A 278,727-nucleotide genomic window follows, 5' to 3' on the forward strand; every position below is an offset into this window, starting at 1 on the left:
AATCCCACAGCTGGAGCTTTGCTCTGAAACACCACGCTTTATCTGCCAGCAATTCCTTGTGAAGAAAGGCTCCAGCACGGGAACTTCTCCAAGCAAGCCTGTAGCAAACACGGATGCAAATAACTCATTTTGTTTCTGTGCTACTGCCTTATCTGTCTGTTCAAGCGCTTTGCAGCACAGCACGGGGCCCGCTGCGTCTCTGGCAGGCTTCCCGCGGGCGTCACAGCCCTGCTCCTCCTTGTGCCATCAGCGTCCCGCTCGTGAACGTCCTGTTGACTTGTCTTATTGAGGTTTTATATTTAAATTGCCAGAGTTTGCTCTGCTTTCCTTCTTTGGCCGCAACTGTCACTTTTTGAATGATCTCTTTTAAATCGCTAATGGCACAGGCTATTCTGCTGTTTAGCCATGCTGGCTTTGAGAGATGTTGTTCTTAGATTAGCCTAATTCCTCTGCTAAGAGTCTCTAATGCCATATTGGAGAGCCTCGGTGCCCCTTGTCGCACACATTATCCCTGTAGCAACTGCATTCTCATTTCTGCACCTCTTAACTTCTTCCTTTTTTTTGTATATATTTAAAAAGTTAAATGTTACTGTGGTAGCTGGGTTTGGTCTTACAAGGATGTTGGCCTTGAGCATATAACATTGCAGATTCCCTCTTCCAGTGTGACTTTCTGAAACAGCCACAGTGCTTGAGAGTAAATCAAGAATTGCCTGTTTTGTGAATCCTCTCATTCTTCAAGACACTGGTTGACTGTGGCACCTAAAATTCTGGATGAAATTTGTGTAGAACATCTATTCAGCCTATGTAGGCATCACTGACGTCTCCCTTTACTGCTGGGGTTTCTTTGCAGCCTTCCTAAGCTCCATTAGCATTTCATGCCCATGTCTTCCTCTTGGACGCCCATCTGTTGACGCCACTTGTTGATGTGGCAACAGAACAGTCTCAGCACCATCTTCTTTTTTAGGAAGGAAAACTTTTGAGCTCTGCCACCTGCACACCCAAAAGTGCAAATCTTCAAGCAACCCTCACACCTCCCCCTTCTGTGCTCCTGAGCACCCCCTCCCCTCCCTCTGGGCAGGGCTCCTGCGGACAGAGCATCTCTCCAGCGCGGAGGGACACGGGGAAGAGGGATTGCAGCAGAGGATCGCTTTCCCCATATAAAGTCTGATGATACCTTCCTGCCTTAAGACATTACCTACCTTAAGACAGTTTTTTTGGCTGCAAGCTTTTACCAGCAGCATCTCTGTCATACACCCATGCAGATACGCCCTGGGAATCAGGCCGTGTCATCTGCTCCTCTTGCCCAAAGCTCACCCGCTTTCCCATTCCCTTAGTTTTAACGCATGCAAAACCAGAAATGGTAACTAGAATTTCAAAAAGGAGGATGGTGATAGAGGAATGGATGCTGTCATTGCTAGGCTACGCTCCTAGACCCGTCTGCAAGAGGAACGCTTGGAAACCCAGGGCTCAGGCGCTGGCCGATGTGGGAGAAACAAGGCAACCTTTTGCAAAATAAAAGCTTTAGAGGCAAAGACCAGCAACAAGAGAGTTGTGATTCAGCTTTCTTTGTTAAAAAAACAAAACAAAACAACCCAAAACATAGAACAACCCAAACATTTAACAGATTTGTTAACCACAGACATAAAAGAATCAAGAAATATTCAAAAAAATACATTGCAGGAGACATCTTGTTTTACAAGGCAATTTGATTAAGTTACTACTGGCTGACCAGCACTCGGTCAGTCGTGGAATAGCTGTGTTGACAGGAACACAAACATTGTAAATAGACAGCGCTTACTGTGGAAGTATTAAGACTAAAAGATATTTACCCCTTAAAATAAATAGAATGTCATCTACAGCAACATTTAAATTAGTAAAATATTTTTAAAGCAACCAAATATAACAAAATTCTAAACCAGATCTAGATTTTCTTCTGTGTGTTAAGATCCTTTTTTTCTGTGTTTTTAACAAAACCCAAGAAAAACATGAACTTTATCTCTGAAAAGTCAGATTATTCACTAGAAGTGAAATTCACCCTCCTTTTGTTCTGTGGGCCAGCACAAGGTCCGGGTACCACTTAAAATTCTTCCTTTGCAGGGGTTTAGGTGGGACACGGACCTCACCCTGTCCTCTGAACAAATCAGGATTTTTTTTTTCCCCTGTGTGTGAAACTCATCCCAGCGCAGGAGCCGCAGCCGGACCCCGCCACGTCCCGCTGGCCGGGAGCGGGGAGAGCATCCGAGCGCTTGCGGAGCCCCTGCGCCGAGATCAACCTCACCCAACGGGAATAATTTAGGTGTAGGTATAAAGTCTCTTTTAGGCCATTTAAAAATGAATTCAATATTTAAAAAAATATCTCTTTTTTCTCGTTAACACTTCAACAGCTGGAGGAAGCAACACCCCTTCTCACGCAAGGAACAGCGGGCTAAAAGAAAAGAAATAATCCTCTGGAAATGAGTTCCTTAGGGGCGACCTAATCCAAGCCACATTTCCTACGTGCAGCTGAACAGCACTTAGCTTTGACTCCCAGCAGCGTCCCGCACACACGCACCCCCCCACCCCAGCTGCAAGTTCCAGTTTGAACTGTGTAAACTGGGAAGAAACTTCTCAAGTACGGGCAAAACCAGCGCAGGGCTGGCGGGCTCTAACTCCTCAAGAAGCCACCAGAAACGAAGAGCCCCTTGAGCATCCCTCAAAGCCGAGGTCTCGCGGGATGCCCTGGCACGGGCAGGGTCCCCAGCGGAGGCGCGGGAGCCGATGCCCATCGCCGCAGGGAGCCGGCTGCCGCGCTCCCTGCTCGGCAGCCAAGCGCCGCCAGCTCCAGCCGCGCCGGCCCGTCGCGCAGCCGGAGACGCTCGCCGGGCTCCCAGGGCCGGCACAAGGCTGCGATTCAGTCCGTGGGGCTCCGCCGAGGTTACGGCGCCGGCCAGCAGACCTCAGCACGAGCCCCGGGGGGGAACCGGAGCCGTCTCGCCTCTGGGCTGCCCTTTCCCAAGCTCCAGCAGGAAGCTTTGTTCCAGCCCTTTCTCCACGGCCACCGGCACCTTCCCCTTTGATGTCACTAAAAACGGAGTTGCGCAAGCAGTTGATGGAAAAGCTGGCGTCCCACAAGAACAGCCCCAAACAGCCAGTGTTGCATAATGACAACATTTGGCTGTTTCCTCCTTTTTTTTTTTTAGTTTTACTTATTTTTTATTAAAGCCCGAGAACACTGTAGCCTCAGCTGACGGCACGGGTACCTTCCCAGACTGAGAGAAAACCTTCCCCGCGATTCCCCGCAGCTGGACCAAGACTCTGCCACTGCAACCATCTCTCCGTGGCTGGGAAGTCGCGGCTGCGGGGAAGAGCTCGGCTGCAACGCTGCTACCCCTCGAGGGCTCCGCTCTCGGGGCAGACCCACAGCGGAGGAGCCCACGGTGGAGCCCAATTTATTCCCCCGCCTGAGCCGCCCGCAGGGAGCGGGCTCGGAGAACAACAAAGCCGCTTCTTAGGAGTTTCAGTCCAGTTGAAGGGTCTTTAAAGTTGGTTCAACAGTGACAGAGTCCCTTTGAACTTAGTATCCACAGAGGGTGCTATTAAAAACAAAAGCTTGTTTACCAGAACACGGTATCTGAGATGGAAAACACTGCAAATACTGCAGGAAGTTTTAAAAAAAAAAAAAAGAAAAAAAAAGAAAAAAATAAAAATCCACCTAGGATGACTTAAATCCCCCCCGTTTTTGGCCGGGAGCATGTTGCAGGGTTGAGCAGGGCTGGTTCCCCTCTCGGTTGGGAAGGTTTCTCATTTAGAAAGAGGAACCCAAGGGGTAAGGAAGCGCCTGGCCGCCGGCTCCTGCCCACCCCTGCCCTACTCTTTAGCAATCCCCGCGGGACGCTGCTCCGTGAACACCCCTACCGACTGACTGCCTGGGAGCCCAAAGGCTTCAAAACAAGCTAAGAAGAGCGATAGTTGAACGGGGGTTTAGTACAAGGACCAAGAGACTACTGCGGCACAGCCATCACTTGCAGAAACAGGCAGCCACGGCTCCACAGCTGGACTCGACAACCTTAAAGGTCTTTTCCAACCTCAACGATTCTATGATTCCACCGACGCGACCACTCCGTCTGTATCTGCAGAATACTGGCACGTGAAATAGATTCACGCGGTACCTCGTTTGACTGTAGCTACTCTTTAGGAAAGCAAACTCCTGGTCACCGTGGCTGTGTGTGTCCTTTGTGGGAAGGGTTTATCTCCCGTGGCGGACTGCAACAGGCGTGACTGATCACGGGCTCAAAAGAGCACAAGCAACCAGAGACACAGAAAAATCCCATATCCAGTGCTGGGAACGATGAGAAACTTTCTGTGAAGTCTCTGCTGCTCCCCTCGCCCCCCATGACACATGACATTCCACATTTGAGGAAAAACAAGGAGCAAGGAGGTCTTTCACAGGGATGTAGTCTCTCTTTTTCCATACCGAAACCCAGCTGAAGAGGGCAAGCCCCCGAGGGCAGCAGACACCCCTGGCTGCTGATCTGAGTTACGAGCTGTGGCGCTGGACAGCAGATGCTGCTAACAGCAGTTCCCTCCACTGGAGTGAAAATTACTTTAGTTGCGTTTTCTTTATAAAATGCAATTTGGTTTTACCCCCTTACTCATTATCTCCCTAACCTCCAGGAAAAAATAACCCGACGTCTTACAGCCATGTCACCAAGCTCTGGTGGAGGGGAACTATGGGGGTCAAGAAGTCACGGATAAAAGAAATCAGGTTTTTGAAAGGTAAACTTTGAGATGTGAGCTGTGGCTGACCAAATTCGACATTTTGGTCATTCTGTGCTGGTACCTGGTTCAGTTTCTCCCTATACCTCTATTGCCGTGGAGAGGCTGGCGAGATCACCACGAAACACACGCTATCAATGCCAGAGCCAGCAGGTTAGTACACGAGAAAGATCTTTAGCAGCCAGTGAAGAATCATGTAAATTCATCAAGAGCAAGCAAGCGAGTTAAGGATTTAATTAAGATCAGTTAATTAATAAAAAAAAATATTTCTCCGTGTGACATCTCCTCTTTAAAACCAGTGTGAAAGGTTCACCAAGAGGATGTTGTGTAGTGATGGGTCTTCATCACTGATGAAAGTCATTTAAAGATGCATCCAAACCAAGCAACCCCCCCCGCCTTTGGGAGATCTGGACCTATCTCCGAGCTCTCTGTGGCTTAGACCCGAGTGCTAATTTACGTTGGATTGAGGTGGCCGAGAGCTAGAATCCCTTTCCTTTGCATCACAAGTAATTCTGCTGCTACATATTAGCACTGAGAGCCCCGACGTTGAACCCAGGCCCTGCGGGAAACCAGCCCTGAGACCATTACAGCCAAAAAACTGCAGACCAAGTGGTAGGTGACAGACTGAGGTTCTCTCTCGATGAAACAGGTCCAGCATAAGCTGCAATTTCCCATCACTACCCTGCCAAAACATCTCAGCCTTCAGCTGGAAGAGGATTCCAAAAATTGAGTTCAGGTTTTATGGTTCACGACCTTATTTATGCAAATGCATCTCCACAGGCCCTGGATCTGAGATGCTCCGATTCATTGCACATAGGTCCCTGAACAGCCAGGCACTGGCCGTGACTTTGGGTTCTGCACTGTAGATGTACCCAAACCAGCTGCAACTCTCCCCAGGCTAACTTAGGTTCAGGAGAGCTCGACACGAACACGTGTAAAGCGGTACCTGAGCTGGCGTGGGCATCTCTGCCATGGAATAGGCAACCTGACGGCAAAGGTTTTCAGCGCGATGATTGTCTCACCTATTCCTCCTGCACTGCCTCAAAGCAAAGACGCATGGTTGGCGAAGCAAGAACAAAGAGCTGCACGGAGACGCTCGCTGACATAGCCACGGTCACTGTCACACGCACTTGAACAGAAGCTGCCACCTGCTATCACACACACTCTTTTTTTGCTAAAGAACTTCTTAGGACAAAGCATGAGCTAGTACCATTGGTGTCCTTAATGCCTCTTCATCCAACATAACTCTAGGCTAAGAGGAGAATCCAGTAGAAAGCATTAGCTCTTGGAGGATCCCGGCTTCCAAACAGCTTAGTTTACAAAAATATCGAGGAGGAAAAGTAGTTCAACAACCCATTTGCACAAAGCACAAGCACAACGAAGATCCGTAACAGAGACTGAAGCAGCTCCCTTGTGGGAAAAAGATGCTTTTGATTTCCAACTATCACCTTGAGCGCAGAGGCACGATGAGCACATTGTTCAAGAATGCAGTTTTGCTGAAAAGGTGATGCTTCTGACTAAATAAAGCAACATGCTCCTAAGAGGACAGTTTTGATTACTTGGGAACTAGAGGAATTTTGGGTGTGCTCAGGGGATGGGACTGCACCACTCACAACAGCAAAACAAGATTTCACACGTGGATCGTGGTTAATGCTCAAAGACGGCTCCCGGAACGGGAGGATGTTGGTGGGGGCATCTCACCAAGCCAGACCTGATGCTGCAGTTTTGCACGAAGGAGGAACAGGCCCGCAGTCCCTGCTTCCTAGAGCAAAACAGACCATCTACAGCAGACCGAGCTTAAAGCCAGGCTCCAGCCATCCGGGGACATCTGCCCCTTTCTACACCCCCAGACCCATTGGTCCCATCTCCGCTGCACGTTCTAGAAAGAGACGCAGCCTAACGAAGGGCGCGGTGACGGGCAACGCACAGACCGGCCCCAGGGAACGAGCCAAGGGAGTCCCACCCTTATTTTCTCTTTGCAAATGCGTTAGGGGCAAACATGAATCACACCGAGGGCAACAAACGGGGCCACGTGGAGAGCATGCTGTTGCTCATCCCATGCTGGATGACAGCCTGTCTACAGAAAAACATGGGGTGAACCAGACAAGGACTTGGCCGCCTGCTAATTGCAATTCCCTGGGTTTATCCGGAGGAACTCCATCCTCAGGCCTGCACCTGCCCCAGTGCTAATTCACAGGGCCAGGGATGGGCATTCTGGTGAAGAGCATCCCGAAGGACTGGCTCAATAGCAGGGAGATGGCTTGGATCTGAGAGTTAAAAGCCAGGCGGTGGCAGGGGACCCCGAGTGCTCATCAGAAACGCAGTGAAAGTCAGACGAGGCCTCCCCACATCATTTCTCTGACACTAATTCTGCTCTGCCTTGTCTCACCTAAGTCACTGCCAGCGGACGGAGTCCAAAGCGTCCAGCAGCATGTATTTTGGTGTGAGTTTGTGTGTGTGAGTGTGTGAGCCGACATCAGCCAACCTTTGCTTCCCAGCCACCCGCCCTTGCCCAGGTAAGGCAGGTGGGCCAGGCTCAGGACCACCCTGCGGCTCTGCGACAGTCCCAGCCCCAGCCCCAGGCACGTTCACACAGCTGGCAACACTCAAACCGGGCTCGTGAGCGGATCCGCCGTCGTCCGGGGGATCCCAGACCCAAACCAAGTAAGCCTAGACAGAACGGACGTACAGCCCTCGGTATCACACACACACACACACACACACACACAGAGGCTGATGGGACGCGCTGCTGCCGGACAGGCAGGGCGCCTTTGAAGCTGTCGGCAGGAATTCCTCCTCCTGGCCCACGTTCGTACCAAGAACTTCTCATCGCAGGGTTGCTCATCTGCCAGGCTAACGGGTGGCGACGGAGGGGCTGGAGGAGGCAAGGCAGAGCCGGGGGCATGGTGTCAGACACGAAGCAGCTCCGACGGGGTGCTCCAGTGCCTAGGTTTCGTTTACGAGGGATCAGAAGCGTTTTCTCCTTGTGTCGTCTTAAAATAATATTGTGCGTTTCCTCGAGCTGAATGTCTCTGCTTTTCCCGCTTATGATTCTTGCGGAACCACTTCCATCAGTTTCTGGCAGAGGACTGTTGCGGAGACTACGGGGAAGAAAGCAAAGCACGGCTCAGAGATCACACGCAGGGGCCCAACACGTATCTTGGTCTCGGTTCATGATACTCTGCCTCAAAAGGGCTGACCCATTTGCCTCCCCACCGTGGCTCTGAGCAAGATTACTCCAAATACAATTTAAGACTTGAAAGCAAACGAGCCACGGGCTACTCTCTACGCACGCCCAGAACTTAAACATGCGACACTGGGAGCTTGGCTCCCGCAGCAGGGATGCTGTACGGCCCCGAGAGAGGCCCCGGTACCTCTTGGCACCGGTTTCTAATCGCGTGGTGATACGGTAACTACATTTGGATGCCAGAACTGCCAGCAGCCAAAACTGAGTCAGACACAATAGCAGGAACGGGCATAGAAAATATGAGCCGATGCTTTTACTTCCAATTTTGAAAACCTCGGCTGTATGTGCACTCAGCTTCTTTAAAGGCTCGAGTACCCAGGACCAAACCACTCAGCCTACCGAACACAAGGCAGCGTCCCCTGCCTTGCAGAGAGCGGGTGAAGAGCAAAGGAAGCATTTCGGGTGCAAGCTGGCTCAGGAAAGGTGCTAAACTGGAAGAACTTTATTTTTCCACCCATCGGTTTTGGTGGCCGGTATCCAAGCACACCTGTGCTTTCTGCTGCTTCACTCTGTGTTTGGAGATCACAAGCTAGTCTTGCCAGGTAAAGCTAAGGCTGATTCTAACTACGCACAAAGTCAAACTCGGATCAGTTGGAGGTGATCAAATTATCTGCAATATATGAATATACATGTCTTTAAAGTTCATATGTTTCTAACTGGACATTTGCAGGATTATCATTCTGTGTTCCCAGAGTATTTTCTATATTCTCCTTACAAGCCTTTGGTGGTGGAAAACAATTAATATGGTAATTTGCCACCCAGGCACTGCAAAAATGGCTTTTCCAGGAACTGAGCCTAATACTCAGGATAAAAAAAGTGAGTGTGGGAGAGAGAGAGAGATGGGGGGGAAAAAAGAATAACAAGTGCTGAGCACTGTTAAAAGCCTTTTTCTTCTTCATAAAAAGCATCCAGCTAAGGCTGGGCATTGCTACTTGTCTGCTTTTCTAGGTCAGCCTGTTGTATGCGAGCTGGGAGGCAGATGGTAAAGTTTAGTTCCTTGGACAACACGGATTGACTTTCTTGATTCAGTTGGTCAGACAGAGGCTACGTGTGCCAAGCACAGCCTCCCCATCCCCTCAAAACACTCCGTGGTGTAGTGTCAGCTGTTGGAAAACCTTATACAGACACACCTGAAAAATAAACCTCGTAAGAGAAAACATCCAGGGGCTTCTCCCCTCCCTCTGCTCTGCTGCCGCATTTTGATGCCAAGGAGAGCTTTGACTGGATCAGAAACGTTAGCGCTGGCTAAGCGATGGATTGGGACTAATTCCGAATTTTCAGCAGTCAAATTGAGGCCGACTGTGCTCAGCCTGTTACGCTGTTACTTCTCTTCCCTTCCTACACCACTAGAGAGGGATTCTCGGCTGACAGAAGGCTTGACCCTGGGCTTTTACAGGAGGCAGAAGAAAGGCAGCAATGCGCTCAGCGAATTACGCTCCACTGCATAACAACAACCGGTTTGCCAAGATTAAACAAAAAAAAAAAAACAAACCACAAACCATGGTATTTGGCCCAAACTTTGCAATTATCGCAAGTCAGGGTGCGTATTGGGCGCTTGGTAAATCAGGTAATCATCAAGTTAAAACTTGTGACCATTAAAGAAGAATTGATCAGAGCCGAGACACTGGAAGCCTCTGCTACAGGAAGGAGAGGCAGTGCTACTAGCTGTAGCATGCTCACTGGGAAGCTGCTATTTTTGGAGCAAAAGCCAAGGCCGCACCCTCGCTCTTCACTGGGAATACTTACAGATGCCTTGGAGAACCCACTTGGGCTTGTTTTGCCACCAGACCCCGAAGAAGTAAACAGGGATCCCACTGGAGATGATTGCAAAGCCAATCGCACATTCCTTCGGCGTCATCCAGAAGGAAACGGCAATGAGAAACAAGCAGGCCAGGGTGAAGAAAATGGGCAGGCAGATGTTCACCTGCACAAGGACCCAAAGAACAGGTTAGAAGTTGTATCAGGGGAAGAGGGTACACTCCCCAGTGAGTTTATCTAGCTGTACAGCCCGGGGAGGGAAGGAGTTCATGTTCCACCATGGACCCCAGCGTGGACGGTGCTCCTGTCTGTCCCAGGGCTCTGAACAAGGGGACCATGACCTTGAACTGCCATGGGGAAGGTCTCGACGTAGGCAGTGCTCTTCATCAATCCTGAAGAAAACAGACGTAGGCTAACACCTAACACGTACATTTAAACCAGCACAACAAAGGGCAGAGACGCGGCTTGCCAAGAGCCTTTCTCAGCACCCTTTTTTGACCCCAGTTCCAGACTTGAACGATCCCTTATAAACAGCACCTGTACCAACAGCATCAAATTCAGCAGCAGCCACGGCACAAGCCGTAGCATCTTCACGGCAGCTGCGCAGGGGGCTCGGCTACACTGCTCCGAGCCGGGCACCCGCTGAGAGCAGCCCAGCTTTTAGAAGAAAAACCAAAAAACGAAGGAAACGCCCCGCAAAGGGTTACTTTGGGGAGGCACTGGTACAGGTCTGTGAGTTTGTTTCTCTCTGGCTGCCTGTTGCCTGGCAGAGACCCGAGTGTGCTGGGGGATGACTGAGAAACATGCCTTTAAGGAAGGCAGACATGCTTGTGGCTGACATGATCTTGGCCTCCGCCCAGATGGGACACGGTACTTGCTGCCAAGCTGGCCAAGGACAAAGAGAACAAAGTTCTCATCTCTGCAGGCGTGGGTTTGTCTGCTTTATTAAAAAACTATTTTAAGTGAATTCCATGATGGTACAGAGTGTTTCACGGAGAGCCACAGCCTGTAATTTTTCCTGGGGAATACGTTAGTCCCACTGGGCTACCCCACCAGAACACCCCGCATCCCTGACGCCCGGAGCCTCCTTCACTCCCATGTCCCCACGGCCACGGCAGCTCTTCGTCCTCCTGCACCCATTCGCATTCGTCGGATTTCCCTGCAGCAGGGACACCTGCGTTAGCTACAACACAACGTTTCCGCTGCACGCTTGCAATCCCTGTCCCTCTTCTGTACAGGACAAGCAGCCGTCCTTGCTGAACCTTCCCTGATGCTGGGACGGGACTCAGGGGGTCCCACCACGCAATTACCACGCTGTTCTCACCTTGATGGGCCTTTCCAGCTCTGGCTTCTTGTAACGCAGCCACATCATGCCGATGATGGCCAGAGCCACGCACAGCCAGTTGAAGAAGCTGAAGAAGTTGATGACTGAGAAAATGTTGTTGGAGAAGGCATAGAGCAGGGTCATGATGCACTGCATCCAGAAAAAAAAAAAGCCATTAGCAAAGGGAGTAGGCAAAACCACGTATGTAACAACACTAAATACAGGTATTTTAGAAGAACTATCTGCCAGGAAAGAATCAGGTTGATTATTTTTTACTTATTTAAGCTATTTTCAATAGGTGCCTGGAGCAATTTCAAACCAGAAGTGGAATATGAGGACATGATGAGAAGGGTCTATCCTCTCCTGTAGGTGCATGCAGAAATGGCTGTGTCTGGAGATGGTGCCCAAGTGGCCCCGCTCCAACCACTCCGATGGGATCCTACTCCCGACCCGTTTCTCAGTACCAGTCGATGCTCTTCACCACAGACCCAGGTGCTTACCGTAAAGACGAGGGATGGCACGGGAGTGAGAAGCCTGGGGTGAATCATAGACAGGATTGACGGCAAGTGTCCTTCTCGGGATCCCACGAAGAACAGCCTGAGGTGGGGGAGACAGAGCCGTTATCACCGCTGCAACCTTCAGTCCTGGGCTGGGGTTTGTCTTTAGCACAAAACAAGCGGGGACAGCCCGAGCTCAGCGCTGAGGCAGTGAGACTGCAAGGCCCCGGCTCCACGCAGGTTTTTCCACCTTAGTGGTGCCTGGCACGATGCCAGCTGGGCCCTTTCGCTATCAACTGCTTCAGGAGCGGGGCCCTCCAGGATCAGAGCCCAGCACGGCGTGTTCTGCACGTACACCGTGGGAAGTCCCTGTCTTAGAAGGAAGGCTGGAGACGGACAAAGAATGCCAGAAAAGAAGTATTTATATCCTCCTTTCCAGAGAGAGCAATTAAGTGACTTTCCTAAGACAACCCGGGAGATGTGTGTCAGAGCTGGAACCACCTCAGTCCCCGTCCTGCCCCGTCCTTTCTCCCCTTTCTGGAGAGATTCTCAGCCCTGAAGTTTCACAAGCTTCTGGTCTTCATTAAAGCCACTTTCTCAGGAAACATCACTGAGCCCCAACCCTGTGTTTGTTTATGTCCTAATAACTTCAGCGGGACTTTGCCTGAGGAACAGAAGGCTAAGACCACTGAAACGGTTTCCTTTAAACTGGATATGGTTTAAGACTTACTTTTTTTTTCCCCCCACATTCCCCACATGGCCTCCAGACCCTTTAGACTTTGTGTCTACCCACAGCTACTCTTTGGAGGACAACTCCAAACGAAGAGGCATTATGCATGACTTCTAAACAAAAACCACAAAATTGAGCAAGAAACCTACCGGGAAGAAGTGAAGAGAGATCCATTAACGGATCCAAAGCACGATAAGCCAACAAAGACGGGTATGATCCAGGACATGACACCAAGGTGATAGTTCCCAAAATCCTAAATGGGGGGGGCAACAAGACAGACATTTCACACCCTGAATGTCCAAAAGAACTCACAGCTGCCTACAAAGACTTAGGATTTGTAGAAATCTGAACAAATGAGATGGCTTAGTGCTGAAGCTGTTACGGAGTTTTCCGTATTGCCGTGTGCTGCTCCTCCTGCCTGAAAAAGCATACTGTGGAATTGCAAAATAATCAGCAGAAAGCCCTTCCCTCAGAGTCAGGACACCAGATTTATCACAACGGCTATCCAAAAGTTCAAAGGGAAAGTGCCAGGAGATTCAGACACGCAGCTATGGCCAACTGCTGAGTAAGGACCCTGGGACACAGCCCCTTAGAAACACAGTGATCTGGAGCTGCCGTTTTATATCACAAACTGACCCTGCCCTGCTTCACGGCAGTTTTACACCAACGCTATTATATTGATTTCAAGGCTTGCAAAGGCACGCAACTAGAGCAACGCAACACAGGCTGGCATCCCCAATAACTCAGCACCGCGTACGTGCGGGGCCGGAGCGGGGCTGGGTACCAATCCCAAGGATGGAGCGCTGTCACCTGAATGGCCCAGACCAGCGAGCGTATCCTGGACTGGGAGATTCCCTTTGAAGCACTGAACGGTCCTGGTCACACTCAGTTTGCGAGGTCAGACCACGCTGCTCACTTCTGAAGCAACCAGGATTTCTGACCGCAATGGCATTTTAATTAATAGAAGTATTATTTTTCTCTCTTAATTAAAACAAGGAAGATACAGAGGGAGAACAATCTAGTTCAGTATTGACTGAATGACCTTTTCCCATAAATATCATGCTCTGGTAACTGATGATAAGTCATGAGGCCAGCAGCAAGCTTGCATATTTACAAATTAAGAGCAACGTTAACTGTCTGCCCGCCCTTACTATTGTCTGTGATTAATCCCACTTGGTATCGCACTGTTCTTGCCTGCTCCCCTCACAGTTGTTCTTTATCTCCCGTCAAACATCAGCTTTTTTGTAAGCAGCCATGATCAGCATGGAACAAACTAGGAGCTGCGCGCAGAGATTGTCAGTCTGATTGAATCAGCGCTGGAGAAGAGATGAGTCACATCAGAAATGCACCTATCTTACCACAGCCACGGCTTCGGACGTCAGCATCTCGTCCGTCGACAGGGTCGTGAAGTAAGCCAAGTTTGTCAGCACATAAACCAAAGTGACTACAGGTAGGGAGATGATGATAGCCAGAGGCAGGTTTCTAGGAAGAAAACAGAAATTGTAATGGAGCGCTGCAGGTCAGGGAAGAGAGGTGGGATGCCAGGGATCGGTGGCTCGTGCTGCAGCCCTCCTGCGCTCACTTAAAGTTGGCTCGAGCCATTTTGCTCCTCTTGGGCTCTTCAGCAGGTCCAGTTTCCCAGCCACAGGCTGCTCCCCCAGGAGAGGAGGAGATGCCCACGTGGGAACAGCCTGGGGGCTGACAGATGTAGAGTGAAGGATTATGGCAGAAGGGGCTTTTTGCACGGAGAGACTCTGGCTGCCCGGGCAAGCAGTAATCCAAGATCACTGCAAAGGCAATTAATAAAAAATAACCCCCCGTGTCTCTTGCTAGCCAGCGGCATTAGCACGGGCATTCTGTTCTGGGCAAAGGAGAGGCATTTGTGCTGGTGGGTTTCTTGCGGGAGATGGAAAGATCAGGGATTTAGTGGGCAGTTTTTAGGCTCTAACTCCGTGCAGCTGGCTGGATTGATGAAACTCAAAGAAAACGAGTTCAGACACGGTCTGAGTGGGTCTGTAAAGACGAGGCTGTGTTGGTACAAATTTGCCTTTCCAAATAGTCTAACTTCATTTGCGAACGGAAACTGAAAAAGGAAACCCTGCTTGATGCCACGTGTAATTGGTCCAGCGGAGCTCAAAGCCACAGGAGGAGAGAGTCAAATACCACGACTGCATTCAGAAGACGAGAAAATAATTGCAATTGCAAAAACTTTTTTATAACTGTTTATCAAGGAAAGGGCATATCAAATCTTATGCTTCCCAGCAGGCGCTAATCACTGCCAGGGTCAGCCAGGAACGGGCTCTTGCACAAGCGACCCTGAAGCTCGTATCGACAGTGCCTCGTAGGCACCTTCCCTGTGAGCAAAAATGATTTATCAGCAATGATGTCCTGCTTTGGTGTGGCCCACCCTCGTCTCCCCATACCCGAAAGGCACGAGCAGTGCAGAAAGCGGCTATCGCCCCAGAGAGCAGGAAGAGCATGGCAAACATATGCACACACAAATGCTCTTGTGGGAGTTTATACAAGACAGCAATAAAGCCATGAGTGTTTCTTCCTCGCCTGTAATTCAGAGAGGTGCCGTGCCAAGGAAGCAGGACTTTCCAACAACGCTGATAATATCAGCAGTCCAGGAAAGCAGCGTATGCAACAGCCCTTCTCATACAGAGATTATTCTTCCCCTTCCCCTATTCCAGGGAGGAACAATGCCATTAATTTCCCTAATTTTCTATTTCCCTAGAAAAAGACCTTGGCTTCTGGGCTGATTAGCAACCCCTGTTACACACATGAGGAAAGGGCTTCCCAAGAACAAGTTTTCCTCCCAGGGAAGTCATCACAGGACGCACACGTACCTGTAGGGATTTATCATCTCTTCTGTAACAAAATTCAAGTAATTCCTGTAATTTAAAAAGAACAGTGGTTAATTCTGGTTAGTCCGTGGAATAAATGAAGCCCTTCGTCTTACTCATCTGCAAAGGAATTTCAGGAGCGGTAGCGAGACTGAAACCTGCGGTAGAACTGCACCAAGGAACCCATCATCTGCTGCCTCTTCTAAATCCCACGATCACCACCCCTTCTTTGTGCTTCTGTGTCCTGGCTGGACAGTATGACTGTAATAGTACGACTATTAACATTACTAGGCAAACCCAAAGCATCTGCCTCATTGCCCGGGTTACGAGAAAGACGGAAAGTCCTGGACCGCACTCTTCCTGCAAACACCGTCTGGGGACAAAGGGATGAACTACAGTATGTAGCACTGAAAAGAGATACAGGGCTGCATCTTACCATCCTCCGTAGGCAAAGAGACCGCTGTACAAAGCTAACACGATGTTTCCCACGCCTACTTTTGTGCCTTTGAAGGAGTTCTCAGGAGTCAGGTTTGTCACATCACCTGCGGAAAACAAAAAGAAAGGATCGATGCAGACGGACTGTGAAGCCCAAGGGCCCTCGCTGGTGTCGAGACAGAGAAACCCGGAGGCAGAAGCTGCTCTTAGGATACTTAATTATCATGCTGATGCATTTCGGGTTATGCTAGAGAGCATGTGCACATATTTCTGTTGGGCTGATTCCGCCGGTTTTACAGCGCTTAATTCATCCGGAGCAATGCATCAAATAATCAGCCCCAAATACACTTGTCTGAAGCAACCGGCCACTACGGAGTCCTCAGAACTTTCTCACAACGCGCTATCACCGAGCTAATCTCCCAGATATCTTCTCTCTGCGAAGAAAACACTCTGGGGACCTTCCTGCTGGAAGATGCTATGCAAACAGATATTGTCACATTGTCCCCTCAACTGAAAGCTGCTTTCATTTGATATAAACCTCAGGATTTCCTCCGCTTCCACCAGCCACCCAATAAAGCAGAAACCCAGGATTTCCTCCAGTCCCACCAGCCACCTGATAAAGCAGCGGGCTGTGGCAACCTCTTTGATTGTGGGAAGTCAGGTTCTTTGGGGCTCGAATATCAGAAGTTAGCTTCTTTAGCACTTGAATATCAAAAGTTCCTGTTATGTATCAGCTTTTGAAATAAAAAGCCATAAATAGACAACTCGATTGTACCTCTGGTGAGACCTCTCCCGGAGCAGCCAAGGGTTTATTTATTTTGCTTTAAGATGCCCTGCCGTTGTTTTGTTCCCTGCCTTTTGATGTGGAGCCTGGCTGTAGGCCTGGGCTGGCGAAGCCACGCTCCCCTCCCCGGGCCCAGCGCTCCCCTCGGGGAGGACAGGATTCGGCGGGGCACGTTCGCATCCAGGGAGCCCGGGCGAAGCCCACGTGATTCCTCTTAGCGCACAGATCTTTACTAATCGCCCGAGCAACTGCATCACACGGCAGTCAGCAGGACCTGGAGCTTAACCCTTCATCTCTTAGCACAAGGTACCCAGGACCTGCATCTGGGGAAAGGGGAGGGATGCTAACACACAGGCTTTTTTCCTCTGGATGGCCTCTCTTCCCACCTCACGCTGGAAACTGTCACTCCCCTACACCACCGAAGGCCATGTTTGCAGAGGCTGGGTAACGAATATGGATGCACAGACCTTTTAACGCCTCACGCTCGTCTTTCTAACAGTGGGAAAGGGGGACTTTTCCCAACGGCGCTATCGGTCTGCTGGTGCATCTTTTGTTTGTGGGGCTTCGCAAGGGACTGCTCCAACTCTGTGCCGGTGACACGGAGCTGCCCTGTGCACGTGGGAGAGCTACATCTTGTCCTTCCCCCTCTCTGCCTCCCCCTCCAGCTCTGTCCCCATCCTTTCCACCCTGGGCATTGCTCCCTTCACCACCTTTCTCCCTCCTGCTCCTGCCGTGTCCTAACCAGGGCAAAAAGATATTCCCTAACACGCTGCCCAAAATGCTCTCTGCTCACAAAACTACCCAGAAAACCAGCTCGCCTCTGCCTTCTTCCCTGCTTGCTTGCTATCCCATTTGCAAGGGGACGCTGCGGGGGTGAGCTGCAAAAGAGCCAGGGCCACAGCAGCCACACATGCACTGGGCAATCAGGTCTGGGAAACACCACTTTTCCAAGGCTCTACTTGTCCAGGTCCCACTGCGGATTGCAGTTCTCCACTGGTGCTGCCTTGTCCCTCTCTCCCAGCACCTCCTTGCTAAGGAGGCCTTTTCTGAATCTGCCTTGGGATATGCTGCTTTTTTTAATGCCCCTTTAGCCAGTGAATCTCCTTAGCAAAATGCACCAATCGTTTTTAAAAAGTGAGGTTAGAACATGTACATCAGAGCGTACCAGGAAAGCCAGGACATGCAAAGAGACTGATCTAATACTGCGAGTTTAACCTTAATTCCTGGCTTATAGGTTCAGTCATATAATCTTAATTTAGCATTAATGCCCCAGCTTGGCTGTGAACGATAAGGCTGAGCAGGAGGTGGGTGTGTACGGTATCACATTCTGCTCGATCCCTCGGGCTCAGCTTTCCTGAGTTTATTTTCTGCTCCTCCTGAATAATTACCAGTCTAATTCTTTCCAGGTCTTTTGTTATGGGAATAAGATATACTTTTTGTTAACAGTGACTGTAATTAGCTATGGGAACGGCACACGGATGGACTAGGAGAGCAGAAGAGCTCTCCAGGCATTTCAAACACCCCTCGGGACGTCTCTTCTCCAAGGTCTGCTCGTGCTCTGCCAGCAGCCCAGCTCCCACCCCGGCCGAGGGATCACCACCTTTACGGCCTCGGGAGGATGCCCTGATCCAGGAGGAGCCAGGGCACAAGCAGCACCGCGCCGTGGGCTCACACCTCCATTTCTTGTCCACAACCGGACACCAACTTCCACCAAAAGCCTCTTTCTGTTTGTCACAAGCAAAAAGCTCTCAGGCCCAATGTTCCTTTTCCTGAGGCACCTGCAGGTTTCGCTGTGTGCCCTCCCAAACCCCACACAGAAACCGTGTGTTGGTGCCTCCAAGGAAGGGCTGAGCTGCCGCCCTCGCCCAGCTGGCCAGGAGGGGTGGAGAGCATCGGCGGTCCCCAGCCCAAAACCACATCCCTGGGTTCAGAATGTGCCACCCGCTTGGGAACCGCGGGCATCTTCAGCCTCTGGGCAAGGAAGGCTCCAAGCCCAATTCGGTGGCCTGCTGGGCTGTACAGACACTCCGGCTGTGCGTCGGGACTGCCTGCCCTCCAGGACACAGGAGCAAAGAGGAGGGAAGGGCAGCGCGGGACCGCTACGGCGGCGGCACCGAAGCAAAGAAATTAAAACAAAGGCTGGCATTTCATTCCAGCGTGGGTGGGCAGGGGTGGCAGACAGAGGGACGGACGGGTGCGACACAGCTAATTACTCGCACGCCTCTTCTTTGCATCCGCCGCAGCATGCGCCTACCCCGTCTCTTTGAAGCACCGAAACGTGGCCACCGGCAAAGGAGCGGCAAGGCAGCGCGGAGGCAGCCGGGAGAGGGGACGAGGGAGGAAGGAAGGGGCTTTTCGTTCCTCCTCAACACTTGAGGAGCTGACAACTCGCTGCCCTCTCCCTGCCCCACCGAGGAAGGGTTGGAGCTCTCCAAAAACTTGCAGCGAGTTGCTAAACTTCACGTCTTTGTTCTCCCATGGTAAAATGGATTTAGCAACATGTCAGAACACGGTTAAATAACCAGAGGAGCCGAGATCTATCTCTTCCCACTCCAACGGGACAAGCTCGTATTCTCAGGTGTCCGCATGATGCTCTTTTCCTACAGCTTTGGCTTCTTTCATGGTTTATCGCTTCTTGGTTGCGTGACAGAAGCCTGGGCTCCTTAACAAACACGCTCCAAAGATCGCATCCCAGCAGAGCAGCCGTCCTCTCCCACTGTCACCACAAAGCTCTGCCCCACCCTGCCGGCCAGCGGATCACCAGAAAGATAATAGTTTGTGCCCACCAGCAACGCCTTTACAGACATAACTGGCACCACATCATACATCTTGGGGCAGAAAAGCCAAGCTCCAGCAGTGACGCCGGAAGGGTATCCCAGATACCGTGGGCGAGCTCTGACTGTACCCGTCTTGCCCTGACCTTGTTAGCAGCCCCACGCACAATTAGACCGAGGTTCGAGCAGTCGTCAGACAGATCTTGGAAGATAAATCCATCACACAAAGATACCTCCTCTGGTGCAGAAGACCCAGAGGTGCACTGGGGGCTGAGAAAGTGTCCAGAAAGCACCACGTGTCCCCCTTGAGCTTACACTTACCCACTGATGCTTGCCATTGACCCCAGCTGAGACTGGGGATACTGGGTAGGTGGTCCAGCATGGTCATGCTTGCCTCCTTCCTCTAATACAAACGCTCATTAGGACCTGCTGTTCAAAATGGAGGTAGGAACCTCCGTTCCAGACACTCTGCATCTTTCAAGCCTGAACGTGCAATTCAAGCTTCCAGCCTTTGGAGGTTTGAATTACAGACTTTGGATCAAATCAAGGGTTACAAATCTGCAGGCGAGGCTGCCAAGCACTGCTCCCCCGGAGCAAGAGGTCCGTGAGCGGGAGCACCCCGGGCGAAGGCGTGCTCTGCCCGCCCGGCTCCCCGTCCTCCCCAGCCCACGCAGCCGCAGCGGCTCTCTAGGCAATGCCCTGCCCGTGCCCCGCACCCCGGCGATCTGAAACCTGGTTTGAACTGGCTGTTCAACTGCACTCTGCTCTACAATTAACCAAATTAAGGTAACGAGCTCTGACATAAACCCCATTTGCTGATCTTGCCAGCTGCCAAGACTCTGCTAATTGCGCTGGCGAGCGATGGGTCACCTGGGGCCTTTCTACGGGAGGGACCTATTTCAGGTCCATGCACTGCATGTTCAGACCTTTTCTTTGAAAATGTTCATTTGCTCCCCAGTCATGTCCATTCCGGTTTTAATAGCACAGCAATCTTCTCTTGCAGAAAGCATTTAATGGTAATTAAATATTTTTAACTTGCCTAAACAGCGAGGAGAGGGAACACAGCCATCTAGAGAGCTCGGCAAGAGAAGGGGAGGCCCTCAGCGCATCTCGCTCGTGGAGGAAACCGAGCCAGGGAGAAATGTGTTGTGTACATGGAAAACCCCAGAGGAGAAGATCCACTCAGCTGTTGAGCCATTTCCTAAGAAAAGCAGCGAGAGTTCAAGCGACTGAGTCAGAAAAACAAGACGGCAAGAAACACCCAGGGGCCGAGGTCCGGAGAGCATCCCTTCGGCAGGTCGCGGCTGCCCAGGAAACGCACGCTCGGTAGCCACGTAAGCTGTTTGCTCCTCTCTGATCGCTGCCACTCTGCAGACAGCTTTGCATTAAGCAGTTTTGAGCAGCAGCTGTTAAACTTGGGTCCCGCAGCAGACGAGTTTATGGGTCTGAAAGACACCACCAGAAACCTCGGACCAGCAGAGAGGGCATGCAAGAAGGAGCCGGAGCTCTTGGGTTACGTCCCTGGTTCTCACCACCAGCTGTGGACAGGCTACGATGCTTCCCCTCATTTCAATGACTTCCTCCCGTTTTATGGAAAAGTTCCCCTCTCCTCCCAGGGCTGGGAAGCTTTGCCAATATTATTTCTCCTCCAGGGTGAAGCCAAGGGTCCGGGCTCCCGGATTCACTCCATGCCACACACTACTCATGCTTCACAACTCCTTTTGCAATGGTCCACCAGGACACTGCTTGGGCCAGAGGGTGTTTTGTTACCTTTCCAACCTCCTCTACATCCTGCTCATGTCGCCAAAAACCCTTTTACCCTCCTCCTCCTAAGCAAATACCTCCCGATTTTCACAACCTTCGTGTCCGCCAGCATAATGTTTGGAGATGAGAAATAAAGAAGCAGCCCTGGAGCGATGCATGGCGTGCAAAATGCCGTGCCTCCTCCGGGAGCCAGAAAGCAGAGAGGCAGTGCAGAGACCCGGGGTGAACAGGGTCCCTTTGGTCCTTAGCACAGCACGGAAAGGTGCTTCCCAAATGCGCCCTTGCCTGTCCCTATCAGGGCAGAATAACAGCAAGGTGCAAACCCTAAACAAACCACCCAGCGGGTTTCCAGCCGCTTCCATAAGCTTGTTTTTTTTTTTTTTTTTTCTTTTCATATCCACACAACAGGTTCGGTCCACATCCCTAGGAATGTGTGATCGAGACTGACAAACAAGGACGAGCCACCTGACCAGGCTGTGGAGGGGCTGCCCAGAGCCAACCAGCTCGACGGGCAGGAGAGCCAAGCACATTTGGGGAGGGCAGATCCTCCTGCCTGTCACCTCCACCTCCAGCACCACAGGCAAGGCCATGAATATCAGCCCAGCAGCCGAAGGCTGCGGGAAAGGATCGATATAAAACGCAAGGAAAAGCACATGGACGCGCACACACGCGGAGCTATCGACCGCACTGATGCACCTTAGGCATGAGAGACCGCTGCTGCTGCGACCAAAGACTTTAGAGAGATAGAGAGAGGAGATCCAGATAGAGATGCAAAGAAGCAAATACCAAAGTATTAGCTGCTCTCTAGTTAAATACGTCTGCATTGCTGGGATAGCTGCACTCGGAAAAATGAGAAGCCAACAGAGCCTCTCGTGTCAGCTGCCTTAAAACCCCCTCAGCCCCCAAGGGCGGTGAGCAGGGTCCCCTGTGGCCAGTCCGAGACGCGCTCCTCCGCCTCCAGCGCAAGGCACCTACCTTCAGCCAGCTTAGCATTTGGCCGTTCATTCAGGATACCGAAAACGAGCAACGTGCTACAATCCACAACGCCTCGGATCAAGCAGCTTTTCAGATGCGGAGGCACATTTCCACCCTGAAGAGTTAATGCAGCTATGAGCCTCCATACGCAACGTTAGACAAACAACAGCTCACGTCGTCGTTAAAGGCCAAGCTTCCAGCGTGTGCACACAGAGCCACCCAAACTCACAGCGATCGCAACGAGAAGCACAGCTCGCTGACCAACTGCTTCTGTAGTTTGGTTTGTTGTTGTTGTTGTTATTAAATGCATATTATTTATTTTTGGACAGGCGACTTTGCACTTCTAAAACGCAAAAGCCCCCGCAGGCCGAACTCTATCCTTGAATCTATAATTGCCAAAAATTTTCTGGGCAGAGAGGGCAAGAAAAAATTTGTCTGAGAAGAAACAAACCGCTGGTCTCCCTCCAAACCAGAGCAGGCGAGCTGCAGAGCACGCTAAGCCGCTGTGCCCACCTGGCCTCAGCATTCGCATCCACCTTTGGCTGGAAAAGAAATCAAAGATTAGAGAGCGAGAGGCCCATAAAACATAATTGTGTTGTATCAACCCTCCAGCGTTAAGACGCCTGATTAATCTCCAACACGTGGTTGATGTGATTTAGAGGTGCAGGATGCTGGCAGCTGTCCCAGCTCCCTTATTCATGCTCTCCTTCGGTACAGTCTTCTGCTCTCCATGTGCTCCGGGAACAAGAGGGTGAGTAAGAGAAGCACAATAGCTTTCCTTCAAAGCTTACTGCTGGAAAATCACGTTATAGTGGCATTTCTGAATGCCAGCGTAACAAGCAACAGCACGGGCAGCTGCAGGGCACGCTTTTCTTGCAATCTTTTGTGCACGAGCCTCAGCCCCAACTTGCAGGGACACATGGAAAAGCTTGAGGGACGTTTACTATCCCTAGGCTTTGCCTCCTGCCTGTCGAAGAGGATCTAGAGTGCGAGTTAGTCATGGGCTGGCCGGGGGAACACCCATCTGCTTTGGCTTTGGGCTCCAAACTCCTCTCAGACACCTACGGCTCCACCATCAGTAGCTTCTCATGTCCCAGGTCGTGTCCCACAGCCAGTCCCTTGGGTGAGCTGGTCCCTCCGGGCACAGACACCAGTGGCACGGCTACCCTGCTGCGTACCACACCACACCGTGCCTGCAAAGGCACGGCTGCATCTGCCCGCAGTTAGCAAAAAAGCAGGTCACGACTGATGCGGCAGGAAATAAAAAAACCCAATAAATCAACGGAAAACAGACTCGCAAACATCGACCGGCTGATCAGGTTCGCTCTCGGGTTCACGCTGCGGACATGAGAAATGAGATGGGGTCAAAGGAAAACTTGTGGCAGATTTCTTTATGCTAAGTGCTTATCCATCTCTGGAGAGCCGAGCGTGATTAAGCACAGGTACAAACCCAGGATAATTCAGACAGTGACCACTCTTCTTGTCTCTTAGTATCTGTGCACCGTTGTGCTTTGGGACCTGAGGGAACCTGAGATTTTAAGGACTAGCCACGAAATCAAGTTGTCCTGCCAGGAAAGGAAGAGTGAGTAAACTTTCCCTCCCTCAGGTCTTTCTTAATCACAGGATTTTTCACAAAAAAAAAAAAAAAAGGGGCAAAGAAAAAAGTCTGGGCAGGGAACTAGCAAAATAACCCTCACAGAGAAAGACAGAGACCACATGGGTGTTTTCTAGCAAGAGACAAAGAGATTCGATAAATGAAAGTAGCACCCAGATGCGCACGCTCACCCGCGGCGCCGAGATGCTGCCTCGCACCTGGGGCGCTTCCATGATCTTTTCAGGAGGCCTGACAGACACAATAAGCACGCATCAATGATGAAGGTTTGAATCTTCATTTCGGCACTTTCAGAAACCCGCCCGTGTTTTTTTCAGAATTTGCCAGCCGCAACACCACCTCTAAATACCTTTTTACAAAGATCAAACGATATTGGGGCGGGGGGTGCCAGTGCTGGCTGATCTTGTGCACATCTATTTAAAGAAAAAACAAGATTAAAACCAAAACTCTCTGCCTACTCCAAGTTCTCCATGGCAAACGTCTGGAGTTAAACCTGCCTACTTTGTCCTTAATCCACCCCGTGCTTGTTCAGCAGATGCAACTCTGCTGCTCCCGGCCGAGCCCAATGAAGGGAGTTAGAATAATGCTGCTGCCATCAAACAGGCACTCGCGGCACCGCAGATGAGAAATTTAAGATCAGAAATCAGGCATTAAGAGGGAAAAGGGACAATAAGTTCAATAAAAAATAATTCAATAAAATGAGCGTTAAATTCTATTTCCCCAAGTCCCAAATGCCCAATTCTTTTTCTGAAGCAGAACTGCTGGCGCCCAGCACCGCAGCACTCCCCCGTCGGCGAACTAACGGCACCTCGCTGCTCGAGCTGCCCAGGGTCAGGTAAATGTTTAAGAAACCCTAGGACATCAACAACAGAAAACAATATATCTGAAAGATATCTGTGATATGTTTTTAGATTTTTTTTTTTTTTTTTTAACATCAAAACCTGTGCTGAATTTCCCCCCATGTAAAAAGCATGGGTGTGTCCTTAAAAATTAGCACATTTTTTTGCCTGTCTCACGCCTAGGTTGTTTTTTAAGGCACCGTGAGGTGCGGGGTGATCGGGTATGGAGGACACAGCTGCAGACCTAACCACGGAGCTCTGTGGCACACCCAGTGCAGAAAACCTCCCTCAAAGCTGCACAGCCACCGTCCAGGGTGCCCGTGCGATCCAGTCCCAGGCATCCCGCTCACCAGGCCAAGAATATGGCCAGCAAATACCTAGAGGGGGCTGGACAGAAGGCAATTTGTGAGAGCTGGTAAAACGGTAAAAAGCAAAAATAAGCCTAGTTTTTATTAACAGTGGAGTGAAAACACGCTGGTCCTGTCTACACTATAAGTTATTGGTACTACTGAAGTGCTACAGGCTGGTGGGCTGTACAGTTGGGGGTCCATATATAAGCTTTTACACACCAATATACTAAGTCCAGGATGCTGAACTTTTAAGGCAACACAGCCCTAGCCCCACAAAGGCTTTTAAAAGCGTAACTTTTGTATTAGTAAAATAATCGCATCCCAAGGGGGTCAGCTCTACCGAGTCAACTTTCAAGCCGTTGAAAGGCTGCTTAAGTAGGAGACCAACGTCCACCCTCCTTTTGAAGTCGCATGAAAGAAGTGATGTAAAACAGCTGTCCATGGAAAGATCGCAAGGAAACGCTGTTTTCTGTGTGGTAGTATTGCCACATAGCTCTTTGTCTTTAGATGTTACTGCTTTTCTGAAAATAATGAAAATATCCTATGAAAGGATAAAAAGAAAAAAAGCCAAAAGCTGAAGGCGGGAGGTCAATACAGAGAAGGACATACTTCTGTGAAGTCTCAGAAGTTTCCACATTTGAGCAAGAAACTGTGGTATTGCTCCTCTTCTCTGTTTATAGATGCTGTAAACATAAACCAGCAACGGGACAGGAACCATTAAAGCAAGTTAACCAGCACTCAGGCACTATCCCGAGCATCACGGGAACACACAACCCCTTCGCCGCTGAAACTGCAGCCCCAGACAAACCAGCTTGGCCTGTGTTTCACCCCAAGAATAGCTGCTGGCTTGGGACTGAATTTACTGAGCTGGTAGCGGTAAGAGTCCTCTTTGGACAAAGAGCGTTGGAACTGGTACCAAAGGAAACAAGGGCAGACAGAGGAGCAGCAGAGGCATGGCACTGTGGTTATGTATGGGACCCAGCATCACCCACCTACTCAGAGGTTAAACAGGCTTTTAGGAAAAAAGTTACCCATTTAAAAGCATCAGCGCTTTAAAAGCCTGGCTCTGCAGTATTTCGCCTGGAGAAGATCCAGCAGCTCTGTCCTGTACTACTGAGGCACGGCGCAGCCTCAGAGAGCGCAGACGTGGCGGCTTCCAGGCACACCGGGTCTGTCCCCCTGCTCCAAGGCAGGTTCGGCTCACTTAAACCATTCCCGAGAGGCGTTTATTAACCTGTTCTTGTGCATCTCCAGTGAGACAGCCTCCCTGGACAACCTGCTTGAGCTCGGCATCACAGGTCAAAGTGTTCTGCTAACGGCTAATTTAAATTTCCCTTGCCTCACAGCTTGCACCCAGCGTTTCTTGTCCCAGCAAAGATGGAGAACAGTGCAGCGCTTTCTCATTTTCAGTGTGCTTGAAGTGATGCTAGTATGCTCTCCTTGAAGAAAAAAAATAAGAAAAAAGACAATCTCTTGATGTATTTCTGTTACATAAAAGCATCAAGTTACCTGGCATGATTTAAAGAAAAGTTGAGAAACTTGCAAAATGTACGCGGAAGCTAAGGACGGGCGTGTGCAAGGAGCTTGCACATTCTTAAGGACTTACCGGAGAGCTTGTAGCTTCCATAAGGAGATTAATAAAACCCATGTTAGACCGCAGGCAGAATCCCAGGCAGTATGTTGTAAAATAGGAGCTCAGACAAGCAGTAGTGTGCCACTTAGGACAAGGTGTAAATGTGGGCTTTGTGAGGAGCAGCCCCTGCAGACCCCAAGGTTCCCACTCGGATCCAGTTTGCTTTATGTTGCACGCACGGGGCGAAAGGGTCTTTGCCTTCAGATGTTACCATCTAACCCTTGCTTTTCATCTTGTTACCGTGCCCCCTGAAGCAACCAGGTGGTTTAGCAGGAAACTAAATGTCACACGAAATAAACTGTACTGCAAGATGCTCACAAGTCACAGACCTACCAAAACTCGAAGCTCAAACAGGCTTCAAAGGAGGTAAAAAGCTTCCGAGACAGAAGAGTATAGGACGGGGGTTTTTGTACCCAGGATTGAAATCTCTTATTGGTTACAGATATAACAACGGAAATATCCTGTATTTATACCTGAGGAACCAGGGCAGAAAGGGATTCACCCTCCACAAAAGGACAAAAGAACAGTACAGAGGGAGGGAAGGTGATTCTGAAGAAGCAAATTAAGATTGTTACCTGCAAGTAAAAAACAACCGTAAAGACCTTTTATTAGCAAAATGTTAAAGAACTAAGAGATTCATGTTTACTTATCCTTTTCCTTCTAAGAGAGAAAAAAAAGTTCAGCAAAGTGGCCTGGGGAGTTATGAAGAGGAAGGAGGTCTATTTTGTGATAAGGCTCAAACAATGTTCCTGTTGAGCGCAGGCACCCAGCTGGAAGAAAAGAAAACCTCTGATAAAGCAAGAAATTCTGCAAAGACAGCACTGGCTCCCATAGCTGAGACAGGAATTAAAAAGACCCACGTGCACACACAAACATACACACACACACGCTTGCCGGTACAGAGACAGGCGGGACTATATAGATTTTTATCCACGTTTAACAAATAGGGCCTGTACTGTTCCCTAAGAAAAGCTGATTTTCGCAAAACGCACAAAAAAGCACACAGTAAAGCTTATCTGTGTGGGTCAGTTAATCAGGGGGGTTTGGGAAAAAATACCTCCCTACGTTTGCGAGGATTTTAACCGTGCGGGAAGGACACAAGCAAAACCACCAGAAAATTTGCTTTATTTCCCCATTTTTAGCTTCTTTTGTAGATGCGAGTTGACGGATATGCATGCTAGTGTCAGCTGAGAGCTCTAATATCACCGTTCATCATGTGGTTTCTGCAGCCTTGCCTGACCCAGACGTCCCTACGTGACCCCCCGGACTCGATCAAGCTATTCCATACGGGAAGCGGGAAGACGGGAAACGTACGGGGGCAGTTTGCTAAAGAATGAAAATTACTGGGGGTTGGTTTGCACATGCAGATAGTTCTCTACTAGCAAATGGCCATGACCAGCCACCGGTTACAGAAAAGACTTTTGAGAGCCACAGCACCAAAATTTTCAATCCGTGTAGGCTTGGCAGCTCTGCAATCTCAAAGGAAGAGGCTGCACAGTGACTGAATTAAATGGAAAAGGCCTTGGGTGGTATATGCTGGGTTCCAGTAGCGTGAAATCCAGCATAACTTCAGCAAGGCAAATACAAAATCTCACAAATAAAATGCACAAAAGCGCTCAGCCCTTTGCAGAGCATGAGCTGCAAATATCACCCAAGCATGCAAGAAAACAAAAGACGCTTGTAAAGCATTTTTGCTCGCTCTGAAATGCTTGGGTTAGGACTCCTGGGCTTTGTCCCTCATTTCCAGCTTCTGCTCTAACTGCACACCACCCTCAAAAGAAAAAGGAAACGTACTCACCCTTTGCAAGCTGCACGAAGCCAAGAATGATGATCAGAGCCAGCGCCAGCAGTTTTGCCGCAGCGAAGGCATCCTGCACACGAGTTGCAGCCTTCACGCTGTAACAGTTCACTGCCGTGAGGAGCACTAAGGGAACCGGACAAGAAGAGACACGTCAGTTTGCAGAGAAACACAGAAAACGCAAACCAAATTATGACGAATTGGCGTTTGGTTTTTGCTGAAACTTAAGCAAACACGAAGACTCTCTTCCTAAAATAGAAACTTTTCAAAAGCGAGGCTCTGCAGCCGCGCAATTCTCTATTCCGTCTTTCGTTCTGGCAGCAGGTGGTTTGAACAGTGCATACGCTCCTCGGGACAGGGAACTGCCCTGCTGCACTGCAAAGTCCACTGCTGAGGGCAGAGAAATAAAAGCGGTTACTGCAACCCTTAGCATCAAAGCGCTTGGCTGCAATCCCTGTTAAGTCGATCCAATTTAATGCTGCTGTCGTGTGAAAACACCGTAGAAATGTCAGGATAAACTTCCAGAGCTGATATATAGTTATTTGTACAAAAATAGCACCTAAACGGGTATTGAGGCTGCACCGTGGGAGAGTCGTCCCCCTTGCAAGGGCTCACGGTTGCTGTGGCTGCTCCGGTACTTGATTGCACTGCCTTCCTCGTGCAGCGTTTCGCTTGCCCAGGAGCTCCTACAAGTTGCCCTGTGGTTAATGCAACTCATGAAGCCTCATTTCCTACTCTTTTTGCCCTGTTCCCCCATCACCCTCCTCTGTATCGCCCGCTCCTGCCGCTATTCGGCGCGGCACAGCGTGACCTAGGGCTTGCCTGAAGCCACGAAGCTGCTGCTTGGCCGACTTTCACCTGCTTCAGAGAAAATAATGGCTAAAACCTTTACCGCTCTTCCAAATCACTATTTTCGTGCCCTGCTCGCTCACTGCTCCCCAGAGCTGGTTGCTTGTTATAGACGGGCAAATGACAGGCAGAGAATGACGGTGCCCCCCGTGCTGGATGCCCTCTCCTCCTCCTCGTCTCCCCTGCCCCTCACCACCCCTCACCGCCTCCGCACCAGCAGCCCCCGGAGCCGACCGGTCACCGAGCAGCTCGGGGAGGAGCGGATCTCAACCCTTCTTCCTGAGCTGGAGGCTTTTCCCTGCGGGATCTTTTCCAGGCTGGCCTCTGCCCTCGTGGCAAAGGCTCTTTCCCACATCCTGCAGCTCATTTTCACAGGACCCCACTGCCTCGACCGGAGCCGAACAGCTGCTCCCCAAAATATTCAGCTCGGATGCAGATCACCCTCTCCCAAGGTTACGGGCTATATCTGCACTCACAGTTTAAAGCCCAGAGCATTTGATGTAGATATTTCAGCCTTAATCAAACCCCCAGAGATACAAGGGGGCTGAGCAGCACCTTTGTCAGGGCACCAGTGGCTCCAGCAGATTGCTGATGGGGTCTCCGGCCACAAACCTGTCCTCATGGGGCTGAGCCGCGCGGGGTACTTCAGAACAGGGTGGGGAAGGCGATGATAAAGGTGGGAGGCAGAAATACCAGCAGTCAGATGGCTTGGTTACTGCCCAGCAAGAGCACCCAGTGCCTTAAGACCCTCAACATATGCTAAGCATCACCAGGAAAAGCACAACGCACCCCTACTCTGAAGCTAGGTCACCTCCCAGCTACAGACCGGTACCCAGCTCGGCGTACCCTGAGCACACGCGGGCACGTGAAGGATGCCGGCACCAGCACACCAGGTATTCGCTACCTCACCTCCAACGCGAGATGGTTGCGCAGGATCGGCAGCGCCTGCCTTTGCTCCCCGGCTTGCGGCAGGACCACGCACCAGAGCTGCTGACATCCCAGCTCGGAGCAAAGGCACCTTCCCGCAGCCTCACGCTCTGCCTCTCAGCAAGGGCACAATAAACTGCAAACTGAGAAATAAAACCATGGGAGGAGGAAGGAGTATTTGGGCATTTCAAAGGGCTCACAGCCACTCTGCATCCTGCCCTGCCTGCGAGAAAGCAACGGCATTGGTAAGAGTTCGGGGAAACGTGCGCAGAGCCCAGGCCAGAGCTGGGAATAGCCTTCCTGGAACACGGGGGCAGGGGCAGGCTCAGACGTACCCACGGGCTGGCTTCACAGAGCTCGGTCTTCGGGGACCGCGGTCTCTGTGTCCCACAGCAACGATCAGACTCGTGTTCCCGCTCGAGCGAGCGCCGAGAGGGACAGGACCTCCCGGTGAGGCAGAGCACGCGCAGGCAAGCAGGGATACCAGTTGCATCATTCATTCGCAGGGGTCTAAGAGCCTGCTACGGCCACGGCACAACAGCAATATGCATCGGGCTGAGAGGATTTACTTGTCCATATATCGCTCAGCTAAAGGCTGCTCGTAGGGGATCTTTAGGCAGGGAAGAGCAAAGCCAGTCCCACTGCAGCAGACCGCACCTCCCAGAACACGATCAGGATCACTGGCTCCCCACCACCACCACAGCCCTACGCTCTGGTGTCATCTCAATACATTTAAAGAGCATTTAAAGTTTGGAGACATGAAAGAGAAGTCTTCGCAAAGAAAAGCACGGGATCCAATACACACTACAGGAACGAAAGCCAGCAGCAAAGAAGGAATTTCAGGTTGACTTTTTTCTGTGTCACGTCTTTCAATCCCCTTTGGCACTTTGGGGGTGCCTGGGCATTTGGAGTGGGTGAGACCGAAACGACCCAGAGCTGTCTGCATGGGGCAGGACACCCCCGCCGGCTCTCGCACAGGTCACAGGACGGCACAAGCTGGGCTTTGGCTGCCCTGCTTCGGCACGCAGCCGAAAGCAAGCGGTGAGGAACCGCCCCGTCCCTCCACCTCGTGCTGCTCAGGGGAGATACGGTGCATCTAATTAGAAAGGGACGGCACGCCGGGGCTTGGAGGCTTTTCAGCATCAAGCAGCAGGCCAGCACTGTTGGCGGTCTGCAGGGTCACAGCTCTGTCACCTTGCAGCAAGACTGCGATATATCTGCTCCAGCCAGAACGCTAAAAGTCGAGATACAAAAGGGAGGAGAAAATAAAAGGTTAGCGAGGTCAACTTACACGATGTCTGTGCTACACGGGGCGGCGAGGGGGAGAGAAGAAAACACAGCGGAATATCAGTAACACAGATCACAATTCATCTACTAAAAACACCTCTGGTGAATCCTAATGGGGAGGACAGGGAGGGAACCGAGGATCCAGGATTCACTTCGACCAGCGATTATGCTAAAAATAAAACTCTCCTTGTTTACAGAGGGATATTTAAAGGGTGAGCTAACGCATCTAAAAGCACACTTTTCCCGTTAGTGAAGACAGCCCTTAGAGGTGCGACAGTGACATTCCCTTCCCCATTTAGGCATTCTCTTTCTTTCACAATAGCTGCTTCAGCCTCCACGTTAAAGCCTGGCTTACTCGGGGCCGTTTTTCACGTTCTGGTTCTGTACGGAGCCTGCTGGACGGACCGTGGGATGGCGGTGCTGTACATAAAAGGCAAAAGCTTTCTACACAGTCCAAAACTGAAAAGCAACGGAAGCGTCTGTATTCAGCCCTTAAAAACATATCGGTGCCAGAGAAACGGGCTCTGTAAAAATAAGAAAACACTTAGGGCCAGAGACGCTGAACGGGGCCGAGAGCTGCTTCCACGCCAGTCGTGATTCAGAGCCCTTCAAGTCACATCTCTCTGCTCTGCTGTTCCCACCATGTAATAATATTTGTGTTTCCTAAAGGAGTGCGGTGAAGTTACTACACTTGAATGCTTTCAGCATAGGAAGGGCTAAAAAATCCACCAGTCTCACCCACCAGGAAGAATCCTACAGACACCGAGACGGAAAGACAGACCGAGTACTTTTTCGGTACAACTCCAAGATGAATTCCAGTGGCTGCTCAGCTTCTCAGGAGACCAGAGGGCGAGGGTTTCTTAAAGCAGAAAGTTTTATTCCTTTGATGCGAGATGCTACCCTGCGAAGCAGGGGCTGCGGGACTCCTCCTGGCACCGCTCCCTTCACCTCGGATGAACCGCTCCGCTTGAAGAACGGGGGAGAGCTGCAGAGCCACCGCTTTACTGTAAATCAGGGCAATGATACAACGCAGGGAAAGATCAGACGGCGCTGCCCTAACTTCTGCAGCACCTTTCCTAAGGCTACAGGCGCTGGCCGTTGTCAGAGGCAGCTATGCAGCGAGGCAGACCTTCAGCGTGATGCATCGGGGCCGTTCTCGGGAATCATTCTAGGAATAAGGATTTCGGCACGACCTGACGCGACACAGCGTCTGATCCAGCAGCCCCTCTCCAAAGGCTTTACATAATTGGGATAACGGGAGCTAGAAAGCTGCAGCGATTGCAGATCTAAGGGGGGGTACTTTTATTTATTTACGTCTGGCAGAAGTAGGGAAGATACTGGTTTTTGACTGCTGCAGAGAGAACATGCTCACAAGGTGCTGTTCACCCCTTCATCCCTTCTGCCGACTGCTCTAGCCTAGCTGAGCGTGAGCTTCACTTCAAGATACTCAAGCCACCCCTAACAGGGGAATCCAGAGGCTTTCAAAGAGAAGTCTGGCTTTGTAAAGGCAACAGTGGGCCCAGCTTCACTTATTTACTCTGTCCTAGTAGTCCCAGCTGGCTTCAGGCATCTCACTTAACCTGCTCCGCTGGCACGCACCTGCAGAGTCTGGCAATTTCCCCATTACTGATAGGAACCAAGGACAAACTAATGCAACCCAGGACCCAGAATCCTGCCCCCCCGCAAGTCACATTTTACGGGCACATTCCTTTGAACTCAAGTTCCAAGATCCCTCCCCAAGATGATTTCTCAATAACAATAGGAATAAATCCCTGCAAAGCAGACATGGAAAGGGATCGTGACGATCCCCACAGGGCACAAGTCCATGGTGGACACGCTATATGTAACAACAGCTCCTCTGTCTACAGAGGAAAGGCAGGACGTAGTAAAGCTGCCTTGCAGGCATATGGTTCTGCCCAAAGCAAACAGTATGTGAATGGAGCCCTAATACAGGTAACCCCGGGCTTGGCATTTATGATGCAACACTCTTGGCAACTATCCTATAGAAAAAGGCAGGGCTGCAGCTTTCCCGGGGTAGTGGAACGTGGCCATGGATCGGAGATGGAGTAAAGACTCCGTTTGGGAAAAAAAGCAAAGCAGCCGATCCACAGCTCTGCGTGCTCATCTTCATTTGCAGGGGAAAAAAGGACCCGATTCCAGCACCGTATGTAACCTGCTGATGGGGAGAGTTTGCTCAACCCAAGACCGGCAGCAGCTTTTCAGGTGAAACATTTCTGAAATGGGTGTAGGAATTCTTGCGGCACTGGCACAGCTGCATTCACGCTGCGTGTGAGGTTACGTACCTTGGGAGCCTTGCACAAGGTCACTTCTGTCCTTTATTTCGTCTTCTATAGGTTTCCCTGGTCTTGACCTCTAGTCCTTCCTATATAATTCAGTATACACATCTATAACAAGGACAAACATGTGTACGTAGCTTGCTTCAAAGAAGTAAACTCAATTAACTTGCTGCAAGTTACCCATGGATTCCTATTCGTGGTATTACAGGACCAGAGTGAAAATGCGCAGTAGGGCAGGGAACTTGTGGAAAGAAATGGGAAGGCGGCAGGGAAACCCGCCACCTCAGCTTCCCCACCAGGCAAACGGGGACTGTAACGCTGTCCGCGCAGAGGACGAATCGTGCAATGACTCCTGTTTGCAACTCACACATTTCCAAAGCGCTAAGCCCTTACAATTGTAAGACGATGCTTCCGTTGACCATCTGCCACCGGATGACGTTGATTTTCTCCTCACAGTTACGTACACAACAGTTCTCAGCTCCTTTCCATTGCCCCATCCTACAGCAAAGGCTGCTCCTTCACTCTTCACGAAGTGCAGATGATGGACGAGCAGTTTTCTCTTCTTCCAAAGGTGGTGCAACCAGGTTTCAGAGACAAGCTGAGCCCACGGCCACCAAGAAACAAACCGCAGGGATGACAGCAGCACACGGAGCAGACACAAAATGGTCCACGTGCTTTAAAGAGAACTGCTGCCTAAGCCCACAAGAGGTTAGACACATCAGAAGTAGTTACTCCACATAGTACAAACAAGGAATTACGCTATATTGACTACAGTGGTTTAAACCATGGGAACATCAATGCCTTAGCTATTCACTAAGGCCAAGAAAACCCCACTTTATATCCAGGTGGCTGTGATGCCATGGTGTCTTCTAACAGTCTCAGGCGTCTATTTCTAATAGCGCAATGAGACACACATACAAGGACATACGCAGAAAATAGCTAGGGAAATTTCAGCTTGATAGATGTTGAGGGAAGACTTGTGCCCTGCAAGGTGGTAAAGAGAAAAAGCAGAAGGAAAGCAGATATTTCTTCAAGGACGAGTCCCTGGAGAAACTTAACGGCCAGGGCAATCAGTCTGTAGAAGGCAAACGCTTAGTGGCACATGAGGCTATTGGAAAGGAGCACCTGGCCCCAGAGCAAATGGGTCTATATTAAAATCAACTGACAATAATAAACATACCTGGCAACAGCTTACAGTTTCCTTTTTATTTTTCTTCCCAGAACAGCAATGCTGAGGAATGAGGGGATGGGCACCACAAACAACCGGTGAAAGGAGAAGGCAAAGCTGCCCTACCACTAGAGTTTAAGAAGAAGGATGGTCTCCAGACCCACCCCCTAACTGAGACCACGAACCCTGGATGTCCCCAACAAATGGCCGCAGGCACCCTGAGTGTGTCACAGCTCCATCTCTCCGCTGGCTTTCAATTCCAGGAGGCCCCTGGTGCTGAAACAGGCTCGGAGCCGGGAGCCGGAGAAGTTGGTGCAAAGCGGGATGATGCTAGCATTTCATCATGTAGCACAGCTCCCAGAAGCATCCACACCCTCAGCTTTCCAGAATTCCGTAAGAATAAATTAACAAGCGCGTACTTGCCACCTCTCTCTCAGGAGCTGTGCCAACCAGCGCAGCAGTCGGGGCCAAAAGGCAGCACCAGGACTGCCCGGAGGAAGAACTCCGCAAAGAGTTTGCAGATGCTGCAGAGGCTGGATCTCAAGCCTGTATAAATGCACCTATCGCTTTGGTACCAAGGGACCCTAATAACAGCGATACAGTTCACACTATTCAAATTGTGGGGTACATGAAAAACTACAAAGAATTTATTAATGCTAGGGGAGCCAACTCCTAGCTAGCGGTAGGCGTTGCTATTTTATCTCCTTAGAAAGAAGCTTGCGTTTTTACCGTCAAAGTTTCTTGATTATATGATGCAGCAATTCCACAAAACAGGTCATTTTACCACAGGAAGACAAACAAAATATAGACAAACAACATCTATATGCAATGGGAGACAAACAACATATGTATGGGAGACAAACATATAAACAGGAGACAAACAACACACATATGCAACAGGAGAAAGAGGTATATTTCTTCCATTCCCAGCAAATTAAAAGGACCCTATCACAAGCTAAACACCTTTTCCACCATGCCCACCTCATATGAAATATCTTCCTAACGGCAAACAACACTTACAAATATATTACGTGCACATTAAGCCCCACAGACATGTCAGATGGTCAGCTACCGGACCTTGCAAAAGATGGCATCTCACCCAGCCCACGACGACGTTACACTGATACAGAAACCCCTTCCCGCAGCTGGACTGAATCGGGTGCCACAAATCCACAGGAAGGGGGCTGAACTTCAGCACTGAGCGCGACATCTCGGCTCGTCAACTTAATGAAAAATTCCAGGCAGGTTTGAGTCTGAATCGTGCCACCCGGGCCACGCGGAGGGTCAGAACTCAGCCCCGCATGCTGGCTGGCAAGAAACTGCTTTCTCATCCATTGCGTTCGCTCTCTTGGCCGCATCTGACGCTGGGACCATGAGACTTTTGAAATACTTAGTGATGTTGCTTTGAATCAGGCTGACCACGGCGAGTTTCTCTGAAAAAGCCTTCCCAATTTGTCCACGGCAGAAAGGACAGACTCTGATGGATCTCAGTGGAAGTGTAAATCATTCAAATACAATAAAATTTAATGGGACATTTGTTGTGAGAGCCAAGAGAGGGGTGCCAAGAAATGCAGTAGTTGCTTGCTGTGTTACAGGAGTCCTCCAAGCCTTCATCCATTTCAGGAGAGTCCTGCTAGAGTCAGAGGCTATTTTCATTAATGCTACTCTCTCTAATTAAATGCAGATTTAAAAAAGCCACCTCAGTCTTGCAGCATTACCCATACAGCAGGGATTCTGCAAAGACCCCTTCCTTCCACTCCAATCAAAGAAGTGCATATTTACTGATACAGCTTAGTCATTTAATCTACCTTTCCGGAGGAGAAAAAAAAATTTAAGTCGTCTTCAAAGTTTCACACCCTGCTTCTCCTGGCAGATTAAACTGCTGCAGAATAAACCCATCTTAAACTGACAAGCATAAGATGTATTTTGTGCTTGCCATCTAATACCTGATGAGTTCAAAAATCTACCCGTAGCTTCACTTTAAACAGCTGGTCAACAGCCAAACTGTCAGCTTTAAAGTAAAACCTTAGTACTAAAGATGTTCCTGCTTTCAACAAACATGATTTCTAGTTGAAATGCTGACACTGACTATTCGCTTATGGACTACGGCTATAATTCAGCGAGCATTCAAGGCATGTGTTTATACGCTTTTGCCAAACCCTGGATTTGATACCATTCTCCTCCTCCAACTCACAGTGTACTCAGAGGGGTGTCGGGCACTTACGCTTCCATATGACATGTGCTATTAGATATGACTCAACTCCGCACTGACTGCTACTAAGTCTTCCACTATGAGGCTGTTCATAACAAAAGAGACAAATGAGAAATATGTGATCATTTTACTGGAATTCCATGCTTGCAGGAGGAGTGCCCAAAATAATATTTCAGAAGCAGCAAAGGAGGTCTAAAGAAATTTTAAAGATTAAAATACTGTAGCTTTGGAAGTAGCAGATATTGCTGCAGCAGTATAGGGGTTATCAGTGCCAGATTAGCATATATAATTAACAAGTGATAAAAGGTTTCAGAAGCTAATAATCAAATCACTGATTTGACATTGAAGATCAAGAGTAAAATTATACGCAACTGGCAGGGTTTCTCAAGCTTCTGTGGAGCAGATTATATTGTCGAGAAATAAGTAAATTATAGAATAACCTGTTATGTAGCACGCAGGGGGCGTGTGGCAGGCTGTGCCGAAGAATGCGTGTAGGCAGAGCAGTTCAAGCACTTGTGAACCACCAAGCAAGAACCAGCTCAGGTCTGGAAGCAGCATTATCCCCCGTCTTCCTTATCTACAGGGAATTTACTGTACCACAATTCAAAGACCTCTCACATGTAGGAAATCTGCAAGTTAACAGGTGGAAATAAGAAATATGCATGTTACCTGTACCTGGATAACTCGAAACTCTCCATCCTCGAGCCATCTCTAGAACATGTGTATTAGAACACTGTGTATTAGGTTGTGCTCTGTGAATTTTTTTAATGCTTTTTGTTAACATTTGTCAGTTCAAATTTAAGAAATGCAACACAAGTGGCAGCCAGCTGTAAAAGAGAACCTGACCCGCCAGCGCTGTAAGGTATCAGAGGCGCGCTTTCAGCTGGATGCTGTTCCACGTCACTGCTCAGGCCATCACCCGCGCACCACCTCTTCGATGGGGGAAAAAAGACAGGATTAAACAGTTTTACCATAGTCCTCCTTCCGCTACGTGAAGATGGTCCTGCAACTTATATAAACAACAAGTTCTTTCAAAACTACACTTGCTACCTAAATATTCTGTTAAGAAATGTGTATTTTTTTAACTCAAAGTGAAAATAAATTGGAGGAAATGGCAGAAAAAGATACAGGTATGTTGGAAGTGCAGTGCAAATGCACGTTCCACTGTGATGCTTTCTCAAGAGAAAAGAGGAACCAACACCAAATATAACGGATTTTCGTTTGTCTACATAGCCTCAAACGTGCACCTGAAACACAGAGCACAGAATCCTTAGTAGTTTAATTCTTTGCCGTGTACAATACTGATACTGTAATGCAGATGTCATCAAATATGAAGAGTCAGGACCTAGTGCCTGTCCCTCCATCCTCTGTAGAAGGGGTTACATTGGTTTAGGTGAGACCACATTTGGGGGAATTCGAGTAACTGTTGGGTTTTCACACACATGCACAAATTCTCAGCATCATGAACTTTAACTTCTTCTGTTCAAAAAAATGCTTGGCTACCAGGTGGACCTTGTGGGTTTTATCCCTTAGCATTTGCTTTTATGATTTATCAGTCCTTTTAAGTATCAGCCGTCCAATCTTACCGATAAAGTAACATGCAGTTTATCAGTTACCCGAGTAACCCGCAGCCTGAAAAGTGTTAAGCCAAACTACCTGCAAATTCTTACAGCCAGGGAGCACCGGCTGTTTTGTGGTGAACATCAAATAAGCCCCGCTAATGAAGAACAGCTTGACCCATCTTGCTGCAGGAAGACTTCCCTGTAGTGAATTCCCACACTTATATTTGGCAACCATAATCAGCATTCACGTTGTCTTATGGAAGAAGCAGTCTTGCATACCAACTGTCTGTAGATTACAATCTTGATAGCAGAAAATACTTATTTGTAGTTAAATTCTACTTACCACCCACCCCGTTTTCCTCAGCACCTTAAGGGGAAGAAAATTCCCTATTCCAACTATTTTTTCTTTCTTTCAAGACTGTGATTTATTTAGATTATCTTAATGCCTAGAACTTCAATTTCTGTACTTCAGGGTGGCAAATACCAAACAACACGTTATTTATTCAACTGTTCAACACCAGTAACACTCAAAGTGGAAACAAATAACTTTTGTTATTTCTCCTCTTACTAGAAACCATGCAGTCAATTGCATTTTATGTTGAGATACAAACTTTGCAAAGAATACAGCTGGTACTGTTCTAGACAGCTACATAGTAAGTCAACTGTATTCCAGCCCGGGGCCCCAGATTCCCCTATTGCTTCCTAAACTCTTCGTCCCCTCTTTGAGATAACTCGTTAACGTATGCTCTAGAGCGTATGCACAAATAGGCCATTTTTCCTACCCTAGGGCTCTAATAATATCTCTATATAATAATATATATAACAATATCTAAAATAATATCTCACTGGGTGGGGGTATGTTTGGAAGAACCACGTAACACAGCCGCCTGTTAGTCCAGAGAAGTTTTGTGTGACTCGCTAAGTCCTGGGACCAGATTTCCTTCATTTATTGTTCCTAGTTCATGATGTGGTTTTGGCACTAAACAACAGAAAAGCTAACTCCAAAAATCAAAGTTACAGAAAACTAACTTGCTGAAGGCAATGCACGATGAACGAACCTTCTGTAGCAAAGGAGACAAACAAAAATTTAACCCAAAGCATAAACAAAATAGTAGCCAGCGGTGCGGGGGGGGAGGTAAAGTTTAAAGAAGAAACACATGGAAATGACGCAGATTCGTAAAACTAGCAACTCTTTCCTTGGCATTTCAAGATAAAGGTTCGAGAACAAATTCTGCTTCAGGAAAACTACTAATTGCTAGCAGAAGAAAGTTGGAGACATACTACTTATCGGAGAAGCGTAAGTGGGAATGAGACCTGGCATCAATAAATTTCATGCTGCACCCACCCTGTCTCTGAACAGATCTCGCCATGGGCAAGTCTACTGTACCTCTCTATTTGTTTTCTGATCCGTAAAATAGGAACAGAGACCACTCATCCCACCTATTTGGGGAAAGATCCTGCAGAAGAAAAGTTGCTTATTACCAGAAACATCTTCCCAAAGGCTTTGTCGAGTACAATACGTTACTGCTCAGCAAAACTTTTGACATAAAAGAGTAAGAAAGTCCGTCTCATCAATGCTCTAATTCTGTCAGCTTCTCGGCGAAAACGGGAAGGCCACGTGCAGGCATGCCCCTTTTCTCTCTGTCACTGAAGACACCATATTGCAGACTGGCAGGAAAGCTCTAAACCCAGATTTTTCACAAGGCCCTACTTGAAGCAAGAAACCCATCAGCAGAACTATTTTCTAACCCTGCTACAGCCTTCTTCGTTGGGTGACTGTATCTCCTTGATATATATACCCCCCCTTTGTTAAAAACCTGGACTGAAAGTCCACATGCCTGTCTGCTTGCCCTCATCTTCCTAAAAATTTATCTGGGGAATGAATAAGTTTCAACCTTGCCCAAAAAAAATACAATTTGCTGCCCCACCTGTTATTTATCTTATTATATCTACTAGCTAGCCATATAATCTATCTACCAAAGACTCGGTCAGGTTACGTATGAAGACATTTACAGACAATATATCTTCCCTTTAACAACCACGTGCTGCAACTTTTGAATGCCTGTGATCCTCAGAGGGTGAAGGAATCTAACACAATCTGCCTCTGGACGGCACAAACAAGCAGACTTCTCTTTACAACCTCAAAACGATACAATAAAAAAGATCACCTGTCTGTAACTTTGTACAGCAAATAAATGCTTTATAAAGCCCTCACAAAAAAATTATAGCCTCTCCCACTGTACACCGTCACAATGGCACAGGAGCTACCAGTGGAGCGGAACGCTGAATAGGAAATGAGAAAAAGGCAGAAAATGGTCCTGTATTTAAAGAATGAGGAATTTGGATGGGGTGACTTTGCAATCACTGGAGAAAAGGAAAATGGGGCTTCACTGGGAAAACCGCAGACCCCAAAATACCAGAGAGAAGATAAAAGCTGCAGCAGGAGACATTTGTGTGCCATGGGAAGCATCAGTGGCCCTAAATTCATCACAGCATGACCAGACGTCTCTGCTAGGCAGCGTCTGATGAGATATAACGTTTGCCAGCAAAAAAAAAAAACCCAAACCCGAACAGGTTTTGAGCATAGTTATCATACTCATACAGCTGAGAAACGCCTCTTCTCGAAACTGGTGCTGAAAACAGCCAGGCACTGCAGCACAGGCCACCTTCAGCACCAGCTGCTCACGACAGGTAATTTCCCAGCCACGTGTTATCCTAACGTATGGCTGCACGTAAATGCCCACCCCAGCCGCCGCAGCACCTCGGCACTGCAGGGCTGCAAGGGGATTCTGCCCTGCCCGAACACGCTCCCGCGGGAGGGCACGAGAAATCCCCACTCCAGCGCACAGGCAAAATGCACGCTGCATTTATCGCGTGCTGCTCGCTGCATTGCTGGAAATGGGAGAGGCTCGCTAGCCCGTAACTGGCAGTTTGGGAATATTTTTGCTCAATTTATCTGGGATGGGGCCACATTTCCTACTCACGCTGTTCAGAACAGCCCAAAAACCCCCATGTGGAGCCAGTTTAGCACAGGGGAGACGGTGCATCCCCTACAAAGCGATGGACTCGAGGCAGCTAGCTGTTTGGGCTGACTTTTCGGGGAAGGCGATGGTGAGCGGGGAGCCACGTGGGGCAGCGGGACAGCAGGCACCCGGAGAGGGTCTGCGGGTACTTACGGACACAGAGACAGGCCACCAGCTTGGCAGCCTCGTTGGGCACCAGGCAGGTGGGGAAGATGGGCTTGAGCAGGTAGGTGGCGAAGACGAGAGCCACGATGTACTGCGAGGAGGGCCGGATGATGAGCAGCTCTATCCAGAGCTTGAGGAAGGCGGGCAGGGGGCCGTACACCTCCAGCATGTAGGCATAGTCCCCGCCGGACTTGGTGATGGTGGTACCCAGCTCAGCATAGCAGAGGGCACCCACGATGGAGAAGGCCCCGCAGACGGCCCACACCACCAGCGACAGCCCCGGCGAGCCGGCCTCCCGCAGCACGCCGATGGGGGTGACGAAGATGCCGGAGCCGATGATGGTGCCCACGATGATGGCCACGCCGTTGAGCAGCGTGATGGAGCGCTGCAGGGTCACCCCTTCGCCCTCGGCGGAGCCGCAGGGCGAGGGCGAGCGGGTGCAGCCGTTCTCCTGCGCCCCGCCGCCCGCCGCCTCCAGCATCTTCTCCCTCGCCTGCTTCTCCTCCTCCTGCGCCAGCGAGGAGGCCGAGCCCGCCGGGCTCCTCTTCTTCACCGCGCTGCTGCTGCTGGTGCCGCCGCCGCTGCCCGACATGGTGGCGGCGCGGGGCGCGGAGCGGGGCGCGGAGCGGGGCGCGGAGCGGGGCGGGCGGCAGGGCGCTGGGCCGCCACCATGCAGCCGCCCCTTTTGTTCCGGCGGCGGGGGGCGGCCTGCGGCCGGCGCCTCCCGCTTAGGCGGGGAACGCGGGGCCGGCCGCCTTTCCGGGAGGAGGAGGAGGAGGAGGAGGAAGGCGGGTGCTGCAGCGGCCCCGCTTTGCGCGGGCAGCCGCTGGCCCGGCCCCCCCGGGAACCGGCGGCCGCGCCCGCCCCTTATCGGCGGGTCTCGGCTGGAAGAGAGGGGCCAGCGCGGCCCCGCCGCCTCTGCCCCGGGACCGGGGGCTCCTCGCCGGCAGCTGGCGGCAGGGGAGGTTCATTCTCCTGCCGAGAGCGGGCTGCGTGCTCGCGTAAAGGAGAACGGGTCGCTTCGTATGCGCTGTGTAAACCTAAAGTTCAGCAAAACCTGCGTCTCCCGGTTCCCCCCAGCCCCATCCGATTTCCCTACTCTTCTGTTCCACGTTCGCACAAGCACAGGCCGAGGCCCCGCTGCTGCATCACCTGCATTTCTGCAGAGGTGCTGCAGAAATCCGCCTGTCGTTTCGGACGCCAAGATCACCAAAAAGACTTGTTTGCAGGAAAAAAAAGAAAAAAATTAAAATTCGCCACTCTGGCAAGCATGCAGGCAAAACGAGCAACTTCTACTGCACTACCTCAATGAAGGCATAGGTTTTGCATCCAAAAAGACTTACTTGGACAGTTCACAATAGCGCCTAAGGAGCCAATTCTTCAGCAAATTCAGACTCCTTGTCCTTGTGGGATAGGAGATGAACTCAGAGGCTAAAGCCTGGAAGCCCTGATTCTCCATTCCCATTGCGAGGTGGAAGCGGTACCTTTGAGGAGCTGTTTCTCAGCAAGCGATCAGTTGGTGTCATGCAAGAAGTCATGTCCCAAGGTCGGTGTCCATCCTTCCTGGACCATCCTCCTCCTCGCACGTTTCAGAGAGGCTTCAGTACAGGCAGTAGGGTGGGTCAGGAGGTTTCCTGCAAGATACCTCAGAGAAACGTGAGATCTGCGTTCTGGGGAAAGACGTAATGTTTTAGTAACGTTTTCGGGTAGCTCGCACTGGTCATGGGCATCATGACCGCTTCAGCCATGCCAGGAGTCCCGAGCAGCCCTGGAAGCACTGAGCAGAACCTGACACCTAGTGGCTCTTGACCACAACAGCCCAGAGGCTTAAAACCGCGTTCACCGCTTCTCGATTTATAGAAACGTGTATTTAGGATGAAAGCTTAGACAAAAATTACCTTTGCACCGACCGTGGTTTTCTAGTTTTCAAAGAGAAATGGGATCCTGAAGAGATTGCAGCAAAGACTATGAAAATTAATTAAAAGTAAACAGCAAAACATATTAATGACACAATTTTCCTGAACCCCCTGAAGCCTTTCTTTAGCCTACTAGCTTAACAGAGGCTATATGGCTGCAATCTAAACCAATTATTTCTCAAAGTAAGAGTCACCAACATTTACTTGTTACTCTATTTCATACTTCAGCCTAGGCAAAACATTCACAGGACCATAAAATCAGAAAAAACCCCCCCAGGTTCCTACAACATACGGGACTGTCTCTGTGTTGGCCTCACGACATCAGGACCCAGCAGACAGGACTGGAATTGAAATAAGATGTATGCTTCAGATATTTTCAGATAAATGCTCAAACTCAGTTGTATAGTTGGGTGAACAAAATCATTCATCAATGGATTTACTTCACCAGTGCTCTAGACTAAGTTCTTACCTTAAGGCAAATAAGTTAACTGCTTGATGATTGGCCTTTTACACCCGATATTCACCTAATTCACAGAAATTTCCATTACCTTTCACAAGAATGGGACCAAGTTCTCTTTTTCTCTCTGCATCCAGTTCTTCCAAAAGGGAATTTCTTAATAGACTGACAGCTAAGAATTTGCAGACTTCAGTCTCAGTTTTGACACCATTTCCATTTGGAAATCCTGGCCTCAAGAAGCAGTGGAGTAGCAGCCACCGAACTGCCATATTTAAAGCCAACCACATACTTCACTCGCTCGCAGATTAATCAATCGGAGTTAATTCTGCAACTGTTTCTCCATTCGTATTGCTGAGAAAATACCTGCTTTGCAGCCATGGTGTTAGGGTGTCTTCATATAGTGCTTTATATCTTCAAAGCGCTTCACAAACGCTAAGTCTTATTATCAGTTCTGACCACGAACATTAACTCTCTTCAGGCCCCCAAGTTATTCTGCAGAATCTTTGAAGACTATTTGATTATACAATCAGTTCTCCATATGATAATACTCAGGCACTTCAAGTTTGTCACATCAAAAAGAAAGACACAATTATTTGTCAGAAAGACCAATAATTACCAATATCAGAAGTAAATGGGCCATTTGTTAGAAGTAATGTGTGTGTGCTTAACCATTTATCGGCAGAGCTGCCTTGATCAAAATAAGACAGCCCGCTGGAACCAAACAAGCCATTTCTTTAGCAAACACCTCAGCTGTAATAATACAAGAGCTTCTAAGCTTTTTTTGTTGGGTAAGTGGAGGTGGTAGCAGCTTCTAGAACCCTTAGATAGCAGTAATAGCGGAGCTGGCCTCGCTCTTAACCCATGCTGCTCTTCCTTCATCCTGAAATGGCTTGCCCACCACAGTGGGTACCAAATAGCACAGTTTGGGGGACCTTATATAAAAGTATTGTCTACAATTATTTTCGGGGGGGGGGGGAAATTCCTTTATCGGGAATGTAATCTCCTACTGTTCCCATCAAAAGAAGCGGAAACTTGGTTTGAATGAATTCAGCTAATCTGGACTCTAAGCATGACTAAGCAGTGAGACAGAAATTAATGCTTATGGCACCTGATTAGCCAATTTTTATTGATGAAAGGAATTTATTTTACTCAACGATTTTTTTTCAGGTTATTTGATAAGATTCTTGTAGCCACAACCGCTAAATATGAAACTCTTGAGAGTTACACCACACATCAGATCAACGCTCCGTTTTACCAAGACCAATTACACAACAGAAAAAGGAGCTTAGCTGACAGGTTGGGTTTAACTCTCAGTGTCAAATGAAGTAGTTTAGCAAAGATCCTCAAACCGTGGAATCCCATTTTAGACGGCACGTTGCATCTAGCTGAATGTAACAAATAATTAGATAGCCTTCCATCAGTACAGCGGCAACAGAGAGGTCGTTGTTCTTTCATTCCAATTATAATACAGTTCAGCAGAGTCTTTCATAGCTTTTAAGTATCACAGAATGTCTGACATCTGATTAGACTCCACTCATAATGAACTGGTTCATTCTTAAGGAGGAATTGTATTATTTTCTTGACAGAAAAATCTACTTTTTAACTTGGAGAGCTTAATTACACAACGAGATACAGACACAGGTTTCTCTGTGTTTCTTTATTGCATAGTTGCACACTAATTTAACAGTTTAAAATACAGCAGCTAGAAGTTTCGTTACATCAGGTGAAAACTGAGGAAAAAGGCCTGTATGCTAGGAGAACAAAAGGCATTCCCTGTTACATATGTTGTCCACAAAGACAATTATTTCAGTAAATTCTGATTAGGCAGAGAACATCCATTAAAATACACAGTGTAGTAACTGCCACAAAAACAAGATGCACAAAGGAAAAAGCAAAGATGCGCCAAGAAATACAAGTTAAGACATTCAAAATTAAGGCATTCAAATTTTAAAGCAAATACTATTGACTATGAAGTTGAGCAGAAAAAGGGACCCTTCCTCAAAAGTAAGCCATGTAGAATTCCAGTACTCTAAACCAGCAGATTTTCGTGAGATCAAAGCAATCTCATTTTCTATAGCTTGCAAAGCCAAAAGATACACTCCTGTCAGACTTGCGGTAAAAATACCAGTGCAAGCCATCCATGACAGAAGGCAACAAAAGACTGGTCAGGTATACGTGGTGGCGTACACCTGAAGTGCACTTGTGTGAAAGTTCTGGAATGTAGGAATATAGATCAAACATTCCAACGCCAGATGAAGTCGTTCGAACTGTGAAGTCACCAAGAACGAGACTTCTGCTAAGAGTGATATTTAACAGAAATACTGAAGGGCAGCTGCAAATCAGACCAACACGGATGCAGATCTGTGCTCAAAAACCTTCTACTCCCATCTCAATAAGCTGTCCTCAAAATTATTTCTATTAAAGTCTTTAATTCCTAGTACTTACTGCCACAGGAACGCCTCCAGTACAGTATTAAGTAACGGAAGTGACTACTATGCAAGGACAAATACAAACGTGTGCTTTGACCCTTTTGGATTGTACCACCTAAAAAAAGAGCCTAAAGATTCCTATGCAGACGCCTTTCAAATAGAGTTTAACGTAGTTGTGCAAAATCATTACAAATATTAGCTCTAGTCCAACAACCAAATCAAATCATTTCCCCCCCATGGAACTGAGAGAATAAGGCACAAGAATTATATCCCATCTCCTGTTTTACATACACATGCAGGCACAGAGAATTATTTTTCCTGAAGCTAGCTTTTGCAAGGCTGATACAGTCATTGTAACATAAAAGTTAAAAAAACAAACAAACAAAAAAACCACACAAACAAACCAAAACCACCTTTCTGTTCATTTCCAGCTGCTAATTTCAATGACAACCCGCCCTGCAACTGAGATACTGCCTACCTGAACCAGAGATGCTAAAACACTAACACATAAATGCAAGACTCGAAAACCAGCAAAACAACTGTAACAGAAAATCCCTGTAAAGCTTATTTGTGTAGCACAGTAATTTTTTCTACATTGACCCTGTTTCCAGATATTTGAAACAATCAGTGCTGAAACTGAAATTGATTAATTTTATGTCAGCATACCAAGATGTGATTTTATCTAAATATGTACGGAGTACCGCTTATTAACGGTATGACTGGATAATATAGCTATTCTCTAACAAAACTTCCACGACAGTAACAAAATAAGTCAATCTCTGTGAGGATTTTAAGTAGGTCACTGAAAATGGAATATTCGACATCGTCTCTGATGGATGTGTGGTGGTGAGCAAGTTAGGAAGAAATTTACACACCTAGGAAGAACGTTTGGTTCAGTGGAGCAAACCTAACCATTGAGAACTCAGGTGAGTATGAGCATACTACGGCATTATGAAGCATCTGAAGATTAAACATTTACACCGCAGCAGTTCCCTAAGAACAAAATATGTATTTTGTGTTCGCATAGGCTAGGAAGGCTATATTAACTAGTGAAACAAGCTCAGTGGATCAGAGGTACACAAAAACTTGGTGAAAATTACCAAGGCAACTAAAAAGCTTTGAGCAACCGCATGAAGCTTTTTAAAAGACCCATTTATATATAATAGGGATATTGATGCAGGCTACCTGTAGCTAGCTCCATGCTGCCGAGTCACCTGTATTTTTAAATGTGAAGGCAACATTAAGATGTCTTTGTATTAGAGTTTTTCCTAACTGCTAATAATAAGTAGCAAAAATCTCAAAAGATAGGCAAGATATGTGCCAGCTCTGGATCACTGCCATCTTTCTACGGGGTCCTCCTCAGAAAAGCGTTTGCAAGAACACCACCGAATGAAAACCTCAAGCTTCATGATTATAGATCAAGTACGCTCAGGCAGAAATAAAAGAATTCTTTTCCTATTGCCAGAACTGTAGATGTCCCTTCCAGTGTTATTTTGGAACCTGTCATTCTCTGGCAAAACCATCACTGATGTGATTCTGCAGACCAGGAACATAGTAAAAAGTCTGTCTGATGATGCCAAACACTGTATAGTTCAACTAAGTTGGTATAGATTGTCTAGTTCTACAGAGGGCAACCAAGACGGTTACCAAGCAGTAAGGGCTTAGGAGGGGTAATGAAACTGAAGATATATACTGCCATATTGAATATACAGCACAGTAAAAAAGTATACTATACTGGGATAGAAGAGAGATGTTCTTACATTTACCGCATAGAGTCACTCGAAGGTTAAGTGGCCACATTTCAAATTGCCAAGGGAGAAAGGCACAACATGACAACAGCCTGAGGTAGAGCTATTAAGGAAGCAAAGGCAGGACCTGGGCACTTAATTGGTTAAACAAGAATATTCGAAAGCCTTAAAATCATCAGGGTCACACTAAAAAGTGTTAAAGTGCATTTAAACCGAACACTTGCACTCAAAATAAAAAGTATCGATTCGGAAGTTCTGAATTGAGCATTGACAAGCTAGTGTCCTGGCATCACTTGGGCTGAATCACACCAGCAACCGCTGACTTTGCTTCCTGGCAGAAGCAGACCAAGTAACATCTGTTCTCCAAGACGACTCCTCAAATACAATCAATCAAGATCACACCATGAGTTTACAGACAGACCTGCTCCCCGTCAGAAAGTCTGACCGTACATTTGGTGCAGTAATTCCATGCACAGGCACCCTGTTAAATACAGTAAGGCATAAAAAGCCAGTGAGAAAGGTGCTCGAGAGAAAATTATGGCTAGTAGTAGTATGCTTCAGAGGTAGATAATACTCGTGGGAATTGGACCGTAACCCTAGGATAAGGCTCCACAGCTGGCAGCTTACACAACAATTTTGTCTGGTCCACAAAAAAATTTCAACCACCACTTAACTTCGTTACCATAAGGTGCTATACATACAATCTGGTCCCCAGTTGTCATGAAGCTAGATAATTCTTTTTATAAGAAAAGTACATCTTAAGACAAAACTTTGAAGAGAGTGCACTGGTGCTCTGTGAGCTACTGAAAAGAACCAACCAAAAAACTTTCAAGTATCTGAATGCTGCATTTTGTCCATACTCTGCTAGCACTGGATTAGGTTTCAGAATGTTTTTTCTCCCCAAATCCCATTGGGAGGGTCAGCCGGGGCTTATCCAATTTTGTTTTCCTTTGATGTGATCAGTTTCCCGGGATCAACTGGACATTTTTGCCTAATTTGCTGCTCTTGCCAGTTTTGAGATACGGGTGAATTCTCTTCTGCTCTCCTCTCCTGGCACATTATTAATACAGAAAAGTAAAAGCTGCCAAAGCTAAAAGCTTCTACATTTGTTATAAGGTTTTAGAAAACCTCTTTGGGCTTGTGGTGTAGAGAGAGTGGACATTCTGTGGCATCCATATCAAACATGGATCATGCAGTCAATAGAATGGAAAGAGGTTAGCTTCTGTAAGTCATTTCTTCCCTTCTCCTCTTGTCATCCTAAGCACCAAGGAAAAAGGAAGAAGATAAAATGTCTCTATGTATCTGAGTAGAGAAGCTAGTTCACTTCCCAAGCCTCGGAAACAAATGCACAAAAGGACCTCATCAGCATCAATACTTTTCACTCCTTCACACTTCCTGCTTGCTAACATGTTTTCAGTTAGGATTATTAATTCGTGCCAGTCACTGAAAGAGCATTTGAAGAGACACAGAACAGCTCAGAAAAGAGGCGGGGGAAGAGATCTCCTGCCCTTATTTTTCCTTTAACTGTCAAAACAATTCCTTATTGATCCCTGCTTTAAAGCAAGTATATTTGTTAAGAGTTAATATTACTTCATTCTTAAAAAAAGCAAAACTAAAAAAAACCCACAGCTTCTCTACTGAAGGTCAAATTGCACTTAGCAGAACTGAAACCGGCTGGCTGTGAAACTGTACGGCATACACACACTGCAGAAAAAGGAAAAATAATTAAAAAGTAACGTCAGTTATATCCAGGTATTGCTGTCTGGACTGACATTTCATGGGCCATCTATGGCCTGATCTGCTCAGCATGGTCCTTGGGCTGTACTTCAGTATTCAAGAGATGCCTGCTTTGGAAGGACGAACGGACGGTTCGATTCATTAATGGCTGAAGAGGGCGAAAGTTGTCTACCATTCTCTTTTCTTCTTCACCATCTGAAGTAAAGAGCAGCATCCGAAATGCCTCCAGCTGAGAATGAGAAACGTCCAATTTTGTGACTTTACTAACTGGAGAATTATTGGGGTTCACGACAAAACACAATCATTCATGCTTGGGGGGGAAAAAAAAAAAAATCAAAGGTAATATTACATTTGCATTCTGAGAAATTTTAGCACAAATTTCTGGAACTTCTTTGTCACCTGCTGGCAAAGATTAAGCCATCATCCATATCAATGCAGAAGATGAATTAGTCAGTCATCTGCCATCTTTAGGCAAACTAAGTCTCAAAGGTGGCACATCTGAGACAGAACCAATTCCCATTCAAATATGGGAACATATGCCATCTTTAAATAAACCTCTCCACCCGTCTTAATTTACACCCTTCACGGAGTTCTGTTACCTTATACACACATGCATATGCTGGCACCCAGAAAAGAGGGAACCTCAACAAGTAACAATCTACATAGTTGTTTTTCTCAGTGGTTTATAACTGGGGATTAAAATAAAGTATGCAGCAGATCAGCTTTTAATGCTTACAAGGGCATTACAATGTTAAGTAAACTATGAGCCTTTCTATGCCATAAAAGAATGAGAGTGAAGAAGAGCCATGGAGGAAATAAAAAATAAAGTTTCAATTGAAAAGAAGAATGACACACCATGCACTCAATTCTCTCTGCTCTGTTAACAATCTTCAGTTCTTCCCGTCCCATTCCTTTATGTAAACTAAAGCATTAAAATCACATACGTGCCTATCCTTCAGAGAACAGAGTGTTTGTTTGGAGCATGACTTTCTAGACGGACTAGTATTTTGCCTCGTGTCATTGGACTCACACTTTGTTATTAATCAAAGCCTCAAAAAACAGGGACAATGCACAGATAACTTTCAGTGCCTCTTAAACCATGAAAAAAAAAAAAAGGTAGATTTTTTTGGGTTGTTCATTTTTTACTTGCTTTGCAACAATTTCCAAGACTTATTCTACGCTGTAATGCCCCTCCAAGTACTCCAAATGAAGAGACAAAAAAATCCTGAAAACTTCCAACAAAAACCACAACTGTACTACAATTCCAATGAGTCCTCCTTCTGGCCGCTTTCTACCTGTCCCTACATCTACCAAGGAGTAACATCACATCGAAACATGAAGTACTAAAATTAAAAGCAGTAGAGGGCATATAGTGACAAGTTTGGGGTCAGAACAGACTATTGACCACGAACTCCTCCACTTGAAATAACATCTGTAATACAAACATTTGCCAAACCCCTTGTTTGTCTGTCCTTTTTAAAGAGGAACAACAAAAAAAAAAAGGAATTCAAGGACAGTACAGCCAAATATAGAGTAAACATGCCTACAAAGGCAAAGGAGAAAACCCAGTGGGCACTCTCTCTCTCGCCATCAGAATGGCATGTGAAGGACTCCGAGCCACCCACCCTCCCTTCTGTACCTTCAGAGTCTGCCCAGGGGCAGAACAGGATTAGCCCTTGCAGCCTCTGCAAGATTTCTGTGCAAACGCACATGTGGCTATCAAGAAAATGTACAAAAGGTCAGAGTTTGGAATTTCACGAAACCTGCCCTTTCTCCTCCCTCCCTACCACAAAAAGGACTGCATCCTGGTAAGGAGAGCAAAACTATGCAGCGTGCCAATAAATAGCCTTAGCAGTTTGCAAGGGGCAGCTTCCAGCATAAGGCACTGTTTATCACAGATCAAGATAAAACCTATCAGAGAGCTGGAGAAGCAACTTTAACTGTTTACTGAAGAGGTCTTCAGTCTTTCAATATTAGCTGTTGTCAATGTCAGGATACCTCCCCAAGCAAACACTGGGTGCGAAGCAGCCACTGATCTCTGTGTATTCACAGAGAATTACTGGTACTGGTAAGCAGCTACTTCTGTGCATCTTCCCCTCCGTGGCAGCAGGCAGTCAAACAGGTACGGTACGATTTGAAACGTAAGCATGAGATTTACCTGATTCTCATCAACCTCTATTGGCTGCTTCTTAATAATCCATGTGACCGATTCGGTAAGGGGTGGAGTAGTCAAAGAGCCTGCGTAGGTCCAATAATCAGGGCATGAAGGTATCAAGCAGAAGGGATCAAAGACATCAAACTCGATAACTGTGTCCTAAACCCCAGAAAGAATTCCTTTTTAAAAATTGTACTTTGAGAAAAAATTGACAGAAGATTTAAAAATATCTTAACAATGAGATTAAACACTGTATGTGTTATGTACGCCTATGCAAAATTAGGTATCGTGAATATTAATAATGATCTACATACAATAATAATTGAAAACCCCATAAACTTGTACAAAGCTGGTAGGCTGGGTTTGAGGCATAAGAGGCAGCTAGTGAGCAGGCAAAATTTAAATATTTCTGTTGTTCCCACAAGTCATTAGAAATTCAGTGCAGAAGAAACAAGGAGTGAGAAGCAGCGACTGACTACGTCTCTGTGGGAGCTAGAAGCAAACAGGAAAAAAGAATAAATGGTGGAATAAGTTCAGGTAGTTCTGCCAGATATACTTAACAGACTGCACACAATAGTGCTTTTACTTTTCACCATGTGATTTTAGGCAGCGGGGAGAGGGAAGAGGACTAAAATTTTATTTAAATCACATCAAGTATTCATGTCTCCAGAATGTATCTCACTTGTGGGAGTGTACCAGACAGCATGTAGGAGCTTCAGAGCCCATGATTTCCTACACAAACATTTTACTCCTGGGGTACTTCCAGGATATACTGGCAATGGAGGAAAGGAAGATCCTGTTTTTCCTTAGATGGGCTTTAACGGTTTCCCACTGAGAACGAGAAATGTTACAGTAAAGCATTTTTCAAAAATAGGGAGCTGAGTAAGAGATTTTAGATGGGAGCTTTTATTCATCATGTGAGAGAGGAAGGTGCAAGGACATCAGAATGGGTATTATCTGACCTTCCTCCTCCTCCTAACCAGGGTGATGTTTCTCAGGGTTTGGTGCTCCAGTCAGCGATAACACTGGCAAGGCAACAAAGGTTTTCAAACGTTTTAAACCAAGTGCTGATGAGCTGCTGGGTGACCAACACCCTTTGGAAATGAGATCCCTTTCAGAGCAGCCCATCCGTAGCTCAATGAGCCTAATGTTTGATACTACTTTTTTTAAAGATCTTGACTTTAGTTTCTTTGAAATTCATATGCTGTAAAATATTATATTCTCATAATGGATGTATATTCACAGATTTTTGTAGGTCTTTTTGGCACTGAACTGACTTGTTTGGCATTTATCTGGCAGAGTTTTGACTGCGCTGCCATAAATATTTGTTTTATTTGGACAAAAAAAAAAAAAATCTTTACTGCGATAAATAATGGCACAGCGAATTCAACTGGATGTGCTTCCAAGCCAGCAAAATTCTTGATGTGTATTTTTTGTGCGTACTTTCAAAAAGGAACGGACACCTGGAGGAGCATGAGCTGCTTCTGAGCACTATCAGAGATGCAGCACTCCCTCTCCTGGCAGAAGTCAGGAATCAGCTATGAAGAAAGAGTCTCATTCCCCTAGCAGAAAATCTGCAGTGTTTTAAAAAAAAAAAACAAACAATGATCTCCTCCTCAAAGATCAGACAAAAATCAGAAAGCCGTAATTCCACAAGAACTAAACTACCACTTTACACAGCACACAAAGGTACTACCAGTTAAACAACATACGAAAACAAATCCAGAGGCATTTGTGTTCATGGAAGCAGGAGGGCAGGCTTCAGGGAGGGCAAGTGTTTAATGCACATGCCCTCCTGAAGAGGTACAATCTCAAGAGCATCATTTCTTAAACCAAGAGGTTTGGAAAGCTTAAAGTATACAATACCTCCTTAAAAATGAGCTTCCCCCCCAGTATAATCAACAATTCGCCCAAGGTGTCAATCAGGCCCCCTACTGACATTTAAGGAAAAAAGCATTTATTAGTGTTTTGCTATTCCCAGAGTATTCTTTATGTTGCATGACTGCATTAGCTACGCTGGGTGATAACCAGTGGGACACTTGAAAATACTTACCTTGTGTTTAACTGCCGGCAAGGCATCAACCAGTGTCTGCAGCCCTTCATGATGTGCTCCTAGCTGCAGAAGACAGGTAGGAGTTAGAGAATCATTAAGCTGACATTCTACATCTACCTTCATTGGTATTTTTTGAAAACAGCAATGACAAAAATCTAGAGGTATTTTGTCCTAAATCGGTTTTAACAAAATGCAAATAAAAAGGCATCCTTACAGCTTATTACACAAAGTGAAATTACCTTTAAAAACACTCCAATGACAGCCAAGCCGTTACCTTCCATTACAGCTTCTTCAAAAGTTGGGTACACAACAGCATTCCAGTGTACTAAATGCAACTGAAATATAAATGAATGAGAAATCAACACATGCACAGAGCACAGCAACGATATCAAGAAACTTGACTTTTGATCTTTGCCACATTTGGTCCTCGGCAATTTGAGACACTGCAGCGAGCTACCTCAGAAATCACACACCACAAAAACGGGGACCAAAGTGTTCTTGGTGGCAAATAATAGTACTTCCCTTTTTTTTTTTCTTTCTTTCTCCCTATTTTTAAACAATAGCCAAAGACCCATAAACTACATTTTACACATATGAAAGGGATTTTGTCTGTGGGAGACTGATTACAGGAATGCTAGTTAAAGGCACAAAAGAGGCTTAGTATGCCTGGAACTGAAGGACTCTTCCATTTCTTAAAAGGAAGAGCAGAGCATGCTCTTCAGCTAAGGAACATTCTCCTGCACATAACATAAGCTTCCTCTGCATTGCTTACGGTCCAATACAAGCATTCCATTGAAGGGTTTTGTATATTAAATAGATAGCCAGCACCAGTCCCAAAACTTAGTCATACAATCTTGCTGTTAATAAATGTCTTGCCAAGCTGACAGGAGTCATTATGAACACATTAACAGGACATAAACATCTTCTCAAAAATAAGCAATAATCATTTTTCAAATTCTCCATCTTTGGCATACAGCTATGTTTATACCTATCATACTTTCCTCTCTGAGCAACTTAATCTGTATTTTTCCTGTTGGCTCCATATTTTTTATTGACTCTCTTTCTGCCTTAGTAGTTACTTAATCACAAAAGTCTTGCTACTTTAATAATTACTTATGAGTCAAAAACAGAAAATAAAGGGATCATGATAACCAGTATATTACCACAGAACTCTGCTGTACATTATTCTAACGACTTTAAGAAACACACAAAAGATTGTTGATAACTGGAATAACTTTCTAACATTAGCCAACGCTCTGGGGTCACCTACACAAGACAGTTATTGTATACAAAGTAAGCAGGACCAGGCTTCTCGAGTTACAGGTATGGGTGTAAGAATTAAATAATCTTCCATTTTCTCTTTAAATATTTTTTAAAGAGTATTTAGTTTGTGCTTTGTTTCTCTGCAAGCATCTAGAAATAACAAATAAAGTGATTTTAAAGCAGTAAGGACTGGGAGGTTTGGAGGTCCGCTAGAGACAGCGGCTGAGATGCAATGCATTCACCGTACTCCCAAGCACACAGATCCTACACCTCATGTGAACTCTGAGCTTACTGCAGCTCAGAGGTAAAGCACTTACATTTTTTTAATTGAGATCTGAGCTTGCACATTTACCTCAATATTTGCTGTCCACCTGATCTGCACCACGTTAGCTGGGACCTGGGAGTTCATTAAGACCTGACTGTGCCCTCAGTCTGCTTTCTGTCTCATCCTTTTCCCCTTTAAAAGGGGGAAGGGCAAGCAGAGTTGTACCACTCCATCCGGACAGAGCTGGCAGAGCAGTGGTACTTTGCTGCCTGCCATCGGCTTGTCCGGCAGCTACCCCTGTGGACATTCAGGGAGAAGCAAACATTACTGAAAGTTTCAGTAATGGGGCAATGTTCAATTTTAAGACTGCGTTCTTCTCCAGAAAACACAGTGAAGATGAACTTATTAATAAAACGGTAGATGAGCTGTGGCACCTACCAGGTCCGATCCTTAATGGTAAGCTGCAATTCTTCAAACAGGGAGTTTTCTAGCACGCAGTATAGTCACAGACAGCCTGAGACCTAGCCTCCAGTCCCCACGAGTATTTGCATTGTTCAACATTTCATCTCATACCTCTGCCGGGTAAAATTTACTGTCAACTGTGTGCTCTGAACCCCACTCATTTATAGCTCCCCAATGGAAGTGGAACTGCTTTAGCCTGTATTGGTTTTCCAAGGGACCGCCAACGATTACTGAAAAACAAAACAAGACGCACATATTAATAAACATGATTTAGAAGGGTCCAGACAAGTAACAGAGCAAGATCCTGCCGAAATAAGTTTGCCCAGGGAAGAAATCAGGCGGAGCAACTATCGTACTGAAACAGTCCCCTATTGCTTGGCTGCTTTTACAGTTTACTTTGCTATGACAAAATTGTTCAAGCTAACACGTCACTGTTTTTCCCTGCAGTCTGAAACAACTCTATCAAATTGAAGATGATAAGCTAAATAGTCTCCTCATCCATCTCCCCTCAAGGGAATTACTGGTTTTTTTTCCAATCCACATCAAGTTTGGCAGAGTCATGGTAATTACATGTTACATTCTATGCTCTTCTCTTTGAGCAGGCGTACGAGAACTGCCTCACCAGAAGAAACGTGTATGATGACAAAGCAATGAATACATCTATTAAATGATATCCCAGCAAAGCCTCAATATCTATGAAAAATATTGAAATTTCCCATGACAGTACGAGACTTCAAAAATCCAATTTTGCCAGAAAAATCAGTACATTGTGTCAAAGGTTCAATTCTGATTTTTTTCCAAGTTACAAAAATCCAAACATACTATTCTGCTTCAACGCAGCTTTCAGACTGCGTAACCAATGTTAAAAGATTTCCTGCACAGCCAGAAATATTCTAACATTGTGCCTACTGTAAACTGTTTGAGCTACACTCCACAAAGCATCTAAAATTACAGTCTGCCTGTGGGCAAGATTCTGAATTTCTGGAAGCTTTAGTACACTTTTTAACCATGAGTAAAGGTAAACATTCAGTCTGCTCTCCTGATTTCAGAAGGCCTCTCATCATTTTGCAAACACACGAATGAAGAAGTCTATGCCTAGTTTTTTTACTCATTTCCTCCTAATTGCACCAGGAACATCCTGCAAAGTCTTCTTTCTAGTTATTACGTCACAGCATCTGGTAAATGAGAGACCATAATCACTTCCAAAGAGCTAACAACAAATATGTCACTGTAGAGACCCATTTCTTGATGTTTACTTAACTGTACGTCATGGTTAAATTTTATAGCAAACCACTGTATAAAGTACGTAATCCCAACACTACTTCTGAAAAGGAGTTAATCACTTTAATGCTAAGGAGAAAACAATGACAGGCATTAAGAGCTTTTCTTGTCTTTTTTTTCCCCCCTCCTGAAAGCCAGCCAGCAGTTTTGAAATTCTAACTACATAGGCCTGCTTGTGATAAAGGAGTAAGGTAAAAAAAGCTATGCAAATTGACATTTAATTAACTTCATCCACTGCTGCTGAGCTCTTAGCATAAATGCAGTACTGACCATCACTAAAAAAGTCATGATGGAGAAAGGTAACTTTCAGGGATGGGATGAAGATGTGGCCCACACTGCCAAGTCTTTCAGAATTAAAGTTTCTGCGATCTAACACTATCCATTCCTGACTATGTGATGATGCAAAGCCACAAGTATTCACATTCATAATCACATTCACTTGAATGTTTACCTCATGAGCAAAGTTAGGCACAGGTGCACATATGTAGAAAATCAGGGTCCTGTAGTGGACACTAGAAAGCGACAGGAAACAAATAGGAACTTACACACATTTTTGCCATTTAATTTCCTCTCAATTTACCAGCCTTGATAATTTCAAAACAAAACAGAAGTTTAAGGGAACTCTAACAGCAACCAGAGGAAAGAATCGCATCAGCTTTTTATGGTAGCCCTAGTTCCGTTTCAGTCTCATTTCCTCGCAGCAGGTGGCATTCATGCACACAGACAGGACCACATTCTGTACATACCTTCCCCACACCCTTTCTTCTTCATCCTCCTGCTCTGCTCATAAGCAAACACCCCACGGCAGCACTACCTTCATCTTTTGCCTCAGCTCAGGAGTTGGGCATTTTTGTCTATCCTGGATGCACGTTTCATTTTGTCTTTTTCATCTTCTGTTTCAATTTTGTTGCCTTTTTTTTTTTTGTTTATTCATAAGCTTTCCTTCTCTGGATTTCTATTATTGTTAGACAGAAGCTGGCAGAAAGAAAAATCAGAAATAGCAACAGTAAAGAGAGAAAGGTGGAAGAGAGAGGCAGGCACTTGAAAACCTGGCCATTTATACAGCAACATCCCGTGATCTGTTGTTTCTCTGTCATTTTGGAGTCCTGTCACCAATTGTTTAATGCCATCCTCCACTAGCCGTCATCACCCTTCAATGACTTTAATACAGTTGAGGAAGATTATGATGATGAAAACGCAGCCTTCCAGAAAGAGGCAGCAAGAACGTTCACATTTAAAGATTTGCCTCAAGTGTTCAGTCTTACAGATGAAGCAGATATAAGCTCTTTCAGAGCTGTGATGCGCTCCGAACAGCCAGCCTCTGAAAGGCCAGCACCCCTCTAACTGACAGTGCTGATGATTCCATGCTTGCCTCTATGTCACAAAAACTGCCCCTGTGTATTTAAACATTGCGTATTTCTTAACCTCCTGCAAGCAATTCCCCTCCATCACATCAGTTCTTGCAGGAAAAAAAAAATTACTTTGTTATCCATTGAACTGCCAACCGTTACACTTTTCAGGAACGCATCCTCAACAGATAGCGGGGTATGGCTGTATAAAGTAAAAGACCATTAAATTAAAAGCAAAACCAACCAATCTAAAGTTAGTAAGTTAAAATCACTGATGAGCTAACAAGTGATGTCTCCACCTTAGTCTCTCCTCTAACCCCACCTCGCTAACACAATAGCAGTTTGCACTGTAAAAACAGAAGGGCACTACTTGGTTTCTTCATTACATAGCATAGCGTTCAAACGACCAAGGGCAAGAATATTGCCTGGTTGGAAACTAATATTCCGGATGAACAGCTATAAACAATAAAAACAACAACAAAAAAAACCCCAAACGTCACACAAGCCCCTGAAAGCTCCACGCATTCCACCGCTACCATTTCTGCTGCACTGTTCTATCAGCCTCTTTCCAAACGTCAACCAAAAATACCGGTATCGCGGAGACAAAGCATTTGTTTATTAGCATGCTGAAAGCTTCCTTCCCAAGAGCATTACTAAATCCCTTACGAAGTTCTAGCATCTCTCATGGTAAGCAGTCACCTTAAAAATAAAAGACTCTAATCAAACGCGTTCAAACTTGCCCAGGGTCCCTCAATTTTTCCCTCCGGGACAAGTTGAGTAATCGACATGAATCATGTGCTTCACAATATCCCTGACCAACTGCTACCAGTTCACCTACCTTTACGAAATATCTTCTTTATACATACCAGCAATATCCTCTGGTAAAGTCAACTTTTAAAAGGAACAACGGACAGAAAATCTGGAATTTGGTAGCAATATCTTGATTTTAAGTCACTTGACTCTATTGAGCATTTAAGAAAGATTCAGCTGCTCACATCAGAGTGCTTATTCACATTAAATTGCTGGAATGCCTAATTCGATTTCGCATGCATGGACTCCGCTTATACTAAAACAATAGGCACACACACACCGGCTCCCTATGGTAGCAGCTCAGCATTATTTAATTCTCCAAAAGCTTATTGAGATAAGTATGTATGCTTTCCAACTGAAAGTCATTTTGCTGCTGATTATTTCAAATGCATTAAATCTGTTAACACCACAAAAGAGATAAGTGGCAGATTACCTTAATAAAGTGTAATGATGGAATCTCATTTAAAATTAAGTAGATACATATACATGTGACTGAAGATTGACTCATGTAGACAAAGCTGTGATATTACGAGACCTAATCAAAAGGCAGGGCATTAAGGCTTGTGCAATAAGAATAAGTTTCAACCTACAACAGAAGATTTGTGCACAATGTCCCTAGTAATAAATACATAGTAAAAGTGAGGCCTTTATAGAACTTCTGCATTACAGTTCCCATCACTGTAAATCCACATTTAGCTAAAGCACTCTTTTACTGTACATTCATTTTCAACATTTGTCCTGAGGCTTTAAATCATGCAGATATTTCTCTTCTCTAAGCATTAATAAGACATTAAATAGATTTTTCTGAGTTTTGCTTACTTGATCTATCAGTAGTATCATCAAACTCAACCAGGAATGAATATCCATTGTTCCAGATGTGAAGACATGTTGTTGGGTCATAGCTGATTTTCAGAGGCTTCAGAAAGGGGTCATAAACGCTGTCCCTCCACTGGATATTGATAGGAGACTGTCGGGTGCCTCCAGGAATTGTAAGCGGACTCTGCCAGAGTGGATGCACTGGAAGATGATGAAGAGAGTCAGGCTCTAATGCACGACACAGAACTTCCAACTAAATACTTCAGAACTTTTTGGCAAGACAAAGTGCTTTGGCATATTGGCTCCAAAGGCTAATTCAAGTCAGCTGATGCACAGGAAAGTTAAAAAAAAATAATACATTCCAGTTGCATGACTCAAAGCCACACAGGGAAGAGCAGTAATTTGACTTACAACTCTGTTGATACCTTTCTGCATTTGCAAAACGCTATTCAAAGAAATTCTATCCCCTTATTTGCCAGAAAATTGTTTTTCTTTTATTGCCAATTGATTTTAAGGTGGCTTTTGTTTTACAAGCTTGCCAGAGTCTCAGCACACCACTTCAGTTTTCCTTCCACACCAGTACCGTCAATTGATGTCAGATTGCACCAGACGCAGGATAACTCCCACTACAAAGCAAAAACAACCTCCTGAAGGTGCTGGTCTTTCGCCTACGTGTGCTTAGGGGTTACACCGCTGCTAAGGGTGTAGTGCTCCTGACGCACCCATACCAATATTGACCAAGACTACTTTGCTGGGACCTACAGCTGGTCCCCACACCTGCAAAATCCTAAACTACCAGTTTTGGGGGCAGCTTGGGCATCTCAAACTGGGACAAGCAGGGCGGATGCACGAATACAGCTTCCACGGGATTTTTATTCTGCTTAAAAACAGAACTGAGACCTGTATGGACTTGGGGAGCACTTGTTCACCTGCTGTCCCCCGACATCAACAACCCACAAAGGTTTTTTGCGCCTTGCCCATCCGCTGAACCCAAAAGAGAGAGGCCCTGAAGCACTGCCTTACTGGCTACTTCACTAGATACAACTGCTTGTGGTCTTCCACAAAAAAAAAAAAGAAAAACAATAAACTAAACCATTTAACAAGCCACTCGCACGAGGGGTGGCTCAACAACCTTCCCCCTTGGTTTCCTCAGCAAGGGGCAAACTTTATCGGCCCGCACAAGGTCACCACACACAGGTAATGCAGAGGCGGGCGAGCAAAATATTCTCTAAAAGTGGCACAGCTCGATATCGTTAGTGCCATTTCCTGACGGTTCAGCAGAGGGGCTGCCACGGACAAAACCAGGCTGAACTTGGCGTCCTCGCCTCTTCTACGCAAACTTTGGAGGCACCGGCAGCCCCCTCGGCCCGGGGGGCGGGAAGCGATGGCGGGACACGGGCGCTGCCCGGGCCCAGGCCCCCGGGGAGGGCGCAGCGCGGTGGGCAGCGGGGCGGGGGGCGAGGAACCGGGCGGGGAGAGCGAGGCGAGGTTCGGGGCGGCGACCTGCTCTCCTCAGGCGGCGGGAGCTGCTCGCCTCGGTGGGTGAGGGCAGCCCCGGCCTGAGGGAGCCGGTCCCCAGGCGGCCCCCCCGAGGGAAGCGGTTTTCCCCTGAGGGAAGCGGTTCCCCCCCGAGGGAGGCGGCGCGGGAGGGCGGCAGCACTCACGGGCGTCTCGCAGGCGGTAGGAGCAGCAGGCGCCCAGGCTGCACCGTCGCGTCCCCCGCCGTGAGGCAGCGGCCACCCAAGCCCGGCGCAGCAGCAGCGGCAGCATCGCGGCGGAGTCCGCGGAGCCGCCGGGCGCCGCCGCCCAGCCCTGCCCGGCCCCTTCCGGCACGGCCCCCCGCCGCCATGGCTCCCTCAGGGCCGCGGGCGGTTGCTCTGCCAGAGGCGAGGCGGCGAGGGCGGCTTCTGCCCCGCCGGCAGCTTTTCCCTCAGGGGCGGGCCGAGACTGGCTTTTACCGCCATTTTATCCTGTGACAGCGTTAGAAAAGAGACCACAGTTCCTTATGGGTGTGTATTCGCCATTTGCCATGGTCAGGCTGTGCCTGACACACATCAAAAATGTATTTCCTTTCAGGGTGACAGCATCAGGGCTTGCTCACACACCTTAGGGGATCAGCATTTATTATTGTCTAGTTAGTTGTGCTGAAGTCGGAGGTTTTGGTGTCTCCCAGCTGAAGGTGGGCTGGGGCGTGATCCCTCTCCCACAGAGACAGGGGTGGCCCCGGCACAGCAGGGTCCCTGCCCCAAACTGCACACAGAAAAGTGAGGAAAAGTTAACATTATGGCCGCTTTACCTGACTGCATCTGTCCCAAAGGCCGGAGGCCAAAATAAGCCCACCCCAGGATGGTTAAATGGGGCAATTCGACTAGCAGTCGTCTGACACCACTTGAGGCAAGCCTCGATGATGCTCTGGTTAAAACCTTGCACTTTTTCTGTGTTACAGCTGCCATCGAGGAATAGAAAGCAAAAACCGAAAACCTGTAGAAAGCTGACAGTGTTGGAGAAAGCACAGAGATGAAGTAAGTGTCCTCATTTTTGCCGGGTCTGTTGGGCAGCCAGGAGCAAAACACACCTCAGCTCCTGGCCTTCATCTTGCCACCTGCTTTGAATCATCTTCCTTGGTTACTCTTAAAGTCATTTTGCAAATCTGTATTTACCTTTTGGAGATTTTAAATCTTGTTAGGGTGAGTACTTTTGAATTTTCATGAGGAACCTGATGTAGCATGGAGAATGTTTTACTGAAATGGAGACAAGACTAGGTAATCTGCTAGAGTCAACCAAGAAGCGTCTGCTCTGGTTTACAACATTGGGTAAGAAGTTTCCATTGCATTCACAGTATAACATATTTAAAGTACTCCTGAGTTGAGTAAGAGGAGGTTGAAATCTGGCAAGTGATTTGCTTTGAATGGCTACATGATCAGAAAACAGGTCATTGAGAGATGTCCAAAGAGAAACAGCATGGGATCTTAGGATGTTAAACTGGGGTTAAATTTCATTTTACTTCCTCCCCGCCAAGATATGCCTTCTTTAAAGCACAGTCTTTTTTTTTTTTTTTTTGTATAGTAGGATTCAATTTCAAAATAATGAATTCTTGGTTTGGCTCTCAATGTTTTCCAGGATGGCTAATTTACTATCCTCAACATATAGCTTCCTGTAACCTAAAAAGAAGAGAGAGATACTTGATGAAATTGAAAAGAGTTGCTGCTCATAAACATCATTATTCATTCAGGCTTAATCACAGTTTAATAGCCTATTGATCATGGTTAGGCAACTATATTTAGCACAGGTCAGACATGTCTGTTGCTGAAGCTACTTATGAGCAACAGGTAGCTCCTGGTCATGGGGACAGCCCGTATGAGCTTCATGCTTAATCGCAGCAGGGAGCTCAGACATAGCTTCAGATATTTTAATATTGAGCATAAACAAGAGATACTGGGTTTTATTCTCATCTACTAACAAAAGAAGGTTGTCATTCCTTCGTGGTCCGTTCTGCCGTGACGTGTCCTCTAAATACAATTGGTAATATTGGGCAGCTTAGAAGTCACATCTACCAGATTAACTAATGTATGTGTGCCCTGTATCATAGTATAGATGCTTACTGTTGTGGAGCATAACCTGCTTTCTGTACAACTATCACTTTTCTGTATGTTAAAAGCAGTTGAAAACGAAGCCTCGAACTCCACTGCTTTACACTGTGGCGTTAAGATGACCAGACTTTGTGTAGCTTTTTAGGGATTTGATCCTGCAAGGTTTTGAAAATGTGAAGTTTATTATAGAGCTACTAAGCTGAACAGAATGAGTAATTTCTTGTGGGTTGAACAGCACAACCAAAGGAAAGTTCTTATGGCGTGGGCTGTCGGAAACGATGGGCTGTTTAGGTGCAAAACTAAAGAGAAATAACTTTGACGTACAGCACTTTTGTTTCCCTTCTGAATCATTCACAGAATCTGCATCCAGTTTTACATGCACATGCTATTTCTTCCTGAGCATAAGTTTCAGTAAAAATTTAGCATTTAATTAAAAAAACCCCACTTTTCTTCTCTAGGGGGTTAAAGAAAACCCTTCAAAATATGAGCTCAGTGGCAGTGAGATGGTTTGTTTTGGAAACTGCAGACAGAAAGGCAAAAACTACCTGTGCAAAAGGAAACATAAGCCCTAAACCTTGTTCCCAGCACTTAGCCAGTGTGGCCCAAAATCTTCTTTTCTGGACCACTCCAGAAACAGAGTTTCTCCTTGGCCATGTCCCAGCTAGAGATGGTGGTTTATGCGAGAGAGACATGGCTCTCATGCAGGAAGCTGGAGAGAACAACAGCAGCCAGAATTACAGTATCTCTGTTGTTCTCGTGTTTTTCCAAAACCGTTACATTTCTGGACCATCTGGGAGGTTTCAGCTATGCTCTCTCTTGTTCCTGAACTGAGAGTGGTTTCTGTGTGTAGGGAATACCGCAACCAGGAATCTGGCAATTGGCCTACTGGGTGAGTTAAAGGGATACAGAACCTGTGTGGAAAGAGAAATAGAATGTGCAAAGTAAAAAAAAAAAAGGGTGAGAATTAAGATAAAACGCAGTTTGCACACTTTGCTTTATGCATGCCTTATTTACAATCAGCTCACTGAGGAAGGGTCTATTCTGTTGTTTACCTTTGTTACATGCATATCTATGGTATTGTCAGAATAGTTACAGTAAATATTGTAATAAAACAAGCCTGACCAAGATGTGAGTCACCCGCGAAGAGAGATTTGCAACAAACAGACCTAATCTGTGCTTGATTTATTTTTTTTAAAACCTTCCAGACAGACACAGTGATGCCCCATTTAATTTTATAGTATTTGGAGGCTTCTTACATTTGCACTGTGGTTTTTTTCCTACCTTTCCCAGCTGAAGTAGATGTATAGAGCCATCCAAATAGTCCCAATCTTTTGAATTATTTTCTATAATTAATTTCAGCTGTGGATTCTTTAACAGGTCTGTTTGGAGTAAATGTTAAAAAGTTCATTTAGCATTGATAGAAGTGTCAAAAGCTTTGGGGTGGGAGTCAAGATCCAGATGAAAATACAGGTTGAGTATATTACTGGATTATCATCATTTGTAACAGGATTTCCAAGAAAATATTTTGAAGGCCACAGTTCTATGGTAAAAATCCAAAATAAATTCAGTTAAATGAAAGGATTTACTGCCAATTTACACTGTTGTAAACTTGTTTAAAAGAGACAAAGCATTTTTCAATGTTTCATTTTTAAATTCCCTTTAAATATCCTGGGGAGGAGAGAGTTCCCACATATGGGTTACAAAATCAGAAGAAAGAGTATGAAAATTCATTCAGGTGGTTGTCAAGTAGGAACGAGGGGTAAAATGGCTCCGCTTCAGCAGATTTCAGTCTTTATGGTTTTAATCTTTAAAAAGAAAAAAAAAAAAAAAAAGACCTGTTGAATAAAGCACTTGATTTGTTTACACAGGGATTTTCAAACAAGCTTCACCCAGCTCTGAAGTAAAACAGGGAGGACAGGATGGTGGGAACAGTTGACAAACCCCACCCACTTGAAGGAAATATGCTTTTGTCCTAAGTTGAGCAGGGGTGCTTTCCATAGCAACACATTCTGAATCAGAAAAATAAAAACAAACGTATTACTGAAACTCAGTAAAGAACCATTTTAAACTTTAAAGGACCATGGCTCTGCTTCAGCCCCTCGGATTGAATATTACAGAGGAAAGCCAAGAGAGGTGGATTTCTTTGAAGCTTTTTAGTATGAATCAAGATTTTGGAGGATAACAGCGATGGTTGGCTGAGGTCCACGGTGACAAGGTGTTGAAAGTTGTGCTGAATTGATGTCAGGTTTGGACTGTGATGGAGGCCAGTTTATTGATAAACAGTCCAGTGGTTTTTATCAAGCAGATGTAACTGACAGAGTACTCTAAGCTCAACAGGAAAGCAGCAGCAGATTGTGAAATGCTGAGCTTTTCTCTGCTTCCAGAATGTTTGGCTGAGATAGGAGCCTGGATGAGAAGGCAGTGGCTGAGGCTAAGTCCAGATAAGGAGGAGGTAATTCCAGTTGGCAAGGTAAAGCAAACAGAGGCTTTATCTTTTCTGTATAAAAACATTTGCTAAAATTATGCATGCAGGCTTAGTAACTCAGCATGGAAAGGGCTTCGAAGATAGCTCACGGACAATTTGTGTAGTTACTGCAATTGTGTGTGCAGTCCTGGAGGTGGCACACCTGGATTGTGTGTCATTGCTGTGCTTACACAATTCTTTAAAAAAACTTGAAGGATTCTGCTTTTCTTGTAACTTCTTCTAGAAGGATAAGAAAAAAAAAGCCATTCAGGTCTGCTCTGGCAATAATTACTAGGATGAGGGTATACTCCATAGTATTAAAATCCCTATGAAGAGCATTTCCAGCAACTCCCTCTCTGTTGTATTAAAAGGTGTCCGAAACCACTGCCTCCGTGTATTGTTACAGAGCTTAGCACCGACACCCACTGCGGTAATCCACGTGACTAGAAATTTTTACATATATGCCATGATTCTCAGCAATGTTTCTACCGTTCTTTCCCAGTGAATTGCCGAAACATGTTTTTGTCCTTGTGGGGACACAAGGGGAATCCAGAAAAGGCACTGGGAAGTGTCAGCCTTTGAATTATTTAACCTGTGTCCTCACAGCAAATGTCTGAGTTAACCGCCAAGTGAAAGCATCACCACCCAGCTCGGTGAGAGGCTACTTCTGTGTGTGGGAAGGGTGAGGGGAGAAAGAGAGGAGATGAAGTTTAAGAAAATGGTGAACTTTGCATTGAAGACATTACCGAAGAGCTCAATAGTCCAATTTTACCGTTTCTTTGATCAAGTTTTTGTCACTGAAAGGGCAGTTTTTACTGTCAGCCGTGAATAGTGGAATTGAATTGAATATGGTTTTTGCTTTGAATGCACGTTGCGCACAGGGTCTAGCCAGCAGATGGAGGAACCCACAGGCTGGCTTATTCCGAGCTAGTGTCTATCCACTGGCAGCCGAAACCAGCCATTCCAAAGATAGCGTTTTCCTGAATCAGTTTGTTTTGGCATTTCCTGCGTGAATGTCATGGAGTAGAGAAAGACTGAAGTAATAAATAGCATCTGACTTAAATTGAAAAGAGGAATGTGAGTAAAAAGAGTTAGATAGCGATTGTAGTTAATTTAATCAGCACCGGTCTTATGATGGAACAGCCTTGTATGATCTCTTCCTGGAACGTTTGTTACCATGAAGTGAGTTTTGGTTTCTCAGTACGGTTTCCCATGGACCAGTGTCCGCAGCAAAAAAAAAAAAAAAGTGATGTCATTTAGCCCCTTACTGGGAACTGAGGGACCAGGGGTAACCATAAAATAATTAGTTTCTCCCTCACATGTGGAGATCTAGAGATCTCAGCTTTTCTCTAGTTTACCTACTTACTCCACTGAGCAACTACAAATATTTTTCCTAGAGTAACCTTCACTGATGAAACAGAAATGTAACATTTAATTGTAATATGTTCCATTCTTGAAGTTTTTAATTTTATAGGCCATAAAGTTTTGTGGTCTATTAATACTGAACAAGCAGAAGAATTAGGAACTGTGTAGAGTGATTCTGTGCTGCTGATTCATGGGCTTCATTACTTTTTTAATGAAGGATGTTGATTTATATTGTCTGTGTGGCTTCTGAAATTGGATGTCGTTGGACTCGCAATGAATATTCACTTGCAATCTTAGTTTATGTCTTCAAATATAAAAATAATGAATAAATAATTAAAAAAAATGAATAAAAATACAGAATAATGACAGAACTTCTTAACCACAATTACGGTGCATTCTCTGGATTTCCCCTCTGAAGTAGTAATTCATATCACTGCAGGTGGTGAGCAGGATTGTATGAGCCTATGTATTGATTGTATGAGAGTATGTATTACTCTTACTGGCACAGGTTTTCGGTTGAGCTGTTGAATTTCCAACACAGAAGTTTGCTGATAAATTGCAGATAAAGGAGTGATACAGACATTGCTTGTGACTGTTAGAATCTGTTCTGTCATACGCACACATCCCTGTGTGGAGTGAGCGTACATACAGTTGTACAGACTAATTAACACACGTAATTAATATGAATTCATTAGAAAAGCTACTATTACATGCATCTAATTAATACATCTAATTAATACGAATTTGTTAGAAAAGCTACTATTTTATGAGGCTGAATCATTGTTTTTATCAACTTTACTGTAGTGCTTTTCTTTGAACAGATAAACAATGTTGTCTTTTCCTTATTTTAATGGGAAAATGATGTTTCTGAGCATGCTTGTAAAGAAAAAACTGGTAGGGAAGGAAGTAAAAGTTTAAGAGGCTTGAGCTGTACTAAGAAAGCTCTACGCAGGTCAGAAAAGGGGAAAACAGTCATGGATGCATGCGTGACTCATTTAAATTTTGCATTAGGAATTAGGCTCGCTCTTGTGGTTGTTTCACTAGTAACAGAATTCAGTGTTAATCTTGCTTCTAGAATTAGGCATCTTCTGGGGATTTAAAAGGCACTGTTTTAAAATGAAGGTGAAGTGTTGTATGAACAAGTTATGCTACTAGATTGAAGTACCCATTCTGTTTTAAGCTTTCACATTTTCTATTCTAAGTAGCAAAAAAAGGAGAAAATTTAGACTGAGAACTCTGAAAAACATTGCAAACATGGTATCTTTATAAAAACTGCTCTGAATTATTTCTGATGTGCTGAGTGACAGGGAATTTTGCATGTTATATGTTATATAAAGCTTCCATGTCTAGCAATATGTACAACACAGCGCACACTGCACTTGGCAGCTCATCTGTCAGGCTTTTTGAAATGCTAATCACTCAGTGGCAGAAAGTATTTTGATGTCATCTTCAAAAATAGGTTTACAAGTGTAGAGCTATTAATCACTGAAAGTTACTGAATATTTCTTCTGGCTTTCAATATAAACAAAGCCTTCTGCTTGTTTCCATTCGCTTTGTTTTATATCTGTCACAAAATCAGCTGTTTTCTCATCAGTTGAGTCATTTGATAATTTAAATAGAAGGGAATCACACCTCAGTATTCAAGGAGGGGTCTGGCTGTTCTTTGGGAAAAGTTAGTAAGCTGAATACATTTCCAGAGAAAAAAATAGGAAACAAAAGGATTTCCTAGATGTAAAAAATGACTCTTTACTATTGCTCCAGCTGGCATTATCTGCACACAAGCGAGTAGACACACAGTCTCTGGCTGGCCTCATCTTATTTGTAGATAAGTTAATCGGTATTTTAAATAAATCTTTGACATCTTGCAGTAGTATCCTGCATCTCAGGAAGCAATTCATCGTAGTTCTCCTATACACCACAGTTGGAGGGTTTTGTGGTTTGTACATCTATTAGGCCTCATTTTCAAAATTAAACATTGTAGTGTCTATTCAGTTCAAAGTCACTCAGAATCAATTTGCGCTAAATGTGTTTTGAATTACACTTACAAATACAGTTTTCGTTGAAACCAGTCAAAACCTTGCAGGACAAAATTTAACATTAATTGTTGTATCGTCTGTTTCTTCATTGTAGTTACAAGTGAAAATCACAAACAACCCAATAACACTGACACAGCAGAAATAACAAAGACCAGGGTTTTAATCCTGCACATGGAGATAAACCATGCAATTCAATAAGGTATTTCTATCTCTAGTTTCTCTCATTCTGTTCACTCTTTTTTTCTTTAATCTTTCAGTCACATTCTCAAATTTCCCTTTTTGGTTAGCTGACAAATAAGAAAGAGGAGCAACACCTAACTACATTTGTTGTCTTTGTACCTCTGCATCTCTCTTATGCAGGTATCCAGTACTATTTTGATAAAATGAAATACACTTACATGCATCATTCCTGTTTTTATGAGTGCAGGTGGCCAGACTGCAGAGTCGTGCTGGCACTGCTGGTGGACTCCGGATAGTTTTCAGCTGCTTGTATAAACGTGCCAGGGTATTTGCCTTCACACTATTCATTGCTGTCACCTTGGCACTGGAAATCCTTGCTTCGTCAAACAGCCAGAGGAGCTTTCCAGAGCCTAGCAAGCTGTCAACACAAAGTAGAGGAAAAAAATCCTGTGGATATACAGCTTTAGGATAACTGAGGGGTCTCCGGACCTATTTATAAAAAATGTTGAGAGCACCCTTTCCTGGTTGGAGAGGTGGAGCTAACCAAGCAGTTAATTTTCAACTTGTCCCTGGACTGGCGTCTTCATTGGCTCTACATTTTGTTGGAGGGCCAGCTAGTTGATGATTATGCTACATGTGCTTTCCAGGTTCTTTCTCATCTGGCTCCAGGAGCACCAAAGGGTTACAGAAACCACTCTTTTGTATGCAAGGAGAGGTTTCTTATCAGTTCTTCGTGCATACATTCTTTGAATAGTTGTATATTTGAATACTGATAGCTAAGAATTGCTATCATTAACAACTGTAATTCTGAGGACTGGCGACTGCTCAGGCTGAGGAATTCACAGAAACCTAGTAGATAGATACTCAAGGTTTGCCCAGAACAGGAAGGGGAGCAGACTCCTGCAGAGGAGTGTTTTAGCTCTGAGCATGTAATATGGTGTCATTGCAGCCTCAAGGTGAGGAATTTGTTCTTCTGAGCTATCAGATGTCCATAAGAGGGATAGACCAGAAATAGGAACAGACATAAGAAGCCATAATTACTCCTTCCACTCACACACCACTTTGACCCAGCTGAAGTGTTTTGTTGTTTGGTTTTTTGGGTTTTTTTTTGTTTGTTTGTTTGGGTTTTTTTTCCCAGTGGGAAGAACAGATTGAGATGTTTTCCTGACCTATGTTTCTTAGAGATGAACGCATGAAGAATGTTACTCATTATTTCCACATGCAATTCCAATAACTTTGTTATCTTATGTGAAAGATCTGTACAGAAACCCCATCCTTTCACTTTCTTTGGGATGTTTGCTCTTCCTCCCATAGCTGCAATCCATGTACATGGCACAGACACAAGTAGCTTCTGAGTTAGAGCTGTAGTTTCTCAGGCCAAGCACAGAAACAGAGACAAACAATTCATTCTCTAAAGACTTCTTATAACATTACAGATTATAATAGGCCAAATGGGAACAGAGAGCCATTAGGGAAGGGTGCCTGGGCACGTAGGGAGCAGCAAGGGCCAGCTGCTCTCCATGGACAGGGGAGCTAAGGGTGACCCCAGCAGAGGCAGCACCCTCGCCAGCAGCGTGCCGCCGCACAGGGGCTGAGCTGGCCGCTGGTAAAAGGGTCCACCGACAGTCCCAAACACTGCAAGTGACAAACCAGGTCCAAGGTCCAACCAGAGAGCCTAGGCAGGAGCAAAAGGAGACAGGGCCAAAGACAAGCAACAGCAAGGGTCCAAAGTCCATTCTGGAGACAGGGCCAAAGACAAACCTGAAGACAAGCGCCCTAACAACATGAGTTTAGGGGCCCAGGCTTGGGCTTAAGTGGGCTCCTGGCCCGTGGGCAGGGCTGTGGGTGGAGGCTGCAGGTGAGGCTTGTCAAGGCCATTAAGGCTTGTTAGTGCCCTCAGGGTCACGACAGCACAAAGGTGTTGTGGGGCCTTTAATAATTCTCATGTAAGTATTTACAAAACCCATGTGATTCCTTTCCTCCAGTAAGTAGACAGGAGGGCATATTTTGAAAGCTACAGAATCTATCAAGGACAGAGCAAGCAGAAATGATAAAACTATTAACGTTCTGCCATTAAAAATTTGCCATTAAAAACCACTCCTTTCTTAATCCATAAAGTTACCTGTGAGATATTTTTCAATAGTTGTTTTTTTTTTTTTTTACTTAACAAATTGTGGTGTTTTGAATTAGAAACTTATTTGCTTGGCGGTATTTTCATTAAACATATGCATGTCTGTCATGTCTTATCACACAGGTGTAAGTGCAAGGCTCAGGCTCAGGGAGTCCTCTTCAGTGTCCTGAAGTGGCAAGCTTATCTGTGCTATTTACTATTCCAAACCTTACTATTTAGGAGAGTCTTTCTTAATGCCTGTCATTTACTACCTCAGCTGACTGCCTCAGAGTATCTAAGAGCAAGCCATTGTCAGCTAGGAGTTCTGCCCGGAGAACTGCAAAATCAAACTTGTATTGTTGTTCAGAATTGTGGGTAATTACGTATGCGGAGTGTGACTGCATACAATGGAAATGCGCTTACTTTGTCTTCACAGAAACTAGAGAAGTAAAAATCTAGAAATTTCTTGCTGTTGCTACCCATCTGACTTTTGCTGTAAGCGCCTCTGGACTTGGACAGAGAGGATCAATATTTGTTTTTTGTTTTTTTTTTTCTGATACCTACTAGAGGGTTGCCAGTACTTACATTCTGGTTAACTTCAAATGAATGCTGTTACTTGCACAGAGAAAATTACCTCCTCGATTTAGTCATTCAAGAAATGTGATTCTCCTGGCGTCATGCTTGCAAGGGTGTTCCTGTCCTAATATCGTCTCAGTTGCAACGCTGGCAAGTCAAACCCAAGGATTCAGAAAAAATATAGTCTTACAATTTTACTGTAATTAAAAAGATACAATGCAAGTGATTTAATAATTAACATTTTCCTCACCTAGTTATTGTTGTATGACAGCTGGCAGGACAATCAATCAAGTAGTGGGAAGCTGCCTGGGATGGCGTCGCTGCTGAGGAGTCCCTGTGCAACCCCTAGGGAGTAGCTAAAACTATCCCCTAGGGCAGCTCTCACAAAGCAGTCAGGTCGTTACCGGGTGGGCTTTACCACTCATTTCTCCGTGGATTGGCTCACGCTTCCCATGTTAGACATTTCTTCAGCCTAAGGGAAGCTTTTCTTTGATGTCCAGATTTTGCTCGGACACTTAGTAATGTGACGGAGCTCACCAGCCTGCAGACCACCTCTACTCCCTCCAGTTTTTCATTCTCTCTCTTCTATTAGGGGTCCCCAAACAGGACAGCGTATTCCAGGCGTGTCCTCACAAGTGCTGAGTTGTGGGGAATAGTCATGCTCTTTCTAATACAGCCCTCTATGCCGTTAACCTTCATCCCTACAAGGGTGCACTGCTGATACGTGTTCAACTTGTCCTCCAGGATCTGCAGTGCTTTTCTCCAGAGGTTTTCACCCTAGCAGTCAGTCCCCAGGTTGCACCGAAGCATGGGATTGTACCATCCCAAGTGCGGGACTTGGCATTTGCCTTTGTTGCACTTCATGAGGTTCCAGCTGACCTGGCTTGTCAGGACCGCTCCGAATGGTAGCCCTAGCGTCCTGCGTGTGACAAACATGGTGTTACACGGAAACTTGCTGAGGGGACCTTCTGTCACTCTGGCCACTGAGGAAGATTTACACTTTGTTTTACCTCTCACACCTGAAAAAGTAGGGTTACGTTGTGAATAATTGTGAACATGTGTCTAAACGGATGCAGGTCCAGAACTAGGAGAGGGTCAAATTCTGCTTAGAATAATAGCATTAATGATACATTGATGCTACGTAACATTTTGTATCTGGACTTCTGAAAAAAATATATGAAGGTGGGGACTACGCACTGAATGAAAAAGGAGTTCTCAGGCAACCCTCAATCTGAAGAACAGGATAAAATCCTCCAAAATCAGTAAGTGTGATGAGTTCCCCTTCAGGCTTTTGATGATCCTGGTGGATTAAAAAAGGCTGATGATGGTAATGGTACCCGAGCAAGTAAACATGGTCTGTAGCAAACCGGAACAAAGCTGGGCAAACTAGCAAATACTGGGCAAAGATATCAGCTGTGTGACTGAGGTAAAAGGGCAGCAGAAACAGCTGTGAGCGTGATCCTGGGAAGATCACGGTCGGGCAAAGTGCAAATACAGCGCTTGTTAGAATGGCAGATTTCTGAGAAGGGGAATAGCCTCCTATCGTTTTTTTCCATGATGTATACAGGGAGATGGAACAGTATGTAAATAAATAAGAGGACATTGAGATCATGCCTGACCCTTCTCACCGTATTTCTCAGACTGGCAAAAATGACCTTACAAGACCATGAACTTTGAGCAGTTAGATGACCAAATGTGTAACGATGTTTTTCTCTCTGCTGTGGGAATTCAAGGTCTTTTCTTCCATCCTCATTCATGAAAATTAGGAGTATCTTCATTGAATGAAATGGAGTTTACTCAGTATAAAACAAAAGTGAGATCAGAGTCAGTACAGCAAATGTCTGTGTCTTGCCCGAAGTCATAGAGCTCGCTGGAGTAGGGAGCAGAACCCGCTTGATCCTGACCTGTTTTCTGTAATAAAATCAAAGAACAGTTCTGAGAGGACTGACAATGGACATGGTGTCTGGAAAGTAAGTGATGAGGAAGGATGCACTTGGAGGAGGAAAGCTGACAACAGATTTCAACAGCAGGGAAGTTTTCTGTTGATAAAAGGAGAAATGCTACAGCAAGTTTACAAATAGCATTAATATTACCGTTCTTTAAAAAATGCACTTTATATAACTTTTAATTAAGCATCGCTATATCGCAAGATAGCGCATGCTATGTTCACAAGGATGTGTTTGTGTCCCTCTCCAGTTACGAGAGGTAGTATATCGCAAATTAATGAAGTAACTCAAACAGCAACTGAATAAACAGGGGAACTTCAAGTACTCGTTTTGTTTTTAATAGCATAGGATGTGATCAAGGATTCTATCCGTGGGAAAGAATATTATTCCTACAGAGTTCTTATGGCAAATACTCTGGAGTTACTTCTGTGCCCTGATCACATCTTCTGTGTTCTTCATGCCTTTGTTTCTATATTCTCATGCTCAGCAGTGAGTATAATTATGAGTGCCTGTCACTTGTTTAAACAAATGCTTTGTTTGGCAACCTTTATTTTCCTGCTGCTGATGCAGCTGCAGAATTGTGTGCACAGTGTGTTAATTTTTTACCTTTGATGCTATGGTAAGTTTTTTTTCCTAACAAAAAAAAGGAAACGAATGAATGAGATACCAATCTCTCTTGATCCACACAAAACATATGAAAGCAGCAACTTCCTTAGGAAACAATAGTAAACGAATGCTGATACAACGGTAAAATAAGCTAGATATTTCCTGGAACCAAATGATTCTTCATAACATGACAGAGAAAAATTAGCACATAGATAAAACGCAAGGGAGAGAGAGAGAGACTGAAAAAAGGTGAGGAAATAAAACACCAAAGAAATATCTTGTTATTTTATTTGGGCCAACAGACTAACAGGGCAACAGGATGTATTTTCATCTATAAAATAAAAAAAACTGAAATTGATATATGAGCACCCTGAAGTTCTTCTTCATTTTTATAAGGGGGAAGGAAAATAAGAATGGATTTGACGTAGGCACTTGAGCAGGTTACCGTGGTTTAAATCAGAATATAACTTAGAGTGTATCAACTTCTTCCTGGTGCTTGCTCGTCGGCAGTTTTTTATCCCATGGTAGAGCGAAGCCTTCATTCACTAGAGGGGGACTGACACTGAATTTCATGACATTATTGCAGAAATATTCGAGTGAGCACATTTTTGAAAGCTCATAAAGCTTAGGAGATTGTGAAGCGCAGGGAACAGTTATCCTTGGGTAAGTCCTTCACATGTTGGTACTGTGAATTAGAGACTAAGAGCCAAATTTGGGCCTTCTGATTTAAGCACAAAGGAGGTCTCTGCTGTTAGGTTGTGAACAGAAAGATCCTCTTTCTTCTGCTGTTTACCGATGTTTTCTGTCATACTTTATGCTGTGTGAAGAGTGTGTCATATCTGGCTGTGTCTGTCTCGAGGGGAAAAAGGGATAGGCTATGATAACAGAAGAGTCTCTTCATCATTTATTGGCGTAATTCAAAATTTTAAAAGGAAACACCCCCTGCTTTGGAAGAAATGATAGGTGAAAAAAATCTAAAATCATATCTCTGGTAAAGAGGGAAAAAACCCTTACAAGAGGTAGGTTAATTGTATATTCCAGATTGCTGTAATGATCAGAGCGAACAGACTCGCTAGCAGAAGGTAGTGCTGCAGCCTTTCTTAGTGATAAATCGCTGTATTATTTTTTAATTATGTTGCTATCGCTGATCAAAGATGTGGACATCAGTTGGATCCTGCCAGTATTTCCTGCAGTTAATTTGACGACTGTAGGTGAATAGTGTAATTGGTTTATGACAATGCAAGTTTTTCTGGTTTGTGTTGTTTTAGCTGAGAAATGACTTACTGGCTATACAGAGAGGAGCGGGATCTCACATCCGTAGCAGAACGCAAGTTAATAATCTCTGGCAGGGAATGGACTGATGAGAAAACAGGACAGCTCTTACATCGGATTTGGTTTATGATGGCAAAGGCTTCTACTAGCAACTTTCCACAGCAGGTAGTGCACTGATAGGTGTATCAGTGTTTTTCTGGCTGGGACCTGGCAATTGCTTGAGTGCAGCAGAAACTGTTCGGCAAATCTGTTGCAGGGCAAATCTGTGCAGCAAAGCGTGAAATAATCCTGTGTGAAAAGTCAGTTTATAAGTAGTTTAACCTCTGCACTTCCTAATCTGCTTGTGAAGGAAGAGAACACAATAAATAAATCAACAGACTCAGCTGAACAGTTACAGATCTGGAAGCAGAAGCAAGGGTTTTCCTAACGCAGCGGTTGTTAATTCCCAGGCTCATGGCAACTCTTTAATACTGAAAACACCAGCTTCAGGAGTCACTACGAGCACTTTCAAAGAAACAGACCCTAGGCAGGTGAGCAGGAAGAACTGCCCATCTCCTGGGGTCTGAAACACGTCAGAAACTGGAGCTTTTGTGACATGCACCGTTTAATTTCACACAGGTACAAAGGTCCTGCAGTGGATACCTTGAGTTTGAACGTGACAAAGCTACAGAGCCAGAGAACAGCACTTCAAACCAGTAGCCCAACAGCTCCGTTTAGCCGTAGGTCTGCAGATGTCGGGGTAGCCAATTACAGCTGAAACAGGGTGGATTTGGTTGCATGTCATGACGCTGCAGAACTGAATTAAGCATCTCATTTAAGAAATATTTTTATGCAGAAGTCTGAAAGTCACCGCTGGCTATGCTGAAGCTGAAAAATGAACTATGATGATGGTCTTGTTTGGGCAACACTGTGATATGTAAGGATATAGAAAAATAATGTAGTCTTCTGTCAGAGCTACTTGCATACTTCCTCCGTGCTTCCTTTTTCTGCTTTTGCATATTTTTGTCATCCCCAGAAGGTTAACAGAAGGTTTTCCACCTTCGCCCAGTCATTCTGTTCTCACACCGAACGCAGGAACGAAGCAACAGAAGAATCAGTCTGATGAGCTAATTTAGCAAATTCCCACTTGCTGCCTGTTCTTCAGCTGTGTTCTGAGCATGGTGACATTATTCTCCTTAATATGACAGCTCACATTCAGATCATCCCATTTCAGCGATGCAAGCGCTCAGGAGCCATTTGAGCAGGGAAAAATCTAATGGAAGGACCAGAGAGAGGAGTAGGAAAAGGGAACGCGTCGGTGTGCGAATGGCTCAGTGCAGGCGGCTCTCGGGGTGCAGATATGTATTTAATCTGTTTGCTGACAACTCCGCTGGCCAAATCCTGTGGCTACGTCGCCTGGCAGGTCTGGAAATGCTTAATAAAAAAAAAGAGGTGTGACGCTGGAGTTTGCAGCAGCCCTGAGATGCTGTCGGAGGAGGAATCGCAGGGCTGTGCCCAGCAGGCCGCGATGGCAGGCTGCGGGACACCGCCGCACAAACCACAGGGCTGCGTGGTCCCAACGCTGGCACTGTCCGGGGGCGCACAGCAAGACCCCGTTGCGGCGTCCCGCTGCGAGCAAGAGGGTTTTGTGGAGCCCTCGGGGTTGTGTCAGGGCCCGGTGCCTGCCTCAGGGTGAAGAGGGAAGAGAGCGGGGACGTTGTATGGGTGTGTGCGGGTACGGGGGCGTCGTGTGTGGGGTGTGTGGTGCGGACTACAATTCCCGGCATGCGCTGCCCCAGCCGCGTGTACTACAGGTCCCGGCCTGCTCGGCGGGGGCGGTGCCGCGGAGCCGACGCGCTGCCCTCTGGGAATTGTAGTCTCTCCCGGCGGCGCGGCGGTGAAGGGCGGCCGCCGGGCCGCCTCCCCCGTGCGCCTGCGCGGGCGCTCGGGGCGGGCGGGGGCCGAGCGGGCGCAGGGCGGCGGCGCCTGCGCGCTGAGGAGAGGGAGATCTCTCGCGAGGAAGGACGCCATTATCGCAGCCGCTCGACAAACACCACGAGAATTCGCCACCGCACACGGTAACCGCGGCGCCCCGCGGCCGGACGGCTGGGGCTGAGCTCCCGGGGGGCCTGGCGCCGGGCGTAGAGCCCCGGCCCTCGCAGCCTTCCCGCTCCTCACAGCGCCGCCCGAGCACCCGGGCCGCGAGGCGGCGGCTCCGGGGAGGGGCCGAGGCCGGGGGGGGGCCGCGGGCTCCCGCCCCCTCAGCCGGACGGGGCCGGGGGGGGCGACCGGGGACTCGCCTCCTCCCGCCGCGGGACGCCGGAGCCGGGCCCTCCGCGGGGGGCTGCTCTTCGTCGCCTGGCTCCCCGCCTGCCTCCTCCGCGCTCAGGCCCGGGGAGGGGTGTCCCCCCCCCTTGCTGGCGCTGCTCAGGGCTGGCTCCTTCTCTGGCTACCGCTGCGGGGGGCCGCTGGTCACCCCTGCGGGGCGAGCGGGGTCTGGGCTGTCCCTCCCCGGCGGTGTCCCCGAAGACCGTGCCCGCTCCCCCGCCTCCCCGAGGCTTGCGTTTTCCCGTCCTGAAGGACGGGGCGGGTTTGAGCCTTCCCTCTCCCGGGGCGCGCAGGCTGCGCCGCAGGCAGGTTTTGGGGAAGGGGCATCGCTGAGCGCCCTCCCTCCCTCCCTGTCGCAGGAGGGTGTAAATGACCGGTGGCACGGGTGCTGCCTCTGCCTTTTCTCTCCGCTGCTTGCAGGTAGCGCTAATGGAGAGGGGCTGCTGCTTTTCACATGCCTGCTGGGGGGGGGGGGGAAAAATAGTCTCCTGGGGGGCTGTATGGCGTGTGTGGTCATTTAGTCATAGTAAGGGTTTTTCACGTCCATTGGTTGATACTTTCCAGTCTCTTCGTATTAGTGATGTGTTTGACAACACACTCCATTTCCCCTTTTTCCTTATTTGCAATTCAAGTGTTGTTTTTTTTCTGTTTTTTTTTTTTTTTTTTTTTTTTAAATCCTTGTGCAGTGGGAAGTTGTGTACTTAACCAAATATAGTAATTTTATCCTGCTATGGGACATATAGTTTAAGTATCAGTTTATTTTTAGAGCTCTCAAGGGAAGATTTTTGGGTTTTGGAGGGATATTAGCAACTGAGTGACTGCTTCAGTGGAAGCAGCTTTCAAAATGATAGTTTGGAACGTTTTTTGTTACTTTTTTTGCCTTCCATGTGAGGTTACCTTAGGTGTACTACCCTGTTGATGTCAGGCTTTCAGAAAGCAAGCGTAAAATTTGTAGAATTTTGAGTGCTCAAGCAAGATCTTAAAACAACAAACAAACAGCCAAACAAAAAATGCCTTTGTCTTAATAATGTCATAGTCGTGCCTCTTGAAACCATGGATTTTCTCTGTTAGAAAGTACTAATATATGTTTAAAATGAATATTCCTAGAAATCAGCCAGAATAACTTGAATTTGGTTCTGAAACTGTTGGAGCCTTATTCCGTACATTAAGTGACATCTTGGCGGTAGTTCAGTTTTCAAAAATACATGAAAAGATGTTACGAAGAAGGACTGGTTTAATTTATTGAAGAGAGTAAAAAGATTTGAGTTTGGATTTGAGAAACATTCCATCTCCTTCAGAGGATGAAAATATTTTGTAACTTTTTTGTTTCTTTTGTAATTTATAATCTCTTTTACAATGACAGTAGCTGGCTTTAATGTCTTAATTATCCAGCCATGCTTAGGTGGTTGTGTGGTTACAGGACAGGCTTTAAATTTTAAGGTTCTTTTAAAGGAGAAATTGATTAATAACATGCGGAGTGATTGAATAATAACATTAAGGGTATGGTAGTAATATAGTGAGCGCTAATTATCAATGTTCACAGTTGAAAGGGTTCCATCAGCACGCGTTCTGCTAAGCATGTTTGAAAAAGGCTTGTTTCCTGCCTGTGCTGTTGTTGACGCAGTACGACATGCTTGTTCTATGCTGGTTTGGACTGATTAGGTGAAGAAAGATAAGCTTATAGTCATAGCTCCATGTAACCAGAAGTGCCACTTAACGGGTTTACCTTGATTTTGCAAGGAGTAGTGCTGTGCTGTGGGATTCAGACCCACGTTAATGACAGTAATATGCTCGCATTTGCAAGGACTTGAGGTTGTCTCTGGTCTTTAACTTGAGCTTTTCCCTAAACTTGTAAAGCATCGTGTGTGCAGGAAGAATACGTGCCTTTACGTTGTCAGAACTTGAACATCTTCATATCTTTCATTGAAGAATGCCTTGAATTGAAATTGCTGTGGTGCTCCTTAGAAAGTAAAGACTCTCTCAGTACATTCGTTTTGAAAGGAAGAGATGGGTGTTTCTCTTTGTGCACAGAAGCTCTTGTCCCAGAGATCTACAGAAGCTGTGAAATGAGCAGAACAGCAAGAGCTACTTGTAGGAGACAATGCAAAGCTAACGATTAGAAATAGAACAACAAAATGTCTATGTATGCTAAACTTTGCCAATAAAATTTTTTTCACAGATTTGATTTCCTTTAGTTTGAAACTTGATATTTAGTTGTTAACTATTGAAGTAATTTTGTTTTCTGTTTTTTACATATTTATTAAAAGGCTAAACCATCATCTTTTTTCCAAGTAAAAATAAAAAGAATAAAATGTCTTTAAAGTCATGTCAAACACTTGTTTCCTTGCAGTTTTAGGTTTTTAAAGCTACCGTCAAGCGCTTAGTTTTGCCTGCCACTTGTTAGACTGCATGTTAAGACGTTAAGCAAAAGCGCACAAAAGGATTAACTTCGTAAAATCCTTTGCATTTGGGACTTTAAATAAAATAATTTGTAATGTCGTCTGTTGAACAAAATTATTTTATTTTGCTTCCTGTTTGTAAAACCCTGACTTAGACCACTTAAGGGACAAATACATTGCGTTCAAATTTCCCTCTGAAAATTGGAGCACCTGTATTTTATGGTGCATCTCTCCTGCCCATGGAGTGAATTCTTAGCAGCTGTAAAGTTAAAGACCCCTTCCTTCCCCGCTCCTTAGACACAAATGTGTCCGGTATATATACCAACTGACCTCTCTTTAACATTCTATGAATATATAGGCTTGCAAGTTTAAAGCTGGAGTTACTTTTTTTTTTTTTTTTTCCTAGAGGAGGGAGGGGGAATGGCAAAACAGGGTCAGACTGTACTAATGAAAGTATTTCAGAATGTGAAGAACTACGTGCTCTACGTTTTTCTACTGAAATGATGCTCCTCAGTTTATTTTAATAAGTATTTTTGGTAAGAATTGAAAAATACTAGTATTATCCCTATGTTTTAAAACAGTGCTAAGGTCTGTTTCAGTAGCTTGAATGTTTCCTTTTTCTAGATAGCTACAGGAGGTAAATACATTAGATGACTTCTGAGTAAGCAGATTACTTGTTGTATATTTTATGTTGGCCATCATGCTTTTTGATAGTAGAAGCCTGTGCCAACATTGGGGTCTGTCCTTGTCCCCCCTGGAATTGCTAGATCAGAAAGTTTTTCTAGAGTTTAGAAGATTAGCAGTGTACATACTAGGAAAAATAAAAAATGATAAAAAAATATAAATCATATTATTCCGTTTTGTTGTCAAAGATTCTGGTTTAGGTAAGCCAAACACATAAGAATAAAGCATTTTGCACAAACTTCCCTTGAACTTGAGGGAGGCGCTTGTCATAGCGCATACTGGTCCTGGGGCGCCTGCTGTGTTTAAACTGAACAGCTTTCCGAGGCAAAGCCTCTGAGTGATAGAGCAAAGCCTTTTTCCTGCAACAAGGAAGTTAAGACTTTCTAATACTGTAACCTTCCAGTTTAATTCCTTCTGTCAGTGAAAAGCGTGCACTAAGCAAGGGCGTCTTACAAAGCACACCGAAGGAGGTCAGGTTCGGGTACGTGTCTTGTTCCCACAACCCGCCTCTGCGTTTATTTTCAGTCTCTGTACGAGAGCTGGTGAATGAATACGATGGTCAGAGGAAACGAGGTTCTGGCATAGTGTCCGTGCTCCACTACGCAGACCTGACAAATGATGTCGTGTGGGAGAGCGCCCCGTGACATGCACACAATGTCCTGGAGCGGAGGAGAGCAGCAGCTTTGGACGTAGCACAGTTGAGCCAGATGGAAGTGGCTTCTCAGCGGTGCTGTTTTGTTGCAAACCAGCATGGGGCAAGATGTTTTTCCTCGGCAGTCTCTTCTGGTTGGGATTTCACTGATGGGGATTTTCATCGTGCAGTTCTAGTCCTAGCCTAGCGTGGCGTTGGTGATGTGATGTCGTCATGACGTTGGAGCGGTGCTTGTATTTCCCAGGGAATGCGTGGCTCAAGAGTTGCTCTTGCTTTCATTTTTATCTAGACAGTGACAGGTCATTTCTGCAGTCTGTCTGCTTCCAGAAACACATACAAGCAGTTTTCTGCACTAACTAGAGTTTCTAAATGATCTTTTCCTTGGCTTTAAGTAGAGAACTTTCTTATTCTTTATGATTGAAAAATATGGATGTTGTTAAACTTGGAGATCTCTGTCAGAGCCAGTTTTTAGTTTGATCAAAGATGTACATGCTTATATCTGCCACTGCTGCGATTTCAGTTTGAAACATACTCTGAATTTACTGATATCTTTAACTCTTTAGAGGAAATAATAGTCTCCAACCTAAATCTGATGTTTATGGAAGTGAATAATTAGGTATTTTTTATTACTTAAAAAGTCCAGTTCTGTCTGCCATAATTTAAAGAATTAATTTGTTTAACTTCTAATGCTTTTTCCTCAGAAAGCATGAGATTCTGTTGTGTTTTTTTCCCCATTTTGGGTAATTTCTAATAAAGAAGAGGCTCATTTGACACCCCCCCCGCCGCCCCCCCCCCCCCCCAATTATCATACACTTTTTAGCAACATATTTAAAAGTAATCATTTTCTGTTTAAACTAAATTGCAGTGTTTGGTTTGTGAAGTGAAGTAATGTTTGCTTTGGCAGAGCTAGTAATAGAAGATGCGTTTTAGGAATTCAGTTGTTCAATCCTTTGGACAGAAGTCTTAACCAGGTTGGTTTTTTTTCTATACAGCATGGTTGCTAGCTTATTCTTCACTCAGCCTTTCTTCTAGGTCTCTTTATAAACCCAGAATAAATGCTGTTGGAAGGTTTGAAGAATCACAGGCTCTTCTGGTAATGTAACTGTTAGCATGGGGTCTTTGATGCCAAAATTGGTGATGAGCCTTCCTATGGAGTCAGCAAGTCTCGTGGCATACTGGCACGCCTTTTCCCACTGAGGCAGAGCCCAGCCCCGCCGAAGCTTCATCATTGTGAGGGCTTCTGAAAGAGGCAATCTTCATAGAAAATTTAATCTACTCTAAAATTTTTCCTTTGGTAAACATTTCTTATTAAATAATTGCATTGAGTTAATGGCCTTGCCATTTCAGTGGTCATTTGAAGTTTAAAGCACCACCTGTGATACTATTCATTAAGCTGTTTTCTTGAATACAGAGAATTAATTTTTTTTATGAGGGGGAAAAATTACTTTGTGATACTGAAATGATTTGACTGGGCTTTCAAAAAAAAAAAAAAAGGAAAGAAAAAAAAACAAACAAACCACCAAACCAAAACGCTGAGCTCTCAGAGGTATAAGTTGAAAACTATGCTAATTTCCTTAAAATCTGTTTATTTCCCATCTTTTGATCTTGACTGTATGCTTCCAGTCTTGCAAAAGGGAAATAAATTTAAAATAATATAGATTGCATAGATTTTCACAAATATCAAATGGTTGCACAGTAAAATAGAGAGAATTAAAGTATTTAGCAGGAAGGAAACTTATGGGATAGCTACTTAATATTGAAATAGTTAATGAAGTTACATTAGAGATGCGTGCAAGTGCTTTTATCAGGTATATGTAGGTGGTCAATATGCAGAAGCTGTCATTTATTCAGCAAGTTTTAGCAAGTGTTTTAATATTAAAAAATTTTTTCACCTCCTTCTCTCTCTTGGTAGCATCTGACAGTTTTTTTAGAACTGTTATTTTTAGTTGCAACCCTTTTGTTATGGTATTTATTTCCCACTTTCCAAAGGGGATTAAAATATTGAATAAATAGCTGATATCTAGATCCGTTATTCTTCTCATCCATATATTCCTCAGAAAAATCCTTTTGAGTTGAACCAGTAGTTGCACAGAAAGTATCTCAAAGAGTTTCTGACCAACACACAGTATTGTTAGCTAGAAGGCAGCTACAAATATATCATGTACGGTCTTGAAGAACTTTTCAGCTTTTTGGCATCCACTTCACGTGGGAAATTAGAGTTAAAATTTCTCAAAATTATTTCAGTCTATGCCATTGAGATTTCAAAATGTTTTAATATTGGTACACTTCCCCCCCCCCCAAGTAATGAAACTCAAATTTGATAGAAATGGTATTCTCCAAAGTCTTCTCTTGTGCAAGTTTAGGGTCAAAGATCTGGTGATAAACTGTGTCCCAGTCTACACATCCTTGCTGGGGGAAAATGTGCTCCCTTGATCCGTCGTGAAGCAACTTGCGTGTCATGAGCATAATGCGGATCCCTCTGCTGCAAAGGAGGCTCATCTGAAAAAAGACTGCGTTCTGATGTCTGTAAAAGATGTTTGTACTGCTTGCACCCCTCCTCCAAGCGATTGATTCCTGGGACTGGAAGAGGACTTCACAGCTTTTCTCATTCCGCTTTTCAGCTGCCTCTGCAGATCTTTTGTATAGCAGCGGTGAAGCTCATTTGCCATGTTCCTTTGTCCTCCTGCTTGTGAAAGTTACGGTGTGGTGCAAGAACTTTGGGTGGTACCTGCTCCGAGTTAGTACTAGGTTGATTTCATAGCTGGCGATGCTTCAGCTACCAGTGTTTTCTGGAATATTAGCTTTCCAAAGAAAGTTCCCCTCTCCCTCCCTCCACCTCAGCTCTTAATCACTTCTCAGTAAAGGCCCTATGAGATGTTTAAAAATCACTGTTGTTTCCTCTCTGTTTCCCTTGCAGGAGGAATAATACCAACTCATTTAAAATAACACCTTTTATTCAGGAACCAGGCAGATACTGCACCTTGGTTTTTTTGGGCAGGAAGATTTTTTTTTCCCTTTTTTTCTTTCCCAGATGGGAAAATTGAATCCTGAAGAGTGTGTAGGGTGATCCCTTGGTGGACCAGTAGCACACGTCCTACTAGACCTGTTGTTGCTGAAGTCTGTAGAGTACTGTGGTTTCTTTCACCTTAGGTGAAGCATAACGTTTTAATGTCCTTTGAGTTTTGAGATGGAAAATAAGAAACAAAGCACTTAGAATTAAAGTACTTAAGTACAATGTTTTGACTGCTGTATAATCCACTTACACTGCAGTATGAAACTTCAAGCCAAGTTTTGCTCTTCCTCATGTATGTAATGTTCTGGTAAGAGCTTTCTGCTTGTGGACAGCGTGACAATGAGTGTGCAGTTGTGGTTTTGTTCCATTCATTTTTCTTGTTCGTTCGTGTTTCAACTAGCAGTAGCGTTCACGTAGTTTTTGGTTTTGATTTTACCTGTTTAGCAGGAATGTAATTTTGCTAGGAACATATGGAAGTACTCCTGAATAGGAAATTTACAGGACCAAACTTATTCTCTCTTTCTGAGGATAGTTTCTGGCATAGAAAGCCCCAAGGGTACAGCCACCTCTATGTGAAGACATAGGCACAGTGAGTTAGGTGTGATGTTTTGAGGCATGCTTTGAATCTGACGTTGTTAATTGGAATACGCTCTGCAAGCATTCAAGTTATGCTGATAACCTCACCAAAAATATGTCCATTCCCAACATCTGCAGGATGTTTTAGAGTTTACTGAGGCACAAAAGAAAAATGCTTTTATCAGTGTTATAGCTTTTGTAAAGATCTAAGATCTGTCCCAAATAATTCTGGTTGTGTTAGGCAGTGGTTTGACATTCCTAAAGTCGATATGAAGTATCACAGAAAAAGAGATTAAGAGGTTATAAAAAAAAAAAATAGTAACTTCTAGCTTCAAATGAAGGTACAGTTACCCAGAGTTCAAAGGACATCTGGACTACCCATCTCAAAAAAAATTCTAATCATGGGTAGAAGTTCTTTGAGGCTGGGAGACACTTTTACATAAATAACCTGAAACTAATTCTGGAAGTTTGTTCTTTGAATTTAAGTACTTGCAGGTTTTTTTGGAGCTGTTATCAATAAAGATTCTCCATCTAGTGGATGAAACCAATAAAACATCATCGCTACATCTGGTTCTGCATACTGCATTTGCTGTCCGGGCAGTTCTTGTTTCGTATTTGCTGGTTTTCAACCGTACGTACAAACCGTGCCTGGCATCAGTGACCTGTGTCCTAGGATAATTATACCACGATGCAGAAAACTGACCTCTGCCTTAAGGCACTGAGTCTGCAAACACTTACGTATATCCCGTCCATATGGGTAGTCTCATTACGTTCAATGGGTTTATATGTCTGTAAAATTAAACTCAGACTTTTTTGCATGTCTAAGCACCTGAAAGTGTAGTTATAATAGGTGTTAACGCATCCTTCCTAGCTCACTTGGGAATAATTATATCAAAGATGTGGCAGCATGGGTGTTGGCACATGACAGCAAGAAGAGCGTTTATAGAAGGTCCACAGAGGATTTGTGCTTGAGTTGCTGGTGTCTGCGGCCACACACTCAAGGCTGTCGTTCCTTGTGCCAGCGCGTGTTAAGCTGGTATGAGTACACGGGAAAGCAGGACAGTGGTATTTCTGTTTTAGTTTGTTGTACGGTGTGTTAGGATTGTGGCCAACGGCAGTGGATTAGAAGAGTTAGAAAAAGGCATCCAAGCAAAACAGTGGCTTGTACCAGGTGGAATGAAAAAAAAAAAGGGGGGGGGGAAATACTTCTAGAAGCAAAACAATAATAATAATAATAATAATAATAATGTGAGCTTTCATAGCAAAGTTTGAGAATTTCTGCCTCCCTGCAAGATTTTGTACTCCGAGATCCTTTATTCTTGGAGCGGCTGTTTCCTTTTTTCTGTTGCTGTCTGTATTTTAAGAACTTGTACTGGAGTCCATCAGCATAGCATCTCTGTGAGTGATATTTACGTTATATATCTATCTCCAGAATGTTATGGCTGCTGTCCGTGCTTTCACAGATAAGGAACGTTTCTCATGTGTTTTGGGAAGATAGACTTTTTTTTTCCTGATCTTTGGCTGAACCAAAGATGCCTGTAGATTGTTACACTAATTTTTTAAATTGTTAAACGCTTGTGTAGTTTTACTATGAAATTTACTTAAACCACAATGTTTTTACTTGCCTTTTAAGGTGGATTGAGAATAAGGATGAAAGCTAAACAGATGCTAAGAAAGATTAGAATCTTCTCCTTCATAGTTTTTAGTAGTAATAAAGAAGTGTAAATTCTGATCTTTTTTTTTTTTTCTTTTTCCCCCCATCCTCCCCCTCAAAATAATTTTCAACTTCATGTTCTGATAGACTGCAGCTTCAGAGAGTTGGAGCGTAAGGGAGGCTGGTAGCTCTTGTATTTACAGTGCATTTAACCCTGCATGCTATTCAGTTGTTGCGTTTTATGATGTTATTCCTCATCTGTTACAGTGCATTAACATTTGCACTGATGTGGCTTGTTGGGGAATTATGAATCAGTGTAGGCAGGCTCTGTTCCAGCTGCCAGCTAAAGTGACTTTATTTTAGAGAAGAAGCCAGACTTTGGGATTATAAAAATGTCGTAAGTCACAGAGCAAGACTGAAAGAGCATTGTCAGGTTCTGAACCTTGTAATACCTGTGAGTAACTTCACGTATCAAATTATATGAACGTTTCCCAGTTCTTTCCATGGGACTACTCGTGGAGATGGTTTCTGTGAAGACGTGACAGACTTCTCAGTGCAGGAGATCTGTTGCCAGGTTAGCCAGGGTTATCACCTGAGCATGCTGGGTGTTCTTCGTTAAGGCTATCATGTGCAAAATTTTGTTTTGTACTTGGAGTGCCTTTTGGCTGGTTTTGCATCATTTGCTTGCAGAGTGGATTAAACTGAACTGCAGAAAGGCATTCTTGGTGTGGGTTATTCTTTGCACAGAGACTTGAAGCTCAGTGGTCCTTCAGGGCTGTTTCCCCAAAGGGACAAGTACTCAGGGAAGTTGCACTGACTTAACTAAAGCAGTAGAGTTAATGAGTACTATGTCCTCTATGGATCTTCAGTTTCAGAGGGAAGATGATCTTTATACTATAATCCCTTTACAGTATAAGGTCATTTTACTTCTGCACTCACAGAAGTTGTCCTCACAGAGGATTAATACACTTGCATGCATGTATAAAATACATCCTTATCATTAGGCTTGCCTTTGTAGTCTAGCTGGTTTGCTGTTTTGGAAAACTTCTGTAAGTGTCAGCAAATCTTAGCTCTTTGCGAGATAAGGACCTTTGTCCCATTCGTGGTAGATATTAGGCTCAGAAAAATGGGCTGATTGGCTAATAGTGCTTGTATAAAGAAGAATATATATATATTAGTAACAGAAATGATGTATTTGAAAATTGGCCTTAATTGATTTAAAGGAAAAGTGCAATGAAGAAGGGGAAGAACATTTGGGGCTTTTGGGCTGGGCAAAGTAAAATGGCATCCTTTGGCTTTTTTCACACAATCAGAAGTAAATTTTTGTCATAGTGCAAATTGAAGTATGAGAGAAGTTTTTTCATTTATCAATAGCACTGAGAAATATTACCCAGGGGAGTGATTAGCTGCTCAAATAAGAGAAGTGAAATTAAACACTCTTAAGTAGACTAGAGGTTTGGAAATTGTTTTTTTAAAATACAGTGTGTACCCTCACTAATTAGTATGAGAGAGAAGATTTATGTTTTGTGCATGTTATATGTTAACAAGGCATTGGATGTTTTCGATTATATGCTTTGGAATGACACCCTGTGACTTTGTAAAGCCATGAGATATTTCAGTAGATAGGTTTGTTTACAAGGGACTGCTCAGAAGAATTATTCTGAATTAATGTTTTAAAATAGATTAATTAAATTGCATTAAACTTGTGTGTAGAAAAACTAATCTGGAACTTAGGTGAATTTAATTTAGTTGCTTACAAATATTCATTTACTTAATTAAACAAAGGCTGCTTTAATTCTGTGTTAAGTACATCGATTCTGAGTAAGAGCGTTGGCAGAGATTTTTAGTGCACTTTGTCTAATCTGCTTTAAATGTATACCTTTAGTTGTCTCTGATGAGTTTTTCTGAGGGTTCCAGTACTAGAGCCACCTCCTAGCAAGTGGTCGTAGGAATGCTCTAGGCTTTTTGCACCCCTTTTCAGCTTTGTTTCTGAATATGAAAAGCCAAGAACAGGGAGGAGTGTTTGTCTTTAATTTCAACTCATCGTGCATAAATAGGGAAATTAATATTTTAAAGTTTTGATGGGTGATGAAATAGACTATTATTAGAAGATTTAGTTCTGTTACTTCATATTGATGCTTGTTCTGTCTTGGAATCTTAGGACTGTTTTCTCAAATTTTGAAAGAATATTTTTCCTTTGGGAGGCAAGAAGAAACTAATGCAGTATGTTTGCTCTGTGTGATTATTTACATTATTCACTGTGATTAAAACGTGATACAGTTTTTAATTTGTGCTTCTTTATACCACAGGAATGGGTTTCTGGTGGGTTTGTAGGCAAGGATTACCAAAGTAGTGTCTGGGGTGGACAGTAAAAGAGCTGATCTGGGAAGGGTCTGAAGGGTTAGAAACATTTGAGTAACACAGATTTGAAGGCACGCAGGGCTGAAGTGGGAATAGAGGTGGGAGGAAATACACACTCTGATACACACCGTAACCTGTTTTTCAGTTTTTGCCTTGGGTAAGAGTTGAAGTAGTCTCTTCCAACCGCCGACAAAGCCGTCCGGGAGAAGCGATGAGTGCGGTGTAGATCCACCTAAACAGATCCGCTGGAGTCAGTTTGAGTGGGGCTGGCCAAGGCCTCCCGTAGTGTATGTGTTAATGAGATATTTTCCATTGTCTGGTATAAGCTGTCTTCCCATACCCTCCTCCTCCCAGATAATGGCAAATTGACTATAAAATATTGCTCTGTTGATCCAATGTCCAGACGCTGGTTGGGGGAGAAAAAGTGGGCACATTCCATGTCCCTGTTGTAGTTTATCCTTGGCTCCCTGGCTTTCTGTTAATATTTCTTTCTTACAGCTTAATATTTGTTCCAGGTAGTATTTCAGCATTGGCTTCTTAATGCCAATGTACATACACTTAATTTAGAATTAATGGGGACTAGGGTTTCAGCCAGAAGAAAGAAAGGAATAAAAAAAAAAAAAAAAAAAAAGGGCTGGGAACGTAGAGCAAATTTCAAGAAAATAAGTGTTTTATGTGAGGAAATGCTGGTAAATGCTTCACTGAGTAAAATATGTGGAAACTATATTGGCAAAGTTATTCTGAATTTGTTGACTGAGGCTTTTTAAAGCTGATAAAATTTAACAGGATTAGAGTTAGTGTTAGATTAGTTTATCTGGCTTTTACCATTGGTTCTGAAAGCAAGGTTAAACCAGTGCTTATATTTTCTATTATAAATTGAAATTTGAATTTGGAAGAAGGGCATTTTATTCAAGTTGTGATAACTGCTGTGGTTGCAGTACCCGAGGTAGCTTACTTGGGCATTGCTTTCCTAATCCACACATCTAGTGTTAATAACAAATTTATTTGTTTTCCCCTTATGTTTTGATACAGGAGCTCACTATGTCTGGTGACAGCAGAAGTATATTTTGTTCTGCCTGTTGAGCAGGCAAAAATGTGTTCTGTCAGGCTGTTGGCTACTTGCCTATAAGCTGTGTCTGACTTACTGAAATTGTAATAAAATTTGTTTAAATGGAAATAAATACTAATGATATGAAGACACATTGCTGCGTATATGTAGTAGCTGTTCTGCCAGTCATAGTTTGGTTGTTATGCCCTTGTTTAAAGACTGTGACAAATAGCTTGGTGGTACTTTTCTGATGTGAGGTTGAATACTTTCAGACTATGACCCGTGAGAGGTGGAGAACAGATGTCAGAAGTGTGAAATTATTTTTTGTGTTGAAGAAAGGTTTAATTAATTCCAGTGATTTTTTTTTTAATGATGAATTTTGGAAGGCTAAATATGTGCATCACATGAAGTATTAAAGGGGATTTAAACAAAAGCATTGCAAATCCTGTGGAATGTTTTATAAAATAGCAATGTATTTGTAACTGTAACTGGCTGAAATGCAACATGTGAAGTATCAGTGAAATCTTGAATCGTGTAAATAGACAACGTTTTAAAAGTTGGGTTTTGTTCTAATTTGTCCTTTTTTAGTGTTCGGAGCGGCGGATGTCTTCCTTCAAGTTGAGGGCAGGGTTCTTAATATTACTAGCAGTATGTAACATTATGAAACAGTAACTGTAGCACAGCTGTTTTATTATGTTAAGCCTGGCTGGTTACCAGGATTTCTCAGAAATGGCAAATAAAATTTGCCAAAATGGCATCCATATGCACTAATGTATTGCCAGGTTTTTTTGGGCGTGCTGCCACAGTCTGTGCTGTCCCAACAGTTTTTCACCATGATCAGAATTTCAAATGACTCAGTATTGGCAGTGCTGGTATTTTGAGTAAACAATTCTGATATGTGGGGAGTCCTCCTTTTGAGACGGGCTTTCACAGCGCGCAGCGGTTGCTCAGGCCAGGCTCAAAATTCTTCTGTAGGTTGTGTTGCTCTCTTCAAAAATTTGCGCTCCACCTGTCTGGCTTAATGGCTTGCTTGTGCTCAGGTGGAAGAGGGAAGGAGGAAAATCTTTATGCGTAGCTGGATTTGATTCAGTGTCGGTGTTAACAGATCAATTACCATTTCCATTAGGAAACCTCAGATTCTCTCTTTAATGTGTTTTGCTTCAGCTTAAAAAGGAAAAAATCGGCTGATCTCTTGGTATTCGTTGTCCATCCTTTTGTAAACTGTGGGAAAGCACAGATAGGAGTGGTTCCAGTGATTCCAATTCAGTTTTACAGGCTGAAGGTTTCTCTTAAAACGCTAATAAATAAGCTTGACAGAGAATTCCAAGGGAGCAGGGCTGAGAAATATTTTGGCTTTAAAATCAGGACCATATTCTGAAAATAGTTTCATCAGAATTGAGCTGTAGAAAAACAAGGCAAGTTCAATAGCCAAGAAAACAAAGTCAAGTTTTGCTTCAAGTCTAGTTGTAATTAGCTGAGAGGAAGCTCCCTGTTCTCACTGAATGTTTATGGAGATTTTAGAAGCCTGTTAAAATTCATATATGTAAGGATCTTGTCTGCATATAGATCTGTACAGAACGCAGTAATTGCAAATGTAATGTGGCTTGGGAGCTTCATCTGCTTTTGCAACAGCAAGACTGAATGCTAAAGTCTGATCACTTCCAGGAGCTAAGTAATGATTTGTACATTAAACCCCTGCAATTTAGGAATGATCTTGTATGTTCTTAAAACTTGTAAAACAAAAAATCAATTTAAAAGAAAACATTTTATTTTGTAATTTATAGTGATGAGCTGCCAAATCTCTGAAGCTAAATCTTGTCTTTATCCATTGGGAAAATGCAGAAAGGTGGATCAGCAAGGAAAGCTTGAGCTCTTGTTTTAGTCCTAGTATAGAAAGATTACTCGTAGAGGTGGGGCAGGTAATTCAGTCCTCGGCTCTTTGATGAGGCTACCGACTAAAGTAGCAGTTGGTACCACTGGGTGATCACTTTGTAGCCTGGTCACTTCTGTTAAGAACAGCATCTCCTTTTATAGAGGAAGAATAAAAAAATAAATGCGCTATTGATAAGTATATCTGTATTAACACTCTCCTTGCTGCTGTTTTTCAGGATTGCATGACTTGTAAAATTACTGATTTGGGGGCCTGCAGCGGTGTTTGACTGGATATTGCTGCCTGGTTCTGAATGATGTCAGAACAGGATTTGGCAGATGTTGTTCAGATCGCTGTTGAAGACTTGACTCCAGATAACCCAGGTACAGTAGAGATGGCAGTGATGGCATGAGACAGATCATTTATAGTATTGCCCATTAACAAGGTGGAAATTGCTATTGAGCTTTGCTTAAAACTATAAAGCAGTGCTGCGGATTTTTTTTCTGAGAGGCGCTTGTTACGACTACATACCAAGTTTTCAACAGCTTAACTTGTATATCTTCAATACCCTTTAGATCAGATTATTTTTTTATTTAACTTTTCTTTTAAAGGCTTTATTGCCTGGGGCTCTTTTTGTGCAGAGGTAGACTAGCGCCGAAAACTTTGAATTAACTATGGCCTCCTGCAATCTTGTTTTTCTCCAGACCAAATATATGTTTTAGGCTTTCCCTCAAATGAGAACTATGACTCATCTGTTATGAATTGCTGTTTTAGTTGTAAAATAGTTTCTCTTATACATTATTAAATTCTTTGTATGTATAAGAAAATAACAGTAAAATTGGAAAACGCTTCTGAAAGCAAATATTGTGGTATCCCTTGCTTAGAACTTGACCTACTAAGTGAAAATGCGTTGAGATCAGCTAGAGACATTGATCCTAGGCTGCCATTACATGCAAGCAAGTGACTGAAAGAACAGTAACTACAGTTATGGAAAATAGAAACACATATCAAAAATTTCTTTTCTGAGGCAGGAAGAAAAAGTTATTTCAGAAATGTTCCTAAAGAGTTGGAGGAGAAGCTGGGACCTGCCTGTCCTAGCCTAGCTGGTGGGCTGGTTTTCAGGATGACCACCTGCAGTATGGTCAACCTTAAACAAGTCTTCCTTTGCTCAGTTTGCTAAAGGAACTCGAGCCTGGTGTGATCTCAGGTGATGCTCTGACCGTGAGGTTGTTCAGGGCTCTGCCTCTTGATTTTACCGGCCAGGCCTTCCAGTTCTAAATTCAGTTCTTTTTTGTTACTGTTTTCTTCAGAATGTTTACCTTTAGATGAAAGGGTATTAGAACCTATAGGTCTGCATATGTAAGTATTTATTTTGGAAAGCTTGCAGGATTTTTTTTCATCTATACTGGGGAAAAATAAGCCGCTACTACTCTGAGTAGTGGCTGTAATCCTGTCTTTGTACAGAACTTCATTAGTACTCTTTATGGTTTAGTATAAACATGAGGGTTCGGAAGCCAGTAGAATCTGTCAAAGCAGAACAGCTCACGTGGCAACTCCGCTACCTTGTGGTACGTTCCTAATAAAAAAACCCAAGGTAATGCCTGAGTTTTACATCCTCAGTGCATTTGAAACAAAGTCTTAGATTTGGGTAAATGTTTTTTGAGAAACAGTAAACCATTGTCATATATTTAAGAGAAAACCCAAGTAAGTGTAAAAGAATATATACAATATGCTAATTAAATTACTTTTTTTTTAAATCCATTTAATGTATTTTTAATTTGAGCCTTGTCCTCTTGTATTCTAAACCATGGCAATGCTTCTCTTCCTTCACAGTTGTGTTGGAGAATCATGAAGTGACAGATGATGACGTAGAGCCTGCTCTGAAACGTCAGCGTATAGAAATTAACTGCCAGGATCCCTCTATTAAGGTTATGATAATGCCTTTTCCTGTTTTTATTCGTAATACTGATTAAGTTAGCTTTCTTGGGGAAATATATTAAAAAAAAAAAGAATGTAAAATAAGCTGTTTATACATAACACTGCAATTATTCATAGCCTTCTTGTAAATGTTTGTTCATTTTTGTGCGTAAATTTAAAAATCTGGATGATTGGCTAATCTTCCAGTGTAAACTCAGTAGCAAGAATTTTATATGTAATATAAAATGTCATCAGAATGAATTCCATTGACTCAAACATCACTACTGGTACATTTTTTGATGAAGTGACTAAAGTTGACCTAAGAGATAAACTTGAGCATGTGTTTATATTACAATTTGTAGGTACTTTTCAGCATGTTTTAAATAATTATTTTAAGCTAACAACATTCTCCTAGTAGTTAAGCCATATTTTGTTCAGGCTCAGTAGCTCAGGCTTTTCTGTACTTGCAGAACTTCCTCTGCTGTTCTCACTAGTGTGCTTTAGGGTTTGTTGTTTTGGTTGGTTGGTGGTTTTTTTGTCTTGGAGCATAAGTATATGAGTAGTATTTTACTGCCACACACGTTAGATAGTATGTAACTCTATTTTTGAAATGGTCATAGAAACCGAAGCTCTAATTGACAGAGCTCCCCGGGGAAGCAGCACGGTAAACCAGCTTGATTAGGTGTGTAAATTGTAATGGAGAGCCACAAGATGGCATAGTTGCTGTTTGCAAAGGAGAACGTGTGTAACATTAGCTTTTAATGGCCTGTTTTTCCCAAGAGAAACCAAGCAGAATATGCTTTCTTTTGAATAAAATTGCTTAGGAAAACAGATTTTATTTATTTGCCTGTCTTGATTTGCTGTTCAGGAGAAAACTTAAGTGAGCAGCGTTATTTGTCTCTGAGGTTATTTGTGTTGATATAATTTCCGCTGTAATCATCTGAATTTATCTGTTTGTGCAGGAAAAAATCTTACTTAACTTTATCCAGGAGGATGCGTTCATAGATTTATAATCCTTTTGTTTTTACATGTATCGAATGAAAGGCTTTGGCATGTCATTTTAAATGACTTTGTGGTGTATGAAATCATACTAACAAAGTGCTTAGGTGAAAATGTGTTTGGCTCGGATGCTTTTGGCTTCTAAAGAAAGATCTGGAAGAATTTGAGAATGCGAAAATGCTCCTGGATGTCATCAGTTTTGTACGTGGCTGAATTTTGTCACTAGGCACACTGCTAGTTCCTTTAGAATTGTTTTCCAGTCACATTTATCTGCGGCTTCCTTATGTGTATGTTGCTGAAGATAAATGCGTAAGTCTTTAAAATGAGTTTCTTTTGCATTCTCCCCTTTCTAGTCATTCCTGTATTCCATTAATCAGACAATATGCCTGCGGTTGGACAGCATTGAGGCGAAGTTGCTGGCACTAGAGGCTACCTGTAAATCATTGGAAGAGAAGTTGGATCTTGTCATGAACAAACAGCATAGCCCCATCCAAGTCCCCATGGTGGCAGGTTCTCCTCTTGGTGCTACACAGACGTGCAATAAAGTACGATGGTAAGAAAAGAACAGATTACTCATCAATGAGCTTTTTAAAATAACGTAAATCCATTTCTTTGGCATCAAGCTCTGCAGCTTTCTGTATAGCTGTCAAGAGCTCGCTATGCTGTTTATGAATGTAGAATTAATTTATCTTGAAGGTAATTTTTGTACCAGTTTCATGGTGTTACTTAGAATGAGACACTGGTCCATGGACAGTTTGCAACTATTTCCACATTTCATTTTGACTTAAACCAGACTGATTCATCCATCCTCTGGAAAAGTCTCATCAGCTATTTTAGACAGGTTTTTTAGACTGTCTTTACTTTTATTTATGTGGCTGTTTTGAGTTAATGAGTTCATCATCATTCTAATTGCTTCTCATTTTACTTTTATTCACCAGAAATACAATGGAGTTTGGTTTATGTGCTTGTTTTCTAAAGACTCTTGCTAGAATAATATCTGTGCTTATTTTGGGGTTAGAAGTTGGAGACGGAAAATCTGTTAAATAATCTAATCCACTTTGATGAAAGAGCAGGTTTGACCTGCAGTACCTTTATGTACGAGTTGCCTAATATGGTTTTAAATATCTAAATCTTGATGTGCCTGTCATTTTACTGTGGAGATGACTCCAGCCAGAGGAATATGCTTATCAAAAGACTCTTTTGTCTAACAATTTTTCCTTCCTCATTCATATTTTTTTAGCTAGGAAAAAAACTCAATACTTCTCTAAATAATTACTTTTTATTCTCCATTACAAAAGTGTACAGGCAACTTTCTCGTGTTAACACCATTCTAGTCAAGATATACTAACTTAATTCATCTTTTGTCAGTCTGTTTTTCTATCTTCTGATCTTTTTCATCACTCTCTCTGAACTTTCTCAATATCTGACAATTATTTTGGATATATTTCTGGTACGTTATACTCAGTGCAGTGTTTCAGGTGCACTACTCTATAGCTCTATAGAAAAAATTAGTTCCTTGCTTTGTGTTGTGGGAGTCATCCATGTGAGGGAAGGGGGGAAAAAACCCCACCCCAAACATTACCCGGTTTCTATTAGGCCACTACTTGCTCCCTGCTGGTTTTTTTGTTTGTTTATTTTTGGTTTTGTGTTTTTTTTTTTTTTTTTTTTACTTTCAGTATTGCTATTTTTATAATAGCTATTTTAAGTTAAAAAATTTATCTCAAGGTCATAATCACATTTTATTACGATACCTTTCAGTTCATGCATTTATGAAGCAGGATGGAGTACAACCTTACTACCATAAGGGTTCAGAGTTGGAGATTTTTACGCAAGAGGGATACACTCTGCCACGTAGCTGTCCATAATGTTGCATTATGGCCTGTTACCTCGCAGGTGTTCACTGAGCGTGATTACTTCTGATGAATGTAGTCCAATCTTTTTAAAAGATGCCTTATTTGTATTTAAAAATCTAAAATGACACAGAACCCAATGTGTTTCGTCATCTCTGTTTTAAAAGTTCAAATGTCCTTTTTATTTTTTTCAGTGTAAATTTGAGCGCACTCTGCTCCCTTTGCTCTAACAGTTACCTGTCCAGTTAGGAACAGTTGATGTCCTCGAACTTCCCCAAAACAACTTTCCTTTTTAGATGTCCAAATACAATGTTTGGGCCTCAGTTCAGAATTCTTTTATTGGTCTTTGTTCTTGTGCTGGTGATGAACATCCTGACCATTGGATATCCTCCTTTTCCCTTTTTCCATTTAATTTTTCTTTGAAATAGGTGCTGCGTCTACATTTACCTATGCTTTTGAAGGCTTCCCAGTCATACATTGAAAAGGTCACTTATGGCTAAGTTCTATATCAAAAGAAATAAAGTACATGGAGTGACTGTTTGGATCATAGGGCAAGTAACTAGAATGTTACACCAGTGTTTTCGCTAAATACTCTTTATCAATAATTATTTCTCAAGGAGCCTTCTTCAAATATGTTATTAATTTTTTTTGTTGTTATATTAGAGATCTTCAAGTTCTTGTGCATAAGCTTGAACTTCTTACTGTGGTTTGTGCACAAAAGACTTCAAAAACATTTTCAGAAATACATGGCCCTTTTGGGAATCTATTAATTCATGTTCAGTGAATGCTTTCCTCTGTAAATTGTACTATTTTGAGTTTCTTATGGGATTTGTCAGACCTGAGGTTATTTTTTTTTCTTTTAATCCCTGTAACCATTGGAAATCTGTCTTGTGTGTTAATGGTGAGCTTGGTGTTTAGTCTTTTGCTTTGGGTGTGCGAATTTATGATGACAGCTTCTCTGACAGTCTGAACATAATTTAGATCGAAGTCTTGAAGACTCTAAGATTCTCTGCCCCAAATATTTGTTAGTATTGGTATGAAGTTGCACATTATCAAATGCCTCTTGCCAATAAAGCACTGAGGGCTTTTTGTTCTTTTAGCAGTCTGTGGCCTATATGACTCAAAAGAAAATAGTTAGGGGTGTATGTGTTTAACTTGGCATTAGCAACACTTCAGTTTCACAGTGATACAATGTTTCACTGAATTGGCTGTCTCTCATTCATGAAAACCTTAATCGCTTGTTGATTACTTACAATTAAAGCCTGCATGGACTGTTCTGTTGTATCAACTCTGTATCGTTCCCTCTTCCCTTACCTTGCAGATGGCAGTGGAAAGCTGCCAACAAGAGTTAGTATTTCGGCTAGCGATTTTCAAATTCTGCATCGGAATGAGATTCTTCAACATCCTCCTCCTCCTCCTGCCACTACAACAATACCGGGTTTGCCACTCTAACAAAAACGTCGTAGTTAGCAAAAGCTTGTCAACCAGATGGTGCTACCCTGCCAGTAAAGCAGACTCTCACTCTTTTTTCAATAAATACCTCAGGGTTTGTGATCTTTTCTCCTCCGCTCTGTAGTGGATTTTGTTGACCGTTTTTCTGGTAATTTAGTTACTTGCATTAATTTGGTGCAGGTTTAACGTGATCAGAATTTGTTTTGCGGCAGTGTGCACAGTAAAGTGAATGAACTGTGCATTATAAATTCACACAGTTTGGTTGCTTTGTGCTATTTGTGCTTTTAAAATGAATTTCCTAAGACTCGTCAGTTTGAAATATGCTTGGGTCATCACGTGATGAAAACAAGGACAACTTGGACAGAGGAGCTTTCTTCTCTGTCATCTTGCGGTGGAATTGCGTAGTTACAGCGTACCAGGTGAATTCACAGCTGTGCGCTATGGGGAATTTTATGCTGTGTGCAGCACTGTACACTGGCTGCTTATAAGATGGAGTGATAAAGTGTCATCTGTCCGTCTAGCGGCATTAGGGAGGCAGGAGTCTCACTGTGTAACGCTTGTCAGATTTACGTTCAATGATAAGTTGTTTTTTCTAGTAAACTTAACATGTTGATTTATTGGGATAACTCATGCCGTTTTTTGTGCCAAACTTGTTTCCAAGTTTTAAAAATTCTTATTAGGCAAATGAAGCAGAAGTTTTCAAGGAGGCTTGCAATAAATCAGGAACCACCCCATGTTATTAGCTCCCAGGACAGAAAGGCAGTGCATTTTAGAGTCTCGTTCTGCGTTCTGTCTCTTTATTAAACACACGAGGAGTGATATGTATGGAAATCTTCCAACAACCTTTCCTGGATATGTGATTTTTGAAGGTTTGCTGATGTTTCTTGGAAAACTACGAAATGTTGAATTCAGAAATTACAATACTGCCTACTGCTCTTGATCTTTTGCGTAAGTACATCTTCATGAAAGCTGGATTGTGTTCTTCATTCTTTTGTTCATATTGTTTACTCTGATCCGCTGTTACATTACTTCATTATGTACTCGCTAATTGCAGTGCAGATAAGGAAGAAAACAAAGGGTACGTGGTGCCGTGTAAGGAATGATTTGTGTGAGCAGTTGAGATACAGAGGAACAATAGGCTAACTTTCAGATCTCCAAGTAGGAAGTTTAAGCTACAGCAAAAACGAACAGGTGAATACTCCTTGTGAAAGGAAGTCATTCCGAATTTGTGAGTTGTAAGCTGTTTTGGGGGAAACAGCAAGAGGCCATAAACAATACGGAAAGACTTGTAGCTGTTGTATTTCAATGAATCATCACATGAAAAGCAGAACTGAACAAGCATAGTTTCATATAGGTTTTTGTCCCATGTCCTTACCTTTTCACTGGACGAGCCTTGTGTTTCCTGTAGGGTCCATGACGCTCCCTGCTGTGGGATTTTGAAATCCTCCACGCTGTTCCCATGATAGTAGCATGTGCAACTGCTAGAGCTAGCTGCTGTGGGGTTGAGACCTTTCCGACTTTCTGTTAGTGGGGTGTAGCGTTTCAGCTGGTCCTTACCCCAGCCTCAGATTTTAATGGGTGTTTAATAACTCTCAGACCTCTTTCTTTTTGTCGGATTTGGTCATAAGAGTGCAAAGTATTAGTTGGGATTGGAGAAACAGCACGATGTTAAATCTCATTTTCTTTGAGGGGGAAAAAGAAATAAAGAAGAGTTTTAGGAAGTATTTTCTCAACGTTTAGTGGTTGTTGCTTAAAAATATGTAGTTGTCAGGACTACCTACAAAGACATAGTGTTAATAGAGTTTTTTAAATTTCTTTCTCGGAAGAAAGGCTGTCAAGGTTTCAGAACTAGTAGAATGGATGGCAAAAATCCTTAGATTGCACAGAGTTATGTTGAACTATATGGAGCTTGAAAAGAGCCAAGAACAGTAGCGAAATAATGTAATAAATTAGTGAACGGGAGTACGTGTATTGTCCTGGTGTTCTGAGCTGTGTCCGGCTTTGGGCAGCATTAGTACAGCCCTGCTTTTCCATCCAGGAAGCGATTGTCTCTCTTCCTCTGTCTGCAACATTTCCTGGCAGTATGGCCATTAAAAACCTCTAATTTCTTTTCTTTATGAGGTACCATGCTGGTCAAAAATTCCAGTAGCCGCTGAAAGTTTCTTGGATAGGAGACCTGGTGCAGTGCCTGATGGCCCGTCAGTATGGCAGCCTCAAATGATAAGTTTGAAATTTAGCATGTGCCCAGGTCTTGAGATTTATAAATTGATGAACGCAGAGTGTGACAGTGCGACTAAAACCTTTTATCCATGTTTTGAAGAAAATATTTCATCTGAAAGATTTCAGTCCAGAAGCAGTGTTATTTTTGTCAGCGTCTTTCCATTAATCTTTTTTCTGAGCGGGTAAGCCCAAGTATAAGTGGTTAAGGTTGATTGCTTCAGATAACATAGGAATTTGGTTTTGGTTTCACAGAACCCTCCATCATTTGTTTTTATGGGTATTTTCTGCAAATACGACGTTGTACAATTCTGCTCTGTTATTTTGGAAATTTTTGTTGGGTAAATAGATGTAATTGAGAGCAGTTTTTAAAATGTATTAATTTTGGAAAGGATTTGAATTTAAACCTGGTATTTTCTTCATACTTAATAATAAAAGTGTTTCTGATGAAATATGGAAATTCATTGGTAAATGTAATTTTTCTTTTGTTCAGATATTTTCCTTGAGCTTTTGTTATGGTAAAGTTGAAATACAGACCGCGTACATCTGGTTCTTTACCGTATGCATTTGTGGCTAACCGATTAAGGATACTGATTGCTAAGTGTAGAGATAGAATTGCGTATATTTTTGTCTTTAATGGGAACTGGAGAGTTAAATGGAATTGCAGAGTGCAATGCACTCAGTTACTGCGCAAAGGCCGAATATGGTATCCTTGAACAAGGCTTGTTCATGGGTTGGCCATGAGCTGATTAAAGCGGAGGTGCTTCGGGCAGCCTTGCCTGCAGTTAATTGTGCTGCTGGTAGGTTCAATCAGCTGGTTTTAGAACACAGCATTTGTCTTTTTTTTGTCTTAAGGTACAAACCAAGTTTTTGTACGTGCAAAAAAGAAGGCTCGATGCAGTTGTGTACCAGATGGGATGTACGAATTTGCTTTATTTTTGTAGGTGTAGATCATTAATATGTTTGTTTTACCATTAAGTTTAATCAACAGGGTGTATGTAATAGGTTTTGAAGAACAGAATTTGTTCATCCGCTCTGTGTTGTGCCATTTGGCAAGCCTTTTGGCTCCAGATTTCCCCAGTTCCAGATCTGTGTTTCTGGTGTGTGATTGTTCCTTTGTTTACATGTGGTTTTGTAGTCAAATAATGCAAAATTGAAAACTGAGAGGAGTTGAAATGAAGTTGTAAAGTAGTGGGACGTGTGGTGGAAAGAATTGCAGGATGACCGTTCTTCTAGATTTAGCAAAACTGTTGTTGCTCCTGCATAAAGCCTTTAGGAAAAAACCCCAAACAAACCTAAAGAAATATAATCTAGGTATTGGTATAAAACCCAAAATAGCTAGAATTGTATTTTTGTTATATATATATATTTTTTCTGTGAGTTACAAACCCCTCGACCGACCTAATTTCATGCTATCAGCTATTGAATAGCTTTTTAAATTTTTGTTGCATATTTATCATAAGGATTTTTGTAGATTATAATAAACTATCCTACTATGCTAATCCAGGCTTTTAAAAAGAATAGTAATTCTTCAGTTCTTATCGCGAAATAGTGGCTGTTGAGTCTCTGGTGTATATAGTTAACCTCTTTCCCACATTTGCTGCAGTTGATACTATAAGTCATTAGGTGATATAAACTGCTATCCAAGTTATGGCTATCTTTTTTTTTTTTAATTCAGTGATAAATAAATTAACATTGTAAACCTCCAGGATTGTTACTGTCTTTAACTGAAGTTAAGAGCTACCTGTCCCTTCCTGGAAATACACCCTCTTCAGGTCTGACGACCCTCAATTTGCAGGAAGATTGATTTTTATTTTATTTTAAATTTTTTTAGTAGCCAGTTTGAAACAAAGCCTGTATTGAGGAATATAGTATCCTGAAAGACGTATGGTATATGGTTTATTTTCTAGTTGCAGGTACATTACTCTGCCTGCTGTGAGCCTGATCTCATGCACTGAACTCTAGGCCTGAAAAAATATTTCCCTGGAAGCAGATTCAGCCCTCAAGACAACTCAGCAGGCAGCTCAGCGTAAAATTAAGCCATGTTTTGGGGGGTGAGAGGGAGTGGAGTGTTACAGAAAACGTCTTGAAAATACAGTCAGCGATTTGGGGTGTTAATCAGAATGTATTATGAAGGTCTTATTTGGAGAAGCTTTGGAGTTCATCAGGTTGTCAGAAATTCTTGTCACTTTCTATAAGCAAGCCAGGTTTATTTCTCCTTCAGCGTATCTTCTGTTCGAGCGTCTTTCTGGGGCCTCGTCCAGCAGCGCCTCTGCTGCGAACCTTTAAGTCTGGGAGTGGCTGACAAAAACACAGATGAACTTTTGTCATTGTTTTGGACTAGACCCCGTGGTATCAATAAATTAACAACCTTTCCCTGTCGCTTTCTGTCATCAGTCAATGGTCCTGTGTGCAAACATTTATTTTAAATTACCAGTTCAAGTGTCACGTCTCTCGCTTCAGCCAATAAAAGTTCTGTTTAAAATTAATGGGGTTTGTTTCATGAAGAATGGAGGGTGGTTGTGCTGCCCTCATGTGAATGGCTCTTTCATGCAAGTCCAGTCTGTTTATGTCTGGGCACGGAAGGGGTTGAGGGAAAATGGCACAGTGGTCTCTGATCTGTTTTCCCCATGTTCCTTTCAGGTACGCTCACAACTATGGAACAAGGTCAGCACTAACAAAATGTCAAGATCATAATTAAAACTTCCTGACTTTAGAGGATTTTACCCCTTTTTGTGAATTTAAAAATTGTGTTTAGAATCTCAAGTTTTTTAAAGAACACGTAAATAGAAGTAAAATTTTGATAAATTCTGGTGAAGTGGAAGTTTGACGAAGGGAGTCAGAATTTGAACTGCCATTCATAATTGCATCGATTGGTCCACAATGCTTTTACTTTTCATGCCTTTTGGGGCCTCTGTTTTCAGTTTCACTGTCTCCCATTGTTTGTTTTTGTTTTAAATCCTTACTGCAAAGCAGGTGATAGAGGTTTCTTACACATGCATTCGTGTACAAACACACGCACATTCACTCTCCTTTTCAAGTTGAATGTGTGAAGTCTGTTTTGTATGGTTTTTCTTAAGGAAGAGAGTTAGCTGCTATCACCTTATAATGCCAGCAAGTGATGAGTAGTATTTTAGTCTGGAAGAATTGTGTGGCCTGAAATATATATAAGTGGATAGATGAAAAACCCAAGTACCTTCTTGAGGTGTAGTAGACATGTTTATCTGAAAATTATGGTTCTGTCTTGCATTCAAAAATTCAGTTTATGAAACTGAATAATCAAATAAAGGAATTATTTGATTAGATGTCAGCCCCTCTTTATCCAGGGCTGCATAGTGGTAGTTTCTTTGGCTGCAGTGTGGGGGGAAAAAAAAAACCCCAAAACTTGACATCTTTGATTCCCTGAAAAACACGACCATGCTTTCCAAAGTCTCCTAATTTGTCACAAGAACTTGTCAGCCACAACATCTTGAGATTGATTCTGGTCCTGCATAGTAGTAAGAATACCAATTTCCATCTTTTTATTTTACCTGCATTGAAACATGCATTTCATGTAGAAGTACCTGCTACGAATTAAGTGGACTTAGGTGATTCATTATATTTAGGATCAATACAACTTTATATTGAAAATAGTTGGAGAACTCTCATGACTGTGATTTTTGTCGTTATTTGCTGTATCCTGCGAGATCTACAGGAGCGGTGCTGCAAACAATGGTAATTCTTGCTTTGGACATTTCTGCTGGGGATTTAGATGTTTTGAAATTAAGCTTGCCCTGTTGGTTGTCTCTCTGGAGTTTTTGTTACAGACCATCAGCAAGTGAAGTTTTTAGATTTACTCCCTTCACTATTGGGAGTTAAAATTCACACAGGACTAAGGAGAAATGGTATCTTGGATTTAAGAAACTTGTACAGAAGTGTTCTCATTGGAATTTTGCATTCCATTATTGTTGCACTAAGATATTGAGGAGCCAAGTGTTTAGTAATTTGTTGTTGGGATTTGATAAATTCAGCAACGATGTATAACTTCCAGATAGCGTTTAGGTTGAGAGTGCAAGGTCAGTTATGGAATTAAAATAACAATTTAATACTAACATCTCATCTGTGGAGAGTTCAATAATTCATGCATGTATGGGATAGAACTTAATCTATAAAACTTTCAAACTGACCAAGATTTGAACTGTGTTGATTCATTCTCCCAAGTCCCATTTTTCTGAAGTTAATGGTTTCTGATGAGATATTGTTTATAATAGTCCAATGATTCAAATGAGAGCCGAGCAAGTAGCAGCTGATAACTTATGTCTGAGAAATGGATGCAGAATGTGTGGCCTGGATCTTTTTAATTGTGATGGTAGTGTTTAAAATGTGCATGTGAGGCTTAAAACACTAGAAATAATCTTTTAGAAAGATACAAATTTTGAAATCTTAAATACAATGCCAGCTAAGATTTTTCAGCAATATACACTGAAAATGAAGTCTTAGGTAATAAACTTCCTTCAAGTTTTAGACAAAGGTTTCAGTCTTGTAGATGCATTACGAGGCTTAATATTTTACTATTTGCCAGGTAATCATACAGTAAGTTTTCCTGGTTGTTACTCTTAGCCCATGACAAATGTGAAATCCTGTAAATTAGGAGGTTTAAAGCATTGGAAGTAATTTGTGCTTGCTCTGAACCGCATGTGGGTAAACAGTTTATTTATTCCCACTTAGCTAACAGACAGGAACTTTGTCCTGTGTCTGAGACCGTAGTGAATCCTTTTATTTTCATTTTGTGAAGAAAAACGTTATGTGAAAGTTATGACACCAAAACCAGAAACGCCGTTGTGTGAGGTCCCTTGTGGTGCAATATATTGCTATTCACAATAGTAAGCTAAGAAATGAGAGAACTGAACGCGCACAGAACTTGCTCCTTGTGCCAAGACGTTTTAGAAATGGACATCCTTTAATTGTAAGGGTATCTGAAAATGAAAGAGAGGTGCGTACGTGGGGATCAAAAAGGCTTTGAGTTTTATGCACGGATTAGGGGGACGTTTACTAGTGTAATTAGTGTCCAAGAACATTTAAAATCAATTATAGTAGTATTAAAATATGGGTTAACCTACCCCCTTGCCAAATCCCATAAGGTCAGATTAGATGAATTCTGGGGAAAGCAGAACATTTGCTTTAATTCTATGGTTCCACGAGCATAGCCAGCTATTGCATTCAAGAAATAAATGTAAAGGGTGCATGACTTGAAATTCGGTTCAGGACAAATGCCTTCGTATGGCTCATGCTTTTCCTTTTGCCCAAATAAACAATTGAAAAGAATTATTGTGTTTAATGAAAGTGGACAGTTTTTAACCTCATGAACGTTGTAAAATGGATGAAAATTAGGTTAGGATTATATTTTAGTGAAACTCTAAAAATCTTAATATATTTGAAGCAGTGCATCGGATTGTGGAAGCATACGTTGCATACTATATATTTTCAGAAGTAATTTATCAAGCATCCAATAAACAGAAGGGGGCAGAAAAGCCTTATATATTCATTTGGATTCCAGCTTTGAGAATTTACATATTTTTAATGTTACAGTCTCTGGGGATGCTTGGGAGTTTGAAAATCCAGCAGTAAGAGCACTCCCTGGAAACTTTTCCTGCAAGTCGGGGTATTTAATTCTGTGAGTACACCAAAATGAACGAATAAAGAGGAGAGCAGCTAATCCATTTGTGACCAAAGGGGGCAAATTTTCATCTTCCTTTGGAAATGACAGAAATTTAAGTTGTGTTTCAAAATAATTTGCATACCAGTTTGCACCAGATTAAAGTACCAGTAATACTGTTTTTAAAAGTTGCAAAAACAACTGGTCTTGCTACTTAAGGAAAATAACACATAGTAGTGTAGTTTTAAAAGAAATAACCTACAGTGGTTTTGGAGAGTCCTAGTTTTACTTTAAGCAAGGTGGAAAAGAGCTATAGATGGATTCAGAGCTTCAAAAGGATGAAACAGCCTAACATCTAGCAAGGTCTCGGCAAGGTTGGTAAGATGGCAAAGAGCCAGTCTTCCATCTGCTTTATTTGGCAGCAGATGCTATTTAACTGATACGTTTCCAAACGTAAAAAACACACTGTTTGGAATCTGAATGTCTTTCCAAACAGAATTTTCCCTTTTTGTGGAACTGTACGTTTTTGCATATCTTTAGCTCAATCTCTTTGTTCCATATTGAAGGGTGGAGTATGAGACAGGAAATCTGCTCCTAATAACTTTTAAAATTGTATTCTGTGTAAAAAGCGAAGAGTGGTGTTTCTTTAACATCCCTCCAGGGTATATGGAAATTAAAGATTCAGTACCAGCTCTGAGTAGCAGCATCCTTGGCCTTTCTATAAAAATGCATGTGTGATGGCAAGTGTACATAACTGGGTAATTATGAAAAGCAAGAAAAACAGAGATACATGATGGCAATTATTTAGGAACTGGCTCTGTAGGAGCTGTGTGTTTGAGTTCTGTTTGCAGAAACCTGATGTTGTGTTTGTTTGCAGTTTGTTATGTGGTGACCATCAGATGCTGTACTTCAGTTGCTGCAACGAGTGTCCCGAAAGCCAGCTTAAATGTTGCTTCCTTCACCCCCAAACTTCTAGAGCCACATGAGTCAGACTTATGCTGATGTTAGATATTAGAATTTGTAAGGAAATTTGGAAGATAAATCTAGAAGTAGCTAATCCTAATAAAGGATTCAAAGTCTTTACTTTTTGCTTCATGCAGTGTTTTCTAAACATACAGCAAAGTCTGTTTTAGTTCTAAGGCTGCAGTAGATGATTTCATTCATAGTAACAGTGTTGAAGATCAGTCAAGCCTACATATTTTGTTATGGAAAAAGACTGTCCTGCCCTTACAGATCAGCTTTTCTCATTTCAGGTTTAATACAATCTCCAGTAGGCTGCAGTACTATTATTTATCTAGTTCAGGAAGTTAAGGCTCAAAGAAGGGTAACAACTGTAAATGTCTTTCTATACTGTCTGAAAAAAAAAAAAAAGATATCTTTGCTGTTGTATTTTTATGAGTACATTTATCTTTGAAGAGGCTTTTAGGAACCTGTTAATTATTTAAGTCATGACCTGTCCTTTTCTTGTCCATAGTCAAAAGTAGAAGACTAATAATTAATGCCATTTCTGCTATAGTATTTTTCAATCCTAGTTATGCCGCTTGCACATGGCCTGCATGTACTGGTTTTTGCTGCTTTTGTGTATCTGCTTAGGCCAAAAGGTTCTTTGGAGGCTGTGTTTCACTCTGCATTTAATTTTTATGGCGTTTCAGTTGTGTTTGAAATAAGAGAAATTGTTTTCTGGTTGGTTTTTTTTTTTTCTGTGTTTTTTTTGTTTGTTTTTGGTTTGTTTTTTGTTTGTTTGCTTTTTGTTTGTTGTTGTTTCTGGTTTTGTTGTTGTTGGTGGTGGTGGTGTTTTTTTGTTTGTTTTTTTTTTTTTTTAAACCCCACAGGGTATGAAGTTGCTTGTGTACCCATACAGGTGTTGTAAAATCCCTGAAGTCACAAGCTTGACTTTTGAAGTGGTAGGTTCTTTGGGTCACCTGTAGCGTTATCTGGCTGGGGGTTAGTTGGTGATCCAGTTAGAAATGGGTGTTGTCATTTATGAATGGTTACACTTGATTGTACAGGTGTGTTTAGCTTTTCTCAGAGCAGAATAATCCACAACAGATTGTAACAGCTCTTAAAAATTGGTCTTAAAGCTAGTAATTCATGTCTTTCTGATTGTCAGCCAATTCAGAGGCACTCTCTGTAGGTAAGGCTGAGTACAATAAACTCTGTATAGATAGATGTATTTTGTAACTTGGAAAATGTATGGCTCTTACTTATTTGAGCTGAAAATTTGATGTTAAATGTTCTTAAACTGTTAACAGTATGTTTTAATAAATGCTGCCTTTGCTTTATCTTTATTGTAAATTGATTACAGCTTTCTCAGTTTTCAGATCCATGAATCTCTCTGCAGTGACGGCTGGTGTACTTTGGCATGTCTGTTTACAGGACCTAATCATTAGCGCTGTCTTTAAAATGTCTGCTCTTATGTGATGTTCCAGATGCAAAGAATCCAAAGATAATTTTTGATGAGTGAACTCTTACTGAAAATGATGGATAACGCTGCTGCTTTTCTGGCACTTGGCTGTGACTAGGCGAATGCACGGTTTAGGGACATTAAAACTTTAACTATTCACGTGCCCGTACAGCGCCCTGCCCTACAGCAAGTGTCCCACTGGTCCTCATCTCGGTGAATGGTTTGGTTGTTGGCAAGTTTGCTCTCTCCTGGGAGATGAGGAGATGCATTCATTTTTTTGGCATAAATCCAATGTAGCTTTGTGTGTGCTTTGCCGATTTGTGGTTTTGTTCATGTATACCCATAGTGTAAATTCGTAAGTTAGTTTTCTCATTCCTATTTGGATAGGGAATCTTAACGGTATGTGCAGAAGGCAAGGAGAGCAGGCAGTCATCAAGAGGAAGGAGCATTTTAACATTATCTTCCTAAATAGCAATGAAAAGATCCAAAGAGTGGCTGTTCCTACAGATGAACACAAGTGTTAGTGAAAGATAAAAAAGAAAAGGGGAAAAAAAAAAAGTAAACCACCACACTTCTAAAATGGTATTTTTCTCTATCGTTTGAAAAACATTTAGATATTCTTCATGGTAGGGCTAATTGTGAGATTCCGCCAGAGCCCCCACATATGCATGAGCTATACATTTAAGTCTTCCTGTTTGTCCCCAGCAGTAAACTGGAAAATACTGGAGTTCCAGGTCTCTTTCCCAGACTTGCTTTCCTTAAGGCTGTGTTTGGCTGGAGATCTTTAGTACAAGAAGTCTGCCAGCATTAACTCCCAACTCCTGCCTTCCTGATCTCCTCTCTCTCTGCATCTCCTTCTAATTTGTACACGAGAGGAAGATGAGAATGGTATCCTCAGGAGCCCTGCCTTCCAGATAAGCAGCACGCACTGCGTGCGCGTTGTAGCGACCAGAAACTATTATATAGACAGGAGACAGCAGTTCATGTGGCCGTGGCTAGCCAAATGTCTCTAAGCTGAGCTCTGTCTCCGAGCTCTTATTTACCTATTTGCAGATGTTCACATGTGCAAAGGAGGCTCAGAAATGGTCTAAACAGAGGACTCTCTTTTTTTCTTTAACTGGTTGAGCACTGCTATAAATATTCCGTTAACTGGTCTGTATTAGTGTGTCTAGGACAACAAGAAGAATAACTTCTTGTCTGAAAATTGCAGTCCGAGTTTTTCCATAAGTAATTCTCGTCCATTTGGAGAAAGGCTTTTGATCTTGTACCTTGTGGAAGACAGAAATGTCAGTTAGTTTTGCTTTATTTTTCTCTCTTTCTAAATGAAAACCTCATCTGGGAAGAGGAGGAAATGATGGTCCCGGTATTGCCAGAAGTTCTTTTATGTCATTGGCTGCGTTCTGTGTGATTGACAGGTTATTGGCAATGAAAAACCAACGGTTAAGACTAATGATCATATCTGTGACTCACACGTTTTCCATACCGAAAATTACCTTTGGCAGCAATTTTCTTATGCAAAATATAGAACATCCTTTTATATTTAAGAAAAACAGCAGAGGCTAAATATGCACGCTTGAAAATCATTATCTGGTATGTTTAATTTTTTAGAAATATTTTCACCTGTTATTTAACAGATTATTTGGTAAACTGCATTTAAAAAAATTTCCCAAAATATATCCGTAGGTTGCACACATTTTAAATATTTTACTAAGTTGTGTCCAAGAATAGGCAAATTGCAGAACCAGTCTCTCCAAGTTCTTATAGGGAAAGGAATATATGAACACAAATGGAAAGTACTGAAGCCTATGCAACAACACTGGCTTTCTGAAGCACTCCCCCTGACCCCTCTTAATATTTTCTTTCCATCTTCTCCATGAGTATAGTACTGCCAGCACTCAGAAAGAATTGTTCCATTTGGGATCTGAGTGAATATCAGAAGCTTTCTTCTTTCTTCGTGACTTTTGTTTTCTGTATTTTAGTACATAAGTAATGCTTAAAGCTAATTCATCTTCAGTATGAGCTGTACAGACTGAAAAAAGAAATTAGGATAATCCAGTATGAGGATGCACTAGGCTGTAATAAGTTTTAATTATTTCCTCTGATGGATTTTGTCAGGCTGGCCCAATATTTTGACTTTACATAGAATTACTTGTTTAATTTTGTGTATGTTCAGCAGATTTCTTATTGTTGTCTCTTTAAACGAATAAATCTGAAAACAGAGAATAGAACATCTCACAGGAAGGTTAATGGGAAGCACATTCCCGTATCTGCAGGGAATCTTGTGGGCATCCGTTTCTCCTGTGTACAAGTTGGAGTCTAAGACAATCCTGTGAGACTCTCCTTCTTCAAGCATAATGGTGCCTTTTTGCAGTGGTCCCAATTGTTATTTTGTTTTTCTTCCAGATAAGTGCTCAAGTTTCACAGCATCAGCTCTGAAAAATTTCTGCCTCATGATGCCTCGTTGTCAGAATTTGTCAGCAAATTCTGTAGCCGTTCCTGTTCCATGTAGAACATGTACCAGAATTTTAGTTTCTTGGTTAACGTTTATGACGGTTTGAATGGAAAGGTTACCTCATCCTCCTCATGCAGACTGCTTTTGAAAGCATCGTTCTTCAGGAGTTAAGCATTAAACATGAGAAATTCCTTCTCCTTTAAGACTGCAAAAGAATTTGAGAGAGTTTTACTGGAGTCTCTGTGTCAGTAGATACAGAACACAGAAATAATGTTTTATCCAGCACTCGTGATTCCTGGTAACAGACAAGAAACTTCATTCGGTTATTTTCAAACTAGATGCAGAGTTCCTACGCAGGCAGGTTAATCACAGAGAAAGGTTAATTGGTGGTTGTGGATTTGTTGTGCTGGGTTGAACGTTTCCAAGGGCTTATTTTAGCTGTTCTCTACCACCGTGCTTTCTGTGTGACTGTTTTCTCTCTAAACTGCTTTATAGATTGAGTCCTTGCAGCTTGATAACAGTTCATTTCCAAATGTAAAACAATTGATGGACAATTTGGTGGTAGTTGTGGCTTGTTACAGAGGTTTCTCTTGTGTATGTGGTGTCTGGTTTTGCCTTTGTGCTGCATAGCCAGGAAAACATGTGTCACTAAAATGGTATGTTTAGTTAGTGGCTCCTCCCAAAACAACTGTGAATGTAGATTTTTCCTGTCGATAATCCACTCTACTAACTGGGAGAAGTTAATTCTTAGAGAGGAGCCAGTGTTTTCATGGCTGTTTGTGTAGGGATAAATCTGAAAAAAATGTTTATGCAGTGAAGTAAGCAAGCTTGAACATACACTGATGCATTGAAGAGGGGATGAATCTGTGCTGGTGGGTTGTAGAAAAGTATTTCCTTATTCTAGATTTGCTTAAATTAGCTATATGCCATCCGGCTCACTCTCTAGATGGTCTTCCTTAAAAATGAATAGTCTTAAAGAAAAAAAAAAAAAGGGGCAACAAACACACCCCCCACCCCCCCTTATTTTATGTCAAGTTTTAGTGCTAAGACTCTTTTTCAAATATAAACTTAATAGGAGCAAAATCCTAAGGACTTTATAGATGTAATTTTATTGCATTTATCTCTACAGCTGAAATGAATTATTCAGAGTGTTCATTAAAAATAAGCTTTGGTAAGTGACATTTTAAACAGGCATTCAGAAGTGATTGCAAGAAGGATGGTGATAAAGAACAGTGTCTAAAAGGAAGTGTAAAATTCTTGAACGTTTTAAACTGGCCTGTAAAAACTTCAAATGTAGCTATTTGGACAATTTGGGAAATGTAACAAGAACACGTATGGCTGCTAGGCTGGGGGACTGCCAACATTGCCACGGATCGGGATTTTATCCAGTATTTGGTGTGCTTTTTTTTAAAACATGCAGTGCTGGCATTGAGAAAATAGGCAGAAGTTGCCATTTTTTTTACAAAAACAAGAAATGTGTGGGTTATTTTCCTCTTGATAATGGAGAAGAATTTGAAAAGGTGACTATGAAAGCATCATAAACCCATATACTCTAGATAGCAACTAAAAAAACCCAACAGAAATCCCCCATTTATTGCTTAATACAATTCGAACTTCACATACACGTGAAAAGCTATAGTACACTCTGTACTTGTCTGTGATTAGACAAACATCTTCCAGAGCTTCTCAAGGTTTGCAATCCAACAGATCACTGGCAATCCATGAGGAATCCCATTTGTTGCTAGCAACAGATGCAATTACTGTAAGAGGGAGGCAGGGCATTAGGCCCTGGGGCTTTTTGTGTCCAAAAAACCTGTGGTCAACCATTTTGTCTGTGCCAAAGTTGAGATCCATTTGTTGTTAGCTCTTACGACAGTTTCTTATCTTTTCTTTAGGTCTTAACGATGGATATTGTAGCGCTTGAAGTCTTACGTAGACACATGAACATTCAAGCACACAGATGCTGTATTACAGCTGAAATAAACAGAGAGTTGCTATCATCAGATTTGTTTAATTTGTGTTTCAACAATTAGCCAAGGAATACAGTTAGGAAAAATACATGACCATCAGTCATGTTCGAGGTGCTGGACCAGTAAAAACAATAGTGGACTATTTACTGTGGGAAGCAAAGAGAAAGAAGAAAGCCACCTTTGTCACTAAAACACAAATTTTCTTCTAAGTTCTCTCCTTAAGTTTACCATGAGCACAGTGGAACCAGTCTTAAATATCAAAACCGTGCCTTACAAGATTGAATAATGGTGTGGGAATAATGGTAATAAGCTGTGAAACTAAATGAAATGATAAGCTGCATGCTGGAGATGATAATTTACTTCGTACTTACTTAGTGTGTTTTTCTGTGCAATGCTTCTCTAGTTATTTTCTTCTGCATTGTCATCGTAAGTGAGAGAGAAGGCTTTCTGGTTTCTCACACACTAAATGCGTTTCTGTTGTTTGTTTTAGTCTCTTGTTTATGTGAAATTGCACAGAAGAAATAGTTTAGCCTTGTTATTATTTAAAGTTACCGTCTGTCCCTGTTCTGCTCTGATGCCCCTAGTACTGTTCTCACCCCCCAGCCCTGGAAAACAATACATGCTTTTTAACTAACCTCATCATCCTATTTCGCAATAAATAGTTTTACATTTTTTTCCCCTAGGAATTATCCTACTGAAAATGGTGCATTACCATGTAAGTTGGCCATAGTATCTCTGAAAATGCTCTCAGACTTTTCAAAACAAGAATTTGGTGGCTCTTTGCAGCTGTGACTTACAGACTTTCTCCTGTGTATCTTGAGTTGATGAATTCTTTATCGCTTTGCCAGGGGTCGTGGACTTTTATATAATTCCATTGAAGCCGTCCGTCCTCCGAAAGAATTTTGAGTACTTGAAATGGTACAGATGTCAAATTAGATGGATTACCGGCTTTAGCATTTGATACATAACCGTGATGCTGGGAGAAAGAGCCAGGCTCAGAGGCAGTCTCTGTTTTTAAGTAGACTATTTAAACCATAAGACTGTGTTAATGTATTATTTATAAGGTTTGCTCCTTTACATTCCATTTTCCTCTCTGATTTTTGTCTTGTAGCGTTGTCCCTCAGACCACAGTAATACTGAACAATGACCGGCAGAATTCAATTGTAGCCAAGATGGTTGGGCAGGAAGAACCGTTGAGCAGAACAGCGGATTCTCTGGAAAATATCCTTAGCAAGTTAGTAGCGGTTACGGGAATCCTCCCCCTTCGTTCCCTCCTTTGACAGACCAATATCAGTCTCTGCAGCAATTTGAAGTGGAAAATGAGGAGTGTTCTAGGTAATAGCGGGGGGAAGAACATTGAGCCAGTACTTGAAAATTTTATCAGGCTGACAGTTCTGCCTAGGAAAACCTCGTATCAGCAGTAAAGGTACAGAGCGATGCTTCACTCTTGATGGGGAAAGAACATCTTGGGGATCTGGCATTAGTTCCATGATAGTTGACAGCTGACAGTTAAAAGAAAGAGTGCCCATAGGTGTGTATTTTTTCTATGGATGCACGATCACTTGGGAACATGCCGAGGTCCTGTATTTAACCAACTGAAGAAGGAATATTGAGCAGCCCAGGAAGGCTTGTTAGAATTTGCACTATCTAAAGCAAATTTTAAATTAAGTGGAACTGGAGATTCTGGGTAGAAAATGTTCTTAAATAATGTGTTTTTATAAATTATTTATTTTTTTTTGTTTTGCACACTGGGCCTAGACTTTTCCATTGATGCAAATTTAGAAAGTGTGCATCTAAAATTTTTTATTTCTTCTGCTATTTTCCTTCCATTTTATTTTGCTGGATAGCTCTGAGTTATAAACAGGAGTAGGCTTGTTTAAAGGAGTCTGCTTTTATAATACATTTAATTTTGTCAATTAGTGCTTTTATTTCCCTTATAACGAAGCTATTCCTGATGAAGGATCGTGTTTTCTCAAAGTTACGTGCTTTTCTCTTCCATAGTGCTGTTCCTGGACGTAGGCAGAACACCATAGTGGTGAAAGTTCCAGGGCATGACGACAGTCACAACGAAGACGGAGAGAGTGGCTCTGAGGCCAGCGACTCAGTTTCCAACAGCGGACAATTAGGAGGCCAAAGTATTGGGAACAATGTCACGCTTATTACGCTGAACTCTGAAGGTATGCTGATCTAACTGTAAGGCTGCTTGAGCAAAGTAAATGTGGTGGTGGAATGAACTAAGATTCAACTGGGAGCTTCAGAGATCGTATCGTGGGTCCAACCTTGAATTGTTAGGTAGTACAGCAACCATCAGATAGGAGTGAATGAATCTGAATGAAGTGCTTGGTGTGGTTTTTTGTTTTTGTTTTGTTTTGTTTTTAATTTATTTTTACTAGTTTTACAGGCAGAACAGCTAATTAAAATTACTTGTAAAATTGAAAAAGTATGCCCCACTATAGCAGTGTAGCTTTATATTTTAAACCCTTTAAATTAACACATTCAACCTGCAGGATTTCCCATCACCAAGTTGAAATATTGTTTCAGGAAAATAAATGCCTTCTCTGGGAAATAATATCTACTAGTCCATCTCCTCCTGTAACTTACTATGCCAGTCCACTTGTGTAATTCTTAGGAATGTAAAATAGTTATTTTAGCAACTGTGAACAATTTTTATAAGGAAATTTGTATTAAAAACAGACTGTTAACAGGATAATGTGAAGTGTCAGATTTTTCTGAAAATTCTTTAGGTCTTGGACACAGAAATCAAATGTAGTGAAATCTAAGAATTTTAGATTAGCCTTATAAAGATACTCTGTTTTATGTGGTTGGAAATATTGAAATGAATGTCAGTTGCTATATTTTAATCACAAACAAGATGATACAAGGGACACTCAGTTTTAGGTGAAAATAACATGATAAATTATATTTTATGATTAGCTTGGTAGCATCAGTGGGGGTTTTTTAATGCAGATGTAATTTGAATCTTAGACTTCAATTTCATAATTTTCCTAATTACTTTTTAAAACATATTTATTGAACATTTATTTAAATGTTATTCTGGATGTGGTAGTTCATATTTACATTCATGTACCAGAGAAGAATAAGTTACTTCAGGAAGTTGTTGCAGCAGAATGCGCTTAGGGGGTGACTTCTGTACTTAAGAGGTAAATGTGTTGTCTTTTTAATCTCTAACATTGAAACGGAATGGCTCTAATTTAGGAGTGATTCAGTTTCTTCTGCATGATCATGATCTCCAGCCGTTGGGAAAAGCCTGTTGGGTGTGAACAGGTTAGGATACAATCAGTGGTAAGGATTAATTCAAGATAGCCTGAAACTGAGTATTTAAGAGTGCACTCAAAGATTTCAGAACTAACAATTCAACGAGATGCTTTAAAGCTTTGATACTTAGAAAACTGCAGAAGTCAGTCTGCTGAAAGTCTCATGCACCAAAGATTGTTTCCTGAAAATGTTGTTCTAGGGCATGTGAACCTAGGGTTCTTTGACTTTTATGGATACTCATACAATATACACATATTATAAAGAGCTTCTAGGTTCAGTTCTGTCCTGTTTGTATGTTCTGAGACGCAGTTGCTTCCAAAGGGTATTTTGAGTCAGTGGGGAATTAAAGAAGACTGAGACTGAGGAGTTCCTCTCAAAAAAATGATCGGATTGGAGATAGTGCTGATATTTCAACGTGGAAATACATATAAAACATACTTTTTGTGGAGTCTGTTCGTATTTATACAGCTCTGCATCAGCTATGCCAGGAACCAAGTTTCTAACGTTAGGAGGGTATTTGTTGTATAATGCCCTTTTTGACTTGGTTGTTTGGCACAGATTTGCACAGACAAATGCGATGTTGGCCTTTTATGCCATTGTTGTATATGTAAATTTTGAAGAAACAGCTAATCCATTAATGTCTTCAGATCTGATTTTCTTCAGACCTTTAGAACACTCATCCATTAAAAATCTCTCGGAGATTGATGAATGCTTTGAGAATCAGATTAGTAATCCCCCACACCTACCTCTTCTTGCCCTCGCGAAGATGAGAGAGGACCTCTTGCGCAGAAGGAATGCTAAGTGAACTAGCCTGCAGTGTGTCACAGAAATTAAATTATTAATAAAGGAAGTGATGAAGAATAATAGGTCTGTTGTGCAGACTCGTTTTCTTCAGCGGTAAAAGGCAAAAGTTACAGCACCCATCAGCTTGCTTTCGTCGTCCGTGAAAGAATTCTGAATGACTTCAGGTTGCTCAAAGGAATCTCGATTGATTGTAAAATAGGAGGGGGTGAGAATGGTGTACTTCAGCTCTGAGGGCCTGAGGCTAAACAACAGGTTTTCAGTATGACTCCCATCTGTCGTCTTGTGTCGAGGAAGCCAAACTAAACTGTGTTTATAGTTGGGCTTTAACTGACTTTGGATATGGCATTGACCTGTGGATATTTTCATAATTTAGTTAATAGATTTATATAAAGGCATTGTTTGCTCTCTGCTGGCTGCTTTCAAAGAGCATTTAATCATGTACGGTAGTTTTAAAAAATATTAGTGTTATTGCCTTTCTATTCCTGAAAAATAATTATACAGAAGCATGGAGCCCAGTTACAATAATGGTCTAGAATAAGCGTTTTTTTTTACCGACTGAACACTGTGACTTTATTCCATCTCCAATTATATATTCCTCTTTTTGTATTTGCAGTACGGCGCGTTCTCTCTTTTCTTTGAGCAACAGTTACTTGATTCTTTCTTTTACTTTTCAGAAAACTGAAAATGCCCATCCATTTCACAGATGCGGTTAGCGGTCAGCAAAGTATTGATTTTAAGATGTAGTATTTATGAACTGAAAGCACCTAGAGATACCGAATCTCTAATTTTTGTGAAATGTTGTGATTTTTTTTTTTTTTGCCAAATTTCACTTTGGAAATGTCCTTTCACATGGGGATGATAGTAGAAATATCAACACCTGATGTATTCATTGGAGTGCATTTCTAAAAGTGGTGTTCATGAAGTGATCTTGCACAACTGAAGATAAAATCCAGCAAGAACAGGATTGCTCAGTATTAAATTACCAGTGTAAAATATAATCTACAAGGCTTACTAGTAAGTAAGCGACTTACTGTTTTTATTAATGTCAGATTTTTGGCGTAGACAATATCAAGTGCATCCTTATTTAGCAAACTAAAAGATAGTGTTTTTTTTCATTTAACTTATAATTTTACCCCATCGATATTAATAACTGTCAAAAGTGATTAGTCTGTTATTGTTTTGAACACATATATTAGAGTCTGTCTTTCCTATTCTAACTGCGTTGCAGCCCAAGTGGAAATTAGAGAAGAGAAATTAGAGAAGAGCAGATGGCATGGTTGTATAAACAGTAGTGTAAGTTTATAACCATGTGCTTTAGATGTAAAACAACTTCTCTACAAATGGATGATGATTTAATAATAAGATGAAAGCTCAAAATTCAGTTTTATCAGACTTCTCTTTTAAGAAGATATCTTCCTCCAGAAACACTGGTTGAAAGAATTAAATGCCACTGATCCTCCGAGTGTTTAAGTGGGGAGGGGACATCAACTTAAAACTGATTAATTTGCATCTTCAGTTTCTGGAGATCTGGATTGGAGCCTTCATTTAAATCCGAAGTAAAAAAGCACAAACATTTTTTACTGTACTGAAACAAGGTGCTGAATGAAGAAGCCCAGGTGTGACCCACTACTGAACTCATTTCAGTAGAAACGCAAAAGCAGAAAGGTCTTAAAACAGCAAATGTACAACCTACCAAATAAAACTGTGTCCAGACTGCTCTATTCTGGTAACTTAAACTGCTCGAGCAATGCTAATTGCAAGTGTTGTCTGTAAGGTGTACTCGACTTCATCATCACTCATCTCTTTTCTCTTTATTTTTCTGATTTAGGAAAAAAAATGCCCTCTTTGTTTTTTTTAACACAATACATGAATGATGTTAAAAAAGGTCCGCACTTTAACAAAGAGTCGTTGTTTCAAACCAGAGATCTTTTTGTTGTGTAGTTATCTTAGTTATAATCCTAGCTAAGAAGTTCTGATTTGGAAGAGCTTTTGGAGAGCTCCTCTGACTAAAGCGAGCTATGTTGCCAGTTGTGAAACTGTCCTTATCCACAGCGCGCTTCACTAAATAAATCTGAAGTCTGGTTAACCTTTCTTTGGTTTTTCCCTCTCTCTCATTTGAAACATCAAAGCTGTATAGGTAACTCGCATATTGTGGTAGAAATGCAGCTCAGCAGTTTACATCGGGAGGTACATCTTCGTGTTTTCATATAAACGTTTGCTTTCTGAACTGTGGCTTTTAGAGATGTGAAGTACCCAGCTGCTCCCATGTTTTTAGAAGTCTTTTGTGTCGTAGTTGTTCTCTGAATACATGAACACGTCTGTTTTAGCAGAAATGGTTTCTGGAGGAAAGAATCCACCAGACGTGAGTTATAGCACGACCTGTGAAACTTATAAACAAACCATTTTACTGTGTGAGTTTCTAAGAATTTGGATAGAGGCTGGTTTTCTGAAAGGTTTTGGTAGATGAAAACAATGTAAATATAATGAAAATTAATGTTTTTGCTGTGTTCTCCTGAGGCAGTGTGTGCTTTTTCTTTAACCTGGAGGAAACCTGTGTTTAAAAATATAGGGAACTTTTCTTGTGCATTGTCCTCTTCCCCCCCCCCCCCCCCTTCCTTTTTTCTTTTTTTCTTTTTTTCTTTTTTTCTTTTTCTTCTCCCCCCCCCCCCCCCCCCCCCCCGCATGGATTACACATCTTTCGCATTTAATGGAATAAGAAACAAACATTTATCACTACGAAGTGTTTAAAGTAAATGTCAACAATTGATAGATGTGTTTTTCTCTTTTAAAAGTCCAGTTAATTTTGACATGAATATATTCTTACTGTAAGTTTTGGCATACAGCATATTCTCAGTTTAAACAAAGTTGTGCTTTTTTTTAGTCTTGAACTTTCTAATTAGACTTAAAAACAATGAGCAATTGATTAATGAAGAATATTTTAAAAACATCATTACTTGGGCCTGGTGTCTGTGTACATGTTATTTTTGTAATGAACTGTTGTAGATCTTCAGGAACTGTTACAAAAAGCTTGTTTGTCCATTTATGTTCGAGGATTTAGTTGCTACGTGTGTTAAATGGTTTATAATGCAGTGACTTTTATCCATCTGTTCAGCTGTGATTGGAATGGAGTTGATACTTCTCAGGTGTATTGAAGCTGTGCAGAATTGCATGACTTAAATGTGATGGGCACCCTCCAGCTTTGCAGAGTTGCCTGTATTATGCAAAGCAAAGACAGCACAGGAAGAGGTTTCATTAATTTCACTGATAACGGTTTGGGAGTGGGAGAGCCATTACGTTTTCTACACTAAACATGCCAAATTTTTTTTTAATGGTTACGTGGGAGTTTGTGTGCTAAGTGATCTGATGGCACTATTCTGTTTTCCTCTTCAGATTTCAACTGTTGTACTTGTTATGCTTTCAGGGTGGTAACAGAAGGAAAAGTTTAGACTGTTAAGTTATTTTGAGGAGACTATTTTCCTGTGCTTTCCAGAATTCTTGTATGTTTATAAAGGTCTGTAGACTCTGAATTGGATTTCACCAACCTAAAATGCTACAGCTGATATTTAGTGTCCTTCTTGCACAGAACTGATTTTGCGAATCAGTTCTTTAGGCCTTCGTATCTCTGAAGATACCGGTACGAGTTGATTTTGTGGTAGTAAGGCCTCATGTATAGTCTCTGTTCATGAAAACTTTCATCCTAACACTGTTCCATTCTTTTGGATTTTGCCTTCCACTGCAAAAAGTAATCCTGTGAAGAACATTAGATCCACACTAGTTTTAAATTACAGAAGTTTTAAACCTATAATATTAAATACCTATATTGTTTTCTGACTTTAATGAATTCTCTAGTACTGGTATGTGGCTGTAATCCTGTCAAGGGTTGGTTTTCAATTGCCTAAGCTATAACCTGGCAACCGTACGCACTTTCATGCTCACCACTAATCTGTTGAAAAATATTCTGACATTCTGAAATATATTTGTCTAAACTTTTTAGCTGAAGAGTTTTAGCATTAGATGAAGAAAAGCAAGTTGCAGTAACTATGAACAAATAAGTTTTGGTAAGAATGGTGAGTAGATTTTCAAATGATCAACACTTAAAAGGAGCCTTTTATGTTCTTAATAGATAACATCTGAGATGAAAATAACACTCTCTTGTCTAGGTTCCAGTTACCTCCCATCTTATGAACTGTAAGGACTCCTCTCTGGTCTTATATTCAGAAAGCTGTCACAAGTATGATTTTCCACACTCATCGTTTGAACCCCATCATCTTCTCCTTGTATCCCTTTCCCTACTGCATGGCACCCTCGTTACGAAGGAAGACCTTGTCCTTTGCCACCTCCCAGTCACTGTTTCGAGTTGCTCTGACTTCCCCAGCCATAGATGACAGGTTTCCTTGCTGGTAATGTTTTCACGGAGACTTTTACGCTTTCTTCTACTTCCTTGGGAGGAGATCCTCGTAACTATATATACATCACTGTCCATAGTACTCGCTCATAAAATTGCCTTTTCTCATGGTGTTTACATAAAACTTAGCCATAGTTAAGATACCTTTCTTTTAAGATACTTTAAGATACTCTTTCTTTCGGTGATGCCTGCCATCTCAGTGTGTGTTGTCACCTGCCTGCCTCTCTGTAATCTACCTGGTGTCTCCTGCCTTGTTCTTGGATTGTAAAATTGCTGGGTAAGGATGGTGTATTTGTTCTGTACTTACACAGTACCTTCCGCAACACTTGATTCTGATTTAAGACTGTTACACTCTTGGATTTATAGGAAACAGTCAGAACGTGTGGCTGTTGCTTACTTGGGATTTCTCTTTTGTTGGGTAAACTGCTTGGCATTCGTGTAGAAAAGATCACCCTTAGCTCATAAAGAACTCTTTCTGGTAGGTCTTGTTGAGCTTGCACTAAATAGCAGTTTCAGAATTTTACATTGTTACGTACTCTTTTACCAAGAAACGTGTGCAAACAGCAGAAAGCAAAGAATAGATAATATCCAAATAGATTTACTAATTTTTTTGATAAATTAGTTTTGCTGTAATCAGGCAGTTTTGGGTTTCCTCTGAAGGTGTTGAATTTTATTTTGAAAAACCTTACAAGAACTTGCTCTTCAAAATTTCATATTAGAATATTGGTAAAAACAGAATTTGCCTTTTTTTGTGCAGCTTATGTACAGAAAAAACGTTAACTTAAGCAGCTGCTTTGATTTAGCTCAACAAAGCTCAAATGTTGAATACTTGCTGTTCAACTAAAGAATAAGCTATCTAAAGGCATTGTGATTATTCTATACTTGCACACCTCTCTAGGAGATCGGAGAGCATTATTTTGCTTAATACTAGATATTGCTTTCAAGATACAAGGGACTTCAGGATGCGAGGAATATTATAATCATACTGTTCTTACACATATTCAGGATATGGTAACATTTAAAATATTTAATCTCTGACTTGCTGTACAAACAAGAGGAGCATCTGTTCCTAAAACATTAATGCACACGATGTTATCCTTTTTAAATCTTTCACAATAGAGTTATTGTCCTATTTTTAATATGGAAGGAAAAAAAAAGCAGGACCTCTCATCTTTGTGGTATAAGAATGTCCCGTTCAGCATTACTGTGCTGCTTTAAAAGCAGATATTTTTAAAAATGTCTATGCTAAAGCCAAGACTTTGAAATTACTAAGAAAGAAACACTGTCCTTAGTATCTCCCAAGTTTGTGAAATGCTCTTGAACAGAGCTCCATGAAAGCTGGTTTTAAGTGATATAAATAAAATGGCAAGATCCGTTGATTTAAAATTTGGTTCAGTGAACTTTACACTTGATGTGCTGACATATGATGCTTGGCACCATATATGATAGTTTTGCATCATATCTGCTTTCTCTGCATTCCTTTTCCTGCGTTTTAAGACTATCAAAAGTACAGAATTAGAAATGTACACATGCGTATTTTTTGAGAAGGGAAACCTGGTCTATGTAGTGTGGTAATTAAAGGATGAATAATGTTTTTCCAAAGAAAATTTCGTCACATACTGTCTCTTCACCTTTGCATCTGAAACAGCCATTTTACAATAGTAATATTAAAGAGTGCTCAGAATTTGCTTTCCAAATGTGAATCCAGGCAGCTATTTGTCGGCGGCCCAGACGTATCTGTCCACGGGATTTTCCAGTCCGCTGTAGGATCAAATCTCGCCTGTTATACGATCATTTGCAGCACTTTGCTTTTCCTGCCAAGCTCTTTATGACCAGATACAGTCAGCGAGAATGAACTTTTAAATACCAATCTTCTTGTACCTTAAAACAATATTATATGTAGCTGATGTGAAGACACTGATGAGACTTCAAGAGCTTCAGTGACTTGTTAAAGCCAAAGAAAACTATAGAAATTGAACTGCTTTGGTTTTTTTTTTTGTTTTTTTTTTTTTTTTTTTTTTTTATTGTTATTGGGAGCAAACAAATGAACAATGGTTTCTTCCAGGTATCTGTCAGGGTGGCGGTTGGAATTAACAGTCTGGTCCACTGTGTGAAGTTAAATATAACAAAGAGATGATAAACAAGGAAGTGGGCAAAATCTAAATTAGAAATCTGATTTTCTGACATGAAACACATTTTCTAAGGGTTTAAAAAAGCCCTCTCTGTCCACAGATTTTAATTTTCTCAATTTTATCTGGATTTTTTTTTTAGCTGATAGTTTTAAATTACAGATGATTGCATAGTCCTCATTTTCTACTTCTGTTGAACAAATTCCCTGGCCTTCCATGAGTCATAACATAAGTGAATCTTCTCTTTCTCGCATGGATTTAACTATATACTAAAACTGAGGCCTTATTTTTACCGAACAAGGAATCTCACTGCTGTTAGGCTGAGACTTCTGTCCACACCGTAGTATTTGCCGAGAGAAGTATGCTTTGGTACTGCATGCCCATATATGTTCTGTCCTGGTGCGTTGTCTGTCGGACAACTGAGGAAACCATGAGTTCAGGATATATTTTCAGAATCTCTGGTGTAGCGTGCCGGTCCTCCAACCTCTGGGGCTTGGAAGTTAACTGGAACTGCGTCTCTGTTAGCCAAATCCGTTGTGCCATACAGAAGATTATACTTGGAGCATGAGATTCTTCTGTCTCTCTCTCTTTTATATTTATGTGGAAATCAAACCTTTTTTCCCCATGAGAGGAGTCAAGCAAAAAACTCCCGTTCTGCGTCCAGGGTTTCTGATGTTGGTGGATGTGTGTGTTGTACGGTTCATTTTGCCAGAACTCCCAGCGTCTTAACTGCTTTTTGCGGTGGGAGGAGGGTTTGGCGAACATAGCTTTAAAGCTAGTTCTTTAACCTCTCTTTTAGCACAAGCTTTAAATCACATCGCTAGATTTGTAGGTTAATATATAGCCCGATTGTCACTCTGTTCCTTACATTTAATGACAGTTAATAAGGCAGTGCTCTGTAGTCTGTCGCTTAATCACCCTGTGAACTCTTGCAGGGGCAAAGGACTCGGGCTAATTGACAGAATTTTATTTAAAAAGATGATGGTGAATCTTCTATACATCAGCCAAAACAGTATTTAATTTCTCTAGAAATGGGAGTTTATTTTTTTAGGTTAGGATTTTTCCTTTTTTTTTTTCTTCTTTTTTTAAGGTTAATTCATCTTTCTGCCTTTGCTACCAGTCGTTTTTCTCTGCTGCAAATGCCAGATTTGCACCCAGCCTTGTGAGTAAAATAAACACAACTACTCAGAATAGTGGAACATGTTAATTCGGGCGTTTATGTGGGCAGGTGTCTCCTTTTGTTTTTCCTGTTTTTAAAGGAGTGATTGACAGCACCTAGGGAGAGAGCCGAGCCTAGTTTTGCATCGAGTCTTACCGCTAATGCTCACATGTCGAACTAGGGGAGCGTATCCCGATGGAAAGACGTGAGTAACAGTTAAGTGTCTGTCATCTCCCCGGGCGGGAAGACACATACACACGTCGAGAGCGAGTCTGAAAGCCACGGTGACTCTTGTCTGGTTTTTGTTCTCTTGACATAGGTTTTCTTGACACTAACCTTAAAGCTCGCTCGTCCTGTTTCCATAGAAATGCTTGTTTGCGCAGCAGCCCCAGCCGCCTCTCGTCTTCTTGCACGTGCCTGCCGAAACAGAGGAACGGTCAGCTGCTTTGCGAGATAAAAGAAATGGACTTCGTACAGTAAAAAAGATTTGAAAACAGTGTTGAAAAGTGAACTAGTTCTGGATTCAGTAGAATGGAGATAAAGGCAAATTTTCTGATCTTCAAAAGAGCATTGAAGAGGAGCTAGAAATTAGTCTGTCTGTCATTGAAATGAGCTTCTAAGGACAGTGAGGACATCAGATAAAAATGTCAGGACTTTTAACACGGGAAGTAGAAAGGATCAAGAGCCACTTCTCTCATGATACAATATTTGGTGTAAAGAAATGCAAGGAAGTGCCTTTCCTCATAGCACTCAAAATGCATTCAAAACGCAGCAAAATTAACAGCAGAAGAATACTTCAGGGTGAAACAAAAATGGTGTGTGATTAACTGAGTTACAGATGAGTGTGTGCGTTTATGCTTCCTGCTGAACATGAGCCAGCAGTGTGCCCAGGTGGCCAGGAAGGCCAACAGCATCCTGGCTTGTATCAGGAACAGTGTGGCCAGCAGGAGCAGGGAGGTGATGGTGCCCCTGCGCTGGGCACTGGTGAGGCCGCCCCTCGAATGCTGTGCTCAGCGCTGGGCCCCGCACCCCAAGGCGGCCATGGAGGGGCTGGAGCGTGGCCAGAGCAGGGCAGCGAGGCTGGGGCAGGGGCTGGAGCACAAGGCTGGGGAGGAGCGGCTGGGGGAGCTGGGGGGGCTCAGCCTGGAGAAGAGGAGGCTGAGGGGAGCCCTCCTCGCTCTCTGCAACGGCCTGAAAGGAGGCTGGAGCCGGGGGGGTCGGTCTCTGCTCCCCAGGAACAAGCGATGGGACGAGAGGGAACGGCCTCAAGCTGCGCCAGGGCAGGGTTGGGTTGGGCATTGGGAAAAACTCCTTCCCCCAAAGGGCTGTCAGGGCCTGGCCCAGGCTGCCCAGGGCAGGGGCTGAGTCCCCATCCCTGGGGGGATTTAAAAGCCGGGGAGATGTGGTGCTGAGGGACATGGTTTAGTGGTGGCCTTGGCAGTGCTGGGTTAACGGTGGTGCTTGATGATCTTAAAGGTCTCTTCCAAGTTAAACGATTTTATGATTCTATGATTATTTTTAAGAAAAGTGTGTTCTTTGACTATTCTTCCTCCCCAAAGCTTCACTCATTATTTGTGTTTTGGTAGTCTTTAAGGAATAGAAGAAGCTGTGTATGGTTGTACAGTGCCTAGTGGAGTCCTGTCTCGGTATCTGGCTATTACAATCTATGTACTAAATAACCTGACTCATCTAGATTCTATCTAGGTGTCACGTATAATGCCTGATAATACACGTAAAGAACCATTTGAGTAAGCATAAAAGGATGCTTGAGTGCTAGGAGCTTCAAATGATGTAGCTTTAATCAATAGTGTTTATATACTTAATTGTTCAGAGAGAACTTCCATCAAACTCCCCGTCTTTTTTTCTCTTCCCTTATGCAGTCTGTCTGCTCCCGTACCACACCGCTTGTTCAGAGCTTGTTCAGTACCTCCCTCCTAACTGGCACTGTACTTCCCCTCTTCACCATTTTTGTGTGTGCCAATCTCATCGTATTTGCTCTCTGCAAAATGCTAGGTGTGTTGGCAGGCTGGTAGGAAATATTTTTATATACGATAAGGAATAGTTTAGCTTTTGTGCCCTTAAGTAGCTGCAGTGAGACAGTAGAGTCATGGTTAACTTCAGTCAGTCAAGTTCCACTTAATGCAAAATGGTTATAAAGCAAATTCCCTTTCTGTTGAAGCTTTTAAAGCAGGAGGAAAATGGAAAAGATAACTTAATGTGGGGCTTTTGTTGATAGGTCAGAAAAACAAGATAGTGTCTTTTTTCCAGGCTGTTAGCAATAAAAGAGCAGTTGCACGTGGTAAAAACAGTATGTTCTAAACTCTGTGCCAGTAAAAAAAAAAAAGAGATGATTTTGCAAATTGAAAAAAATCTTTGGTTCATGTAGGTTGATAGTGTTTGTTAAAAAAGATTGCAGGTGAAAAGCGTTCTTTAAGTAGTAGTAACTCTTATATCGAATAGTAAATCTGTGAACTGGTAAGGAAGTAAGATTTTGATAGGATGTAGAATCATTTTCTCAGGCTTCCTAGAATTTCTTTAAAAAACTTAGACATTTATCCAAAGAGGTTTTTGCTTTGCCAGCTCTGCCCAAATTTTTTATAAAACAGTCAATTTATCTTCAGGAGCAGACCGTTGTTTTCCCTGATAATGTTAACGAGACTTGTGGTGAGGCCAGACACCGTGGCACTCAAAGCAAGCCATAATTAATCTGAACCACCTTATTTTTCAGATGGCACCTGGTGCTGTGAGCAGAAAACAGCTAGCGTGCCCTATTACATAGTGCAGGATAAAAAGTAAGGTTCAGATAAAATATATATTAGAAAAACCTGCGAGCGTGTCTATATATATATATATATATTCAGAGCAGAGCATTAAGTTCTGATTTCAACAGAAGAAAGTTTGAGGGACTAGCTGCTACATACATCAGCAATAAATATTTTTCCTCACAAATGATTATAGTTGATAATCTGATGTTTATAATGATATATCAGTATTGCTTAATCTAACATTTGCTTCATACTGTCATTATTCATTGCAATAAACTTGCATCTGACATGTGGTATGACTCAACCAAAAGGTCATGCTGGAAAAGTGCTTTTTAGTGTTTGAGTTGCTTTTATGTTGTATTTTATTGCGTACTTTTGGCACGTAGTCTAGTAAAATACAGGCTGCTTAACCTATGCCAGTACTTGGAAATAAAGATACTGCTTGCTCAGGGTCCTGTTCGATGTGCAAAGGGTATGCTCATCCCTCTGAACTCTGTCACCCTATTTTGTGACAAGAAGGCTTAGGGAAACCAGGAATTTGTGACTTTGTATATACCATGAAACTCAACTCTAAAGGCATTTAGTGAAAGAGGAACCATGTAATTGAATGACTTGTTCGCATTTTTACCATGCTGAAGGTGTGTGAAACAACAATGAAATGCTACGAAGCTCTCGTATGGAAGGGCTGAGCGACTCCTGTCAGGAAGCTTTGTTTTACTCCACAAAGTTGAGCAAACATAGAAATCAAATCCAAATGGTCTGCGTCAGTGAACATTGAAATAGTACTGGAATGTTGTTCTATCCAGTTTCTATTAGCATTGTCAAGATTTGTACTGGAAATTTTGTTTTTATCTGGAATAGAGCCTCATCTGAGGTCCTGTGTTGCATCCTCCACTTCAGCAGGGACTGGTCATCCTTAGGAGCTCTGTTCTAGTTCCTGGTTAGTCTTGAATCCACTAACTTTTGGCATTGTCTGCAAAGATTAATTTCAAGTGAGGGCTTAGTATTCCTCTTAAAATGAATAGGGTTTTTCCTGCCAAACTGAGAGGCTGGGAGAGGAATCAAAAGGCTTCTTTATGTATAAAATGTGTGTGTGTATACACAAGAGAAGTTAGGTATAGTTCTGCTGCTAATGACCTTCCACTTCACTAGAAGGGAAGATGCGTTTGGCAGATGATTAGCGATTAATTCATTATCTTTATGCTGGGCCCGTTCCTTGGTAAACTGCGTGATTAGGAAATAACGTAGACTACTGGCCAGTAAATTTAAAGAAAGACCAACATTTTGATTGGGATCTCTGGCTACATTTTGAATGATTGTCGTTGCTTGAAATACCCTTTTAAAGTGATTAAATAAGTTACTGCTTGCTATTGATTATAATTTCTTCAATTTATAATCTTTATATCAATTTATAATCTTAGACTCATTTTAATCTGATGCTTTTGGGGAAAAATGTGGTTCAAAGCTGTTAGCTTCTTGAAATTAGATGTACTTTAAGAATATTATGCGGTTGCAGTAATCTTCATTTTTAGGGGGTGACTAACTTGATGAATAACACTGTGAATATAGCGTGCTCTTTCAGCTGTTGGCCTCTAGTTTGAGACACTTCAAAAAGCTATCTGAGAGCGAGTTAGACATCTGGACTAATGGCACCAGTTCCTCGTGTAGGCCAGAACATTAATGGCAATAACTTTTGGTCACCATTGGTGTGGATTTGAGAATAGCTTTTTATCTGTAGCAAAGTTTGTAAGCCTGTTGGTTTTGCTAAATTTTAAAGAAGTTTATGGAGACTACGAAGAAAACTGGAAGAGCTCAGGATAACTTGAAAGTTGGCTGTACTTGACCCTGACTGTTTCATTCTGTGCCACAATTTGAATTTCCACAATCTCTGTTTTTAGAGGATTACCCCAATGGGACATGGCTCGGAGATGAAAATAATCCTGAGATGCGGGTCCGTTGCCCCATCACCCCTGCTGACATGCTGCACATCAGCACGAACTGCCGCACAGCCGAGAAGATGGCGCTGACGTTGCTTGATTATCTCTTCCATCGGGAAATTCAGGCCATCTCCAACCTTTCGGGCCAGGGGAAGCATGGGAAGAAGCAACTTGATCCTCTCATGATTTACGGAATTCGCTGTGAGTATAATACTGAAACGTTTGAATTTATACTGTGTAGATAAGGCAGAAACTGTCTGCTACTTGCAGTTAAACTATGTTTTGTAGGAATGGGGTATGTACGGTTGTTGCCAGACAGATGTTTTGTTAGCTTTTGTTTATGAAGGAATCCTAATGGGCTGGTTTAATTTAGTTTGTTGTGGGTGTTCACCAGAAATTCCTCAATCTTGAAATCTGAATTCAGATTTCTTTGCAACTACCAGCTGTGAGCGCACCAAGTGTAGTAAGTATCAGAGAAATACTATGTTCTCAGATAGTGGAACAAGTAATAAAACAAATTACACAGATTTAGATATTGTTCCAAATGTTCAAAACAGTACGATCTTGAATCTTAGTTTTTTACTTCCCATTTATGTATATTATTTCAAAAGAGTTGCTGACATTGAGATGGAAGAAATTTGCAGTCTCCACTGAAGGAGAGATTAAGTGTCATAAAGTCTGTGGATTCATAACAGGAATGCATATGATGCTAACGTACTTCTGTCTGCTCTGGTGTGCATGAGGCTGTTGGTTATTAAAGCTATTAGGCAGTAACGAACAGTAATATCTGTATATTACTTATACTGAAGATGCAATTTTTGTCAGTTTAAAAGGAATCAATTGTGTTCTGCGTAGCCACTAGTTTTAAGTGAAAAGAAGAATCTGGACATATGTGTCTTGTTCATATAGAGCAAGGACATACAGAATATAGTATGCATAGCCACTAGTTTTGAGCGAAAAAGAATCTGGACATATGCACCTTGCTCTGATACACTGACTTCTAGTAGAGGGTTGCTTGGTGAATGCACTGAGGAGAGCGAAGTCTGTTCCGTGTTCTGTGGTGCAAATATTTTCCAGAAAAGGAGGTAGGTGAAGGCCTCTCAAACAGCCAAGCATCGGACCCAAGTGTTACAGCTCTTGTGTGATACCTTTGCTATGCAGGTAAAGAGGGAACATTTAAATGTTAGTGTGGAATTAAGAGAGAGTAAAAATGACCAGCTTTACTAATTGAACTAGATTTTAATATGCCAGTAGACATCACTGTTAAAAGATTCTGTATAGTTGCATCTTATGTAGGTCACCAATGGATTAGTAGAGTGGGAATAATTTGTTATACCAGAGTGTTTTGTATGCAATTGCCAATTTGAAATGCCAATTAAGGCTTAAGAACATAGCCAGAGAGAGCTTATTTTGAATGGTGGTTGAAGAATTTGATGTTTTGTTTTTATGCTTCTGTTAGGGCAATGTGTTTGATAGTTACATGGTAGGAAATGTGAAGAATATTTGATGATGAGACTGCTGTGCTTTCTTTACACTGAAGTGAGCTGTGGAAATACAGTCCTATCAACCTGCTTTTGTTTCTAGTAATGTGCTGGCAAAACTAACCCATGCAGTTTGCTGCATTAGGCCAGTTTTTGTCTTATTACATACCTCCAAAACCTTTTTCTCTATTGATCTCATCGATGTAAATGACCTTGTTCCATTGTGTTTTTAAAACTTAGATTTTTGTTGACAATAGTTTTTAGAAACACGAAGAAAGGAACCTTGCTCCATTGTTAAAGCAAGTCACTAGCAGCTCTCTTCCCCATCGCTTAAATCTGTGAGCACAAACCAAACGAGTGAGTTTATAACTATTTGTGTAGGAAGAACAGGTTTTTGAAAATGTGAGCGTGGGGAAGGAACGTGCTCATGTGACTGAATGCTCAGGCTAGGGCTTATGTCATTTATATGAAGCATTCTGACCATGAAGAAATCGGATTATAGAAGTGATCCCTGCAGTTGGAAAAGGTCTGCAATGGCAGAAATGTAACAGCAGTGGATCAGAAGCAGCAGCACTCTGAATGATGGGCACAGAAACCAGTGGCTGTGTCTCTGTCATCAGCACGGTTCGGAAGGTTTGGGGTCCAGGTGTCTGAAACATAACTTTATTTCTTCTTCATGTAGACTAGTGTGTTGCTTTCTTTTGGGAACCAGTCCGTTACAAGCTAGGGATTGTGCGTGCCTTCTGGAAAAAATACACCGTGGGTGAACCTGACCAGAGTTTGCTTTTTTGGGTACCTGAACGGTAATGGTTATTGAGATTTTTCTATCAGCAATGACAAAGAATCCTGTGGCAACAAATGATGAAAATGCACGTAAACTCGATGAAGCAGCAAATTTAATAGTAACAACATTGGTCCAGAAATGATGATTTAATGTAATAACCTACTATGTCATCGCTGCAAATAATTGAGTTGAAATGAAATGTGATTTCAGTAGCCTGTTTATGAATTTGCTGTGATGTGAGCGAGCATATGGATGACTCCTAACTGTTGAGGATGGGATTCTGGCCGTGTTCAGTTCCGTGGCAGAACTCCTGTTTGAGTTCAGCTGTGCCACAATTTCATCCCTAGTATCTGTCAGAGAGGCACTGGGCAGAGCCCTGCCATGCCGTATCCGCTTTGCTTTACCGGTCCATAGACAATCTCTTTGTTTGTTTGTTTTTAATTGGTGAAGCATTGTTCCATAAAATCTACCAAAAACTGAGTGCCGTGCTAGCGTGGGAACTACGTTAGGTTGTTGTCCTAACAATGCGGTTTGCTTCTGCTCCGAGCAGTACTACTTTGATGCATTATTTTAAACTTAAATGAAAAATCTCATGTCATCAGCCTCGCATTTGCCAATCATAGCTACAAAAGCTCAAGCCAATATAAAGGATTTTATTTTTCCTTTTGTTTCAAGTGTCCCAAAGTTTGTCAGTGGAAAGATATTCCTTCCTTTGTTTTTCTAGAGGAAAAAGAAAACACCAACCAAATCTGTATTTAATAGAGAAAATATTTTGTATAATATGCAGAAACTATAGAACATGAAGAGATGTATGTTTATTAAAAATTCTTGATATACTGCATAAGGTTTACCGCAAGAGAGATGAAAGTTTATCTTTGGAAGTATAAATTTTCGCTTGTGGTATAAATTTGCTTGTGGGGTGGCAGTGGTACTGAAGAGAGTTTTTGGGCAAGAAACCAAAGTGACTTAAACACACTGTGTGTCATTAAGTAGCTCATTGCTTCAGCCCTACTAAAAATGTAGATAGATATTTTCTGGTGAAATCTGATATAAGAACATCCACAGCTGTAATTTTCTTTAAGTAACAAAATACAGGTCTCTCTTGAGATTTTACAGCAATCTCCACAAATGAGTTTGAAAAAACAGATTTCCAAATTCAGAATTTTGCATTTATAAGAAACTTTATAGCACAAAGGATGATTTTGCATGTCATCTTGGAAAAAATTGAGAGGGCATTTCTGAAGTTCATAAAAGAAAAGCTATCAATAGTTCTTATTCTTTAAAGTAATCTGAGTAATTACCTGAAAACAAAATAACGTTAATTATTTCCTGCGTGTGTAACTTTGTTAGTGTGTCATCTCTGTGAAAGCCTCTTGCGCACGTGTTTTGCAGACTCTTGCCAGTCATTTTTTAACATATTTGTCAGTTTTGGCCAATTACGACAAGAGGCTAGAAGATCAGTACCTACAAATTAAATGCAGAACGAGTGGTTGGGTGAAGGCAGGAGATACAAATTCACTAATTGCGTCAAGGGGAACCTGTGCCCTTAGTTCAGTTGTATTATTGGACGCCAGAAATCCTCTTTCGGCTCCATACGGTCGTCTGTTGCTCAGGGACCTGTTTATGCACATTGAAATAACTCTCACATGGGGACACGATTGTTGTTTAAAAATAAAACCAACCACACGATCAAAAAAACCTGGTACCCTCAGAGGGGAGGGCACCGTGGTGAAAGATGTATAAGTAGTGGTGTAGCCAGCCTAGTACTATTCTGTTGAATTTTCCCACCTGCTTTGAAGACTCCTTTGTAGAGTGAATTTTTGCCCATTTCCGTTCATGAGTTAACATTTATTCCATCCAGAATACACCCCTGTCATTTAAATAACATAGGAAAAGAGTGTTATCTGAAAATACCTTATGATAAAGACTGATTTTTAACTATATGGTAAATGATGTGTATTCTGTTTCAAATGGCACATAACTTTACTTTTTAAGATGCCATTAAAAATGTAGAATAGAAAGAAATTGGTAGTCAAAGCTTGATGTTTCTATTGTGTCATAATATCGCTTCCAGTAAAGACGGGACCACCTTTCTACTCTGCTAGTTGAAAGAGATGCTAACGCACTTCGATAGCAGAATGAAACATAGCTACGTCCCCTTCAGAGGGCTGTTCAACTAGAATTAAGCACGATACTAAAACTCATTGACACAAATGCTGCTTGAGAAGCAGACCACCCGCGTTTGTTTAATAGGAACCACATTTGACTCCTGCTTGATTGTGTAATGTATGTCAGTTAGATCAGCGTATGTATAGATGCATTCGTGCACGTAACGCAAACACAATGCAGGTTGGGCCAGTTTAAGCAACTTGTAACTCGTCACGTCAGCTCTGCGGATCGCAGTAAGTCCCTACTGTTTCAGCTTCGCCTCTGCTTTTAATGAAGATTTTGATCTTAATAGCAATGCAGGATAAACAACAAATATACCACACTTCTGTCTTTCCTAAGCAGTATCATGCTTTTAAATACTGGAGGAGGGGTAGGAAGTTGCTTCTCATAGACAAACTGGTAGCTCTAGTGTTTCTCGCCAGTGGATCTGTTTTATGAGATACTGCAGACTGTTGCTATTATATAGAATGATTTATATAAATAAACATTACAGTTACTGAAAGTGTACGCTATAAATAGAGAATGTATTTAGTATTTTCTGTTTTTTCATTTTTCCACTTTAAAAAAGCCTCTTTTATTGCTGTATTTTTACAAACTATACCCATTTTTCCCTTTATCTCCTTTTTTTCCTTCCTAATCTTTGTATACTTCTTTGCACTCTCTCTCTGGCTTCCTCTCATTTCCTGTTTATAAGTCTGGGCTTCATGTGTCTCATTTCTGAGTATCGTACTAGGCACTAACTGTCAGAGTGTATGGTGTATATACAATGGTTTAAAGCAGTGTTACACCTAGGTGCAACAGAGATCACTACAAGTCTTGGTTATCAGCAATTGTAGACGTGCATCTAGACCTTGGATTCCATCAGGAGACTGTTGGAGAACTTCAGGAAAAACGAAAGCTTTTTCAGATGGGCATTTTGTCCTCTCTCTTTAATATTTCATCAGGACTAGAAGTTGGATGAATTTCTGTGACTTGGATTGTTGCGGCTACATTGCTAATTCTCGTTTCAATCCACCCCCCTTGACAGACCAGCTAACTCGAGAATCAGTCTGGATACTCCGGAGGTTTGGGGGGAAGAGGAATGGGTTAGTGGCAGTGCTCAAGCTAGTAATTTGTTGAGGATCTCTGATGTTTTCTGTTTGACCCATGCTTCTGTTTCTTCATTATATAGGACCTTGACTAATCTTCCAAGCTATAGTAGTCTGAAAAGAAGTTGTGTGGTTTGTATCCGCATGGCTGAGCTAATCTTGCGGTCCCTGGAAATACTTTATGCCAACATTTTCTTCTCCTAGTAATAAATACCGTGGACTGCAGCTCTCTGGAAATAAAAATCTGCTTCAGCCTGTTCCTTTGAGGACTGCGGTGTTATCAGATGCTGTAGTGCATTTCTTCTCAGCTGCCAGATCGTGGCTTAGAGGTAGGACAAACTTCATTTTACGGTTTGAAGGGTTGAGCATAAGCAGACAAGAATTTGCCCAGTTCTGCAGCATCACGCCTGTGGCAGATGGGGGAGGTGAAGCAGGTTCTCCGGAGCTGTGTGCTATTCAAAAACTCTACTCCGAGTCTCACCAAGTGGACCACCTCCATCTGACAATTTCAGAAAAGCTGCGTTGTGGCTCATTCTGAAGCCCGTGAGAGAGGTGACTGCTGTTGGGAGCAGAACTTGGGAAGAGAGGAAGGAGAGTTGCAGAGGTGTTGAACTATCTCATATCCAAGAAGAGAGTGAGAAGCCAAGTCTGAGAGTTCAGCACATCTTTAAAGGGAAAGAAGTGAACGAAAGCATTTCTGTTGTGCTTTTCGCATATCCAAAAAGCATTAACTTTTTTTTTTTTGTACAGCACCCTCGGGAAAGGCCTTGTGATGCAGCAGCGCTGCATTTTTCAAACATGTCTTCCTCAGAGCTGCAAAAGTCTGGCTTCAGTTCCAAATAGCTGCTGCTTTGTGAATCAATTAAATGCTGCCACATGGAGGGAAGTGATAACCTCTTTTGAGGCTAGGCAAGAAGATAATATGAGAACCCATTGAGTTTATCTCAGCGCCGCAGTTCTCATAAATGGCATCAATGCTGGCACTTGCTTACTGACTTTATGTAAGCACTGTAATTTAATGCTGGCTGTTGTTTTCTTCTATCCTGGGCACTTATGTTTATTTCAATTACTTTCCTGGCCAGTTACTGTTTAATAAACTGAAATAAAGGCAGCAATTTTGGGAAATAAAATAAATGGTTGGCAGTGTGTTTTCTGTCTCCTTCTCACACTTCTCTTGTTGGTCTTGCATTATACAAGCGATGAACTTAATTTTTCATTCTTGAACGTAAGCAGCTGCTTAGCCTGTCAGTCGCAACGGCGATTGCATGTAACTTGATTGTGCGTGATGTGCTGTCAAGCATTTGTGAGTTCGTAGGCTCTACAGAAAGAAGAAAACTAATGCATTAGGTCACTTGGACCATCTCTTTCCAGCCGATGCACGGTTGTTCCATCCTGTCAATACTTTTCCGCTTTGGCCAGACGTATTTAAAGTACGTGCTGAAGTGCGCTGGTCCTCGCTTCTTGAGAGGCAGCTAAAAACATTCAGATATGTCTGTGAGCATAAAAGGAGGTTTCTGAGTGACTTTAAATGTTGCTTCAGGAGCGTATAACGAAAAAAGGGGCGAGCTGTGTAATTTGTAAGAAAGATGTGCTCATTGGGAAAGTTACTGCTACAGATACGATAACTTAGTTGAATGAGTGCTGTGTTTTTCTAATGAAAATCAAGGGAGTCTGGCGTGGATTTCAGAAGTCATTGCATATTCATGTATTAACAAGCCCCAAACCCTGACGTCAGCAAGAAGTATTTATAATCCGTGTGTTGAGTGCGATATCTGAGGATCATCTTTATCGATACTGAAGATCCACCTGAGCTATGAAGTTGCAAGTGAAACAGAGGACTCTCTGTATCACGGTTGTACTAATCACTGTTTTCTTTGGGCTGATTCCTCCGTACGTGGAACTTCTCCAGGGTTATGACTGTCTGCCTGGTAGTTACTACAGCGTGCAGCGGTGGTGTCCCTTTAGGGCCTAATTCAGAAGGATGCGGAGCGTGCTTTACTCTTGCCATCTGCAGAGGAGGCTGGTAGTTATGCAGCATCACTCAGGCTCAGTCCCTGCATAAATGAAATATCCTAATGACCTTTCAATGGACTCCAGACAAGAAATATTTTCTTTACTATTGAAGGCATATAAATGACAAAACTGAACTTTTATGGTGTGGTTTTAGAAGACAGGAAGAGTCTAAGAAAGTATTTGATCCCTGACATTTTGAGAGGACGAGCAGCTCAGCCACCAAAGGCAGACTGATCAACGCAAAAATAATGTATGTTCATCTGGAAAACGCATTGCTGCATGCGAGGAGAGCTGTGATTTCACAAAATCCCGTAAACGGAATTCCAGAAAGTTGCATAGCTTTTCCTTTCCTGGCTTTGAACTTTCTTTTCTCTATTTCACAAGGGTTAAAAAGCAAAGCGAGGAGATGCCTCAAGCTGACTGCAAGTAAAATGTAAATAAATTCCCGCAGCGTTCAGGTTTCTGTCGTGCCAGTCCTTTCCAAACCCACAAGCTCCTTCGGAAGGGGAGAAATTTTCGTTGTTGATTCATAAGTGAGTTTTTCTTGGCGGCACGTGTGGCGGCGTTTGCCATCCAGATGGGCTCCCGAGGCACCGCGGTGAGGCCTTATGTAACGGGCTGTCTCGGGCAGGGGGGGTTAAAGCCACAACCCTCCTTTTTCCATCGGTTCTGTCAGACGGCGTTGTGCTGCCCTGTAAAAGACAAACAGCTGTTTCATCAGCTTCTCCGTGAAACTGTGGCTATCAAAAATGACCTGATGTCTGGTTACTGGCAGCGGCTCCTTAAAACCAGAAGCATTTATTTCGATCGAGCTTTATTGCTTCAATTTAGGTGATTCCATTTGTTTTGAGCATCAGACTTTGATTTCAAACAGTAAGTTGATCCTTTGGCAATAAACACATCATATACTTAGGTATGTTCCGTTCCAAAACAGAATGACGTCTGATAAACCTTGTGGGATTGTTTCTCCCAGTGAGTAAAAGAAATAGCAAGATCTTTGCTTGCTGACTGGGATCATAAATGAATGCTCTGACATTTTGAATGTGCAAAGCTAAAAGGTAAATTTAACTGAAGACTGAAAAGCACGGTATCCCGTAAGTGCATTTTTATTATGCAAAAAGAAGGTAATGGTTATCGTGAGTGCATTAGGTATTTTATTTGGAAGGAGATCGTTAGTGGCCGGGTAGGTCAAACAAGCGTTGGAGTCTTTAGGTCCTAATCTTCATGAAAAGCCATTTCAGATGAAAATGCTTGTGCAGTCTGTATGGAATGCTGCCACTGCAATTTTCAGCTGCACAGCTATTGCTATATGAAGTATGCAATTTTGCTTTCATACTGAGACCCAAATGTTGCATGAATATATATATCTTGGGAGGAAATGAAGCATGGATCTTTTTTCAAGGTATCTTGTTTTATTTGCTGTGTCTTTTTGGATTTTTGCAACATGTTTTTTAGAGCAAGCAATGTGTTTTCTCTTAAAAATGGGGGAAAAAATAGAAGGAAATGTATGTCATTTGTCCAGTATCATAGTCGTGGAGTACCTCTCAGGTAATTTGTGAACTGAGGCAAGTCTGTAGTAGATGACATGGAGACTGTTCTATTTTCAGATGATAAAACTTCTGATTTGATCTAGAATTATTTTCTTGTGGGGTTGATTGATTCATTTAATGAGTTAGACACTTCATGGGTTTGATGATGATACTCTGGTTATTAAGCAGTTACATTTATGCAGCTGTTGATATTCTGTCATCATCAGGGAAAAGCGATCCCAAGGCCCCTACAGGAACGCCTTACGGCTGCTGCTGTGACACGCCGTGGGGAACTGACTTCAGTCAAAGCGTGCAACCAGGAACATCAAAAATACTCCATTCCTGCAGTAATTAATTCGCTCGCTTCCATTTCACAGCGTATCTCTGCTTCTGCTGTTCTGCTGACCTTTTGTAGCACTTGGCGCCTGCTGCAAGGGAGTCGGGGATTGAGCAAACGTACGCATGCACGGATAAAAATGCTGGCGTTTCTTGCCAGAACGGTAAATTTGACGCTCCACTAGATGGCATTATTTGCATGCTTATGGCTGGCTCTTGGAAGAGTCAAAATCAAACAGGTTCTGCTCTTGGTATAATAGATAAAAATAGACTGGCTGGTTTTCCAGAAAGGTGGTAAGGTGTGTCTGAATGTTGGAGCTCTTCTGTTTTGGAAGAGGATACGTTGGTAGAATTTGGAGATTCTAGATGCTAAATATTTTTATTTTTGTTTTTGAAACTTCTGGTAGAGTCCTGTAGACCTGCATGGGTCCTCTAAATTTGTAGAACATGGGCATTTAAAATAATTTTTAGTTTCAAGTTTTCTCTGGTTCTGTGATTTGTTTGAAAAGGAAATATTCAGGCAAATATTCTAAATAAGTATTAATAGTAATGAAAGATTCTGAAAAATGAACTCTTAATAAAATAAAATTAGATGTTAAATATTCTGGTAACTCAAAGCTATTTATTTCTTTGAGGACCAGTACATGTCCAGAATGAAATCTGAGCCAGATCTGCACACAAGAAGGCGCTTGCTTTTCTCGTGTAACATGTGATTTCAAAATGCTTCAAATCTTTTAAAATGCAAGACATTCTATCAGTGTTTTAGAGAGAGCAAGAACAGAGAAAGAGAAACCTTATGCCTTTGGGGTTGCACTGCTTTCTCATAACTTAACAACAAAACAAAACACCCTCCCCCCCAAACAACAACCAACCAAACAACCAACCTCTCTGGATGTTGGAGGCCACGTATGTTCCCCTAAGCAGAAAGACTTCTGGCAGCGAGTTGTAAAAGGTGACTGGCCTCTTGCAGTAGGCCTGTGGTCTGGTATGCTTGAGATGAACGCCAGCGCTAAATGTGGGTGCAGCCAGCGGTCTGCATCCACCAAACCGTCGGATCTGCGGCTTCGGATTGACGGAGAAAGTTGTACCGATTGAAGCAGTGAATAATTCACTTTAATCTGTTATTGAGACGCAAGCCTGTATGTGCAAACACTTTTTATGCTGTTTGGTAGGTATTTAAAACAAGTTCATTTCTGAAGTATTTCCTCAACGTGACAGAGTAATCCGGCATCATTGAGGAAAACTTTCTTGCCTGTTCTTCCAAGTGGTTTAGCGTCTATTTGCATACAATTGTAATCAGCAGATTGTCTAAACAGTGTAATTAGCATTTCATAAATAGTTGCTGATTGTAGCTTAGCACTTTTGGCTTTCTTTGATGCTGGTACATCAAAATGCACCTTTTTGATCCCAGAATTATTCCTACCAGACAGGTACTTAATTTGACCTTGGCTTTGTTTTAGGAGCTGAGATGAGGAAAGAGTGTTTTAAACTGTTGTTTTTTCTTGAACTAGCTAAAACATGCTACTTTCCTATGTATTAGGAAAGAGATTTTCATTCTAAAAGGGAAGCAACGAGTGATAGGATGTTAGCACAACCCATCCCGTTCTTGAACTCGGGGAAGTGTATGGCAGTCGGAGTTTGGGGCGGATGGTGAGACCTGCGTTACTGGGATTGGGGGTGTAGGCATGGGCCGCTGATAGGCTGATGTCAGTTCAGTCTGCAGAAATTCATGTCCACAGCCTCACTTCTATTCCAGTTATCTTGTAAAAGGTATGAAAATACAATGTTTAGAGTTTGGTTCCTTAACGTGCTGACATGTGTATTTATATAACACCCACATCACGATGGCATCTGGAAGCCAGGAGAATTATGCAATACGAGCAATACGCTCCTGGAAAAAACATTTTTGGTGTCCCTAAAGTTAGTCCTTATTCCCTAAATTGTCTAATCACATGCTCGCGCTTAAGACCACTGACTTCACTGACGTTTTTCACATCTGGAGTGTTTCCTCGAACGTGCCTGGCTTTTTCAGTTGTGTTCTTAGTGGTATTTATGAATTTTCTCACTCTCTTGTCATGACATTGAATTTTCTTACTGTAGGTAAGCAATTTCTAGGTATTTGTTGTAAAGCAGCTGTTGTAAAATTAGCAATTATGTCAAGTTTTGTCATGAAGTTACCTGAGACTCCTCGTGAGCTCTAGTATAGAGTTGAGTTCCTATTGTCCAAGTGGACAGGGATTTGATTAACACGGAATTTTGAGGTTTATATATTACTATAACTTAGTTGAAGAGTACAATAAAATAATCCATTTTCTATGGAATCTTATTTGCAGAAATTCTCTTTAACCATGTCTCCTGTACCTAGGAAAACAGGGCATTTCTTTCCCTTAAAGCTGACAATTGAAAATTTCCTGAAAAAGTTCAGATTTTGTGAACACTGAATGATTTTAATATTTGACTGTTTAAAATATTCTGGTTACTGACACGGGTTTAGTAAATCCTTCTTTAGGTATGTGTGGTAGAATAGGATTTCAGTTGTCTTTGAGGCTGTTCGTAAGCACCCTCTGAATATAGCTTGCGCTATGAAGTGTGCACGCTCCAGTGGTCTGTAGCTTTCTAGCTGTTTGAAAGGCATGAAAGTAATAGTTAAACAGAGGAACTGTAGAAATAAAATGGAAAACAGAGTAATTGCTTGGTAGCTGAGTTCTCCCTCCCTCCTCCCTCTCTCCGTGTTTTTAACAGCTCCCCCCATCTCTTTTTGGATGTCGTTTAGCCTGTGGATGAGAACAATATTACGGAAAGTGAATATCTGGTGACATGATTGATGCTCACAAGCATGCGAGGCTGGAGAAGCTGCCAAGCTTCTGCCACCCCACCGGCTGTAACGGGGCGAGCTTCCCTTCAATGAGGCCGATGCTGCCCTCCCCTCCTGCATCCCTTTGCCCAACCCCAAACGCTTCTCAGTTTTGGAGAGGGAAACTTGCCGCCCGGTTGTGGAGATCATACCCCCCCCCCAGCTGTCAAACGAGTAAACAATTACTCTTTTTAAAATTGTTTCAATATGGTCAATGCATGACCATAATTGCGTTTGAAGAATTGAAGCCTGAAGGCGCAAGAAGTAACTTCAGAGGTGCTTCATTTTTTCCTGCGCTGTTCCAATATTTAGTACAGCAGATTTTGTTGTCATACGCTATTCGTTTAATAAAAAGAACTCCAAATGTATGACCCTTATGTGAAAAAATGCATTTTGTTAGCCAAACCCCCAAATAATCGCCCCTCTTCATGATTCTCTGCAGGCAGAATCTGAAGCCCTTGTTTTTCACAATATCCGTCATATTCTTGTCAATTAGAAAAAGATTCTGTTAATCAGTTTAATCATTTGAATTTTGAATATGACATCCTGTTGCTTTTTCTCTAGACTTTAAAAATGATGTTGAATTTGGAAATGGAAGGAACACTTAACCAAATCTGTTTGGATTACACATTTAATGTCTTTATTTTATACATGTGGCTGTTAGATTCTCTGGGGGTAACACTTTCCCTAATCTTTCAAAATGTAACAATAACAGAGGGAAAGCCTGTGCCATCTCAGCAAACGGCAGCAAAGGCAACTCTGCCAAGTCCATGAAAATAATGTTCTACCTGTTAATTTTCTGAAGAAATCTGGTATTCATGGAGAATGGGAAGCAGCACAACCTGGCAATACACAAACGCAATCTCTTGACGTGAAATTTGTTTTTAGGAGGCTGATTTTGAAAGCGGTATCAAGATGGAATATTTCATGTCTGGTTTTGATATTGTAAATGTCTTCTCTTCCTCCTCAATTTGTTCTTAATTAAATTTCTTTACAATTTAATGTTTTATGTGGATTGTTTCGTCTGCTGACTGACTTCTGACCTTTAAGAACGAGAGGATTACTTTCTCAGGAACATTGTTTTCATGGGGTTTTCTTTTTTTTCCTAATTAGCCCTGTTTTTAAAAAAAACAACACTTTCTCCCCTTACTTTGTACATGAGATGCCCCAAAACTTTGGGAGCGTATGGTCATTTCAGACATCATTGCTGGCGATCTTTGTGTTTGTACCAGATCATCTTCACTGCATTTCCAAGCTTTTTTTTCTTTGAACCACAAAAAGATTTATTTTGCAGTGCACAAGCACCATTCTAGAACTTGTTGTGTCGGTCGTCTTTTTTGGTTTCATAGGAACTTTGGCAAAAATGTGCTGTGTTTCTCATCTGCAATGTGGAAGGCAAAACTTAGTATGATGCACCTGTCGGCTTTCAAAGCCGACTTCTTTAATTTTCCTGATGCACACACATGCCTCCCTCCTAAGCTTCTGCTGGATAAGATGTGAAGGTTGGTTCTTGCTTGCAAACCAGCGGGATTCCCTCTTTGCGCGTTTCAGAACAGCCCGTGTCTCTGGGACGGCTTTGTGCAGACCTTGCTGGCTCCCAAGCTGCTGCTAGTATCTATCTGGCCTATAGAAATCGCTCAGGCTCTTGCAATCTGTTAAATAACTGAACCGTTTTAAGTCTCTGGTGTGTTTTCATAGAAAGCTTTGTTTAGGAAGTGAGGTTCCCAAAGAAAGCAAACTTTGGACCCTTCATGTTTAAAAACAAGCACATCCTTTGTTTTGAATGTTACCGGCAACCCTCCGTTGTCCTAAATAAAAAGATAGCTAAAAACACAGTCAGCCATCCTTAGATGATCTAAATCCTTCACTTCACTCTTCCTGTATAAGAGCATCTGTCTTCCAACATACTGTTGTCTTTTTGCCAAAGTGCTGAATTATATTGCCGAATGTATTTTTTATGTGTTTTTAGCAGGGTTGTTATGTGGCTCATAGATACTGTGCTGCTTACAAATTACAGTACTTCATGCTGCTTTTGACTAGCAAATGTTCCGAAAAAGTCAAATCCCTTCTCACTGAAGTATTTCTGTCTTTTCTAATATGGACTTCCCCAAGTTAAACGTCTCATTTGCAGTATCTTGCTTTAGTGCTGCCTTTCTGACTTTTTTTGGTATTTGACATACTCAGAATGAGACAGCTGAAAGCTCTCCTGCATGTGATCATTTATGGATGGAGAACAGAAAGTCAGCACGCTTCAGTTTTCTAATATTGTTTGCACATGTTTTCGGGATGTGTATCTACTACAGGTAAATCGTATTTCTAATGTTATGGTGAACTTTTTATCTACCTAAAAAACACTCTGCTGTCTTCAGCGTTAGATTTTTCTTCAGTCATCGGTGGACTGTTATGAAATGTGGTTGCTAAAGACCTGTTCGTAGAATAACATTTTAGACTGTAATACCAACTGGATAGATTTATACATCTGAAATTCATTTAACCTTTATATCAACTATCTTTGTACTTCAGGGCTAATTTTTCATGCCTAATTTGCACGTGCAGTTACTGTGACTGAGTAGGCAGTTGTGGTAAAAATCTCTGCAAACAGCAGGCGTTTCGTCTATACCAGTTTTACACCTTCGAGCACTGTAACAGCTAAGTAGGAGTTTCATGAATAAGGGAAAAGAAATAAGCGCGCCTGGCTTTGAAAAATCTGTGCCTGATGTCTTAGGTGTCTCCAGCCTAAAATCTTCTTCTCTGACTCTACGCTGCTTAGCTTGTTATCTATTTTCCATGCTTTCCGCTGTAGTCATGTTCTCCCCATGAAGGCAGTGGTCTCTCTATCCAGTATTTCATGGCCATTCCTCATCACATGGGTTAAACGATAGCTTTTGTGATCAGTAAGTCGAAAAAGGTCTTTTCCCGCCTTCCCCCAATAGAGCAATTCCTGGGACATTTTATGTCACAGCTCTGGCACTCAGCATCTTTCTCGAGCTCTTGTCCTACATGGCTTGGGTCTCCTAGTGTGAACAGCTCGCTGCACCTGAGACTGTCTTGCCCCAAATGATTTATATTGCTTTTGATTTCTCTTTGAATTAAGTGACATCCTGGGATATCCCATGGATCACACTGTAACAGTTAAAATTCCTAACTGGACTGCTTTTCTATGAGGGTTTTCTCTGACCTACAATTGATTCAGTCACTTCTCTAAACAGAGCAGCATACAACGTGAAAGTCATTAAAATGTATTTATGAATGAAATATGGACATTTTTTCCAAATAACCGCAGAGCATATGACCGTGTTTTATGTAGGACTACACAAGTACTTTTGTACGTACTGACAGCTGAAGTCGTATAAAGAGTTAAAGCGCAACTATTTTTATTGGACGTTACTGCGAACATTTATAAACCCATTTCTCTGTGTAGTCCATATTAGTAATAGATTACACTGAGAAATGTGGTCTCAGTATTTACAATACAGAATGTGCTTTCCTTTTGCTGACACCTGTGGAAAGGAGACTTGCACAGCAGCAGATGATAATTTCAGTCGATTTTCCTCCTTTTCTACTCCCACCCCCTTTTTTGAGACATAATGTAGGTGTTGTAAAGCAATCCCTAAGTAACGTGCTTGCTGTCACTTGCCCGTGAGAGATCTTGGGGCCTTTAAAGCACTTTTGAATTGGCTTTTTTGATTGCCAGTGTTTTCTTCCTCTATGTTCTCTACTTTATGTCAAGTTGTTTTTGAACAGATCGATAAAAAAAGTTATTTAGAGCACGGAAAAGAAATGTGTTTAAAAAACGATGATGACTTTAGAGAGAGAGTATTCCACTTGACTATGTTAGATCAGTAACCTGCAAATTTCAGTTTTGAGGACTCGGCTCATTTGTAATACCAAGGAAAGTACAAAGCTCTTAGTTTGTGCAAACCTGGAATTTTGCGGCTGTAGGCTTCAAATCATTTGTCTTACGGGAGTGGACCGTATCCTGTTTGTAGGACTACGCAACGGCTTAAGCAAGTACTTCACAGGATCAGGTTCCTATTTGAGAGCAAGATCAAAAACCCAGTAGGTTGAAAAGATCATTTGACTTTGCAGAGTATGGAGAGCAACTGATACCAAAAGGAAAATATGAGTCTTAGAGATCCTTCAAGCATGTCGAGTAAAGGCGTATATTACAGCTTTGGATTGTTTTTTAACTGCAGTATTACACATCTAAATCTGGAAAGTTTAGAAGTACTGGAGTTTTAGAGACTGTTAAATGTTCAGATAGTTCTGTTTTAATTTGTGGGTTTTGAACCTTTGGGTTTACTTTTTCAAGTGTTTTTCTGCAGCCATGAGGATTATAAATTTCTCTTAACATACAATCAAATGCTCTCAACTGTTGATGCTTTAAGCAAAATATAAACCACTCTGAAGCTTACAATGAAATGGCAAAAGTATGTAGCAATATGAGGAGGACCTTGAAACAGCTGATGACGCACAACATATTTCCTTCCCGGTTTTAAAGCCATTTGTCCAGATGTTGAAGCAAGTACTTTGTGTCATACCTGAAATAGTCTTTTCGCTCCCTCTGTTTCTCGTATAACTAGGCTTCCCCTTTGGGTGCAGAGGTTGCACATGATAACGAACCTGGTTTGAGCTGGCAGCAGGACTCGGTCTGTGCGAGCTTCGTTTCAGAATACTCAGTTCAACTCACAAGTCAACGCTGTGTTTCTGTAATGGTTTGGCAACTTAGCAAATGCTGAAAAGTGCATAAGGTGGCTCTTTAAATGACTTAATACTAGTAGTAACGTTTTCAGAAGATTCTAGTTTTGTATTGCGTTTTTATTGGATCCTGATGTATTTTGAACTGAGCTTTAAGAGAGGGTTTTTTTTTAATAGGGAGCTTTATATGGCTTCCTACTTATCAGACCTACACATATTGCGGGGCACTATCAGGTGAGAAATAAAGCTTTATCCAGTTTTGGCCTCAGAGTGCTGGATCCTTCTGTTGGTCAGCCTTGCACAGCTTGAATGTAACAGTGCAGTTTCCATGGATAGAAGTGTAAAGAATTTCATAGACCGCTGACATTTTAAAATAAATAACGGTGTGGTGCTTTTCGTAATGTCATTGTATTCCTTTAGGTAGTGTCAAGCACGAGGGCAGTTCTAAAATTTTCAGAGTTGCTTTGTTCACCTTGCGTGTGTGACTGTGTGTGTCATCTATGTGCTTTCCTGAAAATACGGATTTATGCTGGTTTTCACCCCTTTGTGTTTCTCTCTAATTACAGGTCACCTGTTTTACAAATTTGGAATCACAGAATCTGACTGGTATCGAATCAAGCAAAGCATAGATTCCAAATGCCGAACAGCTTGGAGGCGGAAACAGCGAGGGCAGAGTCTTGCTGTGAAAAGCTTTTCAAGGCGAACACCTTCATCGTCGTCTTACAGTGGTTCAGGTAAAAAAACAAACAAACCCTCCCAAACCCACAAAAACCAAACAAACCCCAACAGAAATGGAAACTTAAAGTAATAATGCCATTTGTTTTTCAATATACGTGAAAATTATTTTGATCTTAAGATATATTTACAACAGGTGCATGTAGTACCCACAAATGTGAATATTTTTATGTAACAAAGATAAATGGAGAAGCCCATGTTTCTCACAATTGAATTTTTGGAGTGGATTTTATATAATTGCGTATTTTTTTTGAAGTACCATTTATCTTTGGCAAAGAGGCCTCTTTATTACAGTGTACGTATGTCTACAGTGCTCCTCAAGGAGTGTATCCATGTACTAGGTGAAGCCAGCCATTCATAGTTAAATCATCATGGGCCTTCAGTGCAAGCCAACCACCTCCTGGTACATTCGGAGTCCTTCGCAGCCTCGTGGGGCTTGTGCCAAAGTAGATCCCTGGTAGGACGAGCTTCTAATCCTGTTTCATCTACAGATTGCAGGCATGCTCCTGGTTGCAGCACATTAATGATCCTAGAAGGGAAGTGAGGTGTGCATGTTCGTTCACAAAGAGGGAGAAGGGAGTCTGTCTCTACAACAGCAGCAAATCTGTATTTTACTAGAAACGGAAGTGTACTATATTCCAGTGTGAGGGAGAGGTTGCCTTTGTTGATTTGTATGTTATCTGAATGCCTGGCTTCACTGAGATGCTTGAGAATGTCCATCCGCATGTGGTAACCGAAAAAATTAGCACATGCAGCTTTGTGCTATCATATGGTTTTTTTACCTTGTTAAATTTTTTGAGTAGAAGGTCAAAATGTTTCCGCAACTGATATACATAAGAGGAGTCAAGTGAATAAATCTTTCTCAGTGGGTTCGCACCATTTAGTAGGACGTGCTAAATTTTGTTCCTGAAGTATTGTCCTCTGAAGAAATTAAATATGTTGTAGGTGATTCTATATTTCCATATAGGTATGTAGGCACGAATAGTAATAACAAATGAAAAATACTGACCTAAGAAGTGTTCTCATAGGACATTTCTGGCTCATGCTTTTAATATAAAGCAGTGTTATGGGACATTTGTACATCATATATTAAAAACAGTGTTTTGGAAGTGAGCCCAAAGAAAAGGAAGTAAGTTTATTTGCCTGCATAAAATTTTTGGTTGCATGTTAACACTAACCACTGTATCTCATGCAAGGAATGCCAAAATCTGCTTTCAGTGGAAAATTTTATGTGCTGGAACTGGGAATCATATCCAAAATTCTCAAATTAAAACAACTAATCAACGTAATGATAACCATAAGCCATATATGTTGATGGGATTTTTATTTTCAGTCTCTTAGCAATCAGTATTTTAGAATAAAAATGCAGTAGTAAGTGGATATTATGGGTCTGTGCTCATTAGACCGTAGTCCTTGACTGTTGTTGAGATTTATTATTAGAAAATATTAATCTTTAATCTCCTGGTTTGGAGATTTGGGGAGTCCAGTGTAGAGATGTAAAACACAGACTCAGGCTCAGTGAATTCTTGTCTTCAGAAGGCCATAAGATAATAAGTTTTGGTGTTTGGTTTTTTTTGTTGTTGTGGTGGTGGTTAAGCTGAAAACTCAGTTCTTTTCCCCCCAATTCCACTAATCTGGTTTGCGAGTAAGTTGTTGCATGGGTACAAAGACACCTGCATTAACTCCCGGGACTGCGGCAGCGTGCTGTCTGAGCCGGTGGGAGGAGCGTGGTACGGACACGCGCGAGCTGGTTCTGCAAGAGCCGTATTTTGGGTCGTGCGCCCCGGGAGCTGAGCTGGCTGCCTTCGGTACATCAATCTCCAGGATTTTCCCAGCAGTTTGTATGCCACCTGGGTCTCCCACTGTACCGGCTATCTCATCTCCCGAGTCCCCTAGAGAGCACAGAGGTGGCTGCGTGTCCTTATAAAGATGTCTTTGGTCCTGAAGACGATGAAGGTCAGCTGGTCTTGGCATGCCATTAGCAGGACTGTATAGACTGCGCAGCCACAAGTAGAGTACCGGCAATAACATTAACAGCTGCCTTTGGTAACGGTACGTGAAAATGTTCCCATGGATTCACAGGCTTTTGTTAATTTTCTTTAAAATATTGCTCTTACTCAGAATGTCATTGGCACCATTTTCTGGGAGGCTGTAAAGATGTTAGATGAATTCACCACTACGTCTGCACCCACTGTGAAAAAGCTCTTGGAAAAACAGTCCGCTTTTCAGAATCAGGTGGTCCTTTGAAAAACTAATTTGCTTTCCAAAATCAGGTGGGAGTGGTATTTCACCTGAAGAAAGAAGAGGTGGTATGAGGCAAAACAGGAGAGCAGGTTGAGAGGCCGCATGAGTATATAGGGAAAAGGAAGAGAAGAAAAGATGCAAGGAAAAAATGTAGACTCACATGTGTTTAAAAAGGTAACTTTTGCATGACAGGGCTGTAACTCCACCGCTCTGTTCAGGTAACTTCACGAACCGCTCAGGCTTCGCCTTTGTGGTTTGACATCCCTGGAACCCCTCAATGGAATTACAGCATCATAATTCACAGGCATCTGTTCCTTATTATATGCACTGTGTAGTGGATATAGCAGAATTCCTGCTGCCAGCTAGCAGGAAAGAGAAGTAATATTTCACAGCTCTGAAGTAAAGGAGGTCTGTATTTCACAGTTATGACAACATAGCTGTCAAATATGGCTTTTTAAAGTGTTACATATGAACCCAGACAGTTTTTATGGTAGCATTTGTTTCAGGGGGCAATTTAAGGTGAGCCTTGGAAGGGTCTGGAATTCAGCTACTTGAGAAACTGTCTTTCCCACTATTGTTAGTTATAGCTGTTGAGATCAGCTTCGAGGTGCTTTATGTCGGGTCTCCACCCCGCTGCGGTCGCTGCTGCCTGCAGAAGGATACCTGCGTTCGCTTTCACCGAGCAACGCGTCGCTCCGTGTCACTTCGCACGTAACAGGCATTTGAGTTGTTTATCTGTTGGGCGGAATATAGTAGCTGCTTCGCACAAAAGATAAAACGACAGAAAAAAAAAAAAAAGGCTCTTAAAAGATTGTGAACGGCTACTGTGTCGTGTTTACACTGTGAAGGATGTGTGAAGAGGCAGCGTAGTTTCTTGTATAACGTCCTCGGAGCAGTTCTGAGAAGCTCCAGCTCTGGCCCCCCTCACTCAGCATAAGAGTGGGTGACTTCTATTCAGAGAAGCTATAATTATTTGGTTTGATCAGGAGACGGAGACGAGCGTGGCTGTGACTAGCCAGGTTAGGTCACTGAGGACCTTCAGCTTAGGTGTATCAGCTGCTCTGACAGTTGAGATACAGCAGTGGTGTCGCACACATTCAGTAGGAAAGCACTTTCATTTCACATCTTGTAAACAAGCATTTCAGATTATGCCGCGTGGGGGGAAAATTTACACGCACACTCACTCCTTTTACCAGGTCAAATATGATAAAGCGAAGCTATTTGTGGAAGTACTTAAACCCACTCATTCTTAGCTAAATGAAGACAATTTCCGAGGGAAGTTTTAGGGCTTACCCTAGAAGATATTCCCGTAGTCTTCAGAAAGCACTTCTTTTTAAGATGCACTATTGCCATCACCAGATGCCTTGAGTAGACGCATAGCATCACAGCGTCTGCCGTGCAGCTGAGCTGTTCTGAAAACAACATTAAGAGGTTTCAATATGATTTCAATGTCCCGAGTGTTCATGAATGAACAGCACGTTCCCTGTATGAACTTTTTCCAGAGTTTGGTAAGGTTTTTCCGCTTCTGAACTTGTGATTGTAGTATTTCATATTAAAATTGTGACCAAGAGGTGCAGCAGAAAAAAGGCTCAGATCCCAAACCGTTGTGTTTGATTAGCTTGACGTAATATTTTTCATCAGCTGTCTCTAGGGGCTGATAATAGCAAGATAGCTTTCTGTTATGTCGTAGTATAATAATACACGTTTCGGTCAGCAGAAATTTATTGGCACTTTCTTCAAGTGCTGCAAAGGAGCACCGTTCTTTTCTGTGTTACAGAATATTTTCTTAAATGCTGGTATGCTAAAAGTCTAGAATAACTTAGTATTTTCTGCTTAGCAGTGAAAATTGCTGAACATCTCTACATTTCATTAAAAAGAGTATTTTTGTTAGTCCTGAAATAGTCTCAAATCAGCATGGTCACTGCCCTGCTGGACATCCTCCCCTGTGAACGAGGGGACTTGATTTTCCAAAACTGCTTTTTAGCAGCAATTAACTTGGCTCAATTAAAACAACAAAAAAAAAAAATATAGGAGCCTGAAACTCGCCTGGCTGTGACCTGACTTTGACTTCTCTGGCTCTGAGGAATCTTGAGGGTGGTTGAACACAGTAACAGGTTGCCCAGGGAAGCTGCGGAGACACCGTCCCAGGAGACAGTCAAAATCCACCTGGCCGCAGTCCAGAGCAACCGGTTCTGGTTGCCCATGCTTTGAGGAAGGGCATTGGATTAGATGATCTCCAGAGGTCGCTTCCAACCTCATCTGTTCTGTGATTTTGTGGTTTTTATGAATTATTGCACACGTAATAAATAATTCTGAATTATTTACATCTAAAGAGGATTGCTATTCTTGAGTTTCATTCTTATGTACTTGTTGGACATGTCAAAACTTTGGGGCTTTTTCTGCTTTTTGTGCATAAGAGTTTATGTAGCACGTGGCTTTGATTTGAGGCGTGCAGGTAAAAATGATAACAGAAGTCCTCTGCTCTGTTTATCATATGGAAAAATTAGCTATGCAAATGACATAGAAAAGCAGGAGGCTGAGCCCATAGTCCTTACGTAGCTTTACAAGTTTTTGGCGTTGTAATTCTGTGATAGCGTTCAAGTGTTAAGAGCTCAAGAGGAACTGATCTGCAGACAAAAACGTGTCTAAGGAAGCTGGTAGGAAAAGACGAATGAATATCTCTTCTCTGTCCTTCACCCCCAAAGATATTAATGGAGATTGTTCTACATTTAATTGACTGTGCAACTTCACAGTAGCCATAAGATTTATGGGTTGCATAAAGTTGTTGTAGCAGGCTTATATTTAGGCAGAAGTTGGTTTTCCTTATTTTATCTGGTTGCTCTGTTTGAAGCTGTTGCCTTTTGTTGGAATTGAGGTATTAATTACAGTGGTTTGCTCTGCTCTTCTCAGAGCCAACACTTTGGTCCTTGATGTGTGTTTTTCTCGGGTTTTTTTTGTTTGTTTGTTTGTTTGTTTGTTTTTTCTGACAAGAGTTGTACACATGGCTGCCATGATAATCTAGCTAGATATTCTTCTTAAAGACATTAGCAGTCTATGGAGGGAAGGCAGTAGCAAATGAGGTTTTTGGGAGGAGGATTAATTGAAGAGTGCCTTCTCCCTTTCTTTTAATTTTTCTTAAGATTGTTAAAGCTGTTATCACAGTTTTCCATGTTGGAATTTTTAATTAGTTGTATGACTTTGGGATTTATTTAGGCTGAAGTGCTCAGCCTGTGCCGAGATGTCACATATAAAAAAGGATGTGCAGCCAAATCTTCAAAGCTGTTCTGCAAAATTGGAGGTATTTAGCAATGGATGAGTCAGGTTGAGATAATGGCTTACAGTATACGGTTTTATTTCTATTAATTATTCAGTAATGGTGGTTTTCCTGCTTTTTGTTTTTGAGGACTGCTTTGCTACATCTGGCCATTAACCTTTCCTTGCTAGGATTACACATCACGGACGCAAGAAAATACGTCCTAGCTCGTAAGCAGAAGTGTGAGGCTGGGAGGCCTATACGCTAGGAAAACAATATTGAATAACAACCCGTAAGGAGACTAAGCATGAATCCCCTCTGCTACCGAATCTGCACCTCCTACCTTTCCTTCCAAAATGAGAAGCCAGATGCTCAGCTGATAAATACGAAGTAGAATAGGAAAGAATCAGAAAATGCTAAAGGTTTTGCCTTTGAAGTGAGGGATTTTAAAACTGGTCTCAGTTGAGAATTAAACACACATATTCTTGAAACAGTTGCAAATTACTTTTGTCTGACAAATGTAATCTTGCTTGGCAATGTCTGAGGAAGATTAGCTTGGAGAAATGGGGCAGAAGGAACTGCTTCGGTAGGGGTGATATTGCCAACTCTTGAACATTCGTCTGAGAAGACAGACTCACTTGGGCTACATTTTCTTTGACTCATAAGCACATGCAGTAAACAAACGGAAAATGTAAAAGGTCCAATTTCAACTTGGGAGGAAGGAATATTTCAGCAGTCGGTTTTTCCCCCCCCCGTATCCCAACTGAATCACCTGTGGAATGGTCCGTGCAGCATCTCCCGTGCTGCGGGCGGCTCCACGGCTCTCCCACCGAGGGGAGGGTGCTTTGGGAATGCCATGGGGAACGTGCTCGGTAGCCGCACTACGTAAGCTGCTCGGTTCATGTCAAAGTACCCCTTTAACTAGGGCAATGGAAAATTTCAAATCAAGAGTTCAGCTGTAGAGCTTCTCAGTGCCAGGGATTCTCTAATATATCAAAGTTGTAAATGTGAGGCTAGATAGTTTACATGATAGTGATTTATAACTGTTGACATATCCTCTATTCAAGCTGTGTGCTATTCATGTTTGTGTTTGTTTTTAATGGGGAATGTTTAAAAATGGGTAAATATTACTTTTGTCTGGTCAGAGATTTAGAGGGGAAAAACAATACTTATAAAAGATGTTTTGTTTTTAGACACTGTTGAATCCTCTCTCTTTCTTCCTAAGAAGAAAAAAACCCCGCCAAAATCCAACCAAAAAAGAAAGAAAACCCAACTGTGGTTGTTGCAGTGCAGCCAAACTGAAATCTATTTATAAGTGACCATGCAAGATGCACAGTGTGATTGCGTTCGGTCTGTGTCTCCTATTCCCACCTCTGAAAAGCATAATAATTTCTGGCATCCGTGAAGCAAAAGATGGTTTACAAGTAAAGGCTTTTGGACTTTACAGTTAAAAATGTATTTGAATATGTGCATATTATATATATGTAAATATATATTTTTATCTGATGCAGCTCTATTTCTTTGATACTCTCTTATTGCATAACTTTCTTAATCAGAAAATAAATACTTATTATAAATGCATCTTTGTGTTTTCTCGGAAGTACAGCACTGCAGTTTGTGTAATGGTAAGCGTAAACTACAGGAAAAGCACTGCTAGAAGGTTATTACATCTAAGTGAAACACCTCCTACCTCGCTCCTGTCCCAAGTCTAGTTTGGCTGTCTGTGTATGTCTATTTACATTTACACTATATGTGTTTGAGCATATAAAGTTGTGTATGTATGCATACGTGTGTATACACGCACACATCTAAATGACGGATTATGTATTTGGACACTGTGGTTTGCCTAGAAGCTGAGTTGTAACTCGACTCAGCTGTTGAATTACATAGTGGGGGACTGGGAAGCACGATGGAGGGACAAAATCACAACGGAATGGACTGGTGGTAGCCTGTAAGAAGCAAGATGAATAACAGCGGGCTTTCTTAGCCGTTTAGCATCCTAACAAAATGCTTTTGTAAAATAAAAAATACGGAAAATTAATTGCATAAAATATTATTAGGACTGAAGTAATGAAAATGAGAGAAAAAGTGAAAGACACAGAGGCTTAGGTAAACGATCTTTCTAGAATATCTGTCACTTTCAGTGATCGTGACAAAGCCACTGGCAATGGAAAGCATGCTCTACTATCAGAATCTGAACAAATCACGGTTTTATTTGGTTGACGGTGCAGTTTCTCATCCTCGGTACAGGACTCTTCTGCCATTTGGGAGTTGTTAATCGCATCCTGAATTCTGTACAGCAAACTTCCACTGTACAACAGTGCAGGAAATACTGGAATTGCACAGTAAGCAACAGGACTATATGTAAAAAATTATAAACATTCTGCAGTTACCTACTAGTCAAATGTAGTAAAGATGTATGTACGTATATTAAATGTACGTATGTATATTAAAGACGTACGTCCAATAGACAGCAGAAACATGTAGTTGTTATGTTTTGCTCAGTTACTGCGTAAGTGTTCTGGTTGTAGTTATGTATTTGCAGATTGTTAACATAATTAGAGCTGTCTAGCTGAGTTGTTAAGCAACTGAACTTTTCAAGAAATAAGCAAATACTAGCTTGGTGGTTTTGAGTAAGTTTCCAGTTCCCATGTTGAGACTTAAAACTCAAAATTATCTTCTTACACAAACATTTGCAGACAGGATGAAAAAAAACCAAATGGATGATTTTATTAAAGAACATTTCCATTAAAATATTTGTATGAGTGGATAAAGCTCATTCTTGCAAAACGAACATTCTCTTTTCAGTATAAGTCTTAGAGTATGACGTAGAGGTATTAAAATTTTATGAAACATGACTTCCTGCTGTGTTGGTTCAAAAAAACCAACCATCATTTTAAAAATCAAAATATATCAGTCATCTCTGAGCAGGATAAGGCCTATCTAGTGCTTATTTAAGCAATACATACAATCTTGTAAAGAAACGATCTGCAGTGGAAGTAGAGGGACACCGTTTCTTAAATATTTTCATTATAGTTTCCGGTACTTGGACAGCTTGAAAGCCCTATAGTATTGAATGTTGCCACATGTTAGATGTTAATGTGTTTTACGTTACGTTATAGCATAAAAGTCATTGTCAGAGCAATAAATAATTAAGGGAAAATTGTAAAACACTTAATGCTTCAGGGATTTCATTCAGTGTATTTTTGTGGCATAGCAGAAGAAAAATGTTTAAATTGTTTATAGGAATACTGTATGTAAAAAGTATTTCTTCAAATACATTATTCTAAAAGCCCTTATGACAGTCTCGATCTCCAAGAGGTCTCAAATTGAAAAAAGGAAGAAAACTAGGACTGGTGCTGAATTTTAGGATGATACTAGTATATATTAGTATGATATTGGGACATTTTAAGGTTTTTCCTAGCAGTGTCTACTTGAACTTGGCACATGTGCTGCCAAAGTGTTACTGATCGATAGCCCCAGCTTTTTTGCCTCGTTCCTAAAGGGATATGTGGTATCTAGTGATACATTTACCTGCCAGCGGTATCTTGCTCTGTAGGAAGACCCATACGTAGCATTAGTCTCTGGCCCATTGTATTCCACTTCACCCTTTCAGTACAGAATTATTGACATTATTAGTCTCTCAGTATCACTGACACCAAATGCATAAAAAAAGTCATGTTTCAAAAAAAAAAATTTATTTGAGTGCTTTTATGCTAAAACCCAAAATTTTAGTTCTTTTTACTTGCTTTTTGCCTCTTAGATTTATCAGCATCCTCTCCCTGCAGCTGGAAAACCTAGAAATGAACCTGGGATAGGTCTACTTCTAACGTCAGTTGTTTTCCTCTTGAAATCACGCGATGGTTTCCCTGGTGGCGGTCACTCTTACCCAGAGATAACGCCCAGGTGTCTTCCTTTTTGTAGGGGCGTTTTCAGAAGGCCTTACTTTGCCGCGTGAGGTAGCGTTTAAATTCATCCAAGTCCAGAAATCAACCTGCTGTTTTGAGGGTAAAAAAAAAAAAAAAATAATTCCAGGCTCCTGTGTGTCAGTATGAATTATAGGTGATGGATCTTGAAAAACAATTGAGAGACATCCTTTATTGATATGGTAACTTCAGTTTAGATTCAAATGTATCCTCGTGGTGGTGGCGGCAGTAATAGTTCTCAGCTACGCAGGTGCACAAAAGAAAGTGTCGAACTGCTTCGGAAATGTATGTGGTTTTGCTGTGATATGACTTTTACAGTTGCAGAATCTTTAATCTCTATTCCAAAGATGCTTTTTAAACGTATGCTTTCTCAGAAACAAAAAAGCCTTTGGAACTCCTTTGGCATTTGTAGCAAATCTCCAGGTGAGCAATGAACATGCGTAAGATTATTAACGTATAAATGCTCCGCATCTGACTGCATTTGTTTTCTACAGTTTTTAAGTATGCGTTGTTGCATGGCCGCTGGCATGAGATGTGCACATATAATAAAGCTGGGGTTTTGTCTCTTTTTCAGAGGGTTCGCAGAGTTCAGTTTCAGCTTCTAATGAGATGCAGCAGAACCAGCCGCAGGCCCTACACTATGCACTAGCCAATGCTCAGCAGGTTCAGATCCACCAAATAGGAGAAGACGGACAAGTCCAAGTAGTATGTACTCAACTTTTTCTAAATTATTCCATTTAAACAACCTAGATTATTGAAAACTTTGCTTCGGGTGAAATTTAATTTTTTATTTTAAAAAAGTGACCTATGATCACTTCTTAAGCATGATTTTCAGAACAGAAACATTGAAGGCTTATGAAAAAATTTTTAGAGTTATTTGGTAAGAGTCTTCATGCAGGATTTGCTCACGCAATTGTTCCAAATAAATGCACAGTCATTACTGTATATAGAATTGACTAGTCTCCACCTAGCCTTTTGCTTGCACTTGCCATAATAATAGCTGACCTACTAAGCGTGTGATTTACGCTTCAGAGGTAGTTCTAGCTATGACTTTCAAAACAAGAATGCATTTATTTATTTTCATTTAAAAAAACCTTCATTCTCAGGCATTTTTGAACATCTGTTAGCTGAATCCTTTACATGTGTATTCATTTAGATACATGTATATAAGTAAAAGTTATAAATAACGACATTTTTTAAGCCTGAGACTCCTACCATAACTCAGGCCATGATTATTTTTATATGTGGTTTTCGCATACTCTGAAAAAACGCACCTTGGCTTTAGTTCCTGTGTGCCACAGTTTGACTACAAGGATTGTTTTAAATTCCAATTTAAAAAAAAAAGTCGAAGAAAATAATGAAATAATGGATTGTGTGGCATTTCTGACGTGCGGCATTCAGAAATAGCGAATTATATCTGCACACTCATTCTTTTGTGGTAGAAACCTGAGAATCTAATGTGTGAAATCTGCCTGCCGTTAGTTTTCAAGAACTTCAGGCTTTGCGGTTCACAGCGTTTCTGCGCGGTTGTATAACATAGAAACTCTTTCGCTGATGGTATTAGGGTTTTGAAGGTACCCAGAAGAGTATGGGCCAGCGCTCAGCTGTGCCAGGCAGCGTCCAAGCACAGAACAAAAAGAAACGTGCACAGACACGCACGTACCCGTCCTGCGCGATGATCACAGCAGCCCGCTTTCCTTAGAAACCAGGCTAAAGAAACAGGTGGGAATGGGCAAATAAACAAGTCTTGAGAGATATTAGTCAACAATATAAACTGCAGGACCCAGTGGTCTGGCTGTTGCAAAGGTTTTAGTCAATGCCACGACGAAGAAGAGTCTGAAGTAGGATAATGAAGCATCTCTGGTAGGTACTTACAGTATTCTCTCCCCGAGTAAGAGAGGCAGTGCAGGAGAGAAGGAGCAGATGTGCCCAGCTGAATAATTTACACATAAAGAATGAAAACTCTCTGTCAACACAGGGAATACTCAAGCCTGGTCATGTAGAGCTGCAAATAGTCAGCGTGGAAATGGTGAAGTTGCTCAGAAATATGATGAAGAAAAAAGGGCTGTGAAGGACAGACGCTTTTGGAACGTTATCAGAAAAGACGTGTCTGTAAGACCTGCTGAAGGCTTACCGGCGTAGCAGTAGAAGAATCAGAGGAGAAAAGTGTCATGGAAATGGGGGGAAAATGTCAAGATGTGCGGCACAGTGTCGAAGGCAACCGACAGAGCTGTAAGCATTGCTTAAAAGGAGGACTTAAATATTAGCCAGAAGGTTTTTTAGGGAGTGCATGGAAGTGGAAGGGGTTTGAGATGAAAGTGATTGAGAGGAACTCTAGACAGTGACTGTAAGAGCTACGGAGAGGAAACTGCAGTAGAGAGCACGTTTTTCCAAAGTGAAAAAGGTTGCTGAAAAAGTAAGAGAAAAGAAGGAGCTGGAGTGTGGGTGTAAGGGATGCTAGGAACCGTTTGCTGTGCGATTCCGATAGGGTTGGAAAGTCCGGGCCACCCCTTTCGTTTTCCCAAAGGCCTTGCCCTTTCCTGTTGTGTACCTGGATACCATATGACTTCAGTGGAAGCTGAGGAGCGAATCCTGCAGAGTGGAACTGGATCCTCAATGCTTTGAGTTACTATTCTCAAACTTGGAAGAGGACTAAAGAGAAGTTCAATAAATTAACTGGCAATCTTTTTTTCCCCTCCTGTCATTTGAGAGCATCCTCAGTGAGATAACACTCTTTCTGCAGGCACCGGGTGCAGAGGTTCCATTCCCGCTTCACTTTTGCCATAACTTTACAGTATTATCGTACGAATTTCGTTGTCTCTTGGTTTCCCTATATATTTTAAAAAGCATATCTTCTTAACTGCTGTATAGATCTTTTAGAGATTTAATTGATGACCGAACAAGGTAGAAGGGAAAATTACATGAAACACATAGATACAATAGACAAAACAGTTATGTTTATAGATGTAAGTGATGAAAGTTTGCCTCTTTAAAAGAGCTGGACCTGTCAACTATCCTTTAAATTGATTGTGGAATCCGGGAAAAATCCACTACGACCCTACTGACTATCTACACGTTGTCATAATTTGTCAAACACGTCGAGGGGTCCTAGGTTGAAACAGATGAAAATGGTATTGCTTTTTCAGTTCCAGGGAATGATACATATAGATCAGGCTAAGAGTCATTAGGAAGGTAGTAGTTATTTATAGTATATATGTTTAAAAAAAATCGGTATCGAATTGAATTCGTGAGCAAACTGAAAGGACTGTCCTTGAAGGCCAGCTATGTATGTGCAAAAGATGAGTGAGCAGTTCTTTTTTGGAATGCTGCATGGTACAGAGGTGACTGAAGTCACCTCCTTCCCCCTCCCTTTAGTCAAAGGATTGCTTATATTTGAAAACACTATAAATGGATCTTCTAAATGTTCAGTGCTTTTTCCTGGGAGCCCTGAGAGCTTGATGTTAAGGAGGGAAAGTGATTCTAATCTCAACATGGACTGGGCTGTGCTCTAATTTTATAGACAGTCCCTATTGTCAGAGTGATACTTTCAGTATGTTTTTTCTCCCTATAAATAGACAGTTTCCTTCCAAAGGAAATGAAACTGTTTGAAATAGAGGGATCTGTGTTTCTTTGAAAATCACATGCAATTGTTCTTGTGTTATAAAATAAGAAGAGCCTTTGACAGAATTCCAAATGATTATCTTTAATCTCTGTCTCATGCAGGCATATTAAAATGAACACAAAGCCTTATAAACCCTGAAGTAGGTTATTTAGAATCCAATCTCCCTTCAGGTAAATCACAGGAGCAAAGACTTGGCTGGGCTAGTCAGGATGCACAAGGGATTCCGTCCACTCCCTTATCCGTGTTTGGATCAAATGGTAGGCTTGATACCATTCTGAAGTGGCGGGTATGGTCAGCAATACGAAGTATTAACGTTATTAAAACTGTTGGGGCAGATTCTCCACTAACAGAAACCAGTGTAACTGCATTCAAATGAATGACTTCATGCCAATTTATAGCAGCTCGAGAGTTAGTCTTTAGCGTGGCACTGTACTTCACCATAACTATGCGAATGTACAAAGATATATGGATACTTACAGATACCTTTTAAAGCCTCGCTCTTAGTGAGTAGTTAGTCTTGGTGTATCTGTTTTAAGAACTACGTTTCCGAGGTCTTTAAATGGCATTAATGTTTTAGGCACAATGCTAATCTACCAAAGCAAGTTAGTCCCATGCTTTCTCTATCAGTCAAAAATGCAGATACTTTGTCTATAGAGAAATGCACTACATAAATGTTATTTATTATTATGCCTATATTCTTCCCTCTTATGTGAAAATGAATCAGTCTTTTTTTCAAAGTCACTCTGCTTATACTTTTGCATAAAAATACGGGAAAATATGGATGCTCTTTATTTTTTTTAAAGCTGTCTTTAATGGTTTTCATTGTATAAATATTTTGCTTCCATACGTTAAGCTGTATTGAATCCAAGGTAGTAGCTTCTTCCTCTAGTTTTGATTTTCTTCTGATGCTCCTTCGTGTTTTCTTTTGTTGCGGATCCCACAGGGCCATCTCCACATAGCCCAGGTTCCTCAAGGCGAGCAAGTCCAAATCACGCAGGACAGTGAGGTGAGCCAAATATTTGGGTGCCCGTGGAGCAGCTGTTGGCAGGAACTCAGGGCCCTGATTCTAAACCCGTGCCTCTGAGACCTGCTACAATACCCTACAGAGACCAGTGCGGGTAGAAGTGAGGGTATGTGGTAGAGCCAAGATGAAATGTGCTTTATGGCAGTAAATACAATATGATATTTCTGTCTATGTGTTTTGTTTTGTTTTTTTTCCTTCCCTTGACCAGCCAAGGCAGCTCCGTGTGTGTGTTACACTACTGATTGCTGTATATGGCTGATGAGCTTCATTGGAAATTTAGTACTTACAGTGTATTATAGGAAACCACCTTAGGTGCTTGCACTGCCATTGAGAAAAATGAAATTATTTCAGTTAGGTTTATGAACTAAATGTGCTCAGAATACTCAGTGTCTTTAATTGTGGGAACTGTTGAACAGGAGTTGGAGAAACCTTCGGACGCCATCTAGTAAAGACAAATTGCAGATTGAAGTGAATTTACCTTCATTACTGATCGAGTAATCTGGCACTGCAGTATTTGCACTTCATAATTTTTTTCCATAAAAATAGTACAGTAGAATGGAAATTGATAAATCTGGTACTGAACCATCCAATTTTGACTTCTCCCCCCCCCCCCAGGCAAAACAGCCATTAAAGCCAGCTGAATTTACCTGAGCAAGAGTGTTATTGTTGGTTATTTAAGAATTTATAGAGACTCCTGACTGCTAAGACTGCTGTTTAGATTTCTTGTGCGCTTAGTTTGTTCATATGAAGAAGCAGTAGCAAAATAAGGTTAAACATAAATGCAGACTACAATTTTAATCTGTATGATTTCCCTGCAGAGTTTTCTCTACTCAATGTTAAGCATATCTGCCTGTGGGTTAGTTTAATCCATTTCCAAAGTACCCTAAATTACATCTCCTAAAACCACTTTTGCTGCAGAGGAATACTGTTAACACAGGGAGCTATCGTAGAATAAATATTATCGTAAATATTATATAAATATTATAGTTAAAGGCAGTCTCCTTTGAAGGGCTTGTCAGACCTAGAGAGAAATAAGAAAGGATCAAAATGTTCTTGGTCTAAAGGAATGCATGGTGTGCTGTAATAAAGCTGAAGCAGTTCTTGGGTAAAGAGCCACTGCAAAAAATATGATTCAGCAGATACTGGGTGTAATTGATCCTGAGGTTCAAGCACACGCCGCTGTCCGTTGGCTTCCTCCGAAGTTCCCGTATGTAAGGCTTTTAAGGACTGCATTTGTCTGTGACAGATGAAAACATCTGGTTTTAAATTTATTACAATGTACACAGCTTCACATAAGAGGAAGTGCTGCCAGTAAGAGAAAATGCAGAAAACATGCAAATCAAAGAACTGGTATTTTTTTCCTCAAAGAAATGTGCTATTTCACTGCAAGTCTCTGTGTTTGGGAAGCTGTTTTTTCTTCATCTAAGTGTACTTTTGAAAAGACATCTCTGAGCGTACAAAAAAACTTTATTTTGTAAAGACACTGCTTTCCTTTTTAGACTTTGTAGCTACCGTTTCCTTTAAAATACTTTACATTATTCAGAATTTTTTGTAATAGATGTAATTCCTGTAATAGAACTATGTCGGTCTTTGGTATCGAATTTGGATAAAATAAAAAAATCTGTTAGCACAGGCAGTAACTTTATAACAACAAATAGTAAATAGCACCCTATACATGTCAAAGTGTTATACTGCTAATTCTAGTTTAGTAAGGGTTTGACTTAAATTTGCAGTTTTATACAAATAAGGAAAAACAAGGCTCTTACCTCAAAAGCCATAGAAACGTCGCATAAAAATACTGTACATGATATACTAACTTTCAAAAAGCAAAATATGCTAGTGCTGAAAAACCTCCTTGCTTTTTAGTCTGTTTATCCTCTGTGGTTAAAGTGCTGACCATTGAATTGTAGCTGGATTGCCAAAATAACCCTCAGCAGAATTTATCCTAAATTAAATAGATTTCCTTAATATTTAAGTTGTTTAATAATGAGATGAGACACGGGCCTGTTTCAGGATAGAGCAACTTTTTAAATTCCAAAGTTGTGTTTATTGTCAATGTTCTTATTTTACAGGGAAACCTGCAGATACATCAAGTTCACGTGGGTCAAGATGGGCAGGTAGGAACAGAACTGAGTTTTAAACAGCAGTTGACTTTGGTCTTTAAAATTAATGTTGCAGTTGGAATGATCTCACGCTATTAGTGGCTTTTTTAAAGAGCAAAATCTGTTCTGGTCTTTCTGTTTAAACAAACAACTTGCAAAATGATAAAACGTAAGCTAAGTATTGTATCTGTCGACCCAAAGTATTTGACCAAGCTTATTTCATTCCTCCTGCAAGATACTTTATCCCTGTGTTTTATACCTTCTTGTCTTTGGCCTCTTCACTCTTACATTCACTGACTGGATTGATGATATTGTGTACAGTGTGGTTTTTTTCTCTGTTATCAACTGTCACTATGGCCAGATGTGGACTGCAGTCTATGCAAACCTAAGAACATTTATTGCTGAGGTTTAAGCAGCTATTTTTTCATTAGATGGCTGTCTCGGGAGAAACAGATCTTTCACATCTGCTTTTGTTCTTTTTGATAAGATGGCTTTATTACGTGCTTATACATACATGAAATAAGAAAAAGAAGCTTTTACTTTGAGTGATGAGTCAATAAGTGATTAAATTAGCAGAATTTCCATGTCAGGTGTCAGCAAAATTGCTTAACATTTGATCTCAGGCACAATTTACTAAATGTTGAGCTATATTAAAGTACCGACAGCACAAAAATATTCCTGTAAGCAGCCTTCTAGCCAGGCCACTTGAATAAATCTGTTATGAATGTTTTTGTTCCTGTTGAATATTAATAAGTTCTGAGACATATGGCTGGAACTTGAATACTGCCCTGAATTGAAAAGGCTCAGATCATGAGGGTGCTTGAACTCAAAGGCCTTGAGAAGCTACCAGTACTCTGAACTTTCGACCACATACAGTATTTGTGTGGTGAAGCAGTCTAACTTGTATTTAAAAAATAAAAAGAAAAACCACTTTAAGTGTTCTTTACTGAGACTTTAATCAGCAGTACTTTTGCAGAAGTGAGACTAGGAAAGGTGATTTTTTGGAGACATGTCAGAACCTTTGTTTTAGTACTTACTGTTCTTTTTTCCTTCTTTGTGAAATACTGCTGTCCAAATTACATCTTCTTAAAAGACTAATATTGGGGGGTGTTAAGTCTCTCTGAGAGTGACTTGTAGATTAAGTTGCATTTTTTAAAATTATAGCCTAGTACCGTTATTTTTCCCCTTGAAATATCTATTCATAATAAGTATGCCACAAATTGCATCTCTCTCTCTCAAATAGAACCAAAATACATAGTTTAAAACGTTGTTGCGAGTTCATGCTGTGTTTAAGGGCAAGGCTCGGATGACTATATTTTCCTGAAACCCCTGATGTTAGGCAGGGGGAGGCGAGTTCTGTCATACAACAGCAGCATTCAGCCCTGTCTCATGCTAAAATAGTCATGGAGTAAGAAACTGTAAACTCTAGAGTAGTAAAAAACTTCCAAACTCTAAATGCCCGCAAGTGGAGTCTTGCTGATCATCGGAGCGGTTGCATTAGTGCGTGCAGAATAAGGCTACGCTGGAAGAAAGGTGTTTAAACGTATGTGCTCGTAAACGCGTCTACACGTGTCGGTGCGCGAATCTGGGTATGTGATACGTGTTTGTTGAAGCGTGTGAGAGCACACACAAGCTAGGGAAGAAAAGCATGATTTAATGGGTATTTTTGTTTGTTTGTTTTGTTGAAATCAACATCAGCTTATCTATACCATGGCATCTGTACTATTACACAGCATAGCCCACTTTCACCGAGATAATCTTGGTTCCTCAGAGTGGTTGTGGCTGTACATGTGGCTGTAGGAAATCAGTTCAGCATCCAATTTTTGCTTTCTTTTTTCCCCACTAACTGTACTCTGGGCCCTGCTTTTAAACTTTCCTTGAAAACAAATGGTGAAATGCTGTTTTTTTGGTTTGTTTGGTTTTTTTCTTCATGCACTCAGCTGCGTTTTGGTGCAAAAGAGTAACTGCTGTCTCTTCAGAATCAACAGCCAGGCGTTGTCACGCTGCAGCTGGCATCTGTGCAAATTCACAGGAACCCTCAAGCTCTTCCAAAACTATTTGCTGCTTAACTGTTTTCCAGTGGACCAAAACATAGGAGCAAGCAACTATTTAGGGGATTTTTTCCTGCAGTGGATACCGAAATCTTCATCAGCAGTTTAAGCCATGTGGGCCTGTTTTGCGCTGAAGTGGATGAGTAGCACTCACATGATTCCTTGCAACAGCTCTGCCCGTCTGCTAGGCGAGGGGGTCGAGAGGAGGTCTGCGGCTCAACGGGCTTCTGCTCATCAGCTGATCTGGGTTAAGCGACCATTTTTTGAGCTATTAGCTCATAAAAATTGCAAAGGAAAATGAGTGAAACTAAACTGTGGTTTAAGACTGGAAGTTGAAACTAATACATTTTCCTTGGCGCTTGTAGTGGGATAAGAGCACAAAAACCTGTCATACGATACGGTTCAGCGGTAATTCAAGTCATAGCAATCCAGTAGCTTGCAATCATCTGTACACGACCTGCGATCAAAGAGATTTCTGTAGTTTTCCCACCTGTCCATTACTTTTCAGGAGAGTGGCTTTTTCCTCCATGTTCTGATCTCTAATACATGCTGCCAAGGGACACTGAAGAATATTGATAATAAGGAAAGTGAATAATGTGGCACTTTGGAGACTTCAGTTATTGCATATTCTTAGCTGACTAATATATACTTACTCATGATGCTAGATCTTAGCTTGGCTACTAAATATTCCCTTTGAAAATTCATCTCGTGCTGCTGTTTTCCACATGTTATTGTACACTTAACAGATGTTGGGTATTCTCTGTTCAGGTGAGGTTTAGTACTGCTGCCAGATGCAGGCTTTCACTGAATCACAAGTAAAAGGTTTACAAGAAGCTGGGACTGCAAAGCATAAAGTTGTTAGCTTCGTGTGAACTAAAGCAAAAATGGCATAAATCTACTGTGAAATTTTATCAACGAGATTTCCAAGGCGATAGATGTGTTTTAAGCTTTGTAATACAAGTAATAAATACTAGCTTCTCTGCAGAATGCTGCCAGTTGTTGATTTTAAACCCCCCCCCCCCAGTTGTCTGTCCTGGTAGTTGCACTGAATTTAGATTTTGTTTTTCTGGCATCATTGTTCGTGGAACTAACGAAATCATGCCAAAAAGAACGCTGTCTACCTACACATGTGTTCTGTTAGCGGAAAGTTTCGTATTTCAGTGCACGTTTAATAAAAATACCAAACTGCAAAAATAATTAGACTTGATATTAACTAATACTCGAAGCTGTGAACCAGTGGGAGTTTTTTTGGACTTTGCATTTTATACGTACGAATTACCAGAAGTTTTCTAATTTGTCTCTTTCTTTCCTCTGGCTACCTGCCCTCCTTTCTCCCTAACTCCATCCTTTTCTTCCTTTGAGCTTGAGCGTTCCGCATCCCGGGAGGTGTTCCATGTCTCCTGCACCAGACGTGCTGACGCAGCGCCACAGTGTTCAGGAATATGCGTGGGGTAGAAAGAGGCAAACCAGGACAATTTCAGTAGTTCAACATTCCTTGATTCTGCATTTTAGACATTCCGGTTTGTACATCCTCACAGCCAGTGTTTCTCCAATTTAGAAATTAATTAAAATGACACCAGGCAAATGGTCTTCAACTAATAGCCTTAGTTCTTAAATTAAAAAGTTAATGCACTTTAAAATCTAGAATATGATCATACGTATTCCTGGAGAGCTGACAATTTGTTCTGCTCAATGAACAAAAAATTAATAAGAGTCAGCAGCATTTAGTTCACTTAGTATCAGCATCTGTAGGTAAGAAGCAGGAGACTCCAGAACAAACAGCATGTACGATAGGTTTAGCAGAAAAAAGCCAGCCAGTGTAAATTGCTTTTGTAGTAGCAGTCGTCTTACTGTGTGCATAGGAAATAAACGTGCAGAATTGCTTCTGCTGCATTCCATTTTTCAAAAAGAAACTTGGCATCGTATATAGTTGTAGACACAGTGTCGTCCAGGTAAGTTTGTAATCAAAGTGGTGCGGTGAGACCCTGCCGTAACTGTTGGATTACGTATACGGAGAGAGGGGGGGGCTCACATTAATAACACAGTTTTCTGCTGCTCAGTGAGGTATTTGTATGGAGCAGTGAGTGCATATCTTCTTCCGAACTTTTATCCTGACCTTGCTGCTGTGGGCTTTATGGCAGCTCTGAGGTCTAGGAGAGTTCAGATAGAGGGCTGAGGAGGTAGCTTACCAAGTAAGCTTCAGAAAAGCATCCTCATCTGCGTAATGATCGTATAAGAGTATACGGGTCCGTGATCAGAAAAGATACTCTTGGAAAATTGCCGTAGTGATGGAGAAAATATGTCAGACTTCAGTGCTGCGAAGTAGCAGCTAGCTGCTCTTGGGCCTGAAAGGTTGGGATAGAGACGTGTATGAGAAATGGATCAGTGAGAGTTTGTCTTTAACGTCCTCGGGAGGAGTATGGATCTGATGTCTCGTTCAGATCTGTTTTCAATCCGCGTAGCACACCCTGCAATACAGCTCGGAAGGAGATATGACCTCATCACCTGTGTTTGAAACATCTGTCCTGTTGCTGTACTCTGCTGTAGTCTGAAGTGAAGGGCAAGCTGTTAAATCTTAGGGGAATGGAAAAGGGGGAGAAATGGTTCCAAATGTTCAGGGGAAAAAAAAATCTCTTCTAGTGATTCCACGTAATAGCCAGTGAATCTTAACTTGTGAATGGATCAGACTAAGGTGAAAGTCGGTTTGTTTGTGGAGGAAATTATTTACAAGCCTATGGGACAGTCTTAAAGCGACTCTGTTAACATCTAGGTTTTGCACCTCTGTTTACCTCCCTGATCAGTACTGAGATATTCACACCTCGCTTTCCAGTGAGGGCACCACATTTTTTTAAGGTCTAACTTAACCCATAACTCCAGCATGATTTTCAGTTATACAAACAAAAACGTGTTGACATATTAACTCAGCTTCTGCTCACTTTAATGCGTTTTGCAGATGTCATTTTATTGGGAAAGAAACTGTTTAATATAGTTTCTGAATATGCATTTTAATTGCCTTTCCTAAGCCTTTGGAATAGATACTGCAGCTTCTATTAATCTTAGCGACTTCAGTAATAATAATATATTATCCAAAGCAGAGGAAAGAACCATCTTCCACAGTTCTTAATTTTCATCTAATGCATCTAATTAAATAGTTCTATATTTAAAAATACTAAAATTCTTTATTCAAGTTTTTCCGTCACGAATGAATACAGCGTAGGAGCTTTTTCCCCGTACCTAATTTTTAAGCAGTAGAGGGCAGTAGTATTAAGATGATTGTCAGGTACTTTCTTGGTGAAAGCTTGAAGAAATGAGGAGGAAATTTGAACTGCAAGAAATGTGCTGCTCCGACATCAACCTTGTAAACTGTCGTACCGTGGGGACAGAGACACGTTCGCAGCGTGAGTCTTTCTGCATGCGTTGCTGCCATAGGGTCTGTGTGTGCACGGGTGTGTGCTTGTGTGCAAACGAGAGAAGAGAAGAAGACCTTAACTTCTGCGCCAGCTGCTGTAGTGGATTGAAAAGGCTTTTTCTTGTTTCAGCACATCTGCTTTGAATAATATGCACGGAGAAACAAGCAGGATTGTTAGGATAAAAACAACAAAATTAAAAACCCAATATAGCACAGCTGGAACTTAAAACTGCTCGTATGGTTTCGAAAAAAAAATTATTATTTCTAACTGATACTTCTTCAATAATAGGTTGTACTGAAGTCTTGCAAGTCTGCTCTATTTTTGGGAGCAAAAATGAAGAGAATAGTTTTGAAAAAAAAAAGAGCTTTATGCAAATTTTACATAGAAGCACAATGTAGTTATGCATAAAGTAAGATTGCTTAAAATACTTAAGTGTGAGCACTTTAATTACCCCCCCCCCCCGATAGTCCTTTGTGCACTTACTCTCTTTAATTTGGCATTACATAGAAGAGGTGTTCTCCTTTGACTGTTCCTCAACGTAGATCATCAAAAATACTCACCATACTTTTTAGTTCTGAAAACTTAATTTGCTAGAGAAAGTAGTATTTTAGCAACTTAAAATTGAGAAATTTAATTTTAAAGCAGTTAAGTGTATTAAAACTTACAAATACGGATTTAAAAAAAAAAAGCTTGGGGAGAAAAACCTGCTACTCAGGTGATCAGTAACATACAAAATATCTCTAGAAAAATTAATACAATAAAAAAAACCAGTAACATATTTGTGTTATTAAGTATGAGTAACTAAAAAAGTAGCTGTAATAAACTATGTTAGGTGTAGTTTACCTGCAGAATTTAAAATGCGTTTGTAGAAGGTTTGCACCTACTTTGGAATTGTAAGGCAGGGTAGGACGCTGTCCAGTAGGATAGCAACTGATCTCCAGCGGTCCTTGTTGTCCTCATTCTCTGTAGGATTCCTGCAACAAATCTGTGCGAATTGCTTACTCCAGGTTATTATATGAGATGACAGAACACCGGAATTCTTCTACCCCGATACGAGGAGACAGTACTCGGGGAGAACGCAGTCCTTCGGTGGCAGTCAACAAAGCTTCACAAAATGGGGAAAAAACGACAGAAGGGGAACTGCTGCTTGAGAGATATTGATGGGAAAATACATTCTCTGTAGTTACAGAAAGCCAAACTAGTTCTGATACTTAATTGAAAATGCCATATGGTTTTTACTACATCACATAATTTATCTACTTTTGGGGAAAATGACGAGTGATTTAGAAGGTCAGCAGGCCTTGCTCTATAAATGAGTTAACATTTTTGAAAACCCCCTATTTTGCAAATTCAGGGATCCTGTATTCTTTGATTAAGACTGAAATTCCAATGCAGTTATGGTGACAGGACCGTTTGTTTCCATGGCTGTGCCACGGAGCTGGGGGAGCCTTCTGCCTTTCAGCCCTGCGGGAGAGCCAGAAAGCAACTGCACCTCCTCATACCAACGAGAAGATGTCCTGCTTCTTCGTCTCTAACGCACTTCTGTCCCTGTTAATTATCTGAAATTTCAGAAATGAGTCACGGGATGATTAAGTTCACGAATCGGTACAGAAAGCTCTAGCAGATATTGAAAGCCACCATGGTTGGAAAGTAGTTTCAAATTTATTCTTACAGTTTTAAATTGTAAAATATTTTTTTTGTTTTCTTTAAAGAACGGGAAACCTGAATATTTTGCTAGCACACTTTTTAATCTTCTGTTACTTAACAAGTGATTAATAGGTTTTTTTTTTAAATTCTTTTTACATTTCAGATAAAGAAAAAAGGCAGGAGTCTTTTAGTGGGTTTTTTGGTTTGTTTTGGTTTTTATTTTAATGAGAGTTTCACTGCATTAACCTGACCACATTCAGTAATTTTCGTCACTTTTTTCTATTGCTTAAAGATGTATTGTAACTCTTTTCTTAAACTAAGATTTGCTCATAAGGGGTGGGAGGGACGACCCTGGCAAGTTTTGAGCAGAGTACAAAAAAGCATACCTAGTTGCTGCTATTTATACCAGTCTTCTCCTTCACCTCGTTGAGATTTAAGTTGTTTTTCTTTCCATCGTGCTGTCTCCATTTTCTCACTCATGTACGGTGCACGCTGCGGGGAAGGCAGTAAAAAGATCTTTTGTACCAGCGAGTCCGTGGTATCGCATCCCTGCAGACGTTGTTGGGTCAGAAGTTTCATTTACAAACTGGCTGCAGTTAGGTTTCTTTCTGGGCTATTTTCTGCCAGAAGATAGCGCTTTATTTTATGGAGAAACCCAGCTATGTCCGTGTCTGATACCTCACCAAGAACAATATCCTGAACTGGGTCAAGAGGAAAAACTTTTTTCCAGCAGCGTGGCCCGTTCTCAAATGTAGTAATCGTTACACCTGGCTGCCATCAGTACTTCAACATTTTCCACTCTAAGACATGTTTATTCCTGCATTTTCTTCTCCAGGATGTAGCAGGTATACATTGGCACTCCCTTGAAGCACTCTTGAAATTCGACGTTATTTCATTCATCCTGATGGATAAATATTTCCCCATTTTCAGAGTGCTTAGCAGGGACTTCTAGAGCCTCTGCCTCTTCTCCGTACGTTATTTAAGTTCACATGAAATCGGTGGAAGAACAGACAAGACAAAATGATCCTTGCCCTGGTGGGTGAAGTAAATGTACAACTCTGCTTTCTAGGGGTTTTTGCTTGGTTGCGGCAAGTAGTAGTGGCACCATTTCCCAGACTTTTAAGTACTTAACTAAAATTAGCTATCTAAATGCCATGCTGCTAAGAAAAGATAATAGCTTAGATGAATTTGCTTTCTTTGCGATATCTCCAGCTATTGAAAAGAATCTTTGATGGGCCAGTTGCTGATCCTGGACGCTGGGTTAACTCAGTCTCTTTTAATCAGTCTTGAGTAGGGACTGATTAAAAGACTCTTTGCAAAATTAGCAAATGTTTTTGCATTTTCTTTTCTCAACTTCAAAGCAGCCTTTATAGGATGATGAAATAAAAGGCAGCATCTTTGTGTAAGTGTGGGATGCACAAGCAGGAACTGTTACACATTGGTGCCCTTAGTGCACAAATGGACCGATCTGACGTGTGGCGAAGTTTTCATGTAAATGCAATAGAGGGTGGAAAGAGTACTTTATGGTGCTTTCAGGTAAGTGTATCCAAATAGATTTTACGTGTGGGAAAGGAAGGAAACAAGGAAGAAAGAAACAGGCTTAACTAAGTTTATCGGGAGTGGAAGAAAGGAATTGCTGCTTTGGAGATAAAGCAAATATTACGTCGTTTTTGTGTACTTAAGGTTTGGTGTGTAGTTATTTATATGTTGTAGTCTATCAAAGGTCATTAATTGTTGTTGTTAATCTGCAGTTCAGCACCTGGTTTGAAATGTGAGCTCAGGAGAGCATGGGTGCGTCTGCCCTCTGCCTCCACTGAAGTTCACTAACGCTCATCGGTCCGTAGTACTGCTCTGAGGCTGGTAAAGCCATCTTCGGTTCACCGTTTGGTGACAGGACAAGCCTCTTCAGTCCATACCGCTTCTTGAAAAATGCTCAACTTTCTTTTGAATTCCTCATCAGCCACTTCGTGGTTGTTTTTCGCTGGCATTTGCTCTGCTTTTTTATGGGAAGTCCTTGATCTTGTCTTGTGGGCAGCTGTAATTGCGATGCCTTTACTTTTATTGTGATAATGCCTTGTCTTATCCAGGATCTTAGCGTAGCACCTAAGAGATAACATGTAAGAAAGTTTGCAGTTGCCTTTCAAGTCATCTTGTTTAAGAATTTTTTCCCCATCTACTAATTATCATTCATTACCATACCTCAGCAGCCACACAGTGTTTTGTCTTGTGGTTTTTTGTCTTTTCTAATTTGGGACCCACCCTACCTTTATATATGCTTAAAAAAAAAAAAAAAAACAATCTCTGCTGAAGGCAAAGTAAACAAAGTCTCCGGCAGCAAAATCTCTCATATTTATGGCTTTTTTTTTGGTCACTTCAGCTTTTGGCAAAGTGCAACAATAAAGAAATAGCTTCCCATTAATAACAGGGGATTCAAATTTGACCCTGCTTTCATGCTTCATTTCAGTGACGCAGGTAAAGATTTGTTTTGGGAGCAAACAGTAAATTCCAGCAGATACTTGGCTGTAAGCACATAATATAATGTCTGTGTTTTAAACACAGAGTTTTTTCCCTAGCGCTTCTCAAGATTTAGACATTATGTCACGCAACTATTTTTGTCTTCTGTTCAGAAGTCGCAGTTCCCAATACAGTGTCTCTCCTAAAGACCTGCAGAGCCCTGCGCTGTCGCCTTTCTCGCATCACGACCCTGGTTTTTCTTTGGCTTGCTGATCAAAAGTAGTGAAAGCTACAGAGATATGTTAAAATCGGCCGTTATTTTAATACTGATATGTATTAGGATTTTTTTTTTTTCCAAATTACTTGTTCCCATTTCTAAAAATGTTCTGACTGGTGGAAAGAATTAATAAAGGTGATCTGTTAATCTCTTATAGGTGCTTTCTTTGATTACAGTCCCTGAGCAGCAGAGTCCATAGAGTGATCTGTGGTGGTTGTAAAGCAAGGCTGTTTAATGAAGGTTTTGGAAAAGGATAATATTTTCTGTCGTCTTTTTTTATTTTTCTCCTAAGAGGGTGGGTTGTTCCATTAAAATTCCATTCAAGCAGACAGGAGCATTTATAATGCTCCAAAGAATATGTTCTCTATTTTGGAGTATATTATGTTCTTTATTCACCCAAATCTTGTTTTAATATTGCTGTAAACTTAATAAGAAGAGATGAGATATGAAGTGATAGTCTTTTAAATATAAGGAAAAATAATTTTCTCCACCTTCATAGAAGGCATAGGTCTAAGCTGTCTCTTATTAGAGATTTTGGTAATAAAAATCTCTGCTTGTAGAATAGCAGTCATCACAAAGCTATCTTGCTGTGCTAATCTAGAGAAATCATTTCTTTTTTGTTTTGTTTATTTTTTTTAGTGCTCTTCATTTATGATTTTTCTCATCATGTGATATGAGCTCTGCTTTTATGCTGCAGATTTGCCCTTATCCCATCCCTGTTCTGCTTTGTATGCTCTAATAGTTCCATGCTTGGTTATTTTAAATATTAGGGATGCCTCTAGCATCATGTGTGTGTTCAGAAATCACTGTCCCACATTCCAGATTCCAGCCCAAGCAGGATTTTGGGAATGGTTGGTACAATTGGACTGTCAAAGCCCATGATGGGTTGATAGTGGATGAATTATAATGCTAATATTCTTGGCTGGATACCAACTACTTGCTGCTGGCAGACCCTGATGATTGCTTAGCCGTTCAACCTGGAGAGATCTCGTTTCATCCTGATGAAAAACAAAACAAGAGGGTGCATGTGTAGGTGTTGTCAGGTTACTGAATGGCAAGTCTAGAGTTCAGGCCATTAACATAATTAACCTTGCCATTAGGTGAAGTGCAACAGTAAATCTTGATGACTTAAATCTGTTTCCAGATTTCCATATTGTGTGCCGAGGTTAAATGGTCAATGGGACTTTGTGGTTTTTCACAAACGTTGGTCATGACTTTGGAAATCTGGTGTGTGTGTGGAGGTGGGAAACGGCTCCTCTTTTTTGTCTCCTCCGCATAACAACAGTTGCTTTTTGCCGAGTTTGGTCACAAAAGCTATCCCTTTTAAAAATTAAACCACAGTGGCTCGATTGCAAATGAAGAATGAGCTTATCTTTTTAGAAGAAAACCTGTGTGATTTATACAGAGTGTTCAGGGTTTTAACAAGATAATGTTTACACGTGGTGAGATTTGACCAGTTGATTGACTTTTATGTCTGTTTTTCATGTATTTAATCCTTTCCATAGTTCAAATTTCAGTCCAATTTTCCAGAATCCTTAAAATAATTCAAACTAGCTGAGAAGAAGGCTGATCAAAGAGCGTAATTTTGTGATTTGTATGCTGACTGGGGAAAAAAACATATAGGGTGCCGTATAGTTCAGTGTATTTTTTAATCGTTAATGTGTGTTACTATTTCAAGCGCATACATTAAAAAAAAAACTACAAGATGACCACTTTGCTTATTTTAGACATTGAAATCCCACATCAACAGCACAGTTTTCAGTTCTGATCTCAGATGCTATTTTAATTAGCTGAGATATATTCACTTTATTCAAAGTACATCTCTGCATTACTGTGAGTAGCATTTGGAAAGTATGTTTGGAAGATCATCCGCTGTAGCTTGCCTTAGCCATTTCTTTAGTGTTCTGCGAACAAAATTCTTTTGTGCGCAATAAGTACTTTAAATTATAAACTTGCTTCATTTTATTTGATCCAGTCTGCTGGGATTAATTGTTGTATACTGGCTCCATCAATTATTCAGCTAGAGCTATCAGTTCCTGACGGGTCTGGAAGCAAAAAGCAGTACTGCTTTAGACGCAGATATTCTTTTTCTTTGATAGAAACTCTGGGCTCCAACTGGGGTTGAGCTATGAATGAATCTGTTTTATAAATGGCTTCATTTTTTTGCAACTGTTTTTATTCCTGAAATATGTCATTCCATGCTTCTGGAATGTTGCTAAATATTTGTGTTAAACAGCAGAAGTGTTACAGAGTTCACCAGGAGGAAGTGTTAGATTTAAGTTGTTTATCATGTTAGTGTGATTTTCTAGTTAACTGTTTTGTTATAGGTGGCTCCTAACGGCACTGAAGATGAGGTACCTCGGTCCCACTGTAGGGACACAGAAGAAGTACCGTCTTCAAATCCAGCCCATCTTACACCTAGTTTGTGTGTGGTTTCCAAGACTCGCTCTGTCGGTACTACCGTGTTGACTCCAAACCTGGGTCAGTTCATGGGTTTCATTGGTAAAGACGCTGAGGGTTGCAGAAGTTGCTGTAACGCATCAAATTCAGTCAGAGGCAAAATGTCAGTGGTGCCAGTAAATAAGTAGATGTAACAGCTAGCAGTGAAAAAATAGCGATCAGCGCTTTTGAAATTCCAGAACTGTGTTGTGAGATTTTTGGGGTTTGAGTTTTTCTTTTAGTGGAAGACAGGTATTACAGCATTTCACTTAAATAACTGTAGGAAGCCAGTAGTGTGCAGTTTAAGGATACGACATCTGCTGTGCCGTAAGGATGAACAAAGGAGACGTGCGTGTAGAGAGGAGAAAGCAGTAAGATAGACCGCACTAGAGGCCATGCTCTGAGAAACGAGTGAGATTGTTTCAAGAGTGGCACGGTGATTTTTGTTGTTGACTTTGGTGAGATCATGTTTTCCTTCAAGATAAGTTGGTTTTGTAATAGGTCACTATGTAAAAAAGACCTTGTCAGATGGTAGAGATGGGTTGTAAGCATGTAGAAAAGAGAACGTGTCCCAGCGTTGCATACAGAGGTGTGCCAAAAGCCAAGAGTGAAGATAAAGTTTTCGCCTGTGATATTCACTGTCTCGCACAGCCATGGGCTAACGGGTTGCCTTTCGGTGTGAACCCAGGTTGTGAGTCTCCTAAAGGAATGACTCTTCTGTCTGTATGTCTGTGCCCTACCAGAGACCAGGACGCTGATCTTCAAAGGTGTATGGTAAAATACCAAATGATTTTACTTTTTGGGGTGTATTTTTCATTGTCGATGGTCATATGTCAGAGGGACGCTATCTGAAACCTGAAGAAAGGAGTGATCAGTCAATCATCTGTTCTGAATTAAACGAAATATCACTTAGACTTGCGTAATGGGAATGGTACTATCAAAAACATTTGTCATTGGCCTAATTCTTTTCCAAGTGATACTAACAGTTTTACCATTATTTGGAGGCCATTTAGTTCAACACTGAATTCTTAACAACAACGAAAAACCACTCGTGGGTTTCATGTGTGTCCCATGACCCTTTATTTAAGTATAGACTTAAAAGCCCCAAACATGAGGACCAGATGCTCCTTCTTCCATGGAGACTTTCCAAATTAAGATGATTCTCATTTGAGTCCATGTACCTTATCTGGAGTAGATACGTAGTAGTTGAGGAAATCCAGGATTCTGAATGATTGACCTAGAAATGAGTAGATACAACTATTCAGGGAGCACTTTCTTCTGTTCTTGTAGAAAGTATCATTATATAAGGGCATTTATTAGGTACATCGGTTGCAAATGTCTTCATTAGAAATGCTCCTTTCCTTTGGGAAAATTTAATTTAGATCACTTTCTTTGAAGAACACACGTCTTGGCTTACCAATATCTGTGACTTTCCAGAATTACTTCACTGCAGATACACAGATGCTTTAGTTTTCCATACATTGAATAGTGTATTTTTCATTATTATGGGAGGAAAGTGGAATATATTTGGAGACTGCTGCCAAACTTGATTTTTTTAAAAAATGTGTCACTGACCGGTGGAATAGCAGAACTTTATCTCACTGATGATAGTGTAGATCGAGACTGACTCGGTTGATGAAAAAGGAGTGGCACCCTTACAGAGTCAGGACATCTGATTTCAGAATTGGGCCCTCTTTTTCTGTGAATATGCCTTTTTTTTTTAATAGTAACACAACACATTTAATAGCTTGCAACACTGCTAGAAGCCGCAGTTAAATATCACTAAATTTTAAACATCCTTCTCACCGTACAGTAATTCCGTATCGCTTGATTTTCTGGAAAGCTCTGATGAAAACTCGCAGCGAAGCTAACAGTCAGAGGAATAAAAGAATTCCTAGAATGTTGCAAAATAGCTGCCCGAATGGACGGCCGTACTGCTCTTGATCTCGCTGCCAGCAGCAGCAGCACGAGCGCATTAATATCAGCCTCTCGGTTCCTGTAGCGCTTCCCCGCGCGCAATCGCGCTATAGGGAGCCCTCGGCGAAGTCAGGGCTTTGCTGGCTTCGGTCAAGGCTGGTGATCCGGGGTGCGGTGGAAGCCAGCATCTTCCAGAGTGAAGCACCCACATTCCGTGTTTTTAACATAGCCTTAATCTTATTTCCTATTCCATTACATCCGACTAAGCCAGATTGTTTCATAAGTATTTATTGTTCGTTTTATAATTTTCCTCCTGCCTGAAATACTAAGCTTTTCCTTTCAGCCTCTATCTAAAATCGATACAAACTGTGAAATTATAACAGTGCAGTCCTGCTTCTCGGACTTTGTCAATACTGACTGAGAGAGATTTTGACCTTCCTCATTGTTTCCCTCCTTAAGTAATTGAAATTTGTAGACAAATCTATAGTTTCTCCTCTTCAGGATTTCTGTAATGAAAAACTCACATCCTTTTAACGGTGGACTAGTGCATAATTGTAAAAAAAGGGTAGTACAGTTCATAAAGCAAACCAATGCTATTCGAGTGATCCCTTGAAAGTGAATAGTCTCTCTTTAAATCTGTTTTGCTTAGGCCAGGAAAGCACAACGGACAAGGTGGGGTTTTCCCCAGCTCCGGTTCTGCCATGGCACATGGCACCCAGCAGCTCTTATTCCGAGCATTTGCAAGCACTAACGATCCGGAAAAGAACTTAAAAGTCACAGACTTCAGCCACTGCAGTTAATTGGTTTGTTTTTTATTAGTCAGACCTTGATGTCAGTACAAGAACTGACATTTATTTTGAATTTTTTCTAAATCCGTACAAATGCCATATTAATTCCAAATGTTGAATTTGTTGAGAATTGCATTTTCCATTTCAAGTAAAACATTTTATTAAAATGATAAATTGATTTGGCGTCTGTTTGCATTCTTACTGTAATTATTATTAAAGCAGAAAGTGCAAAACGTTTGAATGAAATAAAAATCCTTACTTTTTTCAACCCAACTGAGTGCAAAAATCAAAAGCTAAAAAATCCCCAGACTTTCTCTTTCCTGATTTGGAACGGTATTTGGTGCAGTGAGAAAAACTGCAATATAAGAAGTAGTGAAAGTAGGGAAATATGGGAGTAAAAACACACACAAAGATTAGCTCATTTTGCGGTATTCAAACCAAAATATGTCAAAATGAAATGTTTTCGCGAGGGGAAAAATAAAAGTAAAAATTATTTTCAGTGTTAAAAAATAATAAAAAAAAATCCAGTCTGCTTTAGAATCATCTTTTTAAAGAGTATGAGCTTGCCCAGCAATAATAATGATAGCTGCCTCCTGTGAGGCTACGATGTATTTAGTTTTATGGTCCATTAAGTTTTACGGTGCGTATGACACTATCTGCTTTGCTCTTGATAGCATCTCACGGGCAGGAAGGATTCGTGCAGGCTGTGTAAGCAGCAAGAGCTCGTGTTTAAGAAGAGTTGTCTGTGTTCGGTTTTACTAACGTCTGTGGTCCTCATTGCCGTGAAATGAGGAGCGGGTACCTGTGCAGGATTTCTCGAGCGTGTGGCCGGCGCAGCTCGGTTGCCGGTGCTGTGGAGTTGAAGCCCCAGAAGACGGCAGCAGTGACGTCGCGGTTGTGGCCATGCTCAGCGTGATGCTGTGCCACTGAGTTTGTCATGCATTCTTGGAGAAAATGACTTTAAAATGAAGTTTTTTTCCCTTCATATCCGTATTTGTTACGGACAGTGCAAAGATTTAAGTCTGTAGCTAGGAGAATTGTTTTGAGAATAGCTACTTTAAAAAGGAAAAAATTTGGAGGAACAGTTCCCATATGCCTCTCTCAGTGAAGCCTGTTATTGCAATACTGTCGGGGAACGATGGTGTCGTAGCCAGCGCAGTAGTTACAAAATACAAACTTTAAATTATTTTCTCTGACCAATAGATGCTGCGAGGAATTAAAAGAGCAGTTTAAAGGCATAATTTGGTAGCTGTGTGCTTTCTCAGAAAGACTGTGTATGCCGTAAAGGCAATCTACCGTTGAACAAAAATATTTTGTTTCAGTGAACAAAGTTTTACAATCTAATAATAAAAAAAGAGCTACAGGGCAAGGTTAACAACAGAGTGGTGTTCTGGAGACATTCGCATTCCTCAGCAACGTAGATGATTCTGGCTGGGATATTTTTGCAAACACATAAACCACGCTTCCTCCGCGTTGTTATGAAACTTCACCTCAAGTGTGAATGAGTCATAGTTGAGACCAGCCCTCATTCCTGACCAAAGAAAATTGCGCTCCCTCCGTTAGAAAATATATAGGAAATATGTAACACACACATATATATATATATATATATGGGCGTAAGAGAATTTGGTTATATGAATTGCACCTATGTCATCTGGATAGCAAAGAAGTTTGTTGTCACGTAGAAGCGTGCAGCACTGATGGGTTTGTTTTGATACTGAACACAGCCAGCACATCAGTTACTGAGACTTTTCAGTGTTAATTATTTCCTTCATCTTCACATACGCTGGGAGACACTAGGCAACATTTCTTCTAAAATCTCTGTTTTAAATCGTGGAAGAGATGTAACATCTCTTTTAAGCTGTAACATTGCATTGTAGCCTCAAAAATATGAGTCGAACAAAGACCTCGATGAAATGGAGGACCCAGATGCCTTTTAAAAATGAGGTTGGATTAGATGCATCCCCTTAAAAAAGCACAGGCCTTATTTTTATGTTTTGGTATCGGTGTTGATAGGTAACAGGGAACCTTTGGAGAGCATGGCCTTGACAGAAGACAGCTCTTGGACGTGCACAGTTTTTGCACAGACTTCTCTGGTACTGGAATATTGTATTCTATGTGAGCTGTCAATTTAAAGTTGCTTTAGAATGATTTTGATTCTGGAGAGTTTTCCCTGTGGAAAAACAGGCATGGATCTTCTGTTCTCAGGATTATATAGCACTATCTTAAAAATTAGCTTAAATAAAAGCTTCATTTTTGTCCTGTTCTCTGAAGCCTTTTTGAGCTGCTCTTTTTAGGTCAAAAAGTAGACTTTCTCTGCTCTCCTACATTTTATTTACAATAGTCATCCATATGTCTAATCAGGGGCTTGTTTCTCCCTCGGGATAGTCTTTGGCATCTTTTTTCTTTAGTTGCTCCAGGAAGAGTTTGGCTCCTTAAGAATCTTGTTATTTTGGCTGTGCTTTGGTTTCCCCTGGTCTCTGCTCTCATAGCCCCATCGAAGGCTGCCTTCCCGGCTCCTGGCTGGCCTGACGTTCCTTCTTGGTTGGGCTTTTTGCTGAAACTTCACGAATGTACAGCGCTAGGGCCTTTGAAATATGCTCGTGCCACTTGTGTGTGACTGGTTTCAAAGACCTAACAGCCTTTCTCAAATTCAGAGCGATTTGGGCAGCTCGGTCCCTGGGGTTCCGTAGTGACTGCCAGGTAAAACTCCAGCTCGATCGCTGTCCGGCTTCCAGCTCTTTTATCCCAGTGCGGGCAGCAGCACGAAGGTTCTGGCACAACACCATAAATGTGATCTCAAATGATGACTTCATGTAAAAAATCACAGCGTTTGAGCGTGAGTGGTAATTGAGATCAGAAAATAGAAGGGAGTGCCACTTTTTTTTTTTTTTCCCCCTTCTCGTTTTCTGCACGGTGGTTTGATATTCCCGTGTTAATGTCATTTCAATTGAGTCGCTTGAAACTGCTTTCTTCATCAATATAATCTTTTTCATTATAAATGAGTCCTGTCAATGTTATGATGTATATCTTATATAGTCAGTCCTTCCTCCATGGCCTTTCTTGGTAGCAACGCGAGAGCTCTAAAATACTTATTTCAGGAAAAAACTTCATTGCGCCAGGTCGTTGTGCTCTCACCAGCAAGGTGCAGTGTTAGGGACAGCTCCTTTAAAAGCTGAGTTTTTGAGACAAAATACATGTAAAGGGTTGCGAAGGTTATTTTGCATAGCCAACCTGGAACAGGATATATAATTAAAAAAAAACCAAACCACAAATGCGCACATACAGTCTTTCAAAGATCTCATGTGATCGCTGAATTCCATGTGGTACGTGGCATAAAAAGAAAATAGAAGGATATCAGTGGGAGAACGGAGGATGTAAAATACACCTCGGAGGTGAACTCTGCTAGGTGTACAGGAGAGTTTAAACAGGCATGGAGTGAGTAGAGGAAAAAGGAATACGGTTGGACAGTAATAGCTGGTTTTGACACACTTGAGACACTTAACAATTTTCTTTCAACTCTGTAAGAGGAAGGTAACTGTGAAATTGGATCGAAGGAATTGGAACAGTGCTGCATTCCAGTAAGATCTGAAACACAGGGGAGAGATGCATTTTTACCTTCTAAGAGAGAAGGTGCTAAAAGTGGTTGAAATCATAGAAAACCCTGTGACCAACCAAAGTCTCAAGAACCATTTTTTCAGTTTTGAAGGCTTTTTTTAACTGTTTCTGTGAGAGGAGATCAGATTGTGATAGCAATCTGATGGAAGAGCCTCCGAAGCAAAATGCTTTTTAAAGCAGTAGAATTTCTCCATCAAAGCGACCCGCTTGGTTTGTGGTAAAAACGATGGATACGGCTCTGCTGCTGGGGGCGTGAGGAAGAATACAAACTGCCGCAGGAGAAGAAACCTGCAGCCACACAGCACGTGGATCATAGAGCTGGAGTCTAGCAGAAATATATGTTTTTGTTTAATCAAGCAGCTCTTCCTCCTCATGAGGACAGGAGGGTCGTAACAACAGCCCATAAAAAGCATGATTATATTTCTATTTGCGTTTTAATCTTTTTGAAAGAGACGGTTTTCTCAGATTATCATTTGAGTTCAGTTCAACACCAGAGATGCTCTGTTTAAAATTACAGCGTGGGTTTGATAGCACAGAGCGGTGATGGCCAGTAGACAGCCCAGGGGGACAATTTGGCCTGCCAGAAGTATTTATTGACTGGATGCATGGTCATTGCAGCAGTCTCGTCTGTAGTCGTATGCTAGAAAAATCTCTTTTGAGTCTCGGCAGCACTGTCACTATATTTGGGTATGTACTCAGCTGGGAGGAAAGGCGATAAATAACACGCTGGAGTTTGACTGTGGTCAGTGGAGCTTGAGTACTGGCAAGGGCCCCATGGAGAAGGCAGAGGATGGCGCGTGGCTTGAAGCGAAGTCGTTCGGGTGGCGGGTCAGCTCGCGCGCTGGGGGAGGACTGGGAGCAGGAGAGCAGAGGGCGATGCCTGGAGGTCGGGTGAGCCTGGGCAGAAGGAAGAGCGAGGGCCGGGAGGAGGAGCGAAGGAGCACTGCTCTGCTGTGGTTTCTCGGCGTGCGGCTTGCGTTGGGCTGGACAGATCCAGGGCTACTAAGTGTGGGAGGAGAGGAGCTGGGCGTCTGGAATAGTGGATTTCAGAAGAGTATAGCTGAGTTTAAAGCTTAAAAAAGAGACGAGAAAGAAATCTCAGTGTAGAGCGTCAAATCCATGTAACGTCAGTAATGCATTTGGAGAAACACAAGAGAGCGTGCAGAAAGGTCACGTTAAAGATGTAGCTGTTACTGCTGTGCCGCCTAGATAGACTAGGAGGGGATGCGGGAGAGATTCCGATGTGAGAAAGTGTCTGAATCAGCAGCCTAAGAGTGCTGATGGGTAAAGAGAACTTAGGGACTTGCCTGTAAATCCACGCCCCTGCCAAAAAAAAACCAACCCCAAACCCAAGAACCCAAACCACCAACCAACCCACAAGATAGGAAGCCCCAGGACTGTGACATTAGCAAAATGACTTAAGTTTTCTGACTTTGTACGCTTCTTTTACCTCTGTGTAAACAGAACCAAAGCTCGGGAGCTGGTTTTCTAGTTGCTAAAAAAATAATTATGCACCGGTACAGTCAAAAAGAGGAGGAGGTTTTGGCTTTAATACAGCTATGTGAAAAGTTGTCATGATTCGGCTTTGAGAGGCCAGCTGACCATCAGCCACTAGCTGGTATTGCCAAATAGAGCAAATGGGTGATATCCCACTAGAATATAAAGATTTCTCTTTTGACTGCAGATATATGACTAGCCAATGAAATACAAAACTATTAGACATTTTATGTTTGCAGACATTGTTTCTAGAGCTTTTGCCAAAAGCACAGTGGAACAAAGACCAGAGTTAAATTTAGTACATGTCAACCTGATCAAAACCAACTATACACAAACAAAGCCTATCCAGATTCAGACACAATGAGGCCTGCAGTTGCCAGAGCTACCACAGAGGATGGGATCTTGCAGAAAATAAAGCTATTACAGCGGGAGGCTTGAGGCAGCCTATCTCCAGTGTCAGGCTGTGAATTCAGTAGGCCTTGTAATGACTAGAGGAGGTTTTATTTAAGGTAGCGAACCAGGGGTTTCTCTGTTTTTTTCAAAACAAGTGTTTAAAAAGGTACACTCTGACTGTTCAATCTTTTTTATTTTAATTCAAAAGTTTATGGTAGCCGCGGATCCCTTAAAACCCTTGCAAACCAATCTGTACTGGATACTGTTAAATTGCAGCGTAGCAGCGATGAAGTGTTGAGTATCACCTTTTGACATTTTGTCCGAGGGAAGAATGAAAAGAAGAATGCCTGCACCGCATAGAAAGTGATGTCTGAAAGATCTCACGAGACTAACGTGTGAATGATGGGTTTGGTTTTGTCTTGTGAAAATGACAGCATGTGGGTCTGCAATGGGAAAGACCAGTTACAGGGAGCAGGGTTGTCTCATGAGCTTGTCCTGCGGTTGTATGGGAGAGTCGGCCCAGGTAGGCACAATATACAGCAGCAGAAGATAGATGCACAAATTCCAGGAGGAAAGAAGGTGATTTTCCCAGAAAACATTTCAAACAGGCAGGGGCTGTAGGATGAGGCCACGAATGCCAAGGCAAGGAACCAGTGAGCCAGCCCCATTACCTTAGCAGTACCAGTACTTCGAGAGAGCCCAGAAGGTTCAAGCACTGGCACAGGGTGCTTTTTCCTAACTGAACGGTAAATAACTTAACCACAAGGTTGACTGTAAATATCTCATGTTGTGCTAATGTTGGTCTTTAAATCTTTTAATGTGTTTCTGAGTTCTGACTTGGAAGGGGGAGGTGATGTTAGGGACTTTTAACAGCTGAGCTTCCCTGGCCTGGAGTCCGGGCAAGGGGTTGTGAAATGCTTTCTGCCTGTACGCAGCCAGTTGGAAAGAGAGGCGCAGGGAAGCCGTGCTCCAGCAAGTGTTTCAGCACTGAGCGAGCACAAAACCACCACAAGAGGCCAGATCGTTCCAGCTCCTTAAATTTTCCTCTTGAGCTGATCTTTTAATTTAGGAGACATAAACTCTTCCAGCTGCGCAGAACAACCTGTGTTATCTTGTCACCTTTCCCTTTGAGTGCTGCCTGTCTGTATCTCATCAGCAGGAGAAAATGATGATCACTGAGTCCTTGCAGCTTTCATTTCTTCCTTCTGAAGAGATAGATCTGTCGATAAACATTTTCACTTGTTTTGTGTCGATTAATACTGTGAGATCATTCTTAGAGTAAGTTCAGACAGCCTTTATCTTTTACATCTTTATGGTAGTGTTTGTGTATCAATGTTTACAGGGAATTGTCTTCACAACAGTCTGTGTATTATCTCTAAAGCAGATTTTATTCATTAAGCCTTTTTCAACCACAGAACTGATCAGAATATGAAGTATTTCACAACAGAGTAAACAAAGGCAAGTTTGCGGTCACAAGTATCCGACGTGTTCTCCCAGAGAGGCTGGGAAGCATTGGTTTCACGTTCTTGTCATTGCTGTGGCTTTTAATTCCCATTGCTTGCAGGCTCATTGGAGCAGGCAGGGTGAGGATGGAAGATACCATAAATTTCTCCACATTTAAACTTGGGGAGTGTGAATCATTTCTTTCTTGGAATAACTTTAATAGAAAAAGAGAATCCAACCTGATGAGAAAAACGTGCAAAACCTTTTCCTCCTTTTTTCCCCTGTTTAAATGTTTTTTTTCCAGACTATTTTTATCATGAATGTATAAGCACTTTGAGAAACCTAAGAAACTTTTGAGTTGTAACGCTTGCAGAATGAGAGCTCTGTAAAGAAGTATTTTGTTAGGAGATTTTTTAAGGAGCAGTAGAGTTCCAGCCAATTAGAAAAGAAAATTATTTGTGTCTGGGATAGTTTGCATTAGATTTTAAACAATTTCTGCAGCTTATGGAAGGTTAGAAATTGGTTGGATTTCCTTCTGAAGAGATGTAACATCATTTCTAATATATTTTACAGCAATGTCAGATGTCAAAAGAATGAGAGAGCTTATATCTCACAGAGGCAATGCCAAAAGTACAGCAATGTGTTCAGTAGTTCCCTGGTTTTACAAGAAGCGGTGGATTATATTGACTTGAACCTTACTCAGTTACTATGTCATTCTTTGGACATTTTATCTTGATGATTTCAAAATACCGAACAAACGAAGACCATAACCAGCTCAGTGAAGATCAATTTAGTGACTCCCATTCTTAAAAGAAATATTGACATACTTTGTTGTTTTAGGACTTGAATTTATGGTTCTTGGGGATGTAGCCCATTCCTTGATGTCGTATAATCTATCGAGTGCTGAACAGAAAGCCAAAACTGCTACTTCTCAAATCCTGTGCCTGCCATTGCTAAGTGGAACTGCAGAAGCACCTTCGCTATTGGTATGGAGGAGTACAGCCACTAACAGAGTTTGCAAAAACTGTGAGGCTATTCCTGCGTTATGAAGTTTCTTCCTACGTAGCGTTTTATGGTCATACAAAACGTGAAATCGTACAACCTGCGGCCTGTCCCAGCACAGAGCGAGGGTTCACGTTACCCTGCAGCCTGTGCATAGCTGGAGATCGAAAGCTTCCCTTCCCCTTCCCCCTCCGTTGTGCGTGAAAGGGAGATGACAAAGAGGTACCTGGAATCTGGCGTAGCGATTCTGAAATTGTAGTCTTAGAAATGATTACTGGGTTCTCAGTAGAACGGAATTCATTTTGCCAGGTGGGATTCATTCTAACAAGTTGAAGGAATTGGGGGCAAAACCGTTCATTTCTAAAAATTTGAAATGATAACATTTCTAACTCAGCGTAAACAACCCCGATGCTGCTCTGCCCCAAATCTCTGGGCTTCCTTGGTACTTCTAACTTGGGTGGATTGACAGATTGACAGTTAATAATCAGAAAATTGTTCATCTGAATGCCACTTCTTTTTGGAGTGTGTTTTTTATCATCTCTCTGTGTCCAGCACCACTTTTTAACTCCGCAGGATTATCCAGTGGTTTTGATGCCGTAGTGAAAAGGTAGCTCGAGATTATCCAATGCCAGCTTAGTCTGCCCTAAGGAAGCGCAGCTGTGGTTATGGTCACTCGTTGCGGGCATTACCCGTGGTATGTACCTCTCGTGTTCACTGTAATTTCGTTTGGCATCTCAAGTTGCCCAGTACCAAAACCACTGTTACAATGCAACTTGGCCGAAGCAAACCTTAAATGTGTCTTCCCTGCGCCATACCGTTTTTGGGGCACCTTGAGGTGAGTAGAAAAGGTTGCAAAATGTTTTATATAGGAATTAATGAAGACCACAGAAAATGGAGCAAGAATTCTCTTTGATTTACAGATTTACAATGGGTTTCCACATGATCTTCTACTCCTCAGTGACAGACACTTGAGACAAAAATATCGTCTATCGCTGATGAGACTTGGATAAATGTCAGTTGGAAAACTTCTGTATTTATCCATTGAGGAAGTAGCTTTTAAAAACTTTTGTGAAGGAATTTATTTTTAGATAAGTATTTTTTTTAAAGTAAATTAATATGTTTACAGGGCCAAGCTCTAGTTGTTATAACATCTTTGACTTCTGCAGGTGCTCTGCTTCTTATTTAAGCTCCTTTAAGATCTTTAGCAATTAGGCTATACTGATAAAGCTATGTGTTCTTATCTTGTCTCTTCTCTTAGCTTAGAGGAAATAATTTGTGCATTATATCAGGGATAAGAGCTAGCGAGTGTGAAATCTGATCCCAGTTCTGCCACTTGGTGACCCATAGGAAATTGGTTCACCACATCATTTCAGTTTTCTTGTCCGTGTGATAGGTAAATGCTAGTCTCGTCTGTCTTCCAAGGTATTCTGCATCTCTTTAAGTATTTAAAAGCAATACCAAACCTTTTAATAAGCTCCTCTGTACCATTTTTATTGAAGTAAAATGAAAATGAGGTTATTTGGAGCTTACGATAACTGTGAATCTCAGATTAACTGTGAAATCTTTCTGCTTGAAATCAGTGTATCCCACTTGCTTGGAAAGATTTTCTAGTCCATTATTCATTACAGGGGCCTTAAAATTATACTCCAGTGACAAGGCCTCTATTTATTTTTAGGCAATTGGCATCCACTTCTGGCTGACCTAGAATGTTTCTTTGATGACAATGTCTGTGATCCAGCTGGGTTTGCTGAATGGTTGAATAAACAAAGGCAGATAGTAAAATGTGGGAAAGAAAAGGCTATTTTTATTATATTACAGAATCTGTCCAGCCAGCTCCAGGCCTGATTCTAAATGTCATATCTGTAACAGTACACTTCAGTTAAGTGCCCTTGTGGTCTCCATAATATCTCTGGAATTTTATCATTATTGGATTTCAAGGTTATGAGAAGGCTAAGATCAAAAAGTTCAGAATGAAGGTGATGCGCAAAAAAAGGCAATCGATTTGTTAGCCGGCCTCTTCCTTCCCGAAGTATGGAGGTTAAATACGTGGAAGTAAGAAGATAAGTCTAAGCTTGTTGTTTTCTCCCGTACCACTTTTTCGTTGTTGTTTCATTTGCTGGCCATTTATGTTTTATTGCAACAGCTTCAAAGTCAACTTAATTTTTGGATGATAGTGCTGCCTGTAGGCAAAGAACTCCAGGTAGTAGAATAAACAGAAGTTTGGACTAAAATCAAAAGGGTATTTCACTACACAGCATCATGATCCAAATTTCTCTCTCTCCTTCAAAAAGAAGAGCCTAAACCAGTTATTAGTTACCGCGCAGGCAGGTGTCAGAGGGCAAAATTTGGCCGAGATTCAGATTTCACTGTAAACTTGGGGGGAGTTGATCCATTATGGGAGACTTAAGACCAAGTGGCAAATAACTTTTTTGCATGCATTTAAATTTAGCTTCTACGATACAAAGAATAGATAGTAATGAAAAGAACATCCTGATACACTAGGTCTGACATCTCAATTGTCAGTTAGAGCCTCTGCACTAAACGCAGCTCGCAGCAACTTCAAATTCTTACTGGGGCAGCCGGCAGAGAAGGAGACCCAGCAAGCCCCATCGTTCTGCAGGGTGTAGTAGCAGCGTGGGCCAATAAAAACCATTACTTCCACTGTAAAAAGCAATGGCACAGCTCAGGAGTTCCAGCATGAATATTGTCAAAATATTTTGACAGGAAAAATAGTTGGTTTCACAATTCTTTTTTTTTTAGTGGTCATTGCATGTCTGAACAAGAAGCCATTTTTAGTATGTGTAAAATAACCAGATGTGTTCTAGCTTTTAACTACGGCTGCTGTCCTGTCGGTAGAGGGGTTATTTCTACCACATGAAACAATTAAAGTACCCGACAAATGCTCTGCAGGAGCATTCTACGATCGTAATCATCATGTTTGTCTTGGATTAGAAGCTTTAAAGGATTTATTTAGAAGCCTTTCTGTTTATCTGTTTCCAGAATGTAAAAAATGGCCTTTCACATAGAATATGCTAAGCTTGATGGCTTCAGTGTAATTTTCCATGGTTCATACTTTCTGCAGTAACAAATAAAATGTAATAAGAATAAATTATAAATATTTATAAGACTATTTTTGTCTTTTATTAGGTTCTTAGGATTTAGAATTTAATATCCCAGCCAAAGCTTCAGTCAGAGCTCCTCTCTTTAACATCAAAATGACTGCTTGGAATTTTACAGTTGAAGACTGATCTAGTTGACTGCAAAAAACCTCACCTGTATCCATGCCAAGGAAAGCATCCGGTGAGATAGACCAAACAAAGTCAGCAAACCTTAGACATCCAGATTGGGATTAGGAAGTTCATATGACCCAAGCACATTCCAGCTCCCATCCTTGTGCCCCTGTCTCTTGATTAGTCACTCTGACAGACTTGATAGCATGCCAGGTGTGCCAGATACTTCTTTTTGAAAAATATTAAAAGAAAAAAAAAAAGAAAAAGGAATTCGTAGGGTTCTAGAAGAGTTGCTTTTTATAAGTGAGTAACTTTCTGTGCTTAAATTTGTATCACGAATAATTCTAGACGATCTCCTTTAACAAATATTTTCTGAATGTTTTTCTTGTAAAATTTGGACTTCTTATATATGGAAAAGAATGTGGTTGATGAAGAAATAAACACAGTTGTCTTTTAGTTTCTGAAAAATATTTAGTCTCTCTTGTTTTGTGCCCAGACTTGAAACTGAAATATCTCCTTAATTTGGCTTATGCTGCTGTACAACAGTTTTGTTTTTCATTTCCCTTGTAAAACATGTTGTTCTCAATGTCATGAAAATCCATCCATATGTACGTTCCTCTGTGGTTGTTCATATACCTCATATTCCCGAACTGGGAGTTGTATTTTGTATCAGTTCTGTCATTTCGTGTGCCTCATGCTGAGGGCTTAAAGGGCAACGTCTGCTTCTTTTCACCCCTCGTAGGAAGGTATAGCATACTGAGATTTTTCTGCAGTTTGCAGCACTCTCTGATTTAGGTACATTTATACGTCAGGGCAATGAAATTAGGGTTTTCAGTTGTCACTGACAACCTCCAAGATTCTTTTAAAGCTAAGAAAAAAAATTTCTTGCGCCCGCAGCGGCTTCCCTGTTGTCTCATGGATTCAGATTACCGCTTTGAACGTGAGAAATCCAAGCAATAGATAAAAGGCTGTGAGTACCTTTACTCATCTGGAGAGAGACTTGTATCCCAGGAAGGCCTGTATCTGCAGATATTTCGCTTGACCAGCCTGCAGCAACAGGATGGTATAGTAGCAAATCTCTTTCTTGAACAAGTTGATGACGCTAACTTCCAACCCAGATGCCAAGGACATCCCCAAAAGCCTCTGAGAAACCCAAGAACTCGTGAGCGGCTTGCTGTCATGCAGTTCTTCAGCATTAAACAAGGACACACTATTCAATGAGATAAAGGACTAAACATGCTCAAGAGGTAGATTTGCTTTTCCTTCCACCCACGTAGTCCTCTTCCTCTTATTAAATATTGGCAGGGTTGCAGTAAGATAGCAGCAAAACATTGAGTCAGGAAACTGATGCAGAAGACTGCAAAACCCATCTTCTTTTTCCCGTGCTTTAATCCATCCCTTGCCAGTTCAAAAGCACCAGTGTGTTCTACTCTAATGAGTCATTCTTGACCATATAATGATGGTAGGGCAGAGTAAAGCAACAAAGAATTCGCAACAGGCTTACAGAAGCTGTGGGCTTATACTGTGCAAACCTGGTTGGCCGTGGTTGCTGAAAGCCCTGCAATTTCAACATCTTTAGAAAAGTTTCCCAATCAATCCTGCTGTCAGCATCGTTTGTTCCTACCGATGGATATAATGTGTTTACTGTTACCTGCCTCTTCATTGGTGATGTCTTCTGATGATGTTTAGATCATTGCATGGGTCCTTGGGTTTCGTCTCAGTTGTTTTTCAAGGCGAAACCAATTTCACCCCAAGGGAGACACTTGGATACAAGCTACGCTTTCAATGTGTTCTGCCGCTTAGGATTGTGTTGGCCTTGGATCTTAGTAACAGTTGTAACGACGAAGCTGGATTGTAAAACATGAGAGCAATTCAGTGGCAGCGTCTGTTCCAAGAATGCTAGCAGCCCTCAGCCGCTTGTGCTTGGTGACTGTCCGAGTATGAGCCCAAGATTCAGAATATGCAGCTGTACAGATAAAGAAATGTTCAGATATTTATTTTTACCTTCTCTTTTTCCCCCATGAGTTGGAGGGAGCAGGCGCTGCTCTGCGCACCCCAGAGCTGTCAGAGTTCCAAGATGTTCTGCAGGAGCAAAGTATGGATAGTTCACGTTTGTCCTCTTGACTTTAATTGAAGGGCTCCGTCCTTGCAGCTCTTTCTTGAACAAGTTGATTACACTAACTTTAAACCCAGAAGACTGGATTAATTCGGTAATAAGCATATGATTTTGTGCCAGTGGTTTAAGGTCAATAATGGCCAAGCCCTTTGTTAAGATATGTAGCAGACTTGCAAGCAGCTCGTTTTCTTTATAGGCAAATTATTCCCTGATGATGGGGAGGAGCTGTTTTGCTGCTGTTGTTAGGTCAATTTGCACATTGGCCTATATGTCTTCACTGTGGCGGTCACATCGCGGTCAGTCCGGCTGCTTGCGTCAAGCTTTTCCAGCCAAAAATAGGCGCTGTGAACCTGCTGGCTGAGGTGTCCAGCTCTGGAGCTGCCCCGCTGTGGTTTGTAACGTAGGAGGCCATTAGGTGACTCTTGTTGGCAAGGCTGTTTATGGTCTGGTGAAGTCGTTTAGTGGCTTTCTGAAGTAATTTCTTAATTAACACTGGACTTTTCTGTCAGCTCAAAGCATCTGCATTGCTGAAAAGTTCATCCGACTCAACATATGTAAGGCTGCATTCAGTAAATTAGAGCTAGAATTCTTCTTTTTTTTTTTTTTTCAATTCCAAGAACTGAAGTCCAAACGTCACTACTGCTGACAGCACTTGCACCATTACTGCAGAGAAAGAACTTAACTCACCTTGCAATAATTAGGGATCCTGGTTTCGGCTGGGATAGAGTTAATTTTCACCCTAGTAGCTGGTGTAGTGCTGTGGTTTGGATTTAGGATGAGAATGATGTTGATAACACATTGATGGTTTAGTTGTTGCCAAGTGGTGTTTACATTAAGTCAAGGGCTTTCCAGCTTCCCCTGCCCTGCCCGGTGCCCAAGGAGCTGGGAGGGGGCACAGCCAGGCCAGCTGGCCCAGCCTGGCCCAAGGGCTAGTCCATACCGTATGACGTCGTGCCCAGTATAGAAACTGGGGGAGGTGGCCAGGGGAAGCAGTGACCGCTTCTCGGAGACAGGCTGGGCGTCAGTCAGCGGCTGGTGAGCAATTGCATCGTGCATCACTTTGTATAGTCTTTTTTTTTTTAAAAAAAAACTTTAAAAAAGCGACACCACAACAGTTTTGTTTTTCATTTCCCGTGTAAAACCTGTGGTTCTCAGTGGCACAGCGAGCGGCTGTGTGGTGCTTAGTTGCTGGCTAGGGTTGAACCACGACGTTAGGGATAGATTGCTGGTGTGCATACTCCCTAGCCCGTGGACTCCCGAAGCTGGCCTGCCTGGAGATTTGGGGAATGGTGAAAGCCTGCCCCGACCAGGGCTCTCCGCCGCTCCCCGGTGACGTGGTGCACGTGGAGCCGTAAACCCTGCGCGTGGCTGGCGAGGTGCACGTGCAGCGTTCGTCCAAGGTGTGTAAGGTGCAATGTGTTGAAGATCCCCTATTGCAGGCAAGTCTTGTGTTGCAAAAGTATCCTGGCAAAAGATACCGCTGGCGTTTAGTACATAATTAAATACAAAAATCTAAGAAAAAGTTTATTTTTGCACGTTAACTATCCATCATGTTGGGGAAAAAATATCCTACAGTCTAAGTGGAAAAAGGGAACGCTTAGTAATACCTTTTATTAAAGCTGTTTTTTGCAAAGCATTAACACATTCCTGCCAAAGAAGAGAACAGGTTGGATGGGTTTTTTTTTTGTTATGAAATGGTAGAATAATAAATGTTTTTCTGATCCCTTAAGTAATTTATTCCCTGTGCAACATTCTTCATTGATAACATCCATTCTTTTATTGTGAAGAATAATCCAAAAACTGTCCAGAAGATAATGGATTAAAGGAAATGTTGCAAAAATACCCTACTGAATATATGCTTTCTGGTAGTGTTTTACTATTTATTAATATCCTGTATAAAAATTTTTAAGCCCAGATGGGTGGAGGTAGGATTTTACTGTACTGGTAATCTACATGGGCTTAAATAAAAATACTCTCTAATTTATTACCAATGTTTTTACTGCTGTGTCTAGGCTGAAGGATTTTTAAAAAGAAATTTTATTTTCTTGATGTCAAACAGATATGTAAAAAAAACCCAAGAAAACCCCCATTTTTGTATTATTTTCTGCAGATTTTACTGATAGAGGGAGAATATTTTTTCATGAACTGCCCTGGGGATTTTATCTGATATTGATGTTTGTAGAATATACAGGTTGTGGGGGTTTGAAAAAGTATTATTTGGATGCTTGTGGAAAAATCCACCATGCATATGTGGGAAGAAAAAGATACGGGTATTTCTTATTAAACTTAAAGAGGAAAGTTTTCTAAACTTTTTCTATTTTAGAGAGTGATGAGAAAACAACATTTTCTCCTGTACCTGTTTGGCAAGGAGAGCCCTGTTAATGTAATAAGAACTTTGCGCACTAAAAGTTTGCGTCTATAATGTCTTTGTTTTCTTTGAGCTGCATTTCCAGCTGCGTCTGCTTTATTTCAGTTGACAATGTTTAACTCTGTTCAGCAAAGTCGTCAGAAATATGTATTTGGAATGAACATCCTGAAAATTTTAGCTAGCAGATAGTGAATGGCCGTAACGAGGGTGCTCACGTTTCAGGAGGAATGTTAAAGATGAGCCATTGCGGAGTGAGGAATTCCTCCTGACGCTTAGTTTAGCTTCTGCATCCCATCCCGAGATAGTGAAGAGCGTGAAATTGGTAAGAACTTACCTACTTTTCTGCTATCTAATAATTGTCTTTTAGTCTCTCAGTTTTCCCAATCGTTTTTTATTGAGGGTGCAGTAAATTCATCTGTCAGGCTGTGAAATTTATGTTAGCGGTTTTTAATAAAGTTTCAGTGTTGATCAAAATTAATAAATATTGTCGTTAGTCACTTCAGCTGTCATCGTACATCCGTTTGCTAAGGATGTGCCATGCTCTGTAGTATCAGTTTCAATAGTTTTGCCACCTGTAAATATAAATTTAGTTGTGGTTTTCAATTCTACGATTAAGTCTCTCATTTAAAAAAAAAAAAAAAAAAAATCCTTCTGCTCAAATTCAGTTTGGCATTTTTCTTAATTTGCAACAGCAATGAGGAAAATAAGTTGCCTGTTTTGGAAGCCTTTTCTCTTCATTTCAAATATGGCTTCATTTAAAGAATATTCCACTCTTTTTTTTTTTTATCCAAACAACGTTTTTCCCCTTAGCACTCGTCCTCTTTATCCTCGGCTCACCCTGCTGCGCTGAGGTGTTAGAGCAGCCGTTTCTAGCGCTGCCTGCGTAGCGAGAGGACTTCAGCACCCGGCAGCGTCGCAGCAAGAGGCGCGCTTAGGTATGCGTCGTGCGACTCCGCACGCTCGAGGTTCAGCTTTGACACCTGGAGCTGGTGTTACAGGATACATAAAACAAGCGTGCTACAAGAGCTGAAATAACTGTCAGTTTGCATTTGGAAACTACTGAAAATGCAGCAAAAAAAGCTGAAGAGCGTCTCATGGTGCTGAACTGGATCAGTGAAGTGTAAGGAGAGATTTTTATGCAGTGCCACAGTGCAGCAAATACAGCCCTGGTGTGCCTGTTTGTCTCACTAACCTTTAAACTTTCCAGCCTCCCTCCCACATGAAAAATCTTTTAGGTCTCCAATATATTTTACTGCTTTTCTCTGGGCCACTTTCTCTATTTTCTTTTTGATTTGTTCCTAAGATTGAGAAGCTAAAATTGAACGCGTACTTAAAGGCGTAGCGCTAAATACAATTTTACGAAATGACATAACACTTTTAATTTCCTTGTTTCCCGTGCCTTTCACATCTGTTTAGCTTGACATTACAACCTCTGTTTAACTGCGTTTCGTTTTCATGAATGTACACAGTAAGTCTGCGTGGCATTGGCTTGTACTTGTTGGGGATGAATTTCACCTGCCGCTACACTACTTTTACGTGTTGCTAAGTGGGTTTGGATTCTCTTGCAGAATTTTCTGCTATACGTTATCCTGTTGTCATCAGAGTTGTTCGTCACCTCCCGGGATGTGCATGTTGCACTGTCATCCACCTTTCTGAATGTTAAGGTTAAAAAAAAATTCCTGACAATTTAAAAATCCTGTAGTGTTCCTCCTAAGATGAGGAGATTGATACAGAGTTCTTGGCTAAAGATTTGCCCTTTCACAGGTAAGCTGCCGAGCTACCATTTGCAGCAGAAGTTGCATTCATGCTGTTATTAAGGTACATTTGAGAAGAAGAGCATTCTGTAAGCAGTATATTTTGAGTAAAAGTATTGTGAGCCACTTCAACGTACTTTTTTCACTGGTAAATATGACTACAGCTGACATGAGGACTGTTTTCCCCCTTTTAAGTTGTTTAGAGAAACAGTCTGTTACTGCTAAGCTGTGTGTAGGTTCTAGATTTCTGGCATTTCACTTTTTAGAGTGGGAAAGTCATTCAAAACACTCATGAGGAATTAAATTCATTTTGTAAAATCACTTGAGAGGAATTAGATACATCTGCTTAGATAGTTCAGTCTTTCTAAATTGTATTAAATGCTTTTAAACAAGAAACACTCAACATCCAGCTGCCTCGGGCAGGACGCAGAAGGTAACGCTGTGTGTTTTTAAGCAGACACCCAAGGTCTCTGTAGATTTGGGTAGTAACGTTTTCTGCCGCAACTTAATCTGCCAACAGCGCATAGCAGCTCTGCGCTCAGATCTTCGTTTTATGCTAAATGTGTTATTGCAGACCTCGGGCAGACAATAACGAGCTTGTGAGCAAGCCTGTGGATAGTCAAACTTGCATTTACAAACTGGGGGTAGATTTTTGACCGAAACAGAGCTCAGACTGTAAACTTCCTTCCTCCTATATTCACATACACAAGAAAAGAAAAAGAAGTCATTGTTTTAAATGAGGGGATGCTTGTTCTGCGTGTCCTTGTGTGTTTTCGTAGCACTAGCTGCGAGGTTTTGGAGGAAGGAAGAGAATTGTTTTTCTAAGTGTCATTTATCTCTCTGCAGATAGAAACAGGTTATCAACACGTTTTCAATTACGTGTGGATAGTAATGCGTGCAATTACGTACAGACGATGTACAAGCTAATAACTGAAGACACAGAATTCAAAGTAAGGAGACCTAAGTTCCTCTTGTGTCTGTAATTATTCCTGTACTCTTACTAAAACAGGAATAACACTATTTGCCTAATCCAGTTTATATAAAACATAGAGTTGAAGCAAAATTCAATTTCTTGAGCCACAGCTGAACCCGAAGGGTTGGTTGGTGCAGAAGTAGGACTGAATCCGTTCAAAGTACTTTGTATTGCTAGTTCGAAATAATGAACCTGCTAAAAAATAATAAGCATCTCTCTAGCCTTTGCACAAGACATCCTTTCAGGTGCAGGAGTATTTTCACCTGGTGGGTCACTACCATGCTTCTCCCTCCCTTTGTCCCTGTGAGCTCTTGCTTCTGCACTGTGACACTGCACGTACTGCAAATGCTGGTAGGGATTTTCTTTTTTTCTAATACAAGAATTCGATCGACAGTTACCGTGGGCTCTTGCTAGACTGCTCCGAGGGAGGGATTCTTGCCTCGAACGCAGGCAGTACGCCCCGGGCTTTCCCCTAGCAATCCCGCTTTTCAGTCTTGCTGCCTGTGCATTTCTGAGCACTGCGCTGTGTGTGCGTGCTCTTGGGTTTACAGGTGGGAGAAGAGGATACCAAGAGGGTTCAGACCATATCTTTAACCATCCTTGTTTCCTTAAGAACAACACTTGGGTCATTTCTCTACTTGCTAAACCCCCCAAGCCGTACTTAAGCTCTGACAAGAGGGTAGGATTTGGGAATTTAAGGGTTCCCTTTGGCTGAAGCCCCATCCTGTGAGTCTTTCCCTTTTAAAATTTTGCATTTTCAACACAGGACAATTTCAACTGAAATGAAGTTACTTCCCAATTAAACCACTGTTTGCCTGAAACATCACTGCCGAAATGCAATGAAAACTGATCCAAAAATGCAGTGGTTTCATGTCCAAATTTTAAGGCCTAATTAACTAACGTCTGCAGGGGTCTTAAGATTCTTTGGTTGCAGCTGGATTTAGAAGGGCAAAATAACAGTAGCAGGGTGCTAAAGAATTGCTAAAGAATTTTTTTGGCATTGTGTGTCTGCTCTACTGAATTGACAGTTCAAAACTTGGCATTAAATGAAAAGATGAGCTTTGGGCCATATCCAGAGTCACCAAAGTCACTGGGTTCAGGCTTTGAAGAAGCTTGAATCCAAGTATCTCCTAAAAGTTACTTGTTAAAAAGAGCTGCCTAGGAGCCAAGGGGACTTCAGTTTATCTGTGGCATATTTTTTAAAAATTTTCTGTTTTTACAATTGTGGAGTGCTTTTTCTAGGTATAGACTTGTATACTGTTATCTCTGTTTTAAGTTTGTCTTTTTATGGAAAAAATCGCATATGTAAAGCTTTGTCCTGCAAAAACACTTGCCAAGCAAATCCTTATTACAGTTATCCAAATGAAAGGCCGTTTTTAGAGAGACTTCTCCATATATATATTTTCAGACAACTCGCGAACAGCCAGCCAACAATAGCAGTGGCATCTTTCAACTTTAACCTTGTGTTCTTTAAAATTTGTTTAACAAAAAAAGAAACTCTGAGAACATCCATCTTTTCCATGAACTGATTCTTTTGAAAACTCAGATAACAAAAGGAGAAATGTGAATGTTCAACTTTCTTTATTTTGTATGCATGAAAAAAATCCTATAGCAAAAACATTTTGTGCAGCAGCTTCCAGAAGTATTTGACGATCAGTAAGAGTTTTCCGTACAAAGCAGAATACTACCAACTCGATACACAGGGTAATTTGTTATTTCTCTCGCAATGACAGCGTTCCTTTCAGGCATTCTTGTCTCGCACGCTAAAGCAGAAACAGAAATTTTGGAGAGCCTAGGTAGCACGGGGAATTAATCCCTTATGGGAAACCCATCCCTACCAGAATTAGTGGAAAATAAAATTTAAGCCATAATGAGTCAAGAAAATGGGTTTGGTGTTTACTAGTTCCAAGAAACACCCTAGTAAAGTCTCAAAAACAACCGTACATCAGTTGCGAGTCTGGCAAAGGTGAAGCGTGGCCAAAAGAGGCCCAGGACAGCAAGAGCCGGACAAATATCCTCTTTCAGAACGATCTCGGCAGGCGATTGTGCTTTGTCTGTCCTGCCTTCCCTGAGTGCCGGACCGGGAATTTTTCTCCTCGCGTTTGCACTCGTAATCCTTCAATATTTCACATGATGTTCATATCTCTCCCATAAAACCTATTAACGACTACACTGAAAGTGTTGTTTAAACGGTGGAAGTTAACTCCACTTTTGAGATTGTGCCCGGAAAGGCAAGCGACCCTGTCGCAGCCTCGGTGCAAGCGCTCACGAGAGGGAAAGAGAAAGGAGAGAGCCTCGGCTCTCGGTCCCGTGCTTCCAGGGGCTTGGCTTTACCTTCTCGTAAATCTAATGGAAGTCCCTAAGACGCAGCTATCAAAGTAAGCACAGGTGCCAGCAATATATAACTTGCTCCTGGTTTTTTTACCCATGTGGCTTTAATTAGCGTGTATTTGTGTAGATGGATGCATTAAAATTGTAGCAGGTTTTGTTCCAATTTCTCTGTAACAGAGTATTGAAATGAAACCATAATGTATTTGAACGAAGCTTTTCTTGTGAAGATTTTTCAAGGAGTTATTTCTTGCTGCCGTTAGCTGCAAGTATTTGAAACTAGAAACAGAGCCCAGGAATCTCCTCGGAAATAATTCTTCATCAGGGTCAGGCACCAGCTTCCTCAGAGAAAAGGAAACCTTAAACATTTAATGACTCTATTAATTAAAGTTTCAGTAATTTCTCAGACTGTTGAAAACGTGTAGATGTGCTTGATGGATATGGTAGGATATTCACTGCAGGAGGCTTCTAGGTAAGTGAGAGGGGTTTTAGATTTTGCTTTGGCAGCATTTCAAAAGGGATTGTAAGTAGATAAATGGAAAAGGCGAGTAGCGTTCACAAAATGTGCGTGTAGGTTATGCCCGTACACGAGATGTAAGTGCTCTTGGCTTTCTTCGCCTTTAACACGTGAAAAGCTGCATTGTGCTTTAGATGGTAGTAATTAAATAATAGATTTGTGATCTGTGTGCTAATATTGTATCACTGTATGTTGTCATGCAAGTAAGAATTTGTGCACTCCTGTCGATTTACAGAGCAGTGGCCTCTTTATTTGTGGCAGCACGTGGCCAAACTCTGCAGTAATTAAAGGGTAACGTCAAGATTGTAAGTTATCGTTTGAATGTTAATCTTTCCCGAACGCCGTGGGACTTTCCCTTCTCTCTTTTATTGAACCTCACATGTTGGATGTGTGAAAGATGGAGGAAGAAAGCAGCACGTCCCCTGCAGGTTCTGGGGATCATACACCTGCGGGATGATCTCAGGAGCATTTTCAATCTATTTCTCATAAAGCGGAGGGTGCTGGTTCTCTCTCCAGACCTGGACTTGGTTTTGGCATCAGTTCCCACATTCCAGGAGCATTTGCCTCCTGGAGCGAGGGGAATACCCAGAGAGATTTGTTTGGATGGAGGTAATAAACAGTGCTAATAGAGTTATAGCTGGAACTGGCTGCCCTCCAAAATATCAAAGCATAACGCGGTCCAGGCGTTATTAGAAAAGGCTAGCAATGGGAGGGAGTCCTTTTCCATGGCAATCTCAGAGGGGGACAGAGTGAACGTAGAGGATTACAGTCAATGGGCATGGGCTCACTATATACAGCAAATCAAGCTTTCTAATAAAAAGGGAAATATAATTGCATGAGCAAGAAAAATGCCTGTTGTGGACATTGATTATAACAACCTTTGAGATCACGTTCTAGAAGGTCAGATTTATTACCAAAAAAAAAAAGTGCATTTCCTATGTAATTTTTACAAACGTTGGCACTCCTTTGCTGACTCGGAAGACTGAACAAGAACGGGGCAAGTGTGAGGTTGGGTGCGTTCAGTGAGGGCTGCTTGGATGGATGCTACATCCAGGGGTGCCTGCACCAAATATTTCATAAACATGGCCAGCAGTAAGCACAAAGCCACGGCAGGTGATTGTCGTGTGCACCAATCTGCATTACAAATGTGAACAGATTAATTTTTATATTATGTTTAATGATTAATAATTATTTTTTACATTATGTTTTCCTATTAAGCATAATCCAAAAATTGTAGATTCGTGTATGAGAATACCTTTGATAATTCTGCTGAACTCATCCTTTAGAGAGAACCTGTGTTCTTTTGGGCTTCTCTGTAAAGGAATACTTCAAAAAGCTTATCTAAATGAACCAAAGATATATATTTAGTGGATTATTTTAAGCCATAATAAGCCCCTGTGTGGACACTATTTTACAGAATTCAAGTGGATTTAATTCATATATCTTAATTCACTTTTGAGTCTCATTAGATTGAATTTAATGAAAGTCACTGGAATTATGAATGAGAGCGCTGAGGGATTTAATGTAGTTTAGCTTATCCACTTAATTTTTTTTTTTTTTCTATGTCCTGTTATAGATAGGCACTCTTAAATGTTTACTTGTACATGTAACAGGACAGTCTGCTCTGTGTGGTAAGAACAGGCTTCTTGGAGCCATGACTGTATATTTCCAACGGAATTACCGAAGTACCGCGCAATTTTCTTAGTCTGCTTAGTCAATGTAAGAGCAACAAAATATTCAATATATACTCACTATTTGCAGGAGGTGTCACACTGCAGGTGAAGAAGGAAAGATCCAGGATTTTGTGTGTGCATGTGCGCGTGCTTGTATATATATTTTACCTTAACTCATCTGTGGCTATAGCTTTCCTACTAATGCGATCTAAAGATGGGGAATCGGGAGGCGAGCGGAGGTATTAAAGGAGAAGTGTATAGTTACACACTTGCAGAAAAAGCTGTTCTGGCCTTGGCGAGGGTACAACTTTCTGTGTTTACCTTAATTCTAGAGGTTACGTCATGCTCCCGCAGCTCTTGGGGAGGGCATCTTGGGTTTCCCCAGCTGAAGCGTCCCAGCTCATGTGTCTCTTACTCATATTCTCAGCTGAATTGCTTTTTCTGAGTGAATATTGGTTATTTGTACTCTCCGTGCTTTTCTTTCATGCTGTTCCATTTCAGGCTATTGGGAATTTTGCCATTGATTTGACAAGACCTGGATCAGACCTTGAAGTTTTCAGCTCTGGCTACAAAAAGTCTCGTTATTTTAGCTGCTTGGTATTTTCTGCTTTGTAGGCTCAATAGTCGTTAATAGTTGAATCCAGCATTTAGTAACTGCTTGTCACTGTGCGATGTGGCAGCTCAGGCTGCGCTTTACGAAGATATGTATTACTCTTGTATTTCATTGAAACTTTAGTATTGCGCTTGGAGCAGCACAAATCTTATTTAGATGAGATTAGAAGTGGATTACCTTTCTCTGGTTTCCTCTGCAGTTGACAAAATCCTGCAGTCACGCTGCTGGCTGTGTTCTTTCGGTCTTATCAGTTCGAAGTTTAAGCATTCCCAAATATTCTGGGCAAACCCTTTCACAATCCCTCGTATATCCTCTCAGGATTCAGAGCCCAGGAATGAAATATGTGTGAAGTGCCCCCTGGGTTTGGGGAGGAGGTAGAAATTGGTTCAAATTGGCAAACTGTTGCACGTCTGACAACCGGAGGACTTGAAATTTATTTTTTTTTAAAGAAGAGAAATTAAGAGCATATTGAACCACTTTCTCTATTGGCCAAGCTAGTGAAATATGTATGTGTGCATATGTATACATATGCCATAGAAGAAAAGTGAGTATTGGAAATATTTTCACAAATAACCGTTTGTTACTGATTTTTCATAGGTCGGAGCTGTGCTCAGCAGTGCTCCCGAGGCTGGGAAGTCACGGGGAAGGGGAGAGGAGTGGGTTTATGGTCACGAAAAGATCATCTCTGACTGGATTTTTCCCCTTCTATTTGCTATTCTTGCAAGTCACCTATGAAAAGGAAAACAATATCCATGAGATAAATCAAGCAGAAGAGAAAATCCTTTTATTCTTACAAGGTTTTTTTCCCGCATAATGCTGTAGCACACATAAGACCAGGGTGTTGGCTAGAACAAGGGCTTTATAAACCTCGATATATTTGCTCTCAGAGAGATATTGTGGAAAAAAGTTATGAAGACTCTCTAACTTCAGGGAAAGTGATAGAAAAGGTTAAACAAAATAAAGATGTTGAGATGAGGAATTCATACAGAGCAGGTGGTGTGAGCAGAGCAGGGAGGCTAAAAATTAAGGTTTAGAGCACAAGATATGCTAAATTAAGCAAAAATTCCCCAAACAAAACTGATCTTTTGCCTTTAAAAACATGGGTTCTTTCTGCAGACTTAGTTACATTAAAGTAAAAGTTATGTGCTTTTTCAGAAACTTTCTAGAAGTAATCTTTCAAAAAATATTGCTGCGTGCGCACACGAACGTACCACATAGTATTCAACAAATCTAACAAATACAAGAGAGACCATCTGAAATGGCAGAAAAACTTCTGTTTGTGTATATATGCATGTGGGTCTGCTTTTTCTTGTTCAGTCTGCACAGATTTTCTGTTGGTTTGTTTTTTCATTACAGTTGCAAATTAAATGCTGTCTAAATAACCATAATTAGCGCATTAGAATTTCTCTGCCTTCAGTTTGAACAGAGTTTATTTTCCATGGCACTCGCAAAATTTTCCTCTTTAATAGGATAACAACTAATGTTTGAGATACAGCGTAAGGAATATAATATTGCCAGTTTTAAAGCAGAACTGTTTTTTCTTGATGATGAATGATTTAAAATCCATAAATTAGCAATTAGACAGTAATTGCAGTGTGTCTCATTAATGATATTTTGTGTTACTCTGCCTTTTGCATTTTAACAGTCCTCACGAAGAATCTCGAGGGATTGATCACAGCTACTCTGCGTTATTACAAGGTCCTAATGTTGTTATAATTTCAGAAGTGCATCAATTAATGAGGATGTTTTTGAATTAAAGTTCCTTCCACGTGCAGTTCTTTGACTGTCAATATGTCTCTTTAATGGTAATCATAGTTACTGTACAAAAAGACAGCCGAATTTGTGTGCACCTACTATTCAGTAGTAAAGTTGTGACTACTGAAGTACCAATTAGCTGCGTGGTTAATAGCACAGAACCACCCCAGACAGCGCTTGTGTGGCTGTTTCCAACAACGGAAAAGCATATAGGCACCGATGAATTTCAGCTGAAGCTCGGATTCATCGGATCCTGTAAAAATTGAGAGAAACAAGGGGCAGAGGAAATTCCAGGACATAAAAACTGATCCCACAGAAAATTTCATATTGTAATTGGTTGCCTACTTCCAGAGGGGGATAGGGATTTATTTCCCATTTTTAATCTGTTTTTAAGTGCAGCTCCGACCGTGGAGTCGCTGCCAGGTATCTGTAGCTGCTAGAAGCAGCTCATACCCTTGTTTTTCATCTTTCAAGCCTTTGCGTCTGTGAATTCTCCAAGCGTCCCTGTAGGGACGTAGTAACAACCTCCTTGTACAGGTGAAGAGGTGGAAGCAGTGACTTGCCCTTAAGTTGGTAGGAAACTAAGATAAATTATGAATTCTGGATTTCTTGTCTATGTTTTTGAGCGTTTTCTTTGATTCATAATAGATTTTGTCCTGCTTTTGCCAAGGAAGAAGCCAAAGGAGCTTTCTTGCTTTTGGAGGAAAATGGCTTGATTCTTTTCTGCTTTGAGATCACATCTCAGCCCTTCTTCCTTGCTGAGGAGCTTATCACTAATACCAGAAAACTCTTCCAATTTCTTCTTGTGCGACTTAGCAGAACGTGTTTTGCTATGCACAGAATTACGTAGAAAAACTCTCTCGAAGTCCACAGGCCCCTGACTCTGTCAGATTTGAACCAGTTCTCTAAAAGCATTGGATTTTCACATTCACCCGTGTTTTCAGAGCGCTCTGATGTGTGGTGCAGGTTGCAGCGCGGTCTGAGTTGACAACCGTGTTGAAATGCTTTGATTCTTAGCGGGCAGAGGACCTTGATATATTTGTGATGGGTTTTTCCCCAAAATCTTTGGGATGGATTTGATTTCCTTGTTACATCTCAGATAGATGAATTTTCCTTTGTTATGTTGAGAATACAATCGTTTCGGGAAACTTTTAATTTAGTTGACAAAGTGAAGTGTCTTGTTTATTCTAATTATATATACGTGTGTATATATATTACATCTAAGAAACAAAAATAAGAAAGAAGGATTGAGAGGTTAGGAAGCGCCAATTTCATACTTTTCCGTGTTAATAGAGCATTGCCCTGGCAGGCTGCGTACCAGCTGCGGGCCGTAGGATCGGCGTGGCTGAGGAGCAGGATCGCAGACCGTTCATCCCACGGAGCCCCCGTCTCATTCGTTTAATAGAGCGACCATCCAGGAGGGCAGGATTTAAAATTTGCGCTAGTGCTGGTAAATTTGGCCCTCTACGACTCCCGTGTGTTTGATTTAAAATCCAAACAATCTGCTGTTTGTGTCGCTGTGTACCATTTATTATACGGGTTTTCAATATTGGTTTTTGATGTGCATATTCCTTAAAAAAAAGATGCTAGCTAAGGTCCATATGCCTGTACAGTGAATTCGAGCCTCCTTGAGAAGAACTTGTTTGTAATCAACTGAAGTCCAAAGACTTTAGAAGTACTTCACAGATTCTTCGCATCCCTCCTGAAGTGTTAACCAAACATTAGCAGAAATAGCCTGAGGTCAGCTGTTGGTGTCTTTTATTGAGTTTGTTTTTAATCTTAATATCTGAACTAGAAATACTTGTTTCTTGTTAGGTAGCTGCAGAATGTTTCGTGCATCTAGCGGTTGCCTACAGCTGCATATAAAAGAAGTGAAGGAACTGAGAGGCATTTGTTTTCAGCTAAAATAAATACTTTCTTTCAAATGTTTTTATTCAAAAATATCCATGACAGCTTTGGAATATCTTCATCCTTGTTTTTTATTCACTCTGTCACATCGTTATTTTACAAGCTAATGAAAAGGTTATGATCACAACAGAACAACACGGAACAATAAATTACTAAGTCTGTAAAGCTACTTGCCAGTGTTTAGTTAGATAACATTGCATTCTGTTCTGAAAAAAGGGTGTAAGAACAGGGGACCCACCTGGAGTTGAAGCTTCAGGTCCCCCGAGGTCTGTGTTAAGCTAGTCTCTGTGTGCCCAGGTTAAGTAAACTCAGCTTGCTAGGTCTGGGTGAAGCAGAGCTGGTTGCTTCTTTGCAGTAAAGTGCACCTCAGTGCTTTGCAAGTGGAAGATAGAGCTTAGTGAAGGGTTAGATGTCCTGCTAATGCAAGGGATAATAATTTTTTTCTTCATTTGTAAAGATAAATACTGGCAAAACCCATTACTGTAGCTGGGGGTGTTGTGTAAAACAAACGTTTAATACATAATTTTAATTTTGAAGACTTTCCCTGTTTATAGAAGCAGAAGTGACTTGTTCTCTCCTCACTTTTGCCTTTAAGCAATCCTGGGAATGGGGTTCAGTGGTCTGTCCCTCAGAATATCTGGCCAAGGCTTTTGTACTGACCTCTCGTTTTATTTGCTTAACATTTTGCATTATCGTTGTGGCTGTAATGCTTGCCCAGGTTACCGCAAAATTCTTCACTTTGACGGAAGCACTCTATAGAAGAAGAGATGATAGCACCATTTAGGTATCTCTTTAAATTTAAAATGCGATGTGTTTTACATTGAAAAATTCAGGTGGTTGCATTATATAATAAATCTTTCACAGCCTTTGAACATTCCTTCAGTTCAGCCTGTCCCTTAGGAGTCCTTCCACAAGTCCTTCCTCTGCATCAGGTTTCCAAAAACACGTGGCTCGCCTTGAGCCAGTTTCCAGAGCCTTGGATGCTTTGCTGAGAACATTCTGTATCTGGGCAGTTCCTATTTACCTGCAATACCAGTGACTTAAGTCATCGACTTACTCGACAATTATTCACTCATTAGCCAGATATTTCAAAATCCTTAAGTTTTTCAAAGAAGTTTTTGGTCGTAGTGGTGCCCTGTAAATCAAAAAAAGTAACAACATAGATGTTAAATAAACCCCCATAAATACTCTTTATTGGAAATTCTTGGCTTTTATAAAAATAGACAATAATGCTGTTAAAGAAACTGAAAGGAGAGCTGTCAAAGTCAGGAAAATTTGTCTAATCCCACAAAATTGTTCATCTGATGCTTTTAGCAGTGTTAGTCATAGGTGACCAATACAAATTATATCCTATTAATGAAATTTTGGGACCATTCACTTTTGTTACCATTGAGTGAGTAACAACTTGGAAATGTTTAGGAGATTAGCAGCCTATTACTAATTTTTGGTTGTGCTTTTGAGACCTACAGTAGATTTTTATCTAATGAAATTTTGAAGCAAAATCATCCTCCCTTTCATTTTCTTTTAAAATACACTCAGTCATCATGATGTTAATTAGCTTTCCAGGTTGCCTGTCGTGTTTAGTAAATCAACTTCATGAAGGTTTTATCCCACTTTTCTGTAAAAAACAGTGCGGACTTTTCTTTTTCTCGGTTCTCTCTGTCCCAGTCCACGTGGCAGGTGTGCTAAGGGATTGAAAACCTGTGCGTTATCCCAGGGACGATGATGATGGTTGACAGCTTCAGGCGCTTGTCTAAAAGCGACCTGCCGAGCAGAGGTGGGCCGTGCGTCACGGGTGGCAGGGCGGCGGCAGAGGACCCGGAGCGCTGCATCCGCACTGAATTCCTGGGCCTGGCTATGCTGGCTCGGTGGCCAAAATCTGCTAGCACTTCAGTATGAAGCAGCTGCGCCCAGAGGAAGATCGAGGCCAGAAACGTTTAGAATATTGGATAAGCGTGAGAAATTTTTGGTCTGTAAAGCTCAGAGCTGTCTCTTTATTAGCATGTAATTTAACATGATTTGTATCCTTAATATCACACAGACTGAATCCTCTCTCACCCTTTGGTTTCTTAGGTTGGGTTCGTTACTTTATTTTCCTTGGATGGAAACCTTCCCCGGTTATCAATCAGTGAACAAACATCTTCAGACATGAGACCGAGTGTTGTTTGTCCTTTCCTTTCAATCTGAAATCTAATTTCCAGCCACAGTAAAAACAATAAAACTGATGTTTGCTTTTCCCTTTTTTTTTTTTTCCTCCCGTGATAAATATGATGTATTTTGAATTTTATCTGTATATCTAAAATATTCCATTGGAAGCTTTTGAAAGATAGCATTGCTTTTGCTGCACAACTGGCTCCTGGTCAAGTGGTTTAAGCTGTACGTATGAATAGAAACTTTAGTTGTTTATAGTAAGTACATCCCTTGCTGATGTACTTTGTAAATGATGTTTACAACTAAGTGCAATTTCTCTTATTTTAACTATTTCAAATATTTTCTCAATACAGAACTTCCTGCCTCCCCCCCCCCCCCCCCTTTTAAGTTTTTTATGAATCTGGCACAGCAAAAACTAATTGCAATTCTACCTACTGCTAAATTATCTTAGAATCTAGTATTTTGTCAACATTATGTCTACAAACTTTCTCAGCTATTTATCAAGATATAAATGTTTATCTTAACATACAGTAATACATTTTTATCCTCTGTTTTGTGTACAATAACAGCAGTGCTTGGCAGCAGGCATTTTTATTATTTTTTTTTTTTTTTCTTGAGCGCCATCAATATTCCACCATAATTTTTATCCTGAAGGTAGTCTGTTGAGAATCAAATAGATGGGGTCACTTTGAACTTTCCAGTTTCTCTCTTAATCTTTTTAGTGGAATTTCTGTCTCTCTCTGCATCCTTACTCTTAGATTCTTTAGACGGATAAAATGTGTATGAGCACCGAGATGCGCTTTTCCCGCATGATATGCATAAACATTTTCAGATTCGTTCTCGTGCCGTTGTGATAGTTTTGTCCACGTTGAGTATTCTCGCCTTTATCCCCTTATCGTACAGAGCTGTTCTGTTGTTTGCAGTGTCCAAGTACTTAGACGCTTTCCTTGTTCGTAACGTATTAAGAAATTTCAGATGGGTTTTTCCAACGTCAGCTGAATTTTTTTAATTTAATCTTTGCCTTCGTGAAGATCAGCACTTGTTACTTGTCTGAAGAAGTAATGTTTATCAGTAGTAATGTTAACAAGCTCTCTAATATCTAGTTTTGCTCATTATTGAAAAACACGAAGTGGTGCACAACCTCAGGTACAGATTTGTTCCTTCGCAGCACAGCATCACGTACCGCACAGGCACGGTGGCAGCACTGCCCTGCGTCTGTAGGTAGCTGCTATGGTCTGGTCTCGTGCTCATTCGAGACCCTGAAAAGTCCAAAGGGAACTGTATAACGTAACCGTTTCCCTGTGCCCTAATGCGTTAGAAATTCCTTTATGAATGTCAGCAACTGCAGCTATGTTTTATGGAATGAGAGCTGTAATGGTTTAAAGACGTGCATCAGTCTGCGTGGAGCTGGCTCGTACTCTCAAAGGAGCTCTTTGTAAGTAAGGCTGTAATAGGTCTGGGACTGGCCTGTGCGGGTCTCGGAAAAGACCGCAGTAAATGTCACCCGTAGTTTGGTTCAAAATGACAGTACATTTTGACAGTGGCAGAAATTAGCACTGTAACAAATTTTGAACCTAGCGAAGAAATATCAAAGGTTGTCAAAGGTTCAAATTGTCGTATTTCAATTGTAAATGTTACTTATGACTAACCTTATCTCACCAAAAAAACCCTGAGTGTTTTTCCTTGAGTTGCCTCTTGACATTTTCGACCATGTTAATACAACATTCAGCAAAAAATCTGGTGTGAACCCGGCAATCCAGCAGGTCATTAGCCAGAACAATGCTGGCATTTGCCCCTGCTGGTCAGAAGACCCACGGGATTTCAGAGGGGAACAACAGTTGAAAAATCTGCAAATGAGATGCAGCTCGAAGGAGCAAACCAGGAGCGTGTTTGCTTCGAAGTGACGAACTACCGCTGAATTCACCGTTCCATTCAGGTCTGCTCCCCAGTAATGTAGAGAAGCAAAGGATTGAATTGTTGAGCCCTAATAATAAAATTTTCAGGATTGCAGGCAGAGGAAGGTCATCCCTGGACAACGCAAACGTTTGCATCTCTGAAACTACTGGCGCGAAGGCCTTGAGCGTGTTCCGCACCCAGCAAATGTGCAGGCACGAGCTGCTGCACGTTCGCCGTGCGTAGCTCATGCACTCAAGGGTGGGACAAGATTTCGTAGTCGTCTTCATCTCATTATTTCCAGCTGTCTGTCTGGACGCTCAGGCAATTAAATTAACCCCCGATCAGTCACATATAGGATGTTGTCATTGGTAAGAAAATGGCTAGAAATTTTTATTTCCATTTATTTTGAAGACTGAATTTTTCACAAAGCATAGGCTCTCAAGCCTGTTAGAAAAGTTTACCTGTTCAGTGTTCGCCTGCTAGATTCTGTCTACCATCATTTAAACTTCAAAATCTAATTATTAGCTATTATTGCTTTTTTTATAACGCTGACTAATCATGCTCTGTGGTGTACAGTGCTTCATTATTTATCTCAAATGCTAGGATGGATAATTACTGAAGATTTTTTTAATCTGACTGTGGTTGAAAGAGAGAAATTTTTAAATTAATCTTTTCCAGCGCCATTTCGTTACTTATCTCCTCTGTGGCTTATTTACTATACAATGGGTTTCTTTGTGCTTTGTGTGATCTAATTTCGAAGTCATATATGTGGGAAAAAGCAGTGTGCACATCGGTAGGAAAATAAAAGCAAAGTATCAGAGGGAATACTTGGTAAGCTATACATCGTCTGCACCCTTGGGGAGTCCGCTTTACCCCGTCTTCTTTCCTGGGCTTTTATCTTCTTGATATAGCAAATGCTTAAGTAGCACTTGATACCTCCTCCTCCTTAAATCCCATTTCCCCCCTTCTCCCCAAAAAGAATCCAAAAGTGTGAAAGCTTGGATTTAATGGAGGTTGTGAGATAACTTTTGTAGTGTGCAGCTTGGAGTCCTTGCGCTTGGACTGCTGTGATTACAGCAAGATACAACCAAAGATATTTCTGGAGGAGGATGTGGGTACCAGGAGAATAGGTTTCTAAGAACACCTTGGTGTTCGGAAAGAAATTATGAATTTAAGAGGAAATATGTCCAGAATTCCCTTATGAACTGTGAATTCAGGACCCAAGTCTGCCTGCGTTACTCAGCTGGAGAAACTTAGTAAGTGTAAGTAGTCTCACTGGTTGGTTCACTTCAGCAAGGTCGTTCAGGGTGCCTGTTTTAATGATCTTGTTTTGCTGAAGTCTAATATGTTGAATATTTAAGAAAAAAAAAAAGTAGCATGTTCTGTATTAGATACGAAAAAAAATGCTTTTTATGAGCGCATGCTATATGGAATCTTTATATTCATAGCATCTTGGCTTTTTACTCTCCCAAGGCAGTCTCAGAAATGATGCGAGGGCTGCAAATCTGGTTTGTAAGTGCTGTAATTTGTATCAGGACCAGATTTGATCAAGTCCAAATGTTTTGGGCTGTTTTTTTCTAAAATGCTGAATCCATTTTAAGCCTTTATGCATCTCTATAAGAACAGCCAGCCATATAGAGTCAGACTCAGACTGTAGGATGTAAAGTTATTGTGTGAATAAAAATCTGATAATCTAAGTCAAAATAATTCGTGCATTAATGGGCTGGAAAAAGGAATAACTTCTACTGACACTTGTTTAAACTCCTTTAATAACATTTTGCAAATTGCTTTCAAACTGAGCTCACTGTCGTCCTCGCTTCACGCTTACCTCTTAGCAGCCTTCAGGATAACATTATCAGGTTGTCACTTTTATTGCTGCTTTTGATTTATGGTTTGGCCGTCAAAGTTGCCAAAAGAAGATGATTTTATATACGAGAGCATTCTGTAGATTCAGCTTTCTTTGGTTAGTAATTTCCTCTACGCACTCCAATAGCCTTAGGTTTCCTAAGAATTAAAAATTTTGTTAGCAGGCATTCGTCCTTCCCACGGACCCGAAAGGAGAAGGTTTTGAGTTGGTCGGGGAAAAGACTGTCAGCAGCCCGGGGAACATTCCTGCAGCACGCTAGCGTTAGGCGCTTTGATAATTCCTTTCTGATGTTAGGAGAAAACCGCATTTTAAATGCCTTTGCTTTAAAAACTTGTGTTTTGATTGTACAAATAAGTAATTTTAACCTTTTAAAAGCAAGATTTTACGCCGCTCTGGTGAGCTTTAGTTCTAGTTTCCAGTTGTGTGGCCACACACATGCACGGTGCCTGGTTCGGGGTGTGATTTTTTTTCCCCCTCCTCTTCCCCCTTCATTGATACAAACTTTTCGGTATGTGGGTAGAACATTAGTCAACTTGAACTTAATGCGTACAAGTATTACTGAACGAAAATATGTGCTTCTAGCATTTATTTTAGGTTATATGCTAGTTTTACATTATCCCAGCTGGGTATTAAACTGAGTTACAGAACTGGCAGTATGTTGGGGAAAACCAGATGTGTGCTCTAAGAAAACAATAGTTTTGGGTCCAGAGCTTTCATTGAAGTCTGCTTCAAATTCACGCTCCATATTCCTCTCCCTTTTCTCACACAAAAAAAAAAAAAAAATTGAGAGTTGTTCAAAAATGCATTTTAAAAAATCCAAATGATGATCGGAAAGTTTAACATGTATGCAAATGCTATCTGGATGTGGCTTCAGAAAGTAAAGACCTTTGGCTGGCCTGGAGGCTCAGCTGGTAGCAAAATATATTGCCGTATGGGAGACCCTGATTTAAGTTCAACCGCAGGCCATTAACGTCTGGAAGCTCCACATAGGTGAAGCTTGCAGCTCTACAGCAAAGTCGTGGAGGATTCGGAGCCTGTGTTCCTGATGGATGGTTCCTGTAATTGCATCCCAAAGTAATCGCCTGCCATGGATTTCACCGGAGTGGAAAATGAACGCGAACGGTAAACGAACGGGCGGATAAATGACAGCGTACGCAGATAAGCGCACGAGACCTCGGAGACCCACCGAGACTGGCGCTCCCGAAGGGTAACATTGCCCTGCCAATAGACATATGGTCGAAGTTTAATTCACAGAGGAGAACAGGCACTCAACTACTGTGCCAATTGTTTTCCACCCCAAAACCAAAGAGATTTTAATGATTTATAGCAGCACAGGGTGTTTGTGTTACCTAATGTGTTTAGAATGACTCGATACAGTTTTCTAAGCAGTGCAGGAAGCGAAGTGGATAAACAGTCACTGCCTGTTCTTCTGTTCAAAGTTTAAACAGCAGAGTTTTGGTTATCATCTGTAATATTAGTTCCTCTGAAAACGCTTTCCCGTGTAAGCAGACTTGCAGAACTTCATTCCGTAGGCTAACACATGCAAGCAAAAAATAAATTTTGAAAATCACTACCAGAAAAATGCTTTTACTTGTGTTCCCAATGTGGAATGTAACTGGCAATTCACATTTTTAAGAATTTGTTTAATTCTTAAATGTCAGGTTACTGGCTCCAACGTGAGAAAAATAAAGGAGGAAATTAATTCAGTAACCAAGAATTCATTTGCAAAACTGGGGAAGTATCATCTGCCGTCCCGTAACATGTAGTACACGACTTAGACACTCTGCTAGGCTTCATTTTCAATTTATGACTTTAAATTAGCAAAAGCATGTTTGCATCAGCGCAAAGTGAAAGAAGCACCAATTCCCAAGCTCTTCTCCAGGGTGTCAGAGGCATTTGTCCATTGGTGCCTCGGCGAAAGGGAAAGCCCCTGGGAAGTTACGTTACTGAGCAGGCTTCTGATGGAGAAGCGGAGCAGGGACAGTATGGCTTCATCTGGAGAGAAGTATAGGTAACTGATGTCGTATCTGTGAACTTTGATGGAAATCAGAGGATGGTGATTTGTCTAACGCTATTAAATTCGTCAAAAAGATGATAGTTTTAAAAATGACAGTGGGTATAGGTAAGAACATCCACTTTAATGAAAGAAATCAATCATTTTTCCTAATTGCTTTTGCTTGAGAACTATTGTCTGAAAATGTTTTTGACATGAAACATAAGATTTTCTGAGGTGGAACATGATATATAGCTTATAATATACATTACATATGCTTTTAGTTTTGGTCATCATTGGAACACACTGAGCAGTTTACAGCGACACTGTCTTTTTCAGTGCAAATAATTTAAGTGAAGTAGATAAAGCTTCTATTATTTCGGATTCTTTTTACATGAACTTTACTAGTAGGTAGAAGCCAAGATTAGAGATACAGTTGGGTATTTTAATTCTCTTCCCACCGATACCCTGTAATCTTTTGTACGGGTATTTTGCGAAGTCCAGGTGTTCTTGTGTGTTTTTCTTTCTAAAAACCAGCCATTTCATATGTTTATTTCTATCCTAAATTCTGGAGTACATATTCCCCTTAGAAATGTATATACCCTGCTGTAACATGAAGGGGACTCCTTGTGTCCGGGTATCTTACAGCTATCTGTCTTTCCTCTCTATCTTGAGATTTGGGTGGAAAAACAAAACCACAGACGGACACTTGCAAGTTCTGGATTCCTTTCCTGCCTATGCAAATCAGGGAGCATCTTCCCTTAGGGCTTGGGTTCGTTAAGGGGAAAAACCCCGAGTGCTTGAATCTGCTCTTGAATTCTGTCAAGTTTACACTTTTGCTTATCCTTCCTGGGATTTCTTCTTGAATTACGCCTCCAGTGTTATTTTTTGTGCGAGTTTCTGTAAGAAGCTTATTAATGTAATTCAGGTCATTCTCAGGAGTACTGCTTTCTTATTTAACTGTTCTTTAATTGACAAGGGCTGGCTTAGAACTTTCTCCAACTTGTGATTTATAGTTCAGGCACGGTCACAGTTAACTCCTCGCCGTGGTTGTTCCTACCATTCTTCTCCTGCTTGGCTTTTGAAGCCATTATGTACTTCTGATACTGATGGATATAAATTGAGCTGCTTACGCCATTCCGTAATTAAAGTGTGGGAGGTAGTATATTCATTTTCTTTTCCTTAGGACTTTTCCTGAACATTCCACTACTGGAACTTTTCTGTTCCTCTGTGTACAAAAGGCTCACGGCGTTGTCGCGTGTGCTTTTTTTCCCCATCCGTATTTCTCCGAGCTCGGAGGCTCCTGCGGCGTACGGTAGGAGCGGTGTTTTGTTACCCTAGCGACGGGAGCCAAACTCTCGGATGTTATTTTGCTAGTATGTAAAAGAAAAAAAAATCACTGCCAGTTATGATGTGAACATTTGCAGTGCTCCCCAAATGTCTCTTCTTTCTGGAATCAAAGTCAAATCACTGTTCTGAGGAGAAACTGATAAATTGTTTTAGAGGTTTTTAAGCAAACTAACAGATGTGTGTGATTCTGGTAGATCCTCGGTGATCTGGTCTTACTCTTTTTAAGTGGCATATTTATTACTAGCCTCATCAGAGGAGATGGACCCTCTCATCGGCACTGAGAGTCCAAATTCTAGTTTTACGTTATTTATGAAAGGATTGAATGCTATTTCTGCTGAAATTGCCTGAAGACTTTAGCAGAATTTCACAGTAAATGCTGCGAGTACTTGAGCATTTATCTTGACCTTTTGTTTTAAGAATACCTAATCCCATCAGGAATTGGAGACTGGAGGATGGGACCGGCAGGGTGACATTTAAAGCCATGTTTACATTCATTAGACTAGCAGGGACTTGTCACATAAAAACGTAAAGGAAGACAGTCCTTTAGGACTGAGTTATCCTCTCCCTCTCGGCTAGGCTATGTCACAACAAAAAATTTCCCACCAGCCAGATGCTGTGTGAGTCACCATTTATTATTCACTTGAATAACCTTTATCGGTGCTGGTCAGTCGGAGGGAGTCTGGGTCACTCGTGTATGACTTGTTTCTTGAGCTTTTGCACTCGGCAGCTCCAGCTTAGTACGATTTCTTTGACACTGTAGTATTTTTCTCTGAACTGTCCGGCCGTTTCTTAATAGCACGCAGTTGTACATTGAATAAAACCCAAAAATAACATTCTGTTGGAAAAAAAACATTTAAGCCAAAGACTGCTTTAGTATTGCTCAAAATAGTGAATTATTGTAGAGAGATTTAATTGTCCACTCTTGAAAAAATCTTTCTTTTGGAAGTAGTTCCATCAATTTGATCGTACTCACTGCTAACAGTAAGCCATTTCATCACAAAATGTTGCAATTGCATAGATTTGAATAATATTTACTGTCCTTAGATTGAATTAACTCAAAAGCTTTTGCAAGCTCTAACAGAATGCCGAAGGCTGGGCTGAGCTGCAATGCTTAGTTATGTATTTCTGTCTTGTTTTCTTTCTTGCCGAAAGGTGATTGGGATATATGAAATCATTTTTGGTGGGTTGATGACCTGGCGGTCACATCTCCATATGCGTGTGTGTAGCTCGTAGGATGTAAAACATCGGTCGACCAGAAAAGAGATACAGAGAAGAGACTGATTAACCAGAGCCTTGCCGTCAGGGCCCCAAATACCCAAGCTGCCTACCTTAGGGAACTCTGGCAGGTGCAGGTACCTCAAACTACCTTCTGTGTAACAGCTGAAATTAAACCGTAGGTTACGGTTTGGGAAGGGCAACATCTGAAGAGAGAGCTGTCAGTTAACCATAAAGTTGTTTTGAGAAGTTTCCCTTGGTGGGTGATTTACTGAGAGTCTCTTCGTACAAAAGATGAGTCAGATGTACGATACAGATTTCCTTACAAGCCTCGTGCTTCCAAATAGCCTCTTTAATTTGATGCAGTGAATTTAGATGAGGTAACTCTTCTTTCTGCAACCAAGTAACTTTTACTGAAATTACATCTGCAGTTGAACTGCCAATTAATTATAATTGTTTTGCACATGTGCTGGTTTAAAATGTATTTTCAGTGGAAGCCTGTGTTTTGTTTTAGTATATTTTACATCATTTTCTAGGGCCTGTGCCCATCTCTACTTGAAGTCAAAGGAAGGACCCCACTTGGCTTCCATGGGATGTGACCCCAAAGCATCTTGAGAAAATACCTCTGGCTTTGCTTTGTTATCCGTTGATGCTGGCAAATACGTGACTGTCTGTCTGCCGGTGATACCGAGTTAAAATAAAATACTGCTGATGTAAACGGGGACTACTTACAGATAGGATTTCATATAATCTCCTTGTATTTAGATCACATGATGCAAAGCTTGATTTAGGCATTTATTTCTTAGTAATTAACTTCCCATCCCTTTCAGCCAGAGTAATAGTTCACAGATAAAGTTTTAATTACGCTGATTCCCCTTTTGTGTTCAATGCCAGCCCCTTCTCACGGGAGCGGTTAGTCTGCGGAGGGACCCCCAGCTTGCCAGTAAGAGCACGTGCGTGGACCCCGGGGAGGTGCCAGATACTTTTAACAACCGCACCTTTGTCTTTAGGTGTTCACTTAAACGTAGGCAGGATGCATTTAACCGGGGGAGAGACTGTGAGCCTCGTGGGGTTTTTGTATGTTATGTGTTTTTAAATGCTGTATGTGAATAAAAAGGGTCAGGTTGCTTATTCCAGTTGGACTGTGCTTAGGAAAGGGTCAGAGAGAGTGACGGTGAGACCAGGTGGCCTTTTTTTTTTTTTTTTTTTAAAGACAGCATGAACTGTATTAATTTGGTCATCTTCTGCCCCTTATGTTTCTCCAGTTTGTTTCCCAAATTAGATGTGAACACTTTTCAAAGACCCCAGAATATTTATTTTTCATTTTCTCTTTGCAAGCTTGTACAGGGAATGTTAAGAAAGATCATGAACTTCTGCCACGCTTTCCCTTTCAAAGCTTCACGCAGTTCTGTGCACCTCATTTTTCTTTGCTCGGGGCCTATTACAACATTTCGCTGATGGCTGCTACCCTCCATAAAACCATAGTGCTGGAAAGTACCGGCGGCTGTACTGAAGAGTTGGTCGGGAGAGGCTTGCTGCTGGGGCTCGCCGAGCCTCGCTCTCCGTGGGGATCGCTGAAACGGAGATCTTAGGCAATAAGGTGGTGTGTTGTGAAAGGGCTTTTGAAGATGCAGATGGTTTAAATACACTAAGCCACAATTTGCCATCACTTATCTAGCTCAATCCAACCGCAGCAGCCAGAAAGATGGACGTTTTTGTAAAGTTTGTTTAAGTAACCACAATAGCTGCAGTTTGTGTGCATGCATTTCTCCAGGTTTTGTACAGGCGCGTTAAGGGGATCTCAGAGTAGGCATTACTGAGGAGGGCTGTGCTGTGGTGTATACTCAAAGTAAAAGCAGATGAGATGGTTTATTATTTGTTATGCAAGGAAATAATGCCGCTGATAAAAATGTGCTCTGGAATTATTCTTTTCATTTTTCCACACTCGGTAGAGCTGAAATCAGTTTCACTTTTCATGCCTTTTAGTTTGGGGAATTTAAAGGAGGTGCTCTCAGTTATATGACTCTGTAGGGGTGTTAGTTAATGAAGTTTTGACAGATTTAAGGTCACATTTTGCATGGTTCAATTCAGCACACTTAGAAATACACAGCGGGGAGAGTTCCTCTCTCTGTGAACTGCTATATATTAGACTTTATATATGCTGCATTTATTTTTGTATTGGCACATTTTATGTAAGAAATAAATAGCAAATTTAGGTACAAGTTGTTGTTGGAGTAAGGAAAGGACCCTAAGTAAAGCTTTATGAACTAGCTCATTAACTTCAGAATGACACCCTCATCTTTAAGAGCAGCGGATCCTTTTTATATTGTTCCCAGTTACCATAGATCAAACATACTTTTATTTTAAGAGAAACATATTGGGACCTTGACAGGAATATATTATTACCTTAACGGTACCAAAGCTCTTGCCGTGCAATTTTCTGCAAAACCCTTATCATACAACACTGCACTATTGGAGGCCAGGTGAGTGGAGCAATCTGATTTTGGGTGATGGAAACTGCCAACAACATTCGGGGACTCCGCCTTGGGAAGTTGCTTCGTTGCACTGGGTCCCTCAGAACCCTTTTTTTGGTGTTTTTTGTTTTGTTTTGTTTTGTTTTGTTTTTTCTTCTTCTTTCTTCTCTTTTCTTCTCTGCATAGCCCAGTCCGTACCTGATATCTTGCTCACGTGGAAAGGGGACATCCTAGCCGAATCTTTTCTTTGCCATCAGTTGTCTGCGCACAGACGTTATGAGAACCGTGTTTTTAATTCAATAAATATGCCCAGTTTAGAAGGTAATTAGTCAAGATTTAAAACATGTTAGCCTACTTAATGTGAATCAGCAGTATTTTATTAAAAATGGGCTTGGTTGTGTGAGCTTAATTGACATTATACTTACTTGCTTTATATTTCCAACATGCTGTTCCGATCATTTGAAAATGTAGCCCTATAGCAAATGATTGAAGCCAGTGTTAAATTTATTCAAAAGAATTTAGTTGATATATTGCAAAAAGTAATTCTAAGCCTTCCAATTTGTATTTTCTGCTGTTTTCCCACAAATATCTTTGACTAATGCTATTCAGTATTTTAATCAAAGATATGAAAGAAAATGAATAATTAGTGATATGTAAATGGCAGTGTAATTAAATGCTAAGTAATGAAAGTAACAGGTCATTTTTACACTCTGACCTAGATTACTAGATATGATTGACTCAACCTGCCTTTTAATAAAGCTAGATGCCAAGTAATGTATTTTTCTAAGAACAAATATTCCAGAATTACTTTTTTTTTATACTGGTGAGTGTTTGGTGGCCTGCCTGATAGGATAAAATATGGTCTTTCTTTCACCTCCCAAACCTTTTCCTGCAGGGAGTATTGAGAAGACGCAGAGGATGGGGCAGTCTCTTAGATGCTCCATGCTATGCTGTCAGTTGAAGCATTTAAAATAAAGATGGGATGGCCTCTAAAAGAGATGCGATACTTCAAAAAGCAGCTGTGGTTTTCATGGAAATTGCTTTGTCTAAGGGTCTTTGATTTATGCCATGTAAGACAAACTAGACAATGATGAGCCCTGTGTAACAGTAAAATAAAAAAACCCTAAACTATGAGTTTCTGGAAACTCTCTAGTGGCTGGATATGAAACATTGGAGTACACGTTACGGCCTACAGGCTTTGGTCTCTTGTAGTGATGCTGGTAATAATGAAATGATAATCAGAACAAGTTCAGCTTGAAAAATAAGAAATTAATATATGCAATTAGTTTGGAAAAAATGCGAGTGGTATGTATTTTGGCTTTTTCCTTTACTTTAGTGTGATCTTAGTAGTTTGAAGTCAGACATACAGCAGCCATAAAAATGCACCTTAAAAAGAAGAGGCCTTGTATTTTGGAGGCTTCTGCTTAAAAAAGGCTGCCAATAAATGATCTAAAGGACGGGTTACATCTTCCATGTGCTTACTCACCCCTCTGTGTGCTTCTCATCACTAGTTACTGAGAGAGAAAAGCTGCAGATATTCTCTGCAGCACTGTGAGCCATCTGTCTGCCTTATCTTTTTGGAAGAGGAACTTCCAGTCCTTTATTGCTGTTAATATTTTGAAAAGTTTGGAAGATAAAACTTAGTCCTTAAAACTGTCTTGTAATTCTGTCAAAATACTTATTGTTTAATTTTAAGTACAGCGTAGAAAGTATGCAGCAGCATGTAGTGATCCTCGGTCCATGTTGTCAGCTGTGTATTTGTTCTGAAGAATTACAGGATGAATGTGAATTTATTTCTCTGGAAAGACAAGGCATCATCAGGCTATATGCATTCTTTATATACATATGGCATAGCTAAACACAGCGCAAGGGTTACAGTGGTTTTCAATGAATACTGCGTGATCTTAGCGTGAAGATGACTGCTTCTTCGAGAACAGTTGGGTCAGCCTGTCCTTTGCTGCCACTCCTTTTTGTCACGTTAATACTTCAATTTTATTGGAACTGGACTGTAAAATCACCAAAATAACTGTGTATCAGCTGCCATCAGATAGGAGCTTTTCAATACATTTGACCTTGGTTCAATTGACCCGATGGCTTAAAGAGGAAGGAGCGTAAAGTAGACCATGTTTCCAATTTTCCTTTAATACTTTAGGATCCTCCATACTGGACTTGTTTCCTAGTGTTGAGTCTTGCTGTGCTTCATCGAGTGAAATTAAGAACTAGGAAAGACAGTCTTATGGAAGAAAATATTGGGGTTTTTTCTTACAGCTCCGTTCTTTCGGCATTCTGCCTTGCCTGTTCCAGATTCCTTAGTAAATGCCAAGGTGACGGAGACCTTGATTAGTCTAAGCCTCTGACGTTTTCCAGAACTCAAAACTTTTTAGTATCAGAAATTAATGAGTTCTGCACCTAAATATAGTGCCTAGTTGCCCCAAGTTAACTCATCTATAAGCCTGTAAATCCACTAAAAAAGTGTTTTGTTGGCACTAAATACAGTGGATGTTTTTAGTCTTCAGGCTCCATGAAGAAAACTTTAAGCCTGAAGAGAATCAGCTAGAGGGAGCTATCTTATTTAAGCGAACATATTTATCAGCAGAGATTCTTATCATTTGAAGGAGCCGTGTTTGCTATTTGAATGTATTCATGTAGTTTTGCCATCAGTGATGAATGGCAGCGTGGGAGGATGATAAGCAGGTATTTTCTCAATTTTTCGTTTTATAAGAATCATCTAAACCCATGACCATCCTTACACTTTTGGGGCCCAAACTATCCTTTTTACCAATGTTTTAGCTAGAGCACGCCACTGAGATCTTTCCTTTTTCCTATGCACAGCTCATGCCTTTTGTGCCCCGTTTGCTGAGACGGTTACTTGCTGGCTATAAGCGTTACAGGATTTTCAGATGTGAACCTTCTATAAACAACCACTCTTTCAGTGATTTAAAACCTCATTTTTAAAAGAAATGTCATCTTTTATTGCATTCCTGCAGTAGAAATGGGAAGAAACGATGGAAAAAATACACTAAAATCCCAATGTGTCTTGTTTTTGAGCTTTTTATAGGTAGGCAAACATATGCGTTTGCCTAGATTCATAAAAAGACTCACAACAACAGTAGCAAGAATGTGTTTCAGAAGGCTCAATCTGGCGAGGACCAGACTGAGGAATGGGCTTTTTTGGTAAACAAACTTCAGCTCTCCCAAAACAGTTGCCTATTTTTCATGGTTGGGGTCTAGAGAACAGTTTTAAGTTACGGGCTTCTAGAAGAATAGTTCTCAGTGATAAGTAAAATCAGCAGAGGATGTGATAGGAATTGAACCATGTTGGAAACTATGCTTGAATAAGTTTGGAAGAAACTGAAGGAAAACCTATTACATTTTAATCTTTTTTTAAAAATTTAATTTCCTGCCCTGGCAGTTGAATGTTAAATGGGAACTATTAGTTATGGGCTAAAATGGTCTTTAAATGGAAAGGAAGGGAGCAGAGAAAGTAGCTGGTTTTCATTATTACTACTAATTTTATTATTACATTTTATATGGCAAGGATCTTATTGAAGAAGGGACAAAAAATAGGAATCCAGGACCTCCAGGCTCAATAGCTTGCATGTCCCAAATCATCAAGACTTTGAAGAGAGAATGATAGAGGAAAAAAGGTGGAGAGGGGCCGAAAGAAAAAGAAAAATAGAGAAAGGCCAAGCCTGAGGTCAGTGGGCTACCGCTGCGAGGGTCTGGGCTTCCATGACAGTCCTGACTGGGAAGCCTGGGTTTGTGTTAACGTTGCTGTAAGGAGGGACAGATAAGCTAGGTATGGGCACAGTATGAGTGGGTCGGAGGGTCCCGTAGCTCACTTCATCCCGTCTGTCAGCTCTGGTATCTCTCACTGAAAGCTTCCAGAGCTTTAAGGAAAATAAATGGTCAAAGAGACTGTGGTTCTGTGTTCACTAACAATGCCAAGAGTTCACACTTCATTTTACACATCCGAACAAACTACCGTTCCTTCTAGTATTTCTCGGACCATTTAAAATCAAAACTAATAGAAATGCATTTGTATTTCTGGCTGAAGGTGTCAGGGCACATTTTCTTATTCTGAAAGGTGATGGCAATAGTGAGGGAAGGGGCTCTTTCATGCTTGCATTTTAATTTAGGCAAGTTGTCTTCGCCGGGCTCACCACGCAATGTGGTAATCTTTGAGGCAGCAAGGTTTGGGACGTGAAGGGTTGCAAAGATCGGGCCAGGTCCCAAAATGGGCTCGAGAGTATTGGGAGCTTCAAAGCATTCTCAAATACATACATCTCAAAGATACTCTCAAATACCTTACAGACATTTCCTGAAGTATTCTGATTTTTCTTGATAAACATTTTTCACTAGGTTTTCTATTTGGGGAAAAGCATGTATCCGTGGTTCGAACTGCAAGCTGCAAGAACAGCAGAATTGGGCGAGCTGCTCTGTTCCAGCTGTGCAATTGCTTAGGCTTGCAGTGGAAATAATTGTGCAATGTAAAGAGTGGGCTTCGGCTCCGCGAGAGCTAAAGATCTCATCGCTGTCAGGACAACTTTTTATAACTAAGGCAGAAAAAACAACTTTTTACCACTGACAGCAAGCAATAATAGATGACCAAATGTACTTTTTCTTAGTACTCCACTCAATTATTTTACGAAGACTTTTTTTGGTCTGCTTGTTAATTTTAAAGGCAGTCTTTTTTAGGATTGCTTTCAGCATTGGCTTGAACCCTCACTAGCTCGCGTTAGCTTGAGCGGCGCTCCGTGTCAGGTACTTCCATGCTTTTGTGCCTAAGGGAAGGGTGACTTCAAGCTTCTTGTTCTCTGTGTGTGTTTAGAGCATGAATTAATCAACCTTGTTAGAAGTGAAGTTTATTAATTTTTCAGTTTAACCATCTTCTGTTACCTGTTTTGGACCAGTAAGGCAGGATGTTAGAGAAGCCCAGCGGAACTGGGAAGAGAAGTTCATTTTCAGGGCGGATTGTTTATTTTTTTGGTACAATTCCTTTATTTTAAGGTCAAGGGCAGGTAAGAATTACAAAGTTAAAGTATGGGTCTGGAGGTCAAGTGAGCAGCCAAAGAAAAGCCGTATGCTTACACCTGCCCCATTTGCGAAAGGCTTTGTTACCCAGCTCCTCCACAAACGCCGTGTTACGTAAAGCAAAATTGCAAATGCAAGCAGAATCCAAGGGCCGTAACCAAACCTGCCACTCTGTTTGCCCGAGTTGGGCTTTTTCTGAACAAAATATTTATCAACACAGAGTGCTGTATATAAACTCTGCAGATATTAAGAAGAGCTTGTTGTTCATTCCTTCATTTAAAGTTCAGCCAGATGGTTTAATTTAAAACTGGGATCTTTCCCCTGTTCTTGCTTTTATTCTCGTTTGTTCAGTGACTCCTTATATAGCCAGTTACGCCACAATAACAAGCTAGGCAGTGGTTAATGAAATGTAAGACAACTATTAATGTTAGTATGTGTTGAGTGGAAAACATTAAGAAGCCTTTTTCAGCATTAGATTGTTCTTCTTTGGGTTTTCAAAGTCCAGACAGATTCTTTTCCTTTTTTTTTAAGTGATTTTAAACACGTATTAAGTAGACTGTGCATGACGGAGAAATGGATAAAGAGAAGCCTTCAGAAGCGAAATCGTTCTTAGTTTTGAAAAATGGCCTTTTCCTGGCTTCCAAGCATCCTAACACGTTTTCTAGCTATAGGGAAAAATACAAAGGCGGCAATCGGTAAAGAATAAACATATCAGTGCGACATTCAATTTAGAGCCAATCACCTGGTTTGCAAACCCCAGACAGTTTGGTGTAATGCTAGCGGGAAGCAATCTGCCTCGCTTGGCCACGCCGGTTCCGATCCTGAATACTGAAGCCTGCGGTCGAGGGGTCTGCGCAAACAGGACGTGCCAAAGGCGCCAAACCTATACTAATGGCGATTTTTATAACGTTTGATGTCTTATCTCTCCAATTTATCCATCTGGTTTTTTCATAGCTATCACTGCTGTAGTCTGGAATTGGGATTGGAGCACATTTAAGCTTAACTGGGTTGGTTTTAATCTGGCTAGTTGCGGGGAACGGAGCAGCAGCAATCGATCTATGACCTTGTCAATGGAAATTCAGAAACACCCAGGCTTCTCAGCCCCTGCTGATGTTGGCACGTTGTCCATTTTACCTCTGAAAACTAGCTCAGCTTCATCATTACATCCTATAAAAACGCTTCCCGTTTCTTTGTGAATGAAAGCTTAAATCCAAATAGTTTATCCAGCAGGAAGGCACAATAGGAAAAGCACGTCCCTATGGGTTTCATGCAAATGGTTGAGTGTAATGTGGCAGCAAAAAGTATTTTATGCAAGTATTGCTGGGGAGGGGGTTTGTAGGCAGGGGGGTAAAGGTAGATTATCACTAGGAATCTCCTAGCTTTGGTATAAGATAACAGATAACGGAGTTCTTTGGTCTTCGCCAGAGTGTGTGCTGTAGGAGGGAGTTCTTTTGAAGTGCACGGGGAGAACATACAATAAAACAGGGAAGCCGGTACTGTTATAAGTTTTAGGCTTCTTTGTTGTAAAACAGTTTGTATGTGAGAATGATGGGCTTGTTCAGTCGCTCACAGGCGTTCTGAAGTTTGTAGTTCAGAAATAAATGAGAAAAAATACATTTAAGACCTGCAGGTAATCAATAGGACAGACTGTGATGTGGTTCTGACAGTATGTGTCGTATAGTTCCAAAACAAATACCGCAGGACGAGGGAATTTTGCTTACTCCTGTAAAAACAAAATGTAGCATCCTTTTGCAGTTTGATGCTGACCGTATCTCAGAACACCCAAGATCCCTATAAAATCCTGACAACACCCCTAAAGGTCATTTATGGAGTTCACCTCTTTTTGCCTCCCACACTCCCTAGAGAAATTCTGGTCTGCCCACTCCTTCATGGCCACCCACCGCAGATCAGCTGAGAAATCATACTTTGTTAAGAAAAACCTTTGTTAAGAATGTTATTTTTGTTCTTTGTTCTCTTTCCTTCGTTTGAAAGATGTCTTTTGTTTGCTGCGGTTCAAATACCGTAGTTTAAAAATACATCGTTCGCGGCATATAGAAATTAAAACTGAATATGTTTTATGAGATATGAATATTTTAGCCGACTTTAAAAATGAGACTGGGGACTCGTCATTGTTTGCATACATGTATTTTATTCTGATTTGTGTTTCAAGTAAGTTAAAATCAGTCTAATCACAAGAACCTTTTTAAGTAAGCACTTCTAGGTGGATCAACTGTTCTTTGGTTTTTGAAGCCTATAGGGGACTTACAGTCTTCACCAGTCAAATGCAGGTGTGTTTAAAGCAAGCATTAATTAGCAGTAATTCTTAAATCTACACCTCCGTATGTGCTAGGAATATGAACATGACTGTAATGAGTTGTCCAAAGTGGAGTGCCTTTGGCTGTCAGGAGTACCTTGGGCCTGCTTGTGTAACAGTAAAAGCACTACTCGGGGATCTTGTTGTGAGCCCTTGACGTTAGCACGCTCGGTGGAACCTGCTCAGTCTGTCTCACTTAGTCTTTGCAATAATCATTAATAGAATTAGGAATCTCATACGGCAAAATGCGGCGAGCATCTAGCATGGGAATCTTCCCATATGCGTACCACGTCCTCTCGGGAACCCACATGATTTAAAGCAACTGTTACTGATAGACAAGTTTTCTTGTGTTTCTTTTTACTGGTCTTCGGTTTTGCATCTGTTTTAAGTTAGGTGGTTCATAATGCATTTCTGATTGTGGTGGTTTACAAGCTGCTTTCTCCATTACTCTCCCTGCAGGTGTTGCAGGGTGCTCAGCTGATAGCGGTTGCTTCTGCTGAGCCTGCGTCAGGGGGTGTTGATGGATCCCCGCTCCAAGGGAGCGATATCCAAGTCCAATATGTGCAGCTGACACCAGTAACAGACCACTCGGCAACTAATCAAGTAAGTGTATATATTTTTTTTGAAATGTGAATGTACTTAACTTGATTGAAACATCTGTCAGATGAACTGTATAACTATCCACAAACACTGCAGTCCCAATGAGTTTATGATCCTGTTTCCAAACCGTAAAAAAAAAAACCCAAAAAACCAAAAAAAACCAAAACAAAACCAAAAAACCCCGCAAAACCCAAAAAAACTCCCAAAACATTTACAATAAGAAACATAATTTTGTTAAAGGTATAAATGGTCTTTGACTATCCCTGCTTCCATGTTCTTGCTCAATGCCTCTAGAGAATAGTTATTTTGGTCATCATTGTTTTTCTGCATCCTTGAAGGCTGAGAGCCATATTGAAGGACAGGGGAAAAAAAACTTGCTTGGAATCTATCCAAAAAGTATTTTTCAGACTGAGGTTTCTCTTAAAAATGTTATTCCCTTTCTGACAGCAGTTTTCCAGTTATTTTGATCAACAGCCTGGATTTCCCGCAGGAGTCGCAATGTTAGCAATTGTAAGTGAACACTTGATCCTCTCAATTACAGTGGAGGAATTATCTTTTTTTTTTTTTTTTTCCTTTTTAAATCAGTTTGAACAGTCATGTATCTGAGCCTAGAAACAGTTTCTCATCAGCTTGAAGCTTTGACTGGTGACAGTACAAGAATGCTGCCTTAAAAGAGTTGTCAGAAATTTTTCTGAAGATGGTTACGCATTCTTCTGTGAACCCCGCTTAGTGGGCTTCTTTTCTAGAGAATGCCGAGTGGTTGTGACAAACAAGCTGTTGCTTGCTAGCCAAAATATAATGGTATCCTTAGCAGCCAATATTAGAGTGGATTTTTGCCCGATACATACCCAGTTTCGTAGAGAATTCTGATCTGGCTACAAATATTTGGATATTGAGTCTCTTGGAGGGTGGGGAGGTGGAATTCCATAAGAAGTCAAGGGAATCGTGTCCAGACTTTGCGTGCATGAAACTCAAGAGCTTCTTCCACGGGCAAGGCAATCTGCAGATCAGTTTGCTATGTGAGGTTAGAGCACGTTAGTTATTCCAGTGGCAAAGAGGGCCTCAAACAAAAGATGGAGCTGTGTTGCATACTGCCGAAGCGCCGTCTGCGCTGGCTGGTGCAGGCAGGGAGGCCAGAGCTCTGAGCTCTCTTAGGTGCCCCAGTCCACGCTGGCTCCCCACCTGGGTGCTACAAAGTGCTTTCCAGAAATATTTTGCTCCCTGCCAAAAAGGATCAGACTGCCTGGCATGTGAGTGTGCTGTGCTGGAAGATTACATTCCAGTTTTCAGTACACTGATCTTCCCGTGTAGATGAGCCCTTAATAGGCGTTTTTCTCTCTTTTCTAGATTTGTCTCTGCACTAACCTTCTCAAGATTTTATTCATAGTCACTTGTAATAGTACACTGGATGATAAGAGTGTTGCTACAGGGATCGTGCCTTATTTCTTAAAAATCCTCAAGTACTGCTGGTCCCATGCAATTAATAAAGCATCTAGGTGTCAGGTAGGGAGAGGTGTTTCTCGTGCCGCTGTCCTCACTCCAGGCCTGGGAAATTCTCAGCTTTACCTCCCACGGACTTTCTCCTGGGTCTGTTCCTTGTACCTGTCCTCCCTTCTCAGCTACCACCTCTGATGGCCAGGAGGTTACGGAGTTCACTTATAAACATTGGCATCCATCTCCCACGCGGCTGGCAGCCACCAGAGGAGTTACTTTTCAGGGACACTTTGCACCGTGTTGGGTTTTAATTTGGTGGTTAACAGCAGAGATTTATACAAAGCTGAAGAGAAGCAGAAAAGGAATGTGAAATAAGAAGAGTAGGAAAGGAAAAACAGACAAGACTAAAAATAAATTTGCCATAAATATTTCCTCGGTTTACACAAACTAAAAACTCAGGGTCTGTTAATGAATTGGAGAACCCACCTTAGTATTTGCATTACTCCGAGTCATATGGATAGCCCATTAGCTTTTTTGGCTAAAATTGTGGAATAGTCCTGCTCATCTTCTATCTCTTATCTGAAGGGAAAGGTCTTATCTGAAGGGAAAACCCTGTCAGTGAGGCTGTCGTGACGCTTTTATCTGTTTTCATATGGTTCTTTGCCAGGGTGCTGAGATGTTCTCAATGATTTTGAATCTATTTATCAAGCAAAGCTTATAAAAATGGAGTTTATTATCCACCTGGGTCGGATGCTATGCTTTACACAAATTCCTTGTTTGAAACACCACAACTGCAAATTTATTTAATGTCTGAAAACAAGATACCAGATTTCTGACCTTTTTTCTTGAAAGCCATGCCTTTGCAAGCAATCTTACATGCAAAGCTGAAGGTAGGAGCGAGGCTATTTGAAATGAATCCCTTCTCTGGCTTCAGCTGAAGCAGACAGCGATACGCACTTCAACTTCGTATTTTCAATGTAGTCATGCACGATTTTGTATTTGCAAATTGGCTCTAGACAGAAGTATTAACAGCTAGGATTCTGACAGCTTCGCAGTGACCCTAAATCACATACATAAGCATAAACTATTAATATATGAACAGCGGTTTGCTGGCATAAAATTGCAAATGCATGTACGGAGGGAGGCATAGCTTGAAATCAGACGCATTTGGGGATTTAGGTTTAGTTGGCTTGTTTTCATGTCTCGATAGCATTCTTAGTTATAGCAGCTTGCAAAATTTAGAAATACAGAATGTGATAATGACAAAGACTATTTGGATTAATTCTGTGCTCAAATTCACATGCTGGTGGTAAATTTTGTTAGATTTGGGAAAAAACGTAATTCCAAATCTAAAGCGTGCTTCTAATCCCTTTGGGCAGTCTTCTACTCCTGGTCTGAACGCTGGATAAATATTCAGCATTGCTGTTGTCCCTATTATTTGATAATTATATGACTTCAATACAGTTTTCCTCTAATGGGAAAGAAAACTTTGCCGGTCACTTGAAAACTTACCCGCTATCAAATTTAGCAATCTGATAGAATTATTCACCACTTTGGCACTAATTTATTGGATATTTAAGTGAACACCAAATTACCCATAACGTTGAACAGGAATAAAATCTTGTAGCTGTGTGCAGTTACTGGCAACAAGGCCGAGAGATGAAGAGAAATAATTTGACAACAAAACCTTAATTTAGGAGCAATGCTTTATAATTTTGAACCTCCAGCATTTTCATTTGAATAAGTGGTGACTGTATAGTAAAACCTAAAGGATGGGAAATCTGGTTGAGTTTCCACCCTCGTGCCTTTGTGGATCATCTTGCGGATATTAGGCTGAGAGCATAACGCAGGGCTTCGAGTAAGTCTTTTTCATAACAGAATTACTGCCACAGAAATAATTCTCGATCCAGGACGTTACATAAAGCGTCTATTAGATGAATTTATGGAGGGAAAAATCCACCAAGGGCAGATCTCTGGGATCTGTGGGAGTGTGCAGGAAAATATCATTAAATTCTTGCCCTTTTCTCGTAGTTTATCTGTGCTTGTGATACTGGCTGCTATCAGGGGAAGGCTTATTGGGTGTGATGGACTTTATCCAAGCCAATACAGCTGTTCTTAAATGCTATTCATCTTATGGATCTAAAGATGGAGTTTGTTTCATAATCTAGTTTTGCTTACTCCAGCTAACTTGGCTAAAAAGACGGTTTGCTGTGGGATTATCCTTTCACAGCATTGTCAGACTACTGGTAGGCAGTAATTTACTTTTTAAGGAGACTTCCTTTGAAAGCTTAAGTCAATTGTGTTTACTTTAAATTCTTTCACGGAGGACTGATTTCGCTTGGAAAGTGAGTAGAATCAGGCCTGTGGGAAGAATTTGATTTGAGAAAAAAGTTCACTATAGTAGCGCTATTCTCATTTTACACAAAATAGAGAAAGACTGCAGTGGGTAAAGTCAGCAGTTTTAGACCGTATCCTGCACCAGCTGGGGAAATTCCAAGCACAGGGCAAACAGGTAATTTTACTCTCCTTAGCCTCCAATAGTTCTGTCGCTCTGGGACTTCTTACTGTCTTTCTGTGATCACCCTTGGTGGACTTTCCTTCCATAACACTCTTCAGCTCTGCCTTGTACCCTCGAGCGTACATCGTGCTGGGACAAGTCCTTCCACAGCTGCGGCACGTGTTGTGCCGGACACGGGCTTTATTTTGTTTCTTTTTAGAGCTGGTTCTTTTTTGGGAAGAGAGGGAATCATTGTTTTCTATTTGCACTCTTCGTGCCACTCGATGTTTTATAGATCCTTATCGTGATTTCATTATTTTAGCCTTCTCTTTCCAGCCTGAAGGGCATTAGCCTGCCTAGTCTTCATGTGGACTCTTTATGTTATTTTTGGTGCCTTTGTAAGTGCATTCCCATTTCAACTCTGTCACAGAGCTGATAGCCATGCAGATTTTGCACTGGGATGTACAAGAACTTTATGTTAGTATAATTTGTTCGCATTCCCTTGGCTACACCAACGGAGAGCGCTTTTGTATTGATGTACTGATTTCATGTTTCCTTTTGCAGGGCACTGATACCCTTCAATCAGCGATCCAGCCAGAGATGCAGATAGAACACGGAGCAATCCAAATTCAATAAGAGCATTGCGAAAACTGTGTCAACCGAGATGGCAGTCAACCGCGGTCAGAAGTTAAGTGCTGTAGTCTTCGTGCAACAACAGGAGAATGGAAATGCCTGTTAGACTAATGGTCACACCTGGAACGTCTCCTGCAAATAGCAGGGTTCTGATGATCTGGTTGTCCTCCCCTGGAATAACTCAGACCCATTTACTTAAATCGGAGCTACATCACTACATCAGTTGAGAATCTAGCCTTCAGAAAGAATACGTGGCCTGCCCATAGGTACACTTAAAGAGAAAACATTCTTTCAGAAAGAGGGAAAGAAATCTAATGAATCAAAACCATGAGACTAAATCAATGTTTCATCCTGTTCATTTCTTCTGTGAAATACGCCATTTGAATGTCTGCAGATATCTTAGGAAGTGTATTGCTGCTTTGCAATACTTGCTTTACCACATATAGAAGATCAAGAGCTCAAATATTTTTCACTGTTTAAACAGCTTTTTTTATTTGCTATGGTGTTTATAACAAAAATGGAAAATATTTAAAAAAAGAAAAATCCCATAACTGCAAGTATTAGCCTTTTGCTGGTGTTTTCTGTTCAGTGTAATGAAAACTGTATTTGCACAAGACTAACAATTTTGTTTGTACTGTTGCTTAACTACTTTTCTAGGGGAAAATGCTTTTAAATGCTGTAATTATGCATTTCTAATGAAAAATAAATGTGTATTTATGAACAGTGCAGCTCTAAGTTGCTCTCTGCCTTAGGAATGAATACGGTTTGACTGGACTCTGCTGTAAGAGTGTAGTTCTGCAGTATTTGAAGACACGCTATCTGGCAAGCTCTGCTGTCAAACTGAGAAGTAAGATTAAGTCTATAAGGACGATATCAATCTTAGATCGTGTTGTTATCTAAATTTCCAGTCAAGAAAAATGTGATAGTTAAGCTTTTGAGTCTGCAAATCCTATTTTATACAATGAATTATGAAATCATTTTTTTTAAATGTGAACGGTTCTTCTGAGCTCTCTCCCTTTCAGTTCCTCCTCCCTCCTTTGCCCAGCCATTTGCGGCATTACCTCAGTTTGGGATTCATCCATAAAAAGCTGGGCTGCAAGAGTCTGATACCTATCTTGTCATCCAGCCTGCAACAGCAAGGTGAAATGCTCTCTCCACTGAAACTTATGGGAAATTTGATACCGATTTCAAGAAAGCTGCATTTTCATATTTGCTAAGCTTGAGTGGAAAGGATACACGTTTGCTATAACCTGATTATCTTAATGGTGCACCTCTTACAAAAATATAGAGTTTACTGGGGGAGATGTTGCTTTGTATTTGTTTTTCAGCTGACTTGCTATATGGTCATTGTCAATATATGGCTCATAATGCATTTGATGTCTTAATGAATGGGGCACAGCCACAAATTCTACATGGTTGAATTCAGGATAACTTTTTTTTTTTTTTAATGAAAGGAAGGGTTAAGCACACCCAGTTTCTGGGAATGTTGTCCCTGGTAAGTATTACACTTTCTGTAAATTCCTACTTCTCTTTAGGATGTTTCTTGGCGCACAAGTACAATGCAAACTGAACCACAGCTTATTGAATACAGTGTTTGCAACAGGCCAAGAATTTGGCTGTTCTTCAGGTTCTTTTTTTAATAGTGTTTCTCAGACTGGGTGATGTTTGAAGAGCTTGGCATCCAAATAGAAGCCTAAAAATAAAGCGAGGCCTGTACATTTTAGCATGGCTGTTTAATGACAATTTATCACTTGGAAATGACAGTGAGAAAGCTGGGATGGCAAAGCTGCTGCGTGCTACCGCATACCGCTCTCTTGCTATATTTATATTGCCCACAGCGGCTTCCTTGTGTTCTTCAGAAAGTTTTACTCTTACCCAGCTTTCCTTCTGCATCCTGGGTGTCTTCTGCTTTCAAGGGGAGCACACATGCATTTAAACTGTAGGCTGTCTGTCTTGGGTTTATGGCGCGATTAAGAATTTTGTTCTCTCTGCATTTTTCAGCTCAGGTACAAGATGAAATTGAGTTCAGGAGAGGTTTCCTTTAGCCACTAGACTGCTGCATGCTCAAGTCTCTTCTGCTGAAAGTGGTTGTAGAGGCATACCATGCAGTGAAATAGCATTCGCTAGATTTCAAGAGAATGAAATCTCCTTCACCAGTGTGGAATGGAGAGTACAAAGCAATTGAAATAAATAGGTAAGGAGAGCAGCTTATTAAGACCTTCCTGTGCATTCAGATGTTAAGACTGCGTGTTCCTCAAGATGTGAATTTTTCTCAGTGTTACGTCAGTGTTTACATTAGTCTAAGCTGTGTCACACTATGTTTATACTTAAAAGAAAAGGACTTCAACACTGAGCCAGGTATTCCTATGAGTAATACCTGTCCCTGTTCCCTTTCTGTAGATTTTATGTCCTTGGAGGTTTTATGTCCTTATCCAGGGAGGAAATATCTTCTTTTCAGGAATGTTTCACATGTTTTCTAGACATCACCGGGTGTGTCACAAACAAATAAGTCATTCCCAAGAAGAGTATTCAGGAATGAATTCCCTTCTAGGAAATGCTTGTGACCGCGAAGAGTCTGTGAGGTTCTGTGGAAGTGTGAAGAGTGTGTTCATACAGAGATCATTGTAACAATAACATATCACGTAACAGCAAGAAATCCTAAAAGTATTACAAGATAAGGAATGAAAATCTTGCAGGGGTACTGAGGGTTTTGCCTGGCTCTCTGTTCAGGTAGGTTGGTGGTGGTTCGCCATGGATGTAGTTCTGCCCTTGAAGACTGTTGGACCATTTCAGTAGGTCAGCTAGAAATGAGTTCTCATTATGTTTCCTTTTGTTATTCACAGCTTCTGCCTTTTTAATAATAAGGTTCTTTTCCCCTCAGCAAACCTTCTAACGTCCTCATCTTTAACTGTTCTTTTTCTCCTCATGCTGCTTTTGTCCAAGGGGCAGAGATTGAGAACATATGACCAAGAGTCTTCAGGGGGACGTTTCTTGTAAGGTTAGACTAGGATCAGCTGTGTATTTTATTTGTAATTCATCTTGTGACCTGCAGAATACTGTTTTCATGGGTTTGATTTTGTTTTGTGTAATAATGTTTAGGCATGCAGGCTTTAGGGGGGAGGAGAGCCTCTGGTTACCCTACTTGGCCCCGTTGGTTATTTTTGATATTAAGTTCACTGTAGCCAGGACCTCAGCATTTATCTTGATGTTGTACTATAATTCTTGACGTGTAGTTATGGCTGCACTGGCAGTACAGTACAATTATAATGACCTTTCAGATCATTTAATCTTGAATCCCACCTGAAAGAGCATCCATCTCATGAATTCCTAAGGGCTTCTGTGGACCTGATATAAAAACTAATCAAAGTGTTATGGTGTGATGGATTGTAGAGCTAGAAATCGATCTGAAAAACGTGAAGGATGTGGGTTATATCTTTTCTGGTTTTCTTTCTTTTATTCCCTGTTTTACATATTTTGTCTTGCAAAACAAAACTATAAAAATGAGCGCCCTTCTGTGACTCAAATGAACTGGAACGCCTTCATTAGCTGCATTTTTAAGCATTTCAGTATTGACAGTTTGCCTGTAAAGCAAGGAATGCTGGCCAAAATGTTGCTCTAGTGCTTGTCTCCGTCACAGAGATCCTGGCATGTGTACGGGTATGCTCTGGTGGCCCTGTACTTCATTATCCGCTTCGCAGAACTGCTATGGAGTTCCATGTTAGAAAATACAGCGAGGAAACCAATATCTTAAAAAACCCTCCCCGAATCACTGTAGAATCTCACTCTGCACAAACTTCTGTTGGCAATCAGTATTCCTTCTGAATTCCTAATTATCGAAGTACTGAAAACTTAGAGCCATAACTATAATTCAACAAAAACTGTTTCCCATTATCAGAAATAAGAATGTTCCTTTCATTCACTGCGATCCCAAAGTACTTCTATAAGCTCTGCTGATTTAGGTGCGTACTCGACAGTCAAACCTCATTTCCTTGAATGAAGCCGGGAATAAGAAAGTCATTCAGTCAGAGTGGTGTTTGGGGTAAACTGAGATTCCTCTTTTTTAATGCGCTGGTACAAATGGACATACTCGATTTCTCTGCTAAACAAGGTTTGACATATTTAGAGGTTGGTTTATACCCCACAAAAATAGGAGCAGCTAACCGTGGAGGCGAGAGGAGTCGTGCAGAGCTGAAGTTAGAGCTGAAGCGCGTGGGACGGGATTGCAAGGGGTTAACGCTCCTCCTCTTTCAAAAGGTGCCAAGGGATTTTTAATCAAGTCTTGTTCTTTAGCGTGATAAATTGGATGGAACTGGATGAAAACCTATTTTTTCCTGATCTAGAACTTCACATGCGAAGTTTAGTTCAAGAGCAAATGTCTCCTCTGACTTGTTTGCCTTTTTTTAAACTTACGTGAATTCTCCTTTTGAAAGCTTCCTCATGTTTGTTTCCTGCTCAATTTTTTAAAGCATACACTTTGCAAAGGGAAAGTGTTCTCTAATGGTATTTAATAAAATTTTATATTTTGGGCAGAAAATGGTATTTTTAGGATTTTGTTCATCAGCATGGATATTTTTAATTGACCAGTAGACTGGGAAACATTCTGTTGTTCTTCCAGTCCCTCAGGTTAATCTGTGGTTTTGAATGTTTAAGTAAACTGTCCAGTTTCATCTCTGTCCATCAGCTTGGGCTGAGCGTGAGTTAATTTATGTTATATAATCTTCCAGTAAATATTTTATTTCAGATGTTTCATACTAGTTAAAGGAAAGTTAATCTGGTTGTGAAACAGATGAACAAAAGCCTGGATGGAAAGCTGAGTTTAGCCTGACATCTCTCCATGCTACACTGTGGTGCCAGCTGTAAGGACAGACTGTTCATTGTCCCTCACTGTGCCGCGGCCTGGACATTTATGGTATTTAATTTAAAAATAGTAAATATCCCTGTTTTCCACACTGATTCCCTGCTTTTCTTAAGGAATGTTTGGGATTTCTGTCTTCAAGATGCACTGGGGCTTGCTTGCCAAGCTGTTGAGTGCATATCAGGATTTGAAAATTGAAGCAAGTACACTGAAATCAAAGGGACTTTACTCTTTTGTTATTACCATAGGGAAAACAAATCTCCTGCATGTATATTTAAAATAAATCCGTTTTTAATTGGCGAACTATGTATTAAATTTACCATTGACTTTTTGGGTAAAGCAGAAAAAAACTTGGGAGCTGGCCAGCACCATCTGAGTAGCTGAAAAGTGCATGTCAGCTTGCTTGCTCTGTGTATGTATATATATATCTATATCTATATCTATCTCTTGTTGCTTGAGTTTGCATGGGGTTGGCTCACCTCCTACTGCTTTGGTGCTAGAAGTCAGCTCTCCCTTCTTCTCACAGCCTTTGGATATGTTTTTTACTCCCCCATTTCTATAGCATTTATTTTTACTGTTATGAAAAACCTAGATCCATTTGGCTGCGTTGATCTTACCGGAGGAGCTTGGCTGGCCACCTTTAAATCAAAAGAAACAAGTCGTAAACCCTTGGGCTACCGGATTCTGAATTGCATTTAACAGAAAAAACGGTTGTAGACATTACCTTGTGCACAGGGAAGGAGTCCTCTTACTTGGCTTATTTAACAGTTACAAAAATTGCCACAGTTGGAAATCATGTGTCTGCCATTAATTAGCACCATTTTCGGTTTAGTAACCAGATTTTCCCCTGCTGTTCCTACACGGTAGCAAAATTAAACCTTCTTTTGCAAGCCCCCAGGTGAATACATGAGTAGCTGGTACCGTGAATTGCACTGACAATTCTGCTGACTTCCAGCCCAGGTTAAACAGCAGCTGAGCTTGTCATCCGCTGCCTTCCCTCCCCAAAATGCCTGCTTCCATCTCCCCGGTGTCATAACCCTCTCAGGGCGGCCCTTCTCTAATAATCACAACTGGGGATGATTTAATCGGACACAAATGATGTGCTCTTTCTAAAGCCGAGCAGGCTCCGTTCCGCTTCCCGTCCTGGCGCGTGTGAAACGCTGTGCTCTCTCGTCGGGGCCATCTGCCTTGCATAATTGCTGTTATTTAACAGCAATTTTATTACTCAATCCTACTTCAACTCTCTTAATCCCCCTGCTCTAATGGGCTCCCTGCTCTCTTCAGCAAAACCCGAGGAGAAATAAAAAAAGCCAAAATGTTCGTAAAAGAGGGGGTGGGAGGAATCAAGGAAAAGATGAGAAACAGTTTGTTGATTTGTTTTGAATCCCTTCCTCCCTTTTCCTTCATTCAGGTTGCCTTTCGCTCCTTTCTGCAGTTAAACGTGCAGCCCGGGGAGGTGGTTCACACCGAGAAGTAATTTGTTCTCTGAAATAAAATAGTGACAAAAATATCCTACTTTTATCCGAGGGACAGCAGCTTTGGAGGTAGGCAGGGGCAAGGTGGAGGGTAGAGGTTTGGGGTTTTCTTTTGAAATTGTTTTTAATTTTTTTTTTCTTTTAATTTTCATAAGCCTTGTGTCTTGTTTATACCTTGCTATGTTTTTAAATAGTTTATAAGCATCTGGGGGGATTGCATCTGTTTTGGGTTCTGCCTGAAATTCCTTTGAGTTCCGTTAAATAGACATTATAATGAAGCTCGGAGCTTCTCTGGCATGTTCTGTCTCAGAATTAAAAAAAAAGAAAGTGCGTCTCCACGCTTTCCACCTCTGACATTTTCCTATGTTTTCATTGAAATTTTCTTGTGTGGCAAAAGGCTGAATGCACCTTAGTGTTAGTGAAAATCATTTTTTCCTTTTGTTCTACTTTTTGTAAAAGGTAGAAGGTATTAATCTTTTCTGCCGGAAAATCAGCTTTTGTAGGAATATTCCCATAAGAAATTTTGACCTCTGTGTATGTCTTTGCACGGATTGACATAGTTTTCCACACAGATTTCCTTTCTTTGAGCAAATGCAGCACACTTGGCACTGATAAAGCTTCATGGATAGTAAGTGGTTCAGTATTTTGAGGAAGGTTTTGTGTGTGTGGTTTTGCTTTTATTTTATTTTTTATTTATTTTTATATAACCTGCATCGTTTCACTGAGCCGATTCATGGTATGGAGCCCTCTGTGCTGTACAGAAATAAGCCTGACAGAGAAGTGTGTGCTTGGATTTGAGCTCCCTCCAGGCTTTTGGCTTTGAGTCCCTCTAAGTCTTTGCTGCTTTAATCAATGTGCAGATTTGGGCAAATAGAGGGTAAGATTTAAAAGCCCTTGCTTGGAGCGTTGCTCTTGGGAAGAAAACACTGGCTAGTGAAGAGCTCTTCAGTTTGGGCAGGGAGGGGATTGCAAGAACCATAAGCCGGTCAAATTCAGGTGGGAAATGAGGCACAGTGCTCGACAATGTGTGTGAAGGAAGATTAACGACCGGACAAACTGTCGAGAGGTGGATTCCTCATCTCCAGGTACCTTCTGCTCCTGCCCGGCTGCCCCTGGCAAGGCTGTCCCCAGGCGCAGCCCCGCGATGCAGTGGCACGCCTCCTGACGGGAGCGGGAGCGTGCCTTCACCTGCCTGGCACTCTGTGATAAGTGTGCAAGGGTTATCCCGTGGGATGCCCGTGGTTCCCAGTCTGCAGTTTCACCAGTCTCAGCCCGCAGTTATTAAATCCATTCCCTGGACTCAGAGGGCATTGCCTCTATTCTCTCCCTACGTAGCACATGACATAAAGAACGACCCAATAATGTATGAAATATCCTAAATTCAAAAGCCGTAATATTAAAATGTACAAGTACAAAGATTGAGGGCTTTGCTGATGTCCTGGTGTCCTGCAGTGGCTGAAACTTGCACTGAGGAGGTACCCGGCTCATCCTAGGAATGGGACTATCCCATGTGCTCCGTGAAGGGGGGAGATAGCAGACTGTTTCTCACCCATCTGTCCTTGAAGAAAAATTCCTTCCAGGATCCAAATCTGGTAATTAGTTAAAGAATAAAACACACAAGCCAGACACCGGAGGTTTTTTATTTAACTTAGTATCCCTCCGAGCACTAGCACACGCTCTCCAGCACTCGGCCTCTTGTCGTGGCCCATCACATTGCATCGTGAGAACAGACGTGGGGAGCAGTTTCACCGTCTTTGTTCAGTGCCGGGTAACTGAGCAGACCAAACCCAGACAGCAGCAAAGGCTGGCATTTTTGTTAAGTCATGCAGTCCGTCATTCATGAAGGTATCCAGTTCTACCTTGAAACAAGTTTTCTTCTGGCCGTCACTGGCCTGCTTGAAAGCTCATTCTTCTCTTTTGAGAATGAGAATTTTCTCTTTTTCTCTGTTGTTCAGCGGTGTTCTGGTGTAGGTCTTGGGTGCTTATTTCTGTAGTTTATGGGTCTTTTCCCAGTCCCATTCTCTATGGTTTCAGCTTTAATCAACTGAAGAGTTTACATTCTATATCTCAAGCAGTTGTCCTCCTTCCAGATCGCAGCTATGTGAAAGGCAGATTGGCACTAAAGCATCCAGAAACACTAAACCCATCACTAGTTTGTTACCCTTGTCTGGATTTACTGAACAGGCTCAGCTGCCAATAGAAGAAATTCCTAAACAAAGTTTGTCAACTTGCTGAAAAAAGCCCAGAGCAACCTCATCCCTTTCATGCAAACAACTGACTGTGTTGGCTTGGGCACAGATAAAGTACAAGCAACAGCTCACTGGTGCGCGTAGTGTGATTTCTGTCTGCACGTCTGCGCTATCGTAGGTAGCCCCACCAGGCGCAGCTGGGATCCCCTAGCAAACAGGTTGGCCAAGGAGTGTCTGCTGCCACTCAAGGACATTCCTTCACCCTAGGTATTTGAAATGCCATTAGTGCTTGGAAGCAGCGCTGAAAACAGATGCCTACAGGGGAATACCAAACGTACATCGTGATGCATGCCAATGACACCGTTGTCTGCCACTTGCTTGGATGTTGTGAGGAAGGATGAGAAGGAAACTTCGTGTTGCACAAGTTCCTATTTATTCTATCTAGGGTAATCAGTCTTCCTTATCTTAATAGCTGCATACCAGAGTTTTCATGTGTCTGAGAGACACAAGGCAGGTATCTGCACAATTACCGATGGGGAAATTCTGGCGCAGGTCATAGCCTGGAGATGGCAATAGCTCCCGCTATAGCACCAGATACGCTGGCTCCAGCGGCACCCACCGGCTTCCTTTCTGCCGCTGCTGGGTCTAAGTCCCCAACAGCCCACATCTCATTCCAGGCAGGGTGCGTGGCTTGGTAGTTCCCATTCTCGGCTCCCGTCCTTTACTTTGTCCGGAGAAATACACGGTGGCAGTGGAGTCTGTCCCGCATCAGAGGCGCTGGTTCTGGTGAGTGAATGGAAGCTAGAGCATGCAAGTTTTTACCGTAATGGCTGTGCTCATCAACGGGTGCCGGGTTTGCTCGAAACCTTCAGAGCAGTCTGAACTCTGCTGCGGGGTGCTGTTTCTCTGTCTGTTGGTCTGCCCAGATGGGAGCAAGGTGATGGCGAATGGGTAGCGGCGGGCCTGGCTGCGTGTCAGGACTGTCACGTCGGAAGCCTTGGGCTCAGAAATCAGGTGACGGGGCAGCTATTTCATCCTGCACAAGCATCCCTGGAGGGGGGAGCAGCACGTGTTCTCCTCTGCTTCACGGCTCTCGGTGTATGAGGGCTGAGCTGGGCTAAAAGTGCGTTTTACCGGGTTGTGAGCAGCGAAAGAGAAAAGCGATGGGTTCTTGTGCACAGATGCTTGTTTGTAACCGACAGTAGAAGTCTTACTAATGAGCAATGCTGCTGTCCGTAGGTGGTCTGGGAACCGACGGAGGAGGGGTGGGTTGATAACGATCATAAGAAAAAGAATTCAAGACAGAAACAATTAAAAAAAAAGACTTGAAATCCCATAGTTAAAAATATCATAATTAAAAAGAGCTTTCTTATAGCACAGAGTTAATAAGCAGGGAGCATCTAAGAAAATACTTCTTTTTCTTTTAACGTGCTGCCTTCCCACTACTGCTTCTCTGCAGCCTCTGTACCCGAGAGATTTTGTGGATGTTTACTAGGCACTTCCAGCAGAAGGAGGGTTAAGTACACGAGAAGGGGGTGGAGAGGGAATCCCAGCTTGGAACTTGAGACTTTCCAGCTGAGAAAGACAGATTCAGAGATGCAGACGTAATCATACAGCACTGCAATCAACTCCTGTGTCAAAAGAAGTCAGGAAAAGCACATAAATAACTCCACAGCCACACTTAATGTAGTGCAGGACATATATCTATAATGCCACCACTTCCTCCAGGGTGAGTATAGAAAAGCTTCCTGTCTAAACGCTTGCAAAATGATTTAAATACTTTGAGATGGGTTGGTGTAAGCTTCAGAAATTGAGGTAGCTTTGAATTCAAATTACTTGGTACCAGATCAAATAGATACTCTCTTTATCTTATTGCAAGTTTCAGGTTTCCTTGCAAATAGTCTCAAGAAATAAACCGTGGTTGGCTGAAGCATAATCTATATTGTTTCCTGCCGTAAATCCAAAACTGCAAATGAGCTGCCAAGGACTGAAAAGCACACTCATTTAGCGGGAATGCAAATTTGTCTGTGTTCTTTAATATACAAATTTGAGCATTTCTATTTTAATGGTTTAACTCCTTCCAGCTAATTGCTTGAGTTGCTCTACTTATCTGCCTGCTTCAGTGCAAGGAGCTGAACCTTTTCAGGTAATCCACGTGTTTAGGATGAGCTCTCCTGAAGCTGTCGCTTCGAAGCGTCCTCGGTAAATCTGGTGTGGATCTGTGTTGTTTGCTCTCTGTGTAATGTACAACAGCTTCTGTAAGGACTGTGGGGTGTTTGTGGTCAGCCTGCTGGTCTGAAGCACCCCAAGTCTCTTTGATTGATACAGACAGAATGAAGGATGGGAGAGGAAAGAGATGCTGCTGCCTTGCTTCTCAGCGGGCTCCTTTCTCCCCTGCTAGGTGGATGGTGATGTGATGTTACAGATGGTGTGTGATTTATTGCATTATTAATATTATTATTACCAGTCTTTATGGAATGGGTCTCGGTTAATGTGCTCGAGTTCATAAACCGTTTCATGCTGGGCTTTGTGTGTATGTGTTTGTAAAGTGCCTGTTTTCCATTACAAAACTGGGAGATAAATGAAGATGACAGTCACATTTTCCTAACATAAATTTCTCCCTTTCTCAGTCCTCCTTGGAAACCATAAATTTCAGCAGTGTGTCTCTGTGCTCCAGACATCAAAAAGCCACATTCAGGCAGGCGGATTTACAAGCCCTCTGTTTTCCTTGGTCAAGTCCTTTGCAGAAGAGGAGATAGACATCCAAATGATAACAGAAAGCTGGGAAGGGAAGCAGAGTTAAAGGAGGAAGCTGTACAATGTGGGAGGGGAAGGAAAGTCTCCTGGGAGGACTTGTCTCAGCTGATACAATTCAGGTGGTGGACAGAGATTTTCCTTCTATTTCTGGCCAATAAACATCTTGTTTTCCTGATCCTGTACTAAGTGTTTTCAGCCGTAAGTATTCAACCTTTTCTTCCTCACAGCTAAACCTCTTGTCCAAGTTGTTATCTCATCATGTCTCGATTAATGCAACATCCTTTTCTCTTGGCCTTGGCGAACACTGACTTTTGCCCAAACCCTATCCATTCAGAAACTTCCTCTCATTTGCCTTTTTCTTCTCTATCGCATCAAATACTTGTCTGTACTTTTGCGGTCCTTCTTGGCCTGTCCTCATCTTATATCCTGTTTCTCATTTAAGATCTGTTCCTTCCCCCATGCTGGCCCTTGCACTTGACAGGAACAAAATTTCGCGTGCAAACAGCCTTTACTTCTTGCCCTTTAGTCCCTTCCTATGGTGTGTTGTTTTCTGTGCCTACCATGAAAATCTTGACTGTTTCAGTTGCTGCCGTGCTAAGACTACTTCCTATTAGGCCTAAATATTATGTTAATATTATACCTAAGTATTATCTTATTTTCCTGCCCTGTGTTCCCTGTCTTTATGGGCCTTCTGTCTCTTGGAGGCTTGGACCATCCAAACAGCACCTAGCTCCTGTTTGTAGGACACTAATAGTAATTCATTCACGAGTTTTGCTTGTCACCCGTTCAGAAGCTTTGGTCATTAATGCCTAAGCAGTGTTATTTGTCTTTTTAAATTATTATTACAATTATGCTAAGATTAAGCATAATTAGCTTGGAGTTAGCACACATTAATAAAACCAAGACTCAAGGTTGCACGTTAGAAACCTTGTGCTGGTTTTTAGTCCGCTTTAAAAGCTTCGCCATGCCCTGCAGAGCAGATCAAACTTGCTGATCTGTTGAAATAAAGCTTTTCTTGCAGCTTCAGTCTGCTGAGTCCTTATCAACAGAATATTTGGGAGGCCACAGATCCATCACCATAATTACCTGCCTGGCCAGCAGGGTCTCTGCAGGTTTCCTGGCACGGGTGTGTCGGGGAGGAACGGAGACTTCAGCTCTGCTCTCCCTCCCTGTGTGTTGGGACTCGTGGCCAGCGGATAGCTAGATCCAAGGAGACTTTCAGACCTCTTCCCAGTGCTTTGGACCTGCACGTGCTTTTTTTCAAATGCAGAGCGTGTGCCTGTAGCTCGGCTGTACCCTTGACGTGCCAGGCTTGCTGTGCCCATTCTGCAGAGGACATGTGCTTGTCATTTCATCGGGGCTTTCCCCGGCAGGGCTGTAGGAGCTTCGTGTCACACCGTCCGGCTGCGGCCATGACACTCCCCACCGGCACACACACATTGGCACTGAATCTTCCAGAATTTCTCTTCCCACCAGATCACTCCCGGGGACGATGTTTTCTAGCCTCTGACTTTAAGAGGCTCCGGCAGAATCGGGAGCTGAGCTGTTCAGTAATGACTTCGAGCCATGACTTTTAGCAGAGACCTGTTTTGTTCAGGGCTTCGTTCTGCGTTGTTGTAACATGAGCGTCTGGGCAGCGCCGCAGCCACGTCCAACTGCTGCTTGAAAGTGCCTCCGAAAGGTGTCCCTGCTCGCATTCTTCGCTCGCCAAACATAACAATAGTAATACCAAAGTATAAACACTCCGATGAGAGTCTGACTCTCTAGCTTTTTTTAGTAGGTCCTTCACTGTTTTGGCATTTTACACCAACGCGTTGCACTGGTGATAATAGGAGCAAGTCAGAAAGGAAACTCCAGATCCTGATTTCACTCCCGATGGCTAAGCCCCTCGACCAGGACTATTATTTCAGGTGCCATATTCAGCAAAAATCAGCTCGGTCTTACTAGCTGCCATAACTACTAGCAAGCTGTAACATGGAAAGAGATTTACTAATCCAGATCACCCACTGTTTTCTTCATGAAAATATACTTGCATTGTTCTGGGGAAAAGTTCTTTAGACCACTGATTTTTGTCCTCCTGTTTGACTGGTTTTGCCATCTCTTGACAATCCTGAGCTACTGCTTCCCTGTGATGGTTTATTTCAGCTAGCGTAAAACATTTCTCTCTGTTACCTTAGGGCTTTTAAACAAAATCCCATCACCAAACCAAAAGATCCCAGTGAGATTAAAGATGTGTTAGGAGTGTACGAGCTTGATCCAGTGCCAGTACCTACCTGTGAGATCTCATCTGCTATAATCGATCTGGCATTTGCAATCTGTGTTTTTTCCAAGAATACATACAGACTGGTTTGTGTTGTTTTGTAAATATTTGGACTATGAGGCTTATCCAGTTTATTTTGACAAATTTTCTAGCGCAGGAGATGCCTGAATGTGGTAGGTCTGTTTCTGGTAATGTGGGCGCCGGGTGGGCAGATTCTTCTGGGGGTGAGCTGGGGCAGGGTGTTGCTCTGGGGTCCCACCTGAGGCAGGAGGAGATAGCAATCCATCTTCTCAATCAGCAGGTCTCTGAGCACGGGGCATGGTGGCGGTACTGCTAACGCAATATGCAAAGCTGCTGTTGGCATCACCAGAGCAATAAATGAGGGCAGGTAGAGCGTGTCTCTGCAACCACCAGACACTTACCTGCTTTGCAAATTGTGCGTTCGTAGCTGAAACGGAACTGTGTTCTCAAGGAGTGCCTTGTCAGCATCTTTTTGGCAGCAGTGATGGTCATGTTCATGGGTCCCAGTCATGTCCATGGTTTGTGGCCGGTCGCGGATAACGCCTGTCTTCCTCAAGGAGGGACTTCTGCTTTTAAACACATAACCACCAACTGTGGCCAAAATCTCCATCCCTTTTAAGCATGCTAATTCCACGAACACAAAGGTATGCGTGGCACCGGCCATGATTTTGACCATGCTGGTGACAGACTGTGCCAACATCCTCCCTAGATGTATATCACGGCGTCTAAGGACCGAAGCCTTGCTACTTCAGTTCCCACGTGTACTCAGTGAAGATCAGCATCCTTTGTTCCCTGGGGCAGCTTTCTGTACAGTAGCGCTCTCGGGTTGCTAATTCCAGCAGCTGAAGTAGGGCAGCTTTGTTTGCACATCGTCATTCCAGGAAATCCTTGAATCTCTGCGTCTGCTGTGGCAGCCGGGTACATCTTGCCAAACTCTTCTCTGCCTGGTATCTTTATTTCCAATACGTGGAATTCAGCTTTAGCTTAGCAGCTCCAGCTCTTCCCAAAGTGAGTTGGAGCTTACTGTCGTGCCTTTTCTGCAGATTTTCCCCAGATGTAAGCATCAGCCCTGTAGACTTTGGAACCCTCCTGGATACACCAACAAAAATATGTTGTGTTTTCCAGTGAAACACCTCTGGTGCTGAACTCAACCCAAGTGACAGGCTGAGGAAAGTGGCTCGCAAAGAGAGTGCTGAATGCCCACAAACATGCACTTTATTTTTCTAAGGGCACCTGCCAGAACACCACTGATGCATCGAGCACAGAAATATATTTGGCATTAGACATCTCTGCAAAAACATCTCTCTTTGTAGGTAATGGAAAATGTTTCTTTTTAGTGTATTCTTGTAATTATTTAGTCTATACAGAATTTTTTCTTGCAGAAACCTGTGAGTATAACAAATCTGTTGATTCTTTTCCTTGCTCTGTCGTTCATAATAATTGCATCTTTTCCAGCTCTAGGTGCCATTAGTAAGACCAAGCTTTCTGCACCAAACCCTGAGTTTTACCTTGTTACTTTATGCTCAGTGCTCCTGTTGCTGGGTCCGTACTGCTTTGTGCACCTCTGCTTTAAAATCTGCTTCCATTGCGGCACCGTCTCTTGTTTCTATGAAGCCTTCCCTGAACTAATGCTATTGTCCTCTATTTTCATCAGCTTTGCATTTGATTCATTTGTAGTGGATGTTAGCTCAGGTGAGGCTTTTTGCTGCTCGGTTTTCATCAGGATAGCCTTTTATCTTGGTAAAGTAGTTTCTCAGAGCTAAGAAACTAAAAAAATAAAATAAAAAAAAATCCCAGAACGAAAGGTGGATCAAAGCTACCAAGGCCATGAGGCCCTGTCTTGCATTTGCAGCACTTGTGGTTAGTGCTCCTATAAATCTGCTTCCAGCTCTTCAGAGTTGTTTAGCATAAGGCCGCCTTCTAGCACACCAACTTGTTCCAAATAGTCCATGCATGACCTTCTTAAAGCATGGCTTACACAGGGAGCAGCTGTAGACAGCTGCTGGTCTTTGCTTGGGATCACAAGACACGCCAGGAATCCCATGTATTTTTGTAGGGAAAGCCCAGAGCTCCTTTAGCTGCATTTTATGGAGTTTAGTTTTATGGATAATGAGTCCCTTTGCAAGCAGACTGTAGCTGAGGGGTTCCTTTGAGTTCAGGAAGGATCTCCATGCGTAGCTCATTTTTGCTGTGCAATAGCAGCTGTCTTTTCTTTCCATCACTGATATTTTCTTGGATCCAGGGAAGAATTAATCCTCTAGGTAAGTCAGCTATAGTCCCACGTGGACTAAAGGAAGCTGGAAGTAGCAGACTGTCGCTGTATTCCTTGTGGAAGGGACACAAGTCTTGGGATAAAAGGCAATGACAGATGTCAGTGCCCAGGAAAGCTCGCCTGGGAGAAGCCTAGACTCAGGCCGGTGTGATCACCGTCACTGGGCAACAAGTCAGCCTGTCCTGGCTTTCATCCCTGCCTGGGCTATTAATTCTGTTGGGCTCTACATCAGGTGGAGCCTGCCCCTGTGAGAGATGAACCCTCAATTTGTACAGCTCTGTGATTCCTGGGAGGGGGAGCACGCAATCTTCAGTAACCAGCACCCTGTTGTAGTGTATGGAATAGAGAATCCTGTAGTTTGTAAACATGCCTAGCTTTTCCCTTTCTTCCGTTATTTTAGTTCTTAACATTTGCCATAAATACGATCAGTTTCTAAGTAGTAGTAGTAATAATAATAATAATAATAATAATAATAATAATAACGATAATAATAAAACCTGATGGTACTTTTGCATTGTGGGGTGATGTCTGTCCAGTTAGTCTGGGCTCTTGTCCTCGTGTCTGGAAAATTTCTATTTATATACAATGTACAGAGGCTTTTTCTAGTTTCAAGGTGGGGATTTGCTGAAGGCCTCATCTGGGTTGTAATGACAACTGCTGGGATAGACTGACTCATTCTCCTGCTATAAACAGCTAATGTACATAAACTTTCTATTTCTTTTGCACTTGTTGCTACCTCTTTTTATCCTGCCTCTTAAATTCACTTGTTTTTATGGCGGGGCGATGAAGCCAAGACCAACCATACTCATTCAACTCCTCCCGGTATTTTAAGCCTGGTCCTTTAGCTACTTGAAGCAATGTCTCACCATGTGCCCTCTTCAGCAGAACAAGGGACTAAATGCAGGCCTCCTAATTCACTGTCCAGCAGCTTCATTATATGCTTATTGTGTCTGTCCTCATCATTAATAGATCATCTAAGCCCTTCTAGGTCTGATCTAGTCCATTCTCTTATTAGTATAGAGTGGCTTCCCGCACTCCACTTTCAATTTTTTTTTTTTTTTTTTTTTGTTTGGTTTAGTTTCATGTGTTCCCAGAAATGAGTCTTTCACTTCCAGCTGTGAAACACTCAGTTAACAAGCTAGCTGAATCAGCTGAATTCCCTTTTTATCTTCATTCCGTGATCCTGTTTTATTCATTAATAAAGAAGAAGGTATTTCAGGTGTATATTGTTGTAATCCATCAACACCACAGTTTGGATTTCAACTGCTGCTGAAGGTCCTTTTCCATCGTGAGGGCCAACACGCCTTTGGCAAGACCTCGAACACACACAGCTGTCCTGCGGAGACATGTCCTTCCCCGCGCTCACAACGCTGATGCCTGCCTTCGCCACCTTCGCCAAGCACAGAATTCCCCCCTGCTCCGCCCCGGCGCGTGCGGCGGTGTGAGGACCACCAAAAGCGTTGTCCCTTCCACGTGCAGTGTGGTTCCCAGAACTTCTGTCGTCTTTCTCCTCTCCAGCATGGGTGATGCTGACGTGCGGAAACCGCAGGGGGTCGTGGGGATGAAGGCTGATGACTCTTCTTCGTCACCGCTGGTAACCCCTTGTTCTTGCGCAGACTCAGTTGCTCCTTGACTCTTGTCCAAACTGCAGGGTCAGTTTCAGCTGGTTTTTAGGACAAGTTTCTGTTCTTATCAAGGAACTGTCCTTCGCTGAGAGATTGCAAGACTCCTTACTTCAATAGTCTTTTGTATAATAGTTACAACTTTTATAGTTACACTCTAAAGCCCCCTTTCATTGTACCCAAAAAGGCACTTGGCCATGTGAAGGTGTGACGTTTACAGGCGTGAATATTGGCATCCTCAGGTCTAAGTCTTCTGTCATCAGTTCCAGTTCAGGCTCGGCTCTCATCCTAAAAGAGATGGGGATGGAGGGACCAAATTTGGGATCTCCTTTCTGCCGCTGGGATAGCTCTTACCTCGGCTGATAGGTGGGAGAAGGGAATCGCAGGTGTGGGTAGCTAAGATCCTGAACGGCTGTGCAGACCCGGACCCTGAACTGTGGAGATGTATCATATCCCTTTCCCGTCCTGTGCAGGCTGGGCACAGACCAGATTCCAGTGTCGCACTAGTCCATCACAGTAGTACTTCTCAGTGCAGGGTTTTTGAACCAAGCCTTTTTTTTTTTCTTCTAGAAAAGCCGGAATTCAGACAACCCGCAGGGGACTGTGCCAAGGTTATCTCATTCATGGACCTTAAAGGACCAGTGGGCAGTGTGGGAGTTTGGGGATAAACTGCAGGACACAATGGTGAGGACCTCAGATGTGTAGGCAACGGCCGCTTCATCGCAGAGAGCTTGGAAGGAGCTGGATCTGCCAGGGGCGGCTTTTTCTTTTCCTAGAAGAAACCTAACTGCAGCTGCAGGATTCATGCCAGGCCGAGACCAAAGCAGAAAGGCAGGGAGAGCTGGTTTCTTTTAGTTTTTTGGAACTTACTTTGGGAGCCCTGGAGAGGGGGGCAGCGCCTTTGGGTAAAAGTAGGCTTCAGCAGAGAAGCAGGGTGGCCTGGCAGCCTGGAGTGACCATCTGCTTCCATTTTAGGGACCACGTTGGAGCCGTGCTTCACCCGTTCCCCTGCGGCCGACTGGAAACAAACCTGCACTGGTCGAGCAAGTGCTCACTCCCCACAACTGGGAAAGGGGCTCAGGCTGTGGGATGTGACACTGTTTGAGGTCATACGCTGCGACGCAAGTTTTTAACTATTAGGTAACTGGCGCTAGTGAATTGCTAGAGATAAAACCAACTTCTGCCATAAAAGAATCACTGATCCACAGCTGGCCAAGCCTATGGTACTGGCTTTCTTCCTCCAAGCCAGATGCCTCCCCCTTTCCTCCCCTGGTGTTGCTTTATGGTATATTTACCTTCAGAAACTACTAAAGCAATTCTGAGCCAGGGGATTTGCTGCTGCTACCGTAGCTGGGCTCTCACTGATGGGTAGCTCCTGCATGAACGCTGGCCTTCACCTGTAGCCTGACTTCCCGGCATTCACAGAGATCAGGGAGGTGACCAGAACCATCCAACAGCAACAGAGAGCAGCTTTCTGCATTGCCCATGTTACAATTTCAGATCTGTTGCTCTAAAGATTTGGTTGCTGAACTCACGCTTGCTCACGAGCACACACGTGTGCGCGGTGTGGGCAGGCATCTGAAAAGGACAAGCTGTCTGGTGGGACGTGGGGGCTGTCACCTGTAGAATCTAGCAAAGAATAGAAGAAAATACACGTTTCTGTCTGTACTGCACAGTGTTTGGGATGCACGTGGGAGAGCTGCCGAGTCTCTTACAACTGCACTGTAGGCATGCCCGGCAGAAATTTGACGTTGTTACATGTGAGTGAATTGCTAAGCAAGGTAAACAGCAGGTCTTCAGTGCTTTTAGCCACCTGAGAAGCTGCAGGTTCACACTACAGGCACTTAGTACGAAGGTGTACAGTCATACTGGCCGCCACACGTCTTGTAGCGTGGCTCCTTCCAGGTCAAACTTAAATTTAGTGTTTGCACCCGTGATGTTTGCCAAATGGTTCTGAAGTACGCCGTCTCGTAGTGTGTCTGGTAAAGATCATGGGGTATAAAAGCATTAACTCTAAATTCCCTCTTTCTTGTCCTGCTCTCTTGCTAACTGCAGCGCGTTGTCCTGTCAGTCGGTTGATGGCTGTCCTCTGCCACCGTGGTGGCTGTACTTCATAGCTGCAGCATTGTATGGAAAAGGGTTGTGATCCATTTGGGGATAAAACACACTGGAAACTATAAAAGGCTCCAGCAATGACGGCTGGACCTCACCTTCCGCAGAAAGACCCGGCGCAGGTTATTCTTAGTTCAGAAACTTCTTTCTCACCCACGAGCTATTTTATTTGGTTTCCTCTCTAAAACTCTGTGAAACAGCTGAGGTCCTCTTCACCCTGGCACCACGGATGCTTTGACTTGCTTCCGCACAGAAGCCAGATGTAAAATCCACTCTTTTTCTCAATTACCTATCTTTTTATTTATTCATCGATGTGCACCTTCCCTTGTTGCTCTGCATCTGATACCCACGTGGGAGAGACGGCTGCTCTGTTGCACTCAGACTATGACTCAGGGTTCCCATCTCTTGTTTACGCCATGGTGCTCGGTGGTGATCTTACCGAGGCTGGATTGCGACCTCGCTTAAGGAGCTGTCTGGTTTTTCTGTCTGCCAAGTACTGCAGAGCAACTCTTGCTGCAGAAGGCATATGTATCATGGTAGCGTCTGACCTTTGCAGTTTGCTGTTGAGAAGAGGGAGACAAAAAGGCAAGAAATAAAGCAAACAAAACAAGGAACAGTTCTTGAAGTGCCAGAAGCAAAAGTCATTTGAGATAGCAATTTTTTTTTTTCTTCTATTTTTAATCCACTAACTTTCATTTTTCTCTGCAACTCATGGAAAGAACGAGCTTCTGGATAAGGAAAAGAGACTGAACTTGTGCTTAGACATAAATAATCTTGTTAATCAGCAACGCAGGAAAGGGAGACAGAAAACTATGTGACAACCGAGCTGAAGTTTGGTCAAATCCCTCTTTGTTTGAGACATTTTGCCTGATTTTGCAGAGATCTGTCTCCAAACCAGAATCCAATATAAGTTCAGTGTTATTAAAATAATTCATCTTTTAAACCTCAGCAGAATTTGTTTGGATTATTAATTTCCTTGAGGCCTCAGGCCCCTGTATATGTTGAAACAGATAAAATTCATGGGTTAGCACACAAGGTATCCAATTGCACGGTCTCTCGGGGGTAGGAAATCACTTTACAAGCATGCCTAATAGTCCTAGTGCGTAGAAATTATTATTGGTGATTACACAGTAAACCCCAGAAATGATCAAAGCAGATACCACACGGTGACGTGGGTGCTGAAAGAAAAGGAAAATGGATAGGAGAGTCAGAAGATACAGGTTCCACACCACTTTTGCCATTTTTTCCCCCCAGTTTGTCCATGGATGTAGTCACGTCGGTGGCTAAATAACGTACTTTCAGCAAAGGTTGCTAGGAGTAATTGCTTGCAATTACCAGAATGGAAGAGTCGTACGTGCCTTTTATTCAGTTCTTCTCCGGCTTTCTGGGAGCCTTGGTAAGATGGAAACCAGTTCATTTTTAACTCACACTGGTGTGCTTCAGATGGAGCCCTCGGGTCTCGACCTCGACTTCTGGAACAACAGGGACTGTGGAAGTGGCGGTTGCTGCCCTTTCTGTCTGTACCCTCCAAACGCTGGACGTGGTGAGGCTGCTGCTCGCCTGCCCCTCGGGTCGCGGCACGGGGGCTTCGCCTTGTGCAGAAAACTCTGTCTGTGTGTGTTAATGCGTGTGAATATGCAGCGAGAAGCAACCTGCGTTAACTCTCTGACCTCCACAGCATGCTGCAGACTCTGTTTTTCATAATCTTTATAAGCATAGAAAAGGAAAATACTTCTTTGGCTACTAAATAATGCTTATTTTTGTCCTAGCGGTCTCCCGCAGTTCCAGCCCTGGCTTTTCCTGGCTGCTCTCCGTGCCCCCCAGTAGAGCTTTCTGTTTTCCCAAAGCGCACCTTAATCGCGCTGTATGTTTTGCTTCGTATAGCTGTTGTTGTGAAGGCTGCCTTTGGCAGCAGGTCCTGGCCCGTCTCGGCCGCCAGCTCCGCGGGCTGCAGGGCTGTGACGGCTGAGGTTTCTGCCCGCTGGCCGGGGGGCCTCCGCCGCTGCCCTCGAGACCCAGCTCCCCTCCGAGATGGGCTGCAGGCTGGGCTTCTTGCCTTTTCCCTCTCTCTTACCTTATCAAAGTCATCATCATCCTGGTAAATAAACACCATCCTCCTTTCCAGCTGCTTCGGTGGCCTCAGGCCAGGAGGCAAGGCTGTGGAGTCACTCCGGTCTAGCATGTCGTGCTGTTGCTGTGGTCTGTCTCGGGACCCCGTGAAGTTTGCCCCTGCCTCAGAAGGTTTGCAAGTGGGAGAGGCAAGTGGCACGTGAGGAGGAGAGTGGGGTGGTGAGCTTGGGGGAATTCATCATTTCCTCCCCAGGAAATTTTGTTAATGGTTATTTCCAGGTGACACAGGGACCTTACACTTAGCCGTTGGCCGGACGCAAAGCAAATCCTTCCCTTTATTCCCTACAGAAAAGGAGGAAAGCCGCACAGCATCCTTTTCCAGACAGCAGCCAGTTGCCTGCGGTCATTTTTGCTCAACTGGGAGGGTGACTAGATTTTATAAATAAAGTAGATGCGAGACTGGGAATAACCCCAGCGCCAAAGCGTTCGTGGAGGAACCTGTTCCCTGTTACAACCTGGGGGCTGGGTATGGTCCCAGAGCCTTGGCTCAAGACGGGGAATCAAGGCAAATCACACATCTAAAGCACAGTACTACCCCTGGAGAACTGCTGGGGACTGTTGGGACAGTTCCTGTGTTCTGGATCTGTCCCCGTCAACTCAAGGACATTTTGCCCTAGTCCTAACAACACCGCGTGCTTCCTCGGGCATCGATATACAAGCTTAAATTGAGACGGCGATCCATGAATCCCGTCTCTGTTCTCGCTGTGCTCCAGTTATGCTTCTCAAAGAGTTAAAATTACCCATCAGTTTAAGGGGTTTTTTTTTATGGCAAACTTAGGCACAGGGAGAAGCAGCTGACTTTTGGCACTTTTTATATAGGCTTAGCTAGAAACATCTATAAAATGTTAGTGCAAACAGAGCTGATAAGTGCTGCAATAAATGCTTGTCTGGATGTTTTCTGTCGTCTGTCTTTAAAACACCCCAAAAATTGTTTCAATTTGAACATAAAAGTTGGCAGAAGTGACTTAAACCTGTTTTTGTCAGCCACCCTGGGTGTTCTAGGTGGTTCAGCACCTTTTCCTCATCTCCTAATTGGCTTTTACTAATCTCATCTTTTCCAGGCAAGTAACAGCCGTGTTCGAATTGCCTCCTTTCCCTGCCCGTCCTCTGCCTTGCTGTGGCTGCCCCAGCTGGACGGCTGGATGTGGCGGATTTGTTTGCGAGTGTGGCTGACTGTGGTGCATCAGGCTGGAGGGTTCCTATTGCTGCCATGTTCTCTTGCAGCCCTTTTCCTAACCCAGAGTGCTCCTACATTTACGCCCCAAATTACCTAGGATAGAAAGTGGCTCTTCACTCAGGTGAGACATCAGCCGTAGATGAGAAAAAGGACTGTATGGAAAATATTTTTCTCTTTTTTTTTTTTTTTTTTTTTACAAATACGGCTTCTGCTTTAGAGTATAGGTTTATTCCCACCAGGTTTTATGTTTTTTTTTATAGGGTTTTAGACAAACCAAACGTAAGCCCAAAATCACCAGCTATAGCATCTTAGTCTGCAACTATTCCAAGACAGGAGCACTCAGGGGCAGAAAGGGCTATACCTTTCTGCCTTACGCAGAGTGATTTTCCTTAAGAATTTAGCCCGAGGTTTCAGAGAAACACCGAATACCTGCATACCCACGTACACAGAGTCCTCCCCGTCGCTCCCCTGGCTGGCCCAGAGGCTGCTTGGGGACATCCACGAGAGCAGGGGGTTCGCATCCCCTCTGGGATGCTCCGTATCCCGCAGAGCCCTGGTGCTCACGGGGATTTTCTGTACGTAGCTGGAGATCCCCCCGCCAGCAGCGGACTTTCAGGTGTTCCTGGGTTACGGTCGCGGGGTCTGGGAAAGTACCTGAGAAAAGCAACCTCGCGTGCGCTCTGCAGCGATCCACAGATGTGACATTTCTAAAAGGAATGGCGTCTTCCCTGGAAAACCTTGTTTTCACCAATGCAAAAAGCTGAAAAGCAATCGTGTGTAGATGATAGAGAGTTTGCACGTGTGATTTATTAAAGGAGTTTTGTGTGCTCACTGAACTCGGGCCACCTGCGTGTCTGGTCTCATAAGGTTGGACATGTCTTGAAAACAACAGCACGGGAAAAAATCCTGTAGAATTTAATAGAAATCAACTGTTTCCAATTGTTTCTTAACCCCCTTTATTTATTTTGTTTTCATGGCTGAGGTGGAGCTATGTCCCAGAAAAAGCATGGTAACACATAAACTGATTCTGATCCTTCTCACCAAGCAGTTTTGTTCTTCTGCTGGAAAAAGAGGTTTCCTTCTTGAATGAGAGATCTGCAGAGTGACCTGTGCTCTCAGCCCACAGTGCTTCAAGGTTGGTTGATTTTATGTCACATCCTTTTAAAAAACATTGGAACTGCAACAGCATATGACACTACCTGTTGGAGATAAAATATCACCTGCAATTAAGCGTTCACAGGGATGTGCAGAGGTGTTTCAAAAAAACAAGGTAAGCAGCTGAATCTCTTTCTCCCTTATTTACTACCTCTCTGCCTTTCTGGATGGAAGATGAGTATTTGTTTGTTTGCATCTTGCAAGAGAAGTAACTGGTGCTTTACAAATGGTGGTCGTAATTTGTGTGAATCGGCCGTATCATAAAGGAAAGGGTGAAACAGAAACACCAGCGAACGTGGTGTTCATTATTCTCCTGCTAGAGTTTGGCATTAGGCTTCTTATGTTGAATGATGCTGTATCTCATAACGACAGGTCTCTGCTCTAACAGAAATGAGTTAATTTGCTGCGTCTCTTCATAGTGCTCCGTTTTCCTTATGCTTAAGGGATATATTCAGATAACAAGAGCTTGGATTTTCTCTTCTTTTCTGTTTTATGGAAACTATTTTCTAAAATGCAGCGCAAAAAAAGAAAGTTGTAATTCATGCAAATGCAAATTCAGACGTGAGGGGGGAAAAAAATCCAAACCCTTTTGCTGTGGCTCTGGGAACCCCCACTGCGTGTGTGGACAAGAAAGTGCAAACAAGCAGAAATGGAAAATGCGTGCCAGCTGTCCGTGGCGGGGAAGCCGCTTGAAGGCGTGTTCCCCACCTTGCGCCGAGACCCCTTCCCGTCGTGTGCCCTGTCCATCCCTCCAGGCTTTTGCAACGTCTCACGCTCCAGAAGAGCAAAACCATAAGAGGTCAAGAAATGGTGAGAACAGAATTAGATTTCAATTTGCTTTCACCATTTTTTAATAATCCCTGATGCTGTTAATAATAAAGGAGTTATATTCCTCTGAAGAATAGAGTTAATAAACTTCCTTTTTTTAAATTAATGCATGTTCAGAGGGTTAAACCTTCTCCCAGGTGCTATTGCGAAAAATAGCAGTGATTTAAACTCCAGTAATTTTAGTCTGCAGGATAAAAAAAGACTTACTTGAAGCTTGTATAGGTCTGTTTTTTCAGTGTGTACAACCTCCCTCCCCCCCTAAAATAACTCTTTAGCCATTTTGAAGGAAACCTTGGGCCAGGTTTTACCACTAACGACATGCAAAAATGCTTATGCAATTGCCGTGTTAAAAACGAACTAAAATTGCATGCAAAAACGACAGTTTTGTGACACATGTAACGAGTGGATGAGGTTATCAGACTGGTCTCGTGATGTGGTAGATGCCGGAGCTGGCACGTTTGTGGGCTTCGTGCCTTGGACTCCATGGTTTGTGATGGTGGCAAGAGGGAGCAGCAGCCCCCGTCGTGGATGCCGCCCTCCCTTACCGAGTTTTGGGAAACTCCCGTGGTTTTAGCAAAGTAACATCAAATTGGTGGCAAAGTTGGTCCGACGCTGTTCGCCGGAGGACGGTGATGCGAACGTGTGCTCACCGGCTGGCTCCTGCGTAATGGATGTCAGAAGAGAAGAGGGGTCTCGGCTTATTATGTCGCCCTTTGCGGTTTCCTTATGGAGGCTTTAAATGCGAGGCGCGTTGTAGCATCCCTGAGCCTGTCATCAGCTGGACAAATGACAGCGTTGGAGAGGCAAATCTCTGGTTCATTTGGTTTGGGGTTTTTTTGTTGTTGTTTTGCTTGCAACTGCAGGTTCTGTCCTGGGATGCAGGCACGAAGATTCGGGATTTACCCCTGGTGATGGCCTTGCAGTAGTGTTTTCTCTGTCTCTGTGAATGTCGTTTAAGGTTGGGCAGAAGGAAACGTAAGGAGATGAGCTGCTGCTCCTAGAATTACTGTCTGCAGGTTAAAATAACGCCATTAAAAAAAAAAAAAAAATTTAAAGCCCTCTTTTCCAGCTGGTTACATCTGTGTGGTCTGCTCCGCTGGGGAATTACTGCTTTGGAAGATCTCCACGGCTCTCAGAGGGCTGAGGAAGATGTGTTGGAGGGGTTAATCACCAGCTTCTCTCTTCTGGAGACCTTTGTTAAAATTCAGCCCAGGCCACAGAGGTTTGGTGGCCTCATGGCTTTTTGATGTGTCTTTGCCCATGTGGGTGGGCAGCCCGGGACCCCGGCCAGCGGGAAGGGTGAGCCGGGCCAGCTCCGCAGGGCTTTGCAGGGGCAGATTTGGAGCATCAGGACGGGTACGTTGGGTGTCTGGCCTGAGCACAGAAGTGGCAGCAGTGGCTGCGTCAGGATGGCAGTGCCGCGTCTGAGCTCCGGCACAGCCCATGAGTCAGGCCACAAAGCATGTACAGTTGCCCAAGCCTCAGCCATAAAAAAAACCCCGTTGAGTCCCCCCTCTCCATCTTCTCCTGCGTCGTGCGCACGGGGATTGCCGTGCTACGCTGCAGCAGATGCGTGTCATCTCGTGGGGCAGAGTCCCCCTGGAGAGGGACCATCGCCCATCGCGACGCCGTCTCCGTGGTGCCGCAGAGGAGGAGCCCGTGCCACGCTGCAGCGGTGGAAAGCTGGTTTGTCTGCTAGGGAGGGCCGGCGGGACTCGCATTCGGGGCTGCAGGGAGTCACCACGTTCACCCGTTTACTGAAAAACAAACAAAGAACCAACGCAAAAAGTAAAAGCAGAGGACTAGAGTTGAAGTTTTGGCTTTGGCCCAGGCTAATGGATATTCAGCTCTGGCCCAGAGATTCTGAGATTAGCAGATATTTGTTTTCCTCAGGGATTGAGGAAATCTCCAGATTGGCTTTTACAAAGGCTGGTTTTCCCCCTGTCTTGTGACAGGGGTTCATCCTGTGGACACACGTTAGCAAGAAGCAGATGATAAATTAATTGCCTCCTGAGATTTTTCCTTTCTTTTCTTTTTTTTTTTTTTTCCTTTCATACAATGGCACCAAGGCCTTCCAAAGGGAGTTTATAGTTGGCTGTGGGCTTCCAAAGGAAAACGACTGCGCGATGCAGAGTTAATCAGAGACAGCTGTTACCCACAGCACTGCCGGCCTCACCTCTTTAGCATCAGATTAAAAATCATCAATAACAATCAGCGAGAAGCCATGGCGGCCGCTGGCGAGCTCCTGCCTTGTGGTGTCGGTGCTCACCAAGAGCCGGCACGGCCCGGGGTGGGCACGAGCTCTCCCCGCTGGCCGGGGCGGGCGAGCGGCAGCCAGCGGTGAGTCAGGATGACTCCGATGGGTGGGTGTGAGCACACGTGGATCTTGCAGCTTTCAGGCACTGTAATGCAAGAGCACGAAGCGAGCAATCGATTGGAAAAATGCAAATGAGGATGTGAGTGCGGAGCTCCGCGCAGGAACGGTCTTGGCTTTGGATTTTGTTTTCTTACCGAGAGTGAGCTGGATTTGAACAACACAACTGGCAGGCGAGTGAACCTTCTCCCTCTGTCTCAGTTCTCTGTGCTTTTTATGTCAACCTCCCTCATCTGGGTCTAAGCAGAACAAAAGGAGTTTTATTAATTTTGTTTTTCCTCTTTCGAGTCGCTTGCTCTCGGTTGCACAGGCTTGGAGGTCCCGCTGTAGTTGCCCCCGTTCACGTACGAGAGCCCTCGCCAGCTGGCAGACCAGGAGGTTACACGAGCAAGTCAAGGGAAGCACGCAGCTCCTTCCCTGCATCCAGCTAGCGTTTCTTTCTCCCTCTTTGGTGCCGTCTGGAAAACCATTTGCTCAGCGTGAGTGGAAATGTGGGTAAGATTTATTTGATAAAACGGGGTGCGCTGGGACACCCGACAGATGGATTCAGTTTGCGAAACAGCCTCGTGTTTCGCACACGCTCCTATTCTGTGTAAGGCAGAACAGTTGCCCGGGAAAGGACTGGGGCTCAGAAGACAAGGGGGCGAATCCAGGCTATGATGTAAACCTCAATTTGGTGAGTCATTGAGGCCAGTTTCTTAAAAGTATCCACGTGCTGACCTCTCGTAGCGGTCTTTCCGCTCCCTGCTGCAAGTGCTAGGTCGTGCCCGTGATGTGCGTGGCTCTGTTCCCCCTGGTGCAAGCACCACGCTGCTCGGCAGCCAGCCCCGCGCTGGGGATGGCGTCTCACTCCCCGTCCTTACCGTGGCAGCACAGTGGGGCTTGGAGCCTGGGCACAACACTGAGGCATCGCTGGTATGGAAAACCCATTGCATTTCTGCCCTGGACTTCTGGATATCCAGAGATGGGCCCTCTGGGGATGTTGCAGCGCTCGGTGTGAGCTGGGGAAAGACTGCTGAGCAGACACCTATGCAATGCTGACATAATCAATAAAGTTCAGCGAGCTTTCTCCAACTGCTGAGTCTCAGTGCTTGGATTTAATTAGCTCCAGAGATCCAGCAGCACCCCGTTGAATTTCTTGAGTTCCCAGAGGCATGGAGAATGAAGGGTTTCTTTCAACACCCCAGAAAAACCATGAAAAATTGTCTCCAAAACATCCTTCCACCCACCGTTACTGCCTCTAAGTGTTTGCTGATGGTCTGCCAGGAACCTTCTGGAGGAAAAAAAAAAAACCCAGTGCTGCTCAGCAGGCTTTGCATGAGTTTGGGGTGGATGAATCCTTCATCTCCTTGGCTCCTTCAGGGGCTGCAGGTTCAGAGATGAGCCTGGCCACAGCGGTGACAGCTGCCAGTCATATCGTACCTTACCGTAGCCCGCCCTGCTCTCTGAACAGAGCGGTAACCATCGGTTGCCTTGGTCAAGTCTGCTTGATAGATGTGTCCTGGCAGGAGTGTTGAGCACGAGGAGGGCTGGGACAGGAGGGTGCTCAGGCTGCTCTACAGCCCTGTGGTTTTTGCCGTGGGCTGCAGGGAGGTGCCTTAGCTTTGCCTCCTTCCCACTTTTGGGGCAAAGCGCCGCTTCACTGCCGCATTGCTGTGGGTTCTACTTTTTTCCTACTAATTCCTGGCAAAATAAAACCCAACCAACTCTAAAAAGAGCTAGATAGCAGGTGACAGCATGTGCCAGCGTTTCTTCTTTGCTGCTCCTGCCTTCTGGAGCGCTGTCTGCCTTTATCTCCCTATCTCTTTCCAGATTTCAGCTGAAAGCATGCCTGTTCTTCTTTGCCCGCACCTCTTAATTTCTTTCTGCTTCTGCTACTATTTATGACTTAACTCTCTTCCTGTAATAACTCTGGTATACCCAGATGCCCTGTTTTTCCAGAAGTGGTGGCTAAAATGAAGCCAGGTTAGTATTCCTTAATTGAAACGTGCATGGAGAATCCCTCCAACTCTGTGGTGGCATTGCTAAAGCTTTTATGTGCTTGCACTGTTTTTAGTACGTTATTGTTTTTGAGATGCGCTGCTTTCGCCCGTGTTGCCCAGAACCCATAAACGCGTTGGCGGAGTGAGTTGTGCGAGTGGTTCATTAATTGTACACCAAGGCACCGAGAGCTGATGCAACCTCCTCCATCCCCTCTTCCTCCGCCCTTGCGGAGGTGGCACTGGAGATGCTGAGAGTTTCAGACCCCCCACCGTCCTCCCCAGCGCCTCCCAGCAGTGAACACCTCCCAGGGATTTGCTCCCAATACCAACATTTTGCCTGATTTTAAAACAATAAAATACCCCAGAGTCACTCAACCTCAGGCACCCCCAATCTGAGGTTATTCAACCCATAGCTCCTGTATTAGTGCCATATCCAGCGTCTCTCCTGAGCAAACAGTGGGTTAAAGTCATTGCTGTCTTACACGGCTGTATAAAGCACAGGGGTGACAACCATAAGAAGAGCTCGCCTTGGTGGGAAGGACGGTTTTCAATGCGTAAAGGCTGTGCACTAAAGCCTGAACCTTTTCCCCTCGCTCTGTTGGGAACACTTCATTCACAATGGATGAATGATTTGTTTGTAGTCAAATTAAGGACCAAGCTGGTCCTTTGGCTTCGCCTGTCCATTCAGCAGAGTTTTGCGTGTGTCTGGCCAGAAAGTGACTCAGTCTAGCCATGACCGAGGGGCATGAATGTTTCTAAAGCAAGGCAGTGAGAGGAATTAATCCTTCAACAAATAGTTAGAAGCTGATATCTTTGATTGTACCAAGCTTATGAAGTAGAGGAAACCACAGGCAGTGAGATTTGAATCAAAGAGGCGATCCATGGGGACAAAATGGTTCGAAAAGGACAGGCTGTGCTGATACAACACCCAGGATAAGGAGGACTTGACTAGGCTCCAGTACTCCTCTGAGAGCTCCGTGAGCTACCAGACAGTTTTTCAGCTGGGTAGGATCCAGATGGAGAAGCCAACGGGAGCCAAACCAGTGCGTGGGTTGCTGAGGATGTCTTTCCGTTCCTATGACCCCATCTTGAAACACAGTAATAGTTTTTGTATTGTATTAAAACGAATGAATTCTTCACTTTCACAATAGAACGGGTCTAGTGTTGAGTCATTTTGGGGGTCTATAACAAACCTGAGGCAGCTTAGGGACTGGTAATGCACGATGCAAAAGCATCCCCAGCCAGGTGGCAATGGGGTAAATTAAATCGGCCGGCATGGGAGGGACAGATGCCGCGGGTCTGCGTGGGAGAGCAGGCTCCCCGCCGCGAGCCTTTTTGAGTAGAAGAAGCAGGAAAATGGGGACAGCATCTGCGCTGAGCAGAGACTTCTGCAAGGTGCCCTGGAGGACCCCAGTGCTGTGACTCAAAACTTAAAGGGCCTTCTAGGAAATCTGCTTTGCTCAGCTGTCCGTAGCAATAGCTTCCAAGAACCCCCACCCTTTCTCCCACTTGTAATAGCTTGGGGTGCATAAAACAATTTCTCATTAACTATAAAACACCCAAACCTCAGCAGAATTACAAACAGATGGATAAACAAACCAAAATTTCAAACAACATGAAAAAAGCCGTTAAAAAGCAAAAGCGAGGCAGAGTCCTGCCCAGTCCTCAGAGAGGCAGTCCCCCTCCTCAGCCTTGGCATCCCCTTGTCAGAGCCCAGGTGGTGGAAAGTTTTGCGCACGCACCTCGGTCATCTTTGTGTAAGGGCTAACTACACCTCTGAGAGGTCGGAATGGTTTCTGGCAGGATTAGGCTTGGTCTGAGCTGGTAAATCAAGCGTTGGGTGCAGTGGGATATCAGTGGCCACGCTGACCCAAACAGAAGGCATGGTTTTATTCTTTTGCTCCAGGCATTAAGTTCTTGGGGCAAGGAGGGGGGAAATGTGTCTTCTATTCCTCCGTGGAGCCCGCCAAGCAGTTGGGCAGTGGCTGCCGAGAGCGTACCCAGGAGGGAAGAAGGCTGAGACCCGATGCAGCGAAGGCCAAAATTTGGGTACTGCCAAGGCAGCAGCACTGGAGCTGCCGCTGCCCGGTGGATCCAGCCCTGAGCCCTGGGGAGGGGGTAGGTGAGCCCTGGCAACCAGACATGGCGGGATGGGGAGACACAAGGAGGACCGGGGAAATGGGTGCAAGTTGCTGATGATGCTTTTGAGGTTGGTGACTGGACATTGAAAAGGGGTTAATTTTTTTAAGGTAAAGATTTTTTTGGTAATTTTTACACAAAGTGATACTTGGGTTAGTTCGGATCAGTAGGGCGGACTCAGATTGCGCTTGCTTTGACGATCGTACATTTGCAGAAATCTTTGTAAGATTTGCGGACTTGGCAGCGCTGGGTTAACGGTTGGACTCGATGATCTTGAAGGTCTTTTCCAACCTAAACGATTCTATGACTCTGTGAAACAGGAAAAGGTCTAAAGCGTCGCTTCACTTTTTTACCTCCAGCACACCTCAAAAAATGTTAGAGAACAGCGAGTGGGAAGTGCTGCATGTTCCCTACCTGCAGAGAAGCTGTATTCCTCTGGCCTTGCCGTTCCTGAGCAATATCATGGTCCCAACCCATGCCCTTAAGTCTCTTCTCCAACCCTGTGATGATTATTCTCTGTTCTTCCCTGGCCCTTTCTGTAAAGAGGGCCTCTGTTCCTTACAAACGTGCATCATCATCTCCTGCTGCTCTAATGGAGGGAGATTTTGCCATGAAAGGATGTGGGTTTTGTTCCCATCATCAGTGGGAATTTCTGAAAAAGAGCATTAAAATTGACGGCAGCTCCACATTAGGCACAGCAGGGCTGCTCTTCCCAGGAGCATTCAAGAGATCTATAGCCTGCATCTGGCTGGGCCAGCAAGTTTTGATCGCAGCTCCTTGCTCAGAGCCACTGGGCATCCTGCAAACCTTCTCCCTCGGCTTTAGCCGCTAACACTGGGCAAATGCCTGCCAGGGATGCGGCTGGCATCGAGGGCTAACTCCAGTATCCCCCCCGTTTTCTATCTGATGGGAACGAGTGGTGCCTGCCAATGTGACTTTGTAATCACCCCAGCTCTTGGCGAGATCAAGAGAGGGGACCACTGGTTCTTCGGGGGGGTCCCTGCCCCCCCCAGCCACAAGCCTCATCCTCTGTGTAATTGCCGTCACCATCAATCATTTTCTGCCTCTGAGACAGCTCCTTCTTTTAGTTAGGCTTCTGCAATAGTGGATGGCAACCGTGGCCTTTTATATAGGGTTGTTTTGTCTTCTCCAGCTTTTATTTCAGGGAAGCAGCTAATTTCTTCCCTTTGCGCAGTTCTGCCCATGGAAGCCCCTAGAGAAGTCAAACCGCTGGCTGGCTTGAAGGAATTTTCATGGGGTTGCAGTCAGGGGCTGGGATGTGACCCATCGCTGTGAAAGTTGTTTGAAGGTCATGAGCAGGCGGGGTGGGAAGGGATTGCACTGAACGCAAGTGAGCTGAGCTTGTCGGTGCTGGTGGAGCCTCGGGCTTCTTGCTACGACGGTGCGTAAGGGACCAAATATGAGAAAAAGACTGTGGGGTCAGGGAGAGGAACCGAAACCAGAAGAGCTGGAGTCTAGTCTTGGCTCTGTGATCGACAGTGCATTGCACATTGCGCTGAGCGTGTCACTTAAGGTCACCTCCTTAAAAGAAACAGCTTCTAATTTAGGGAGTTAAGTCAGGCTCTAACAGTGTGATTTTCAGAGGCGGTGAACTCCCACTGCTTGGAGCTGTCTACTGGGAAATGTTTTAAAGGGTGAGCCCTCAAGCTGTGCCTTTAACTGCCCCTACACCAGAGGCTGCTCGTGGGCAATTTTTGTATCTATCTCAGCTTCGACGGGTGAAAGATGTGGCTAGTGATGGTTGCCTTCAAAGGATGGTGGAGAATGAACCCATATTCCTGGTTGCTTGAAGTTCTCCGCGGAGGTTGGACTCTGTGGACCGTTCCTAGACTTGAGCTCAGCGGGAGGTGCGCGGTAACTCCCAACAGGGAGGAACAGCATCTCCCAGCCATCTCATGCTAACGACAGCTGGGATTTTCCACGGAGCTTGAGTTGTTCGTGCGCTTAGCTCCCACCGCAATTTCTGACCGTTTGGTGCCTGCTCCTTTTCAGGTCTTTGGAAAACTGCTGCCCAAATCCACCAACCAAATTTTCTGTGAGGGAAAATGCGTGTGCCACTCAAAAGGCAGCCAGTGTACCGTGGTGATGAGCATGTTAAGAAAAACCCCATGGAGTGAAGTGATCTCTTGGATCAGTTCTGCACATGTTCATTTAATTGCAGAGAAAAATAAAAAGTTTCTCCGTTAGGCAGGGAGGGCTCTCTTGCTGGAAGGCCCCATGGATGACTGGATTTGGAGGCTGAAGTCAGCCAAAGGCAAAAACACGTTGGTGCTGCTGGGCGACACGTGCCAAATCTCCAGGTGCCTCTTCACGCTCGATGCAGACACATCTGGCTGCTGGGGTGAGCGGTCCCCGTCGCTGCACCTGCGGTTGGGATAAACCCAGCCCCAGGCTCCTCCACTGCTCAGCTGGCTCTGTTCAACGTGAAATAACGTGCTTGGAAACTTCTCCTGAGGGGCTTTTTACAACCAGAGCAGCCTTCTCTCGGTTGTTTCCTTATGAATTGGTTTCACCACCTCCTAGGATCCGTTTTGCACAGCGCTGGCTGGGCTGTTCTGTGTCTTGGCCTCTGCAGAGTCTGTCTGGCCATTTGATCTCGGTGCGACGGGTCACTTCTGGAGCATAGTCCATGAGAAGTATGTCAGCTCAAGGGAACCATAAAGAAGAAATTAAGAGTTCAAGCAAACAAAACCTGGAAGCTTTGATAGAGTAAGGTCAGTGGAGACACCCTCTCCATGGCAGCACACTGTGTTTTTTGAGACTGGGCTGCTTTGCCTGGCTGGAGATCTCTGGCACACCACAGAGTTTGCAATGGACTCCTTCGTTGAGCTGGGTGTTGAGTCTGTTCCTGCTGAGGGAAGCAGCTTAGACTCTGGGTAAACCCACAAGAGGTATTTGATGCAAACACAGTTGTTAACCAATGCACAGCGCACGGGGAGCACATTGGATGTCTCTTATCTTTCTAGACCCGTGCCTCCTCCCTCTCTGCTCAGAATCCAGCCTGTGCAGGGCACGGGAGGAGAGAGTGTTTCCTAGAGAAACTGCAAAGAGTCGGCAAAACCAGGATCTCCATCTTGGGCAGGGAATTTGCTTTGAGTCATTTGCTGTCCCTGGAGCAGCCACGCTTACTCCACAAATGGGGAGATTTCAGCTCTGCCTGAATCCCGACTGGCGTTGCGTTGTCCCAGCTGATAGGTGTATCTGGACCTTACGATGCCCAGCATGGGATTTGATTGCTTCCCTCGTTGCTCAGTTTGGGACTGATTCTCACAGCCTAGGGTTGCCAGAAACCTGGTGGAAATGAGGTTTCCGAAATCCCTCTTGCCTTCCAGTGCACAGCAGGCCTGAGGCTTCAGGGACCTGCTCCACCATTCCGGTGGCATTTCCCCATCTTGAGCGGGGAGTTGTACGGCAGAGAACAGCCTGGCTTATTTGGTCAAATATTGAACTGTGAACCATTTCTCCACCCGCGAAGCGGGGCAAATGGCCTTTCATCTCCTTCCTAAAACCCTGAGAGACCTGCCGGCACGCAACACTACTGCGAACGAACCCTTGCTGTTAACGTTTAGCATGTCCAAATATTATTTCATCCCTGTACTGCAGCCCAGCCGGCACGGGAGCCAACAGAAACGTGGCTACAGGACAGCCACAGCGGCGCGGGGAGGGCGGGGGGCTGCCGGAATGGGGCAGGCTTGCAGCCCCCATCTCGCAAACATCCCATTTGCAGCCCCGACGGTCTGCGCTCTGTGTGTATGGCTTGGCCCTGCTTAGTCTCCCGCAAGCGCCGACGTGTTGAACGGTCTCGGTGCACCACGTGCAAAGGGACAAACTGGAAACAAATGCTAGCCTCTAAGACTTCACCCCCCGAATGCGCCAGCTCAAACAATCCAGGCCCTCCTGGGTCTCGTGGCCTTTTAATTTGTCTTCTTGTTCGCAAACCAAGTTGATTTCTGTCAGAGAAGATAAATGTCGTCTACAAAGCTCAGATAAGAATGATGAAATCTGTCCTTTTCCGAGGGCTTTGCAGAGGTTTAGGGGGATGGAGATGGAAAGTTGGGACTCGACTTGCCAAGAACACGGAGACTGATCAAATACACATTAAAGCGGGTTGTACTGGTTGGGGAAAATGGATGTGAAACCCTTTATTTCTAGGTCATTTGCTTATTTCCATCCCAGTTTGACTGCGGTCGAGCAATGTTTCTGTGTGATCGGTTAAATGCAGGCTGTGCCGATATACTCTGGCGATACAAGTCTTTGAAACGCAAGGGCAGATGCTGCAAAGGTCTTCCCGTGGCTAACGAGAAGCCGCGTGTGCTGGCCTCCATCCAGTTCAGACCGGGCTAGCATCCATCTCATGAAACGCCACCAAAACCGTCGGCGCTAACCCAGACCCTTGCCGAAAGCCTCAGCAAAGAGGCCAAGGTGTGTCCGAGCGCTGGAGTCTGACCCGAGGCACTTAGCAGGAGCGGGGTTTTCCCTAGAAACGGGATTTTGGGTAGAGATGGACAAGTGGGCATATGCAGAGTCAATGCTGGGATTTTGCTGCAAGTAGGGGCAGATGTCTTGCTTTCGCCCATGCTATATCTTGCCTGAAGACGCAGACCTTTGATCTCCTGAGCTGTTAGGCTGCAGGAAGGGAAGGACTGTGCTGCCCTACGGGGCTGTTGCTCCCCTCTTAGCTGTCCCACGTCGGGAACATGCTCGGTGTCAAGTGGGGTGAAGGCGGTGGCAGCTCTGCACCCCGACCGTGGCTGCACTAGCCTGGATGCACCCTGTTCGCCAGCAATACATTTGCTTAAAACTCTTAGGGAGCCCTGCTTAGGGAGCGTAGGTGGTGCGAAACATGAAATTTCCCCAAAAAAGCTGCAAAATGCTGTGTGGCAGCCTCAGTTCTGCTGGGTTTTTTTAAAGCACAGCTCTTTTATTTATCTGCTGGCAAGTTTCTGAAAGATGCTGTTTGAAGTCTTTGCCCTTTTAAGTATTATGCAGGAATTTGGCTACCGGAAGTCTTAGTTCTTTCATGTATTTTGTATCAAAATCCCTTTATAGACCAAATAATTACTTTTCCGTGGTAGAGAGACTATGACCCATACACAGCGAGACAGATTGCTCTAACCTATTCATGCTGCTGAAAGGAACTGAAAAGACAAGTCTGTAGCTTTTCTATTAAATTCTCAGGCTTCTGCTGCTTTTCAGGGACGTTTTTGAGAGGAGAGGAGACAACTCGTGGGAAAGCTTTTGGCTTGCTGCCTGGCACGCTGGCTTCATCCATCCCAGAGCATCACTGAGATGTTCAGCGGTCAGAGCATTGAGTCTATGGCCCTGTAGCCACCTTCATTGGCACTTAAGGAAAAGACTTGCAAAAAATTCCTGTGGTTTCTGAACTCTCAGCCTCTCAGGGAGTTTTCCACCTGCAGCGAGTCTGTTTGCTCCATGCTTAAAAGCAGACCTCACATCAGCAGTGGTTAAATCCACCCTTCAGAGCCAGCAGCTGCTGATGTTCCTATCCCGCCCAAGACAGGCTGATAACCAGCTCGGGGAGTGTGTTATCATCATACCCGCCGACATGGAAGCGATGGCGATGAACGCTCGGGCTGCTGGAGGGGGAGAGAGCCTCTTGTCCTCTGTGTGGTACACACGGGCCTGATTAGGGATGTGTTCGCAGGGGTGCTGCAGCTTGGGGAAGGCGACGTGCCCCGTGCAGACAACCGCAAGCCGCAGACGCTGCCCTCCCTGCAGCAGCCAAGGTGCCAAACGGAGCGAGGGCAAAGGGAATTAGTTGCAGGGAGACGGGATGACAAGGGGGGGAAGATAACGATACGTTTTTAATTTCAACATCCCATTAAACGGAAGGAGAAACGATCCCGTCGCGGCAGCTTGTTCGCAGTTCCGCCTTGTGGCGTTGCTGTTGGGTTCTGCAGAGGCCAGCAGGGACCCAGATGTCTCTGGAGTGAAATTCCAGAGCAGCTCTGCCTCTTTGAGGGATTGCAAATCCCAGCTGGCTTCGTCTTCTGGGCCTGCACAGTCATTTACGCTGGGTGGAAAGGGTGGCAAGTCACAACGTGGCTTTGCAAGGCTGGAAAATCAGGAGAAGGCGAATTCCTGGCTGCCTGTTACAGGGACAGCTTGGCTCTTCCAACGTCGGACTTTGGGAGGCTGTGAGTTTGCTGGCCCATGGGCTCCGGTATGAGAGTGGGAAGCTGCTGTTTCAAAGGGAGTAGACAGAAATAAAACACACTGTGATGACATTTAGTTAAGTGGCAAGGAATGCGCCATGGACATCTCTCTGCATCGGCGTTGCACTGGGTTTCCCATGGAGGTGGCTGTTAGGAAAGTCTCCGTGCCTGTGTCCCTCGGGAGACACACAGCTTGTGGGGTGGGCGAACAGGATTTCCAGATTGCCAGGCTGGAGCAAGCTGATCATCCCTGGATCTGGTAGCCTCTGCCCAGCCACAGTCACTGCAAGGCTTTGCGAGTGAAAGCGTAACATCCATTTTATCCTTTGCCCATTTCCACAGGGGCACCTGACCAGAAGTGTGGTTAAGCGCGTAACCTCAGATGCCGAAGAGGAAAATCCCTCTAAGGCCAGCCTTCGGTGTGCCAGGTCTGGTTCGCAGAATTAAGCATCTGTCTTTTCTGCTGCAGACAGCTTGCAGCTTTTCAAATCAGAGCCCTGGCTGTGAGGATTTTGAACGTGCACCTGGAAAAACTGCAGAAGCATTATCCCGTACCAAAAGAAGTCGTTGCGTCTCTCTGAATCTGGCAATTACTTTTTCCACCCTTCAAATCTATCCCGTTTGATAGCTGATTGCAAGCAATCAAGGAGCTACAGGCTAGCAAGTTAGCGCCTGTCAACTGGGCTGTAGACCGCTTGCGTGCTGCTGCGAAGCGTTTCTTTCCACTTCCAGTGGCTCCGGAGGATACGTCCAGCCCGTTACCGCAGCTCAGCTGGTGGATGAGGGCTGATGAAATCATAGTCCCAGGACACTGGTAATCCATGCATCTCCCGAGACAGATTTCAGAAACCGCCGGACAGAATTGCCACCCTGCTCCCATTAGAGACGGAAGGCTTTAGACTCCATAAGGACTCAATTTTTAATTTTGCAAACAGTACAATATTTATCCCCTTGACCAATACTTGTAATTACCAAGGCCCGATGTAGGGAGCCAGGTTCAGTTTTGCTTGAACCGTCAGTGCTCTTGGAAAGCCAGGACTTTCAGTGTGCGCCTCTATCTGCTGACCTTCATCGTGCGCTAACATGTGCTGAGCAGATCCGCAGCCTCACCCGCACAAAGTGCATCGTGACCTCAGTTAAGAAAACACTTGCTGTAATCGCCTCCAGATCTGCCGCTGTCTTTGATCAGTTTGAATATCGGTTTATCTTATGATATAAATATGTAAAACATCCATTTGTTTTCATGCAGGATGCAAATAAATCATTGCGTAAGTTTATACATGAGCTAGGAAGTGCGTGGGGGGGTGCAGCGCTGGGTTCATAACTCATGAGTCTCCACCTCTTTGAAGGTCATTACTCCACGAACATGCTGTTTCTCTTTCCAGCAAGCCCCTATTTTGCATTATTCAAATGGGCCATGTCATCGGCGGGCAGCTCTGCGCGCTGGAGGAGCGTGTTCCCAGCGGAGCGGTGGTGCCCCTCCGTGCATGGTGCCGCTGCCCGGCAGCGGGTGCCGTGCCCGGCCACCCACCCCGCTCCCACCCGGCTCTCCCCAGCACTTCCAAAAAACGCTTCAAACTCCTGAAACCACGCGTAGGGACTGGTGGTCATCTCCCAGCCCTGCCACGGACCCGCCGGCTCAGCCTCAGCCACCTCCAGCTCATTCCCACCCCTTTGCTTGTGTCCACATGCGTGCGACAGGAATAACGAATTAGACTGCAGCCTCAGCGCTGCAAAGGATTTTTATTATTGTCTTAATCCTGTGGCTGTTTTCCAGTTTTCCAGTGTTTCCCCGCAGCGTATGCCCATCCCGGACCCTAATCTCCATCTCTGGTGTGCTGTGGTCCTGGCGGGGTGTAGTCCTCCATCAGCACGGCTCCGCTGTAACTCACAGCCGCTGCTCAGGGGCTTCGCACGGCGGTGACTCCGCAGCCTGGACCTGCTTCCCCAGGGACGGCCACGGGCGACGCTGCTCTTCAGCTGGAGGATACAGTTAAGCCCCTCTGAAAGCAACGATTCCCACGTGTTGTAAGATTGACTTTCCAGCGGGGAAGTTGTTTAAAGCATTGCTAGCAGAGATTAAGCTGAGTCCAGAGCTCAGCGTCTCCTCCTTCATTTCAGGCTTTGTGTAACGCTAAGCTGGTATCAGCTGGGCTTCTGCTGTGGGGTCAAGCCCTGCTGCTGATGGTCACTTGATGGGAAATAGGAATTCGGGCTTTCTCCTTCTGAGGCTCCTAAGAATCAGCTTTACCCGCTTGTTCCCAACCCAGGCATAAACACACCCCGTATTTAACATGTCAGTGAACAGAAACTCTTGCCAAGAGATTCAGTAAAACCCGTAAAAGCACATAATAATCGATGATTGGGGAACTCCTCTGCCGAGCCATAAAATACGCAAACGAACGTTCACATTTCTTCCGTAGCTAATGAAGAATCGGGGCCTCACACCAGTCGTGTTCTCCAAAGGTCTGTTAGCGCTTTCCCGAGAGAGAAGGGATTTTGTGTAGTTCTTCTGTCTTCATTCCTACCTGTGCCCTTATATTCCACCTTCCTTAAGGCCTTATATTTTCCCTCGTTGTTAGAGGATTTTCCATTTCTTGTCCTAAATGCCGTGCTGGTGGGCAGATCCCACCCAGGAGGTGGCTGCATTTCGGGGCAAAGTAATGCCTGTGTTCACAGCTTCCTAAGTAATAAAGCAATTTCAGTGAAGAACATCGGTATATAATAATATTAATCAATATTTTACTGCTGTCACTTCTGCTCACAGATGTCCTGTAAAAGAGAGTATAGGGAGCAATCCGAAGATAAGATATGGTGCATAAAATAGTGCAACATGATTAATGAACCTTTTGTCCTGGTGAGCGAGATAAAATATCTAGTGCTACTGCCCCATGCTAACAGCATTTATATCACATTTTAAATATTTTTTCTTATTTCAGAGGTATTTCACTATCTGTCTTTGTTCAAGGGCAGATGAGAAAGGGATGATGCAAGCACTGAAATTTGAAATCTTCCCCAGCTTAATTTTATTCTTAGATCACAGAGATCGTTTCTTTGCTGCTTGTTTGTTTGTTCCACTTTCTCACCTTTGCAGACTCCAGAGTTGGAAGAAATCCACATCAATTACTGACACCCCGCTTCTCCACCTCGCCAAACCTCCCGCCTCTCAAGCGATGCATCTTCTCTCCTGGCTGCCACCGCTGGCGGGTCCGGAGGCTGTCCCTGAGGCCACGGGCCAGGGTCTTGTAATGCCACAAAGCGAATTTCAGCTGGAAAGCAGAGGGGAATGAGGCAGAGCACCCAGGGCATTCCCCAGGTCGCTTAAACTGGTGACGGGGTGGGGGAGTGGGAGAAGGCGCTGGGCTGTAGACGGGCAGAGCTTTGGCGCGGGCACAGACGTGAGCTTGTGAAACTCCCCTGGGCTGGTGACTGAAGAGGGCTTTCCTCCTTCTCCTCCAGCTCAACTTTCTCTTCCCCTTCTTTCCTTTCAGTTTTACCGTAGCTCATCCAAAGGAAACCCTTGTAAGGATGCGAGACGTCAGGCAGGTGCTGCGGTTGCTTCTTCCCTAGGGAAGACAGCGGATACAGGGCTGGGAGGCTTAGGGCACTGCTTAAAAGTTACGAGAGCCCCAAAGTGGCTGACCGTGGGAGCTGAGAACTGCCGGGGCTTTGCTGGGGGGTCTCTGCGGCCGAGGGTCCCCTGAAGCGAGCGTGGTGATGAGGACGGATAGGACAGGGGTGTGCAATGGTTAGCGGGCAGCATCACCTCCTGGGAGTGGCATCCAGTGGCCGTCTGACAGATGAAGCTTTCCAGGAGACACTTTCCTGTCTTCTAATGTACAGAGGCTTGTATTTATGTGGAAATTCAGGTTACACCGCTGCTGTCTGGACAGCCTGCCTGTGTTGCGCGAGCCGTGCGGAGCAGCCTCCCCACGCAGCGCTTGCCTGCGCAGGGGCTTGGGCCGACCTGATTTCCACCGCCGGTTGCAAAACTGCGGTGTAAGAAAAATCTGATGACACCAGCATTATGTTCCTCCGGTAAAGACTGGCTTGCACCGTGTCCAAAATGAAATGAAATACAGTGCTGCAGTGGCACTGTTTGACCTTTCCCATTTTCTGGGTATTGAGTTTTATTTGAATTTCAACCTTTCCCCCGCTGTTTCTTGGCTCTCTTCTCAGCAAGCTGGCAGATATTTGCTCTGCGTGGAAACCCACCCCACCTCAGGTGCTCGCCGCTGCCATTGAGCTGAACAGGCGCTGCAGACGAGGGCCTTGCGGAGGGCGGCATCCCGCCCCTTCGGAGGGGTTTTGGATGCTGCCAACCTCCCTGCTGTTGGCTTTTTCATATGGAATTCGCACTGAATTCCTGTCACGCGATTAGCGCAAATCGGTGGCACTCTCCCTGCAAGATGAAGCTGGTCGCCTATCAGAGACAAAAATGTTATATCTCCTGTGTCTGAAGCATTTTCTGCAAACTGTACCGTTGTAGAGCGAGTTGTATTTTTTAACTATGTCCACCGATTTTCCCCATAGACAACCAGACCTAGCTTGTTGACTGCAAATGCCGTTTCCTTCAGGTCTGGCAGATTTTACAAAGTCAAACTGGCCCCCAAGCACATAAGTGATGAGCTTAGCTTCTTCTGTGTGAGGTTAAGACTGAAACGGGGACAATTTATAGCAACAGTTCCTGCTGGGGAGAGTGGTGCTACTTTTACACCCATTCACTTCTTCTTGGACTTCAGGGAGTTTACTCCCAATTTATTCCATGCTATGTGAGGTCAGAGTCAGGCCGCTAAAGGAAGATAAAGATCTTTAAAAATGTTTGCTGCCTGCTTTGATGAAAGGAATGTCATGGCTAAAAATAAATCTAAAGTGGAAAAAACAAGACTATTTTTGGAGAGATGGAAGGACACAACAAAGCCAAGGACAAAGTCATTGTCTGCCAGCAAAGGAAAGCAAGGTGCAGAGACAGCGATGTCTGTGGTGAAAAAAATGGTGATTCGACAGATGAAAAGCAGGAATTTGCAGTTGCCCGCGGTTTGTGGAGTAGGTACATTTGCAGATTCTCAGGGTTTCTGGCTGAAAGTTGCCTATTGCTGATCTTTGCCAGGGACTGACTTCTCCTAATAATCTCCAACGTGCTGTGCCTGGGGATTTGCCTGGCTGAGTTTGGAACCATCCATCCACCCATCATCTCGCTTTAGGGTAACTACGATCAGCACCCTGCAGCCTCCGGCCCTGGCCGCTCTCTTGTTATGGCTTTCCATCAAGTGGATGGCAAAGCCTTATTTTAGGTAGCTAATTAAAACGCATCGATTTATAGCCGACGCTGCTCACGTGCAAACCTAGACAGGGAAAATATTCTTAGCCAGAGCTTGCCAGGCTGGCTGGGGTCTCCAGCTTGTGGGCGACCTGATGTGGACCTCGGGAGCACACAGCAGCCCATGTTCTCAACAGGGTTCCTACAATTGCCGCTGAGCTGCGTGGCTGCCATAGTATTCCGGGACACTATAGCTGTCCCTGCTCAGCGTCCGCTCTCCCATGAAATATATATTTGTATTTAGTGATGGTTTTAGCACTCACCGAGGGGTGGCCTGCTTCTCCTGAGTCGGGAGCATTTGGGGATAGCTAGTATCGTCTTGCCAGTGCTGTTTTTATCACCTCGGGGGAGTCCGTAGCCTGTCTCTGCCTCCTTCTCCCCAACCCGTGGCTGTTAAGAGTGCAAAGATACCGCCTACGTGGGCAAAAGTAGAATAGAGAAGGAAATCCTCTCCCATAGTTAAAATGTTGCGTTGGACGTTAGCACTAGACTTTATCTTCATAAAAGGCACAGTCTTTAAAAAACACCTGGAAAAGAAGTGCAGGAGGGAAGATCCCCCTCTCCCCGGGAGAGGCATAGCGGATTTCTTAGGCTGGGAAGGCATTAGGTGTAACCTAGTAATTCATGTCATAGAAAGTAGAAAAGACCACTGCATTACCAGCTTTCCTGCATGGATGCAAAAGCGTCATCTTTTTCCCAAGAAAAATGGCTGGGGACTCTGTTTGCTATCTCTGAGCGGAGAAAAGGAAGACGAAATGCCATGCTGATTCCCAAAACTGTCATTTTAGAGTGTCTAAAGGGTGAGGAACGTAGATTCTGCCAACCTGCAGGAATTGGTGCTCCCAGATCCCCTGAGGGGGTTTGAAAACCTGCTCTCCACAACGACTGAGCCTGAAATGGTTGGGAAATTCAATTAATACTTGCACAGATAGATGTTCCTAAGTATTTACACAGTACACCTATCTCGGGGGTGTGTAAACACTCTGCAGGGTTTAGCGGCACGATTGCAGCTGACCTGCCAAGGGCAGTCATTCCCTTTACTATTTTCCTATAGGTTGGGCCCAGGCTATTGAATCTGAGCCCATTTTCTGTGAGATTTCATTTGAAATTCAGAGTACGGCCCTGCTCTGCATGACCAGATAGGTGTGGGTCAAAATTTCAGAAGCAGAGCCCGTGGAAGTGTAACCCAAACAACAAAAAAAATTTTTTTTAAATATATGTTTTTAAATTTACTATTGGGCAGTGTTTTGTGCTGAGAATTAATTTTTATTATAGCTGATTTATAACCCCATGAAAATGGGCTTCGGTCTCGGAAAAAAATGCATACGCTGCAAATACCAGAGGTGTGCTCTCCAGTTTCCATACAGCCCTCCAGCTTTCATATACAGCATATTTGTAGGGGTGTCACAGCTGGCTTTCTCTTGGCCATATTTTGCTGGGGAACGAGGAATCTTGGCAATTCTGAATTTTGCTGCTCTTCCAAAAGCAGAGTCGACACCGTTACTGTGTGGTGAAAGGTTTCTCCATAGGAACTACATCTCATAAGTTAGTCTGCAAACGCAAGGCTGGAGAAGAGCCGTCGTTCTCTGCCTCCCAGGAATAGCATTGCCCTGTCTGATTGCTCAGGGTCCTGCTTCTGCATTTGCCGCACGTCCACAAAATCGTCGAGGTCTGCGCAGCACGGGAGGTTGAGGAAGGGCACGAGGAGGTGGTCAGGAGAGCAGCTCGTCGCGTGGTTGCAGTGAAGCTTTGCAAGGAGGCTTCTTGCAAGGGAATTAAGTGCTCAAGCCAAACCGAGACATCTCTCAGAGTCCTGCAGAAGTATAAATAGCTCCTTAAATATAAATGTGTGGACTGGCTCACCTCTGGGTCACAGGAAAGTTCATTTCAAAAGTAATAGACCCAGCTATAGTGGCCACGTGTCTTTTAAGCAAGACTGCAATGGCTGTAAGGCCTCCTGGCACTGGTGCAATTCCGTGACTTGATGAATAATCGTAGTGGCTCGGGAGCAGCAAGAGCGGGTCCTCGGTGGCAGCAGGGCAGGAGCATGGGGTACCCCAGGCTCCGAAGCTGCCTCCACCCTGCAGTTTTTCCATGAGGTCGCAGGAGAGGGTTGCCCAGACGCCTCTTGGATTTCAGTTTGCTAGGGAGTAAAGAGAGGCTTGGAGAAGCAAGCCAGGCTCAAAGGCTGTGTTTGGGACAAGATGAAGGCAGCTTCATTGGGCAACTTCCATCCTCTGCTGTCAGGGCCTGAGCATCAGCGCTGCAACGTGCTCGGTTAGCGATGCTCACCCATTTGCCCAGGCAACGCTCGCCTCTCCGGGGCACAGAATACAGGCAGCTATTTTTACACTCATCCCTAGAGAAGATGAAGAAGCATAGGTGGAAGAAGGTAGAGGAGAAACGTGCCTGTTCCCCACGCAGGAGTGCGGCAGAGGAAGGACACGCTTCGGCTGCAGAGGCCGTATGCTCACAGCTCCTGATCCTAAAGGATTTTACAACTGATAAGCAGTGAAACAGCTCGTTGGCCACGGAGCGGAGCGGGTTTGTACCGAGGCACGGGGTAGACGCGCATGGTAACACCTGCAGAAGGATCTGCGTGAGGCAGCTTTATAGCGTGAGGCTGTGCTCCATCTGCAGGATAAACCCAGGCAATTTCATGAGTTACCGGTTCAGGAGGTGCTTAACGGTGCTCGTCCTTTCACGGCAGAAAAGCAGTGGCTGCGCTCCTCCAGCACCAACCCACTGCTGCTAGGAAATGCTTTAGATACACCTCTCTCGTCACTCACAACTGATCGGTCCCTTTCCCCCCCTCTTTTGGAGGAAAAAAAACCCAAACAAACACAGAAAACTGGAAAATTTCAGTTTGCAGAGGCCACAGCCTGGCTCCGTGGGAGATGCTGTTTGCAGGCCTGGGCTGCTGTGCAGGCTGGGCTCGGCGCTGGGGCAGGACCAGCACGTCCCTTGAGCGAGGCTTTAACCAGCACACTTGTTCGGTTAAAAAAAAAATAAGTGGCTTATTTAGGCTGCAAACAGACAGAGCTTTTGATCATTGAAAATCATTTAGACTCAGCTCCGTAGTCTCTGCGTGCAGATGGGGGTATGTCCCTGGCCTCACCTTTTGCGTAAAAACTAAATAAATAAGAAAGTGGAGGGTTTAAGACAGCCGCATCCAGTAGCTCAGTACATTTCACGTGCCGTACCACGTCTTGTTTGCTCACACTCACAGTATTGCTGGCCCTTGCTTTTAATAAGTTGTGACCTGGCTTCCAACCCTACAAGGCTGGTTTCGAGATCATGAGGTCTCATATGTCTAATAAATTTAGGGTTCTTTTCCTCTACCTCCTCCTGTTGGGGGTTTTTTTTCCATTTAAGAAGCGCTTTACTGTCATTTTGAAGTTCTCTCTGCAACCCTGTACATTAAAAACTTAAAAGTCCTGAATTTTAAGCAGTGATTACTAGGAGTTAATTATTGTGTATTCCCGTGATCCAAAGCGCTTGGCCTTCGGGAGCAGCGCTGATAGCACGGGATACGGAGTAACACAGCAAGAGCTGCCAGAGCTGCCTTTCTATACGTTCCGGTGTCTGAGCTTTCCTCTCCCTTTTCCAGTGGAAACTTAACCTTCAGCTTCTCAACTCTGCAGACTTTTTTGTTGTTGAGACGCTGCCACATTCTTGAAAGTCTGTGCGCTCCTTCCCCCCTCCATCCCCCAAAGCAGCCCCCAGTTTGATGGCAGATTATCACGGGTGGCGGCGGTGAAGGTGGAATTAGAATCAGATTTTTCTTTCTCTGTGGGGCAGCATCTTGCGCCGTCCCGAAGCACTGATGCTTGCTGTAATTCTGGCTGGAGTCAAAGGTGCTGGCTCTGTCTCGCTTTCCTTTAGCCCACAACTGAAAAGCCATACCTTTGTACCTCCTGCCTCTTGGTCTGTTGTTGGGGTC

The 278,727-nt window shown here is 42.8% G+C and overlaps 3 protein-coding genes across 8 annotated transcripts; 1 reads left to right on the plus strand and 2 right to left on the minus strand.

The window, feature by feature from the left end:
• Positions 1 to 1,549: 1,549 nt before the first annotated feature.
• SLC7A5 (solute carrier family 7 member 5) lies at positions 1,550 to 42,250 on the minus strand. Its single transcript, XM_082320587.1, has 10 exons — positions 41,600 to 42,250; positions 28,122 to 28,247; positions 15,594 to 15,699; positions 15,161 to 15,205; positions 13,670 to 13,793; positions 12,461 to 12,564; positions 11,585 to 11,681; positions 11,085 to 11,234; positions 9,749 to 9,926; positions 1,550 to 7,856 (listed from the first exon to the last, which is right to left on the minus strand). Exons 1-10 carry the CDS (start codon positions 42,201 to 42,203, stop codon positions 7,801 to 7,803), a joined length of 1,590 nt encoding a protein of 529 aa, XP_082176713.1. The 5' UTR covers positions 42,204 to 42,250; the 3' UTR covers positions 1,550 to 7,800.
• A 4,263-nt stretch (positions 42,251 to 46,513) lies between these two features.
• CA5A (carbonic anhydrase 5A) lies at positions 46,514 to 62,122 on the minus strand (the record flags this gene model as incomplete). Its single annotated transcript, XM_082320857.1, has 7 exons — positions 46,514 to 50,127; positions 52,057 to 52,212; positions 54,107 to 54,169; positions 54,346 to 54,441; positions 56,208 to 56,326; positions 60,356 to 60,553; positions 62,017 to 62,122. 7 exons carry the CDS (start codon positions 62,120 to 62,122, stop codon positions 49,948 to 49,950), a joined length of 918 nt encoding a protein of 305 aa, XP_082176983.1. The 3' UTR covers positions 46,514 to 49,947.
• A 16,315-nt stretch (positions 62,123 to 78,437) lies between these two features.
• Positions 78,438 to 232,850, plus strand: BANP (BTG3 associated nuclear protein). Of its 6 annotated transcripts, XM_082320301.1 has the most exons (15): positions 78,438 to 78,554; positions 93,300 to 93,444; positions 94,895 to 94,989; positions 96,331 to 96,530; positions 115,069 to 115,191; positions 115,959 to 116,134; positions 130,394 to 130,633; positions 147,951 to 148,118; positions 158,117 to 158,247; positions 161,335 to 161,421; positions 162,108 to 162,170; positions 164,261 to 164,305; positions 227,215 to 227,358; positions 227,803 to 227,865; positions 231,851 to 232,850. In XM_082320301.1, the coding sequence occupies exons 2-15, from the start codon at positions 93,375 to 93,377 to the stop codon at positions 231,920 to 231,922; spliced, it is 1,677 nt and encodes a 558-aa protein (XP_082176427.1). In that variant the 5' UTR covers positions 78,438 to 78,554; positions 93,300 to 93,374; the 3' UTR covers positions 231,923 to 232,850. The 6 variants fall into 6 exon arrangements, with proteins under 6 accessions (XP_082176427.1, XP_082176429.1, XP_082176428.1 ...); XM_082320303.1 differs by lacking the exon at positions 161,335 to 161,421 and having other exon boundaries at positions 231,851 to 232,847; XM_082320302.1 differs by lacking the exon at positions 227,803 to 227,865 and having other exon boundaries at positions 231,851 to 232,846.
• Positions 232,851 to 278,727: the final 45,877 nt, after the last annotated feature.

Source organism: Platalea leucorodia (genome assembly GCF_965183815.1).
Source record: "Platalea leucorodia genome assembly, chromosome: 8".
NCBI lineage: Eukaryota > Metazoa > Chordata > Aves > Pelecaniformes > Threskiornithidae > Platalea > Platalea leucorodia.

Bases quoted from the DNA above. Each gene is read 5' to 3' on its own strand.
- SLC7A5 (XM_082320587.1), bottom strand. From the start codon at position 42,203: ATGTCGGGCAGCGGCGGCGGCACCAGCAGCAGCAGCGCGGTGAAGAAG. The intron at 15,700-28,121 runs GTGAGTACGTTT...TGTTTTCCGCAG, and splicing joins CTTCGTGCAGCTTGCAAAGG to GTGATGTGACAAACCTGACT. The intron at 12,565-13,669 runs GTAAGATAGGTG...CCCCCCATTTAG, and splicing joins CGTCCGAAGCCGTGGCTGTG to GATTTTGGGAACTATCACCT.
- BANP (XM_082320301.1), top strand. From the start codon at position 93,375: ATGATGTCAGAACAGGATTTGGCAGATGTTGTTCAGATCGCTGTTGAA. The intron at 115,192-115,958 runs GTTAGTAGCGGT...TCTCTTCCATAG, and splicing joins CTGGAAAATATCCTTAGCAA to TGCTGTTCCTGGACGTAGGC. The intron at 227,359-227,802 runs GTAAGTGTATAT...CCTTTCTGACAG, and splicing joins ACCACTCGGCAACTAATCAA to CAGTTTTCCAGTTATTTTGA.